At 40.1% G+C, this 235,963-nt stretch overlaps 7 protein-coding genes across 17 annotated transcripts; 3 read left to right on the plus strand and 4 right to left on the minus strand.

Moving 5' to 3' along the window:
* Positions 1-10,485: 10,485 nt before the first annotated feature.
* LOC120315348 (G-protein coupled receptor 54-like) lies at positions 10,486-19,472 on the minus strand. Of its 2 annotated transcripts, XM_039359567.1 has the most exons (6): positions 18,623-19,472; positions 16,295-16,419; positions 15,834-15,969; positions 13,562-13,800; positions 11,034-11,177; positions 10,486-10,935 (listed from the first exon to the last, which is right to left on the minus strand). In XM_039359567.1, the coding sequence occupies exons 1-6, from the start codon at positions 18,927-18,929 to the stop codon at positions 10,852-10,854; spliced, it is 1,035 nt and encodes a 344-aa protein (XP_039215501.1). In that variant the 5' UTR covers positions 18,930-19,472; the 3' UTR covers positions 10,486-10,851. The 2 variants fall into 2 exon arrangements, with proteins under 2 accessions (XP_039215501.1, XP_039215500.1); XM_039359566.1 differs by having other exon boundaries at positions 10,486-11,177.
* Positions 19,473-50,269: 30,797 nt separating this feature from the next.
* Positions 50,270-56,459, minus strand: RETN (resistin). 3 transcript variants are annotated; one of them, XM_039359548.1, is made up of 5 exons: positions 56,318-56,459; positions 55,096-55,237; positions 51,729-51,806; positions 51,312-51,464; positions 50,270-50,374 (listed from the first exon to the last, which is right to left on the minus strand). In XM_039359548.1, exons 2-4 carry the CDS (start codon positions 55,217-55,219, stop codon positions 51,328-51,330), a joined length of 339 nt encoding a protein of 112 aa, XP_039215482.1. In that variant the 5' UTR covers positions 55,220-55,237; positions 56,318-56,459; the 3' UTR covers positions 50,270-50,374; positions 51,312-51,327. The 3 variants fall into 3 exon arrangements, with proteins under 3 accessions (XP_039215482.1, XP_039215481.1, XP_039215480.1); XM_039359547.1 differs by having other exon boundaries at positions 50,272-50,374; positions 51,283-51,464; XM_039359546.1 differs by lacking the exon at positions 50,270-50,374 and having other exon boundaries at positions 51,264-51,464.
* Positions 56,460-65,214: 8,755 nt separating this feature from the next.
* Positions 65,215-102,720, plus strand: STXBP2 (syntaxin binding protein 2). Of its 2 annotated transcripts, XM_039359515.1 has the most exons (20): positions 65,215-65,367; positions 84,926-84,975; positions 86,102-86,183; positions 86,495-86,571; positions 86,881-86,959; positions 88,652-88,755; positions 89,921-90,069; positions 90,602-90,686; positions 94,126-94,256; positions 94,369-94,476; positions 94,815-94,872; positions 95,763-95,828; positions 97,945-98,025; positions 98,188-98,326; positions 99,597-99,703; positions 99,957-99,975; positions 100,268-100,413; positions 100,890-100,975; positions 101,366-101,523; positions 101,611-102,720. In XM_039359515.1, exons 1-20 carry the CDS (start codon positions 65,331-65,333, stop codon positions 101,688-101,690), a joined length of 1,842 nt encoding a protein of 613 aa, XP_039215449.1. In that variant the 5' UTR covers positions 65,215-65,330; the 3' UTR covers positions 101,691-102,720. The 2 variants fall into 2 exon arrangements, with proteins under 2 accessions (XP_039215449.1, XP_039215450.1); XM_039359516.1 differs by lacking the exon at positions 99,957-99,975 and having other exon boundaries at positions 100,318-100,413.
* Positions 102,721-109,496: 6,776 nt separating this feature from the next.
* Positions 109,497-127,163, plus strand: PCP2 (Purkinje cell protein 2). 3 transcript variants are annotated; one of them, XR_005558662.1, is made up of 6 exons: positions 109,497-109,610; positions 110,612-110,791; positions 121,813-121,957; positions 124,127-124,250; positions 125,567-125,724; positions 126,995-127,163. XR_005558662.1 is itself a non-coding variant. In XM_039359555.1 (5 exons), exons 1-5 carry the CDS (start codon positions 109,593-109,595, stop codon positions 126,998-127,000), a joined length of 486 nt encoding a protein of 161 aa, XP_039215489.1. In that variant the 5' UTR covers positions 109,503-109,592; the 3' UTR covers positions 127,001-127,163. The 3 variants fall into 3 exon arrangements, 2 of the variants coding, with proteins under 2 accessions (XP_039215489.1, XP_039215490.1); XM_039359555.1 differs by lacking the exon at positions 121,813-121,957 and having other exon boundaries at positions 109,503-109,610; XM_039359556.1 differs by lacking the exons at positions 109,497-109,610; positions 110,612-110,791; positions 121,813-121,957 and adding an exon at positions 111,553-112,723.
* Positions 127,164-128,557: 1,394 nt separating this feature from the next.
* LOC120315322 (protein PET100 homolog, mitochondrial) lies at positions 128,558-134,468 on the minus strand. Its single transcript, XM_039359494.1, has 4 exons — positions 134,369-134,468; positions 131,297-131,377; positions 128,973-129,005; positions 128,558-128,880 (listed from the first exon to the last, which is right to left on the minus strand). The coding sequence occupies exons 1-4, from the start codon at positions 134,399-134,401 to the stop codon at positions 128,803-128,805; spliced, it is 225 nt and encodes a 74-aa protein (XP_039215428.1). The 5' UTR covers positions 134,402-134,468; the 3' UTR covers positions 128,558-128,802.
* On the plus strand, positions 134,464-157,562 carry XAB2 (XPA binding protein 2). The gene is made up of 19 exons (XM_039359492.1): positions 134,464-134,583; positions 135,825-135,973; positions 136,265-136,388; positions 137,843-138,040; positions 139,720-139,854; positions 140,003-140,167; positions 141,907-142,051; positions 142,712-142,863; positions 143,233-143,352; positions 143,642-143,773; positions 144,727-144,858; positions 147,006-147,119; positions 148,397-148,559; positions 150,035-150,225; positions 152,891-153,013; positions 153,730-153,901; positions 154,002-154,128; positions 156,523-156,632; positions 156,953-157,562. Exons 1-19 carry the CDS (start codon positions 134,539-134,541, stop codon positions 157,012-157,014), a joined length of 2,559 nt encoding a protein of 852 aa, XP_039215426.1. The 5' UTR covers positions 134,464-134,538; the 3' UTR covers positions 157,015-157,562.
* A 706-nt stretch (positions 157,563-158,268) lies between these two features.
* On the minus strand, positions 158,269-197,581 carry CAMSAP3 (calmodulin regulated spectrin associated protein family member 3). Of its 5 annotated transcripts, none has more exons than XM_039359488.1 (19): positions 197,281-197,581; positions 185,188-185,453; positions 177,394-177,528; positions 176,505-176,603; positions 175,881-175,913; positions 174,587-174,634; positions 172,811-172,949; positions 172,563-172,702; positions 171,965-172,058; positions 170,468-170,516; positions 168,824-168,897; positions 168,048-168,120; positions 164,669-166,376; positions 163,721-163,857; positions 163,384-163,610; positions 161,890-161,986; positions 161,630-161,748; positions 161,268-161,386; positions 158,269-159,828 (listed from the first exon to the last, which is right to left on the minus strand). In XM_039359488.1, the coding sequence occupies exons 1-19, from the start codon at positions 197,426-197,428 to the stop codon at positions 159,520-159,522; spliced, it is 4,014 nt and encodes a 1,337-aa protein (XP_039215422.1). In that variant the 5' UTR covers positions 197,429-197,581; the 3' UTR covers positions 158,269-159,519. The 5 variants fall into 5 exon arrangements, with proteins under 5 accessions (XP_039215422.1, XP_039215421.1, XP_039215423.1 ...); XM_039359487.1 differs by having other exon boundaries at positions 168,824-168,900; positions 197,281-197,580; XM_039359489.1 differs by lacking the exon at positions 175,881-175,913 and having other exon boundaries at positions 168,824-168,900; positions 197,281-197,580.
* Positions 197,582-235,963: the final 38,382 nt, after the last annotated feature.

Genomic DNA, 235,963 nt, shown 5'->3' on the forward strand with positions numbered 1-235,963 from the left:
TCTAGAACATGATTAAATAGTAGCAGTAGAAAATCAGAATCTTACCAAAGGATCAGATCAAATAGACATATTTGTGAAGAATAAAATTTGATGGGATGATCTTGCCAGGTTGCAATGAGGGCAGAAAATATATATATGCAGGGAGATAACCCGTAATAGTTATCCACATCAAGGTACACTATTAAACTAAGATGTCCTATATACAGTACTTGAGAAATGATACACGAGTTAAACCAGTTGATAAAGATCTCAGCAACTACAAGCTAGTGATAAAAGAGTCAGTTAAATCTAGTGATTAAGGCATCAGGCTAGAAAGCGGGAAACTGTGATTCTAGTCCTGCCTTAGCCATGAAAGCCAGCTAGGGTAATTTGGGCCAGTCACGGTCTCTTAAGCCAACTCATCACACAGAGTTGTTCTTGGGGGGAAAATAGGAAGAGGAAAACGTATTGGTTATGTTTTCCACCTTAAAATAATAAAAGGCGGGAAATAAAAATAAAATAAAATCCTTTAATGTATCACTCACCCACTATTTCCTAAGTATGAATGACTTTCTGTGCAGCAGCCCAAAAAAGTTGCAATTATGCAGCTTAGAACTGGTAGACTGGTGGTTACACGCTTAGTGAACATCTACCCACTACTAGTATTCCACATGATAAAGGCAATTGATGCCTTGCTGTTCTACAGCCCTCTGTTCAGTGGTATGTTTCACAGAGCAGTTATTCTGTGATAGGAACACTTGTATCAGAATTGTATCCATCCACATACAGATGTGTGTGTGTACAGCTAGTCCTGGACTTGCAACCACAACTGAGTTCAAAATTTCCATTGCGAAGCAAGACAGTTGCTAAATAAGTTTTGCCCCATTTTACAACCTTTCTTGCCACAGTTGTGAATCACTGCAGTTGTCAGTAATATGTCGTTAAGACAAGGACAAGGATAGAAAAAGCCCGAACAGCATTCTTCAAAATGAAAAAGGTCTTCTGCAGTCACGACATAAGCCTAAGACTGAAAATCAGGCTTGTCAGATGCTATATTTTTTCTATCCTGCTCTATGGAGTAGAGAGTTGGTCTCTGACAGAAGGCCACCCGAAGAGACTAGAAGCATTTGAAATGTGGATTTACAGGCAGCTATTACGTATAAGCTGGGTTGACAAGATCAGAAATGAGGAGGTGATAAGCTGCCTGGGAAAGCCAAGGGAAATCATCAAAACAATTAAAAAACGAAAATTAGAATATTTTGGACATGTGGTGCGACACCCAGAAAAATACGGCATACTCCATTTAATCCTCCAGGGAAAGATTGAAGGCAAACGAGGTCCAGGCAGAAGAAGAACATTGTGGTTTCAAAATCTAAGGGACTGGTTTGGACAAAATTAAATGGGAAATGGAGGGGAAATGGAGAGAGAAAGAATTAAGAACAGTGAAATAACACAAGCAAGTAGCAAAACAACAAGATGGAAAAGGGCTTTGGAAGGAAATATCAGCTTGCAAAGCAGATTGGAAGGAATAACAGGTACACTAATAATCAGAAGACGATAAAAGAAAATTGTCTCAGTGTTCAACTGGAAAGTAAAATATGAATGGAAAATATTGAAAAGGGGTAAAATTGTTCAATTCTGGCATTAATTCATCTTTCTACATTGCAGAAAGTGACTGAGTCCAACACTGTGTTTTTTAAAAATGTGATGCATGAATAGAAAGATAGAAAAAGCACTTCAAGGAATATCTGATTTATTTACATATATTGTAAAAGTAAAACTATGTCCAGCTGACCAGGACCCATGTATGATCTACGGGAAAATGTGTAAGCATTGACAATTCTTGTGATCATTTCAGTTTTGTAATCCTTTTGAGGAAGTGGCACCAGTGTTGATGCCAGAAGCACAGTCAAGGCACAGCAACCGATCTCTCTTCAAAAGTTCAACTAGGACTCAGGAACTAGCAGCTGAGAAATTAAAGACATGGCTCAGACTGCTGATTTGCTTTCATTGTAGATAAAAGAAGATTGGCTGGTACAGGAATTAGCAGCAAATCTTTTTCCTACCCTTATATAGTGAAGGGCGAGGCACAGTAGCTCATTGGCTTGCAAGAGGCTGGAAAAGGTCTATAGTCCAGCAGTTCAAGCCCTACCACTGCATTATGGAGTGAGTTTCCATCACTTGACTCATCTCCCGCCAACCTAGCAGTTTGAAAGCAAGCAAATGCAGGTAGATAAATAGGTACCACTTAAGTTGGAAGGTAACAGCATTCTGTGTTTCATTGTCATGCTGTGGCGTGTTGCCATGCTGGCCACATGACCCGCTTGCCTTCCATTTTTCAACCTTTGAATTTGGAAAGTCTCTGCATCATGTTTTAAAAGCAATCCTGTGTGGTTTCAATGCCCTTTTGCTCTTGGGAGCTGAAAATGTTCCTTGATGGTCAAAGGTTTCTTGTGAAAAATATCCTTATTTAGTTTGGTTGCGGGAACTGCGTCGAAAGGAATATGCAAGTGAAAAGAATGGCTCAAATTCGGGTAAGGACTGTAAAAGTAATGTGAAATGAGAAGCATTAGCTTAAACAATGAAGGGATGGGATGGATATAGATGACAAAGAAAAACTTAAAAAGTGAAAGCTAGTTTAGTGTTGAAATCCCAGGTAGAGCAGAATTAGGAATACATGTACAATAAAATTGGCAAAGCCCAGAAAATACTTTATACCCTTTTGACAATAAAGAAATCCCAAGAACTCCCAATAAAGAATGTTTTGCAGTTGAGCCGGATCCATCTAAATTCCTTTTGAAGTAGTGTACACATCCCCCAAAGCCCTACACAGGCAGATCAAAGTAATTCTATCTCCCTTAATTACTATTATAGTTATGAAGAGGTTGGAGAACTGCTTGAACCTCATGGGTGACTAAAACAGTAAATCATAACCAAAACAGTAAATCATAACAAAAAGTTTGTAAAATAATAATAATAACAATGATGATGATGATAAAGTTGGAAGGGACCTTGGAGGTCATCTAGTCCAACCCCCTGCTCAGGCAGGAAACCCTATACCATTTCGGACAAATGGCTATCCAGTCTCTTCTTAAAAACTTCCAGTGTTGGAGCATTCACCGCTTCTGGAGGCAGGTTGTTCCACTGGTTAATTGTTCTGTCAGGAAGTTTCTCCTTAGTTCTAGGTTGCTTCTCTCCTTGATTAGTTTCCATCCATTGCTTCTTGTCCTGCCTTCAGGCACTTTGGAAAATAGCTTGACTCCCTCTTCTTTGTGGCAGCCCCTGAGATATTGGAATACTGCTATCATGTCCCCCCTCATCCTTCTCTTCATTAAACTAGACATACCCAAGTGCAGCCACCGTTCCTTATATGTTTTAGCCTCCAGTCCCCTAATCATCTTTGTTGTTCTTCTCTGTATTCTTTCTAGAGTCTCAACATCTTTTTTACATCGCGGTGACCAAAACTGGATGTAGTATTCCAAGTATGGCCTTACCAAGGCATTGTAAAGGGGTATTAATACTTCATATGATCTTGATTCTATCCCTCTGTTAATGCAGCCTAGCACTGTGTTGGCTTTTTTGGCACAGAATATATGATTTATAAATCATTGAAAAACTGAAGATCTACAGGCCAATCTGAATGGCAAATATAAACTTCTCATAACAAGAATCAAAGGGAGTAAAATATTCATCTTTCATGAAAATCAGATTGTAAACTCTCTGAAAACCTAGACATTAATGAACAGTCCTTCTTTGAACTGGTCGTTAAGACTTCATTCCAATCCCCAATCCCAGCAAATAACTTAAGGCCAGGAGTACATCCTGCTCTGAATACTTAGTCTTATAGAGGCAACATACTTTGTAATTGGTGATTTCTTGAGCTATAGAATTTCTAAGTTAGTCTTCAAAAATGTCATAAAATTGGCAGTTGCCTAAGTCCAGGCTCTTCTGCAAAAGGAGGAGGGGGCTCTTGTTCCCTTTTTTGCCCATTGCTAGGGATAAAGCTTATTTCTGAAATGTTTTTGGCTGATGGCAGATTAATTCACACAGGCAGGAACTTTCATTAATCAATAACTCATACATGCATAGATGTATTGCACGTAAAGCATTCAAAATAATCAAGTGGAGTGGAAAAAATGAGACCATTGAAATAAGTGGCCAAAGAAATATCAGACAAGATACAGAAATTAAAGGTCTGGAGATTAAAGACCAGAAATATAAATTACAGGCTTTGCAGATGACTTGGTCTTCATTCTAGAGGAGCCATTGCAAACAGCTGATGAACTCCTGCAGAAAATTGAGAAATATCAAGAAGTGGCTGGTTTGAAAATAAACAGGGAAAAGACTAATAACAAAAAACTTAACAGACAAACAGAAAACTCAACTCGCTAAAAGGACAAATCTTCAAATAATTAAAAAAGTTAAATATTTGGGTATTTATTTAACGGCAAAATATACTATACTAAAAGAAGATAATTATGAGAGATTAATGAAACAAATAAAAATAGACTTGGAAAGATGGGAGAATCTTCAATTATTACTTTTAGGAAGAATAGCGATGGTTAAGACGAACATTTTACCAAAGCTAATTTTCTTATTTCAAACAGTGCCTATTAAACTTACCAAGAATTTTTTTAATGATTTAAATGCAATGATTCTAAGATTTATATGGCAAAAAAAAAAGAAAGTGAGAATCAAATGTAAATTGTTACAAGAATCTAAGGATAGAGGGGGCTTTGGACTTCCAGATTGGAGACTTTACTATCAAGCGGCTATTTTGCTTTGGCTTAAAGAATGGATTGTATTGAGAAATAAAAGATTGCTTTATTTAGAGGGTCATGACCTTCAGCTAGGCTGGCATGCTTTTATATGTTACGAGAAATCTAAAGCGCATAAGTACTTCCAAAATCATGCAATAAGAAACGTACTACTTTCAGAATGGGAGAAAATTAAACATAAAATATACATGAAAATACCTGAGTGGCTTTCAACAATGGAAGCATTTGCTTATAGAAAACTGATTAATTATGACAAACTGGTTAGTTATAAAGACATTTTAGACAAAGAGGGAAAACTTAAGGACAGGCAAACTTTACAACTACAAGGTATTGACTTGATATGGTGGTCCTATTTGCAAATTCAAACAAGATACGAAAAAGACATAAAATCGACAAGTTTTTACAAAGAACAGACTCCATTGGATAAAATTTTGTTAAAAACAGATGAGCATTTGATTAGAAAACTATAAATTTCTTTTAAACTGGAAGATGGAAGAAGAACAAATGAAAGAAACAATGATAGTATGGGCAAAGAACTTTGGATATTCTATAGATTTGGAAGTCTGGCAAAAACTTTGGGATAAAAATATTAATCTTACAAAAGCAGTAGCATATAAAAAAAACTTATATAAGATGGCATATGACACCAGTTCGCTATTTGCTGGAAATGTAAGCAACAGCCAGGCACTTATTACCATGCCTGGTGGACATGCCCTATGGCTAAGAAATATTGGTCTAAGATCCATAGATGGTTGGAAAAGATGATGAAACTACAAATAGAATTTAAACCAGAATTGTTTTTGTTAGGAATATTAAGACCTAATTATGGCAAAGAGAATGACTACTTAATATTGCATGTTTTAACTGCTGCAAGCATAGTATTTGCCCAGTTTTGGAAAAAAGAGAATTTACCATCTGACCAGATTATTATTATCAAAATTTTAGAGTGTGCAGAAATGGATAGACTAACATTAGAAATGAAAGAAAAAGATGATTCAATTTATTTTAGAACTTGGGAAAAAATTATCAATGGTTAGAGACACGTTAGAACAGCGGTTCTCAACCTGTGGGTCGCGACCCCATTTGGGGTCGAACAACCATTTCACGGGGGTCGCCAAACAACGCGATCCACCATTTTTTTCCTCAGCTGGCGACACTGCGCATGTGCGCCACACTGCGCATGCGCACTGCGCATGGGGTGGCGCCGCGCATGCGCGCCGGGCCGCGCACCGGGGTCACCGGTATAAAAAGGTTGAGAACCACTGCGTTAGAACTTGAAGGATTTAATATTTTAGAATAGATGACTGATTTTTAATCGAGTTCTAACTAACATTTGGATGATACGATTACTTTTTCCTGATTTCCTGATTTTCATTTGTTACTTTTGATTGTTAGGATTATTTTTTTTTAGATTTTATTAGTAGTGTTTACTTAATAGATCAACGTATTTGTTTACTAATTGTTTTTAATATGTTACAGTTTAAGCTTTGTTAAAAATGGTTGAATATGATATTTACTCACTATTCGTCAGGCAGAGAGACAAGTGTTCAGGTGAGCAGATACTGATGTCTTTGCATGAACAAGAACTCTTGCTGTGAAATATCTGAATTCTTAGGCTGTTACTGTACTATATACTGAACTCCTAGTATACTGTGGTTGCTTAACTTTGTTATGGGGTTGCTAATGTGTTCTTTGGCTGTTTCAAAAAAAAATCCCCTCATCCTTCAGGCTAATTGGACTGAATGGACTTTGCTGTGGATTCACTGTGAGTTATGAATCCATGAATTGCTGGTAGTATTCTTGCATGATTCAGAAATGATTTTGAAGAAGTGGTCCAAAACAGCATAAAGAAAAATGAGAGGAACTAAAATAAATTAAAGAGAAAGGGAGAGAGGGAGGGAGGGAGGAATCATGTGATGATGGAGATGAGATGGGTCACTCAAATTATGGAAATACTGGACATCTTCTAAATATTCCAATTGCACTTCCCAGTTTGCTTTCAGTTGCATTTTTCATGCTACTAAAGCTTGGTGTCCAACCAAATGCTATTGGCCATGGCCCATGGCCTTAGCTCACTCCACACATTCCCATCTCCATAGAAGTATTTTCCACTTGGAAAATCTCTATGCATACATTTGTGCTCTCAGATCCCTAAAACAGGTGTTTCCCACTTGGCAACTGTAAGATTTGTGGACTTCAACTCCCAGAATTCCTCAGTTAGCCATACTGGCTAGAGAATTCCGGGAGTTGAAGTCCACAAGTCTTCAAGTTACCATGTTTGGAGATCCGCCCTAAAGACTGGAATGTTTTCAGTGGTTTCAGGAACACCAGTTGGGTTGTGATGTTGACAAAATGATAATTATCTTCATTTCTAAAATAATGAGGTGAAAACATGGGGTTTCTTGCTGTAGGAAAGCATGTTCATGATACGTTTCAGTATAGTAATAGTCAATTTTGCTTTTCATTGTATTTCCTGTCCTAGTTTTCTGGACACCTGAAGAGATAGGCCATATTCTTGGTCTTTGTCCTCTGTTGGTTGCCTTAGAAACGGTAGAATCCAGCAGTCACATTGGCTAATGGCAGCTCTGTCCTGCCAGTAATAGAATGATAGAGGTGGACAATTTAATGAAAAGTGAAGTACTATGAAATCAGTGGAAATGCCATTTCAGAGCTCATTAGGGGGAAAGGGAAAAGGCTTCAGCAGAAGGTCTGCAATTCATAGCAAGGCTCATGTTAAATGTATTGATACTGGGGAAAAGGAAGGATGTATATATATATATATACACACCGTATATTCCGGCATATAAGACAACTGAGCGTATAAGACGACCCCCGACTTTTGAGAAGATTTTCAGGGTTTAGAAAGTCGTCTTATACGCCGGAATATACGGTATATGATATATTTAAGTATATTTGTCAGATTTTCCCCTTATAATCATAATATCTCCACATATTAGTGCTTTATTAGTGGTTTATAGAAGATACTGAATGAAAGGAAGACATGTGATTTCTTAAAACAACCACAACAGTGTGGTCTAGTAGTAAAGCACCCATCTCTCAGTTTAATCCACTTCATAGGGCTGCTTTGAGAATTGGATAGTAAAGTAGCAGAGAGTCTGGCAAACCTCAGAGCTAAAAAATCTAAATTGTTCTCTTCTCTGCTTTTTTACCACCTACTTAGCCAAGGTTTAGTGGGTTGGAGAAGAGTTTTTCCTATTTTCATCTTTGACTTTGGAAGAGTAAGGCAGATTTGAAGGTGGGAAATCTGCAATATCTTTTGTCCTTATACTGTTTTTTTTTTTTTGTATGCCCTTTTGTGAATATCCACAAATATTTTCTTTAAAGAGTGCATTCCTGAAGAAACAATTATGTAGATAGAATAATGGCACCTTAGGGAATATAATCTTGAAAGATGGGCTGACTCTTCCATAAAGAAATGTGATCTGTGTTTTTCCGGTCAGTTATCAGGCCAATGCAGGCATTCTTTCATTTTCTTCTTCTATTCTGCCTCTCACAGAATGTCTATGGTATACTTTACTGACAGTGTGCATTTAATGAGCTTCAGTGTTCCCCAATAAGGCAGCAAGCTTACTGATTATTATTATAAGATAATAATATGGTGTCCATTTGAATGTTCAGAGTATTACTGAACTTCTAGAGATTTCTTTCACAGAGTGAAAGTGGTGGATGGATCTGCCTGGTAAATGTTACATAAGTTAATAAAAAAAAAACTTGGCATTACCTAAAATAACCAGCTACAATAATTCATATATATTATGGCAGCTGTAAGCAATCACACAGCAAAAGACATCTGTATGTTGTTGAAAGGTCTAGAAGATGAATCTATCACAAAGTCTACATCCTTCTTTTGTCTATGTGTATTATCATGTCCACAAGAATGAGGGGCTACCTGATGTCCTTTCTTACCCTGGGCAACTATCCTGCTAATTCATTCTTGGAAATATGTCTTAGTGAATAGGACAGGGAGGGATGGAATTCTGATTTTTTTTTTTTAATTTCTCGTTTCAGTGCCCAAGCAATTCTCATCAGATTGAAATGTTTGTATTTTATAAAGGAAGGGAATCGGAAACAGTTGAATGTTCGTGCATAAATATATCTTAAGTGATACATTCACGCAAACATGAGTTCTCAAACACTAAACATAAAAAGTGGGGAGGCGGGCGAAAAGAAAACAGACTGTCTGGTGAGTTACCAGCTTGTTCAAAACGCACAGTCTCCCTGGCAAAGGGTGACTGCTGACATCACAAAATATGAGTCATGGGGAGACAAGTGGAAAGGAGAAATGATTACATTGGGGATTGATGTGTGTGGGGAGGGGCAGATATTATTTACCCTTCTCTTCCCCACAACAACTACTGTTGCCAAGGAGCTTGATCAAGTAATGAGCTCCAGCAACTTGAGCAAGCCTACCCCACTGTGCAAAGTTGCCCCTGCTCACTGATAAGCCGGCCAGAATCACTTGGAAGGTCTGCCTGGCTTAATGAAGCCATTGCTAATTACTGTATTCTCAACTGAAGACTTTGTGAACCAGCCCAAGGTCTCTATTAAAAGTAAGAGAAGAAAGGAGCAGGGGGGGGAGCCTATGTGCAGTCTGGAAAGAACATCTCTTGCATTCAGTAGTAAATCCCAGGAAAGCTGGATCCCATTCAGCTCTCAGCTGCCAGGGACTTAGATGCACCTGGAGAACTCTCTCCTGGTCCATACCTCTGTTCTTGTCCTGTGGTTGGGCTATTTAAAGAAGGCGGGTCTGTCCTGAAACTTGTCATATAATCATAGCAGTAGATGTCTTGAAGTAATCTATCCAGGTTATTCTTTATAAGTAATCCTCATCTGTGCACGTGCACAAGCTCCCAAGGATTAGAGCACTATAAAGAGAGTGACTTTCCTGTTTTTTAAAGACTGGTCTAATGCTGTTTCAAAGAGAGAAGACTCATGTTGACAGGGAGGGCAAATAACAAATACTTCAGATAATACCAGTCAGGCATTATGTGGGCAAATGCCTCTGTGGCAGCCAGGTGTATGTTTTGTCTTACAACCCAAGAATCAGTCCTGTCTGTGTTCCGGACTGAGATGAGATGGGGAAGCTTGGAGTTCAGTGTACTTAGGGAACCTAGTCAAGTGTTAGCATGTTGGTTGAATCAGGCCATCATCTTTTCGCATCAGATAGCTTGTTTTGGCAGTTTGGCTTAGTGGTGAAGGTCCTACAAACTAAAAGACTGGGAGTTCTCCATTAGTCCTGAGTAAAATCTGGCTAGGTAACTTTGGGCCAGTCATTCACTCACATCCCAGCCTACCTCACAGGGTTGGTGTTGTGAAAAAACTAGGAGGAGGAAGGAATATTAGGTATGTTTACTACCTTGAATTATTTAGGAAGTAATAAAGGCAGGATAAAAATCTAATAAATCAATCAATCACACGTCACATGACAAGTCATCTGCTGCCCTGAACTCTGCTGGAGGAAAAATAGAAAATAATAACGATATGGCATCAGTGGATATTAAATATTAGTATTGTGTGGGTTGGTTAAACAGGAATGCTTCTTAACTGCCATTGGATCAAGAACGTGTCTTTTGAATGATCTTAATCTGTTATTTTATTATTATTTTAATCTGTTATTCTTTAAAAAACAAAACCTTCAAATCTCAATAAGCTTCAGGGGAAAAAAATCATTTTCAAAAATTTTATTTTTACATTTTACATCCAGAGACTGGGTAAATTCAAGTTGTACAGAACTTATATTCTAAAGATGACCATAAATACAAAACAGTAGGCTTGCTTCCGCCAGCATTGAAACCTAATACAGCAGTGCAGATTCCTGAAGCATTTAAAATTAAAATTCACAAGGAATAATATGGAACCCCTAGTTGTTATATGGAATTTAACGTAGCCTAAGATGCAGAAAATTCTGCTTTGTGTAGGGCGTACTGAAGTAATTACCTTTCCTATATGGCTGAGTCAGTAACCATCTTATTTTAACATGTCAGTTGAAATATCCTTTCTCGAGAAGGAAGCCAGCCAAGTTCTTCCTCACAACGGAAGTTAGATCTCTTCAGTAACAAATTTCATCTCCGCGTTATGGGAGCCTGAATGCATGCCGTTGTCCCGTACACGTTGGCGGAAGAGGAAGGGAAACGCTCTCTTGAAGGATTTGCGGAAACTGTCTCCCATGAAAGCATAAACAATAGGATTGAGGGAAGAGTTAGCATAAGACATGCAATTAGCCCATGTCTTAATCTTATAGGTTTCATAGTTCACCTGGAAATGGAGATAGAAGCCCTGAAAAAGCAGGTAGAACTGGATAGGACCCCAGCAAATGGCAAAAAGAAGCACAATCACAACAACCATTTTGGAAATCTTAGCTCGCACGGCCGCTGAGCGTTCAGAGAGATGTTGCACTTGCTGGAAATGAACAGAAAATACACATTAACAGTGTTTATGGAGAGTGTGCAAACTGAGCAGTCAGAGCAATTGCCTAGTTTAGCAGGAAAAAAAAAAGACCTATTGGTTTCAGATTCAGAGGAAGACCATTGCAATTTTAGACTGTCGTTTTAATATTTTAACATTTATTTTAATTGTGAGCTGCCCGGAGTCACTTTGCAGAGTGAGATGGGTAGCATATAAATTGAATAAATATGTAAAATAAAATATCCCAAATTTTTAGAATATGTATCTTTGGAGAAGTATTTTCCAAAGAAAGATAAAATGATGGAATCTCAGTGAAATGCAAGGGACTCAGCAGACCTATATGAGCTATTTTGATACTCTGCATATGCCGGGATTTTCTCATCCATCAGGTCAGCCCAGATTTCTGCCAATTTACAAAGTTTTTTGGAAGTGGCTTGCCAGTACCTTCTTGCTAGGACTGACAGAGAGTTACTGACCCAGACCCACCCATCTGGATTTTGTGATTCTAGAGCAGGAGCAGGACTAGAATTCACGGTCTCCTGGTTTATAATGCAGCACCTTTAACCAGTACACCAATCTGGTATTTTTTGGAGGATGGGGGAGATATTATTTGACTGTCCTTACATTACTTATCATCTTATGTTCATCTTTTCTTCCTTTTTCCCATTCATTACCATTTTTTTTCTCCCTGAAGTTTTCCACAAATGCAGAGAGCTTTGGGGAAAGGAGATCAATTGAATAATTTAAAATTTAATTTAATTTAATTTAATTCATCTTGGGGTAAAAATGATTGGGAATAAAACAAACTAAGCATACCTTGATTTTTTTGTGCTCCATAACTGATACAGAATTCGAAAATTCAGAACACGTAGGAATTCAATTTCTTGTTGAAAGATATTATATAAACAGTTGAAGAAGACAAAATGAGAACTGATGGGCCCAATCATTGTATGCAAGTCCAAAGAATCTTATACATTTCCAGATAAGATTTCAACAATATAGGACAGTGGTGGCGAACATTTTAGAGACTGAATGCCCAAACTGCAACCCAAAACCCACTTATGCATCGCCGGTGCCGAGTGGGCGTGGCCACCGAGCTGTCAGCTTGTGCTCGCTTGCTCGCTGTCCGCTCTGACTCATGCTTGCTCTCTTGCTGTCTGCAGCAAATGCTGTTTCCACAGAAAGTTGCTCCTTTTATAGCATCTTGCCTATTCCCAGACTGTGCATGTGCAGAGAGGAGGAGGGAGCAGCTCGGCCCAGCAATGGCTCACGTGCCATCAGAGATGGCTCCGCGTGCCGCCTGTGGCACCCATGTCATAGGTTCACCACCACGGATATAGGAGCATTCAAAAATATGTCTGTTTTCCCAGGCATTTTAAATTGATGATAAAATGAAATAAGAAAACAAATTGTTTGTTTATTAGATTTTTATCCTGCTCATCATACTTGCACAACTCTGGATATTTACAAATAAAACAGGAGAATCATATAAAAGCCATAGTTAAAAATATAATTAAAAACCATATTAAACCAAATATTTTTTTAAAAAAAAATAACTGCAGAGTTAAAAGGCAGAGGGAGCACCTTCAACCCACCAATCACCCCCAGGGTTGAATGGCACTGATAGATCCCGTGGTCAGTTGGCAGAGCCAGATTTTAATGCTCTTCTGGAGGTCCAGAAGAGTAGGGGCCTGTCACTGGGTCAAGTTGTTCCATAGGGTGGGAACAACAGCAGGGAAAACTCTCTTCCTAGACCAGGGGTAGGCAACCTTGGCTCTTTTATGACTCATGGACTTCAACTCCCAGAATTCCTGAGCCAGCATGCTGGCACAGGAATTCTGGGAGTTGAAGTCCACGAGTCATAAAAGAGCCAAGGTTGCCTACCCCTGTCCTAGACCAAACCACTCAAAGTTCTTTAACCAATGGGGTTATAGTTGATTAAATATTATTTTATTCTTAATTAAAATTAATATATTTGTTATTATAAATGAAGGCATGATGTATTATGTATTTATGATTCACAACCAACCTGTTTATGATTCTTCAGGCTGCTAGTAGACCTTAAGGTTAATTATGTACAAAGTAGCTTAATTAGCACAATATGCTGCATGAGCAAAGAAAATTATTTCAAAAGATATTATACATCGTCAAAAGATATTATACATATTGGCAACTGCATGAAATTTATTCTGGCTACACCTAAGCAGTATATATGGAGAGGACGGGTTTTTAACTTTTCTTTCAGATTTTTTTTTTTTAACATTTGTTTAAATTACCTGAACTGGGACTTTGTTTTTGCACATACAGAAGATTGCAGGAGCTTTAAAAATCTAATAACAGAAGCAGAGTGACCCTTCACTTTCTTTCTACTATCTTACCTGGTAATCATGGTCCACTGGTTCAACCACAGGACGTCCAATGCGCTTGAGCATGATAGTGTAGCAGAAGCAAATAGTGAGAAGAGGCAATAGATAAACACCCAGGAAAGTGTAGAGGATAAAGCTGCGCTCCTGGTTCTTGCTTGTGAAAGCTTCAATGCAGTAGGTACGTAACCCATACCAGTAGCCATTTTCAGTACGGTGAAACATAGCCATGGGCAAGGAGAGAATGAAGGAACCTGGAGGTCATAGAACCAGAAGTCACAATCCTTGGATGAGCATTTAGAAAACAAACTCTAGAAAGACTTGAGGAAAACCAGAATGATCCTATCTCTTAGAAAGGAGAATAGTGGATGGATGGATGCATGGATGGATGGGTGGATGCATGGATGGTGGATGCATGTATATGTAAATGAGTATGGTTGCTGATTTACTAATAGAGATAAAACTAGTCTCTGCAGTTTTCTTGACAAGATTTTAAAAAATGATGCTTCATTGGATTCTTCCTAGGGTTGAAAGTAAGTGACTGGCCGAAGGTCACCCAGCTGGCTAAGGTAGGCCTAGAACTCACAGTTGCCTGGTTCCTAGCTTGGTTCCTTAACCAATACACTAAACTGGCTCTCACATAATATATGAGCTGAGGTGGCGCAGCAGTTAGAGTGCAGTACTGCAGGCCACTTTAGCTGACTGTGTTCAGCAGGTCAGCAGTTCAAATCTCACCGGCTCAAGGTTGACTCAGCCTTCCATCCTTCCGGGGTAGGTAAAATGAGGACCCAGATTGTTAGGGGCAATGCAAATATATATATACATTGCTTACTGGTGTACACCGTTTAGAGAGTGCTTGCACTTAAAGTGGTATATAAGTCTCATAAATAAATAAATAAATAAATAAATAAATAAATAAATAAATAAAAGAGGTAAGGGAGAATGTTTTTGAAAGTGGTGTTCAGAGTATTTATAAACCTAGCCCAGAGACAGAAGGATCAAAAGAGAAGAAACTGAAACATGAATTCAAAATTCAAAAATCCATCATTTAGAATGTTTAGCTTTGTAATGATAGTCAACACCTTTAACTTTAAACAGTTTAAAGATAATGGTTATCAAACATTTTAAGCTTACATAGTACTATTAGTTAAAGTAGTATTTATTCAATCATTTTCATATAGTAAAAGTTTAGGGATTGATAAAAACTCTGAAACTTCATGAAGGGGTTGATGAACTCAAATGTTTGGAGACTGCTGATTTATAAGAAATTGAGTGGATAGATTAGGGCAGTGATGGTGAACCTTTTAGAGACTGAGTGCCCAAACCGCAATCCCAAACCCACTTATTTATCGCAAAGTGCCAGGACCGCATCAACATTGTGGTGTCCTGGGGGGGGGGGCAGGGAGGTACCTGTGAGTGCCATCTCTAACATGCAAAAACTGGTGGCAAAAAAATGGGCCACCGCACTGCAAGGAGCAAAAACGGCCGCTGCCATGCCACGGGGTGCAGATACAAGGCGCTGCACCACGTAAGAATGGGGCAGGGCTAGTGGGTATCACGCAGGCACTAACCCCACCCCATTTGCAGCACGTGCATGCTCGCGGCCCCATGCGCGCATGCACACATGTAAAATGCTTCCCCTTCCCTTTTCTTCCAGTCCACCAATTGACAATGGTTGGTGACCTCTGCTCTACCACCTCTACTCGAGCTTGCTAGTTGGCTGCTTCACCTCCTTTGTGCTAGGTGGGGCCCCTGCTCCGGGCAGTGGGAGTAGCCTGATGGACCTGCTGCTGGCAGCGGTGGCGCGCATGCCAACAGAGAGGGCTCTGAGTGCTGCCTCTGGCACGTGTGCCATAGGTTCGCCACCACTGGATTAGGGGAAGGTAAGTCCTGGATTCTGACATCAAACTCAATGTCAAATGATGATGATTTATGAAACTTATATGCAGTCCGACTTCCAATGACACTGGAAGATTAGTGGTTTGAACTGAAATAATGGCTTCACAAGTTAGGAGACTTGGATCGTCTTGATTTTGTATTCATTCTGCTTATTTTATATACACATATATTTCAAAGTAACAATAGCACTTTTTACAGTCCCTTACCTTCTGACCTCACTTCTGAATTAAGTAAGCAACTCCAGAGAGCGGTCAGTGATTTGAAATCCCAAGAAGGTAAGTCTGGATGTGTCAGACATGGGTTTGGTTTCCCTTCCACCTCCACCAACATAGCCTCTTCTTTTTTTCCAAAGGTATAAATGCTCATAGATTTTGCAAGCCCCACTCACCAATCCAAATAGCAAAGCTGATGGCCATGGCTACCTGGGGGGTTCGATAACGCAACGACTGCAATGGGTACAGTGTAGCATAGCAGCGGTCCACACTCATAGCCATCAGAGTAATGCAAGTGGCCTGGACAGTCACCTGGTGAGGAGACAAAAGCATGTGGCGGAGACACCAAAATCTAAATTCACCTTTCAGTTGCTCGTGCGCCTCCTTCTCCTCTTTAAAGCAAGAACAGCATTATTTGCATTCACTGTGAATAGTTTATAGTCCCCGCAGATCTGTAATAGCTTAGGAGGGCTGGAGGGGGAAATGTAAATAGCCTGCGAGTTGCCAGTCCTAACATACAGCTATGTAATTGGCACCATCTGCAGACACTGAAATATATCCACTTCATATCATCAACTGTACGTGTGGGAATTGAAATACAATTATAGATAGATATTCTTCTATCCTTCAAGCTCACCTGCTGCAAATAGTTGACAAATTTGCACATAAAGTCGCCAAACACCCAGCTGGGCAAGGGATAGAGAGTGGCAGTGAAGGGAACACAGCACACTAAGAATATGATGTCAGTGGTGGCCAGATTTGCTGTGAAAGACACAAAGTTGAGATCAGCTTTGGCATAAGGTTAGCTGAGACAAGTAATGTCAGCCTCCTTCCCTGATTCAGGTCTTACAGTTCTGTCTAACACAAAGGATTCCTGTTTGTCTGGGACTCAAGAGAAAAAGTGCTGTAGAGATCGCAGGATATCTTTACCTCCCTCCTCCTGACTTCTGTCGTTGTTGTTTCACGTTCTTCGTGTTTCTCTGAAATATTTATTCAGAATGGAAGAAGCAAAACTGGGGTGAATCGGTCAGTCCTTTTCCTTAAGTGGCCCTTTTCGCAGTAAATGAAGGCAGAAGCACTTAGCAGCATCCAAGAGGGAGCAGCAATAGGAGCAGCAAGATTTGTAATTGTAATTTTTTTACCCACTGAAGGACTAGTGCAGCGGTTCTCAACCTATGGGTCGCAACCCCATTTGGGATCGATCGACCATTTCTCGGGGGTCGCCAAACAAGGCAATCTGCCATTTTTCCCCCTCGGAGGTCGCCGCCGCGCATGCGCGGCACGTTTGTGTGACGGGGGTCGCCGTCACACAAACGTTGAGAAGCACTGGACTAGTGGATTATACTTTAAGTGAGCTGTGGATGAGGAACCCAAAAATACTGTACAGTAGTATTGCACTACTAATTCCTACAGCTGCCATTGTATTTAATGCAATGCCACTCAAAGGTTAGAAGAACTGAGCATGTTTGATGAAGGTCAGCTGAATTCAACTCCTAATTTTAACAGAATGATTATATAAAAGGGGCAAATTATATATACTAAGGTTCTAATAGTAATGGAAAGTGGACCGATAACTTTTGAGATAACTCTGAAAGACAAAGCATACAGCTTTTGTCCAGACTAAGTATGCATACCTTTTTTCTAATGTGAAAATATTTATATAGAATGGCATGCATCATAATGCCAGATCAATTAGGGATATGATATAGAGCTACCCCACCTCTTCAGATGCATATGGTAGCCCAGCTTTGTGAGTTATGATAGACTAAATCAAGGGTGAGGAGCTTATGGCTCTCCGGGAAACACTGAATTTCTATTCCCATCATCTCAGCCACTGTGGCTAATAATGATGAAAGCTAGGAGTTGTAGCACAGTCACACCTGGAATATTACAAGTGTAGTACAATATCTTTTGAATTAGGTGTGTCATACGAAAATGTGTTAGAGCTTAGGGATAAGATTTTTTTAACCTAGCTTCTCTGAAAATATTGTAAATAGCTTTAGAATGTTCATCATCTTAATATAGTCAGAATACAGAATAACAGAGTTGGTCAGGAACTCAGACGTCTTCTAGTCTAATCCCTGCCCAAGTGGGAGACCAATTCCATTCTGGATAAATGGCTGTCCAATCTCTTCTTAAAAACCTCCAGTGTTGTAGCACCCACAACTTGAAAACACTTTAAAAATCCATTGAGCAATATGCTGCTTTACATTAATTTCTGATTGGTAAATCAATATATATAACACAGGGGTTCTCAACCTTGGCAACTTTAAGACTTGTGGACTTCAACTCCCAGAACTTCTGGGAGTTGAAATCCACAACTCTTAAAGTTGCCAAGGTTGAGAACCCTTGATATAGCGAATAGTATTTCTTTAAAGTTATAACACACTGTGGATTTTTACCTGACAAAACTGCTGAAGAACTTAAAGAGCAACACATCAGTGTAATCTGGAAATGCAGTAAGAATTAGTGAATGTGTGGTGGTGTTTTTGTTTTTTTAAAAAGAAAGTATTTTAACCATCTGCCTGTGAAATCACTAAATGTAATCAAAGCTAACGTTTAAAACCACTTTATTTACAACTTGGAGCAAGTGGCAAGCAATATCATCACTCTTTCAAATATTACAAGTAAATTTAACGTATGAGAAATGTCAACTTCACTGTACACAATTGAGTGTAATGTTACAAGCAATTGGTGTTATCAGTGGGAACGTGTATGGTCTTAAATGCTCATTGAAATAGTCTTGATGGAAGTTGATGGAAACGACTGGACAGAGTGAGAACCTAGGTCTAAGACCCTGACAGGTTCTAGGTTCCAGCTAAGGCAGAACATCCAACAGAAGTGCTAGAAGAATCTTTCTTGCCCCTCATTTTACAGTATTACAGAAGAAAATATGTTAACTGACTCTGCCGCCTTGGAACCACCTGGGTTCCAGGTGAGTTCTGTCGCTACTGAGTGGACTCACCAATGTAGAAGTTTGTGGCTGTGCGCATCTGGCGATGCTTGCTGATGACATAGATGACCAGGCCGTTGCCCACCAGACCTAGCAACATGATAAGGGCGTAAAAGAGGGGAACGAGCCAAGCGTCGGTCAGAAACGGGGGCGAGGTCTCCTCTCCGCTGTGGTTAAAAATCCAGAACTGCGTCCCGAGCTGGAAGGCACCTGGCCCTTTCCTGGGCTTGGTGCTGACGGGGTCACTCTGCCAGGCTACGGTGGGCTCGCCCATCCAGTTGACCCAGGAGGCCTCGGAAGGCAGGGGCTCTGCAGCCATACGGAGGGGCAGCAGAAGGCTATCTCTAGAGTGGAGCAGTCCTGCTTCCAAGCAACGCGCGGCTGCGAGAGCCTCAGTTTCAGCAACTGAAATCGAAGCAGGACCGGGCAGGAAGGGGCCGAGGCAAGCAGCCCCTTCCTCCCTCGACAACCAGGCGACTCAATCTCTTCTTAGCTGAAGAGGTGCACGGCGCGTCTAATCCCACCGGTAATGCGGCCGGCTGCCCGAAGTAGGGACAGGAAGCCTGCCCTCCTCCCCTTTCACGGAGCAGGACCCGGTCAGCAAAGGCCGCTCCCCCCCGCTGTTTTCTGGTGCCTCTCTGCTTGCTACAGCCGCCGCCGCCGCCGCAATCGCCAGAGTTAGGTTTGCAAGCGCAACGAGAGGAGAAGCGCATTTTCCGGGACCGCGGATGCTCTCCGCGCCGAGCCGGCTTAACTCCGCAGGACTCTCGCCATTGTCCGCCCAAGCGTCACATCCCGGACTTTTTCAAAGACGCCCCGACGGCTGAACTTAAGGAAGAGCGGCGCCAAGAGCGGCTGTGATTGGCTCCAGAGGACGCTGCCGCAAGACAGATGAAAGAGAGTCCTGGCTGAAGAGCGTCTCCCTGGCGGGAGCCCCAAGAGGAATCAAGGGTCGACGGAAAGCCGAGTTCGCGGGAGAAATATCCTGCCCCTTTGCAAGTTCCCCCCCGATTTGGGGGGGGGAGTCCCTGGAGTTCTTAGAGGAGAACTGGGGGGACCTAAGGCTTGGGAATGACTTGCTTCAGTGGGCGGGTCCTGCTTACTTGGGTAGGCAAGGCCTCTCAAACCTTACTGAACTGTAACTCCCTGTGTTACTTTGCCACTGGCCAGGCTGGCTGGGGATGCTGGGAACCATAATTTGAGAAACATTTGGACGACTGCAGGTGGTCCAGGATGATGTAAAACTTTGATGAGTCTTGTTCTATCCCCTTTCCATTTCTTTGCACCAGAAAGTGACTTTGAATAGTCTCAATACCAGCTAATGGACTGGTAGTTGTGATTTCACATTGCTGTGTAAATAGCAACAACAATAACAAAATGGCTATCAAATATCTGCTAGAGCAGTGGTTCTCAACCTGTGGGTCGGAACCCCATTTGGGTTCGAACGATCATTTCACTGGGGTCGCCAAACAAGTCTGTCCGCCATTTTTTTCCCCTTTTCTTTGGCCACGCCCCTGGCACCCGGTGATTTATAAGTGGTTGGGGGTCACCATAACATGGGGAACTGTATTATGGGGTCGCGGCATTAGAAAGGTTGAGAACCACTGTGCTAGAGACTATCCCGCCTCCTTTACATCAATGATCAGAAGCTGTATAGAAAAACACTGCCTGAAATAGAATCACCGCTCAACACTGCCCATATGTATAGCCAAGATACTGCCACAGAGTTTGGACAAAATGTGCCACCCTTACCATCTTCAGGGGAAAAAATAATGAACACGAATGGTATCAAGATTCTCTATGGAAATAATGTCATGAGTCTGGATCAAGAAGTTCATAAATACCTGAGCACCTTCAGGCTGACAACATCAAACACTTAAAGTCAAGAAGAAGATTAAAAGTGAATGCATCATGAAAGTGAGCTTAGAATCCAGACTCAGTGGAGGAAATACCATTAACACTTGGACAATTCCAGACATTAGATACACAGTTGGAAGAGTGAATTGGACTCATGTAGAATTAAAAGCCCTGGACAGGAAGATTAGAAAAGTAATGACAATGAATCATGCCCTTTATCCAGAGAAAGTCAAGCTATTCTCCAAAGCACCTGAAGGCAGGACAAGAAGCAACGGGTGGAAACTAATCAAGGAGAGAAGCAACCTAGAACTAAGGAGAAACTTCCTGACAGTGAGAACAATTAACCAGTGGAACAACCTGCCTCCAGAAGTGGTGAATGCTCCAACACTGGAGGTTTTTAAGAAAAGACTGGACAGCCATTTGTCCAAAATGGTATAGGGTTTCCTCCCTGAGCAGGGTGTTGGACTAGATGACCTCCAAGGTCCCTTCTAACTTTTTTATTACTGTTGTTGTTATTATTATTAAAGAACTTTACTTTCCAGGAAAAGTAGGTGGGTATGGAATGTTGCAAGTTTACCAGATAGTTGAAGGCTTACAGAATACCCAAGAGACCAAACTGCCCTATGAAAAAAAGGAATAGAAAAGAGACATGGCAAGACAAAGTATCACATGGTGAGTAAATAAGCAAACAAACAAACAAAACAAGTAGCAGGCAAAGCAAGTAATAGTAAGATCAGACTATGGCTAAGAGCAGGAAAGCGGAAGAAAAAGACAGGCTAATTCTGGCTGCATAAGACTAAGGACAAATGCATACAAACAGTGATGGGATTCAGTTATGTGAACAACCGGTTCTCTGTGTGGATGCCACTTCCGGAAGTCCATTCTGGGCCTGGGCAAGAAAAAATTAACTACCGGTTCTGCCAAAGTGGTGCAAACCGACTGAATCCCACCACTGCATACAAAGTTGACTCAGCCTTCCATCCTTCCGAAGTCAGTAAAAGGAGGACCCAGATTGTTGGGGGCAATATGCTGACTCTGTAAACTGCTTAGAGCAGGGCTTTTCAACCAGTAGTACGGGTACCACCTGTGGTACATTGACACCTGGCAGGTGGTACGCAACCATCCTAGAAAATAGCAGGGGAGGGGAATGAGTTGAACCGGTGGCAGCACTGCACAAGCCTGAGCAAGAGACGGCTATAGCTACAAGGCTGTCAGGCCTCAGCAGAAGCACCAGGATCAGTGCTGCTTTCCAGCTGATCGGCACTTCTTCAGGGCTGTCAGGGCTCAATGGAAGTGTCAGGATCAGCGCCAGGCTCCAGCTGGAAAGCAGCACTTATCCTGGCACTTCTGCTGAGCCCAGAAGAAGCGTCGATCAGCTGGAATGTTGCAGCATCTCCAGGGTTTTGTGATTTACATTCAGATGCTTGGCAACTGATTCATATTTATGATGGTCACAGTATCCCAGGGTCATGTGAAGTGACCAAAACCTGCTGCAATCACCCAACAGATGGGGGGAATGAAAACCAAGCACCCCCCACCTCACCCCCGCTGCCAATCCTCAACAGAAATGCTCACAACAATGAAAACCTTGGACAGGAGGAAGAGCGCCGCCGGGCGGGCAGGCAGGTGTCTTGCTCGGCTGTGGTTTGGGGGGCACTTTTGTCAGGGCCATTGTATCTTCGAACAGTCACTAAGCAAACTGTTGTAAGTCAAGGACTACCTGTACTTTATCACTTTTTTCCTTTTTTTTTTGGTCATCACGTTTTTGACACCTTGCTAGGCGACTGGTGATACTCGGATGTTGCCATATCCTAAAAGTGGTACAATGGGTGAAAAGATTGAAAAGCCCTGGCTTAGAGAATGGTATAAAGCCCTATGAAGTGGTACCATATATAAATCTAAACACTATTGCTAAGTGTTATTGCTATACAAAGCCAGAACTGAGAAGACAGCAACAGACAGCAAATACCGGCTCTGCAAAGAAGCCAAAAAAATACCTAATTAGCTACTGCAAGATTACCCAGACTGACTACAAGCAAATGGCATGACAAAGTAGCAACATTATGCTTTGGGCTATCTGAAAAAAATACCACTACCTAGAAGCAAAACTGGTGGAACTACAAAACAGACAAAGTAATAGAGAATGAATAAGCTAAAGGGATCTGGACTTTATAGTTTAACCAGACACATAGCAACCCAGGCTTAAAATTGTTGATGAGAAAGACAAAAGAGCCTAGACTGTGTATGATGCAGTACCAGGGCACAGCAGAACAGAAGAGAAAGAACTGAAGAAAAATCATAAAATGCAAAGACCTGCAAACAGAACACAGCATGACTGCGACAAAAGAAAGCAAAGATAGGATTGGGTTCAGTCCCAAAACATCTGGTGCACTACATGGACACCATCAGCTTTGACAAAATCACCATCAGTCAGTTGCAAAAAGCAGCTTTACTTCAAATAATTTATATCCTGCAAAGATACCTTTAACATCATCAAGCAATATTTCCTATGCCAGGTCCTTGGGAAAGACTCAATCGATCGATAAAAATGCCATATTCAGCCTAACTATCTGGCTAACTGTGCAACCAACCATAATATTCAATATTCAACGTCTAAGAATAATATTTAATTCTATATATTGAATATCTTAAGCCATTTAAGTTGCAGATCATGATTACGTTAATGCATGAGTATCAATGAAAGTAATCAGCAGAGGACAGTTAAAGTGTAAAATAACAGGCTTGTACTGACAATGAAAAAATCTATCAAGGAAAAAAGCAGGAGAAAACCAATCAAGAGATCAGGGCTAGAGAAAAACAAAACTTGAGAACACCAAAGGCTGAAGACCCTAACTGGAAAGTGGGTTTTTACAAGGATGGAAGGGAGGGAAGTTTTACAGTAGTTTGCTTTGTCTTCTGGAATTTTCCTGGGTGAAAACCAGGTGAGATCAAAATCCCAACGGCAACTGAATGGGAATCTTGAATTTGAACAGCAGGTAAGGAAGGATTATGGGAAGTGTGTAGCAGCAGAGATTCCCTCTTATTTTAAGACCTGAGATGTGGATTTTGTGGGTCATTTATTTATCATTCATGCCAGGGGTGCTCTGAGGTTTACAATCTTCAATCGATAATCAAAATATCCACAGTAATAACATAATGACAATATACTGTTTAATATCGTAAAACTAACTAGATAATAACGTTGTTGGAACAAGCCAATGGAACAGCTTACATCCTACAATGATATCTTAACATCATTAAAACATCCACATCTGCCTATCAAGGTCCTTGGGAAGGACTTGACAGGCAAAATCCAGTCTGAACATCTGGCTGACTGTGTGACAAACCAGTAATAAAAGGCTTCTGTTTCATTTGAAACAGAAGGTACAAAGCAAATGATGTTTTCAAAACTGTTTTATTTTTTAAATTACTTAAGAGGTGTACAGAAAGAAATACAAAAATACTATCAATCTAAGAAAATTACATGAAAACTACCCAAAAAATCAGTTACTCAACAAAAAAACCCAGAACAATCTGATGAAAAAAAAAAAAACTTTGATATTTGACTGCTGCCAATATATGGCAATACCGAAAAGGTAATGGCTGAGCGACAATGCATTTGTTTCTTCTTTGTATTAATTGTGATTCCCAAATTTTTAATACCTGGGCAATTAGTTATTTGTATCTTTTTAAACTGTGTATTTCCATTATAGTTATATTTTTCCAATCATCCTGCGAACAATTATGAGGTGTCTTCCTCAACTCAATGGTGGGATAGCTTAAATAGAAAAAAAGCCTCTTGGTATATTATTTTTGGATCATTTAATGAAACTGAATGATGGAGTTTTCAGGACATACTAAAGACATTATTTCTTCAAGAACTGTGTTGTGGAAATTGCCATCAGAAGATGTAGCTATGGCTGTCAACCAGAGCATTCATGGGATGGGGGGGGGGACTGCCAAAACAGGCAAGATGGCACCTGCAACAATGCAAGCAACACTCTGCACTTTTTGTACATGTGTCAATAATGGCATTTATGTACAAGGGATCAGAAATTGAATGCCCAGCCTTCCAATTCCACTATTTTTTCACCATTCCTCATCCTGCAGCATAAATGGACAGATCAAGGCGGCAAATTTATCCCAATGCTATTTTCAGACTCACATCATTTCACTTTTGTACAGATCACCTCTGCTATTTATGGTATTATCTTCCTCTCTTCTTTATTTTATTTTTAGGGCCAGCGTGAGAAAAAGTTTTTCCCCAAATACCATGGAAATCAATTATGTCCTTTTACAAATAAAGAATAGCTTTGTTTACACAACACACGTAGGGTTTTTATTGAATTAATCCATGTTCTAGGTTTGCATATAATATTGAACCATAAACAAACTACCCTAAAAGATTATTACTTAGATTATTACTTAGATAATTACTAAGCTCAGTATATTACATGAATTATCTACTCAACTTTTAACTGCCCTCTTTAAGAGTGTGATTGAAATGCGGTCAATGAATTTATGCCAGAATCAGTGCAGTTCTTTATCCTTTTTAAACCATCCTCATTACCTGAGGGAAATGTGCTCCAAGCTCACGGTCTTACCTTTAACATTGCACATTTTAAATCATTTATGCCTTATCCTCTCCAGAGGGTTCAAAATATGTGCCTTTTATAGCTCATTTCTAAGCCTCAGCGCTTAGGTTCCTTGCCTGAATAATGACAGTCTTATTCTTTTTCCTGAATCTCCAGTTTGATGAATTTGTAACCACCCTATAATCCCTGACAGGAAGAAGCATCCCTCTAGCCTTTCTGCAGGGTGTGAGTGGCCAGCCCTCCTGATCTGAAAAGGCTCAAGTGTTTGCCTTTATTTGCCTTTCATCACAAGACAGTGTTGAAGAGCTTCTAGTGTTTCCTTGCCTTTGTGGCCTGCTAAATATAATTCCCGTCTTCCTTTGCAAATAGGCAATGCAGCCTCTCCACCCCAAAGAACTTTTCACAAGGTGACACTTGCTGGCAAAAGGACTTCCATCAGCAGGGACATGTCTCAGTGCAGAGACGCACGAGAAAAAGCCATCCGGATAATGAGTGATAAGGATGAATCAAAGGGCTCTTTGTGTAGTGAACGGGAGGTGGTGGAAGGGAAAAAAACAGAAGGGAGGAGGGAGGAGATTGGATTCTCTTTTTACTTTCTCTTTCTTGCCTCCCTTCTTGAACATGTTTATCATGCCGGTTCTTTCCTTTTCCCTTTCTCAGTTACTTTAGCACCACACATCTAAATAAGTATCAAATAGGAGTATGATTAATGTTACTTTTGCTGGTCAGAACTACAGAGGTTTCTCCTGTCTAACTGTCAAGTGTATCCATTGTTGAAAGAGTCCAAGGATGATACTTGCTTGTTGTTTCTTTTGTTTCATCCTTCAGGAACACCTGCTCCATCTTTTTTGTCCTCCAAGCAATTCATTATTTGCATGTGTTAAGCTACCCTTAAAAGTGCAATTATGCATAGGGTGTAGATGCACTCATATATTTGCTAAAAACATTAGGGTTTTTTTCCCACTGTTCATCTGATTTCATGTTTTTTGTGATACGATGCTAACAACTTGCAAATAATAATAATAATAATAATAATAGTAATAACAATGTTGGAAGGGACCTTGGAGGTCATCGAGTCCAATCCCCTGCTCAGGCAGGAAACCCTATACCATTTCAGATAAATGGCTATCCAGTCTCTTCTTAAAAACCTCCAGTGTTGGAGCATTCATAGCTTCTGGAAGCAGGTTGTTCCATTGGTTAATTGTTCTAACTGTCAGGAAGTTTCTCCTTCGTTCTAGGTTGCTTCTCTCCTTGATTAGTTTCCATCCGTTGCTTCTTGTCCTGCCCTCAGGCGCTTTGGAGAATAGCTTGACTCCCTCTTCTTCGTGACAGCCCCTGAGATACTGGAACACTGCTATCATGTCCCCCCTCGTCCTTCTCTTCATTAAACTAGACATACCCAATTCCAGCAACCGTTCCTTATATGCTTTAATCTCCAGTCCCCTAATCATCTTTGTTGCTCTTCTCTGTACTCTTTCTAGAGTCTCAACATCTTTTTTACATCGTGGTGACCAAAACTGGATGCAGTATTCCAAGTGCGGCCTTACCAAGGCATTGTAAAGTGGTATTTATACTTCACGTGATCTTGATTCTATCCTTCTGTTAATGCAGCCCAGGAACAGAGACATTGGCTGAAATTAAGCAACTCTCATAGTTGAGATTTACTGTTAACCTTTGTTGTGTTTTTCTAAATCTTTGCCAAAGACCCTGATCAAATAACCCTTTGATCTATCTTTGCAGTACTCCCATTGCTACTTATTATGTTCAGCTGTACAGTAATGTGGACCTTCCCCATGGACTGAAATGCCATAAACAGAAGCTCAGTGATATAGCTGAGATTTTTTCCAGTGTTGTTGCCTACAGGATATTCATTTGTGTACTAGCAAAGGGAATCTACAATGCCTAGCATCTACAATAAATTTACACAAGATGAGTTACAACTTTTACTGAACAATTTTTCTGGGTATTGAACCACAAATCAACTTAATGGGTAGCTTCATCCCATAGACAAGGAGTCCCCAATCCCCAGTCTGTGGACTGGCACCAGTTTGCAGCATGCCAGAAACCGGGCTGCACAGACAAATGAAGCCCTATCCTCAGGATGCAGGCAGCACGTGAAACAACGCCTCCTCCAGTCCACAGAAAAATCTCTCTCCACGGAACTGGTCCCTGGTGCTCAAAAGGTTGGGGGCCACTGCCAGAGACAACAAAAAACAAATTAATTTGAAACTAACCAAGAATTCTTTATGCAAATGCAACAACTAAGTTTTGAGAGAGACAGATTGGTGTAGTGGCTAAGGTACCAAGCTAGTAACTGGGAGACTGTGAGTTCTGATTCACAGTATGTATGTATGTATGTACCTATAAGCCAGCTTAAATGTGCACATATGTGTATACACACACACAAAGTGATCTTGTCTCGGTCTTGTCTGAACCCAGACAGTAAGATCAAGTATCAATAGAGGACAGTAAAGTCCATCCAAGTTTACTAAATTAGTGTTGCTACTTACTGAAGATAGGAAGCCTAAGATGGTTGATTGATAAGATTGATATCTGGGCTTCATTGACATCTGGGCTTATTTAGCTTGTGGTAAAGGAAAGAAAGGGGGAAGTGTGATAAAGGAATATGTATACAATCAAAACATTAAAAGATTTTTTTTCTTAGTTATCTATTTAGTGACATTCCATTTTTAATATGCATGTAATTATTCCTTAACAAAATGAGCAATTTTCAATTATCCCATTTGGATTTGATTAACATTGGGTTTTTAAATATATTTTATTAATTTTCTAATTTTACAATTAAGTATTTAAAAAGCAATGTGCTGACTGGGTTAATCAATAGTTCAATAACATACATAAATCTTTAGTATAAATCTCAAGTTACAACATCAGATATTGCCTCTCTTTTTCCCTTAATATCTACTATCTCATATTAGGCTAAATACAATTCTTATTATTATCAACTAAGTAAAAACTTCATTGTTACATTTATCAATAATTTTTAGCTTATACATATCTTAATTATGTTTACATTCAATCCTTATATACAATCAATGTCCTGATATTGTTTTTTTCCCAAGCTTTAATTTCCCATCAATATTCAAATTAACATTTGGTATTTATAACTTCCAAGCTTTAGGTACCCAAGTTTCCCTTATCTCAACTTCTTCCTTTTTCCTTTTTCATAACAAAATCTAATATTCTAAATACACATCTTATCTATTTGAATATAGTCATGTTCTCTTTTCTAAAAGTTATCTATTTTCCACCATATTAAACCATCTAATTAATACTGTATCCCCTCTAATAAATCAAAACCATTATATGTATTGTCTGGGTTAGCCAATAAATCAGTAAGATACATAATTTCTTTTGTTTAGATCTAATTTTTTAAAACTCAAATACTCCCTCTCTTTTTATGGTAATATCTATTATCTCATATTAGGTAAACAGAATTCTTATTTTCAACTGATTTCCAAATATTTTATATTAGATGACCAAAATTTCCTTTATCTCAACTTCTCCCTTTTTCCCTTTTCATACCACAATCCATTAGTCTTATTACACATCTTAACTATTAAATTATAATGTTACTTTATTTTCTAAAAAATATCTATTTTCCACCATATTCAACCCTCTAGTTCAGTGGTGATGAACCTATGGCACGAGTGCCAGAGGCGGCACTCAGAGCCCTCTCTGTGGGCACGCGTGCCGTCGCCCCAGTCCTAGGCCTTCAGCTGGGTTTTATAAAACCTTTTCATTTAAGGCCTCTGCCGCCGTGTACAAAACAAAAGGTTCAATCAATCAGTCAATTTCAACTTCTTGCGGGAAAAAAAAAGATCTTGCAAAGTTGGAATTGATTGATTAAACTTTTTAGTCCCACCCAGTCTGCTGTTACCACTGCAGCCATGTCCACCCAATGGGCCACACTTACCCAATTGGCCACACCCACCCAATGGGCCATACCTACCCAATGGGCCATACCCACCCAATGGGCCACACCCACCCGGCACCCAACGATGCATAAGTAGGTTTTGGATTGCAGTTTGGGCACTCGGTCTCTAAAAGGCTCGCCATCATTGCTCTAGTTAGTAATATGCAATCCCCTCTAACAAATCAAAACCCTTATTTTCTTCAGTCTTACTCTGGCTTTCTTCCTTTGTCAACTAACCTTCCATGTCAGTGCTTTTGAATCATCAAATAGTTCTCCCTCTATTATTATATATATTCTTTGGAATAAGAAAGACCATTTGGTTGCAGTTTTTTTGGAAGAACTAGCCCATTTGTATTCATTAAATTGCCTCTCTATTACTCCAATTTCCCACAGTTGTCCTGATAGGTTTATCTTCCATTCAATCTGTTCTTCTTCCTTTTCTTCAAATTTCTTCTGACTTTTGTAAAAGGTCTTTTCCATTTTCAGTGTTGTCACTCCCTTTTCTGATTTTTCCATTGACTGGATCTGTTGATCAACTGAGTCCTCTGTCTTAGTGTTTAGTTGTTCCACTTCTCCTATTATTTTCTGCATCGTTAGTTCTTTGGTTGTAGTCAAGTTCTGGGTTTGCATCTTGCTCATTTATGTTGCATCTTATTTTGTCACAAGCTGAAAGAATGGTTTCGTATATTGATTTCAACATAGGAAAGATTTTTTCCTGATCTCCATCCATATTCTCTTGATAATATGTTAAATTGAAGATTTTAGAATCAAATATTAAAAATAGTTTTTTGTTTTTTAAAGCTAGATATGGGACATCTATTTCACATGTTATAGGTGGTCTTTATAGTAGAAATTGTTTGTCAAGTAAGAGTTTATAGTTCAAGGTATTCCATCATCTTGTATAATAACATATGCTTCTCATGTAAAGAAATAGGAAAGTAATTCCCCACGTATAGCTCTGAAAAGCAGTGAAGGTTTACATTCATAGTTCAAACAGGCCAGATATGCCGCTCAGCAGTTCCTTCTTTGCAGCTGATTTTTTCACAGGTGGTATTTGTCAAGGTCAGAGAAGTTTTTGCTGGAGCCTGGGCTTCAAGCCAAGTCTCTTTTAGGCAATAACAAGTTGTAATACCATACTTCACCACAGGATGTCACTGATGCCGTTTAAAGCTTTTTAAGTCCAAAGTTTTTATGATTGTTTTTTAAGTTTTATTTCTTTTTTAAAAAATAAAAACTAACTTTTCCAGTAAGAATAGGAACACTTTTAGTCCCCAGGTTTCAAAAGCATATACATCCAGTTAAATTAAAATTGTTCTTATAGTTGCTCCCCTGGGTAAGTAGTCGCCGCTTTTCTTAAAGGGTGGGATAGAAATTCCTTTCCCTTTCTCCTCACAGGGGGAAAGATACTTTGGGCAGCTTTTACAGGAAAAAGTATTTAAAGTCTTAAAGAGAAGATCAGATCTCACCCAGTTTCATCTGCGGTGCTTTAAAGGTGCTTGATGGTGATTTTGACTTTGGCTGTCAGCAGCTTAGTGACAAGCCATATTGCTATGGCTGTTTTTTCCCCCACTGGTTTGGAGGCTTCCCCGGATGAAACGGAAGAGCCACCACCCTCCCACAGCGGGTCCCCTCCTTGCTCGTTGCCCCTACGAGACAACCTTCGACCCTTCCAGGTCCCCCAGCAAAATGAAATCAGACACGGAAGACAGAGCTCGGCTTCCTGCATCCGCAGGAGCCATAATGGCAAACCAGTTTTCAAAAACATTAAAATATTTTTTTGTCCCCTGCTTGCTATATAACTACCTAAAACAAAATGCAAAAAGATTCAGAAACGCAGAAATGAAGGGCTCTGATTCTTTATACCAGGGGTGTCAAACTTGCAATGTCATGTGATGTGTTGCGACGTATCACGACTTTTTACCATTGTCAGCAACAGGGTGGGCACGGTTTTGCTATGATGCATCCAGCCCACGGGCCAGCAGTTTGACACTCCTGCTTTATACAATGCATATATTTACTGGCATCAAATATGTCTTTAACATTGGTCAGTACAAATCCATAGAAACTGAGGTTATCAATGATTTCTAGTCTTGATGACTGTTTATTTCCTCAGGAATCCCATGGCTTGCATGCCAGTTGCTGAAGTGGAGAAGTGGAGGAGGGTTATTCATTGTGAGCTTCCCCAGTGCCTTAATTTGTCATGGTAGGACTCCAGATGCTAGCCTAGATTGGCCATTGGCCTGATCCTGCAAGGCTCTTCTTCCAGGGATTCATAGACTGGTTCCCTTTTCAGAATATAATTCATCTGAATGCTTTTTTAAATGTGGTATCCACAACTTCACACAAGTGATCTGACCATCTGACCAGCAGAACAAAGAGAAACTATTACTTCCCATGATTCAGAAATTATATTTGATGGTCTTTCTGAAGCCACATCATTGACTCGTATTCAGTTCCTTGATCAGTCATCATTCCAAGATCTCTTTTACGTGTACTGTATTATTACCAAGCCAAACACCCTCTGTTTATTCCTGTGCATTTGATTTGTTTTTCCTAAGTGAAGAACCTAGCATTTATTTCTGTTTAAATTGCTTGTCATTTACTGCCTGCTTTTGACATCAGAATCAGTTTTAATTTTGCTTCTGTGTCTAATGTGGTGGTTATACCATCCAATTCTGTATCGTCTGTAATTTGGACAATCTTTTCCTGCTGTATGACAACATGTAATTAAATTATGTTTACTGCTTTTTCAGACTTAATATTCAAACAATAATAATTGGTGCAGGGAAGGGAATTGATTTGGAACATGATAAACACTGTGGGGGAGATAATAAATTGGAATTAGTTTTTATCTAAAAAGAAGGCAATTTCCCTATAAGGCAATTTCTTTCTTTTCTGGGGCAGTCAGTACAAAAAAATAGCCTCCTCTAATTGTGAACCTCTTACAGGTTTCACTTATAGTATTAGGAAACACCTTCCAAGTGTGGGAAGTCAGCCCCCCAGAGAAGGAAATATTAAAAGGGCAGAAAAATATATTTCCTCAAAGGATCTTAAAGAGGCAGAAAAGCATGCCCACTTTTCTTAATAGCCCCAAGTCTCCCTCCCCCAAGCAGAAACCAGCTCTACAAAAATGCAGATGTAAATAATCCAGGAAGGTTGGAAGCCCCCAGCTAGAAGATTAAGATGACAAAGACACCTAAAATCTACATACCCCACCCAAAGTCTAAGACAGGAGATAATAGGATTAAACCCCAGATGCCAAAGGGCACACCCAGACTCAGGTCAGAATACATGACACAGGAAATACAAAGCCTCAAACAGGAACAGGAAACAACTCCAAACAAAAGGCTCCAGAGGATATAAAAAAACCATTCCCTACATGTGCGCTCTCTCTCTCGCTCTCTCTCTCGCTCTCTCTCTCTTTTTTTTTTTTCCCCAGAGCCATCTTTCTGTCTGGCTCTCCTCTTCAATAAACTGCAACCTTCTTTCTAAAGCAGTCGCCATGTTGTTTATCCCCGGCTTGGACTGAACCATCATGAAGACTTTTCGTTCAACACAAGCACGTGAGCAATATAACACAACTATAATAGCAAAATTACTTGCATACATTACTTGAATAAGGAAGAGGTGAGAAGGAGACTTTTCTCCTAACAGTCCTTGGCCTGGCTGGGGCACCACTCTCTGCAGCTTCCAAGAGAGCAGGAGAGGGACACTCAGCCAGCGTTCATGAGGGGTGCTAGAGGTTTCACCACTGAGGAAATTGTCCAGTAGATCATCCAGGTAAGGGTAGGTGGAAATAAAGGCTTAAAGGGCTGAGAGGTGCATTGGATTTAGGTGGGTGAGATAAAAAGAGGCTCAAACCAAAAGGAAGGATTGGCAGGAACATTGATATAGGGGACACTTGAAGAAATAGCTACTGCCATGGGACATTTTGCAAGGGATGGGGAGATTTTGGTTGCTTCATATATATATTGCACTTTTAAAATACATGGTCCCTCTCAGTCTGCTGTGTACCAACTGTAAGCTGTGAGCAAAATATAGAGGTCTATATCTGTAGAGATTCTCAATCATCCAGGTCACGGTTGTCCCAAAAGTGCTTTTTCAAAAGGCAACCAGACTTTGGTTTTCCTGGAAGATATTTTGCTTCTCATCCAAAATGCTGAAGAAGCTTCTTGGATGAGAAGTAAAACATCTTCAAGGAAAAACAAAGTCCAGTTGCCTTTTGAAAAATACAGAGATCTAGCCTATTGAGTTCAATAGTTAACCACAATTTAACGTTGTATATGTATTTATCTGTTACTATACGGATATCTCTATGGTTACTGTTTTTCTAATGCAGGTGGTAAAGTTGTTCTTGTCACTGTGCAACTAGAATTTGGATATTTTTTTATTGGATACTGCAAGAGGGAAAGGGGAATTTGCATCTTATAGTCCATCATGTGGGTTGGAGACATGGCAACAGGTTTGTTTAAAATGAATAGAATAAGAACTGGGGGGGATCTTGCTAGGGAGATCTCTGGGGAAGTCTGTTGATATGGGGGCTACACAGGGAAACTGAAATTTTAAGCCTCCAATTCAGATTTAATGTAGTTTTTTTTAAAAAAAAAATATCAAAACCCTAACCCTTCCCCCCCCAAAATCAGGCCAAAAATAAACAAAACCTCACAAAATATTGTTTTAAGCAACCTGAGATATTTAGGAGGTTCCCCCAAACTGAATGGCCCATGCCTAATAACTGGATTCATACAATTGATTAAGCCAAAAACAAGTGAAGCCATCATGATGGAAGGCAAGTGTCCTCAAACATTGCGATATTGTGACTCCCGAAAAAAATAAATATTTCCCTGCCCCATTATTCTCCTCCAATAAACCAACTGGTTTCATTTCATTTAGAGTTGGGCAAGAAATTAAATATTGTTTACCACTTACATTTAATAATATGTTAAGCACAGATCACAGGGATGCTCAGACTTTGCAGTACTTCATTCATCTGCTGAAGTTAGCACAGGCAAAGTGGGAAGCAAAGCCCAGATCAGATGTTACTGTGCTCCTGTGTTGCTTGTTTTTTAAAATTGTGAAATTCCCTGCCCCACCCCAAGTTGTTCATAACCCCTATTCTGACTCTGAGTTAAAAACGCCTTCTTTAAATCAAGTCAGATAGACAACTCAAAAGAAACGATCTCATAACAAACAAAAAATATATTTTAATCAGAAAGATTACTTGCATTCACGCTATGGTTGTTACTCCTGGAAAATACATCCTTTGTCCATTTCTTTAGACCATTTCTTTAGGTAAAAGTATGATGCTCTCTTCCATACCATCTTTATAATGACTCAAGCTCATTGTGTGACCTTCGATGGCCCATGCTTCTTTCAGACAAAGAGATTCCACTCTGGCTTGTGTCCAGGAAGTCTCCCAATGACCCTTTGAGATCCTCCCACTGACCCATCAACATACCTTGCATTTAACCCAATAACTGCCAAATATTCTAACATACTGATACCTGCTCTCTATTTAGGGTTACATGCGTTCCAGAATAACCCCCATGAGGGGAAGGGTCCTAGCCTCTAGTTTTCAAAACCTGGTTGATTTTGTGTTATATGAACTTAGACAACATTTGTCTCTATAGCTGCCTCACATCCAGCAGCTGCCTACGATCTACACATTGGAGCTTTGATGAAACTAATAGCTCAATAGGATATATAGTAGTTTCACCCAATCACCTTTCTTCAATCATTGTACAGAGTTGGAGTACACAAAAGCACTCAGGTACCCTGTTAATGAGACAAAGATTCATTTCCTCATTTGCAGCATTGAAGTCCAAGATGATTGCTCTTCACTTAAAAAAATATCTAGTCTAATTGTGGTTAACAAGAGATTAAATTCTCTGAGAAAGATTAGCTACTTTGGAATGGTCCAGTCAGTATACAATCCCTACTGTTTAGCATAGTTTTCAGCGGAGGATGTAGCAAGAAATACCCCAAACATAGCAGTGTCCATTTTTGGAAGAGAAGCAATTTTTATTAAATGTTGGTTTCAGCTGCTATGGAGTATTGCACAACCTGCTGAGGAAGTTATGCTACAAAGTCAGAGCTAACCAACATTTCTCTGGAAGAAACGCATCTATGCCATATGGTTATGAGCTGAGAGAGAGAGAGGATAATTTCCTCCTCCTCCTCCTCCTCCTCCTCCTCCTCCTCCTCTTCCTCCTCCTCCTCCTCCTTCTTCTTCACAAAAGATATGCATGAGAGTTTGACAACAGCCAGACTGAACTTCCTGATACACCCTACTCTTTTACTAGCCTTCCCACAAGGATTTCTCCTTCAGCCCAGCTGTAGGAAACAGGGAAATATTTTAGATCTTCCTATCCTAAATCCAGAAATCCAAAATCGGCCATAAGATTGGGCAAGACTCTCTAAATGATTGCATCACTTAGCAATAGACTTTCCGGTCCCAATTATGGTTATAAGTTGAGGACCACTTGTACTTCCGGCAACAATTATAATCTTAGAATGATACAATCTAAAGTTATCAGCTTTAAAAGATCCCCTTCCACATTAGGATTCCAATTTGAATTCTACAGATCAATAAGTATGGATTTGTTAAATTAACACTCTAGGTAAGTTCCTTCTGGGTCCTTGTTGAGAGGGGGCGTAAATTGTTTGTGCTCTGAATTTGGCAGGATAATTTTTCATGATGCAGCAGCCGTCTTTTAAAAGAGAATAGCAGTGGGTGTCTGAGTCAGAACTATTCACGAGAAACACATTATCAAATTGGAAAATTTAGTAAATTAGGAAATCGGCAGTTTAACCCCTGGTGCATTGGCAAACAAATCAGCTGTCATTACCATTTCTGGAGAAACTCTCTAGAGAAACACAGTGAAGATAATTCACAAGCAGCTGCTGAAATCCCAGTGCAGCACAATATTCCCTGAGTCATTGCCGGAAAAGAGATAGACAAGTTCTTTGCCAAATACTGTTAGCGCTAAAAACTATCTAAATTAACTAAATTACATTTTTTTAAATGAAGAAATTCATTTGTTCTTATCTGCTTTAATTTTTCCTCATGAGTGGTCCAGGAAAATCATGCTCATCAAATGTTGTGTTCCTTAGAAGGCTGTGATTCTGGAATGCTTTCAAAGCCTAGTTGATCAACAATCGAGACAAGGGCGTAGGTTTTTTTGGTTTTTTTTTTTAGATTTATTCAAACAAAAGCTGGACAGCCATCTGTCATAGATGCTTTCGGTTGAAATTCTGCACTGAAAGGAAACGGGGCTCAAATCACAGATTCCACAGCCAGCGTGGCAATTAATGAACATTTGGGTTTGAAGGTTGGAAATCATTACCTTAAATGGCCCCTTTCAACATTATGATTGTGAGGTTCAAAGAATCTGTGATTTCCCCGTTCCTACATTAGAGCTATTTACCCATCCTTGAATCAGCAGAAAACGAGATCACATTAAATTAATTCACTCAAGTTTTACCTACTTTGGTCCTTGTGAGGAGACAAATATTTCTTTTATTTTACCTTTATCATCTAAAGATAATGTGAGTTGGGAATGAAATGAAAGCAATGCCAATGGTGGAACAGAAATCCTTGTGTCATGGGAGAGGCCTAAGAAATTGATAAAATAGTATAGGAGAGGAGTGTCATCCAGGTCATCGTTGTACCAAGGCAACTGGACTTTCTTTGTTTTTCCTTGAAGATGTTTCACTACTCTTCCAAGAAGCATCCTTAGTTCTGATTAAATGTAGGGATTGTAGGAATTTATTGAGCATTCAATCAGAACTGAAGGTGCTTCTTGGATGAGAAGAGAAACATATCTGAGAAAAAAACAACGTCCAGTTGCCTTTTGAAAAAACAGCTTTGGGATATAGTAGAGGAGGAAAAGGTTTCAATTAAAACATATAGAAAAGGGTGGAAAGTGCCTCTATGTGTAGGAAGATAATAAAAACATTGAATTCTTTTTAATGTGTAGTAGTGTTCTGTATGTAAGTCACAAGGCACCTATAAATTCCTACATGAAAAGATACAGGAACTGAAAAACTATTTGTCTGTACTCAAGGCAACTCAAAACACCATGACCATCTGTATCATGGAATCTGAAAGACACTATCTCTGTTCACTGTTGATGAAGCCATGTGTCAGCTAGCAAGCTGAACACAAAACCGGGTACCTGAGAGAGAATGCTGGTCAGGGACTATTTGGTTCAGAGAGGAGATTTTTCTAAACTCCTGTCATCCTAATGGGAACAAAGTGCAAAGACTCACAAATCACTCTCACTGAAGTACAGCACTTAGAGTAGACTGATTTCCTGAGGCATCATGGGGAAAGGGAAAGTGGACAGGAAGAGAAAACAGTTGCTAAAAACTGAAACAGCTGTTGTAATGAAGGAATGTGTATGCTGGCAGACAAATTATTTATGATCATTGTATGCCACATTGTATGCATCTACAGGAGAGCTAATGATGAAATATGCATAATAATACAATCACGCCATACAACAACTTAGGCACTTACATCAGATGTCCTGATGCAAGTACATACTCAGGGTCTTGGCATGATTATGTCATTGTGCTTGTGCCATCATTTTAGCATCAATCTGGTTTATCAGGTAACACTGGCTCAGCATCTGGGCCCATATTTTCCTTGTACAAAATCCCAGCCTGATATATTCAGGCAGCAGTCGAAAAAGATTCCTGTTTGATCTTCTGGATTTCTGGTCCTAAAGAGGATAAACAATATTCAGGAGGACACAGAATCTGACTTATTACATATCGCCTTTGTCAGCATCTCTATCATGTCTGTGCTAAGACTAAATTTTGTAAGCCTCAATCTATTGTTTAATTTTATAAATACTAGTAATAGGACCTGTTGCGTCCTTCGCGAAATGGCAAGACACGAGAAGCAGTTGTAGTTCTCAAGACTTCTTTATTCTTAGTTCAGCTTACAGTTGGAAGACGTCGGCAACGCCCAAAACTCCTGGCCTCTTATATAGGCCATTCCCGGGTAAAACTGCAACTTTTGGCGTGCCAGCACTTGCGCATACGCACAAGTACTGGCAACAGCCTGTCTGGTCCCGGGCAGCTTGCACCTGCCCGGGACCGTTTGCAATGCCCCGAGCCTGCTTCCACAGGCTCAGGACATAACAGGACCCCTTCCCTTAAGCATCACCTGGTGAGACCTTTGAATTCCTGTGTCTTCTTCATAGCTACCCGGCTCTTTGGAACAGCCCTCCCACCTGAGATTTGGAGTGCTCTTATCTTTATAAGTTTTCTGGAAGGCCATGAAGACCTGGCTCTTTCCCCAGACTTTGGGTTAGGATAAGGATGCACCTGTATATGTAGAATTGATGTGACATGATTTTCCTTGGTAAAGATAATACAATTGCTTTATTGTTGCTTTATTATATTTGTTGTGAGTCACCCAAGAGTATTGTATAAAAGATAGGTTGCCGCATAAGTTCTAACATTGTTATGGTTTGTTTGGTAGGGTTTTTTTTTTTTTTTTGCCAAATATTGAAACGTTCCTTACAGGGAATTGTTCCTATTTTTTGATCCTTTGGGTTATTTTTTTCTACATCTCTCCAAGTCTTTGGTGTCCTCTCCAAGATATGGCAGCCCAATTTACACAATATTGATAGACTGACTGAATTATGCATATGTGTCCATGTATGTTGCAGTTTTTATCTTCTGTTCCTCTGCACCTTGACATAGAATTTACCATTTATATAACTGCACCACTGTGGGTAAATGTTTTCATTATGCTTACCAGAAGAAAAAACTTAGGATTCCCTTCTAAATAAAATCTTCTCAGTTTAGTCTCATCAAGACATAGCAAAAGTTAAGATTTTTTTCTGCATTTCAGATCAATTACGTATTACATTGAACTATATTTGCTTTTTTGTTGTCCTTTCGGACAGATATACCTAAGAAATCTTTTTGGAATTCTTTGTAATCCTATTTGTTTTTACTCTCCTGGAAAATTTGAGATCATCAGCAAAACATTTTCTCTTATTTTTGGACCACTCATGATTGTGTTATAAATGAGCTAATTTGGTTTTGGTTTTTGTTTTATGATAACTAAATTGAAAAACTGGCATGAGAAATATAAAAGAATCATTCAAGGTACATGGTCGCTTGCAGATGTATACCTGTGCTATTATAGAAGGAAAGGCTTTTAAAAATAAAAAGAACAGGTTCCTTGGTATTGAATATAGTTATTTACAGCCTAATACTGTCTATTCTATTGGACTATAATTCCCATTATGTCAAGTGTCAGGGAACTGCAATCAGCTCTTATGGAAGAACTATTGTGTATAGGCTGATTTAGTATATGCTAGGCCAATGGTGGCAAACCTATGGCACGCGTGCCAGGGGTGGCACTCGGAGCCCTCTCTGTGGGCATGCACGCCGTCTCCCCAGCCCCGCCTCCCACCACAGCCCCCTCCTCACCAGCAGCCCCCTGGAGGAGAGTCGCCCCCGGGCAAGGCCTGCATGGAGTAGTACAGCCAAGGACATAGCCAAGCAGCATGGACAAGACCTCGCCCTCACGCCCCATAGCGTGCAGATGATGCTGCAGAATGTGAGCGGAGGGCATGGCTGCCATGGTGCTGCAGGGCTGCCTTGGTGATCTGCTGTGGCAGGCCATGGAGGGGGTGCGTGGCCCTGCAGATGGGCGGGGCAGGGGGCAGAGCAGGCAGGGCAGGAGGCGGAGCAGGGGCGGGGGGTGGTTTTGGGGCACACAGTCTCTAAAACAGTGGTTCTCAACCTTTCTAATGCCGTGACCCCATAATACAGTTCCCCATGTTGTGGTGACCCCCAAATGGGTGTGGCCACCAATAAGAGGGAGTAGGACAGCTAGGGAAAAGGGAAAAAAATGGTGGACAGCGTGGTTTGGCGACCCCCGTGAAATGGTCGTTCGACCCCAAATGGGGTCCCGACCCACAGGTTGAGAACCACTGCTCTAAAAGGTTGCGCCATCACTGTGCTAAGCACTATCTTGCAGCATTGTACAAGATAGCATGCCACTTTAGTTGAACCTGTCAGGGACAATTACTTTCCCTTAGCTGTTCAAGGCTTTCAGCAGTGGTTACAGACTGAAATACAAAGCATTTATTTGATTGAATGTGTCAGAGGAACCTAGCTATAAGAATGGTTAGGATTTCACTAGGATTTTTTTTTTCATCTTTGAGAGCCATTTTACAGCGTATACTTAAAGTGAGAGAAAATATCCAAATGAATCAATGGAGAGTAGCTGAGAAGTTCAATAGGATTGCTCTGTTTTCTTCTTCTCCTTCTCTCATTTTTCTCCAGCCAAGGAGCTTTCTGAATGAGGGAGAAGGAAGAATGATTCTATATTCAAATGACTCCTCCTCCTTCTTCATCTGGAAAGCTCCTTGATTGGAGAAAAAGAAGAGAAGGAGAAGAAAACAGAGTAAGTTGATTCTATTGAACTTCTCGGCTACCTACCACAAACTCAAGCCAAGATTTTTAGAGATAACAGTTGCTGGTTGTACCATATTCTGGAAATGAAGGGAATAAGAATAGAAGTATACTTGAGGTAAAGTATAGACTTTTTAACCTGTATCTGCATGATTTGTCTTTCCCTCCCTTTTTCTCAGTTTAAATCCTACATGAGTTTAGTCATCTGAATTTGTATTTGTCTATTACTATTGTATTACTTTTCGGGTTGTCAAAAGATATTTCATTAATGCAGAACTTGCCAGAGTTCATTTGATTAGAACACTCTTTTAATAATCTGAGAATTTAAAATTAAAAATTCAGTTTTGAATTTTTGTGGAAGAATTTCATGCATCCAACAGTATTTTGGTTACATTGATTATGATTTCTTGAATTTGGTTACATTGATTATGATTGCTCTAATTCTAGATGTAGATTGTACAATTCTCCATAATTTTATTTACTAGAACTCAGTAAAAGAAGTGATATTTTTTTTAAAAAAAGATCAGAATGTATTAATGGAATTTTCACCTTGCTATCAGTAATCTCAAACCACTTTAAATTAAGCTGCGCTACTGGTAGCATCCCACTTTTCTCTGCCACTACACATGATTATATAAAACATGGTTTATGTCATCTGGGCATGGCTATAATTCTGTCAACACGCCCAATCTAATTGGAACGGAATTATACTACAGCCATTTTCATCTGGCAGCAGATATTTTAATGCTAAGCAGGAAGCAGAGGGCTTTTGTATATTTTACTAAGTTATGAACCCTAGTCTCAGTAACTGGGTTTTCCTCTGAACCATAGAAAATGAAACAGTGGTTGTTATTTCCAGATATTAAGTATTACTGATCAGTAAAAATCTACGTTTTCTTGTGATATGAAAATACAGAAAAAATAGCGGGAAAGCATGGGAGGATTGCAAAAAAAAAAGATTATATCATGTAAATCTCCCTTAAATGTTCATCTTTGATGAACTGTCTGATGGCAACACAATTAAAATTCATCTGGAAGCTACCAAATTTTAAAGCATCAGAAAAAGCCTACAAATTGACTGTTTTGATTAAAGAAAAGAATACAAGAACACAAGTACCTTCATTTCTCCATGTAGATCGCTTCTGTGCTTGAGGTGGAAAAGAATGAAACTTTGATTTTGGGTTTGACTGACTAGATCGATTTGTTGTTACAGAAATGGCTAGTTTTTACTATTGTGAAAAAGTAAAAAGTTGAGGCTCAACATTAATACTCTATTCTACTGCAACAGGGGAAGTCGGAAATCAATCTCTTTTTTTTTCTTTTTCTCCCTTTCCCTCACTTTCTTCTCCCTTTTTCCTCGCCATTGTGTCCTACTATTTGCTTTGTATTTTACTTTACATCTTAATAAAATGTTTAAAAAAGAAAAAGAAAAAGCCTACTTTTCTATATCCAAATACCTACAGCATCAGTTAAAGCTTTAATCTTCAGGTCAAGTCCATTATCAGCACCACATGATGTCTCATTCAGATGTTGAAGAAAACATGGCAGCTACCAGCAAGAATATAGTGGCTTTTATCACTATATAAAACTTCCTGAAAGGGGAAAGATGCAATCGTTACATAATTCCTAGATTAAGTATAGCAGGATTCTGAAGAATAAATAGAGAAAGTGGCTGTCTTGTGAAAATAATCAGAGATGTAGGGGCAGTATTTTGAGGAACTAAAAGCCACAATACAAAATCTCCAAACATTAGCTGAATTCGGTGTCAAAACAATCAGAAAGGGAAATTAGAGTAAAGAAGATAGCTAATAAAGTAGATACAATCAATGAAACCAGAGTTTATAGTTACTGATAAAAATGTAACCATTTCAAAAATAGCCCATTACATTTTTTTTTAATTATACTTTTTATAAAATAAGGATGTATAAGAATTTAACTCCCTGGCTGCTGTAATGGAGTGGATGAGGTCAATAAACTGAAACTGATTCCAGGGAAGACAGAAGTGCTGACAGTGAATGAATTATCTACCGGGAAAATAATGTTTAAACAATTCTAGATGGGGTAGTGGCCCCCTCCCCTTAAAGGTCACTGTTATAATAATAATAATAATAGTAGTAGTAGTAGTAAAGTGGGAAGGGACCTTGGAGGTCATCTAGTCCAACCCCCTGCTCAGGCAGGAAACCCTACACCATTTCGGACAAATGGCTGTCCAGTCTCTTCTTAAAAACTTCCAGTGTTGGAGCATTTACTGCTTCTGGAGGCAGGCTGTTCCACTGATTAATTGTTCTCACTGTCAGGAAGTTTCTCCTTAGTTCTAGGTTGCTTCTCTCCTTGATTAGTTTCCACCCGTTGCTTCTTGTCCTGCCTTCAGGTGCTTTGGAAATAGCTTGAATTCCCTCTTCTTTATGGCAGCCCCTGAGATATTGGAATACTGCTATCATGTCCCCCCTTGTCCTTCTCTTCGTTAAACTAGACATACCCAATTCTAGCAACCGTTCCTTATATGTTTTAGCCTCCAGTCCCCTAATCATCTTTGTTGCTCTTCTCTGTACTCTTTCTAGAGTCTCAACATCTTTTTTACATCGTGGTGACCAAAACTGGATGCAGTATTCCAAGTGTGGCCTTACCAAGGCATTGAAGAGTGGTATTAATACTTCACGTGATCTTGATTCTATCCCTCTGTTAATGCAGCCTAGCACTGTGTTGGCCTTTTTGGCAGCTGCAGCACACTGCTGGCTCATATTTAGGTGATTGTCTACTAGGACTCCGAGGTCCCTCTCACAGTTACTACTATTGAGCATGGTGCCACCTATGCTGTACTTGTGCATTTGTTTTTTCTTGCCTAAATGTAGAACCTTGCTTTTTTCACCATTGAATTTCATTTTGTTACTTAGTGCCCAGTGTTCAAGTCTGTCCAGATCCTTCTGTATCTTAAGCCTGTCTTCTGGAGTGTTGGCTATTCCTGCCAGCTTGGTGCCGTCTGCAAATTTGATGAGTTCCCCATCTATCCCTTCGTCCAAATCGTTATGAAGATGTTGAAGAGCACTGGGTCAAGAACAGAGCCCTGGGGCACCTCACTACACACTTCCCTCCATATAGATGCAGTTCCATTGAGGACCACTCACTGAGTACAGCCGGTCAGCCAGCTACAGATCCATCTGGTGGTGATGCTGTCTACCCCACATTTTTCTATCTTATCAAGTAGTAGGTTGTGATCTACTTTATCAAATGCCTTACTGCAGTCCAAGTAAATTATGTCCACAGCATTCCTCTGATCCACTAATTTTGTCACTTGGTCAAAGAATGCAATAAGATTTGTCTGGCATGATCTATTTTTGACAAACCCATGTTGGCTTTTAGTAATGACTTTGTTTGCCTCTAGGTGTTCGTTGATTCGTTGTTTGATTATCTTTTCCAGGATCTTCCCAGGTATTGAGGTCAGGCTGATAGGTCTGTAATTTCCTGGATCCATTTTTTTTCCTTTTTTGAGGATGGGAACTACATCAGCTCTTTTCCAGTCCTTTGGTAGTTCCCCTGTGTTCCAGGATCTTTGAAAAATATAGTTCAGTGGTTCCGATATCACATCTGCCAGTTCCTTGAGAACTTGGGGTGTAATCCATCTGGTCCTGGCGATTTGAACTCATCTAGGCTGGACAGGTGCTCACTTACCATTTTCTTGCCTATCTTAACTTGTGTTTCTGTTTTGTTTTTTATGGCACTATTTTTGATAGGTTGGTCTGTTTTTTCCCTTTGTGTAAAGACAGATGCAAAAAACAAGTTAAATAGTTCTGCTTTCTCCCTGTTGCTTGTCACCTTCTTGCCACTTCCACCCACTAATGGACCAATCATTTCCTTCACTTTTTTCTTTTTTTTACATGTTGAAAGAAGCTTTTTTTGTTATTTTTGACTTTGGTCGCAAGCCTTAGTTCATTTTGAGCCTTGGCTTTCTTTACTTCATCTTTGCAGGCTCAGGCTATTTGCTGATATTCTGACTTAGTTATGTTCCCCTCTTTCCACTTTCTATACTTGTCCTTTTTATCTTTCAATTTGTCAAAGAGTTCTTTATGCAGCCATGCTGGTTTCTTTTGAGAGCTGTTGTTTTTCCTCTTCGTTGGTATTGTGCTAGACTGTGCTTTTATTATCTCATTTTTCAAAATTTCCCAAGCTTCTTGAGTTGTTTTCCCCTTGAGGATTCTCATCCATGGAATCCTTCCCAAGCCCTCTCTAAGTTTATTGAAATTAGCTCTCTTGAAGTCCAAGACTCTAGTTTGACTGTGTTCTATTGCTTGTGCTTCTATAATGTTGAATTCTAATATTGCATGATCACTTCCTCCCAGAGTTCCTATGGCTTCAACACCTTCTATCATTTCATCTCTGTTAGTGAGAATTAGATCCAAAATGGCTAACCCCCTAGTTCCCTTCTCTACTTTTTGGGAGACAAAGTTGTCTGCTAGGTTTGCCAGGAACCTGTTTGATCTTCCACTTGGTGCGGAGTTTGTCTCCCAGTTGATGTCAGGGTAGTTAAAGTCCCCATTACTATTGTGATGTTCTTCCTACATACCTTAGTTAGCTGACTAGCAAAAAGTTCATCTATTTCCTCTGTTTGGTTGGGTGGTCTGTAGTATACACCTATGGCAATGTCATTTCCCCGCCCCCTTTTTATATTGACCCAAATGCATTCAAGACAGTTTTTATCATTGTTGTGCTCTATTTCTGTAGAGATGTAGTTATTTCTTATATAGAGAGCAACTCCACCTCCTCTTTTATTTGGTCTGTTTCTTTTAAATAATTTAAATCCCTCTAGCTGTGTGTTCCATGTGTGGGTTTCATCCCACCATGTTTCCGTAATGGCAACAATATCGTATCTGCCCTCATTAACCTGAATTTCTAGTTCACCCTGTTTGCTGTTCATACTCTGTGCATTGGTGTATAAACATTTGAGTCCTTTATGAATGGCCCTGTGTTTCCTTTCTACATAACCTGTGTGGTGCCTGAGTTCCCCTATTGTCTTACCACCTATTTGGTTAGTGCACTTTGTGTGGCACTCGCTATTAGAGGCTTCATTTTGCTTGATAGCAAGGTTGGTATTCTTGTCCACACACACATCTATGCTATATGCACTGATAGCCCTATAATTTTTAGATTGCCGGGGACAGGGTTGTTCCGTATCAATTAACTCCCTGTCCAAGTTCATACCTGGAAGAGTATGAACTTCTAATGTTAAAGATGAATCCATCTTTTTTTTTAATTGAAAATTTTAAAAATTTTTACAGTAAAATCCCCTTCCCCAGTCCCTCCCAACCCACCCCAAAACCCTCCCCCAATCTTCCCAGAGCTGAATACAGGCTTAACTAGAACTTAAAAGAAAAAAAAGAAAAAAAAATTTTTTAAACTCAAATAAACCTTAAACAAATATAGTTACAATCAGTAAACAAATTGTAAAATACTTTAACTCCATTATATATAAAGAACAGAAAGAGGAAAATTAAATGTAAATTATTCAAAAGCTAGATGGTATTCTCTTATATCATACTTATATTGTATAAAATTTATCCATATCTATAATTCAAAACTTCCGTTTCTTTCACAATTAATAAACCGATCACCTCCCTAACTTAATAACATTACAAAATATCATATTGCATATAAAGTGAATTAGTTAGAATCTAATCCACCATTAAAATATTATAAACTTTAAGTATAAATTATTCAAAAAGCTAAACAATATTTACTAATATCATACCTATATTATATAAAGTTTATCCATCTTTCTTTATTATCACCATCAAAAACACACATATAAACATTGTTTGTACCATTAAAATTCCCTTATACTATTTAAAACAAAATATTCCTTTAAATGCTCCTTAAGTTTCTAAGCATGCACTACTTATCTAAAATTTTCATTCAATCTCCCTAATATTGTACATAAATTTATCCCTCTTTCTTTGTCATCATGAAATGAAAACTTTAGATAAGAAGTGTATGTTTAGAAATTTAAGGAGCATTTAAAGGAATATTTTGTTTTAAATATGTATAAGGGAATTTCAGTGGTACAATTAATGTTTATATGTGTATTTTGGAAGATGAATCCATCTTTAACATTAAAAGCTTGAGTGAGTTTTGTGACGCAAAATACCTTTTACCAGCTCAGGCTATTTCACCAGCAACTGCCTGCTTAAAGAGAGTAGTACACATATTCCAGTAAGGTATTTTTAATGCTAGTCTGGGTAAATACAGAATCTTGGAATTTCCCATCCTCATTTACTGTGAGTTCACTAAAGTGAAATCTCTTTGAATGAGTTAAGTTCTTCTCAGTGTTTTTCCAGCTGACCTAAGTTAGTTATGAGATAAACAATCAATTGTCTGATTTCATGGCAGCCCTTGATCATCCAGGTGAGGGATAAAGAAATGGCAAATAAAACTTATGGGGAGAGCAAAGATACCTCTAAATTTCTTTTGTGTTAAGAAACAGCAATAACTACATTGGAAAAAACACATTTTAATTTTAGCTAAACTGGAAGTGCCTGCGGTGAACAGCTGCCACATAAAAAGTAACTCGCTCTCAAATTTTTAACATTTTTTCTTTCCAAATCAAATATTTTACTCTCTATCTACATAATGCATGTAACTATTTTACCAAAAAGCATGAGGATGTTCTTAGACATGGAGTACTTTACTCCCACTAATCACATATAATGTGCATCATTTAAGAGAGGCAAGTTCACAATTATCTACCCGCTTCCCTGAATAGGAACTGTAGCCCATGATTAATCCTGAATAAGACATATTGCAAATGAAGGATGGCGAACAGCCAGTAAAATATACTGATTTCTTTTAAAGGTTATGGAAATACATTTAATTTCTCAAAGATGTCTAGAAGTACAGCTGGATCTATTATTCATCTTGCACATCTCAATATTTCAATGTCTGGATTTCAGTTTTTGTACTTCTATAGCTGAATGATCCTATACTGATGAGAGGATCTATCTCGAGAACAAGATAGACATAGTGGAGATGTTAATGTTCATACGTAGTATTTGCAAAACTGATGAATCCAGATTTCTTATTTCTGTTTTTCTTCCATGCAAACTTGAGCAACCCATACTGCAACTTGGTGCTCCCTAGAATCAAATATACTAATACTCAATTTGCCTTTCCTAAAAACTCTCACATCAGAATCAAGACTGAAATTCGGTACATATTGGCTTCAATATACCTACTTTGTTTCCCCAAAACAAAATTCAGCCATGGTAGTGCCAATCATATTTGTAGGAGAAAGTCATTTGCTAAAGATTATAACTATCTGTTTTCAGTTTCCAGTATCTGGTCCATCTAGTAGAATTGCAGTAGCTAGTATACACTTAGCAGATTTTGAATTTCCACTTATATTTACTCTGTTTCTTTCCTGTTTTCCTACTTCCTGCTTTTGAAAAGCATTGAATAGGAGGAAGAAGTTTCAATAAGTTGAAAACTTGAAATAAATAAAAAGTACTTCCCCCCACAAATTAATGACTTCCTGCTTGTTTAAGAATCTGGGTAACTAGATGCTATGTTATCAAATTTGAGGAAAAGATTGATATCAGTATGTATTTTTGAGGAAAAGGAAATTGAAAGAGAAAGTGGCTATGATAGAGCAAGAGAGCCTGTTTGATAATTAAAGCTGTGCCATGCCACTGGAAGTAAATGGGAACAATCTGGATAATGGTGGAAAAAAGAGAAGAAAGTTTCCAAAGTATAATGAATTGAAATATTAATTTCTGTGAAGTAACTATTGGCTAATTTTGAACCAACCTAGAATAAGGAGAAATTTCCTAACAGAACAACTTGCCTCCAGAAGCTGTGGGTGCTCCAACACTGGAAGCTTTTAAGACTGGACAGTCACTTGTTTGAAATGGTATAGGGCAATGGTGGTGAACCTATGGCACGGGTGCCAGAGATGGCACTCAGAGCCCTCTCTGTGGGCACGCATACCGTCGCCCCAGTCCTAGACCTTCAACTGGGTTGTATAAAACCTTTTCGCTTTAGGCCTCCGCCGCTGTGTGCAAAAAAAAAAAAAAAAGGTTCAATCAGTCAATTTCAACTTCTCACGGGAAAAAAAGATCTTGCAAAGTTGGAATTGATTGATTAAATTTTTTAGTCCCACCCAGTCTGCCGTTACACCGCAGCCAAGCCCACCCAATGGGCCACACCCACCCGGCACCCAAAGATGCATAAGTGGGTTTTAGGTTGCAGTTTGGACACTCAGTCTCTAAATCACTGATATAGGGTTTCCTGATTGAGCAGGGGGTTGGTCTAGAAGACCTCCATGGTCCCTTCTAGCTCTGTTATTCTGTGTTATCTGTGTTTTGAAGCTTAGTTGAGAGATACATCTACTTTCTGGAGCACTGTATAAAGCCACTCACTGGGTAAGTTTATCTCTGGATAATAACACATGCAATTAGAATAAATATGAGCTCTGAGAAATAGCCAAGGATATGATTAAAGGTTAATTTACATTTTTTTAAAAACTCTGCAAGTGGTAATTTTCCAATTGATCAGCAGTCATACCCAAATTAGATTTGGAACGAGAAGTAGAAGTGATGAAGCATGAAAACACAGTTCTTCAAACTTGTGCTAAATGTAACAGGGCAGAAGCACTCAACCTTCATCCATAATTAACTTAGTGAATGGTATAATGAACTCTGCCATACATACAGTAGTGAGAATCTTGGATGAACTTGGGTGAATCTTTCATGGCTGACCTCGAGTGATTAACTTAGACAGAAGTCATCTTCACCTTCCCCATTTCAGGTACAGAAAAATGACATTGAACTTATCCTTTCATGGGTTGTCCACATTTTATGAACACTAGACATGTGTCAAATATTTTTGAAAATATCTGTATCTGGGTAAGGATTTATTTCAATGGCTAATCCAGTTGTTTATACTGATGTGTTTATTATTGTTATGGTTTTAGTGTTGTTATGTTATGGTTTTATTTCAAGTTTCTGATTTTATAAGATATAAGCCACCTCAGAGAGTCAATCTGGTGTAGTGTTTAAGGCACCAGGGTAGAAACCAGGAGATCATGAGTGCTAATCCTGCCTTAGGCACAAAGTCAGCTGGGTGACCTTGGGTCGGTCTCTCTCCTGGGTTAAGCAGAGTGATTGCTAGACATTTTCCTGCTAGCTAATCACATTTCAATGAAGGGGAATCCAAGGCACTAGAATTTGACCCACATTAAAACTGTAAAGACAGAGCCATCAAGTATGGCTCTTATTACTGAAGCAGAAAGACTCATTAATCACCTAGAGTCACCAATGAAATGGGCAGCTACATAAACTGAATGAATAAATAAATTAAAAAAGGTGGGCTCCAGCAATTGGAGCAAAATATGCTTGCATATTATTGTGCCACTTTGAAGATCAGAGTATTTTAATGCAATTGTGAGAAAGACCTTAAGAATTAACTTGGATTTGCAACATACATTGCTCCAGGATCCCTTGTGAACATACTATTGGTCAATATGGGATACACCTTTCTATTTCAATACAGATCAATTTGCTTCGATGGCTGTTTATTGATTCAATCCCCTGGATAGTTCATCTGTTTGATCAGGAAAGGTCACAGCATAATATATTTTATATTCGGTATCAGTTCCCTGTTCCTTTAATGCAATTATTTTCTCAAGAAAAAAAGGAAAGAAAGTGATACTTTCCCTTTATATTTAAAATGTAGAACTAAGAACACTCAACCTAGAGATGCAATGATTCCAGGAATCCATATACCGAGTAACAGCCCTTTCAAACTCAGTCTGGAAGAATTATGTATTCAACCCTTCAGGTCCCATATTACATTTATTAGGATGTAATTAAAGTTTTACAGACTTTCAGGTCATCTGGTCTTTCATTTAATTGCTTTATCAAAGCATAGCTGGTTAGACAAGACCTATAAATTAAAGAAAAATAAACTGATTAAGATGCTAGAAAAGGTTAAACTTTTATTGGATAATGGAGGCTTTTCTCCCACATTTGGCTTGATAAGGCATATAAAATCTACTCGGGAAGAGAAGAAAGACTTTTTTATCATGATAATTGGACAAGGAAGGATTAGCTTTAACTGAGGGCAATGATGGAGGGAAATGTTGACTTTTTTTATCATGGATTAATGAAGTTGGCAAAAGTTTTCATCATTCTTTATTACTCTGCATTCATCATTTCAACCATATGGATTTCTTATTTAGCTATATTTTCCAGATAAAAACTTGGCTTTCTAGCTATTTAAATACTTTTATTCTTGAATTACTTGGTGAATAATACATCATTGGAAACCTTGATCTCCCTCTTCACGTGTGAAGGGCATCTGGAAAAAATATGATCTTCTCTCTCTCTTTTGTTTATTGATAGAATAAGAACTGTATTGGTTCTTATTCTATCAATAAAGAGAGGGAATTGGTTATTGTAATACTTTGAGATTTGTACTGATGATATTTAAATGGAATGGAATTACGATACTCAACTGCCACACTACTTTTCAAATATGTAAATGCAATATTGGAAAATTAATAAAAGACTTGGATATTAAAAAAAAGAATATGGGGAGAACATGTTAGGAGCCAAAACTGACTTTTGTCATTCTGTATGTAAGAGGGTTCCAACAGGATAAAGAAACCGGCACTTGCTTCCAGTTTGAGATCACAGAGACACAAACACAGACACACAGACACACAGATACACATACATACACACACACACACACACACACAATACAACAGTTAGCCATTTATAAGATTATAGATCCACACTGGATAGAAATTCAAGTTGTATAGAACAATTCATGGAATTATTGATTCATACTTTTATTGTGCACAGAAACTGGAGCCAACCTGCCATTAAAGCAGCTTAGGAGCCAACAGATATTTTGCAGCACTGGGCTGAAGTCCAGTCAATACGTGCACATTGGCAGTGACAAACTGAGTTCTGACGAATATCCCAAGATCCACAAGCCATTCCACAGGCACATGAAGTGGGTATAAATCCTAAAAAGGAAGAAGGAAAAGAAGAGAAAGTTTAAAAAGATGAAGGTTATGCAGATCTGCATCACTTTGAGAGTTTGGAACAATTATGATATAAATGCCAAGCTAAGTAGATTCCTGCAGCAGCCTAGTTTAGTTTGCATTTTGTACCCATGCATACACAAGTCTGGCAGATGTCAGAGAAAACGGTTTGATAGGGAGTTTTTCTTTTCACCTAATCCTCTTCTCTTAGCTCCTGATCTTCTCCCACAAGTTATTAGTTCTCACCTGATGGACAAACGGCAAAAGCACCTTGACCAGACACACTTTGGCAAGTCAGCTGCATCTTCGACAGAGCTGAAGACACTGGAAAATGAAACCAATAATTATTAAAGCTCTAGGACAAGGGTATCCAACCATGACAACTTTAAGACTGAACATGGGGAAGGTCCCAGGCTAGTCCTGAGAGGATAAATGGAAAGGAAAGGAAAGGAAAGGACCATGAGAAGGAAGGAAGGAATAAAACTTTCTTAATAGGTGAGATGAAATTCAGAATAAAGTGCTCTAAGTCTGCTAAATATGCATTGAGGAACCTGTACCTGACCTTAGAGACATGCTATAATTTAAGGTGAGAGGTTGCTCTGCATCTATTTTTTTCTTGTGAGACTATGTTAACTAAGCCATCAGTTTAGCAACTATTAGACATATAAGTTATTGAAATATACTCTTTCCATTGGATTGGATCCTATTGGGGGGGGTATGCAAAATGTGTTTTTTTTAAAAAAATAAAAAAATAAAACATAGATCTACAGCAAATTGATATATGAAAACACTATAAAATATTAGCTAAATGATTAGCATAGCATCCACTTATCAAAATTAAAAACATCAAGACTTCGCTTTCTACGTCTATCTGAAAGGCATGAAGAAAGGGGGAAATAGCTATCTATTGCAAGTAGGAGAAATGGATTCTTGATCCTCTTGTTATAATTGCCAGCTATTGAGCTACTGTGTATTCAGAGCTTAGAGATGCAGAATTGCAACATGTAGGTAAGGAAATTCAAAAGAAATCTTTAAATACACAGGAACCTTGCAATGTTAAGAAAAAAAATGTGTATTAGTTATAAAAGGCAGAGCCTTTTTGATTAGGGCGTGTTCATTCTCCTCTGTCTCACAGCGTGTGTGCGTGTGACAAGAGATTGGGACACCCAGCTTATTACTTTGATCAAAGGAATAAAAAACTATGTTTTTTCCAGTGGCCTCGTGTTCAGAATCTCATTGGGATTCATTAGGATTCTGAGCTGAAAAACCTTAACAGTCCTATCCAATATAATCCACCACATTAAAAGCCTCCTCCAGTTGGCATGCACAACACTCCTCTAAGCGCTACATTTTTTTCCCTGTCTTCCCCTCCTTTCTTTCTTGTCATATGGTCACCTGAACTTGAAAATACCAGTTTTTCCACCTCCTGACCACTAGGTGGAACCAAGTGCTTTCGGCAGCTGCTGAATAAATGCTCTTGAAAAGCTAGAATTTGGGGAAGTTTAAACGTGGGAGCTCTATCAGCTCCAAAAGTCAGGGGTATGCAAAGTTTTGAAGAGACCCATTTTATTATTTCCTTTATTATGATGATTTGTTTAATGACTGTGCTATTCTGTGATGCCTAATTGTTTAATCTGAACCCCATTACAAAGGTACATGTTACAATTTTTTTACAAATAATAAAAAACGTTGTGCTTTTTTCTGGTGGTAGGGGGGAAAGATTAAGGGAAGAAAGACATGAACCAGGGCTTTGGGAATTCCTGCCAGGTAGGTACACAAGTACAAAAGATGATTCCTTCCAAACAGAAATGTTAACCAAGAACAGGCTAATCAGTTTCAGCCACTGGTCTGGTTACCAACCCAGTTATAAAAGTTTTTAAAAATGACTGCAAAAAGTGGCTGCACACCTTCCAGATGGAAGAGCCTGATCCCTCAAAAAATCAGCAAAGTCAGTTTCAACCACCCATGTGCCAACAGAGAACAGATTGTTGCCAGCTGCCTCTCCCATGCACTGCAACACACACTATGTTGCCTACAGGAAGCATCTGATGATAGGAGAAGAGGAAAAGCACCACACTTAGAACAGTGTCTAAGTTACATTTAGAGCAGTGTCTAAGTCCATCCTCTGGCTGTACCAGCTGCAAATGGACAATGGCGAGGAAGGCTGTGGCGTGCAGACCCTTCCTCTGAAAATGGTTAGTGAACTATCCTGACACCAGGACAAGGAGGCTGTGTGGATTTGCTCTTTGACACCCTGCATTTAATTGCTTCAGATTTCACTGATATGAGAACACTAAGTGTTAAACAAAATAATATGGGACTTTTTTTAAAAGGCAGCCTTTACTCCTATCTAAAAGGAAAGAAAATCACTAACCACACGAGCAAATTCAATATACTTATATTGCTAATCTCCCCCCCTTTTTTTCTGCTCTGATTTAGAGAAGAGATCTGAAGTGCATGACTCATGTCTAAGATAGGTGATGTGTGCAATTTCATCCACTTGTCCCACCATGGGCAGGTAGGTTCGGCATGTTATGTATCCCTTTTTATTAAAGAACTTTGACTGGCGGGGTTCAAGAAGAGAGCCTTCTCTGCTGTTGTCCCCGGCCCACAGACCAGCTTACCGCCAGAGGCAAGGCAAATCCCCAGCCTCCTGGCCTTCTGGAAGAACATTAAGACCCAGCTCTGCCAACTTACCTGCAGGTCCTAGAGTGCTGTTCAATCTCGGGAGTGATTGATGGTCTGAAGGTGTTCAATCTGCCTTGTTTACTTTGTAATTGTCCCTTTCAAATTTGCCTTAATCTCCTTTTTAACTTGTTTTTAACCTATAGCTTTCATATCATTTTACGGTTTATTCTGTAAAATGGCCAGAGGCATGCAAGTATAATAGGGAGTGTAGAAATTTGATAAATACAGGGAGAAACCAGGGAACTGAGGGTGTCTATGGAGATTCTCAGTCATCCAGGTCATAGTTGTCACAAAGGTGCTTTTTCAAAAGGCAACTGGACTTTCTTGTTTTTTCTTTGAAGACATTTCACTTCTCATCCAAGAAGCTTCTTCAGCTCTGACTGGATGGTGAGGAAAGGAAGGATTTATACTCTTTGCAGGCAGCAGGCCACTTGGAGGTTTATCTGTGTCCTCAAGGTCACCTGAGTATTGCAAATCGGTATGGAGACCACACAGTCCTTTTAGCAGTTCCAAGAAGGCTCCACACCTTGAGGATACAGATAAACCTCCAGGTGGTCTCAACAACTCTCTAAAAGAATGCAAATAACCATCTGTCTGCAAGGAGTATAAGTCCCTCCATTCCCCACCAGTCAGTCAGAACTGAAGAAGCTTCTTGAATGAGAAGCGAAATGTCTTCAAAGGAAAAAACAACAAAGTCTAATTGCCTCTTGAAAAAGCACCTTTGTGTCAAGAAAGTTTCAATCCTGCCTTAATATGGAAGCCAGCTGGGTGACTTTGGGCCAGTCATTTCTCAGCCAACTCAGCCACAGGGTTGTGGTTGTGGGAAAATAGGAGGAAGAAGGAGTATTAGGCATATTTGCCACCTTGAGTTATTTAAAAAACTAATAAAGGAGGGATATAAATAAATAAAATTTAAAAAAAATACCTGCGGAAGCAATTAAATTCTTAGTCTTCAGTTCAATCACACTATCAATTTCACATGTCTGAGCATTTGCATATTTTTCAGAAAGCAATAGAGTAAATAGCAGGAATATGAAGAGTTTCTTCATCTTAGTGATGCAGAATTCCTGCAGAAAAAAAATACGTTGTAATCATTCACTCTGACACGGTACTTTCAGAGCCCCCTTATTCCTATATCTTTCTTTCCTCCCCAGGCCTGCTCACTTTACCCAACATTCAGAGAGAAAGAAGTCTGTGCACGTCTACATATATAACCCTCTCCATTACCCCATAATCTGTAATTAAGGAAAATATTAATTAAATGCAATATATGGAGAAAAATTACTAATGTATTTATAAATTCACCAATGAATTTGATGCAGTTTAATTGATGAAAAAAAGATCTCAGAGATAAGGATTTCTTACATAAATCAATTATAAATTGGGGAAGGAAAAATCAAATATTTATTTATTTACTTATTTATCCAAGCTACTTGAAAAATCATATCATTGTCATATAAATTCTTGCAGGTTCATCTCTCATTCTTCTATTTAATTAGATGTTGACTGTTATGGGCCCCATGATGGAATTTCCACTCAGGGAGAAGCCATCAATGTTTTTCTTGCACAGTGTTGCTTTCAGTATCTGATGAAGGCTGTGAAAATTCTTGCATATTGACTTCTCTGAACTTTTAATTCATAAAATGTAGCTGTGCTGGGTTCTTTTAAAGATACTGCGGTTGAAATTTTAATGTTTTAGTTTTATTATTGTTGTTATTGTTGTTGTTGTTGCATTTTAATAGTCTGTTGCTATAAACCAGCCAGAAAACACTGCTCTTAGATAGGCTACAAATATTGCAGTATAACAAAATGTAATAACCACTAGATTCCTGGAAAAAAAATTAAAATGATTTTTCTAGTCATGATCAATATGAATCTGTAGCAAAGTCCAAATAAACCATGACAGATATTTCACTTCTGAAGTCAACAGTTCTACTGAGTTTTTAATTGTAAATTACAGCATTTCATCAATTTATTTAGTCAAATTAATCTTCTATGTTGAAAAAAATCAAATCAATAAGCAAGCAAACTGTAACTTGGCAATACAATCAGAAGCCCCTTGATGTTGTTCTACCGAACAGATTCTCAGAGAAGAATGTCCTTAGGGTATTCCCTCCTTCCCTTGTTAAAAAAAAGTACAAACTTACCTTTAACAGCAAGGATTTGCTTTCCAACGTATTCTGTGCCCTAAACAAATTACCCACCTTTAAATACCATAGAGTTATCTACTCTTTTTCAACTGATTGGCTTAAATGTTTCAAGAATGGGTTCACTCCTCCCCTAAGCTACCTGACACACCATTCGTGTCTGCAACAGGAACATTATTTGTAAATATTCCCAGCAATTTTGGTAATGTCCCAATTTGCTCAATATTGACCCACAGAGAAGGAAGTAGCAACAGTAAAAGAATAGAATAGCATGAGTTGCACAGTGTTGCTTCCAGTATCTGATGAATATGAAATATGCAAATTCTTGCATATTGACTTCTCTGAACTTTTAATTCACAAAATGTAGCTGTTCTGGGTTCTTTTAAAGATACTGCAGTTGAAATTGTAATGTTTTAGTTTTATTATAGTTGTTATAGTTGTTGTTGTTGTATTTTAATATTCTGTTGCTATAAACCAGCCAGAAAACACTGCTCTTAGGTAGGCTGCAAATGTTGTAATATAACAAAATGTATAACCCAGTGATGGCAAACCTTTTAGAGACCAAGTGCCCCAAAACCGCCCCCGCTCCGCCTCCCGCCCTGCCTGCTCCGGCCCCGCCCACCCTCTGCCCCGCCCACCCGCCCACAGGGCTACGCACCACCTCCATGGCCTGCCGCAGCAAATTGCCCAGGCAGCCCTGCAGCACCATGGAAGCCATGCTCTCCGCCCACACTCCGCAGCATCATCTGCACACTATGGGGCGCGAGGGCAGAGTCTTGTTCCTGCTGCCTGGCTATGTCCTTAGCTGCGCTGCTCCGTGCAGGCCGTGCCCGTGGGCGACTCTCCTCCAGGGGGGCTGCTGGTAAGGATGGGCCATGGGCGGAGGTGGGGCTGGGGCAACGGCGCGCGTGCCCACAGAGAGGGCTCCAAGTGCGGCCTCTGGTACGCATGCCATAGGTTCGCCACCACTGGTATAACCTAGATTCCTGGAAAAAAAATTAAAATGATTTTTCAAGTCATGATCAATATGAATCTGTAGCTTATTTAATATTACATGTATTGACAGCTGCAAGAATAGTATTCGCTCAATTTTGGAAAAATGAAAACCTACCATCAGACCAGATTATAATTTTGAAAATCCTAGATTGTGCAGAAATGGACAGATTAACGTTAGAGATGAAGGAGAATAAAACCTGGGGAAAATTTTATCAGTGAAGTATTAATACCACTCTTCAATGCCTTGGTAAGGCCACACTTGGAATACTGCATCCAGTTTTGGTCACCACGATGTAAAAAAGATGTTGAGACTCTAGAAAGAGTACAGAGAAGAGCAACAAAGATGATTAGGGGACTGGAGGCTAAAACATATAAGGAACGGTTGCTAGAATTGGGTATGTCTAGTTTAACGAAGAGAAGGACAAGGGGGGACATGATAGCAGTATTCCAATATCTCAGGGGCTGCCATAAAGAAGAGGGAATTAAGCTATTTTCCAAAGCACCTGAAGGCAGGACAAGAAGCAACGGGTGGAAACTAATCAAGGAGAGAAGCAACCTAGAACTAAGGAGAAACTTCCTGACAGTGAGAACAATTAATCAGTGGAACAGCTTGCCTCCAGAAGCAGTAAATGCTCCAACACTGGAAGTTTTTAAGAAGAGACTGGACAGCCATTTGTCCGAAATGGTGTAGGGTTTCCTGCCCGAGCAGGGGGTTGGACTAGATGACCTCCAAGGTCTCTTCCAACTTTACTACTATTATTATTATTAAGCTTGATGATTGGAAATAGTTGCTATGCTATCAACTATGTTAATTATTTAAAGGAATATTACTGTTTTACCAAAAGTCAGTTGTAACTATACCGATTTATTCTTATAAATGTCTAGTATTATATAAACAATAATACTCAATATGAAGACCCGGACGACAGCTTGTTCGCTGAATCACATATTTACTGTAGCTATCCACACCCTGTCCCCTTTATATAAGCATCTGCCAAACAGCTTGCCCCTCTGATCCCTGATTTCTGGGAGCTAGAGGATTAAAAAAAATATTTTAAAGAAAAATCAGAGATCAGAAAAGAAAAAAATGAATTCTCACAAATAATATGAAAGAAACATGTATCCCCTCCCCCATCCTGTTATAGTTAGGATGCAATTCTGCTGAGTTTGGGGGTTATTTTTGTCATTATTGCAATATACATTGATTGTGCTTTCAACTTTTCTAATTTATCTGCTTTATTGTATTCCCCTTTGGGATTATTCTCAAATAATGGAGTGGAGCTAGAGATGACATGAAAGCTGGGAGCGTGGGGGGGGGGGAGTTAGAGAATAGAGAAAAAAAACGGAGAAAAATGTTTTGCTGTTCCCCCTCCTTGTTTTGTTTTGTATTTTTTTGAAAAGATGAACAAACTTGGAGAAAACAAAAACTCTCCAACACAGTATTTTATTTTAGAATAAAGCAGTGGTTCTCAACCTATGGGTCGGGACCCCATTTGGGGCCGAATGACCATTTCACGGGGGTCGCCAAACAAGGCTGTCCGCCATTTTTTCCCCCTTTTCTTTGGCCACGCCCTGGCACCCGGTGATGTATAAGTGGTTGGGGGTCACCACAACATGGGGAACTGTATTATGGGGTCACGGCATTAGAAAGGTTGAGAACCACTGGAATAAAGGAAAGGCTGAAGAAAATCTACAGTATATCACTATCTTTCATTTCCTCGAAATATTTTCTGTTAGGGTTAGGCAATGTTTTTAGAGCCATAGATAAAAAAGATTTCCTGATAAGATGGTTCTTATCAGGAAATGCATACAGCAACTGTCTCCATTTCTGAAATGAAACATGTGATTTCCTGGTATCCCACATCTGTGGAGGATAGCTGCATGATCCTGGGAAAAGATATAGCTGCTTAAAGGCATGCATGAGCACCCCCTGTTTAGTCTAAAGTACCTTTCATACTGCTTTTGAATCCAAAGGGTGATACAGGGTGTGTGATCTAGAGTGTCAGAGCACTACAGGATCAAGAGCAAGAGCAGTGCATTGAGGGTGCATTACAACTCTCAAATGGAAAACTATTGAGGGTGAAGAGCACTGCTTTCCTTCATTAAAGAAAGAGGGACCTAGTTTCATGGGCTTGTTTTGTTGAGTATATCTACGAATCACTAGATAATCTCTTAGATGGACATATGTAAACACAGGAATCATGTTTCATTGGCTAGGCTTTATGGTTTAAATGGTTGTGTGAACCTAAGTAATGATGATCTACCATATGAAAGTTTTGGCAAATGCAAATAGATATTGGAAAGCCTGGTCTATCAGAATGCTGAAGCAAGCTGAGCACAGATCAATTACAGTAAAGTACTTGGCTGTGGCTGGAATGTCACTAATGTCATGTGCTCCTGGCTACTTTCCTTCGTGACCAGAGGCAAGCTCGCCTGACCAATAACCAGCCAAGACACAGTGAAGGCCTTTTGTTTCGTTTATTGCAATAAGCGGGGAGAGAAGCTTTCAAAGCTTGGTTCTCTCCAAAGTTTTAACCCAAAATATCTCCTTCTTTTATTCATCCCTATCACCGGCCGCTACAGCCCTCCTCTTTCCCCATTGGCTGAGGTAGTATGAGGTTACACTCTTTCCGTCCGCCTATACACATTTCCTGATAACACACTAAATCATATTCACTTATACAATAAGAATAAGAAAAATTAGACATGGAAATGGTTATTTTAAACTCAGATATATTTATGTCCCCATTTTAAACAATAAGTTCTTTTCCTGCTTTTCAATTCAATGTGCCTCTCTTCTTATCTTATTTAGCTTATTTTCCTTATTCTCCATTCAACCTTCCTGGCTAGCCATTTCCTTTATATTTTTATAGCTTCTCTTCTTCCTTTCTCAGACCCAACTATTTTTGCCTTATCTTACTTCCTTAATCTCTTCCTGACTCTCACCATCTGTATTTTTAACTGACTGAAGATTTATCATATTGATGTATATTTATCACTAATGATTGCGGCTGGGTTGGCTATCATTGGAGCCCTTGGTATTACGTAAGCACTAATGAAGCACAAATGATGCATGAAGTGATAAATGGGGTTCCCCTCTGTATCGGGCCAGGGTTTCCTTACTGGGAAAATTGGAATGTTACATGGGGATGTACACTTCCGGAGGATCCCTTGCGCTATGTATGCCCTGATTAGTTTCCTAATTGGTTCAACTGCTTCCAGCTGGATCTTATATTGGGATATGCATGGGGGTGGCCCTGCTTTTACCAGTATCTTAACTGGGGTGGCACTCTTTAGGAGGCCCACCTCAGTGGAGTCCCATCTCCAGAGGGAAGGGGGTAGGTCTTGCATATCTGGGTGCAATAGGTTTTCCTTAATTGGGGCTTGGGTAACAAGGCAGTGAATTTGTTTGGTTGGAATCTCTAAGGTGAGCCTATCTGGGGAGCATTTTATGGTAGCTCTCAATTTACATAAAAGATATATGCCTAACAGCATGATGGGAGATTGAAGACAAACTGTGAAGGAATGATCCAGAGAAAAGGGACTGATTTCCACCTGCATATCATTGGTGAATTCTACAGGTATTATTTCCCCCACTGTTATATCTTCGGTTCTTTAGGCATTGAATGAGGCAGAGTGTTGAAACAGCAAACAAGTTTATTAATCAGAACAGAAGCAGCACTAAAGGCTGCTGCACAGTTATTTATACAGTTAGCCTCTAGGTGACAACCAATAGGTTTAAAGTAACAGTTTCCCACCCCAAACCTCATTATCAGGAGACAGCCAGTCTGGCTTTCAGTAACAGCAACTGTTAAACAATACAGCAATGTAGGTCAGACATTAAGCAAGTGATTTAAAACAGTTGTGGCCAATACATTACATCCACCACCACCACCACCACCACACTCTGATAATATTGTCCCTTGCCCCTGGTACCATTGATCCTTTAAACAGTGGCTCTGTAATCAAGGATAATGTTGCTCCAGTGTCGACTTGAGACTTGTAATCCCTTCCTCCTATTGTAAGGGTCAGGAGGAGCTCACCTTCAGGACCGCTTCTTAAGGGTATAGTAAGGCCGGTGAAGATGGCATGACATTTGGTTACTTCAGTGTTTAGTCATAGTGTGTCGGGGTTATCCTGGAACTGTACATGTTGAGTCTCATGATCTCGGTAAGGGGCAGAAAATCCCTTAGGGAATGGGGTTTTTGGGAGGGGTTGGAGGCTCCAGGGTACTCTGCATCCCTTCTTAAAGTGCCCCTCCCATCCACATCTAAAGCAATGTCAGCACCTTGTCCCAGATATCCCCTCTTCCTCACACAAGAAGCATCTTGGTGGTTCGTCTGATGGTTGAAAGCTCGGGCATCTCCTATCATTTTGCATAGTCACGAACATTTTCAGGTCTTTATAGTTTCATTCTGTATCTAGAAAGCACTTCAAGCAAACAGTGCTGCTTGCTTGAGGTGCTTTCTAGATACAGAAGCAGAGATTGCTCTTGGTGAATTTCTGTTCCTTTGATTTTAGGCTGTTGCCAGGGCTGGGAAGAGGGAGAGGTAAGAGTGGGCTTTGCTCAGAGATAGAACTAATGTGGCCAGAACTGAATACTTTTGAATACAAAGTCTTGATAACACTGAAATCTAGACTGAAATTCTCCCAGATACCTTACAGATACTGCTGGGCAGAACTTTCAGAGCACTCCCAACAATAAAAAGGAATGCCAATTAGAAGCAAACAACACACATACTAATGACAACACAGGAGCCAAAATTATTTTCCCCCTGCTGCAAAAGCCCATCCCAGAATGAGGACAGGGACAGCTGGAATATGTTCTTACACATACCACTTTCTCCCCCTCTGATCTAGTAATATGGAAGGATGTCCAGGTGGATGAAACACAACAGCAAGTTACGGTAAACTAAAGTAATGGTGTGCAAAGACCAGGGGAAAATGAAAATATGACTGATGGGAAGAAGTACCAAGAGTCAGAATGTGGACTTCCATGATCACGAACTGCTCAAGAATAGCTATAATTTATATTGAATATTATGTGTACCCCAAATTATTTGTGTGGTAACTGACAAACACATGAAAGAGCCATGGCTAGGAGGGCTTCTGATCAACTCTATGTTGTGTACCAGTTATGATGCCAATTTGCTTTGATGTCCAATTCAAGGTGCTGGTTGTGACAATCTATAAAAGCCTACATCAGGGGTATGCAACCCAAAACACTCAAAGAGCCACTTGGACCTGTTTCCCACCAAAAACAAAACACCGGGAGCCGCAAAACCCTTTTGATATCTAAAATGAAGATAATGAAGATATATACTGCATATATCCTTTTGTTACCTTTATTATAGGTGTGTGTGTGTTTGTGTGTGTGTATGTATGTGTGTGTGTATATATATATATGTGTGTGTGTGTGTATATATATATATATATGTGTGTGTGTATGTGTGTATATATATATACACACACACACACACACACACACACACACACACAGGTAAAAGAAGGATATATGCAGTGTTATGTTCATTTTAGATGTCAAAAGGGTCTCTCTCTCTCTCCCCCTCCCTCTCTATCTGCCCTTGGTCTGCCACTCCTCTTCCCCCACTCTCTTCCTTTCTCTCTCTCTCTTTCCTCTCTCTCTCTCTCTCCCTCCATCTCTCTCTCTCTCTTTCTCTCCCCCCCCTCTTCTATCTGCTGCTCACCTGGCAAGCTTCAAGCTGTTATCCAACAAGCGTAGGAGTAGGCAACCTCGTCTCTTTTATGACTCATGGACTTCAACTCCCAGAATTCCTGAGTCAGCCTAGCTGGGCTAGCTAGCTCTCTCCTGCCCTTCCTGCTTCCTGCAGAGACGCAGCAAAGGGAGGAGCTCCGCCCAGTAAGCTTTTCAGCTCTTCAGAGAACACTGTGAGTGCACTCTCTTTTATACATACACACACACAAAAACACAAACACACAGAGAGAGGGGGGGGCAGGGAAGCGTAATTGCCTCTCTCTGCCTCTGTCTCTTTCTGCAAATGGCAGAGGAGGCTGGGAGCCACAGGGGAAGGCTCAAAGAGCCGCATGCGGCTCCGGAGCTGCAGGTTGCCGACCTGTGGCCTACATGGCATGGAGTCAGGCCACCTGTGAAATCAGCTTGGCCCTATCACATTGCCCTGTCCCACCTGGTCAGGCAGGAAAGGTATGTTGCAGATTCCATCAGTTAAAGCATTCTGTTTGGTTGGGTCCAAGGAGAGAGCCTTCTTTGTCACTGCCCCCACTCTATGGAATATTCTCCTTCCAGATGTGAGGCAGGTTCCCCACCCTCCTGTCCTTCAAAAAAGAACTTAAAACATGGCTCTGCAACCTTGCAGGGGGACCCCAAAGGAGCACACAGTAGTGGAGTTGGTTGGTGCCCTTTGCTTTTGTGAAATAATTTTTAATAAGGTTTAATTATTCTTGCCTCCTTAATTTTTTTAAATATTTTTTTTAAAATTAACTATAAATTTTAACTCTAACATTTTAATTTTTATATACAGTTTTTATATTTTGATGTTTTATTATACAGCACACAGAGTCTGAACTGTGTGCTGTATAACCAGATGGCTGGTTCAGAAATGTTAAATATTAAATAAATAAACAAACAAACTTTATTCCAGATTTGATAGAATAAACCTATGCGATTGTTGTACTACACATTCTTGTTTTCTGTGAAGTATGCCAACTGGCAACCAAGATCTTGAAGAGAGAAAATATTTTTTCTCTAATTCCCCTTTCCCTCTTTTTAAGCTATGGGTATCTACATATAGCTATCATTTTCAGTTCTTAAACACTCAGAATAATATTTAAGTGTCCTGTAATTGTTATCATCACCAGCCTTATCCAAACAGTGGGCTCTTCCTCACTATTACATCAATAGCATTCCTGGTATGCATGACTGACAGGTATCGGAGAAAATTGACTTGGCCCATTATTAGGTGATCTCTCTTGCCTTCAACCTGTCTAAACTACTCGATTCCCACCACATGGGTACCTATTAGTCGTTTGTGCAATGTAGCAAAAATAGTGGATCAATCAGACAGCAACTGGCTGTGACTAGCAGCATCCAAGGCACCCCAGCAAGGGACAAAATGGTGCAGGAATGGGCAAAAGTCACAACAGAAAGTTCAGCTCCATAAACTCGACAAAAGCAAGATTCTATGACCCTAGACCAGTGGTAGTCAACCTTGCTCTTTTATGACTCGTGGACTTCAACTCCCAGAATTCCTGAGCCAGCATAAAAAAAACCAAGGTTGCCTACTCCTGCCCTAGACTGTCTCTTTCCATCTAACCCACCCCTTCTTTATTTTACAACTCTCATCTTCCTATCAAACTATTTTTTTCCTTCAAAACTTTACTTCTCTTTGCACGGTTTCCATAATCCGAATTCGATTCAGTTAAAGGGAGAAAGAGGAAAGTTCTTTTTCCCCCCAATTTTTATTTTATTCAAAAAGATTAAAATACAAAAGAAAAAAATCAAACAAAAACAAAACAAAGCTAAACAGGACCATTAAAATTAAAGCGAGACGGAAGAAAGTTCGTTCCAAAGTGCTATGGAACAAACATACCGAAGAAAGCAGCGAACGGAGCTCCTGCTCAATACTGGGTGTTGGTTTTTTTAAGTCGTCACCTGCCGTTGCCTTGTGTTTACCCCCTCTGCCCCTTTCATAAGCGCGCGCTGCTTGTGTAAAGGCTGCTTCTTTTGGCAATTAGCTGCAGCCCGAAGATCTCCGCACCACACCGAGTTCACACTCAATTACAGGTACAACCCGTAGCAAGCAGCCCACTCCGAGCCTACGCGGGCTCCGACATCCGGCTGCAGCGCCAACACGAGAGCCCAGGAGGGCCTTGCTGCACGTGAGGGGTGTGTCCCCGCGGACGGACTGAGAGGTGGCGAGGTTCGAGGTCAGCTCCTCCCGCCTGAAGACGCGGAAGTGGAAGCTTCCGGCGCAGCAGCAGCACCGGCACCAGCACCCAAAGAGGGACTGGGTGGGACATGGCGCCGACCGGGCTGAAGGCGGTCGTTGGCGAGAGTGAGTGTGAACGGGCCGTGTGGGGCGCTTAACACCTGCGAATTCGTGGCTGTGAGGATGGTAGTTTTCTCGGGGGGTGGGCATGAGGAGCGCCTTCCGTTCCATGCCGTTTTCCCCGCGACTTTTCCCGGGTTTATTTGTCCTACGCTTTTAGTAGCAACAGGGGCTTCTCTGATAGGAGCAGGTTTGTGGGGGGGGGGAAGGGGCTGGTTGACAATCCAGGCGCCTCCTCCTTCCTGCTTCTCATGTCCCACCAGAGTCCGAATATGGAAATAGGACTTCCTCAACTCTGGTGATTGTTATTGCTTGCATTTCTTCGTTCTTCCTGCTGCTTCTTAAATTCTTCACCTCCACGCACAACAATTTATTCTGTTTTAACTAATCTGTTAACAGATTTGCAATCACTATTCATGGAGAAGAGCCCCCTCCTTATAAAGTCTTAATTTTTTCTTAATGTGTCCTTACTTTTCTTCCAGATAAGTAATACCAGATTTCATTAATGACATATTTTTTATGCTGTTTTTTCCCCCCTGTCCTAAATCAAACACTCTTATCTTTATATCAGTATGAATTATCCTCTGCACTCTTATAGTAAATCCAAATTTGCACTCTCCTCCTTAAACTACCAGGTGCTATGGTTTTATTAAAAAGTACAGCATGATAATGTTTGGGGATATCAAAAATTAATATTTTTCCTCGCTAAATTTGAGTCATGCACAACATTAAGCCATGATATAAATAGTATTTATCGACTTAGCATGTTGTGGGGAACCACCACTCACAACTTAGCATACTTGAACTAGGCTAGAGCATTGTGATTTGTTTGACAAACAGTAAGTTAAAAATGGGACTTAGAATACAATTCTTCCAAATCAGGTTTAAAAGTAGAAGCTTGAACCGTTCCTCTTCTAGGTAAATTATTTGTGTTCTCAAGGTGGCAAAAACATATACAACACACCTTCCTTCTCCATTTCCCCCACAATAACAACAATAATCCTATGAGGTTGGGTTGAAAGAGGGAGTGACTCAAAGTCACCAGTTGGCTTTCATGGCTAAGGCAGGACTTGAACTCATAGCCTCCTGTTTCCTAGCCTGGTGCCTTAATCATTAAACCAAACTGGTTCTGTAGTTTTATAAGCTTATAAACATGTTTTTGTGCTTGGGAAATCATTTCTTAGTAAACTATTTCACAGTAAAACATTTAACTTCAATCTACTAGCAATAGTGGCTTACAATTGCAGGTGCAGTTGTAGACCACTATCAGCACCATATACAGTTTTGAACCTTATTTACTTAAAATAAATGCCCTTAAAACTTGTACATCTTTGTTGCCTTATGATATTATTTAGCACTGCCTACTTGGTATAGTCTCAAACCCTAAAACCTTTATCATTCACTAATACAAATTAAATTCTTAATCCCTAGTTCGTTTTTTCAACCATTGATAAAATAAGTCTCAAGTTTGAAAATATTCTGTTTCTTCTTTTTCTTTTGATCTCAAAGTCTGTCCATTTCTGAGTCCAGTATTTTTTTAATTATTTCTTCCTCTGATGGTATTTCTTCATTTTTCCAATATTGTGCAAATATAAGTCTTGTTGCTGTTATCACATGCAAAATCAAATATATACTTCATTTATCAAGCTTTTCTGGCATTATACCTAATAAAAAAAGTTCAGGTTTAAAATCTACATGTTTCCCCAGCATCTTTTCTAGCCAAGTATGCATTTTTGTCCAACATTTCTTTGCTTTAACACCTGTCCACCACACATGATAATAAGTACCTGGTTTATGATTACATTTCCAACATTTATCCGACATATTTTTAAGCATTTTTACTAATCTTGCTGATGACAAGTGGCATCTATAAAACATTTTGTATAAGTTTTCTTATAAGAGGTTGACATTGTCAACTTATAATTTCTTTCCCATAGGCTTTGCCATTTCTCTAAATCTATATTATATCCAAAATTCTTTGCCCATGTTATCATTATTTCTTTTACTTGTTCATCTTCCATTTTCAAATTTAATAGAAAATTATATATTTTCTTAATTAGTTTTTCATCAGAGGTTAATAATATCTGATCAAACAGAGTCTGCTCTTTATAAAATCCATACAATTTAACATCTTTATCATATTTCACTTGCATCTGTAAATGTGACCACCATGATAAATCAATACCCTGATTTTCCATCTCTTGTCTAGATTTTAATTTCCCTTCAGAATTTAGAATATCTTTATATGTCCATATTTTCTCAAGGCTAATTAGATTTGAGTGTACAAATGTTTCCATTGTTGAAAGCCATCCTGGAATTTTCAAATATATTTTGCATTTTATTTTTTCCCATGTTAGCAGTAATGCATTTCTAATATAGTGGTTTTGAAAATATTTATGAATTTTTCTTTTTCCCATATCATAAAAAAGCATGCCAACCAAGTTGTAAGTCATGTCCCTCTAGATGCAACAATCTTTTTTGTCTGAGGGTTATCCATTCTTTTATCCATATTAACACCGATGCTTGATAGTATAAAACTCAACTGGCAAACCAAAACCTCTTGATTTCCATCTTCCTGATAAGACCCAGTACTTCTTGCCCTGCAATAAATCCCGAAATCTAGTAATAGTTTCAGTAGGTTTGCTCAATTTCCTTACTTGAATTAGGAAAAGTATTGCTTAAACCAACCTGGTATTTCTCAAATATACTGATCAAATATATAATTTTTGAGGTTTTTTTGAGATTGTTATTCCAACACATAGGGAGGGAACCAGGCTAGGGGAGACTGAATTAAAATATTGTATTATGAATTGATTGGTGTTAAATTCTTATTCATGTTTTGATAATCTACTGACTGATCTCATTTTAATGAGGATTTGTGACTCCTTCTAGTATAATTGAAACAAGATGGCCTCCCCTTCATCACCATAAAATATCCAACTGATTACAGAAATAAAGGTTGGGATAAAAGAATAGAATGTCTGAATGTCATTTAATTTTGGTATTCAGAGTAATGCTTGCCTTGCAGAGTTTTTGAATTCTAGTACTCTAGTTACCTTCTGTTATTTGATCCCAAAAAACCAAGAAAAAGTATATCAAATTTAATTTCTGCTGATAAAAAAAGATTACACTCCATGGCCATACAGCATATTATTATACAGCTATTCAGCATGTTAATTGTAAATGTAACATGTCTGATAGAAAAATTAGTAAACTTCTATTATTATTTTAAAATGCATATCCTGAAAATTCTGAGATTGTTTTTGAGACAGTAGAAAGGCTAGTACATTACTGATATACTAGACTTAAGGATAAAAAATATTCTAGCTCATGTATCATAAAGAGTTGGATTTTAATTGATAGTATTTTCTAATCCAAAGTATCTTTTCCCTTTCAGCGTTATTTTACAGTTATGGCCATTTAAAGATCAGGATCTTCAGTTAGGAAAAAAGGAATATTCCAATTTTGTTGCGGAAGCCCCAAACTTCCCAAACTAAAATCCAATGATACATGGACAATTGCATTGTTTCTTTACATTGTTTACAATCTTATGAGATTTGTAAACAATGATCTGATTTCCTTCAGGGATGAAATGAGATCACATTAGTTTAAATAAAATTGTTTTAAAAAGTTGCGATTCTCCTATACACATTTTAAAACAATAGTTGAAAAAGTATATAAATGTACTTTTTTTGAGTGTGAAGACATCATTTCTAACAAGACTGAAATAAGGAGCTTTCTGTTTAACAATTATTAGGCACAGTAAGCATTTTTTCATATTTCAGCCTCTCAAAAGGAGTGAGTCTTATATACTTTGAGAATAGAATTTATTTTCCTTTTTCTGGTTCCTGTGACTTGTGTTGTTAAGTACATAACATTTTAGTAAACATATTAGTTTCCTTTACACTTTGGTTCTTTCATCTACCTATCATCATTTGATTGAAAAAGATTTGCACTAAAAATTCAGGATATTGACATATTTCCCCTTCAGTCACATATTGAACACACAGAAGGAAAATAACCAACTAATCCTCAGTTCCAGGTATGTGAGGAGAATAATTTTGAAAAGTTATTGGAGGAATTTATATTTTGAAGTAAATATTGTACCATTTTGTTTTTTTATAATTTTATTGAACATTTGATTTAAAAGATAACTAATACAAAGTAAAAAGGAATGACAGAATAAATGTGGAAAAGAAAGAAAAAATATGCAGAAAGAAAAATAAAAATGAAAGAAAAATGAGAATATAGTAAAGAAAAAATATATAAATGATTTCCCCCTTCATAATATTTTAGTAACTTATCACTTTCTCTTAAAATACAATAAATGATCTCTGCTTTCTATATCTCATTTTTTATCTATAAGCAAATCTTTAAAACCTCACTCAGTCCTAATCAGTGAAAATCCATTAAGAGTTACCAGAGTAGATATATTTATTTTAACCTTGATAGAATAAACTTATATTCCTTTCCTTTATTTTTAATCTTGATCCCTTCAAATACTGTCCTAGAATTTGATTTCTATTTTTTTTGTCCCTTCTCATAAAAACCTTCAAAACTTTAAAATTCTTTCGTAAATCAAATATAGGAAAGTAAGCCATTACTGTTTTGGTTTGTTATTTTTATATTCTTTTTAATTATTAAGACATCAGCCAATTTCACTTGTATATCCAGTATAGTATCTTTTTCTGTATCATTCTTGTAGATGTCATTTTTAAATCCACATTCAAATCAGACTCAGTCTTGTCTGGTAAAACCTGTTCCTCTTCCATTACGTCTTTTAAACACAATCTATAATGGCAGAGATTTTTTTAAAAGTAAAAAAAAATCCTTAGTATCTCTGATGTTAAAAGTATTTTGCTCCATTCTATATTAGTAAATCAAATTGTATTCTCCTTTAATTGTAATCTTAGTTCCTTCTGGTTTTCACTAGTGTCTAACTTTCAAAATCCCTTTTTTTAAAAAAGAATTCAAAATGAGCATGTATAATTTGTAACTTTCCAAACTGAAAATTGGGCTTGTCAGATGCTATATTTTTTCTATCTTGTTCTCTGACAGAATGCCACTTGAAGAGATTAGAAGCATTTGAAATGTGGATTTACAGGCGGCTGTTAGTATAAACTGGGTTGATAAGATCAGAAATGAGGAGGTGATAAGCCGCCTGGGAAAGCCAAGGAAAATCATCAAAACAATTAAAAAACGAAAATTAGAATATTTTGGACATGTGATGCGACACCCAGAAAAATACGGCATACTCCATTTAATCCTCAAGGGAAAGATTGAAAGCAAATGAGGTCCAGGCTTCAAAATCTAAGGGATTGGTTTGGACAAAACTCAGCAGCACTTTTTCGTGCGGCTGTTGATAAAAACAGGATTGCCAACATGATCACCAATGTCCGATAACAGATATGGCACAAGAAGAAGTAGAACTTTCCAAAATCAACGTTTTAATCACGCCTTTGCTGTTTATTCCCAAAAAATGAATTTTTCAAAATCCTCAAATCTGTATCTAAAATCTCTTTTGCTAAGGATTGAAAGAAACACACGTGGTGCTCTAAAATGTGCTATTGCAAATGTTACTGATAACATAAGAGCAATTAAGTAATTTCTGAAAGAAATGAGGCTGAGCAAACTTTACATCCATATAGGATGTATTATGGTTAGGTATTCCTAGCCTCTCAATTCATGAACCAACTGATTGGTCGGTTGTGCTAGAAGCTTCTTCAGGTAACAAGAGAATCCAGGTTCTCTTGGAATCTAAAACATAACAGAAGCATTCATTTCAGTGGTAAGCTCCTTTGCAATCTGTATCCTGAATCCATATAAATAAAGATATATATCCACTATAATCCAGTAATCTTTAAAATTTAATGACTTTTTTGCATTTTCTCATTACATTGCATATAAAGAAATTTACAAAATCAACTACAACAAAGTGCCACATCCTGGTGGCATTTGGAAAAAAGCTATGACTTGTTTTTAAAAGCTCCAGTGTTAACTTTCAAGTTGTCATTTAATAAATCCAGCAACTAATTTCCAAATAAATACAGCTCAATTTCTACCAATTTCTAATTGTGTTTCTTTGGGAAATGGCTTATTTTATTTCTCCACTTCAAAATTTTGAATAGTTATCCCCTTTCCCCAACTGTTTCTGATCCCTATCTTTTTTTCTCTCTCTCTCCACTCTCTCCGTAATCTACTCTAGTACTTTCCAGATTATGAACCAATTTTGCAATCTCTGTAAAGATAGAGATCTGCTATCTTATGTATCTAAGAAAATTAATTACTTAACAGATCCTGTATTAAAGAGAATAACTTGTAAAATTGTATACACTCCGCCCAACTCAGCTGACAGGGTTGCTGTGGGGAAAATAGGAGTAGTATTAGATATGTTTGCCACTTCAAGTTATTTATAAAAATAATAAAGGTGGGATATAAATAAATAGAGAGCATTATGTTTTACTGACTTTAATGTTGCTTGCAAAACAGTACAGGTAGAAAAATGTCAGAGCAGTAGCTGGTATATTCTACTAAAAGAAAATGGTCTTTAACATATATGATGCCCTGCATTCCGAGAAATCTTTGTTTCTCAGTCAGGTTTGCTCTGGTTCTTCAAATTTCCTAATTCGAAAAGATTGTGAGAATAATGTCTCCCAACTAATGTTTGCTAAACCTTAATTTTTCTACAGCTTTATTTTAATTCTAGACCACAGAAAGGAAGGGTGGAACATAAAACACCCATAAACTCAAACTCATTTCTGCCTAATCCCTTGTTTGCTTGGAACTGTTTTCCAATTGTAATGAAAACCTTAATTCAGGACTGTCACTTACTCTCCTTCTTTTCATTATCATTAAGGTGCAGACCTGTTCAAAGAGGGGGAAAACTATATCAGACTCAGCAGAAATAATTGTTTTAAAAGTCACACACTGTTACCTGATATATATTATAGTCGGCTGTTCTTGGTAACATATTCCAGGTTGAGTAAAAATACACACTGCATATCCATGTGCTGCTGGTTGAAAGTTTTAGCTGATGTTTGTACAGTGTAGGGAAGTCAGCCTTCTTCTCTAAACTGCTCAAAGCATGCAAATGTGATGAGTTGGGTATAGAAATTTGATAAATAAATTAATAAAAAAGGCACCAGGCTAGAAACCAGAAAACTGAGTTCTAGTTCCAGCTTAGGCATGAAAGCTGGCTAGGTAACTTTGAGTTATTTATTCTCTCTCTGTCCAACTCATGTCTCAGGGTCATTGCTGAGGGGAAAATAGGAGGAAGGAATATAAGGTATGTTTGCTATCTTGAATTATTTCTAAAAATATTAAAGGCAGAATAAAAACAAACATTCTAAAAATATCTAATCTAAATAATCTTTACCTACATTCATATAGCAAACTATAAAGATGTACAACCTAAAGCTGCATGCAGAGTCCTCCAAATAATGTTAACAAATTATAATTTTTAATGTGATGGAAGTAAAAGTAATTGTCTATAAACTATATTTAATGTTGCAAATAAAATCAACTCAAATTTAGTTTATGCTCTGATTCCACTCCCAGCATTCCTGGGTAAAATTATCCAGTCCTATAGCATTGTTTACTTACTATAATTCACACAACATAAGACAACTGTTATGCTTTATACAATTTATATTTGGCTGAAGACTCAACATTTCAGAATACACTATCTCAATGGGACACATCAATGAAACATACAAAGTGCATTTTGTCTCCCAGTTTATAATTAGATAAGTATGTAAGAGTTTGTACAGAGAGAAAGAACGAGTGGGGGAGCAAATGAGGTACATCCAAACTGTTGTGTGATTATAGGAATTAATCTTGTTGAGGCTATCTTGCTTTCCCCACACATTTTCTTCTGTGTGGGGTGAAAATCAAGAGCTTTTATGTCCATTTGATAACTCTTAGTTTTTTCATTTATTTCCTAGAGCTCCTTTCCTCCAGGAGCTCAAGGTAGTGAACATAGAACTCCTTTCCCCAATTTCACTACCACCATCCTGTGAGGTAGGTTCAGCTGGAGAGAAAGAGAAAAAGAGAAAAAAAAGCCAAATCACCCAGTGGGCTTCTGTGACTTGGTTTTCCCCTGTCCTAGTCTTAGACAAAGTTAATCTCAACTTTAGTCAAATTATGTGACCCAGATTCATATTCCAAAATAGGAAGCTGGCTTTTTTTTTCCAACAAAATTAACTACCCTTTAGAATTCATAGGAAATGCTAAACTGTGACTACTGGAAAGTTGGAGAAAAGGGTTTCCGATCCCATTATAGCTGAAGTTAAGGGATAAAAAAAGAAAAATAAATGAGTTCAAATCTCATGCAACCTATTCCTGTAACAAAATGTTCATCATTGTTGAACATTTTGAACAACTTGTATTTTTAGCCTAAAGAGCAAAATACTTTTCCATCCATTTGTAAAAAACATAGACACTCAAAATGTTTGTGAAAGACTGTGTGACTTCTTTGCTTTCTAGTGAAAAGTATATTTATATTTGTACATTAAGATAGTCATAATCAGGCTATGTACAATGGGATGTGTCCTTAAATGTGAAAAAATGGCATTCCTTGTTTTTTCAGCTCCATAAGGTAACTTAATATAAGTAAAATATAGGACAAAGATGGAGACTGATCTCTAAAGCCAGTGAGGTAGCTGATGTCTTTTTAATAAGGAATTAAGCTATTACCAGTTATACCTGTTTGATGGATTGAACGCACAGTTCTAATATTGGCTCCAGAATTAAAACAGGAGGTTCCCAAAGCAGAGATAAATTAAGATGATGAAGAGGATCCCAAGATATTTTGCTGTCTGATTCAGAGGAAAAGTTCTTTCCCTTCTATGTATTGCAGCAGGTCCAATCATAAATCCAAAATTAACATTTGGGAAGTGATAACTTTATTATTTATTATCTTAGTATTTTTTTTTACCACCCTGTATTATCTTGCTTTGGGGTGGAATGTAAAGATGCTAAGAAAAAGACTCAGGCATTTCTTGAGCAGAGGTTTGAAGCTACAGGACACAGCTTGACAAACTCTTGAGTTTATTGCTTCTTATATACTTTTTACATACATAGGCTTTTACATTAAATGCTGACATTTTACATTCATAAGTTTAACCTTTAGATGCTGACATAAAGTTTCTTTATTGGAAAATTCCTTCATATAAGCAACTATTTTCTAGTAACATTACCTGTTCAGAGACCAGGTAAAGACAAATACAGGTAGATGAAAGACAGGAAGAGATAAGGGGGAACTTAAGCATATTATTTATTTAGGTAGGTAAGGTATTAAGTCAAAAGGGGATGACCTTTTGGCTGCTTCCTTGGGAAAAAGGGTATCAAAAGGTTATGAGGTTTGTGGGGGGGAAAGCATGGCAGTTTGCTGTGCGTGCTTTTTTCCCCACAGTGGAGTCTGGGTGATTGAGTGGAGTTAAGCGTTTACTGGCCAGATATCCTTCCTGCTGCCCAGGCGGAGTTTGCAGCAGATATTTTCTCTTTGCTCCCTGATGGAGAAATATCTGTCAGTGCCTAGGATTGAACTCTCAATCTTCTGAGTGGGAGGTGAGCGTCTTTACCTATAGGCCACTGTGCCACTCATTTATTACCAAATATACTTCTTAGAATCCCATCCGTAGGTAAACCAATCCTCAAATTTTTAACTAAAATATGAAAAATGCACCACCCACAAATAAGCTGATCCTTAAAATTTTTGTATGTTTTAATTTTTACAATGGTTTTTTTCATGGTATTTTGGTTAAAAAAATCAAGAGCTGGCTTATGGGCAAGAATATAAAGAATATACAGATACTTTTAAAAAGTTGATGGAAATATTGCAGATAAGCCCATCTGTACGTAAGCCAAACTCAATTTTTGGGGTGCATTTTGGTACCTAAAATTCTCAACGTATCCACAAGATACACAGTAATTTATTACTTTTATATACCTCCAATACCATACAATCCTTGATCCTTCATCTCACAAATTAGGAGGGTGATTTAAAGGTAGGGAATTCACGTGTCTTTCTGTGTGGTGCACGTAAACCCTGAACTTTATGAACCTCAAAAGCAAAGTGACAGGAGGAAGAGGGAGAGGCGACAAAGAAGGAGGGGAGCCTCGCCGACCACCAAGAGACGGCGGTCGATCCGATCATTTGGGGAAAGCCCTCTAGAAACCAGCAGAAGAAAGGCTAGCTTCACTCCAGAGTCTAGCCCAAGCCAAAAAGCACTAATTTAAACTTGATCGCAAACGACGTGTTTGGAACTGATAAGACTATCGATTCTTTCTCTTCTCCTTGATAATTAATTTCCTGGGAGAAAAAAACCAAGAAGCAAAAATCTTTTGTAAGTGAGAAGGAGGGGGATTCTTCCCCACCCTTCCACAGAAGAAAGTGGCGAATTAAACTTTTATGGGGGACAGAAATATATTGAAATGAAATGAATATAAGAAATCTGGATATTGGTGGAAATTGTTAAGAGTTTCTTTTCAAAAGATTATTGATGAAAACAGAAGAAAATAATTGCTTGTTTTGAAAACTGAAAAAATGAACTGGTGCTGACATCTAGTGGTGGATGAAAATATACAACTGTAGTTGCTCTAATACAGGAATTGGCAGAAAGCCCAGAAAAAGATAACTTGTTTTTGTGACCTTCAATGTCTTAACTGAACAGAGAACAGCTGCAATAAAGAAAAGAAAACATTTTGGGCTAACTACAAGGCGAGAACTATAAACCTTAGAAAAAAACAATTTCTTCTTGGATTATAAATACTTATTGAACTGTGACTCTAAAGCTGTTTGCAGAAAAAGGAAAATCATGGAACATCAGAGATCTGCAGAAAGAACATATCAAGAAAAAACAAATACTTTCCAGGAGGAAATGTATGCTATGTTGCAACTAATTCAAACAACAATGATATCAAACACGAGGAAATTAAAAACAACTTTAAAAATATAAATGAACACATCTTCAATATATCCTTACAACAAAAAAACTCTCAGAAAATAAAAATAGAGATCGATCAGATAAAACAGACAACGGAACATAAATCAGGAAAGAAATTTAAAGATGAAACCCAACAATGGAAGGAATTATGACTTAACCCAAGCGGAGATGAAAAAGATAATCTACACTTCAAGATTGCAAAATAAGTCTGAGGACAATAAAAAAGATTAGTCAAAATGGATTATAGAACTGTCAGGAGAACTACAAGAACTTGAGAAACAAAAAATAAGAGAAATTAAGAGAGAAAGAAAGAGAAAAGATTTTCAATGAATACTAAGGAACGAAACCCTCCCACAAAAACATCTTAAACTGGAATATAAAATATAAATATAAAATATAAAAATATAAAATATAAAAATGTTGGGATAGTTTATATGAGGGAAATGCTTTAGATACTTAAATGTAATTGATCTTGAGAAAATATCAATTGATAAAAATGTTTTGAATAGATTCAAAAGCTTAGATGACTGGATTTATTAGATGGAATATTTAAAGATTAAACATTTGTCTGAATATGGTTAAAAAGAATAGAAACATTCTGGATATAAATGTATCTTAGCTTAAGAGGGACATGTTTCTCAAGTAGTATACTATTTCCTTCCTTTTTTTTCTTTTTTCTTTTTAAGATATGCAAAATGTAAAATTGTTGGGATGAGGAAAAAGACTTTAATATTTAAGTGTAATTAACTTTGAGAAAATCTTAACTGGTAAGAATGTTTTGAACACTGGGGAAAACAAATCTAAATAAGAACTTTGAAAACAGGATTTATGATGAGGTAATTAAGATGATCAATTAGAAAGAAGCTTTATATTGATGTGGTTATTAAATATTAGAAAAATGTTTATATTCAATTGTTAGCTATCAAAATACTAAGAAATGTACTAATTTAAGGTTGGTAAAAGAGAATATTATTGGAAGAAGAGAAAATCAAATAAAGCTACTATGCAGATTATGAAATTATAGAAATTGTTATTGATTGTTTTGAAATATAAACCCAGACAACATGCTGTTTACCAAATATTAAGGTGCCTATGTTAAAAAATCAATGAAATATATTTTTTAAAAAAGATGAAGACATTAGGTATTAAAAGGCCTTTTAAACAGGGAAAGAGATGGGATTGGTAGAAAGAGTACACTTGCGCATGTGTAGGCAGTGTCAGAAGAATTAAGATTTGGGTACTGACAGATTGTACGTTACTGGCTTTAGCTTCTGCAAGATTATTCTTGAGGGAAATGAAAGACAAATTTCCCTCACCTTTTCTGTAAATGTTTGAGTGGATGGTATGAACTAGTTGAGCCTCTCCTGACATAATTCAGCTTCCTGCTCTTTTCTTTATCCTAAAAATCTACTTCTTACATGCATTAACTTGTTTCCCCTCACATGCCGTGGGACTTCTGAAATTTCCAGTATGGATGGGTTACACACATTATGTGAAAACTATATTCCAAGATTGTAGAACTGAGTCTACTGTTGCTTGCTCATTATACTTCTTCAGAACTATACATTGCAATACTGGAAAATTCAGTATAGTGACATACATATGCTAGTAATTTTGTTGTTGTGGTTACATAATTTAGATAGCAAGCAGGTTTTCCAAATCTATGTGGACATAAAAATCTCCAAGATACTGAGGTGACATTTCCAGCAGACAGTTGAATGCTTCCTTCTCCCTCATTTTTCTCAGTTATTTGTACAAGTGACAAATCTTCAGAATGCTACTGAGAAATAGAAGTTTTGTTGGTTTCAATTGTGCAATCTTGCTGTGTTTTCTGGCCAGAACCTTGGGTGGTTTGTGCTTGTTTGCTAATATCTTTGCAAGTTAACAATAGTACAAATGTAGATTATTAATCTGGAAGATCTAACAGTAAATATTTTCAAGTGCTTAGAATGCTTAAATTAAACTGATAAATGTTTTTTTAATTGTTGATTTAAAAGAAATAGTGAAAGTTGAAAATCCAGTGTATTTTCAGGATTATATTGTTGCACTTCAATGAAGGAATCTTAGTTTCAATCCCTACCTGATCCTGAAGCTACTTCACAGTCAGAATCTATGTTTGAGCCAAACCCATCCTCATATGGCTATTTGATAAAGGTAAATTATGGAGAGATTTCCATGTACGTTACTTTGGACTTCTTGAGGGAATACAGCCTATGACTATAGGAAATAACATAAAATTGAAGGCTTCCTGTTGTGCCAAATATGGAAACTAGACTTGATACTACTTTGCCTGCCTGATAACTCAGTTGGTTCAAAATTGTTTTTTTATTAAATGAAATTATATAAAAGTTTTTCAAGAGCTTTTTTTATCAGTAAAAATGTTCAAGGGGATGGCTGTACAAGAGCAAATAGATGTGAATCATTTCCTTCTAGAGAACAATTTAAGGACAAAAGCAAATGAGCCTGGGAAAATGAGAGCACTTATATACTGAATTTAGAAATCAGGTAATGGAAAAATAATTCAATAGTTTGTCACCTACCTTGTTCGAAACTCCATGAGAGCACTATTTTAATATGCCTTCTTAATCTGTCCTAGATATTTCCCATTTGATTTTACTTTACTATTCCTTCAAACAGTACCCAGTATAACCATTATATCTATTTTCTTATTAAACAATTTTTCAAAATTTCATTTGTATTTTATTGTGTTTTAATTTTATTATATTTTTATTCAAATTTGCATATATCCCTTTTTTCTTTAGTTCAACTTCTTCTTTGTATATAATTGCTTTAAGGGAAAGGAAGGTGAATATCATAGAAATTGAGATTTTTATGTCAATTTTAGAAGCACTATAACCAACAGGATTCCACATCAGAGCAGGAAAAATACATCATTTTGAAAGGATTATAGAGAGTACAGAAAATGGCCTTGATGAATTCAGGCAATTATCAGATAAACATGGCTTGAAGCCATATCAAGAAAGACTTTTACACAAACACTTCAGACAGGACCACCTTAATTCACATGAAGATAAAAGAGGGACGATAGAAGCACATTCAGACTTGCAAGTTTCTGTTACTATAGCTATTTTAATAATAGCTTTAGGCCACAGTGTCTCTGTTTATTAATCTGGTCTACTTTATAGGCTGAAAGGGGGTAAGTTTGTAGTGTGAAAAATTGGCAATGTCAGGTCTTCTCTCACAGAATTCCTCTCAGTCTCCACACCCTAGAATCACATTATTCTTGGGTCCAGTAGTTTGGTAGTTGCTGTTCCCATCACTTACCTTCCAAGGGGATGCCTTTACAATTCCTTAATCCTGTAGGCCCCAAAAGCCAAGTAGGAAGAAAAATGATAAAATAAAAATCCATAGTGTTGAGCCATATGGCTAAGAAAATCACACATGCACAGCACACTCCCCTTTGGGATCTAGATCAAACTCACAAGGTACATAGAGAATTTAAAGAAAAAAATAGAAAATATCTATGTGAAATATTCAATAGCACGGGATAAAACATGTTTATTTAAATTACAAATCATGACTTCAAAGGATCTCCTATAGAAAACTGCAATGGTGAACATAACATTCAGGGCCAACACCCAATAATGTTGGTTTATTTCTAATTTAGAGGAGCTTTGCTGTAAAAAGATTCAAGTTTGCTTAAAAGAGCACAATTTACTGAGCATATATAGAAAGCAAATACTGTAGTTGAGGTAATAATCTCCAGACACTTTACAGTGGATTTAAAAAACAGAGAGAACGGAATTTTATACAATATTTCTAGCTAAATGGGGGGTGGGGTTGCCTATCCTTTTAAAGAAAGCTTTTTCTGAAACAGATTTCCTTCTGTCTCAGTCTAAAAGAGTCCAGTCACTTATTTTGAAGGCTGCTGGGGAAATGGAGAAGGCCTCATTTTCTCTTCTCAGTCTGAATTCCATGTTCTCTCTCTGTTTTACAGAGAAAACCTATTTTTTTCTCAAGCAGAACGCAAGCGGTATGGTAACCTCACTTTGTAGGTAGGCCAGGGCATGTAACTGTCTTTCATGCAGATGTAGATTCCAGGATGAATTGTGTGTACTAGGTCAGAGCCTGTCCAGCAAGACAGACTAGCAAATAGGTCATACTCTTGAATGGAATGCTTGTTTTAGAAAATAACTATACCAAGCCAGGGAACCTTTTTCTATAGAGTTGCCAGACTTGAGATCTAAGTAATCTAGAACTATATTAGTAGCAATGAACAGACTGATAATATGCTTTCTACTCACATGTAAATGAGTCAGAGAGACATGTTCAGAAATAACAGTTTAATATGTACAGATGTCCTTAACTTACAACCACAACTGGGAACAGTACTTCCATTGCTAATCAAGATGATCGTTAAGTGAATTGCACCTGATTTTACAACCTTTTTTGCTACAGTCATTAAACAAATCCAGCTTCCCTGTTGACTTTGTCTGTCAGAAGCTGGCTGAGAAGATTGCAATTGACAATTATATGATTCCAGAATGCTAGAACTATCATAAACACATGCTGGTTGCTAAATGCCCAAATTTTGATCACATGACCATTGGGATGCTATAACAATCATAAGTGCGAGGACTAGTCATAAGTCACTTTTTTCTGTCCTAACTTTGAACAGGCACTAAACGGTCATAAATCAATAACTACCTGTAATGCTTATTCATGAATTTTAATAGTGTTTTCCACCTCTTCCATTTTCTAGTACTGTAGATTGACTTGCAACTTGCCAGGGCTGAAACTGACTTTCTCCCTGCGAGCTTCCCACATATACAGTAAATGGGAAAGCCAGCAGGAATTCAAGGGAGGGAAGAAGAGAGGGAGGGAGGCAGGGAAGAAAAAAGATTTCCGATGCGCCCTGCCAACATCCCAGAAAGAAACTTAATGGTGAAGCCAGCAGGAAACCACTCTTGCTCCCACTGCTTTTCTTGGGGGGGGGGGGCTGGTCTATGGTCATTCTAGGTTTTCAGCACCACAATAATAGTTAGGTGTGACTGTTGTTAGTAGTAAGTTCAATATAGTTGATCTTCTAGTTTCTTTCTCCACTTTTAGAACTTTGATGCTGTCTACAAAACACATCAAGAATCTGTGGGATCTATTTTGTTCATATATTTAAGACTTATCTTGTATACCATAACTATGGGCAGCTTACAGAACAACAATAAAAACTGTATAAACCATAGAAATAATGTCCAATCCCACAAAGTTAACACACTGAATTCACTGAACTGACTGAAGCCTGGCTCTACTCCAGTGTTTCTCAGCCCCAGCCCCTTTAAAATGGGTGGACTTCAACTCCTAGAATTCCCCAGCCAGTGCATGTTGGCTAGGGAATTCTGGGAGTTGAAGTCCACCCATCTTAAAGGGGCTGAAGCTGCGGAATACAGCTCTACTCAATCCTTATAGGGGTCTTCCAGTTGCCATAGAGTTTGCTTCCCAGTTGATGTCAGGGCAGTTGAATTTCCCTATTCTCAAAGTGATGCATTTCCTGGATATCTTGGCCATCTCATCTGTGAACAGTTTGTTCTATCTTTTGCTTGGTTGAGTGTCCTGAAGTCCACACCAACATCATTTTTCTTTCCCCTTAATATTCACCCAGACACTTCCAGCAGGATTTTCATCTTTTCTTTCTCTACATATGATGAAACTCCAGCTCCCAATTTTGGGGCCTGTTTCTTTTGAATAAATTGTATACTTCCAGTACAGGTAATACTCAACTTCAGACCATAATTGGAACTGGAAAGCGATCAAAAATGCCTGGTCATAAATCTAATGCTATGCTACACTCTAGTCATGAGCTCTTTCCCACATTGATTGACAGTCAATCAATGGATTTATGTCTAAGACAGTAGTAGCAGCCTTATGATAATTTAGACATGTGATGAAAGCATTTTATCTTATATAGTCACTGGCTAGATAAATTAATCTTTTGTTCAATAAATCAACTAAGACTTCTTTGTTCCATGTTCAGTATGTTACTCACTATGTACTACAAGTATATATTTATGAAAATTCATGCTTGATTTAGTTTTCTTAAAAAAAAAAAAACCAAGGATTTCTGCAGGTAGCTGCTTTGCGTAGGAAAATGTCATATGGAGCTTGCTGTACTCAGTCAGAGGTCAGGCACTGAAATCCTTCAGTTTATCTTGTTGCAACCACTTTTTACAGTTTGTTTTACATTCTCTGGTTATTGCTGCAATTTTCCAAACCAGTATTACCAGTTCTTTTATATATATATATATTTCTATCTGTCCAGTTAGAATAAGAGTGTGTGTGTGTGTGTGTGTGAGAGAGAGAGAGAGAGAAAGAGAAAGAGAGAGAGAGAGAGACATCTGGTGCAGTCTGAATATTTATGCACTTTTAAGTGCCTGGCAACTGTAGATTATTTAATTAACCTGTGTGATTAATTTAGATAACCAAAAAAAATAACATCACTCTTATTGAGCTGCTTTCTAAAGATTAATTGCATCAAATTCTATTTAGATTCATAAACTCAAGCACTTTTTAAATATATTCAGTATCTTTAATAAAGGACAACTTATCACATTCCTAACCACTAGCTCAATTTTCTGTTTGAATTTTAAGATAATTATCAGGTATTTGAACATTACAGCTCAAGAGATTGGTTCAAGCTGGCATATAGTTACTGCTGTAGGAACAGCTTTCTATAATTAATCCATGGGAAACATCTGCCATTTGTCAATTAGAGATCAGAAGGAGTTTTAAAAATAGAATTCTTGGCTCTCATTTCTTTTCATGGAAAGACTAATGTGTTGAGTAGGGGAAAATGAGCTTCGGAGCGAGGATCCCTGGAATTTAACCTCTTCTCTGAGCAAATGTACAATCAACAGGGAGCTGATGCTAATTTTTTTCTGCAGGAGAAGCAATATTCAAATCATATTTCCCTGTCATTTGGGACAAGTCAGTGCTCTGTTTTCTGCTGCCAGAGGATATCTGGAAGTTATAGTCAGTGCTTTTTTTCTTTAAAAAAAAAAAAAAGGTGCCGGAACTCACACACGTCATACAACCAGCCTTGCCTACCCTACAAGATTCCATCCAAAAAAGGTGCCGGAACTCCATTCTGGGCGTTCTATGAGGAAAAAAGCCCTGGTTATAGTAGTCCCACATATTTGAAAGGTTGATTAAAAACTTCTGGATTCTTATTAATATTTGCTATGAAGTCATATTCACAACTAATCCGCTTATTTGTATTGTCTTCTTGAAAATACAATATTATAATACAATATTATATTATATTGGGATTCCTTCGGTCATTGCCAGCAATCCTTCTGTTTTTAGTAATTGGTTAAATTAACATGGAGTTATAGAAAATGCATTATTGAATGCCCCCCTCCATAAAATTGTAATGCAGCATCCAGCTTATTTGCCACCATGTTTATCTCACTTTTTTCAGTAAAATATTTTAAAAGTCACATGTAGTATAGTGTAAATTAAAATCAAATTAACAGCTTTAAATGATGTTTTTCTAGTAATCTTCAAACTGAATTCAGGGAAAATTCAGCCAAGCATCCAAATAAGATGAATCCTGCATTGAAAAAATGTTAACTGAGCGTAGTTGCACAGACAAGGCATCAGTATTAAAAAGGACCTGCCCATCTACCTCAACTTGCAAGGGGGAAGGGTGTCTCAGAATCAGGCCTGTAATATTGTATTTATGTACAAGGTATATAGTTTGCTCTTTATAAATAGAACGCAATGCAGAGTTCACAATACCAAATGAAAACCTAAAATACCATATGTACCAAATATCTAAAACATAAAGTTAGAACCTGCAGCAGAAAGAGCCACAAATGCAAGATTTTGCATACACTGAAAAGTTTTCAGACTTATAAAGCTAGGGTAAAACAAAAAACCTTCACTGATTAGTGAAAAGACTATAAAATAGTCAGGTGAACCTTTCTTAGGGCATTCTACAATGTATAATATTTTATTATAATATCTACAACATTTTAAAAGCACCACCCCAAAAATCTTAAAAAACAGAATTACTGGGAGTACTAATGGTCATTTTGTCTCGTGATGACGGCAGTCTTCTTGCCTCCAAAGAGCAAAATGTCACCATTGAATAGTATTTTTGTCACCTGTATAAAATTCCTCAGGGTAACCTGAAGACATTCCACAACCAGGGTTGTATTACTGGGTATTCCTCTCAAATAGCTACCCTCTTATTTCACACAGTAGGGGAAAGCTTCTGAAGATCTTGAAGACCAGATCAACAGATGAAGTGAGGTGCTGTCCAGGTTGTGTGGGAATGGTCTTTCCATAATTGATTCTAGAGAGTTTGAAATTCACCTCGGAGATGCTGCTGTATGTCAAAAACCTGAACATTCGCTGCAGCTTCAGAACATGGACTTGACTTTCTTGCTATAAAATCCAAGCAAAAACACCTGCTGTGTGTGTTTTGTGATTTTACTCCCAGTCCTACATTTTGGCTTGTCAATAATATCCTTGCTTATTGTGAAAAAAAGCTATACTGGGGTGATAAGAAAATTATTTATGCGGCATAGGACTCAGCTAAATGTTCTCATTGTAGCAAAAAAAGGGCCTCCATTCTAACTTCATTGACCTTCACTTTTCAGAGATCCTGAATGATGTTATACACAGCATGAAAAAGGAAGGAGAATGGAAGGTTAGTACACCTCTGTGTCTTGGATGAGTTAAATTTGTCTGATCAGTTTACTAATCTAAATTGTATGCATGTGCACTGGACTTTCTTTTTATGTGTTTAGAAAATCTCTGATGCAGTTAATTCATCACACAGTATACTCTGGGCCTTCTGTTCAGTAGACCTGCTGTATCTTCACTGTGACACTTAAGGTTCTTCATGCTTCTCATATCTTTTCCTGATGCAGCAAGGTAGCAAGTGAGCCTTGAAATTACTAACTGAGATAGACAAAGATGTTATTAAATTAGTTTTGCTCTATTGGGTTTGCAAGTGTGTTATTTAGCTATGCTGATTATCTCATATCTAACCTACAATTTGCTGTCAAGTTAGTAAATATACTCCATCTCAGAGTATTCTAAAACATAATTGCCCCTTTAAACTATACACCCACACATACACACACACACACACACACACACAAGTGGAACCCTCAGTGCTGTGTGACCAATCTTGCATTATACTAGCAAGAAGTGCTAGCTAATGATAGAAAGCAGATCTGAAAATATCTTTTATCTTTGTGCAGGGAAATTACAGTACATCAATGAGATAACGGGTTTTAAGGAACTCTCCAATGAAAGTAAAAATGTTTTAAATGCCTTACTCATCGTTACAGTACTCTCTTAACTCAGATGGAGAACAAAAATGGGTCCATATTTCCAGGAACTGGAATAGTAAATGCTGACTTACATACCCTTTACTAGCAAAGTGGTATTGTGATCCAGCCATTCATAATGATAAAGATGCTTTAGAAAGAAAGTCAGATCCCCAAACTAAAAACCTCCAGGCTTATTTTGAAATAGGACTTAATGGGAGGGGGGAGAAATGGATATGGATGTTGGCATATTTTAGTTATCTGTACAAGTTTGGGAATACAAATAAAAAGTTGGAAGGCCAATATATAACTGAATAGGAGAATAAGATACTTGGTTTTATAATTTCATTTCACAGAAGGAGGTACTTTGGAACATGAGTATAACTATTTATTATTTCATGCTTTTTGTGACATAACTAATTATTTTAATTATACTTTTGCTCAACTTTAACAATTGCTTCTTTGTGTATAATATTCTTTCTCTTTCTGTCCCTGAAGGTCCTCATTATGGATCATCCCAGCACCCGCATCCTTTCCTCCTGCTTTAAGATGTCAGATCTTCTGGCTGAAGGCATCACAAGTGAGTGGCACGTGCAAGATACTATCTGTCTGTGGTTGATCCTGTCAACAGAGGCCTTTCTTAGAGCTGGAAAGGTTTATAACTTTTGTAGCACAACTCTTGCCTCAGGTCCCAAACACAGTGCATCCGTCCAGGCATAGCTGGGTCCTGGTTTCTTGTTTAGATCATTCTGCATTCAGCTTCTTCTGGTACTGTCAGAATCAGATATATATATCCTTTTACTACTGTTTTTCCTCCTTCCATACTCCTGGGAATTGTTGCCCAATTGTTGCTTCCATCCAGATATCTAATAAGCATTTTACTTTCTTCAGTTATTGAAGATATAAGCAAGCGCCGAGAGCCTCTTCCCAGTCTGGAAGCCATCTATTTGATCAGCCCCATTGAGACGGTAGGTCCATTGCCTATCTGGGCAGTTAATACATTGATAAATGCCTCCTTAAAGATAGATCCTGTGAAACATCTACATATACCTACACTAGTAATTAGCACTTATTGCCAACTCCTTGGGAAGGGGAAAAAAAAGGTGGGAAGAACAAATGCTTTTGATTGCCCTGTAGCCTCAAAAGGAAAATTATTCATCCCAGAGGTCACTATGGTTAAAGGTAGTTAGTATGACTGGAGGGTCAAGATATGGGAGTTCGTAGAAAATGTTTGGGATTTGTACAACTACTGCTAATAGCCTGTTCTCCATTTGCAGTCTGTTCGTGCTCTGATAAATGACTTTAAAAGCACTCCCACGTTCACCTACAAGGCCGCCCATGTGTTCTTCACGGACAGTAAGTACAAGGAACAGTCTCAGGCAAACAGGAAGATGTCTAGGACTGTCTTTACTAACCTGGTGTCTTCTAGATTGGGGGATCCTGGGACAACATTTATTGGGAGTTGGGTTAGTGAACAGGTACTTAGCCAATATAAGTGTTGACCTGTAATATATTACATTACATTACAAATTTCATGCTATGAATCAAAGGGCTATTATGCAATTGCTTGAGATATAATAGTAGAATGTATGGCTGCTGGTCCTAGGGATTTTTTTTTCTTCCATCTAATTGTGTCTGATGCTGAGAGGCTGCCTGGACAAGTCCCTGCAATTTTCTTCACAAGGTTTTCCAGAAGTGGTTTCTCATTCTTTCCTTCCTAGGTCTGAGTGAAAGTGAATGGTCCAAGTTTACCCAGTTAGCTTAGTGCCCAAGGCAGGACTAAAACTCAGTCTCCCAGTTTGCTTTATTACTATGCCAAACTGGCTCTCTAATCCATAGTGACTAAATTGATGCATTGTATCTATCGGATTCATTCGTTTTTGGCCAAAATTGTACAATTCATGTTAAGCCATGATTTGTTTAACCATGATTGATGAATAAATTATTTAATTCATAAATGCTGTTGACGTTAACCAGGTTCTACACACCATAATGCTAGATCATCTAACGTATTACATCCAAATAGACAAAAAAAAATACTTCCTAGTGTGGTTCATGAACCCATTTCACTGAGAGTATGAATTGTTCTAAGACCCCAGAGAAGAATCTGACTAAGAGGGCTCAAAAGTGAACTTCTGTTCTGAGACAATTACAAAATTTTAAGTATACGTTATAATAGCGGGCCCCAACCTTTTGGGCACCAGGGACCGGTTCCATGGAGCCAAGTTTTTCCACGGATTGGAGGGGGTGTGGTTTTGCATGCTGCCTGCATTCTGCAGATGGGACCTCACTTTTTTGTGCGGCCTGGTTTCTGGCATGCCGCAGACCGATGCTGGTCCACAGACCGGGATTGGGGACCCTTGCTTTATAGCTTATGGAGTAGACCAGTGGTGGCGAACCTATGGCACGTGTGCCAGAGGTAGCACTCAGAGCCCTCTCTGTTGGCACGTACACCACCGCCAGCAGCAGGCCCATCAGGCTGCCACCGCCGCCCAGAGTAGGAGCCCCACCCAGCACAAAGGAGGCGAAGTGGCCGACTAGTAAGCTCGAGTAGAGGTGGTAGAGCAGAGGTCACCAACCATTGTTGATTGGTGGATTGGAAAAAAAGGAAGCATTTTGCATGCGTGCATGCGCTCATGGGGCCGTGAGCACACATACACTGCAAATGGAGCGGGGCTAGTGCCTGCGTGATACTAGCTCTGCCCTGTTCTTGCGTGATGTAGCGCCTTGTATCTGCACCCTGCGGTGTGGCGGCGGCCATTTTTGCACCTTGCAGCACAGTGGCCCATTTTTGTGCCCCCCGGGTTTTGTGTGCCAGAGGCGGCACTCAGAGGTGCCTCACTGTTCCCCCCCCTAGGGCACCACAATGCTGATGCAGCCCTGGCACTTTGCGATAAATAAATGGATTTTGGATTGCGGTTTGGGCACTCGGTCTCTAAAAGGTTCGCTGTCACTGGAGTAGACCTATAACCATAAAAAAAACTTGCAGAAAAATGAGTGGCACCCTTTGGAGGATGATAAACATTAACTCCCTCCCTTGTCTTTCAGCTTGCCCAGATGAGCTCTTTAATGAGCTCAGCAAGTCCCGGATCACGAAAGCAATCAAGACACTCAAGGAGATCAATGTTGCCTTCCTTCCCTATGAATCGCAGGTGAGAGGGGGGAAAAAGGGGAACAGAGCAGGGACCTCTTAATTTTCGCTATAGTCTCAAGGTTGTAAAGATACACGAATTAACATAGCGCACTTTTGCTTTGAGAGATTTCACTTTGAATAAAAATAATTATACTGAGTTACTATCTATCTCTAAAATCTTTGCAGAAGAGAAGAAGCTCTGCTTCTTCTATAGCAGTGTTTCTCAACCTTGACAATTTTAAGGCATGTGCACTTCAACTCCCAGAATTCCACAGCCAGCATTGCTGGATGTGGAATTCTGGGAGTTGAAGTCCACATGCCTTAAAATTGTCAAGGTTGAGAAACACTGTTCTATAGAACTCCATGGCGGGGTGGGGAGAGGCAGGATGGCTCAGTGGTTAAGAAGTTGAATTTGTCAGCTGGAGAGCTGACAGCCTGGGTTCAAGATCCAAGTGCTATCAAGTAGCCCGCAGCTTATTCTCATGTATTTAACTAGAGGGGGTGATTTTCTTTTTTCTTTCTTACAAACTAGTTATTGAATTTATTACTAGCCAGCCTGAGAGCCAGGTTGGTCTAGTGGTAAAGGCATTACACTAGAAACCAGGAAACCAAGGGTTCTAATCCTGCCTTAGGCATGAAAGCTGGCTGAGTGACTTTGGACCAATCACTCCCTCTCAGCCCATTTCATCATACAGGGTTGTTGGTGTGGGGAAAATAGAAGGAGGAATATCTTCACCACCTTGAGTAATTTATAAAAATGATAAAGGCGGAATAAAAAAAAAAACTTGACAAACTCCTGTGTTTGTAAACTCATTTTCTCCTATCTTTTTCTATCAACTTGCCCTCCACCCACTCAGCATTTTGATTACTCCCAACACATCAAGCAAGAAAGTCCTTAAAACTTTGATTCAAGATTCTTTTAAGATTAGATGAACCAGAGAACACAATGTTACTTACAACGTTTTCAAAGAAACTGGCAGCATTTAATGAAATATTGTACCTCCGTAGTTTTAAAAATAAATCTGCTTTATGACAGACTATTTTTAAGGAACTGGGCACCACTATTGTGGAAAAAAAAATGTTACCAGAGCACTGTATGAGTTTACACTTCCTTCCTCATAGATCACTAATATAACACTCCCATTGTTTTCTCCATTTCTTCTCTCCTCTTTCCTTCTCTTCAGGTGTACACCTTGGACAGCGTTCAGAGTTTCCACCACCTCTTCAGCCCCTACTGCAGGGAAGATAAAAACAGCCACTTAGAGAGGATGGCGGAGCAGATTGCCACACTGTGTGACACCCTCAAGGAATACCCTTCAATTCGCTATAGAAAGTTAGTACAAAGGAAAGAGGAAGGGGAAAACTGATATTCTACCAGTATTCTGTATAAAAACCCTATAAAGAGAATGACTGGGGTATAATACTTGAGAACATGGGAGTATAATACTTGAGTATAATATTGGGGCATAACACGTGAGAACATGGGAGTACAATTGTGGAGCATATTTGGAGGCCACACCTATCTATTATGCAATGAAGCATCCTGCTGCTTTTAGTTGATGCAAGGACCGGCCTACTTCTTATAATGGATGTCTGCTGCCAGACCAGCTCATCTGCAGGATCTGATGCTTTCATCATGTGGGGCATAGTTTCATCAATTGAGCCTCCCTTGATCCCTCCTGGACACATCTCTGTGACCAGGGATTGAAAGCAGAGTTTCTTACAGTGTACGTGTGTAAGAAAGTGGGCCAAGAAATGCAAGAGGCAAGACACTCTTTGCCTTGTCCAGGCATTGGTTTTGCTTGGTCTCCCTTCCAGAATGGCAGAAGCCCTGTTTCTAAATGACTATGTGTTTGTGGTTACAGTGGTTCAGAAGACTGTTTCCAATTGGCCCATGCAGTGTTGGTGAAACTGAATGCCTTCAAAGCAGACAACCCAACCATGGGAGAGGTGAGCAATCCCAGAGCATTCCAGAATATTAAAGAGCAGGCCAGTGGGTGGAACAAGATTGCAAAGACTGTTGTGTCATTTAGAATGAAGAGATCGGGTGTAAGAAGTAACCATTTTCTAGTCTTTCATCTCTAGTTGGAAGAATTTAGTCTCTGATGACAAGTTGGCAGAATCCATCTTCCAAATATTATCCTTGATTATTAACAGTGTATTTAGTTTAAGTGGAAGTGAAGATGCCCAGCCAAGCATTGTCAAGATGCTTTTCACAGAGGTCTTCAGGAGAGGCTATTTGGCAGCTGGACAGTTCTTTCCAAGTCAAGTTTAGACATGCACTAAGGACCAAGATCACAGGGAAAGATGTCTGCAGTCTCTTTCACTGCAGGTTAACTATTTAATTGGAATAGTACTATCTATGTACGATGGTTCTGCTTTAACCCTTTTCCCGATTTACTATTCAGCAGCATCACTTTCTCCAAGTGGCATTTCTAGTAGGTGAGCAAGAAGCCAGGAAATCAGACAGTGATCAGAAAAATGGTCTATAGAGACAAGATTGAAGCACACTATTTGGATAAATTTTCACTGTTGCATTTCAGTTCTAAACAAATTGTGGTGGGAAGTCCTCCAGGTTTTCCACATATCTAGTTAGCTAACAAACTATTGATTTTTACGATTAGATACATGTCCTGCCCAAGTCCTGCTGTGGTGCCTCACCACGGCAGTGGGGAATATTTCTGGGATGGGATGAGCAAAGAATGCCAAGGATATATATTTCCTGAAGCATTACCCAGGGCATGAATGAATCCCAGCTGTCCAGCTAAAGAAAGCAAGAACCTATAATGCTAAATAAAGATGCTGGAGGCAGATGATCACTTTAATGACAATGGCAAAAGCATAATTTCATACTGCACCAGAGAAAGCAATGATAATCCAAGAAAAAAACATGGATAAAAATATAAAATGATTTAACAATATAATGCCAGGTGATGGCCCCTCAGGTTGGGCCATCAACTTATTATTGTTTTTTCTTACTACTGTGAAAAAAACAAGGATCTTATAGAGTACTAAGGATGTTGATGGCTTGGCTAGATTAAAGAAGTCTAGTTGCTGATTTTGTCAAACAGGAAAAGAAAATTCAAAGCTGCAGAGACAGAATTATGGTGGGGACATGAAACATAAAAATATGAGAAAGCTCAACACAGTGAAAAAGTGAAACTACTAGAGAATGACATCATGGGCAACATCAGCGAATGGAGATAGACTGAAACTCCACATTTTGAGTGAGAGGCTCATGCTGTTTACTACTTAAAACATGAAAACCATGGAATTGCTTTTGTAGTTAGGAAAGGTATAGCAAAAGTAGTCCGTTATTGTTAAAGGAAGTGGAGTTGCTCAAAGATATGACCAGGTGGTGACTGTGAAACAGATTGCAAACCGCTTATGTGTAAGTTCCATGTTAAGCCAAAAGAAGAAGAAAGCCAACCAGTTTCCATAATGTAATCTTGAGCCAAAACCAATGGTGGGATTCAAATATGTGAACAACCGGTTCTCTATGTGGATGCCATGTTCAAATCATCATACTCTAGACATATTATGAGACCCAGCTCTCTGAAGAAATCTGTAATGCTGGAAAGGGTGGAAGAAAAGAGAAGAAGAGGAAAACAAGCAGTAAGATAGGTGGACTCAGTTAAAGTGGTGATGGTCATAGTAGTATGTCAGTTGCCGCATAAAGAAAAGGTCAGGCTGACTTTTGTTGATTGGTGTGAAATCCTCTTAAAATAAAAATACAGTAAAGAATGTTAACAGGGAGGGAAGTAATAATTAGAAGAATTTCCTAATTGTGTAGGGCAAGAGAAGAAGGAACTTGTTCCTCATCTATGGCTGAGATCTTCCCATGTCATTAATTGAACCAACTTCTTTGGCCTGAATGATTTTTTTAAAGCAGGGCTGTCCACTGGTTGTAATTTGTTTTTAAACAATTGTGTTAACGAACAGGAATGCTGTATCAAAATGGGGTGATCTTGGAGATGGAGGAGTGCTCTTATTGCTGCCAACCAAAGGACCCAATGCAGATATTCCATCTCTCTGTATTTAATCAGTTATTGTGGCAAAAAGATAACATAATGAAAAGCAAACACAAAACATTATTGTGTGAAAACCCAACAGTTGCAGAATTCTGTGTACAAAGCAAAGTGACTTCATATCAACACCTGAAAGTGTGTTGCTTTTGAACAGGAAGAAGTGCTGCCTTTTCCTTTAAGAAAGGGGTAGTATATTGAAAGCTGATTTATCTATAACAAGCAATTTTGAGATATTGCTTATAGGACATAAATATTTTCTACAGCCCATGCATGCATTTTTATGATTTATCTAGTAGTCATTAAACTCCCGAATGCATGAAAAAGGATGCTATTTACCTTTCTGCATCAGAAGTACTTGGATATGTTAGCTGCCCCCTGCTAGCAACTGTGTGGTTGAGATTGTGCAGTTCCAACATAACCAGGGAATGTTTGTTTTAGAAAGGCTGTTCTACCTTCTATCTCTGGAGCGCTACTGTTTTCACTGAAAGGAATATTCATGTCCATAGGCCTCTACAGTGTATTTGCGTGCCACCTGCAGGCTAAAGGATAGATTGCATTGTACTCTAACACCAAAAAGTGGCCCAATAGTGCTACACCTGTTCTGAGTATGCTGAAAATGCCTTGGTAACAATGATGCTCCTGCTGCTGCCTTTGTAAATTTCATAAACTAGATGTTAAACAGTTGGCAGCATTTAAATAAAATTGGGTTCTTCTGCCATCCTCTCATAACCAAAGTACCATTAAAACTCAGGACATTATTAGGTCAGTTAAAGGAATAGTGGAGATGGTGGGATGTCCAAGTAGAATCTAAAGGACTTGTTTCAAATGGCTCTAGAGCAGAATTTGCACTACAGAGAATTAACAGCCTTTAGCCTCTTTTGTTGCTTGTGTTGACATCACAAGCGTAAGTCCGTTATGCTTATGGAATTGTTTACGTCCCTTGGAAGGGGGTTTGCATTGTTTGAATAATAAATTTTTGACCAAGCTCCCTATTAAAGATGTCTAGACTGAGGCTGCCCGCAGTCAACAATATTTGGAGGAGAGATTGGGTCTGCAATACTCAGCTGTTCCACTCTTCCTTAGTGCCTGTAGCAGGGCTGCCATTAAATAATTAGCAATGCAGCTCTGTGGCTGTCTTTTTATTTGCCCACTGAGCTTGGGGGAATTTATTTCCAAATAGGATTACAGATTAAATCAATCTTGCCATGGTTCATCAATTTATTAAGATACAGGGTGTGTCCTGTGGATGACTTTCAGACAGTGCCTAAGGATTCCGCTTAGCAGGGAAACATGCAGCATACAAACCGAAACCACAAAGTTGTGTTTGTTTGTTTTTATCTTCCCCTTTTTGCTGCATTCAGGGCCCTGACAAATCTCGATCACAGCTTCTGATAGTTGACCGCAGCTATGATCTGGTGTCGCCACTTCTTCATGAGCTCACTTTCCAAGCCATGGCCTACGACTTGCTCAACATCGAGAGTGATACTTACCGGTGAGAGCTGTTGTTGGGGGGGGGGGAGAATGAGTAAAAGAATTCTGTGCCTTCCCATTTAGAGAGCAAGCATATGTTTCTAACAGAATATTACTCTGTTGCTTTCCTTCAGGTATGAATCCACAGGCATCAGTGACTCCAGGGAAAAGGTAGTACTCTTGGATGAGGACGATGACCTCTGGGTGCAGTTACGCCATATGCACATCGCAGACGTGTCCAAGTGAGAACCTACATACAGCCCTATATACAACTGCCTGGTTGCCTGATGAGTTTGTGAATCAGCCAGAACGATAAGTGGCTGGAGCAATATAAGCCTGCTGGAGCCCTTCTTCCTAAATTGATCTGGATTGCCATTGGTGTCCGTTGTGAAGAGAGGAGGGGGAGGGGAGAAATGCTGCTTCCACCATTACCCTCTGTTCCAGAATTAACTGCCATTTCTGGTACAGAGAGCCCTGGACTTTGAAGGCCGCACAGAGTCTATTGTTGTGGGAGGGATAAAGAGTTGCACTTTGGGGATGAGTGTTTGTATTTGGCCCTGAATATGACCTCCTTCCACAGGAAAGTGACTGAGCTCCTGCGTACCTTCTGTGAAAGCAAAAGGCTCACCACAGATAAGGTAGGATGGCCAGACCTTCGTCTTGTCTGTGATTTGCCTTCCTGAGAGACTTCTTGGGGGGAGGGGGAGGACATGCATTCTACATCTTCCAAGCTAGGCTTCTTTGGCTCAAGTTAAGTGACTGAAACATCGTTGCTGTTTGGTTTTTCAGGGAGGCAGATCAACCTTAACTAAATCTCATTAGTTCTGGACAACGTTTTGAAAGCACAGTTATGTGCACAGTGCACAAGAAAGGCTAATCGAGAAGTATAGATGGTATAAAAATAAGAGGGCCTTTGGGGTACACCAGTGTTTCCCAAACTTGACAATTTTAAGGCATGTAGACTTCAACTCCCAGAATTCCACAGCCAGCGTTGCTGGCTGTGGAATTCTGGGAGTTGAAGTCCTCATGCCTTAAAATTGTCAAGTTTGGGAAACACTGGGGTACACCAAGATGAGGAATCTTCAGGCGGAACAGCCAAAGTGACACTGAAGTCATTTGGGAGAATAAGAGGCAGTGTAGGGAAGGGACTGACATTCCTCCACAGAACTTGCATACAAATGGAAATTCTGGAGAAAATTACTTATTTCCATCCTTTGAGGTTTTAACATTGAGTTTCTTTGAGCTTCTTGAGTGACTGCTCTAGAAATTTGGAGCTTACTTAGCCAGACTTAAAAGAGAGGAGCCATCGGCCTGTAGGTCTTGTAAGACAGCATTCATTAACCTGAATGCCCCGCAGATATCTTGGGGCTAAATTCAGGGTATCTAGAAGTATTAGGAGCTCCTTCAACCAGGTTGCAGGGAACTGTTGTAAGATGAGGGAGAGAGTTGCTTTTATCTGAAATTTTACTAACACTTGGATTGCCTTTATGTTGAGTTTGTCATGGGCAATTGCTGTTCTTCTTTCTAGGCTAACATTAAAGACCTCTCTCAAATCCTGAAGAAGATGCCCCAATACCAGAAAGAACTTCACAAGGTAAAAGATACAAAATGTATCGTGTGCCTGTATTTAATTATTTGTTTCTTGTAATCAGTTGTATAAGTGATTTAAAATAAGTCGATCCTTCTCTTAATGAAGAGAAGGATGAGGGGGGACATGATAGCAGTGTTCCAATATCTCAGGGGCTGCCACAAAGAAGAGGGAGTCAAGCTATTCTCCAAAGCACCTGAAGGCAGGCCAAGAAGCAACGGATGGAAACTAACCAAAGAGAGAAGCAACCTAGAACTAAGGAGAAATTTTCTGATAGTTACAACAATTAACCAGTGGAACAACCTGCCTCCAGAAGCGGTGCATGCTCCAACACTGGAAGTTTTTAAGAAGAGACTGGACAGCCATTTGTCCGAAATGGTATAGGGTTTCCTACCTGAGCAGGGGGTTGGACTAGATGATTTCCAAGGTCCCTTCCAACTTTATTATTATTATTATCAGTCACCATCAATTAGCATGAATTAGAGTACATTGACAGTGCAAATTTTTTCATGTTATAAAATGTCTTTAAATCTAACACTAAAAGGCTGAATAAAAACAACTACAGGCATGTCTACATAGGCTCTTGCACCAATCCAAAATCAGATCTGGACATGTTCATCTATGTTTAATTGCTGAGCTAATATATTTCTGATTCATGCAGCAAATCCAATATGAGAAAGAAAAATTCCCCATTTATAGAGGTCTATAATTTTCCCAGCAGTAAGAATGTTTGCCTCACCCTACCTTCTGGCTCTTTGATTTCAGCTGATATGGTACAGTCTTCACAGTTCTTTATCTGCAAATCTATAGAAATATGTATGAATTTATAACTTCTAAACTAAAAAGCTTAATTCCTTCACCCATCCATGTGTATCTAAATGGCCTGGGTAAATTTAAGCTCTAGAAGAATTGGGACAGGACATGGATTGTATACTGTACCTTATAATATGAATTGTATACAATATCTTAGACTACAGTCCCCATTGTTACAATTTCCACAAAGCTTAGCCAATCCCATCTTGGTACTACTCTCATACTTTCTGAATGTTCTGCACTAAACTGCTGCTGCTTCCTTGAGCTTCCATGGAAGCTGTTTTTCTGAGAACCATATTTAGTTGTGAGAAAAGTATCTCTCATTTTATATTATCTCCAGAACCATCATTTTCAACATGCTGCAATGAGCCAAAATCTTTATCCAGACACATCTCATCTGTCTCTCTAAATAACCAGGTTTCTGGTTGTTAAAATCTGTATATAATATAAAGGGCTGGAGCCGTTGCACTGCCAAAAGTACAAGCGGGACAGATTGTGCAGAATAGTCACAGGGACAAGCTTAATTTCATTTGCATAACTTTTATTGATCATGGCATTTCTAGCTACTACAGATTGTCGCTATTTTTTCAGGCATCCCTTGGATCTTGCCTTGCTCATTTTCCACAGGCAACTTTTTGTTCGTTGGAGGGGCAGGAGGGAAAAACTTTAATGCTTGCAAAAAGCCTGTGTCATGGTTCCGATAGAACCAAATAAATCAGAACTCAGAGGCTTGAATCTTCCTCAAAGAACATGTTTATTGGATACAAAATATCAGCACAGTCAAAAGTGAAACCAAGTCTGAGATTCTCTCCAAAGAGTTACACTATTACAAAGTAAAAGTTCCCACCCCAGTGCTATGCAATAACTATGTGACCCAATACAGCAATTTGGCGGGCTTTCTACCAGAAGGCCTGACCCTCCGCTTCCAAATGAGAGAGTGACCTTGGTTTCCATGGGACACAATATTGTTTAGGCCAGTGGTTCTCAACCTTTCTAATGCCGCGACCCCATAATACAGTTCCCCATGTTGTGGTAACCCCCAACCACTTATACATCACCGGGTGCTAGGGGCGTGACCAAAGAAAAGGGGGGGAAATGGCGGACAGCCTTGTTTGGCGACCCCCGTGAAATGGTCGTTCGACCCCAAATGGGGTCCCAACCCACAGATTGAGAACCACTGGTTTAGGCTAACAGAGATACTCCGTTCCCCCTCCATGTCATGTGGCAACCTAGAACGAGCAAGGTGGCTGCAGCCATGTTTGTTGTAGAGTTGACAGCCTGTTTCTTACCATCCTCTTTCGTCCCGTAGTATTCCACACATTTGCATCTGGCTGAAGACTGCATGAATGCCTTTAAGGGCACCATAGAGAAGCTGTGCGGCCTGGAACAGGTAGGCATATTAAGAATTCAGGAGAGGTGAGAACAAAAGAGAATCGCCATGGCAGCCCAACTCTGTGTATTCACAGTGAAGTACAACTTACTTTGGGTGTCTCCTTGTCTTCCCTGGTGAAAAGGATCGTTCCTGATGGGCGTCTCTTCTCCCTCCTCACAGGATCTGGCCACAGGGGCAGATGTTGAAGGGGAGAAAGTCAAGAACCCAATGAAGAGTATTGTGCCAATTGTCCTTGATACCACTGTGGAGGCCTTTGATAAGATTCGCATTATCCTGCTTTGCATACTTCTCCAGAATGGTACCATTGCTGGATCACTTCTCTCTCAGCTGCCTAGGTTAGGGAAAAAATCCCTTGCAAGGTTCAAAAGGAAGAGAAATTTCAGGACGCTTCTTGCCCATAACTGGACACTATGTTCACACAACACTGCTGGGTGTGACATCTGTCTCCTAGGAGGGGTTAAATCCCCTCTCTGACTAGCTACATCAAACTCGTAAGTCTCGGGTGGTTGTGTCAACTGCCATTTGAAGGTCCTCTAAGCCACCACAGAAAAGAAAGAAAGTTCTTGCTTCTGTTTTTAATTTTTGTTTGTACAGAACATTTTTTAAAAAGCATAAAAATCTATGATGGCACAATCAGGGCCATCCCACTCATGGTTAGTGCTCATCCACTTCCTATCCCGGGTGGTGAAATCTGAAATGGCGACAGGAACATAGAGAGACGTGCTGGCCTAGAAACCAGGAGACTGTGAGTTCTAACGTCCCTTAGACATGAAAACCATCTTGTGGGGAAACCAGGCAACGACTGACAACTGAAAAAAGCAGATTGTGTTAAGAAGCAGAAGAAACAGTAGATCATATAATCAGTTCATGCACAAAATACTGCACATAACTGATTACAGGTAGTCCTCAATTTACATAATTGAGCCCAAAGTTTATATTGCTAAGCGAGCAATTTGTTAAGTGGATTTTGCCCCCATTTTACGACTTTTCTTGCTACATTTGTTAAGTGAATCACTGTAGTTGTTTAAATTAGTAACACGATTAAGTGATCTTGGTTTCCCCGTTGACTTTGCTTGTCAGAAGGACACAAAAGGCAATCAAATGACTCCAGGTCGTTGCAACTATCATAAATGTGAGTCAGTTATCAAGCATCCGGATGTAAATCTCATGACCATGGGGATGCTACCACGGTTGTAAGTGTGAAAAACGGTCATAAGTCACTTTTTCCAGTGATGTTGTGACTTGGGACGGTCGCTAAATGAACTCTTGTAAGTCGAGGACTACCTCTCTAAGCAAAGACGTAGGTGCCAAAAAGATTTCACTGGAGCACCCATAAAAATTGGTGGGAACATTGAGTCGAAAAAGTATTGTAAAGAGCATGTTAAAATATTGTGGGAGTACCACATACAAACTGATAAAGCCCTGGAGAATAACACACCAGATTTAAAATTGTGGTTGAAAAAAATAGTGTGGATAATTGATGTGGCAATATCAGGGGATAATATAATGGAAGGCAAAGGTTATAAAACTCTGAAGCCCTCGGTCTGAGCTGCACTCCTTTCATTTAGGCATTAACGAGGAGAACCTCACCAAGCTCATCCAGCATGCCAACATCCAGCAGGAGAGAGACACCCTCTATAATATGCACTGCCTGGGGGCCGCCATCATGCCAGAGGTATTTCACACACGCATCTGCTAGTGACATTTGTTGGGCGGGTAGCTTATGCCTGTGCTGTTTCTGCATAGTTACCATTCACTAGTGCAGTCTTGAGTAATGGCCCTGACAGTTCATGGACAAGAAGGGTAACTTCTGGCTGTCCTATTGATGAAGATAAGAATCCCTCTTATTTAAGTCTGCCAGTGTTGTATGTTTCTCTCTGCTCATTCTTCTCTCTGCTCTTTTCCTCTCTTGCCTGTCCCTTGGCCAGTCCTACTGGAGCTGTTTAGGTAAGCCATTCCATCTTCCTCTAAGCCAGTGGTTCTCAACCTGTGGGTCGGGACCCCATTTGGGGTCGAACGACCATTTCACGGGGGTCACCAAACAAGGCTGTCTGCCATTTTTCCCCCTTTTCTTTGGCCACGCCCCTGGCACTTGGTGATGTATAAGTGGTTGGGGGTCACCACAACATGGGGAACTGTATTATGGGGTCGCGGCATTAGAAAGGTTGAGAACCACTGCTCTAAGCACTGGACTTTCTTGAACCATCTTGTCCATCCCCTTCTGCCTTTCTTCCAACAGGCCTGGCTCCTGCTCTTTTAATTTTTTTGAATGGGCTTTTCTACTCGCAGGACACTGGCGGAAACCTGAAGCCTGTGAGGAAAGTACGGTTAGAGCCTACCTACCAACTCTCTCGGTGGATTCCCATTCTTAAGGATGTCATGGAGGTACACAGAAGGAGGGAGAGGGAGCTGGCTGCCTTGAGTGTTGGTTGTGTACTTGAAAATGGATTCAGCTTCAGTCCTGAAGCAAATCCAGTTGAGAATCCCATCTACCCTGTATATCTTTGTGACCTGGATCGCACAAGAAAAAAAATTAAGATCTTGCTATAGAAAATCGACAAAAGATAAACCATGAAGTCCTTATTACTATGTTGTTCTGTAGTCCAGTTTTATTGGGCATCAAACTGCACGACTTTGGCTTCTTGCTTAGACAGTAGTTGTGGTCAGGATGAAAATTTTGAGAACAGAATCCCACCCCCCCTCCAGGGAAAAAGACAAACAAAAATGTCTGTGCCCGCACATGCATACTGAGCAGCCAAGATCAGCCATATGGCTTCTTTAACCTTTTACACAATCCCAGGTTCTATCAAACCAGAAAAAAAGGGAACCCATCTTTTTTACTTTTGCTCATCTTGACACAGGATGCCATTGAGGACAAACTGGATAAGAAGGTCTGGCCCTATATGTCTTGCCCTGCCCCTGGTCCCTGTTCCCAAACTGCTGTGAGGTAAGTGATGTTCCAAACAAATAGAAGAAAGCATAAGGCAGCACCATTTTTAACACATAGACAAGATATAAATTTAAATGATAAGGAGAAAATTTACTCATCTCTTACGTTTACTTTTCCACTTAAGAGTATGTTGAAGAACACTCATGTATTCTCCTGTTTGAAAGGTTTGTAGATGCAACATCACCTGTCTTTGAATGGCTGAAGAGCATACGATAGAGCTGATTCTTTCTATGTACATTTGGGAGGGTGGGATCCTTCATCTCTTGGACCAGCTTTTGGTGTTGTATGTTCCCAGGGAGCTGTCTAGCATGCAAGGAAAGGCTGTTTTTCCCAGATTGCCTGGCTGACAGTCTTTTAGCAGATGGTTCCTCCATTTTTGTCTCACAGTGCCCGTTTTGGACATTGGCACAAGACCAAGACAGCAACTGAGTACAGGACAGGACCCCGTCTTATCCTGTATGTGCTTGGTGGAGTTACCATGTCAGAGATGCGTTGTGCCTATGAAGTCACGGAGGCTACTGATGGAAAATGGGAAGTGCTGATTGGTAAGTGCACAGCCAGTGGATAGCCTGCTTGCTCACAAGTGCCTTGTCTTTGATGGATTCCTGTGGTAATCCTTCTCTCCCACATAGGCTCATCCCACATCCTGACTCCCAAACAATTCCTGGAAGATGTGCGCAACCTGACTGAGCAGACACCCCTGAAGACCTAAAACTTCTCTTAGCCCCTAAGAGACTTGCTGGCAAGAGTTCCATTAGCTACCTGGAGGAAGCTTTTTCCTCATCAAGATGGCTTCTTCCTCATGAATGCCTTGTTTGAACCCTTCTGAGATTGGCCCTATCTTGACCCAGTCTTTAGTCAGCTATCATGATTGAATTGACACTGGAAGGACCTCTCCAGGGCCTGGGCTGAAGATAAGCATCTGTCTTCATCTCTTATTATGATATTGTTTCTGGATGTCCTTTATTTTTTTTTCTCCCCCATAAATGAGGAGGAGAAGCAGGGGCTATGTAGTTCATGAATAAGTCTCTTCTGCTCTTGCTTATATGAGGCCAGAAAATCAGTTTTTTTGACTTGACTTTGATGGGCTTCATCAGAGCCTTCTTTTTCTCTTATACTCCCCACCCACCCACCCACCCACCCACCCCCCACAGCAAAGGAAATTGATCAACAAAAGTGATTGCTTGTTCTTTTATAGAAATGTTCTGGAACAAACTGTCACCTCTGAATTCCCAGGTTTAGAAGCTTGGCTATTGTTTTAACACTTAGCTTGAAAGTTGCTGGTTTTAAAAAGCAGGAGAGATACTTTTGCTGAAGAGGGCATGTGCTGGCTGTGTTACAAAAATTGCACAGCTCAGCTGAGGAATCTCACTCTTTAAAATATGAAACTCACACTTGTTGGCATTATCTCTTCTGTAGAGGAGAATTCAAGCTGTGATAGGCAAGAAGATAATTTTTGTTTCCCCTATAAAGAATCGGGTATGTCAGCCTTCATCTTGGAAAGTTACTGTTCCAGGTGGAAAACTGTACTCTGCATGAGTGTCTTTACTTTGTCCATGTTCCACAACATATTACAAGGGGCTTCCTGATAACAGCATGGAAACAACAGCTGGTCAAAAATGTGGTAGCAAGACTGTTCACCATGATGCAGTAAGATATATGCTACTGCTTTACACTCCACAAGTATCTTGTTTGTATTTCTGGCCTTAGTTTAAAATGTTGAAATTAAACATTTAACCAGAGTTGTCTCCTTTCATACATGATGTACAAAATATCATCAGATATTTAACATATTTATTATTAAAAGATGTTACAGTATCTTAAGTTTAGTTAAGTGTCAATAAAATGCATAAAGATTATTTATGCATTTCTGTAGAGTTAAAAGGTATTAGGGATATTTTCAGATGGTCCAACTCAGATACCCCTCCCAAAAGGTGAGACGGAGACCACGAGAGCAGTCATCCTAGAGCAGTGTTTCTCAACCTTGACAATTTTAAGGCATGTGGACTTCAACTCCCAGAATTCCACAGCCAGCAATGCTGGCTGTGGAATTCTGGGAGTTGAAGTCCACATGCCTTAAAATTGTCAGGGTTGAGAAACACTGGACCTAGAGAGGCTTACCTGGCATAAATGATAACCTTGGAGCCAGATTAAGTTGCTTGTGAAAATAAATAAGGTTTCATCTTTGTTTTTTAAAACATCTAGATTTGAACTGTTCTTTCCATGGCACAGATTTTATTCAGGTTTTCTTGTGTATTTGTTTCTTGATATTTAGAGGGGTTATATTATGCTGCGCTGTCTGATGTTGTATACGTTTAAGCTGCATTCAGTGAACTGCCCAGACAACATGTAGCCATTGGCTGTTACAAAGACAAATAAAAATAGAAAAGGCATTTTTTTCTGTGCCATTAGAGGAAAATAGATGCGCCTTTTGATTTAATGCTAAATATGGAGTAGCTTTACATCCTGTGATCGTTGCATGTAGAAAGGTCCTTTTTAATTAACATTTTAATGCTAATTAACAAAGTACAGGTACACATAACAGTATTAAAGGATCAATGCAACCTCATAATTGACAAGTAAAATAAAAAAAGAAGAGGAGGAGAAATAATATGTAATTGCAAAAACTTTGTATTGCTCAAAAGGTTTTTTCCCCTTTTCCCTTTGTTGAAAAGAATTATTAAGATTATAAGCACACACCAACAATCCATCACTGCAAATTAGTTGTAGATTTCTCTTTTCAGTGTTGATTCCTTTAGCCAACTCCCATGTCTTCCTCTCTATTTTACCTTAATTGATTCCAAACAGGATAATAGCCAGGCATATAGGGGACTTCAACTCACAGCTATAGATCCATATTTAGAATCCTGTTGATTCTTAAGCACAATCATAGCAGGGAAAGAATCATTTTTATCCATTCCAGCTTCTGAGCTGCATTTAAAACAGGGTGATTGTTATAACTAACCTTTATTGACATTGTGTGATGCATCTCTGAATAATGCAGGTAGAAACACTCTATTAAAAAAAACTCCATGCAACTACAAGCAGAGGTTTTTAGAATGGATTCATATTTAATGTATGGGCCATATCGAACCATTGCATGAAGGGACAATGCTACCTAAACTGTGAGGAACACAGTGCATAACCGCACAAATGTGTTTAAGATAATGGCACATTATTCTGGTTTTATACTTTTGCACTAATATAACCTTGTGATAAATGCTTGCAACTGAAACTTGAAGCATGGTACTCTAATTCGTATATGCATGAATACTAGATGTTCCAAATGCATCCATCATTATATGGCAACGTTAATCACCTAGGAGGGGCTACAATGTGGCTGATGTATTGACTGTTAGAAGCTATTGTCTGAGTGTGAATCAATTTCCCATTCATGCTAGTTCAGTGTTTCTCAACCTTGACAATTTTAAGGCATGTGGACTTCAACTCCCAGAATTCCACAGCCAGCATTGCTGGCTGTGGAATTCTGGGAGTTGAAGTCCACATGCCTTAAAATTGTCAAGGTTGAGAAACACTTGTGCTAGTTGGATTCTGGGTTTTTTTCTGTGTTGTGACGAGACTTCATTTTTTTAAGATTCAGAAGTACATAATATAGCTTTTGTGTACTTCCACCTGGCAAACTCTTATGTGATGAAGGGTTGAGATCTCAGTAACCTAGAAGTCATTTTTATATGATGTCCTGCTACAGATTTTTTGGGGACACCCCCGCACAATCTGCCTGTGTAAAGCTTTAAGTCCCAACTCCTGCTAGGGAATTAATTGCAATTACTGTCCATTTGGATAATTACTGTAAAGCAGCTGTGTTGAGCTGGATAGTGGGTTGGAAGAAGGGGATATGTGAGAGAGACAGACAGAGGGACAAATTGGTGCTAAAATGCTTCTTTGATAGTCCCCATCTAGATGCCTTTTCTGCCTAGGAGAGCAGCAAGGAAAGAGCTGTGGTATAAATGGCTTTAGAATGACTTATGTACCTAAATTGCCGAAAGCTTCTAGGGCAGGAGTCATATATACGTTCCAGTTCTCCTTCTGGCTTGGTAAAAGAAAATGACCGTGAAAAGCAAAATGGAAATGCTTGAAGATATTTGTTTCCCAACGAGCTGGTTTAAGTCTTTTGAACAAGCTTATAGATTTTCATTTGTGCACTTGCAGCATCTTTTGTAGATGAAGGTATATTTTTCCATGATTGCCTGTATATAAGCCATAAATTATATACAATGCTAGAGAGGAATGCTGTCCGGAGCTGGGAATTTCAAACTTTTAAGGCCACAGAACCTGTTTAAAAGAAAGTTCTAAGAACCCCTGAGCAAGAGGAAAAATTCTAGTGATGGAGAATGGTTGCATTTAAAGTGAACTTTTTTCCTCTTTTCTTTTGGTTCTTAGTCTCTCAAAGAACCCCATTTAGGTTCCATATGATGCAATTCGATAAACTTTGCTCTAGGGCAGGAGAGATAAATATTTTCATAACCTGATTATCAGTAGGATAGTTTGGGCTGGTGGTAGTGGTAGTCCAATCCCCCCAGGCTTTGTTCTGGGGGAAATAGGAGTCATTTGTTGAAAAAGCGCTTCACTAATCAATCACACGCATATTTTGCAGTATGTTTTTGGAGCAATGCCTTTTTCATCTTAATTTGGCTCCATTTTCTCTTGTCATTTCATCCTCTGCTGCAGGGGAAAACTTAGACAGTAGAGCTGAGCACACAGTTTCAAATGTCTTGATAGTGGGCAATTTCTCTGACATTTTGCAAAGAAAAGAGTCAAACACATTTTCAAGAGCCGGACTCCCTTTGCTAGTGGTTTTAATATCGCTGTGGGAAAGTTCAGTAGGAGGAAATCTATATGATTAACCAAGACCAGACAGCTACAGGGAAGATTCTAGCACCAAGAAACATTGGCACAATATCCTTCTCGTTTTGTCCCTAAATAAGTACAGAAATACTTCCTTTAAATCCTTTTCCAAATTACGCCTCTCTTTTGAAAACATTTCTAAAAGAAATTCTCTTCCAAATGAAAAACTGGCAGAAAAACACAGGTGAATTTCACTGTCTTATAGTAGTAGTGAGGCTCTGTAGCCCTGGCTGTGCTTCTTGAAATCTCCCACAGATGCAAGCATAGAGTAGCTGGAAGACCTTTGTGAGTTATGCAATTAGCTCCTAGTGCCATTGTAAATTTAGCAAGCAACCCTTATCCCATCTGTTTATGGGATGAATTGAGCTTTTAAACCTCATTTCCTAATTACTGGACAAGATCCAGCAACCCCACTTCTAAGCCTGCTGGTGCTGAAGAAAAGTTGAGATCCAATGAGTAATAACACTTCTTTCTTTTTTATGCAGGAAGCAGTGTAATGGGTATACCACTTGTTTAACTACCTTTAAGTAGGCTATAGCAGGTGATCTAAGCCCTGCTTGATCACCCCATTTTAAATTAATATTGCAGTGGCTTAAACGAGAAGGGGGCAGAAAATGTCAGTTGAACACAGCACTTACAGGCAGGGTATTTTTTGACAAATATTATCAAAATACTTTATAGTCTTCAGTTGTGAATGTTAAGAGTTTCTATTGTTACAGAAAGGGAACTAAGCTACTTTAAAAGGATTGCATGCTGAGTCTGTTAAATGGGAGGAAATTAGTTTTTAACCTCTTTCCCAGATTTTACTCAGTGTACTACCCTTGGCCTATGTGTCTGAATGAATGAGATATTCCTTCTGTTGCATTCAGGGCATACGGTTTCTGAAGGCCAAACATAAAAATAATAAAATAATCTAAACATACTTATTTTGTTTTAGTAAGTATGTACCTACAGAAATGGTCAATGCAAAAGAGTTTATCTGTAAGACAGACCTATAACGCAGGCAACTGAGTTAGTTTCATAGCAACATGCTTCCCCAATCTATTTTCCTCTGCTGGTTTTAGACTTCAGTTCCCATAAGGCCCAGCCGTCATGGGAATTCTGGAAACTGGATTTCCCAGAGCTTGACCGCAACATACTGAGGTTGTCTATTACATTGCAGCAAACTTGATGAGAAGCTGCAGCCAAGAATAGCCAGATGGTAACATTCATTGGTAAATAGGATTTCCATAGGTTGGTCCTGTTTCTAAGACGTACACCTGATTTCTGCATCTACATAGAATATAAAGGAACGAAGTAGATTGGGGGTGACCACTGAATAAATACTGACTGCACAGAGAGCAAGGAACATGTCTGTTCCCACTCCTGATGTCCTGGAAAAAAAATCTATAAAAATTTTGCATATAATTAGGCACTTATGCACACATTCATTTGAAATAATCATTAAACCTCTAGGCCAGGGGTAGGCACTTACTGAAAATACCTTGGATAAAACCATCTTAGCATTGCTCACTAAAAATGGATATTTTTAATCATAAGAGCAACTCTAACATCAGACCATAGAGCTGTGTAGTTCAGTCTCCTGCTCTCTGTTGTGACCAACCAGTTCCCTTGAGACCTCCCAATCACAAGCCCAGCAACTAGCATTGCATGCCTATTCCCTCAGATATCAGAGCAATACGTGACAATTGTGACTGGTAACCAACCATTGATAGTTCTACCCTCTGTGTGTTTCCCTAACTGGACACCATTTGATTCAAGCCAAATGTCTGAAGAACATTGAATGGATCTCATCATTTAGGGCCGCTTCAACAATTGGACCTCTTGCTTCTCTCAGAAGAACAAAACTGCTGCTATTTATTTTATTCAATTGTTAAATGAATCAAAATGTTGGGGTCGCACTGCAGTAAAATGGTCAGCTGTGGAACTAACCTGAGGCATTGCACATCCCTGCAAAGTTGTAGATACTTTGTGGAAGATGTGAGTTGAATTGCTGGGAATTACCTGAATTAGAGCGTTTAGCCCTAGAGTTTTTAGGCTACTCTGCTGTACTTGGAACAGGAAGGATGCCTCTGTGGAAGAACTAAATTCTCACAGAAAATCTATTCAATAGGAAAAGGTGAAATGCTGCAAGTGTATGGGTAGTATTAAGCACTGTTTGTCCTGAAGTCCCCTTTAACATACATGCAAACTGTTTGCAAGACATTCCCTGGCACCCAAAATTTGCACTTTAACATAGAACTTACAAAAGGGGCTATCACAAAACTGATTCTTGAGCTGAATGCTCAAATGGAACAGAGTGTTAACACCTACAAGTGTGGCAGTTGCCCTAAAGCAGTGATGGCGAACCTTTTAGAGACCGAGTGCCCAAACTGCAACCCAAAATCCACTTATGCATCATCGGGTGCCGGGTGGGTGTGGCCCATTGGGTGGGCGTGGCTGTGGTGGTAACAGCAGATTGGGTGGGACTAAAAAGTTCAATCAATTGCAAGATCTTTTTTTTCCCGCAAGAAATTGAAATTGACTGATTGATTGAACCTTTTTTTTTTGTACACGGCCTAGAACTGGGGCGACGACGCGCGTTCCCACAGAGGGCTCTGAGTGCCGCCTCTGGCACCCGTGCCATAGGCCACCACTGCCCTAAAGCCTTTCTGCCCCTATAATTACAGCATTCCAAGACAGAAAAAGCAGTCCCCATTTTCCTCAGAATCACTTTTAAGGGCAACTGTCCATTTGCTTTGCTTTTCTAAAGTGGGCTTCTGTATGCCTGGGCATTGCTCCTGGGTGAAGGAACCTTGCAGGAAAGCAACTCTGTCCATTTAGTCAAGGTTTTCATTATCAGTAAGAAACCAGCGAAAGGCCCAAGTCTTACATGTTGCCAAGAGAAGGAAGGACAATCTGTTGGGATCATCTCACACACACATCAAGAAGAGTATTGAGATCACAGGGTCGCCGTTCCTGTTCCGAGGAAGCCAACAAGGATGGGGTAAGCAGTCAGGCATCCGTGGACCCATCTGACTCCCATGTTGAAATCTCTTGTGAAGATGCCTCCCTCTGTTGTGTCATTCTGCAAGGTGGTTACGGACACAATCGGGCAAACCTGTACAAAATATAAGACATTGCAAGCAAGCAGAACATGAGCACTAGAACACTGTTGAATTTATGCTAATAGTGGTAGGTACATTTTTTTAAAAAAAAAGCAAATATCTGAACATTTGCTAATTTGGTTCCACTTTTGGGCTTCCATTCTCTCTTCTCACACTTTTTCACAACCCCTTCGGATTAACTCCTCTAATGCCAAACCAAGTCTGCCCTCCAATGTTGCAATGCACTCACACTTTGCTCCCCTCAAGGCAAAGCCAGTCTTTTTCTACTGTCTTTTTCTTTATTGCAGAGGATAACAATTGGGAGATTTTAGATCCTTCACAGCTTACTTCTAATGCTCCTTCACCCACCCACCCCAAAGAAGCAAAAGTGACTGAGCATTTAAACTTAGATCAGGTGCTACTTTTCATAGTACAATCTAATTGCAATTGTCTCTCTTTCTTACCGCCTCTCCCCAAGGAAGTCAGGAGTCATAGAAACTTGTGTTGGGAAAGGCCCAAACTAGCTTGTGCTAACAAGGCCCCAAGGCCCACAGAACTCCAAGGGGCCCTGGTTTCCTGCTAGTGTAAAAGAAAGGAGTCAGAGCACATACAAAGGACCAGAAAGCAGGAGTTTCAGAAGAAAGCTCCTCTACAGGAAGTGGATGTCAGGAGCATCTCAGGTAAGGGAGCAGATCAGGTTGACTGGGAGCTTGGAGTGGGAACTTCTGTGCTTGGCTTAAGGAGAAGGGCCAAATTTCATAGGTCCTTTCGGTTGGCGCAATGACTTATCCGCCATCCGTGGCAGATACTGAAAGGGAGGAAAGGGTTGAGCACGTTGCACATGGTGCACAAGGAACCAGTTGGCCTCAGAGAGGAAGATTTACGTGTTGCAGTTTCCCAGGGATGAACCAGACTTGTCAGGTGCGTTGGGCTCATCCCCTGAAACAATATCCAGGACAAGGAGATTGGCATTAGAAAGAAGTGTGGCAGGTCTGAGCAGTGCTCTTAATCCTGATCTGTCTCAACCATGTTTTGTTTTGAGGCAGTCACTTCAGAGTCAGATCATCTGCCATCAGGTGAGGCCACATCTGATCTGGTAGAAAGCTTTTCACAGAAGAAGCACTCCAGAGTCACTCCACTTGGATTATAGACTGAGATTTGGCTACCAACTGCTGCAGGTGCTTTACCAGGGAGCAGAAAGCAAGAGCTGTATTTCAAAGCCCATTCTTTATCACTAGTGGTCACAATGGCAGAATCATAAGATGGCAGTGACAATTTGGAAGAGGGAGAGGTCTTTCTAACTGGAGAAAAAGCAGGAGGTAGATAGGTTGTCAAGGGGAGAGGCAAGGTAAGCAGGTATCAACCCTCATCAATTCTATTTTCACAGCTGACATTTTGATTCCCCTTCCTTCTTTCCCTTCCCTTTCCTCCCTCCCTCCCTCCCTCCCTCCCTCCCTCCTTCTTTCCTCCCTCCCTCAATTTCTTCTTTTCTTTCTTTGCCCTTTGCATTTCTCTGCCAGAACACTACCTCCAATTTTGCCTTCAAGGCAGATTTGGTTCAAAATTATCCCGTGAGAGTTCTAGCTGGGCAGGGACTTGAGCCTGAGTCTTCCTGGCAGAGTCTCCTCACTCAGGCTGCAGTGCTCTAACCACCCCTCCACAATGGCTTTCCTTTCCCTAGGTGATGAAGAAGAAAAGCAGCTTTGGAAATGCAAAGTGTCCACGGAAGTTGTTCCTATATTCATTCAGGGCCCTCTCCATGCCTGGCCGCCCTTACCAGGCTCTTCCCAGTTCCTTTCTTGGAGACTATGACAGCAGCATCCGCTATGCCGGCACCAGGACCCCCAAGGGATTGTTCTCTGTAAGTAATGGTGCACCTCCCCAGATGTTTCTGGGCTTTCCATCCTCTAAATCTGTCTGTGGTACCTCAGTGGAACCTAATCCTGATCGCTCTCCCTGAATAGGTTTGCCATTAGGGTTAATACACACACCCCGCTCCCTATCCCAGTTATGGAAACCTGCCCTGGGCTCTGATGCCAAGATTGACTGGGCATGTTGCCTATGTTGCAATATGTCTCCACTTTAATTTAGAGGCAGTAAAAGGTCCCATTCCCGAGCTTGCAAAGCTGTATTAATCTTCTGGCATCTCCCTGCCCTCAAGGTTAATTGCCACTTGCTGACCTCCAGAGCCAACCAGCTAAGCAAATTGACTTTTGACATTCACCAGTACTTCTTCACACAACAGCAGCAGAAAACTCTAGTCTCCTCTGTTCTATTCCTCTGTCCTTGTCTTTGTTTTCCCACCATAGACCATTGTTCCTCAGCCTGGACTAGAACATATCTAGAGGACACCAGATTGGGAAAAGCTGCTATAGATCTTCCCTAATTTTCATAGTCACAAACATCTAAAGATCATGGAAGACAATTTAAAATCAACATTTAGTTATTTTACCCAATGGGCATGTAGTTCATCTGCTTTGCTGGTTTTTTCCCCCCTGATGCTGGTTTTTGGTCTGCAAATACATGACAAAGTACATGGCTGATTCTACAAATTTCCTCCTCTAGATTTATTTATCCCCATATCCCACCCACCCAGCACCACTAAGGAAAGGCAGGAAGTATCAAATGGTTCTACTGGCTAAGACAAGGAAGTTTGTGTTTCAGAAGATGCTCTGGGTTTAAATCTGACAGCAACATAAGTGTTGCTGGCCTACTGTATTTTCAGTGAAAAATTTAAATTTAATTTAATTAATTTAATTTAATTTAATTAATATATAATAGAGATGCGCAGGAGAAAGAGAAGGTGGGTAAGCATGGGAAGAAGGAAGTGACCTGTTCGTGTTCAGATTGCTGATAAGCAATTACCAAGTGAGAACAGGAGTCCGTTTGATTGCCACCCAACTAATCCAGGCCAATTACTTTCTTCCTGCTATGATTGTGCCATAGATTTGTTAACATACCAGGCCAAATATCAAAACAAAAGTTGGCAGTGACTTTTTACACTTTAGGGAAGTTGGCAATTTTATCTTTGCTTTACAAACATAGCCCTTTATTATGGAATCATAAGACTTGGTACCTGGCGGTACAGCCAAAGATTGTAAGTCAGCTTGAGGGCCAGATCTTAACAGCTGCTAGCCAAACAAACAAACCCCCAAAAGCAGAGCAATGGAATTTTCCCACTTGGGAACCAAAGGTATTGGATCTCCCACCAAGGAATGCCTTCAGACTCTCTTAGGATCAGGACAAGACCAAGACAAAATAAGATTTGGAAGTGTTACAAATCAAGAGTACTCCTTTTGTAATATGACGCAACTATGCACAGAGATATGCATCCTCCTGCACATAGATCCACAGTCCCTAATAAAGAATATTACAATTATTCAGGATAATCTTTATGCAGATTATTGGGACCTGATGGACAGATTGGATGCCTGTGTTTATTAAATATGAATTTTGATCCCTGTGCAGAGAGTGGGATCGTTCTGGGGGTGTGGCCTTGAGCCAAGGAGGGGGCTTAGTGCTGCCACTCCGTATAAATCACTAAAGCAGGATCAGGGCAGCCAGAGGGCAGGCAAAGTCCATGTGCTGAGACATCCCACACAATCAACGCCAGAGCAAAGGAGCTTCATTGGTAAGGAAGGAGCCCATTTTGAACAGTAATTTGCAAGAAGGGTTCCTCACAATGACAACAGTAGAAGCCAAACCTGAAGAGGAGGACAAAAAGGAACCGGACTCAATGTCAGATCCTGCTCCAGAGGCAGCAACCACACCAGCATCCGATTCATCAAGCAGGGTAAGGTTGACGCTTGCTCAAGGATTTGAGTCTGTCCAGTTCTCCCATTGCTCTGGGACCAGAGGCTGGTCAGTGTTAGGGTTGGGCTTTGAGGGAGAACAAGTGCCATGAGCAGAATTCAAAAGAGCAGGATTCGGATTGAAATCTTTGGGGGGGGGGAAAGACACATCATGAGTCTCGGTCTGGAAGCCCTGGATATCTCCAGTTGAGATGATTCTCAATTGCTGCTTGTTCTGCCCTTCTTCTCCCTACTCTGCAGTCCCAGTTGCCTCCAGAATTCCCATCCTGTTCATCAGAATTCCCTGCAAATAGAATACTGGTTTTCATGGTCCTCTTTCAATACGTGTGACTACATCACCACTAACTTAATCTTCCAGAGCTAATGATCTGTTTATGTCATCCATGCAGATAGATTTCTTCTGGGAATACTGATTGACACCTACATACTCTAGGCTTTTCTCTGAGACCATCTTTTCAGTTACCGCATTTTAAATTAAAAGTGTGAAAACAAATCCAGGAAGTAACTGTGAAGGAGGCATAGCTGAAAAATACCAGAATGTAATTTCTGCAGTTAATGAGGGTGGTTATGTCTCTTCCAGTAGAGTCTGCTATCCAATCACAATCTTGATTGAAATTTCAAGGAAGAAGAGGCTCAAAGTTGCCATCAACAGGCAGCATTTGGAGAGGAAAACAGACAACCCAGTTGTCTGTTTCCTATGCTCCCCACAGTTGGAAAATGCATAGTATCTCCATTTTGATTTAAAATAAATATTTCTAAATGTGCCATATTTCTTTTCAGGGAAATTTGGAAAGTGCCTAGTATCTCTATTTTAATTTAGAATAATTATTTCTAAATGTGTCATATTTTTTTCCCAGGGAAATTTTCATAATAAGGCTACCAAACATTCATACACAAAATCACAGAACTGGAAGGAGCTATTTTAGGCCTTTTCAGTGCAGGAATCCAAATGTTGCTTTCCCAGCAGAAGGCTGCTTATAGAATATATACATGCATCCCTCACAGATCCCTTCCTATTCCAACTGGATTGCCTAAAAGCTTTCATTGGTTCCAAAAACTTTTAACTGCCCTGCTGGAGAGCAATTTTTCAAGAAGGATCACAGAAGACAAGGGGAAATGACTACCTTTTCCCCCCAATTCCAAGCAATGTCTCTCCAGCCTACCCATAAATCAGCTCTTTCCCATACTGTACACATTTGTGTTTTGCACTTTTCCTCCTCAGTTGCAGAACATCATACTTTGTCCTTGTTCAGTTCCATTCTGTTCATTTCAGTTCATTGTTCATGACTGTTTATATCTTTTTGACACTTTTCTCTTTCTTCTAAGGCATTGTCTACTCCTTCCAATATTGTGGTATTTGCAAATTTCATAAGAGTTTTCCCAGTACCACCATCCAAATCATTGATGAAAATGTTGAAAGACGCGGGGCCTAGGACAGAGCCATGGGCACATCCCTCCGTGTGTGTACTTGGTTGTAGAGAAATCTACATTAATTGGGTGATCTGGGACTTTTCCAGTTTCCTATATGTTCAACATTTACAGTAATTGAGGTCAAATCTTGACAGGAAAGGAACAGAAGAAACTTTAACTGCCCAAAGCTTGGTTGTTTCACTCCTTTTGCCCTCTTCAGTTCCTTAGGAACAACAGTTTTTCTGCAATAAATATTCATCGGACATCTAATGTGAGTGGAGCTCACAACCATATTCAGTTCAGGCTCTAAGCTAAGGTGTCTTTCCCAACTGTAATGCTGGGTAAGTGTTGATTTAGGACAGGTGACCAGTTTTAAACAATGCTAGGGAGGAAGATCTGGTGAACATATAAGCAAATCACTTTTACATTTGCTCAGCCAACCGATCAATTAACTCTACCTCTTGAAGCAAAGCATGCTGTTCCACTATATATGACTCTGAATCATCTACATTAATTGCCTATAATCCTTCAGAACACTGAACAAATCAGCAATATGTTTAATATCTTCTCAGTAATATCTCCTAGAAGCAAGCTAAGGTTTTTGCTCAACAAAGAGTACAGTAACCTTAACTGAGCTGTTTCTTAAGAGCAGATGGCACTTTTTTTTTTTTACTGAGAATAAAATATCAACATTGTGGAAAGAGAATAAAGTGATCAGAGTCTAGCTATATCTTGATCTGCACTTAACACACTTCCTATAATAATTTTTATTAAAGTTTAAAAATACAAAGATAGAAAATTAATGCAAAGTAAGAAGAAGATAAAAAAGAAAATTAAAAAGTGCAGAGAAACGAAGAAAGGGGAAAAAATATAAAGAAAAAAACTACATAAAGAAATAGATGCAAATTCTTCAGTCAACCAGGTAGACTTGTCTGGAAATTGAATCATGGCTTATTTTCTTGTTGGTTTAAGATGTTTTGTGGTTCATCCAAGCAGCTTCCTCAGTCAAAGCAAGTTAGTTAGGCAGGGAATCATTGGAATGTACCAACCCCTCCGGCACCAATCTCAGGGTTTCCTCCCCAAAATATGTGGCAATATGTCAATGAAGATTCTCAGTCATCCAGGTACAGTTGGCTGGAAATTGAGTCACAGCAGCCGGGTTTATTTTCTTGTTTCTTATTTTTTAATATAAAGAAATTACTTTCCCCTCTATCAAGGCAAATATAAACAATTCCAGTAATTTGTCGTCTTTTCTAACATTTCAATAAAGCATCTCTTCTTCCCATATCTTACATCTATAAACAAATGTTTAAAGCCTCATCATTCAGTCCTAGTCAAGAAAAACCCATTAATGCTGCTAAAAAAAAAAAACATATATATTTTAACCTTGATCAAATGAACCAATTTTATATTCCTTCTTTTTGTTTTTAAAAATCTTGGAGCTTATTACCTGCATCCCAACAGTATCCCAAAAGCTGATAATTTTTCAGTCCTCCCCCTTCAGAACTCCTTCAACAGTGTAGCACAACTCTTTTGTAAATCCAGGATAAGAAAGTTATCCAAGTCACTCTTCTGATTTATTATTTGTATGTTCTTTTAGTTATTAAGATATCAGCCAGTTTTATTTGTAAATCCAATGTAACATCTTTTTCCATATCATAATTTGTCATTTTAAAATTCAAATCTAAAACATGATTCTGAGTTATATTCTCTTTTATCTCCTCTTTTAAGCCCATTTTTATGGTAGCAGACCATCTAAAGAGAAATTTCTGAATGCATTGTTCGGAAATATCCTCAAATTCTTCCAAAATTGAATTACTTTTCTCATTCTGTATTAGTGAGTCTCTTCTTTAATTATCATCTTTAGTTCATTCTAGTTACTGCTAGTGTCCAGCTTTTAAAGTCTCCTTTAATCATGTTTTTCTCTAATCTACAAAATTTTCCCATAGGAAGATTTCTTACAGTTAAATTCAAAATCTTCATATATTTTTAATAGGATTTTAAACAACTCATGGGAAGGATTCTTATAATTAGTTTCAAAATCTTATTACCAATCCATCTGACCGCATTGAGAACTTTCCAAAATCAATGTTCTAATCACCCTTTTGCTGTTTATTTTAGATTTTTTTTAAAAAAAAAAAGTTTATATGAAACTTCTTTTGCTAAGGATTGAAGGAAAATTACCTGGTATGATGAAACCTGTCATTCTGAAAGTTCTTAATACACAAAAAGCAGTTAGCAAGCGATTTCCTAAAGCAATAAGAGAAGAAATGAGTGAACCCAGTATCCAAACCATACTTGTGTAAGGCTGTCTTTCCCTCAGCTCCCAGAATTCTAAAGCTTGCTGGAGACCCCTGTTTCTTGCAGGGAGCCTCTACTGTATATGGAACGCAGGTGGATGAACCCAATCGGAGAGGAATTTTGAGGTGCTAGGCCAGTAGTGGCGAACCTATGGCACGCGTGCCAGAAGCAGAACTCAGAGCCCTCTCTGTGGGCACGCGTGCCATGCCCCGGAGATGGCAACTGTCCCTCTTCAACAAGCCACCCACTAACTGGACGAGGTCCCACATGGCTGGATGCATCCCAGCACCCATGTGCTCCTTAGCCTCTGTGTGCAGGGGCTGATGGTGTCAGGCAGCAGCCGCCCCGATCCCTGCCTCACCTTGCCCTGTGACAATGGCACCCCCACCCTGCCTCACCTTTCCTCACCTCATCCCGCAGGACGAGCCTCCTGCCCACCGCCCCACCTGCCAAAGACCCCCTGGATCTCCCCCAACCCTGCCCGGCCCCCACAGGTGTCCCTCCCCATGAGCAACATTGAGGTGATCATGCCTACCTTGGCCACACCCACCCAATCTGCCATAACCACAGCCATGCCCATCCAGTAGGCCATGCCCACCTGGCACCTGGCAATAAATAAGTGGGTTTTGGGTTGAAGTTTGGGCACTCGGTCTCTAAAAGGTTCGCCATCACTGTGCTAGGCTGTTCGCTGGCTCCTTGTTCTGCTGCAATCATCATCTCCACAAAAAGCAAAACTGCCTTCAGTCTGCCATTTCTTCCCTGGAAGCACCTAGCACACCTAGGAATCTGTGTTCAATGATGAACAGATCTGGATCTCTGGATTTTCTATGGGAATATTGATGGAAAGCAGATCTGGTTTACCTGTTTACTCTATTTATACTATCAGGCAAAAAAACCTATGCAATTTTCTTTCCGGGGACCATAATAACTAGTCTGCCTCAGGTCACTTGATTTAGGGGGGAAAAGGGAATATTGTTTGCCATTCTACTTCAGCAAATTATTTTGTAAAGTCTCCAAGATGTACTTTGGAACTCCTGAATTTGCTCTCAGTGTGAAAACAATTCTAGCAATGTCTTCCTTTATGGTCTCACCTCCCTTCTGGAGCATTTCAGGCAGTGCTGAGTAAGGAGATCAACCTACGCTGTTCAGGTCCATTATGCCTACATTATGACTGCAAGATACTCAAAGGGCAGAAAATATATTCCAGCACCTTCCTTATTGACTTCTCAAGGGAAAGAACGCACTTCAACTATCTGCCCCACAAATCCCTAAAATTGTTCTCTTTTGCTTTTGCTTGTTTCTCTTCGTTCATTTTGTAACTTTTTCATCTTGGGCAGCTATGTCCTTATTCTTGCAGATACACAGCTACTCGGTGCTTTACAATTTCCCCTTAGCTGGAAATCAAAAATAGAAGGTATTGTATATAAGGGAATACGGGAACTCATTCATTCACTTTCTTTCAGCAATTTTTAGAGTTCTACCTCAATATTCTGGACTAGTTTTTATAGTTCCTGGGACAGGATTAACTATATGTGAAGTTGAGCAATGATACTTTCTTTCCGAGACACACTTGTAGCCCAAAGACCCATGCCAAGCATTTCATATTATGTTTTTTTATGCAAATGTGAGGCATATAGCTCTTAACTTTAGGAAATGTAATGGTGTATGGGAATGATTTGGAAGACAGGAGGAAGAGACACGAGTGGGACAAAAGTCAGATACGAAACAAATGACCCCACAGAAGGAATGATAATGCAGCAAACATCTCAGAAGGAACCCTTCCTAGTTTCTTGGATGATAAAGGCAAAAAGTGTAGTGATGTACTTTCAGACTTGCAATGTTCAACAAAGTCAGAGCTAATAGTTCTGGGTATGGGGAATGAAATTGAGAGTAGAGGGGAAGAGGTGCTATCTAGGGAACAATCAGATAAAAGACGGGGAGGAGCCCTTAGCTGAATAACGGGCAGAGAAACAAACTAAACTTATCAGGTAGTAAAAAGAGACAGCAGGAGATTTGTATTTTCAGACTTGCAAGTTTCTGTTAATGTAGCCTTACAATAAAGTAGAATTGGCTAATCTTGTGTGTCCTGTCTGGTCTGCTTGTGAGGCTGACAGTGTACTTCTTGTCTAGACTTTCTTGCTGGGCGACAGAAATAGCAAGTGCTGAAAAGGTGAAGTATTTAGAGCAGGGGTGTCAAACTGCCAGGCCATAGGCAGGTTGCATCATGTGGAGGCCGTGCCCACCTCAGCTCCAGCAATGCGAAAAAAATCACGATACATCACGTCACGTGATGCAACGAGTTTGACACCCATGATTTAGAGCAACTAGCAGCTCTTGAGTTGTAGTCCCGTGTTTCTTGTTTCTTTAAAACAATACTAAGACTATTTTATTTCTGAAAATGTGCCCAGTTTCAAAGCATTTGCTCTTTGAAACAGTAGAGTATTTTTTTTTAAAAAAGGGGGGGCATCTTCTCCTTCCTGTTGTCTTTTTGGAAAGTTCTGTTTCAATCCCCATTTCCCCCCCCCCCATACACACACACAGAGAGAGACACTTTTCTTTCGTTTAGTCCTATTCCATTCTTGGAGACTGCCTGGACACGTCTCTGCAGCTCTTTTGGCAAGGTTTGTCAGAAATGGTTTGCCTTTGCCTGTTTCCTTGGGCTGAAAGAAAATGATTGGCCCAAGATCACTCAGCTGGCTTTGTGCCTAAGGCTGAATTAGAACTCTCTAATCAGTTTCAAAATGTCTATTGAAAAATTATCTGGAAATCACTCCAATGTAACTGATAATATGTATTTATCTGAACTATGAAACAAGTTGTACTTGGTAACACATTTTGTAATTCATAGTTACTATCCATTATTTTAATCCATACTTTCAGCAGCTGTTTTAGTTACAGGAAGTTTTATCACTGAGATCAGGCAGTAGCGTCCATGAATCTCTAAATTGTCCCTTATAATTCCAAAGAACAAACACAGGGCTTATCATTTAATAATAAACTTTATAATAATAATAAACTTTATTGTCATTGTATGTGTATACACAGTATACACATACAATGAAAATTATGTGACACCTAAAGACCAGGTCCCACACACATAATCCCCAAACACACTCCCACCCACCATAATTCCCCAACCCTAAAACCGCCCAAACATCCACCCAACAGACCAAGTAATACTGTCCAACAGTTCACTGATGGTGGCCCTTTAGTTTATTGTTAAGTGCAATTATAGCTCTGGGATAAAAACTATTCAGAAACCGTGTGGTCCGAGTTTTAAATGTTCTATATCTTCTGCCAGAAGGCAACAGTCCAAAGAGATTGTAAGCAGGATGGGAAGAGTCTCTGAGAATGTTATGCAACTTCCTCAAACAGCAAGATTCGAAGATGTTGTCCAGGGCTGGTAGCTGGAGTCCGATAATATTCTAGGCAGTTTTAATAATTCTCTGTAGAGCTTTTTTGTCCGCTACAGAGCTGCTCCCATACCGTGCAAGAATGCCGTATGTCAGGACACTCTCAATGGTGCTGTGATAGTAGGACAGAAGTAGATGCTGAGATAGATTTAACTTCCTGAGCATTCTCAGGAAGTACAGCCTCTTCTGTGCCTTCTTCACAAGCATGTTAACATTCATAGTCCATGAGAGGTCCTCCGAGATATAAGTGCCCAGAAATTTAAAACTACCCACCCTCTCCACTCTCCTCTCTCCCTCTCCTCTCTCCATTTGGAAGAGGTAAGTGACCTTCTGACCTCAGCCACATAATTTTTCATGGTTAAATGGAAAATTTAAAAATATAAAAAACAAACCCCATCGATCTATAAATATGTAATCTAACTTCCTGTAAAAGCTTAAGTTCTCAGAGAAAGCCTTTGGCAGATGAAACATGGATAGGCTATTAAGATAAATGGTAAGTGACCGTGAACTATGCCAGCTCACTTAGGTTTGGCTAATACACTCCATAATCCCTAAACAAAAAAAGGCTGGGAATCATTTTAAACCTCTTTTCTGTAGGGGCTAGTCAAAGGGTAAAAATAAATGTTGATGTTATTTTATTAAATTACTCAAAACCAGTAGACTCAATTTTAATTTCTTCTATCTATAATTAATTTCTTCATAGAAATCAGTCATCTTGACAAATTACTTATCACATTGACCTTTGTCTCCAAGCACAGCTCTGGCATCACTTGTTTACAGCAAAAAAATATGTTGTTTATTATGACAGGGAACTCTCCTGAAATTCTGTAAACGTGCAAAATAGGTACATGCAGATGCAGGAGCAAGAAGGATGACTTTTCCTACTTCTTCTTCCTTATTCAAATGAATCGATGGACATCCCAAAGTTCATAGTCCAAAAGAGAAAGTCCAGGCCATTTGACTGACATGTAGGCAAAAAGGATCCTTATTCATTTGTTCACCTCCATCATTGGAATTCACTTGTAGGCTGTGTCTTTGACTTACAACCATTTGTTTAGTAACTTATTGAAGTTACAACAGACCTGAAAAAAAATGACTTACAACTTGTCCTCACAATTGTAACCATTGCTACATCCCTAAGATCACATGATCAAATGTTGGGAGCTTGGCAAACAGCAGGTATACATAACAGTTGCAGCATTCCAGGGTTACATGATTGCCCTTGTGATCTTCTTAGCCAGCTTCCAACAAGAAGTCAACAAGGGAAGTCAGATTCACTTAACAACCATGCAATTCACTTAAGTGCAATGATTCATTTAACAACCATGCCAAAAAAGGTCATAAAATTGGGTGCAACTCACTGAACAGCCGCTTGTTTTGCAACAGAAATTCAGGCCCCAGTTGTTGTTGTAAGTCAAGGACTACCTATATGGTCTTTTTAGTTGTGAAAAAACCTAAATCAAAGTGCAGCAGCTACACCTTGTTTCTAAACGCTTAGAACATAACATAATTTGTTGAAGCCATTAAAGGGTTACTATCTCACTTGTGCTTCAGCTCACTTGATCAAAAATTAAATTCTGATTATATAATTCTGATTAAATTCTGATATGTCCAAACATGTAGATTTGCCCCTACCCCATCCCCTGCAAGTGAGATCCAGATTCTAACATAGGGTGTGTGGGGAGAAAGACACCTGTTTTTATGGAGAGATGTCTTGTGTTATTTTGAATGGCTAAAATACATGAGAATTCATATATAGGTTTGCTTTGATTCTAACATCTTGTGGATTTTTTCCAATAAGGCAGATTTGATTGTGCATTTGGGATTCCGCCAGAGTTGATGCATAGCCTTCCTCATATATTTGGGTAAGATATGAGGACGGATAAGAAACACTTATGGTAAAGGATAATTGACCATTGTTTTTCAAAAATCTGCATCTTTTGCAGTAAGAAGTTAAGAACCTTCAGTCAGACACTAAAGGATGGGAGAGTTTTCTAACCTAAATCAACTAAATAACAAATAATCATCAATATTGATTGGTATTTAATAGTATTTGGAAATAATTCATGGTTGCAGTTGTGCAATGAGGAGGTAAGTAGGTACACCATCATTCAAACTTTTCAAATTAAGAATTAATATTTCTTCTTACCTAGATACAGTTGTTAAATTCACATAATCTGGATCCCAAATTAATCTTTCTTCTGGATTTACAGTATAAACAGAGGCTAACAAGCCACCTCAAGCCTATTATTTATTAGTAAAGCATACAACTTTACCAATGGCCAATTATGTACCATTTTGAAAACAAATATTATAGAAACATTATTGATTCCCAAAAAAGTATTCTATATTTCTGTTCTAAAGGCAGTGTATCTACTTCCCTGCTCCAGTATTTTCAGACATGTTTGTTATACTTTGGTTCTGACAAAGTTTCCTGCCATGTGTGTCTCCCATTTGCTCTCCAGCTATTTTAAGTCAAAAGGGCAGTCAAGTAGGATCTTTTGCCGTTTTTCAGAAGATCATTCATTCATTCTAACCTCGTCCTCCTCCCACTGGCAGCTCAATGCCTTATATAAAAGACCCCTTCTTTCATAGATCACGCTCCATCTGCTTTAGTTATTGTCCAGAGGATGATAATAGCATTAAGTTGATCCCAGTTTATTTTGCTTCGGCATTTCCTTCCAGACATTGAACAACGAACATAAAGCTTAAAGCTCACTTAATGAGCAAATGAAAACATACTTCGCTTTTTTTTTTTTTGCTTCTTTGAATCTAAGGTTTTAAAAGTGAACTCAATTTTCCCCAATGCTGTGTTTTGTAAAGAGCTGTGAGCCTTTTTTCTGATGCTACATTTTGAAAAAGGATATGATTAAGAGATGAGTCATCATCTATAATCTACTTTTGGGTAAAACCTCCATATAAGGACCATGTGGGGGAAGGGCTTGTGTTTTACTTCCAAATGTCAGTAGAATCAGAAAGTATGTCATCTATGCAATCTGCATAATTTCAGTAATGAAGTTATTAAGGAAATGATGTAAAATATGCACTTGCAATAACCTATACCAGGGGTGTCAAACTGCTAGGCTGGATGCATCATGCCAAAACTGCGCCCACCCCATTGCCGGCAATGAAAAAAAAGTCGCGATACGTCATGACACGTTACGTGATGTTGCAAGTTTGACACCCCTGACCTATACCATCTGCATAATTTATACAAATGATGTAACAAAAACTAATACAAATTTCAACTCTTTCGGATGTATTTGACCCGATGGTTACTCAGGAAAGTATTCTGATGGAAAGTTTGTCCATTGCATCCAAAGTCTGCTGAATGGAGGGTTATTCAGTCAAAGGTTTACGGTACTTGATATATTATTAACATAAGGAACATAATGAAGTAGAAGAGCGAGACAGTTTCTCACCTTTTGCAGACAAGCAACCTTAATTTGTATCATAGGAATCATGAGATTTGCCACACTTGCAAAGGTATGGCAAGGGTTTCTGCCAGCAGTAGAGAGCTTGCAGCCATCTAGACCAGTGTTTCCCAAACTTGACAATTTTAAGGCATGTGGACTTCAACACCCAGAATTCCACAGCCAGCGTTGCTGGCTGTGGAATTCTGGGAGTTGAAGTCCTCATGCCTTAAAATTGTCAAGTTTGGGAAACACTGGTCTTGACGTTGCTGTATGCTGTGCTAAAAGTTCTGCTCACCATTAGCCCCGCTGATCAGGTTATTGAGAGTTGTGATCTAGTCACATTTATGAGGCCAGTGGTCTATAGCATGTGCATTGAATAGCCAAATGCACTACAGTAGTGTGCATATATGCAAAGTCCAAAGCTCACAAAAACTCATACCTTTTAGTAAAAGTTAAGACAGAAAAGGTGCTACCAGATTCCTTCTGAATAAATGGTAGTGATCTTTCCATCCAGATATCTATCCTAGATGGCATAGTATTTTAGTATTTTAGAAGTCATCGTCATTCCTGATTCATTAAGTTTGAAAAGGCAAAGGAAGAATACACAGATGGTCACAAAACTCTCATTAATGGCCTTTGTAATTCAATATCATATCAAAAGGTTAAGTCAGTAAATGTATGATTCTGTATTCCTAGCTAAATCCTTCAAGTGAGCAACGTTAGAAAGCTATGTAGCTTTGCTCCAGAGGTTGATGACAAAGACTGCCCAATGGAAAGATTTTTGTGAAATTAAGATAGGTAAAGTTGGAACCAACTGATAATAATTCTTATTTTTCTGTTACAGTCAGGCTCACCGGAACAAGAAGGCTTCTTCAATCTGCTGACTCATGTGCAGGGAGGACGTATGGATGAGCAACGCTGTAACATTCAAATTGTACATAGCAAGAGTGGCTCAGATCCCGAAAAGAGTGAGTTCTCTAAGCCAGAGGTTCCCAACCTTTTGGGCACCAGGGACCAGTTCAGAAAGGTTTTTCCACGGACCGGAGAGTGTGTGGTTTTGTGTGCTGCCTGCATCCCATGGATGGGGCTTTGCTTGTTTGTGCGGCCCGGTTGCTGGCATGCTGTGGCCCGGTACCGGTTCATGGACCAGGGGTTGGGGATCCCTGCTCTAAGTTAAATAAGGTTTAGTAAATCCAGGAGTTACTAGTGCAGTGACTGCATCTTCCCAAGACCAAGCAAAACTTTGTTTCCTGTCTACTGCTAAAGTGAGGTCCACATCTTCTGGTGGGCCTACTTTCAGTATTTACAAAACAGACATTTTGGGATAGGAATGTTTTCTTGTAGGCTAAATTTTCACAAAACTTAGGTAAAGTATTATGAGAGTCTTCTTCCACTCCAGATCAACATTCTGATAGTCCATTTATTCTGAACCCTTTTCTTGAGTGCAATTGAGATCCTCTAACCACTGCCCTGTTTGTCAAGGGAAACCATTTCCAACATTGCCTGGGCATTTCATCTGATAAATAAAGATTCATTGGCTTTCAGTGACTATATCAGTGGTTCTCAACCTTTTTAATGCCGTGACCCCCAACCAGTCATAAGTCGAGGACTACTCAACTGGTGCAGCACCGTTTGCAGAATGAGACTTTTGGCGGGCTCAGCAGGGCAGAGCAGCCTGGACAATTCCTATTGGCTTTTGAAAGCCAATAGAATTAGACTCTATTCAAGAGAGTCTATTCTATAGGCTTTCAAAAGCCAATAGAATAAAAGGGAGTAGCACAGCTAAGGAAAAGGGGGGAAAAAATGGCGGACTGCATTGTTTGGTGACCCCCGTGAAATGTTCGTTCGACCCCAAATGGGGTCCCGACCCACAGGTTGAGAACCACTGGACTATATGGATATGTCCATGTGAGGTGTTTTATTTGTTTGCTTGCTTGCTAAACCTTTCATTTTTTATGTATTATTTTTCACATTTTTTGAACCCCCTGTCTCCCTCAGATCCTTAATCCAGAAGTAGGTTACCATTGTCTTCTTCTGAGACATGATGATTATTTTCCTGGTAATCTTCATTTAACCCTGCATTGTGGTTTTGAAATGAGCCAAAATTAGCTAGGAATTCTCACATCCATCAGATGTTAAGAAGCAAAGATGCTAAATGGACAAAAGGCAATGTTTGACATACTGCAGAATAGTGACATCTAAAAAAATGAAAAAAATAATGCTGCTCTTGCTGTCCTTCAATGTGCCCTCCATTAATAGCTACTTCTATTTCTTGGGCCTGCAGAGGACAGCCCAAGCCCACCTCCCGAGATGGACAATTTCATGGAAATGCTGGCTCATACACAGAGCCGACGAATGGACGATCAAAGGGTCAGTTTCAACTACCTTCCTGGTTTTCAGAATAGTAACACCAACAGCCTATCAGGCTCCGGAGCCACCAAGGTGAGTCTCTTTAGAAATAGATGTGAACAGGGGTGCAGGGTGGCTATTAAAACCTGCCCAGACAGTAAAAAAGCAGAGTTGATAAATCACTCAAATGGGCTAGGTCACACACCCTGTTCTCAGAAGACTTTTCTTACTAAGTCTGGAAAACAGGCAAAGGAAATCATAAGTACAGCGGTATCTCTTCTGCTTTTTTTAATGTGTTCCCTAATTCTGCAAAATTCTCAGGATGGCTCATGTAATGGAAAATATATAAGGTATCTTGATAACAAGAACGAACACACACCTTTGCAGCAAAAAAGGAATGGAAACACTTTCTCCTTTCCCCACCATCATTTAGCAAACATGACAGAAACTTAATATATTTTTCAAGACAATAATAGCACAAGAAACAGCAATTTCATCCATGGAGCTATCATGTTTACACATGTGCATTTTGTACGTGTGTAAAAAGATACCAGTAGTACATGTGTAAAAAGGAGCAGGACTTTGATCACAACGTATCCCATTGTGAAATTTTTGGACAGTCTATGGATCGGTTTCTCTCCAGAATCATTTCAAAGTTGTTCTCTACCTCTGTAATGTTACACATCAGGAATCTGCATTTTAGTTCAAATGCAAACAGTCTTTTTTTTGTACAGGTTTGGCTTGACCTAAAAAAAAAATCCTCCGGTGCCCAACTAATCTTTCCTCCTGGCACCATCCTCACATTCATGCATTAAGATTCATGACTGTTTCCTGTTTGTCCAGTAGAGCAGAAAACCTATTTTCGAAAACTTTTCTTGTCAACCCTGGTTCCCTGGCTTCAAGAGCTGGCCAAATATAGTTACCATTTCATTAGTACCTATGGGGATCAAACTACTGTTTCTTTTTTCCTCACATTATCAAGAAGCTTGCTTTCCCTTTGAAGTGAGCATCAACACTCTGATCTCGGTAAGTCAATACACCCAGAAGGCAATAGGACAGACAGTTGTGCCTTGAGCAAAACAAAATTACGTTGGTAAATTTCTTTAGGGGAAAAAAAGTGTATTTGTCATAAAGTTACAATGTGCTTGCTGCACAACAATCTCTAGTGAGAAATGTGCACTATCTATCAATATGAGAGGATTCATGGCACCCAGTCATAGCCTCCCAAAATTCTGATCTGAGTTGATTCTATCTGCGTATGCCTATGCTTGTGTCTGCTTCTGCCTAGTCAGGCCACTCTGCGCAAAGGAAAATTCTCCTGGCTTTTGCTGTGTGATCATCCTGTCTATTTTCTTCTTTGCAGAAATGAGAGATCCACCCCAGCCCTCCTTGGGAAAGCAGGAAAGAGACACCAATGTGATGCCACTAAGCATGTGCTGTGCCTCTCGCCCAAGATCATCCCCTCACTGCTGTATCAGCCCTGCGCATTTACTGAACATGCTCTGTGATTCTAATAAACACATCCCACCGTTCCCTCCTTGTTGATTTCCTTAGTAGACCTCCTAGCAGCAGGATGGGCAAGCCACTACTGGTGGCTTGAAGAAGGTAGCTATTTCTTGCTACCCATATGTATAAGCAAAGCAAAAATGTGGATAACATTGCTACTAATTCTGTCTGCAACTCGGGAAATGGTAAAGAATACATAAGACAAAGAATTCCGAATCCCACTTTCTCCCTCTAAACAAAAAGCTCTCGCTGCTGGACTAGATAATTGGACCCAAATTCCATCAAAAAGAAAATGACGCCTCTGGTTCAGTTTCATGTCATAGCTTAGAAAACAAATAAATTCAAGCCCTCTTGAATTCCTGATTTAAATTCCCTGTATTAGATGGGGTAATGACACCTGTTCTTATTAGATGGGAAAGAACCAGAAAGGCTACTGAAGGAATAGCACACTAAGCCGTGGTGGCGCAGTGGTTAGAATGCAGTACTGCAGGCTAACTCTGTCGACATGCCAGGAGTTTGATCCTGACTGGATCAAGGTTGACTTAGCCTTCCATCCTTTTGAGGTTGGTAAAATGAGAAGCCAGATTGTTGGGGGCAATATGCTGACTCTGTAAAGTGCTTAGAGAGGGCTGTAAAGTACCATGAAGCGGTATATAAATCTAAGTGCTATCTGCAAGGGCATTAGTGGGCACAAATGACTAAATGCACATTGAAAAGTAAGCTCAGCCTGCAACACAATTGCATGTGACACCATGAGGCAGGTCTGAAAGGAAATAATTACTAGGTCTCAATGCAGATTTTATCGGTTTGACAATCCTTGAGACTTGGAACAAGTGAGTAACTGCTTTCCACATGAAATCTGCATACATTTTCATGTATTCAACATATATTAAAGGAGCATTAAAAACAGGAAGAAAAGTGCAGAGGAGCTAAAATCCAAGCAATATGTGTGCTCAGGGAAGCTCAAGGTTGTCCCAAATGTGCTTTTCCAAAAGGCAACTGGACTGTCTTGGTTTTTTTCCTTGAAAACATTTCGTTTCTCATCCAAGAAGCTTCTTCCATTTAAGAACAAGGTTAGTCTTGGTTTGAAAATGGAAGTTTCTAGGATGAGAAGCAAGGGAAAAAATCAAGAAAGTCTAGTTATGTTTTGGAAAACCACCTTTAGATTCTCCACCTATTGTTTCCTTTCTTCCCAGTTTTTCAAACCAAGACTTTGTTCAGCAGTTACTGGAAGAAGATGATATACCACTAATCTCATATATTGTTTCCCAACCCAGTTCCTCTTTAGAGTTACTCTACTCCTATGAGTTGACTAAGTCTTAGGGCTGTGCTGCACTTCTGATTCAAACGTACTTAAGAAAACATCACAATTTGAACTTCGGTCTGGGAGATGCAAATAAACTACTATATGCACTTGTGCTGAGTAATATAATTTTACTATATGCTGCTTTAGTCAAGGTGATTCACATGAGATAGTTGCCAACTTAATGATTAAGTTTAATGATTATACATTACAAGAGGCTGATCACAACTGAAAAAAAATCAAATTTTCTTTATTCTTATCCCCAAAATATCTTAGATATGTACAGAATTTTTTTGTGGAATACAAACCCCTTCATTTCGTTGCCCAAAATCTTTTGGAATTAAAGGGAGAATACCAGTCCATTATTTTTTAGCCATCTCCAGCATCTTCTTCTCATTCATCTCCTGCAGCCTTTTTCTAAAGGCGTCTCGATCTTTTCTCTGGAGAAGACAGAAATGCAATTTTCACCATAGATTTTTCTCCCTTCCAAACTGTACAGTAATAATATTTTTTATTGCAGCAACAGATTTACCTGCTCTTCATTTAGAGGTTGAAAGATCTTGCTCTGTAGAAAAAGTAGCAAGAAAACAATTAGGGGTTGCAAATAAAAATGTCAGAAATAATATAACAGGCAATGACAGAATGTAAAATGCCAGTAAGAAAAAAAAATGGAATGATGAGCAAGTAAAATGCTGTGCTTTAAAGAAATAGTTGAAAGGAAACTGGAATCAAAGTGCATCGTTTAGAGGGAAGATGTACTGCTATGTTTTAATGAATATCCTATTGTCACTATTGTGAATTTCTTTTATTTTAGTATGATAGACCATTGAGTCCAGCCGGTGCTTGAGCAAGTCCTTGTTCAATTTAAATCAAAATAGAAAAAGTGCAGAACAGAAAAACAAAGTTGGAAGGAACCTTGGAGGTCTTCTAGTTCAACCCCCTGCTCAAGCAGGAAATCCTATACCAGTGATGGCGAACCTTTTAGAGACCGAGTGCCCCAAAACTGCCCCGCCCCTGGCCCGCCCCCACTCCACCCGCCCACCCCCACCCTGCTCCGCTCTCATCCCACCTGTCCTCAGGGCCATCCACGGCCTGCCGCAGATCACCCAGGCAGCCCTACAGCACCATGGTGGCTACACCCTCCACCCATGCCCCACAGCATCATGTGCTGCCCGGCTGCCATGTGCTTGGCTGCGCTGCATGTGGGCTGCACCTGGGGGTGACTCTCCTCCGGGGGGGGGCTGCTGGTAAGAACTGGGCTGCGTGGGGAGATGTGGCTGGGGCAACGGTATGCGTGCCTACAGAGAGGGCTCCAAGTGCCGCCTCTGGCACTCGTGCCATAGGTTCGCCACCACTGTCCTATACCTTAATCATTGTCCAATCTTTTTTAAAAAATCCTCCAGTTTGGAACACTCACAACTTCTAGAGGTAAGTCGTTCCACTGATTAATTGTTCTAATTGTCAGGAAATTTCTTCTTAGTTCTAAGTTAGTTTTCTCCTTGATTAGTTTCCATCCGTTGCTTCTTGTCCTGCCTTCAACTGCTTTGGAGAATCGGTTGACCCCTTCTTCTTTGTGGCAGCCCCTTAGATACTGGAGCACTGCTATCATGTCATCCCTTGTCCTTCTTTTTATTAAACTAGACATACCCAATTCCTGCAACCTGCAATTCCAGTTCTTCATATGTTTTAGCCTTCAGTCCCCTCATCATCTTTGTTGCTCTTCTCTGCACTTTTTCAAGAGTCTCAACATCTTTTTTTATATCATGGCGACCAAAGCTGAATGCAATATTTCAAGTATGGTCTTACCAAGGCATTATAAAATGGTACTAACATTTCATGTGATCTTGATTCTATCCCTCTATTAATGCAGCTTAGGACTTTTTGGCAGCTGTAGCACACTCATATTTAAGTGATTGTCCACTAAAACTCCACGATCCCTCTCACAGTTATTACTCTTGAGCCAGGTACCACCTATTCTATACTTGTGCATTTGGTTTTTCTTGTCCACGTATAAAGTCTTACTTTTCTCTACATTGAATTTCATGTTGTTAGATAGGGCCCCGTGTTCAACTGTCAAGATCCTTCTGTATCTTGAGCCTATCTTCTGGAGTATTGGCTATTCTTGCCAGCTTGGTGCCGTCTGCAAATCTGATGAGTTCCCCTTCTATCCCCTTGTCTAAAACAGAGTCTTGGGATACTCCACTGCATACTTCCTTCCATGTAGATGCAGTTTCATTAGGGACTACACATTGAGTGTGGTTTAACAGCCAGTTACAAATCCAACTGGTGGTGATGCTGTCTAACCCACAATTTTTCATTTTGTCAAGTAGGTGGTGATCAACTTTATCAAATGCCTTACTGAAATCCAAGTAAATTATACCCATAGTCCACTAATTTTGTCACTCTGTCAAGGAATGCAATAAGATTTGTCTGGCATGATTTGTTTTTTGACAAACCCACATTGGCTTTTGGTTATGACTTTGTTTGCCTCTAGGTCAACCTTTCCAGCTCTGTGGACCGGCAATGGTGGGTGGAAGAGAGGGGATGGTTTCAAGTGCGCACTTCTTGCATAAATGCAGCTTTGTGCACTTGCCCACCACTTATGTGGCCTGGTTTTCAATGGGCTATGGCCCAGTACCAGGCTATGGACCAGGGGTTGGGGACCCCTGCTCAAGCTGTTTGCAGATTTGTTGCTTATCTTTTCCAGAATCTTTCCAGGTATTGATATCAAGCTAATAGGTCTGTAGTTTCCTGGATCCACTCCCCCCCCCTCTTTTTTTGAAGATGCACATCAGGGAAACTTCGGAAATAAATGTATTAGCCCAAATTTTTCTCATCTAATTACAGAATACTTACTGCAATTGCATATTTTTCAAAAAGTTCTGTCTGATTTGCTACCCAGAATATAGCAACTGGGAAAGTCAGATACAACATCATCTGAAAGAGAAAGAAAAAAGCCAAATGCCATTGGCTGAATCAAAGAAAAGAAATTGTTTTACAGGATTTATATTTGATATATTTTCCTTACCTCTTTAGTTAAAAGGCAGACATTACAAAATGGCAAAAAGGGTCTATACTTTTTTTCAGACTATTTTTTCTTTTAATATTAAAAGGTAAAAAAGGAAACGGCCACTGGTGATATCCAGAGCTGTACTAGTCTCTATCACAGCAGTTCTGAAACTTTTTCGTTTCAGGCTCCCTTTACATTTTTAAAAATTATTGAAGATGCCAAAGAATTGGTATTAACAAGGGTTGTATCTATCAATATTTACTATATTAGAAATTAAATAGAGAATATTTTATAATATTTTAATTTATTTATATTTCATATTTCTTAACTGCCCTGCTCCCTATAATTCAGGTATTGTTAATAATGAAGCTATTTGCAAATAAAGCTATTTTCATGTCAATATAAATATTTTAGTATAAAAATAACTACATTTCCCCCCCAAAAAAATAGTAAGAAGAGTAGCATTGGTTTAGTATTTTCAAATCTTTTTTAATATCTGGCTTAATAGAAGACAGCTGAATTCTCTTATTTATTTCTGCATTCAGTCTGCCACAATCTGTTGTTTTGGATGGAATAAATAAAGAAAATTTGGCCTCACACAGATCTTGGTTGGAAAAGAAAGAAGTACAGTATTTTAGCAGCCTTTTCAGGAAATTCTGCTTTAACCCCATATTAAAACCCAACATGTTTTAAAGGTTAGTTGCAATGTGAAAGAATGAAAAAAAGCATCTTAGTATTATTATGAAAATAGTTTTGAACTTGCAATCCGCTGCAAGGTTCCCAGACACCTTTTGAGAACTATTGTTGTAGGGCAAAGTTTACCAATGTTGGTAGCTTTAAAATATGTGGACTTCAGCTTCTAGAATTCCCCACCCATCTTCAAGCTGTCAAAGTTAAGAAAAATCGCTGTAGGGGAAGAAAAGGCAGCCAATTCTACCCAATACAGGTAGTCCTCGACTTACAACAATTCATTTAGTAACCGTTCGAAGTTACGGCACTGAAAAAAAGACTTATGACCGCTTTTCACATTTATGACCGTTGCTGCATCCCCATCCTCACGTGATCAAAATTCAGATGCTTGGCAACTGATTCACACTGATGATGGTTGCAGTATCCCAGGATCACATGATCCTCGTTTGCAATCTTCTGACGAGCAAAGTCAATGGGGAACAACTGTGTCACTAATTTAACAATGGCAGTGATTCACTTAACCCAGTGATGGCGAACCTTTTAAGAGATCGAGTGCCCAAACTGCAACCCAAAGCCCACTTATGCAACATTGGGTACCAGGTGGGTGTGGCCCATTGGGTGGGTGTGGCCCATTGGGTGGATGTGGCTGCGGCGGTAACCGCAGACTGGGTGGGACTAAAAAGTTCAATCAATCAATTCCAACTTTGCAAGATCTTTTTTTTCCCCGCGAGAAGTTGAAATTGACTGATTGAATGAACCTTTTTTTTTTTTGCACATGGCAGCAGAGGCCTAAAGTGAAAAAGTTTTATAAAACCCAGCTGAAGGCCTAGGATTGGGGCGACGGCGCGCATGCCCACAGAGAGGGCTCTGAGTGCCACCTCTGGCACCCATGCCATAAGTTCGCCACCACTGACTTAACCGCTGTGACAAGAAAGGTCATAAAATGCGGCAAAATTCACTTAACAACTGTTTCATTAGCAACAAAAAAATTGAGCTTATTTGAGGCCGTAAGTCGAGGACTACCTGTATCCCTTTCCTCAATAGCTCCGTTTCTGATCTCTGGGTAACAATGAGTACCTCAAAGTTTCAGCCCCAAGGAGTATTTGAGGGAAAGGAACGAAAGGTGGCGGAGACAGCTTTCCTCGCAAAGTCTATTAACAAGTGCAGCTTAGAATTTACAAACTGAAACGCGTGTCTATGGAGATGCTCAGTCATCCAGGTCACAGTTGTCCCAAAGATACTTTTTCACGAGGCAACTGGACTTGCTTGTTTTTCTTTGAAGACGTTAAGCTTCTCACCCAAGAAGCTTCTTCAGCTCTGACTGGATGGTGAAGAATGGAAAGATTTATACTCCTGCAGATAGCTGTTCATTTGCATTTTTTTTTTTTGAAGCGAGTCAGTAATGCTGTCTGGAAGCATATCTGTGTTGTCAGGATCACCTGAGTAGTGCAAATGGGTGAGGAGCCTTCTTGGAATTGTTGAAAGAACTTTGTTGTAGACTGGAGATAGATGATGTCCTATCTCTCCCCCTCTGTTGAGAGAGGGCTGCTCAATTTTGACAGATAGCTTCTTTGACCCCTTTGAAACCAGCGGTCCTCTCTGTCCAAAATGCTCTCTCTCAAAGGCTCCACACTCATTTGCACTACTCAGGTGACCCTGAAGACACGGATAAGCCTCCAGGTAACACTAACGACTCTCTAAAGCAGGGGTAGGCAACCTTGGCTCTTTTATGACTCGTGGACTTCAACTCCCAGAATTCCTGAGCCAGCTTAGTTGAAGTCCACGAGTCATAAAAGAGCCAAGGTTGTCTACCCCTGCTCTAAAGAATGCAAATGACCAGCTGCCTGCAAGGAGTATATAAACCCTTCCATTCCCCACCATCCAGTCAGAACTGAAGAAGCTTCTTGGATGAGAACCGAAACGTCTTCAAAGAAAAAAATAAGAAAGTCCAGTTTCCTATGAAAACTGGGGACAACTGAAACAAGTATTTTTCCGTCAAAAGGAAGAATCCCCGAATTCTCTCCACTGTGTCTGTCGCAGGTTCTCCGACCTTGACCCTTCCCCCAAAGCGGAGCGAAGGAACCCGCCCCGGGATCTAGCGAGCCGCCAAGCGCTGCACCGAAAGCAGGGGAGGCCTTTTCCGAGAGGATTCCACCTAATCTAATCGATCCCTTTAATAAACGGAAATATTCCCCCCCCCCTCCCGCTGCCGCGGTAACATCACAGACCCGAAAAATCTCAAGCTGGTTCCTCGATATCATGACGCCTGGTGACGGAGAAGGAACGGCCAATGGCAGGTCAGTCAATGCAAGACGTCCAACTGATTCGACGTTGCATTCCAGGAAGAAGTGACGTCATTTGTGCGCGCTGTATTTGGCCTCGGGAGGGAAAGACCGAGATGCCGGAATCGGAGACGGTGATAGGAAAGCGGGAGCTTTTCTTCGTGAGTACGGCGGGGGGGGGGGGAGAGGCTGGGTCCTTGGGTTGGGACCTTTGGCTTCCATCGATCTTTACGTTACGAGGGTTTTTCTCAGTAGAGACTAATCGGAAGGGGAGGCTTGCTTCGAGATTTTTTTTCCTAATAGTAGAATAGAAAGCTGCACTTTATTGGCCAAGTGTGATTAGACCCAGAAGGAATTTGTCTCCGGTGCAAAAGCTGCAAAACAACAGAGTAATAATAATCATAATAATGGTACCAATAAGAGGGGGTAGTGAAGAAGATGGGAAGGATAATAATACTACTACAGCCACACAACATGAGTAAATATACTTTGACATAACTATTTTTAAGTGTAAGTATGTTGGTCTAAGTATATACATATATACTTATATTGGTCCAAGTATATACTTGGACAAATACGCCCGATCGTGAACAGAAAAAAGTGTAGTTGCAGTGGATCAGTTTTACAACATCGTGGATATATCATGGGGATTTTTGCTCGTGGGGAAAAGCTAATGCCTCTTAATTGTCAACTGTGAATTGCAATCCAGAGTTGCAAATGAAAGGAATAACAGTTGCTCTGATAAATATCAGAACGGATATTTGAGAGTTATAAATATCAGAACGGATATTTGAGAGATATATTGAGTAGTTTCAGACATTCTGATATTCAGAATGTCTGAAACTACTGTCTACATTTTAACTTTAAGAGTAATCCACTCTGGGAAATATATAGGCACCCTAAAATGGCTTGTATAGCCAACTTTCTTCTAACAGTGTATGATTAAAGGATGAAAAATCACATAATGCTTTTGAAAGCACATTTTAAGATAAGTATAGCTACAATTTCTCTGTGCCTTTGTGAGTTGGGTAGGAAAGTTCATAACATTATCTAATACTATTTCAGTTAGAATAGTATTTCCAAATCTATTGCAACATTTATGTCAACATTTAGTAACATAATCATATAATTTTTATTAACCTATTATTCCCGTAAGTAGTGTGGATAGAGACAACAGGAGTATTGCACAAATGTACCAGTAGCTATTTAATGATACTAACATTTGAATGAGTGTTTAGATTTTCTTAGTCCCCCACTGTATTTTATTTTATTACTACATAATGCTGTAATCTATCTATAGAAATAACCTGAAAATAATATTGTTGAGCTATTGAAATTATAGGGCTATTCAGTGAAAGAAAACAGTACTTTTTGTCCAAACCTATGTTTCCTATCTGCACAGGAGGAAGAAGACCTACAGTATGAAGAAGAGATCTTGCGAAACCCATTCTCTGTCAAGTGCTGGATCCGCTATATTGACTTCAAGCAGAATGCTCCCAAACATATCCTGAACCTGATCTATGAAAGAGCTCTTAAGGAATTGCCAGGAAGGTATAGTTATCTTTCATTAATTATGAGTGTTTTGAAATTTACATTTTTGCAAATACTAAAATTATTTTTTTAACATGCAGTTTTTCTTTGAAGCTGCTGATTTTTCAAAGTCAATAACTCTGCCCCCCCCCTTTTTTTTGTCCAAGTTTGTCTTTGCTGAAAGAGATCAGCAAAGGGTAGCTAGAGGACTTCCCAACAAAGTGTGAAGATAGTGGTTCGACGTTTGCTGCCGGAATTGGAAAAGATCAAAATTATTTTGATGTTGATGGTCTCTTTTGTTATGTCTTGCAGCTACAAGCTATGGTATAACTATCTTAAGCAGCGACGGAAACAAGTGAAGAGCAAATGTGTAACAGATCCCTGCTATGAAGAAGTTAACAACTGTCATGAGCGTGCCCTGGTCTTCATGCATAAGGTACAGTGTTAACCTGCAAACTTAAAGGATTTGGAAGAGCCCAAGAGGAGCAGGAAGACATGGATAGGAAAAATGTTTGGCCTGTGCTTTATGCTCAAGGGTGTTAAGTTTGAAACACTTGCTAATTAGTTTTTGTTTGGAAAGGAAGGTGACTATGTTACTTACTTGCAAACCATCCTCAGAGATATGACTCCTAAACTCTCCGTGATCATGTGATCACACTTTGGTTGTTTGGGAACTGACTTGCATTTATGGCTGGTTGCGGTATCTCATGGTCACATGACTGTGTGTTGCAATTTTTTTTTTCTGTTTTCCAGCAAAAGACCCCAATTGGATAAGCTGGATTCAAACTTACACCACATGATATGTTTAACAAACATGGTGTAACTTAATGGCCACCATAAAAATAGTTGTAAAATCAAATCTAGTCATCTGATGACTCAACTTACTATGGAAAAAGCCAATAATCAAGACTCATTGCAGTGTTTATTAGGCAGCACGTGCTGGTGGGATCTCTCCAAAGAATATTGACTGAAAGATTTATAAGATTATGATTGTTTGGAGGTAATGATGGGGATAAAATACATTCTGTAAAAGAACTGAGCTTGGGCCACTTAGTAAAACTGAATACAGGTAGTCCTCAAGTAATAGTAGTAGTAGTAGTAGTAGTAGTAGTAGTAGTAGTAATAATAATAATAATAATAATAATAATAATAATAGTTGGAAGGGACCTTGGAAGTCATCTAGTCTAACCCCTGCTCAGGCAAGAAACCCTATACCATTTCGGACAAATGGCTGTCCAGTCTCTTCTTTAAAACTTCAAGTGTTCAAAATTTATGTTGCTAAGTGAGAAATTTGTTATGTGAGTTTTGCCCTATTTTATGACTTTTCTTGCCACATTTGTTAAGTGAATTATTGCAGTTGTCAAATTAGTAACACGTTTGTTAACTGAATCTGGCTTCCCCATTGACTTTGCTTATCAGAAGGTTACAAAAGGGGATCACATGATCCTGGGACACTGCAACCGTCATAAATATGAACCAGCTGACAAGCATCCGAATGTAAATCATGTGACCACGGGGATGCTGCTACAGTAGTAAGCGTGAAAAATGGTCATAGGTCACTTTTTTCAGTGTCATGGTAACTTTGAACAGTCACTAAGCAAACTGTTGTAAGTCAGTTTGTAGTAGTAAGATTAGAAAATTCCTTTAATGGTTACTTGGAGAAAGAATGAGATAAATTAATGGGCAAAGCCTGTTGGCAATCATTAAACAAAACCCGTAGGCCATTCCAATAGGAGATAACAGGTGAAGCCTTTTTATTCAAAGGTGGTCCTGTGGATGAGGCTGTCCCTGAAGACAAACCAACTGTGCGATCAGATAGTTGGACAATATGGGCTTTTGTCTGATTCAGTGAAGGAATTGCTTGTTTTTGCTATCTTGTATTTCCTACAGATGCCCCGGATATGGCTAGATTACTGCCAGTTTCTCATGGACCAATGTCGCATTACCCGTACCCGCAGGACGTTTGACCGGGCACTCAGAGCTCTGCCCATCACACAGCATCATCGTATCTGGCCACTTTACCTGAAGTTTGTGCGACTCTATCCATTACCTGAGACAGCTGTACGGGTCTACCGTAGGTACCTAAAGGTGAGGGTGCTTCCCATTCCCACTATAGGTACTCCTTGACTTAAAACCCATTCACTTAGAGGCCGCTTGAAGTTACAACAGTGCTTTAAAAAGTCACAGTTGGCTCTCTCATAACCATTACAGCATCCCCACAGTTATATGATCAAAATTCGGGCACTTGGCAACCAGCATGTATATATGACAGCTGTGACATGTGAGGATCATGTGATTGCCATTTGTGGCATTCCCAGCTGGCTTCTGACAAGCAAAGTCAATTGGGGGGGGAGGGGAGAGCCAGATTCACTCAACCACATGTTTCACTTAACTACCGCAATGATTTGCTTAACAACCATAACAAAAGGTCATAAAATTGGGCACAACTCATTTAACAACTGCCTAGCTTAGCAATGTGAAATTCTGGTCCCAATTATGCTAGTAAGTCCTGTAATATATATTTTATTACAATTTCCCTCTCTGAAGTGGTTAAAAAAAACGTGTGGCCATCCATCAGGGAATACCATGGTTCTTCCCCTTTAGACTACTATTTATTACAGGCATAGATCAGGAACTGAGAAATTATTTTTATTTGTAGTTTTCGTGAGACTTTTATTGGAAAACTTTATCCTGAGGAAGACTATTTCTGACAAAGTCTAAAAACAGACATGGTTTGTTTAATTGCGGTATGTCTTTTTTTACGCAAAGTGATGTGAATTATGACAAAAAAGGCATAAAATTTTTCAGTAAATTGGCATTTACGTTGAGGTAGTTGTGATCTTCAGCTGATTGATTGTGGTCTGTTATAAGGGCTTCTATTTGTTCTCTGCATGTTTAAGATTAAAAATCAGGTCTAAATACATTCAGATATCATCAGCTTTAGTATGGAAACCCAGCATGGGCATATTTTTTGTATGTCCATATATGGCAAGTTAATATTCTATCATTCCTCCTTGTATGCAACTGTTAAAATATAGACTTTTGTCCCTTTTCTTTGGAATCTTGTAAATGTACATAAAAGGAAGGAGTGATTACATAATATGTGACTGTAGATATATGGATTATCACAGTTTCATAGCCACCATGACCATTGCTAAGGTAAAGTCCACACATCTGTAAGTCATTAGAGTTGGGGAATAATATACCTGATCCCATTTGCAAGTTTAAGATAAAACTGGACCTCAAAAGATGGTTAAAGTTTCTGAGTTAAGGCATCTAAGGAAATATTATGGTGCCTTGGTGGTTAGGAGTCTCACTTTCCTAAATTAATTCTTTCTTAATTGGCATAGGATTTGTGGACAAATAGAACTCTCACATCATTCACAGAAAAAAAGGAGACTTGAAAATCGGGGGATTGGGTTTTCTTCTTTCTGAAAGAATGTGATAATTAGATATATTAATAATCAGAAATAGTTTAAGTTCAGGGTTCCCGGGTTTTGCTCCCCTTTGCGTTTTCAATCTGTTACATAATATTGACAAAGTACAGCTTAACTGTTCCTTGATTGCCTCCCAAGCAAAATCATAAACTGAACAGCGTAATATAATCATATAACGAAGGTTGATGAATACAGATTGGATCTTGTACGCGACTAGCCTTCAGAATAGCATTTCCACCAGCACTCTAACTAATCCTAAAGGCTCTAATGGCCATGTGCTCTGAGCCCTTGATAATGGAGTTTACAGGTATGGTTTCTTTTATTTTGCAGTTGAGCCCTGAGAATGCAGAGGAATACATTGAGTATCTGCACTCCATTGACCGTCTGGATGAAGCCGCTGTCCGTCTTGCAACTGTGGTGAATGATGAGCGTTTTGTTTCCAAGGAGGGAAAATCCAATTATCAGGTGGGTTTCTGTAGTAGACAATCATTTCTACCATCCAGAATTGCATATTAAATCTCCTTTGTCTGCGTGTGTTTCCTATGCCTCTCAGAAGCTTTTCTGAGTTCTCTATTGCCTCTAATTGTCTGGCACCTTGGGCTTCTCTTTGCAGTTATGGCATGAGCTCTGTGATCTCATCTCTCAAAATCCAGACAAGGTGAAGTCACTCAATGTGGGGGCCATCATCCGAGGTGGCCTGACTCGTTTCACAGACCAGTTGGGCAAGCTGTGGTGTTCTTTGGCAGATTACTACATCCGCAGTGGCCATTTTGAGAAGGTAGGCACTGAATCCAGCCATCTGCATGATGATACAGGCTAGAATCCCATCCCAGGAAGAAATTTCCCAAAGCATAGATTGAGCGGAGTGGAGCCACCAAATTGGTTTTTTTATGCCTGGTTTTCCTCTACTAAATTGAGAAAATCTTAGGCTAGATTAGGGGTGAATCCAGCATTCTCCAGGTCAATTTGTGCAGCCCTAGGAACTTTGAAAGAAAAAAAAAAAAGTGCACCACTGTCAGCTTTTCAGTGGTGCATCACTCAGCTGTCCATCCTTCGGAGGTCGGTAATGAGGACCCAGATTGTTGGGGGCAATATGCTGACTCTATAAACCGCTTAGAGAGGGCTGTAAAGCACTATAAAGTGGTATATAAGTCTAAATGCTGTTGCTATTTTGTAGCCCTCGAAATTTAGCTGGGAAACAAATACTGTTTCCTGCTTATTAGCTAGGAAACATAAAATTGTTGTCTATCCCTTCAGAGGAGGGCAGTAACAGTGTTATAAAGAGTTACGGTTAGGGATTTCAGAACAAGGCATATGAGAACCAGTTTGTCTAAAGGTTAGGGCATCAGGCTACAAGCCAGGAGACTGTGAGTTTGAGTCCCACCTTAGGAATGAAAACCAGCTACATGACTTTGGCCAGTCATTCTTCTTCAGCCCAACTCAACTCACTGGATTGTTGCGGAGAAAATAGAAGGGTGGAAGGAGTACTGTGTGTGTTCACTGCTTTCAGTTAGTTATAAAAATTAGAATAAAGATAAGATATAAATAAATATTCATTGTTCAAGTGTACATGTGACTTCTATTCTATTTTTAGGAAAACCTTGTCAGCCTTTGCTAGTTTTAGGAGGTTCAAAACAGAAGAAGAGGCAAGTTGTGGGCCCTGCACAATTTCTGGGTTTCATTTCGAAATAACTTTCCTTTGCCCGCACAAAGAGAGAGAAAGAAAAGGAACTACCCTTGGAATAGAAAATCTGAAGAACCAAACATGTGCCATTAGATCACTAGTCTGTTTCAGGTCCAAAGGGGAGCCAATATTATTATGTTTGTTCTTCTCATGGGACTTCAGGGTCATGAGCTTCTCCAGGGCAGTGGCAGAAGAATACTCTCGGGGGCTCTGTGAATTCTGTGTTAGTTTCTGTAGTATACTTTTCATAGATAAAAACTTTTAGTATTCTCTATATAACTGGAGGGTAGCCTTTAGGGAATGCCAGATAGATTTTAAGAAACCTCTGTTTTGTAGCACATGGATGAAGAAAACAGCTAGAGGAAGCTGGAAATTCCTAGCTTTGGTTGTGTTGGATGAGCCCGAAACTTCATTCGTTTTCAGATACGAATCAAAAATACTCTTAGTTATTGGACTTTGGATTTGATGGGCAAATCAAATTATGGGCACAATTTTCTGTTGCCTGAAGTTTGCTTTTTGAGTAGATTTAAGCATAGCTGTCAACCAGCACTTTGAGCTGACGTAGTAGGTGTAATTTCTTAGCAGTAACTGCAACGGTTCCAAAGGGAGATTTCCTCTCTGTTAGATCATGATCATTCCAGTCAGCTGCCTTTTGGCTGACCCACATAAATGAGAACCTGGTTTTTCTAAAGATGGATTGCATCCTGAGAGGTTGACTGTGCTTTTATAAACCAATCTCTTTTGAAAAGAAGTGCAAACTGCTAGGTGGCTGAAGAAGAGAGGCCACAGGTTGTGTCCTGGAGCAGTCTCGGTGATTATTGTCTCTGTCTTAGGCTCGTGACGTATATGAAGAAGCTATTCAAACAGTGATGACAGTACGGGATTTCACTCAAGTGTTTGACAGCTACGCCCAGTTTGAGGAGAGCATGATTGCTGCTAAGATGGAGACCACCTCTGAAATGGGACGTGAGGAGGAGGGTAAGAACAGCTTAGCTAGAAGAAAGCAAATGTTACTTTCTCTTTAAGGTGCATCTAGGGCAGGGTAGGCAACCTTGGCTCTTTTATGACTCGTGGACTTCAACTCCCAGAATTCCTGAGCCAGCCATGCTGAGGGGAAAGGGAGAGGTTTCCAAGCTGAGCCATGCTGGCTCAGGAATTCTGGGAGTTGAAGTCCACAAGTCATAAAAGAGCCAAGGTTGCCAACCCCTGATCTAGGGGAACATATATAACCCAGTTTTTGAGTCTTCTAAAGCTTTCTGACTTCCACCGATTAGGACTTCCCAGATTGTTTGGTCTTAACAATCCTCCTTCATTTCACCATCCTTCACTATTGGCTATGCTGGCTAAGGCTGATGGAAGTTGGAGTTCTCCAACTTCTAGGTGGCCACATTCTGTCCATCTCTATCCTGAATCTTTATACGATGCTGGATGTTTCCCTGTGTTTCATTACAGGTAACACCTTACGTTAATAGAAAACCGCTTCTCTCTTTTTATCCATCCCACCCATTAGTTATAGGTTACACAATTCTTACTTTCTTTATTCTTCCCACGCTTTTGGAGAACTGTATAGTTGAGTAGAAAAGAACTGTGGTCCGATAGTATGATTTCATTTTTGCTGTTTTTCTGTTTGGAAAATAGATGATGTAGATCTGGAACTGCGTCTGGCACGCTTTGAGCAGCTGATTGCACGCCGGCCTCTGCTTCTCAACAGTGTCCTCCTGCGCCAGAATCCTCACAATGTCCATGAGTGGCACAAGCGGGTGAAGCTCTATGAAGGCAAACCCTGGGAGGTAGGAGAATGTTGCTCTCTGAACGGCTAGAGCTATCACGTTTGCAAGCCAGTAACCTAACAACACTGTTCCCATTTGTTAAATACTGGATTTGATTTGGGAACTGGAATTGATGGAAATGCCCTTTCAAGCAGTTAACTTGAACCAGTTAGGCATCCAGTTTGAGACAGTCCTTGGAGATTAGGTCTGAATGTGAAAATAGGAGATATTGGGGCTACTTGTCATACTTGCATCTCAAAATAGCTAAAAAAAATGATGTCTCTTCATGAGGTTGAATTAACACAAAAAAGCCTTTTCTTCTTCTCACTTGCTCGGTTTTATGTTTCACAGTATCTCACCCAATTCTTACTTACTTTTTACTCCTTCCAGATCATCAACACATACACAGAAGCAGTGCAGACTGTTGACCCATTTAAAGCCACTGGAAAAACACATACTTTGTGGGTTTCTTTTGCCAAGTTCTACGAGGTCAATGGACAGATAGAAGATGTGAGTGATGCACTGGGCAGAGGCAAACACTGCCCTAACCTATTTCCTGCTTCTTTTTCCTAGCCACTCTCTTAAGAGTTAAATTACGGCTTTTTCACAATAGCCGTATAAAAACATTCCAAATCAGTACTGGAATGTTGGAGGATTTCTAAAGAAGGGCCCCAGCAACTTTGTGAGGGATGTGTTTTTCAGCTGCATTACATACCAGAGCCCAAAGAGAAGACATGGTGAGTGTTTTTCTCCCATAGCTTTTCTCTGATTTTTTTTTTCCCTCCTTGTCTTATACCAGGCCAGAACAATTTTTGAAAAGGCCACTAAGGTGAACTTTAAGCAGGTGGATGAACTGGCCAGCGTCTGGTGCGAGTATGGTGAGATGGAGCTGCGGCATGAGAACTACGATCAAGCCCTGCGTATCCTGAGGGTGAGAAAAAGCAAAACAAAAAGGAAAAGTGCATTTTGGAGTGTTACTAATAAAACATGCTTGATTGTAATCATTTTCCAAATAATTAGGTTTGAACAGATGGTCTGTAGTCTCTGTCTGAATCTTCTTGAAAGAATCTGATCAGTGGGAAGTTGACAAAGATTCTTTTTACTCCACAATAAGAAGGTCGTGGGTTTAGTTAAGCAAGGCTGCAGAAAGCCAGAATTCTTTTATATGTGTGTGTGTATATATGTATGTATATATGTTTGTGTGTGTGTGTGTGTGTATATATATGTATATGTATGTATATATGTAGGTCTTTGGTTATTCGGGTTTTCTCCCGCGTAAAATTGGAAGTGTCTTGGAGATGTTTCGACGAAGTCCCATTCGTCATCGTCAGGCTGGTGTTTTCGGCTTCGTGCTTCTAGAAGCACGAAGCCGAAAACACCAGCCTGACGATGATGAATGGGACTTCGTCGAAACGTCTCCAAGACACTTCCAATTTTGCATGGGAGAAAAACCGAATAACCAAAGACCTACATACAAACACCCGCAAAAACCTCAGAAAACAAGTGTGTGTGTGTGTGTGTGTGTTTCCTAAATTTTTGGATTGCTAACAAAGAATTAAGGGGGACTGGGATAGCTATTTCGAACTGATTAGCTCGGAATAGCTATCCCAGTCCCCTTTAATTCTTCGTTAGCAATCCAAAAATTTAGGAAACACAAATAGTGTCGCAGTAGCGGTTGCTGCCTGTGAGTGGTTCTAGATTGAGCTGATACAAGGCAAAATATTTCTTCCTCCCATATTTGGGCCGACAGGATGTATCAAAAAACATTCAAGACACACACACACACACACACACACACACACACACACACACAGAGTGTTTTTAATCTGCTTGCTCCAGGGGCTCTACTTCCTCTGTTCTCATCAGCATTTCTTCTCCCTCCAGAAAGCTACAGCTATCCCAGCTAAGAAAGCAGAATATTTTGATTCCACAGAGCCTGTGCAGAACCGTGTATATAAGTCCCTCAAGGTTTGGTCCATGCTGGCTGACTTGGAAGAAAGTCTGGGCACTTTCAAAGTGAGTGGTCTTGGTTGGCTTTCCTGCTTGCTTACCCCGGCTGGCATTTCTCCTGGCAAAAAATTTTTTTACACTGGACCATCTTTCCAGGCAGAGATTTGTTGGCCTAAGCTTGGCATCTAGAAGAAACCTCCCATTTTTTGTCTCTTTAGGCCTTTTGAGGTTGGACAAAGTCCTGTAACCAAGCACAGATGAAATGTTTTAAACATAATATTCCCCCAGCTTAGAATCAAATCAAGATATTTCTTACCCTTCTTAATTTGCAAGTGACTAAGAAGTCATCCAAAATAAAAGGTAGTCTATTTTACTCTTCCTCTTTAAGGAATCCAAGCATCCTTTCCCTCTTATTTCATGAGTTTGGCTTGGAAATAATCTATTGAAGCAGTAGGGCCAGAACAGAATTATTGGCACAGCCATCTGTCCTTTCCCCTGAGTAGCTAAAGAAGAATGGTAATTACAGTCTCCCGTAAGTGCATTACTGTATTTCTGTTCATTTAGCGTCTATCACAGTGATGGCAAACCTTTTAGAGACTGAATGCCCAAACTGCAACTCAAAACCCACTTATTTATCATCGGGTGCCAGGTGGGCGTGGCCCACTGGGTGGGTGTGGGCAAGGTGGACGTGGTCATCTCAATGTTGCTCGTGGGCAGGGACTCCTGTGGGGCCAGACAGGGTTGGGGGAGATCCAGGGGGTCTCTGGTGGGTGGGACTCATCCTGTGGGGTGAGGAGAGGGAAGAAGACTCATCCTGCGGGTGAGGGGAGGGAAGGCAGGGCGGGGGGGGCCATTGTCGTAGGGCAAGGCGATGCAGAGGCCAGCGAGCACATGGGGGCTGATGGCGTCCATCAGCAGCCACAGCCTGCCGGCCCCTCAACCGGCGCACTCTAGACCAGTGGTTCTTAACCTTTTTGAACGAATCGCCCCCTTGAGCCAATTAGGAAGTTGTCATCGCCCCCCTCCCCCAACATAACCTATCAATCACAACATAGGAAATAATTCTTCAATTTATGCAAACACTTTTTTTTGTTTTCTTTAAAACTGTCATCAGGACATATCAATGCAAATAATTTATTTCCAGGCTTTTTCCCATATCTCAACTGTTTGAAAAATGTTGGTGCCACCTGTCACTTTATTCCCAAACTTTGTGATACATGTATTTCATTATTATTATTTATTCAAGACACTTAAATGTAATGACCACTGAAAACAAAATTCAATTGCAAGAAAATGAAATGCCCGAAAAGAAAAACAGTAACATTTAATGATTGAATTACAAGTGAAATTTAAGATGCAAAAAGAAATATAAAAAGGGTAGAGGCTGCTGCACAACACGCATGAAGATAAGCGATGCGTATTCACATATGTACGGCGTTCTGTACTGAAGCTAGCTGGAGGAACATTTGAAAACACAATTCAATCCACTAATAGCAATCATCTGATGTTTTTGTACGACAGATATGCAGGTATTCACTGTACGAAAAAGTCTCAAAAGTGTCGCCAAAACTTCTCGCTCCATCACCCCCATATTGCCCCCTTTTTGTTCCTTTGCCCCTGCGTTGCCCCTTTTTGTTACATCGCCCCCCTGAAAAATGAAATCGCCCCCTGGGGGTGATATCGCCCAAGTTAAGAACCACTGCTCTAGGGCTCCACAGCCCACTGCCAGCAGTTCAGAGAAGCCGCCTCTGAGTTCGACGGCCGGCCAACAGCTGAGGCAATGCAGTAGGTCGTGCCCGGGGAAAGGAGAGCATGCGAGGCCAAGAGGGACAGGACGGGGGGGGGAGGGAAACTAGCCGTGCTGGGATGCATCCCGCCATGTGGGACCTCGGTGAGTTAGCGGGCAGCTGCTTGAAGAGGGATGGTTGCCATCTCCGGGGCATAGCATGCGTGCCCACAGAGAGGGCTCTGAGTGCTGCCTCTGGCACGCGTGCCATAGGTTCGCCACCACTGGTCTGTCATGTCACTGATAGAAAGTGTGAAAGGTGGAGGGAGGAGCCCAGCAGGATACACTAGCAAAGCCATTCAGTATCAAATTTAAATGTTTCCTCTCAATTTGGGCATAATTGGGAAGTGAGCAATGAGAGTCTGTGCCTGGGATTGGGGTTCTGGTCCCGCCTAGTATTGAAGCTTTTTTGCTTTGCCATTCCTAGTCTACTAAGGCTGTATACGATCGCATTTTGGATCTACGCATTGCCACCCCACAAATCATTATCAACTACGGTCTGTTCCTGGAGGAGCACAAATATTTTGAAGAGAGCTTCAAGGTGAGTTGGCTTCATCAATGCTTCCTTCGGCCACCTGGGTCTGCATCATTGTAGAAGTCACTGAACCTCGAACATTGCGTGTTGCAGATGGTACATGCAGTGTACGGAAGTAGACTGCACGTGCAGATGGTATACTAGAGGCCTAGTGTGCTGCAGCTCCAAACCAGCTGGAGTACACTAGGATCTTATTATGTACAGTATGTAGCAAAGGATAATTACTGTATTCAATCTCTCTCTTTCTCTTTCTCAAACCTCTGAACAAACTAGCCGACATATTCTATGTTGAAATGGTCTGTGTTTCAGAGCAAATTATAGCTTAGGTCAGGGGTAGGCAACCTTGGCTCTTTTATGACTCGTGGACTTCAACTCCCAGAATTCCTGAGCCAGCCATGAAGTCCATGAGTCATAAAAGAGCCAAGTTGCCTACCCCTGGCTTAGGTGTAGGGACAGCTACAGGGACAGAGTAAGTGTTGTGCACTATAATTGCCATGCATCTTTGCTGTCCTTAGCTATTGTTTATAATAATCCAATTTTTGTTTTAGTTTTCTTCTGGTATGGCTGTCAGTTTTTTTGTTTAATTGGAAAATGTTTTTTTTAACCAACAAAACAAAACAAAGCAAAATATAACACACATACACACACAATATATACTCTCCCTTTTTTTTTACAGCAATTACATAACGGTAATCTATTATTTACATTTCCCCCCTTTATTCTTCTTTAGAATATTTGTCCTTATTGCTCCGTTATTTCTTATTTACATTTTTCTTCCTTCATGTTCTACTTCTTACTAAGAATAATTCATATTATTATTATTATACATTATTATACACATATTTTCACTTTTGACCTTTCCACATTTATTCTCCTCTATTATTTCTAGTCTCCAACCAGACAGACCGCTTGTTCCATGTTATATAATACTCTGTGTCTTCCTTTTCTTTTATCTCTTTTGTTAATTTGTCCATCTCAGCACACTCCAGGATTTTTCTTATCACTTCTTCCTCTGATGGTATATTCTCATTGGAAAATGTTAAACAGAAACATAACTAAGATAGAATTAGCAGTCCCATAGAGTAGAAAGGTCCTAGGATGTCTGATTAAAGGGGTTCTTGGTGGTTTAGCAATTTGCAGGAAGAAAGCTATTCTTTAAAACGTGGATCATTATAGTCAAAGCAGGACAGTCCCATGTGGTATTTATGTGAGCGGGGAACAGGGCAGAGCCTTCTGCAAAACCGTCTGAATGTTTTGTTTGTACCCTCTGTTCATTTTGGCAGGCATACGAGAGAGGCATCTCCTTGTTTAAGTGGCCAAATGTTTATGATATCTGGAACACCTATCTAACCAAATTCATTGACCGCTATGGTGGCAAGAAGTTGGAGCGTGCTCGGGATCTTTTTGAGCAGGCGCTGGATGGCTGCCCCCAGAAATATGCAAAAAGTATGTATTAAATGTCTCTCTAGCAAAAAAGCTGAGTCACAAAACTCTTCCTACTCAGCCAGATTCTGATTATAAGAAAGGTTGGATGGGACATGTCATCGGGACGGTAGTTGAGTATGGCAAACTTCCTAGCCCTCCAAAATAATCCTTATGGATGGACTTGCTTTATTGGCCTGAGAAGGATCACGTGGGTGATCTTGAGGACTCAAAAATGCCTTTTTCCATTGGAAAATGGGTAAAGAGGACTTCTCAAAAGGCAACTGGACTTTCTTAGTTATTGCTTGAAGATGTTTCGCTTCTCATCCAAGAAGCTTCTTTAGTTCAGTTCTTCAGAACTGAAGAAGCTTCTTGGATGAGAAGCAAAACATCTTCAAGCAAAAACAAAGGAAGTCCAGTTGCCTTTTGAAAAAGCAGCTTTGGGACAGCCATGACCTGGATGACTGAGAATCTCCATAGACCTAGAACTCATCTTCATTTCTTCATCATTTAGTGCAGGGCTTTTCAACCTTTTCACCCATTGTACCACTTTTAGGATATGGCAACATCCGAGTACCACCAGTCACCTAGCAAAACTTGATAACCAAAAAAAGAGAAAAAGTGATAAAGTACAGGTAGTCCTCGACTTACAACAGTTCATTTAGTGACTGTTCGAAGTTACAATGGCACTGAAAAAAGTGGCCCCCAAGCCACAGCCGAGCAAGACATCTGCCTGCCCACCCGGTGGCGCTCTTCCTCTTGTCTGAGGTTTTCATTGTTGTGAGCATTTCTGTTGAGGATTGGCAGCGGAGGTGGGGTGGGGGGTATTTGGTTTTTATTCCCCCCATCTGCTGGGTGGTTGCAGCAGCTTTTGCTCACGTGACCCTGGGACACTGTGACCATCACAAATATGAATCAGTTGCCAAGCATCTGAATGTAAATCACAAGACCCTGGAGATGCTGCAACATTCCAGCTGATCAGCGCTTCTTCTGGGCTCAGCAGAAGCGCCAGGATCAGTGCTGCTTTCCAGCTGATTGGTGCTTCTTCAGGACTCAGCAGAAGCACCAGGATCAGCGCCAAGCTCCAGCTGGAGCCTGGCGCTGATACTGGTGCTTCCACTGAGCCCTAACAGCCCCAAAGAAGCACTGATGAGCTGGAAAGCGGCACTGATCCTGGCGCTTCCGCTGAGCTCTGCAGTTCCAGCCATCTCTCGCTCAGGCTTGTGCGGTGCTGCTACCAGTTCAGCTCATTCCCCTTCCCTGCTACCACTTTTCTAAGATGGTCTCATACCACCTGCAGGTGCCAATGTACCACAGGTGGTACCCGTGCCACTGGTTCAAAAGCCCTGATTTAGTGGAGGAGAGCAAGGTGAATCAGTAAGGAAATTCTCAAACAAGAACTTATTTTTGTGCTTTTTCATAACAGTAAGTCTGGATATGAAAACTGTTGACCTGAAACTGAAAGAAGATGAAATCTGGCTCTAATTTTCCTTTTGCAGCCATCTATCTCTTATATGCCAAGCTGGAGGAGGAATATGGGCTGGCCCGCCATGCCATGGCCGTATATGAGCGAGCTACTCAGGCTGTGCTGCCTTCAGAGAAGCATGATATGTACAACATCTACATCAAGAGAGCAGCTGAAATTTATGGCGTCACCCACACACGTAGCATCTATGAGAAGGCGATTGAGGTTAGTTTATTCTCTCTAAATTGCATCTGTCGGTTGGCCATCCTAACCGATACGATTCAGCTTCCTTCATAGAACGACAAGGCTTAATCTATTCTTGCTGGCCAGCCACAATTAAAAATGTGAATCACTTATTTAGAGCCTGTGCATCTGCTATATAAATCTGCAGGTATCCTGAGGTCATAGTTATCAAATCAGACCAATAGGAAAGGATTGATTTTTTGTTGAGTTGATCAGAAAGGCCAGGCAGAATGGCCTGCTCCCTTGGAGAAGTCTACTTTTATTCTTGACTAGGTCTTGTCAAGCAGGAAATGGTCCCCTTTTCATCTGCAGCTGACTGACAAGAAAAGAAAAATTAAAGAAGAACAAGAAAGAAACCAGCCATCAGGATAAAAGGTAGCAGTCACAACAATGGTGAAAGCCTCTATCCCAGGGGTTCCCAACCTTGGCAACTTTAAGACTTGTGGACTTCAACTCCCAGAATTCCTCAGCCAGCAAAGCTTTCTGGGAGTTGAAGTCCACAAGTCTTAAAGTTGCCAAGGTTGAGAACCCCTGCTCTATCCCACTTCATGGTCAGTTGCTCAAAGACTGGAGTGTGAATTTCCAGAACAGCTGAGATGCCTTTAAGACTACCACACGGCAGTGTTAATCCCAAGTGTCTGCAACAGCCTCCATACAGCAGTAGCAGCTTCACAGAAGAGTGACACAGGGAAGCTAGAGAGCAGCGTAGCATCCAGCCCTCTCCCGATCAATCCAGAAGAGGAATTTCACAAGCAATTCCAGAAGAGGGGAAATGGGGTGTTGTGATAGATTGAGACTCTTCCCATAGCTTTTCATTCCATTCATGTGAGATAACAGCAGGGGTACAAAGGGAATCCATTATCTGAAGTACTCTTGTCAGGAAGGCATAGAGACCCAAATATGGGAATCCTCAGCCCTTTTGCACCTGCCACTTTGGGTATAAAAAAAAGAGAGACACCCAAATAGTGCTCAAATAGTTTTAGTTTTCTCCCACTAAAGCAAGAAAGGGACCTGAAGGAGAACACTGTAGCCCGTGACAGAAACCAGGCACCAAGAAAGATGCCAGACTTGCTAGTTCCCGCCAAGAAAGTAGACATGTAAGACCTATGGGCATAGTCATTTAACAATTAAAGGGGAGGAGTTTCCTGGCAAAACACAGGAATCTTTTTGTCTCTCTGGGGTCTTGCTCTGGCATCTGCTTCATCACCAATTCCTTCTTCCATCTGGCCCTCAGCTACTTTGTCTCCTTTCTCCCACCTCACATTGCAGGAGCAGGAGAAGTAAAAGAAAGCCACTTATTATAAGAGGAGTCAAAATAGCATAGAAAAAAAAAAAAATCACAGGTTCAAGAAGCACCAGGGCCCAGGCAGCAACCTCCATAAAAGTCGGAGGCTGATTCAGCATCATTTCACTTATTTTGTGACCTTGCTCATCTTACAGATTCTGCAGGGAGAAGGTCTGTCACAGGCCCCTTCAGACATGCAGTTCTTTGTGGAATGGGAGGAGGAGGAGGAACTTTTTAGAGGGGATGCACAGCTAGCTAACTTAGACTTCACATTAAAAGTATACATAGTATTACTAGATGGCAGGACAAGAAGCAACGGATAGAAACTAATCAAGGAGAGAAGCAACCTAGAACTAAGGAGAAACTTCCTGACAGTTAGAACAATTAACCAGTGGAACAATCTGCCTCCAGAAGCGGTGAATGCTCCAACACTGGAAGTCTTTAAGAAGAGACTGGACAGCCATTTGTCCGAAATGGTATAGGGTTCCCTGCCTGAGCAGGGGGTTGGACTAGATGACCTCCAAGGTCCCTTCCAACTTTATCATCATCATCATCATCATTATTATTATTATTAGACAAAGTGATGAAGATCCTTATGCTGGAATAGGTAACCGTGAATAGACCACCATATGCAAGCCCTTAATGAGGGGAAGATATTCAGTGAATCTCTTGAATTACAACTGATTTAAAGTAAAGTATTCTTAGTTCAGAGCTATTATTTAGATTCCAGCTAAAATATTAGCTTAGAAGGCAGTGTTCTTGGTAGCTATGTCCAGCCAGGAAAGTGGAGGAGCCGTAGACATTGTTGCAAGGTTTGTGGGTTTCCCACATAGGCATGGTAACTTTATTCCTAAGTGATTGTGTTGCCGAATTGTATCTCAAATACATCCGATGCAAGCAAAATATTCAGCAAGTTAAATATTTGCAGGATACTTGGGACTCACTGAAACCAGGCATCCAGCGGTCTCTTTATCTATACAAACCAGGAGCACAAGTTAAGCAGGTCTGTGGCTCCACCATCAGGATGCTGACTAAGATTGTGCTGCATTGGCACATATAACTTGCCTCAAACAGATTTCCAGAAGCTTTCTCAGATGAGATTTTGATCGATAACATTGGAGAAAGTATTATAACACTTGTAGGCCCACCTTAGGGAATACTATCGTTCAAATTGGTTTTATTTTCCTGAAACAAAACTCCTAGATCAGTTCGTATATTCCAATCATTAAAATATTCTGAAAGCCCTCTGGGTAATCGTAATCCTTACCTACTATACTTAGCTCTAGATTATTACTTCATGCCATCCTAGAAGCTGAAATATTGAAGGGTGTAGTACATTTAAATATCCATCCTTTTTTTCAGGTGCTATCAGATGAACACGCTCGGGAGATGTGTCTGCGCTTTGCCGATATGGAAAGCAAATTGGGTGAAATAGATCGAAGTCGGGCAATCTATTCCTATTGTTCACAGATATGTGACCCCCGAGTAAGTGGCTTTTTCTGTGTACTGGAGAACTAGCATCCTATTTGCTTGTGGCAATATTTAGTTGAGAGGAGGAAGAAGCCCCCCATTTTGCCGAAAGAGCAGAAATGATCACTTCCTGCTCAGTTCAAAATACAGTGGTACCTCGGTACTCGTTAATTGCTCTGTGAGGCGCGCTAAGTACCAAACAAAATTTTCCCATAAGGAATAATATCGTGAGTCACAACGCAGCTGACACCAACAGGTTCTAGCTTGTGCGTTGAGTACTAAACAAATAAGGAGTACCGGCATAAAATTTTCGCATCAAAATGCATTGAGTACCAAATTCAGTGAGTTTCAAAGCAGTTGAGAACAAGGGTACCATTGTGTATGCATTGCGACACAACAATCTTATATGTAGTTTTGGAAAAACTAAGGATGGATTCTTCCATCTGCCACCTGATGGATAAATAAAAGTGTGTGTTTGTGTTTCTTTGCTTATGCAATGGATGTGTCTCTGTTGTTTATGACTGCCCGTTCCTGATACAGAAGATAAGAGAGCACAATAATAGTTGACCTCTGTCCTCTTAACCTCATTAAATCTTTCCTTTTTTATATATATCAGAAAGCTCAGAGGAGAGTGGAAACAGCAGTCTTTGAATTGGCTGTCTATTGAATTTTGCCACTGTCTCTTTCCCAGCAGTCTTCAAAACACACATCTTTTTGGTTTCCTTTCCCAGACTACTGCCAACTTCTGGCAGACATGGAAAGAATTTGAGATTCGGCATGGGAACGAAGACACTATCCGAGAAATGCTACGCATTAAGCGAAGTGTGCAGGCTACTTACAATACTCAGGTTAACTTCATGGCTTCTCAGATGCTAAAGGTTTACAGCAATGCCACAGGCACAGGTACTTCTTGCCTTCTCTTAGACGGAGATGAGCTACATCTCCTGCTCTCTTCTAGCCACCCCCGATGCTCATCCTGCTCTTTAACGTTGTCTTGTTTCAGTGTCTGACTTAGCACCAGGACAGAGCGGCATGGATGACATGAAGCTCTTAGAGCAGCGAGCAGAACAACTGGCAGCCGAAGCAGAAAGAGATCAGCCTCGAGCTAAGGAGAAGATCTTGTTTGTCAGGTGAGAGTACTATAAGCAGACTTGTTCATCTTTCCCCCTGAGAAGACTATTTGGATTCATAACATCACCCCAAAAAAACATGATGGGGAAAAATGTGACTGATTATTTGATTTGTATTCAGGAACTCAAGACAATATATATTTAATTTAACCCATCAAGAATCGGGAACAAACAGTTAGATAGTGCCCTAGCTGCTAACATGACTAGAATGAGAACAGGACTGTGGTGTTATCTCAAGGAACTAGCACAATTTTCTACCAAATGGCTATTTCAGCTTTCAAGCGATCAGACGTATTTTTCTAGGGAAAGATGACACCGAAGTATTGCCAAGGACAGCCTTCTTTGCGTTTACAGTTTTGGTACTTTTTCTACAGTGCGGTCTGAATGATCTATGACACATTGGGAACCCAGCAGAGAGTGCTATTTGGCTTTCTGATTTCATTGACTACTTATTTGATTATGTGTCATCAAGATGATATCAACTTTTAGTGACCCCATAGATTAGATTTTCTCCATGATGCTGTCCCTAACCCCAGGTGCTTCAGGTCTTCCACCAGTGCACCCAATGCCATTGTTTTACTGAGTCCATCCAGTTTGCTGCTGGTCTCCTTCCTTCCACCTTTCGAAGTATTATAGCTTTTTCCAGAAAGCTCCATCTTCAAATGATGTAATAGTATGTGAGGAAGACCTTGGGTGATGGAATAAAAGGATGCTCCCTCGGGAATGATCAGAAGAGACAGCACAGCCTGCAGCTGGATAAAGAGCTGGGCAAGAGGCTCAGAACGGACCATCTTTATTTTTCGGGCTGTAAAAGAGATGGCAGAATTGGACTTTCAATTAAGTGAAACATCACATGGCCACAACTTGCAATTTTACTTCTGCAGCTCCCTTAACTGCTTGTTTCAAGCTGGTTGGAAAGCACACAAATGATAATTTTCTTGCTGTGGGATGCTGTGACAATTGTAAATGTGTGCTGATTGCAAAGCATCTGAATGGCAGTCCCGTGGCTGTGGGACACTGGTGATTGTAAATATAAAAGGATTGGCCACAGTCACAACTTCCAACAGTCAGTAAACGAGGCAGTTGGTAAGCAAGGACTGACTGTATTGATTTCTTTGGTTTTTCCAATTATCCAGCTTGCCTCTGCTGAAATGTCTATTAGTCAGCCTTATCTAAATTTAGTTCGAAATCTGGCATTACTTTTTCCATGTAATTCATTGTTATATGATCCTAAGCGCTATTTTGCTAGCATATATAATTAAGCCTATTCTATGACAGTTTGCACCTTCTATCAAGTCTCATTTTTTTTGGAATTGGAATGTAAATCATCCTCTTCCAATCTCTTGGTCTTTATATCGTTCTCCAGATTTGCTTGCATAGCTTGATTAGAACCTTTACTGATTCTTCTTCTGCTGCTTACTCTATTTCTGTAGTTTTCCAGTTTGGCAATAATTAACTTCCTAGTACTAGAGGTTCTTGTAAGTAGGGAGTATCTTTTAGGGTTTATGGATACTGACCACCTCTACTGTGCAATGTTTCAGCATATTCCTTCCATTTCCTTTGATCTCCTTTAAATCAGTTACTATCTCTCCACGGACTTCCTTTTAGCATACCAATTTAAGGTTGGGACCTTATTCTGAGCTCGGAGATATTTTGAAACTTTCCTTGTTTTTCCATCTTCAATGTGTACCCATCCTCAGTGTCTTTATAAATGTTGTTATAATATTGCTTCTTGTCTCTTCTAACAGTTGTCTGAAGCTTTTGTTAAGCTCCCGAGATTTTTATTTTTCTTGGTTTGTTTTCTTCTTGGCAATTTCCACAGTTTGGTTTCTTCTCTTTCTTGGTCTCGGGCAAATTCTTTCCACATTCATCCTTAGAAACTCCTTTGGAAGACAAAGTTATCTTCCTCCTTACCTCAGTAACTGTACCAAGATAGCCTAGACTGAGAGAATAACTTTCCAAAGGACAAGTTGTAATCATCACAGCTTGTGAAGCTGATTCTTCCAGGCAGTGAAGATAACTGGGTGTTTCGAAAATGTTTAGATTAAAATTCCCATCATCCCAGAACTTTAATTAGGTTTATTGAGACTTGTGAAAGTTTCAGTCCGGTCCCTGCCCTGACACAAGATTCCACAAATTATACTGCTAGTTAATCATCCCACTCAACCAAAGAATGAATTCACTCATAACACATTAGAAAGTTTATATGACAGTACGGACATCTCTACTTCAGATGTACAAACGTCAAACTTTTCAGTATGTTTTTGGTTTTTGAAAACATAAAGTCGGGGCAAAAGGACAGGCAGCTCCTTTTATTAGGGAAGGATAAGTACAGGACAGTTCCAGTCAGAATCATGCTGTCAGTTCACTCATCTCCTTTTGCTTATTTTTCAGGAGTGATGCTTCCCGCAGTGAATTGGCTGAACTTTCCAAGCAGGCCAACCCTGATGAGATAGACATTGATTTGGATGACAGCGATGAGAGTGAAGACAATGAGCCTGATGGTAAGAGGGAGGACGGGAACGCAGCAGCCTTCTTTTGGGGCAGGGGTAAGCAACCTTGGCTCTTTTAATGACTCGTGGACCTCAACTCCCAGAATTCCTGAGCCAGCCATGCTGAGGAGAAATGGAGAGGTTTCCAAGCTGAGCCATGCTGGCTCAGGAATTCTGGGAGCTGAAGTCCAGGAGCCATAAAAGAGTCAAGGTTGCCTACCCCTGTGAATCTGGGGCTGTGGCTGTTGACTTTGGTGAGTAGGAACTCTTGTTTTTGAAAAGCCAATACGCCTGGCCTTTTTCTACTAACTATTCTAATTCTTCTCTTGCAGAGGTGCAGCTGGAACAGAAGAGTGTCCCCTCTGCTGTGTTTGGCGGCCTTAAAGATGACTGAGCTGTTTGTTATTAATGAACTGCTTCAAGCTGGAGTAGAGACAACACCTTCCTGGTTAACCAGTGTGCCCTGTAGAGCCTTTCTTTGTGGTTGTGTAAGCTGCTCTTCTCCTTGGCAACTCAAAACATAATAGAGAAAAGAAGTGATTTATAAAACACTGTTGATAGTTGTATTGTATTTAACCGACAGAAAAGAAGCTTTTCTCCCAAATAATTTACCTTTAAAATGGAAGATTTGTGGAAAGGATTGTAATGAATGCAGACACGATTTCTTCATGGGGTGTTTTCTTAAACTGGGGCTTATCTTTCTGGAAAGATGGTGATATCTATTCTTAACCAACTTCGTTATCACGAAAAGCTTTATTATTGCCTGGGCTGAAATCTTAAAATTACAAACAAGGCAATTATGGAAACAAGGGGCGTGGGGAGCTCAATGTATACCATGTTCCAAAGTGAAATAATTGTTTACTGTGTAAAATTAGCCTTCATTCATCGAAATGAACTTTTAAAATGAATGTTCCTATATTTTTATAAACATTAAGAACTGCAGATGTAAACTTTTTTTTTTTTTTTTTTTTGCAATACAAAAGCATAGGCTACAGATTTTCTTAAATGACAGCTTTCCTTAAACTGACATTGTGTAATTTGGAGTCTTCAAAGTATGCTGGAACTAAATCCCCCCAGAATTCCCAGCCAGTATGGTCAGGCACAGGAGAAATAGAAGTTAAGCCTTCTCTCCATCTCGTTTTGATATTTATTGGCCAGGGACAAATGGTAACTAACTATATATTAGCTTTGACATTTAGAAAATTGAAGAGTATGTTCACCTTATGGCTTAAATGTATTTGAACAAGTACGAAAAAGTGGACATGTCCATTGAGCACGGTATAACTTTCAGTTCCACTAACAAGTTTTGGTAGGAATATTTTTAAGATGCATGACAATAGGAGCTAATCCCATCTTGAGTTCAGTCTTTGTTGAACACAGACAACTGCATTTTTCCTCCACTTATGTAGATTTCTCCGTGTGCCTGCATTTTTTTACCTTAAATAATCAAGGGGCAATATTCATTCTAAAATATTCTACCATATGTTATGGAAAGTAGGGGTGAATGAGCACCTTTCAGAACTCTGTGGCATTCAGTTTCTAATTTCAGTATCCACTAGACTTGCACAGAAGCAAAGATGCCTCGCCTGCTTATCGGTGGTACAGGCTTCAAGATTCAAACATTCACTGAGTAATGACCAGTAAAGAGCTCATTTAAGTTACTTTATTAAGCGGGAAGGACAAAAATCCCAACCCACTTTTTACATCAACTCAGCCCTACGCTATACCCCCAGACGCCTACATGACACTCAGTCAGCCACAAGAGACCGGAATAAGGTTGAACAAGACAGAATCAGAGTGAAGCATCCAAGCTGAATTAGACTGGTTCCCTCACATCTTCCCCTACTCTGCTTTGCAAGCAACCTCTATCCAGAGGCATCAAGGTGGGATGGCAAATGAGGCTCACATAATCAAGGGCTACTTAACATTCTGTGCCCAGGCTCCTCTGTCTCTTTGGAGTGCTGCATACTCAGCCTATAGCCTTGGAAGCAGGTAAACAGGGTTTGGAGAAAGAAAGGAGGAAGGAGAGAAAAAGAAAGATGGACCACACTCCTCCCTAAAGTGGTTGGAGTTTGTTTTGGCAGTTCAACTCGGGGTACACAGAGACCTGCTCTATGACTGTAGCAGCCACCAGCTTCTCAACGTGTAAATGACAGCAGCTGCTGAGAAAGAGATCCTGTTAACAGCTCTTTCTCAGCTGTACACCCAATAGCCCTTGTAAATAAGGGAGTAGACAAAAGGGAGGTGTTCAATGGAAAAAGGAAGGAACATACATACATACACACCTTGCTCTGTACTACCTCCACCATGCCAACTTCATATACAAATTCACCCTACCCGCTGTTCCAAATTTGTTCTTTTTTATATACAAATAATTGAAAAATCATTAAATAGCTCATATATATATATATATATATATATATATATATATATATATGTATAGTATGTATAAGTATAAACAGGGAGACCCAAGAAATGAAAAAAAAAAAAACCAACATAGAATCTTCCAGGCAAACAGGAGTCTGAAAAATAGACTCTTCCTTCTGGCTGCGCATTAACATTCAGGTAGTGGTTAGAGGCAAGAAGCAAACCCTTATTTAGGGTAGTATTACTATGGCAACTCTCGAGACTTTAGCTTACGGGACCAGATCCTGGTCTTCCAACCCCATACTGTCCCACAACCCAAAGCAGCCACTAGTAGTCTCATCTTCAAAGCAGGCACCAGAAGAATTTCCCAGATAACTCTGATCCAGCCAGAGACAGTGCTGGCCCAGGACTCGGTCTCAGACCCACGTCTAACAGCCTCGTCAACTCAAGCCATCCAACGCAGAAGGCCAGCTGTTAGATGTCGTGGGTCTAAGTTTAGGCAGAGAGTAGGACTAACACCACATTCTTCAGGTCACAGCTCTTTTGGTGTGCTTGGCTTCTTGGGGGTGCCTGGCTTCTTGGTCTGCCAGAGATGGCCCTGGATAGTGAAGGCGTCCACGCTCATGGACATGGTCTTACTGGGAATCTGAGTGAAGCGCTTGCGATCAGAGCTATACTTGTAGATGCCTTCAATCATGGACAAGGTAATGGTGCGGGGCCCATAGCCTGCTAAACGTGTCAATTCATCTGTTTCCCCAGACAGGGTGTAGAGCGCCCGGAACTGGCAACTTGAATCACGGAAGAGAATGAGGAAGTGATTTGCTTTGCTCTTTTCAATTTCCTAAGATTGAGAGAAAAGAAACATGTAATCAAAGATTAGATAAGGGCAGAGTATAAAACACAAAACAATTCCTGAACTACTGAAGAACCAGAAGAACCAGAATTCTAAGTTATAGATGCTCATCCAATCAAATTAGGAGAGCAATACTAAATGCCCTATTGTTTTCTTCTTCCCACAAAGAGGAAAGACTGACCTTGTTTTATAGTATCGACATCTTGCACCCATTAAAATGACTCAACTGTTCAACAGTAAAGCTTAGCTATTTACATTTCTTAATGATTAAGTTGTTAGTACTTCTCCCTTTCATCACAACTAAAGAATGCAGCTAGAACTTTCTGTTTATTCTGTAACTGCAGTAAACCTTAAATCTTGGGGCTCTTCAGATGTTTCATACTGTCAGCACACAATCAATAGCCAAAGAGTATGGGAAGTGTAGTCCAAAAAAGATCAAGTTGCCTACCCATACCATGATAGTACGTGTCAATAATTCATATACTTAAGGACATCAGAAGGAAAATCTGTTTATGTAGAGGAAGCATCCAGCCTACTAAATTAAGCCAATGCAAATATACTTACAGGTAGTCCCCAGTTAATTGGGGACCAGAATTTCAGTAGCTAAGTGATGCAGTCATAATGCATGATATGTATCTGCATCGCTTAGCAGTGACAATCCCAGCAGCTTCCATTGCCATTATTAAGCGAGGTTCACCAGTTGTTAAGCAAGGACCTCTTCACAACCCCCTCATTGCTTCCAATATCCAAGTCAATGGGTAAGCCAGCAGGGAATTACAAGTCCCAGCAAGCTGACAGGCAGGCAAGTGGCTGTTACCAGGTGAGGGAGGGGCTAGTATGTAATACACGGGGCAAGGCCTAAAGTGGCTGCTCTTGAGCAGTGGAGCGTGTGTGAGGGCCAGTGAGGCGCAAGTACAAGTACAGCTTGTGATGGCTGCTTCCAGGCAGAGGAGGGTACACAAGGAACTGGCATGCCTCGGTGAGCTTTGTGATAGCTGCTGCAAAGTGGGTAACTTCAGAGCAACTTGTGACCTTCCCTGCCAGCTTTCCCATTTATTTTGCTTGTGGGAAGTTGGCAGAGAAGGTTACAAATAGCAATCTTGTGATCACGGGACACTGCAAGTGTCATAAGTGCAAGCCGGTTGCCAAGTGTCTAGATTGTGATTACAAGACCATGGAGGTGCTGAAATGGCCAGAACTTTGAGGACCAGATGTTCAGTGCTGTGCTAACCAGTTGCTGAATGAGTGATTATTAACCGAGGACTGCCTGTAGCTCCAAAGCTATTGATGCAGAGCTACAGCCACAATTGTCCCAATTTTTTAAGGCAATTACTTAGATTTGATACCAACATCTGCACGCTGTGCCGACTGCAAAAAAGAAAGACTGCATCTTTTCCATGGTTCATATTCACCGTGTCTCAACTTACTTCCAAGATACGGATTTTCTGGGGTTCGTTGACTTTGCCAGCGAGGCAGCAGTGAGACAATGCATTATGGATGATGTATTTATTGGACTTGGCACTGGGCTCCTTGTACAGCTTGGGGCCTGCAGAAATACAATGAGGTTAGCATAGAAAGTAGGTTATATTTCTCCCCGTCGGAAGGAAAGCAGACCAAAATAGAGGCATTCATAAACACTTTGCAGTGAAAGAAGATGGAACTGGAATGGTCTTACACATAGCCAAGGCCACTTCAATATGGGGCACTTAGAAGTGTGGAGTCTAGCCAATCACCCTCTACCATGCCAGGAGAGCAAAGCTATGATCTGTGGAATAACAATAAGATTTACCAGTATATTCTGGAATAGAAGCTGGTGAGGAGGCAGTCGATGCGTTTTCCCAGTCACGTTCCCGGTTCTGATTTGGCAGCAACCGACTGGGAGACATTGGCCCAGAAGGTGATGCAGCTCTGGGGAACAGATAAATAATTTAACCCTGGTTTAAGAGAACTGCAATCGTTTCTACACAAATGCATTTTCTTGGATATGGATCCAGATCTAAACCTTCCTCGCCCACCTGCCAGCGATATAGAGAAGCAATGCCTACTCACCGCGAAGCTCTCTTGATGAAGAGGGAGTTGCCAGGATCATTGGCCACCGTCGAAAGAGACAGAGTTGACTGAGAGTATACTTTGTTGAGTTTGGAGCCTAAGAAAAATGGATACCAATAGGAGCTGGCATAGTAGCCTCTCATTTATAACACCAAGAAGCTCATTCATTAATTTTGAGAGTTTGGCAGACCTTGATTTTTGTTATTGGAAAAAAGAAAATCAACGAAGCAACTTCCAAAGATACTAAATCAAAACTAACCATTACATGCAATTAAGCAACTAAGGAATCAAATGCTTGCTTTAAAGGAGAAATACCCTCCATTGTCAGCAGAGCTCAGCTGACTGCTTCATAGCATCTTTAACAAAAATCATTTGTGTGTTGCGATGATGGCAGACCTACGTACAAATCCAGTGGTGGGATTCAAATATGTGAACAACCAGTTCTCTGTGTGGATACTGCTTCCGGAAGTCCATTCTGGGCCTGGGCAACAAAAAATTAGCTACCGGTTCTGCCGAAGTGGTGTGAACTGGCTGAATCCCATTACTGTACAAATCTCATCTTAACGGATGGCACAATTTCACCTATCAGAAAATCCCGCAAACGCTCTGATCTAAGTCACCAAGAATTTTAAAATGATAACCAGCACTGCATTCAGAAACAAACAAGACACTACTGTAGCTGACACCATAAAGGCAAGACCTGACTCTAGAACAGAGAATGGAGCCAAGTATTATCAAACTGATAAAAACCCACTTTCCTTTCCCAAACTATTTTTCCAGAGTGTTGATGCAAGTGTTGAAAATTGTCTGACAAGCTATGTTTAGAAATTATATTAATCCCCACCACCTCTAAGACCACCAGCTATCTATGGCGCAGTTAAAGAAAGCCCAGAATGCACCCAATTGGGTAAGATCAGGTATCAATAAAAAGTAATGAAATCCAGAACTGTACTTATTCTAAGGATTTTGGCCTGAACCTTAACCAGCAATAATCGTCTGGGAATCCCTAAAGCCATACAAGAGATTAACCTAGCCAGCGTGGGCAGAGGGAGAACCAACTAAGACCTCCTCCATCTTTAATAATTCATAATCATCCTGGGGACTAAAGGATAGGCATACAAGTAGACAATGACATCATGATAGAGCAACATAATCACAGTCTCTGAAATCCCTTCCTCACAGTCCAGAGCAGGGGTCCCCAACTCCCAGTCCGTGGACCAGTACTGACCTCCAGCATGCCAGCAACTGGACCGCACAAACAAGCAAAAACCCATCTGTGTGATGCAGGCAGCACCCAAAACCAGGCCCCCTTTGGTCCGTGGAAAAGCCTCTCTCCATGTAACCGGTCCCTAGTGCCCAAAAGGTTGGGGGCCTCTGGTCCAGAGGACTCTTCAGTCTCAATTCTCTAGAGAAACCATGGCCTCCTACAGATTTTTTCCTGTCTTGCTTGAACTGGACTATTTCCCCTTTCCTCCCTCCTGTCCTAACTCTTACCCAGGAGTCCTTTGACAGGGCTGCGGGCAAGGGCAGAATCATCACAGAAGACTGTTTTAGGCCGTCCCTTCTTCAGGGCACGAACAGTTGTGGGCTTCTGACGCAGCACTTTATCTAGATCTTCCATCAATTTGAGTTGATGACGCCTCAGGTACTCTTGGCGCGTGAAGTCGCCACGCCTTGGCCCAACTTCTCCCTCTACTCGGGCCTGCTCATCGGTTTGAGGTCTGGGGGGAAAAAAGGAGTCAGAATTCCACAAGGGATATTGATCAAATGGAAATTTATCTAATTGGCACTAGGCCGAGCGGCGAATATATGACAGCTCATCACATCTTACTTGACTTCCTCTTTCTTCTGTTCCTTCTCTGTCTCCTGCCACTGTTTTCTGCGCCGTGCCTCCTCACTGCGCCGCTGCTGTCTCTCTAAAAAACTGGCACGCTTCTGTGCCATTTCCTCTTCGGCCTTATCCTCATCCTGTATGAAAAAAAACATGTCAGCTGAGTAGCCCTAATGGATCAGCATCAGTTTTGGCTTCCAAAAGAGTCAGGTCAGTCTTATCCTCTCCTCCCTCAGATTGGAGACTCTGACAATCATCTCCCGCTCATCTTGGAGGACTTGCACACTTCCATTCAGGCTACTCATGCCCGTTTCTGTCTGTAGCGGATTTCAACCAAATCCTATTTTAAACCGATGAGACCAAGTGCTACAGTGCGGCTATGTCAGGGGCCGCAGGCTTACTATCAAGATTTGAAAGGGGTCGTGCAAACAGAAGTCAGTAAACAGGTTTTAGCTGCAACGAAGGTTAGTGCCTGCACTTCAGGATCTTCACTCTCCAGCATTCATAACATGAGGTGTACAAGTAGTTTCAATTCTAGATGCCACAGAAATGTGCAGTGATTGCTAGAGAAGTTGCTGCTGCTGTGATTTAGGCAAGATAGAAAAAATGCTCTGAAAATATTTTCCTTATGCAGGAGTTTTCTCAAACAGGAGCTGCTTGCACGTATTCACATGCACAGTTTAAATCTTTTGCTGACAATTCCCATCCGCAAGCTCCTAAAAAAGCTTGTGGCACTTTGGGACACACTTCCTGCTTGACAGAATCTGATATTCCACCTGCTTCTATTATGTTGAACCAACTAGCATTGAAAAGAAATGTTCCCTGGTCTACAGATCATCCAAAGCCCAAGCCAACTTCCTTCCCTTCCCCCCAGAAGGTCTTTAAGAGAGCAGAAAGCTCTGTCAGGTAATTAAGAATATTGTTAGTAGCCAAGAGTTAAATCCTCACCTTAAAAAAGAAGCCCAGACCTGTACGGGGCTCAGAATCCAAAGTCTCAGCAATTGATTCCTCCAGAGAGTCATCCCCATCCATGTCTTCATCATCCTCTCCTTTTAAGCTAGACAGAGGGATTTCAATCAGGCTACTATGTCGATCACTGGGTGAGGAGACATCACTGGTGCCATCACCTGAAACACGAGCATTGCCTCCTTGTGGAGGAACAGAGGCCACCGGCCGCAAATTATTCTGGGCTTCCACCTCTGGCACAGGCAGCTTCTCCTCCTCAGCAAAATGGATGGAGGAACGGGTCTGCACAGAAACCTGGCTTGGGGAGAATTTGCGGAGGTGTGGAAGGGTGTCCACGTTGTGAGGCGGTGTCAGGACTCGTGTGAGGGGTGGCAGCTTTAGCTCAACTGGCCGGGTGTGCTTGGGACTCTTGGGAGGCACCGGGGCTGGGGACTTCTTGGGTGTGGGCTGGGGTGAGCGAGATTTGCGGGAAGGGGAAGGAGAAGGGGAGGACAGTTCCAGTGAAGAGCGGGGAGGAGCTCCCTCGCGGCCAGTCCTCGGGGCTGGGATAATCCAGGCCTGTGCGCTAGGCTTCTTATCCTGCATGAGGCGTTGCTGTTGCTCACTCAGGCGCTGCATGTCCAACTGCAGTGAGCTCAAAGCCGTGTTCAGTTTGGCCACTGCCCGGTTGTAATCGCCCAGGTTCTCATCGCCTTTGGTGATATCAGGAGAGAAAGTAACCTGTTTACTATCCAGACGGGTACGCGGGCTTCCAGCTTCTTCCTCGGCCTCTAGCTGAGCAAGCCGCTCCTCCAGGGCAAGTCGGCTGTCCTCAGACTGAGAATCAGGAGCCTTCTGCAGTTGTAGAAAGGCACTCTTGCCCAAGCGCTGACGGTGCCGGGTAAATATAGCCTCTATGCGTTTCTTCTGAGCCTCAATGGCCCGGCGCTTCTCCTCCAACCGCGAACTCAACTGGCTCATTTCTGAGCTAAGGGCAGGGCTTTGGGCAGGGCTTTCTTCTGATGGCACCTGACCAGCCTCTGAGCCTTCAGAGCTGATCCCGCTGGACTTGCTATCGGTAGCTGCCAGTTTCTTCTTGCGTTCTGCAAAGCTGGTCATGCGCACACCAGAGGCGGAGGAGGCACTGCTCTCTGGCTGTGAACTCAGGGAACTCACACCCGAGGTGGAATCGTCTGGGCCTCCTGCAAGCCGTAGGGGCTCCTCAGCATCAGAGTCCAGACTACCTTCTTGCGCGGGTTCAGCACCATTGGGGGGCCCGTTATGGCAGCGGTAAACTGTGGGCAGGGGAGTCTTTTCCAGCATAGAAGTTTTAGGAGGCTCTGGTGAGTGCAAATAAAAGCCATCAGGGGCTCCCTCAGGGACCAGGCGTTCACTGCTGTGGATGATCTGCAGGGCTTCCTCAATGGTGGGCAAATCAGTGTAGCCATCATTTAAGCCATTCTCTAGAGTCGGTCCCTCTTGATTTTTGTGTCCAGCCCCATGGAGTGACGGCATTACTAATCCATTTGGGGCCTCAGCAGCCTCAGTAGGCCATGGATGGGAGGAGCGAGGCAAGGAGGAATAGAGGGTCGGTGCCAGGCTGTCAGAACTGACGGAACGAAGGATGCCCACGGGGTTCCCCATCACAATATCCACATCACTGTCCAGGCCAAAAGGGATGCTGAACGAGACTGCCTGTGACAAGGGGTGGCTGAAAAAGAGAGGAAAAGAGAGGAATATTAATTGGCTGAGAAAGCCCAACTTCAACTTCTACCTCAGCATTGTATAGCTTCTTTTTCACAATTCTATATCCAAACGTATAGCTACAACATTCTACACGACTCTAACCTAAACATCTAGTATTCCTCACACTTCCTGAGAATTCTAGTTTATAGTTTTAAAGTTCCTGGACTTAAGGAGGAACACTTGGAAGTCTGGGGATGATTCTTAATGAGCTTAAAAAGCCACAGAAATGAGGTGGTAGAGGTCAGGTGCTCTGGTATCAGATGCAGGTAGAAATTTCAATGTCCTATCCAATGTTTTGTTTATTCTCTTAACTAGAAAGCAGAACAAATTATGCAGAATATTTTATTTAGCTTTCGTCGAGCAGTGGAAGGCAGATATTTTTCACATTTAATTATTTAGCCATCTTGCTTTGTGTTGTTTTTAATTAACTGAACTGTTTAACTGTTGATGGAAGTTTAAAGAGATACAAACCAATCCTAAGTACAACTTTGAAAATGGGAAAACAGGAAATCCATTATTTTAATAATTAAATTGGCATACATTTATAAACCAATACCGATTTTATTTTTTTAAAAAAATCATTTACATTATTTCCACCTTGATAAAAGACAAACTCATTTTTGTTTCTTAAAAAACAACAAAGGCAATTATTGTTACAATTGGAACAATTAGAACCAGATTAATTAAATTGCCTTTGTTCAAACTCATGTCTAACCATTTTGGAGTTCAGTGTCCCTAATTCTTTGCCAGCATGGTCTGTGCCACCTCAATTCTTTCAATGGCCTAACCAAGAATTATTATTATTTAGTTTTCTGAACATGTTCAGTATTTACCACACTGTTTCTCAACCTTAGCGGATTGCTGGCTGGAAAATTCTGGGAGTTGAAGTCCACACATCTTAAATGTTGTTGAAGTTGAATCAACACAATTACCATGTGAACAATACTTCTGGTTTCTGCTCCATCTCAGACAAAATGTCCTGCTGCACCTTCCCTGAACTTCCCTGCACTTCCAGATATATCAGAATAATCACAAAGATGCTAGCTGGGAATTCTGGGTCAGAATGCCAATATATTCAAAATTACAATTTGCAGAAAACTCTATTGGTGACTGAGCCAAATCAATCTTAACCTATTACCATCTGTTAAAATACTATTTAAAAATGTAAACAGACACCACTAACTGCCAATTATTCAATTAGGTTTTGCCTTTGGACTCAAACTTTACCTAAGGCAAATTAATGTCCTTGGTATTACTCCTATCTAGTATACAGAAGAGAGACCATTAGGAAATGCCAAGACTTTAGGCTAGACTGGAAAGTGGAAAAACCACTTCCATATGTTGCTAAAAAAAACCACATTACTGTGTCCATTTTAGTAATTTAGCCTTTTACTTCCTTTCTATTATTCCAGCTCATTTCATCTTAGTTTCTGAGTAATTTCCTTACTGCTATTCTTCTTTCCCTCCTTGCCTCACCTAACTTTTGCCACTTCATTATACAAACTTCTGGTTGCTAAAATCCCAAGGGCTGCATAATCAGCAGTTCTGCATTCTTCCCAAATGGTTCCTGGTAGCTCTTCCTAGTTTTTCAGGAGTGTCAGCAAATAATCCACAGTTTCTCCTCCCCCCGTCTCACCTGAGCTGCTTCTTGCTCCATGATTTGCCAAAGCCTTCTACTTGGGACATGGATGTGGAATGATGCAGGGAACCTACGTGCATAAAGACAGAAAGTCACAACAAAGCACAACTCCAAAGATGATCACCCAGTGGTTTCCTCAAGTAGCAGGATTCAAGGCCTGCTTTAAAACAGAATGGCAAGCATCTCAGGAAGATTATTATTGGGATGACAGTTATTTCCACATTAGATCAGTGTAAGGAGAAACAAGCAACATGGAGAAACGGCAACGATATTCTACTTTAGCAGAAGTACCTTTCACAATTATACTAAGATTGGCCAATCTTTGATAATTTTAATCTACCTTATTATTTTTTGAGGTCAGAATTTCATTAAAATCCAAGGCTGATGATTTGCATACAGTACAATCTTAAGCACGTAGGTTTAGAAGTGTCACTGAACTCAGTGGGAAAATGTGCAAAGAAGTAAGCCACAATTGCTTTACATAATTGAAAACATCTGGTGGAGTACATCCTTATCACATAACTAAACCAACAAAATTAAATGTGCCTCCATTTTCCCTGACGTGTGTAGTTCACAGCCCAGAATAACTGGAGGGCTACCCAGCACTGAGCATGCAAAACCACCCTGAAATGCTGGAAGCCAAGATCAAGATAACCGTTTAGATTTCCAAAAGCCACATATGAGTGGCTTAAGCGTGTACTTCCAGCAAAACTTTTCTTTTTCTATATCTACATGAAAGGTACTTGGTACCACAAGACGGAGCCAGATCTTACCTAAGGAGCCACAGAGCGGTGACTGTGACTGTCCTCCAGGCAGCAGTGGGTGGCGCAAGCTGAACACAGGGGAGCTACTACAAAACAAGAGCAAGAAGCAAAGATTAGATCAAAACAGGGATAATGTTTCAGGTTGTTGCACACAAGAAGACAGAACTATAGCCAGAATATTACAGGACTAATAGCCAGGATTTGCATCAATAAGCAACAAATCTCCCTAAAATAGTTCTGTCCCCTGGGATGGGAGAAAGTAAGAAAGCAGGAGGGATGAAAAAAAACTCGAAAAGAAATTATACAATCGTAAAATTACTACACACAGACACGTATATAAATATGACATATGTCTATATAAGGTGAAGAGTCAGTCAGTTCATTCATTTGGTAGATCAAATGATTGTATATTCACTGACTTGTAGAAACAAGTTATTCTAATTTGCTGCCTACAGGCATTCCCATAACTTGCAAATGAGAGGAGAGCTGTGCCAGAGATAAGATGAAAGGTTTTTTTCTGTCCTTCAAAAAAACAAAAATTTTAACAGCCTGAAGCAATTTGGGAATTGCATCGTTGGCCAAGACTCTTTCCTCTATACATGCAACTCAATCGAGGTATATCAAGGAGGCTCTCCTGATCAAGAATTAGATCTTGTGAGAACAAGTAGCAGTCTACTCTTACTTCAGAACAACCCAGACTCAAGTTTTTTCCCCTGAAGCCAAGGCAGGTTCTACAGCTTGAAACATGAGGAGGCTTCAAGACACAATAACACACACAGTGAGTTCTCCCCACCCTAATAGCAGGAATAACTCCTTCCAGATCCAAGTTTACTTCAAGAGACTTCTAGCATGTAAAAAGGCCTGTGGGCAAGCATCGAACTATCAGCAGGAAAGTCAAGTTTGGGAACCCTGGATTAGTGCCGTGTCTGAAGTGAAAAAAAACCAGGCTCTGAAATAGACACAACCCAAAAGGTACTTGGACATATTACAAAAGGAGAATCATCTTTATTAAAGATTTCAACATGTGGTCCGGGGACCAGAAGTCCATGGAGTCCTTGGCCCAGTACCAAAATAAAGAAAAATTAAAAGCCAAAATCTGGCAAGATTTGGAAGTCTAATCAGACCATTTTAGTCCTTTTCATGTAAAACCTGTTATATTTAACCTTAGGAAGTCACAAGCACCATTTGCAACATGCAATGCATGTTCCATGGTTCCCAGAGACCAACTTAGCATTTGGATTAGATTAGGTGACAGAGCAACAACTTTCTCCACTGCCCTGGGTGGGCGGGGGGGGAGATCTGGGGGCAGACCAAGTATATACACACTTTGCCTGCTCTCTACCTTTCCACGTAATGTCACACAAAATGGCTGAATCAACCCTTACTAAGGTAAGGCAGCTCTTTTTATATAATCAGAACTCTTGGCAGGGGATGACAAGGAAGAACTGTTGTTAAGTTCCTTTAATAATTTGACATATAACTACTTTGCAGGAAAGGATCTATTCATGAGATACAATCCATTATCTGTCTTTAGAAATCCTCAGTGTTGCTTCCTGATACACAGAATCTTAGCTACCTGCTCCCAGCACAGGGGAGACAGGACACACATACCACAGGGGTAATTGTAGGTGGAAATATCAAGGACTCACTCACCTTGTCTTCCCACTATTTGGTGCTGAAGCATCATTCAGGCCAGGGGAATCTGAAAGAGATCAGCAGCTTTACTACAAAAGCAGGGAAGGGGGAAAAACAGAGATTTCAAACGGGCAATTATGCTGGTGGAAGGTCAGAAGAGGGAGGAAGTATCAGCCACCTGTACCCAGATGCAGGAAAGAAGCCTGCTCTGATCTCAGCTCAGAAAGGAGACCATTGTTCCAGAATGGAGCCGTGCCAGATCACAGCAGACTTTGCTGTGGCTCTACAGCTTCACTAGCTGGGATGTGGTATTTGGCATAAAGAGCAACAGTGATAGTCCCCTATCAAATGCCAAATTACAGCTGTGGGGGTGTGCATGTATACGCTGTACACAGGTTGGCTATATACCAGATTGCTCCAGTTTGACCAGTTAGACAGGGATTCACCATGTGGTATACCAAATAAATGAGAAAAATCCTATGTTCATGAGAAAAGAGGACAGAAGTGCTTGTAATATACAAACTCCAAATCTCTTGCTTCTAAGTTCTAAAAAATTGGAAGAACCTGGATGTTAACAAGGATGCAGTAATCAATGCAAACTTCTGAGGAAAAAAAATACCCAGAATACTCTACAATGGATACGAATTATATGAAGGAAAATACTCATTCTTTTAGTTAATAAATTATATGAAATTGATCTGGGATGTTTGGGATACTTAAGCTATGCTTTGGCCTTCCTGTCAGAAAACAGCCTAACAGATTGTTTTCAGGTTTAGAACTCTCTAAGAAAAAATATACAATCTGTGATCGACTCCCCTAAAATGTGAGAGCCTGAATATTTTTTTAATACACATTTTATTGGTTTTTTAAATTTTAACAAAGTGCTTTTTTAAATTTTAACAAAGTGCTTTTTTAAATTTTAACAAAGTGCTCAGGAAAACACCGTGGTGAAAGGGTGATCAATCATAGCAAAACATTATATATAAAAAACTAAAATTAATACCTTAAAAAAAGAAAAAAATCCTCCCTCTATTTCCTCACATGATATAACAAAATTTAGTTTAATCTATTTCTTCTTAAAATTCAATCAATCCATGGAAGCATCCCTACTATTACACCTACATAAATCACTCCTGCTTTTAAGCTCCACTAATTTCAATTAAAATTGAGTATTTTTTTTTAAAGGAGCAGCGTTAGTTGTAGAGCTGCAAGAAGTGTGAAAATATGCAACTGAAAATTAAGATGGTTGCAGCAAAGATGTCTGCACATCCTCCTCTATTACCCAATGGCCTTTCCTTTTTTTTTTTCCATATCCACTTCCTCATATTCAGAGGCACATTAACTTAATACGCCCACCTAGTATCTCATTTTGCATAACCTGTCCTGCCTAATAGCAGCTTCTACATTACAAGAGGGCAAAGGCCTGATAGTTGTGGAGAGACAAATAGTTCTCTCATGAAGATATTTTGTTATAAGGCCCAGGCATGGCAGCGAATGGACATACTATCTTCTTACCTTGAACTCTTGGCAGTTCCTTTGGACACACAAAATCTGGCTTTACTACCTCAAAGCACAGAAACAATTCAGCCAGGAATACTCCGACGTTGACCTGGGGAAGCAAAGCAGGGAGTGAGCCAAGGGTCCTGGGGAGGGTGGGGGGGGAAACATGTCTCTCCCTTGGCTTGAATTTGAGCAGGAGGGAAGCACTGGGGTCTCTGCCCTATACCGCCCCAGCAATTCTCAGAATGCAACACGCAAGCAGGGTAACAATTCCATCTTCGCACCCAAATCTCTCTTTCTTTCCAGCATCACTCCAGCCTCTACCTTAAAAGGGCCTCGTTGTTTCTGCACAATCAGCTTTTAATTAATGTGGCTTGAGACATCAGCCAAGACTTATTAGGGCGAGACAGGCTGAGTGCTGGTACAAAACAATAATCCCTATTTACTCCACAGGAGAAACTTTTCTGGATGTGGGACTAGACATCCCCATTGTGTCAGGGCAGCCATTTACTCCAGGGAGCTCCTCTTCATTCAATTAGGCAGGCTCCTCCCTGCACCTTTCTGCCTCTCAAGTAGCAGAGCCTGCCGTTCTCCACCCAGTCCCAGGACTCACCCTTAGCAGTGGGGGCATGTAGAGCAGGTCCTCCAATGACAGGAAACAGGAACCACCCAAATAATCTGAAGAAAAGCCCTGGATAAGCTGCAGGTTATACAAGCTGTCTGCCACCGACATTGTCTCCTTCAGGCACACATCTACCAGAGAGCACACAAGGAGGTTAGTGGCAAAAGGAAACGAGGGCCATTCATAGTGACTCTGAACAGCTGCCCCATCCTCCCACTCAGTCCCAGAGCAAGGCTCACCCTCAAGGCGTATGAGCTGCGGGCAGTAGTAGTGGATTGTGGCAGCAATGGCCCCTCCACTGGCCAGGTCCTTTATTCCTGTGATGGCAGGGAAACACGGCGTCTGTTTGGGCAGTGCTTTATCCTTGCGATAGCGGATCTGAGCAGGACAAAACAAAACAAAAAAAATGCAAGGAGAATTCAAAGTCACGATTGTGGGGTTTGGCCCCCATGTGCCAGAGAAGCTGGAACAATGCCCTCCCGTCTCCATGCCCCACGCTCGAAGCTCCTCTGGTCCCATGCAGCACCCCTCACAAACACTAGCAGGGAGAGCTCCCAGCGGGTAAAGGACCAACTGAAATCAAGCCACTCCCCTCAAAGATAGCACTCCCCTCCTCTGGATGCCAAGAGCAAACTGCATGCAGGGAAGGAGACATGATATAAAAGCAGGAAGGGATGGGCAGGCAAGAACTTTGCAGGAGCCCCGGAGACGAGACGGAAAGCAGGAAGGAGGACACAGCCATTATTGGAGGGGGGGGGAAGGTCATTTCAGGAACACTTCTGAATGATCTTAAAGAACAAGAATCCTTTCCCACTATTTAGTCCGAGGGGGGCCAGATCCCAGAGGCTAGATCAGCCTTTTGTAAGCAGATGCCCTATATCTGCATGACACTAAAACACTAAAAATTCCAAGGTAGCATGGCTAACCATCAGAGTGACTCTAGGCTGGGACAGGGTGAGGCGTGGCCCCACTAAGTCCAACTGAAAGGATCGACTTTGGAGATAATGGAAAAGTGGAAGATCCAGTTGTCAGTTCCTCCACCATCATCACCAGCTTAAAAAAAATTATCAACTATCCTTTACCACTCTGTATATGCTTGTCCTCAATCCCAGGACACAGCACACAAGACAACAAAGGCAGCACTCCCAGCAGAGACACACAGAGAGCAGGGCAGGTCACACATCAAGAGTGCACATGGCAAGGAGGGGAAGGAAGGAAGGAGGGAGGGAGGGGGGGGGGGACACAGACAGGCAAACACAGATACTGAGCAGGCCAGCGAAGAGGAGGAGAAATAAAAGGGAGCAAATGGGACACCTCCATTCCTGCTGAAATGAGCTGGAGGGAGGATCAACAGGAACTGCTGGGTGGCATCTAAGAATTGGCCAGACTCAACAAGCTTTGGAGAACAACTTCCTGCTCTCCATAACCTGCAGAATCAAGGAATTCAGAATTCAGAGACTAAATCCCTCTTCTAACCTGTTGTCTAGATATCTCCTCCAGGGAAGAAGATGGGGAGCTAGAGTATGCAACGATTAAACTGATGAACATACACACCTATAGGTGGTCTTCCTAAAATTTGATTGTACTTATAATTCTGGAGAGAATACAGAAATAGTCTCAAGTAATAAGGCATCTTGCTGACAATGAAAATGCACCCTCAAAATCCCCAGCTCTCATTCATTGCATTTTCATCCTAAAGAGATGCAAGATCATTACGGTCCTCAGTTCCAACTAGGACGTAAGGCCAACAGCCATGGAGAGAGGGATGGTCTCAAGTGCCGTGTGCAACTGCACCCAACAAAGAAAGCTGTTAGATTAAAAACAGCTGAAAAAATGGTAGGAGGGCGCAGGGGACAGCTCGCCTCTTGAGAAACCCCAAGCAGTTTGGGGCTGCATGGGGGAAAAGGGCAGACCCATTGCAGCAGGAACAGCCAGAAGTTCAAGAACAGCAACCCAAGTGGATGGCAAAGAGGTGCAGGTGGGCGGGCAGGTGAGCACGCCGATGGATACATTACCACAGGAGGCTTATTCCCCGACTCCTTCAAACAAAAAGCGATGGCATGCTGGATGCAATAGCAAAGAAAAGAGAGAGCCTGATCAATGCACCCACCAGGAGGGAGAAAGAAGGGAAGGGTTGCTGCCTTGCAAGGCTGGGGAAGGGGGTCCCTGATGTGGGGAGGGGCCACCAGTACTTAACTTAGGCCTGAACTAGAGGAATGCTTCCCAGCATGCACTTGAAATCTTGAGAACCCCTCTGCCTTCTGGATCATCCCATCTCCTAAATACCAACACACTGGATCTCAACAGACCTGGAGAGATTATCCTTTACACCAGAGGTGTCAAACTGCCGGCCCACAGGCTGGATGCATCATGCCGAAACCACGCCCACCACAGCTCCGGCAATGGGGGAAAAGTCACGATACGTTGCGACACATCACGTGACATGGCAAGTTTGACACCCCTGCTTTACACCATTGTTTTTCAAACTTAGCAACTTTAAGATGTGTGGACTTCAACCCCCAGAACTGTTGGCTGGGAAATTCTGGGAATTGAAGTCCACACATCTTAAAAGATTTCAAGTTTGAAAAAGATGGCTCTGAGACTTTATTTAGCTGCACCAAGTACAGCAGGACAGCAGGCAAAGGGAGGAGGGGGCAGAAGGCAACACAAAGGGGAAAAGGGATAATGACATGCCAGGTAACTAGCATGCGGTTCCTACTGGCAGCTCCAAGCATGAACTGCCCTGCTCTGGCTGTCTCTTAACCCCTCCCTATAAATAACAAGTGGGCTTTCTGTTGATTTCTGAAACCAGTGCGTTAGACTCCCCACCCAAATGCCTGCAACCCCAAGAAGGCTGGGTAATCAAGGCAGAAAATGAAGACACATATGAATCCACCTATATTTGCAATGAATAACCTGTTCCTCCAGTGCCCCCAGAGGAGGACACAGGGAGCTAAGAGAGACCAAAGCAGGTACAGATTGTGAGTGGAAGGAGGAGGGTTAGAGAACAAAGGATGCTGGGATATACCAGCATCCCAGCAGCTGGAGTCTCCTATGGGAACCTTCTGAGTCTCTGCCACAGGTCTTCCCTCTACCCCCACATCATCTCAGTTTAGGAGATTGGTTGCTTGTTGAAACAGACCAACCAAGTCACCCAAAATCTTCTCCAAGGGAAGCTCTACCTAGGCACTACACAGGGACCTCTGTCCCAAGGTCCTAAACCCCCAGCATCCTTTGCTCTGGGCCCCCCTGTCATGCAGCGCAGGAGCCAAGGCAGCAGGGAGATAATAAATAAAGCCACCCACTTACAGGAACCAGTTTCCAGTACCACCTGGTGGGACACTGAAGCAGAGGAAGGAGAGAGGCCAGAGGGAGAAGAGGAGAGAGATGCAGAAAAAGACAGCTCGGTCACATACCACACCTCGACTGTATTCAGCACAGGCAACCAAAGAGGCCGTGGAGCTGGGATAGGGGCACTGAGGCCACCAGGAATGGAAACAGGGTTGCCCCTCATCTACTCCCCACTGCTCAATAGTTCAGCCCAGCAGAGCCAGCCAGCCCCAATGAACAGCTTTGGGGGGGGGGGAAATAAAGGGTCAGCGTTTGCTGGCAGTCAAGCGGGCCACCCACAAGGTGAGACAGGAAGTCAGCCCAATCAGAGTGGCCTTGGCTTTACAAGTGAAAGAGAGGCCTTCTCCCAAGAGGAGGGAGGGTGGAAGGAAGCAAATTCTTATCCTCCAAGGCAATGGTGAGGGAAAGGGGCAACTTGTAAACATAACAAAGCCAGTGTGGGGAAAGCTCTTTCAATGAATGCAGCAGCACCCCTAATTGCTGCCACCCCCAAGTTAAACCAGAGTCTGAACGCCACTCTCCCATCCTCCCCCTTCCCCTGCTTCTCTCAGGAGGATAGCCATAGCAGGAAAGCACCCACACCTTGGGGCCACTGCAGGAAGCTGGGGTCTGGCCATCAGTTCCAGGAGCTGAACGCTGAGAGGACTCCTGATCCGCAGTCTGTTGTATCTTGTGAATTATCTGCAGGGCGGCAACAAGGAATCATTTGCAAACATATGCAACACAAAACATTGGGCCAGATGCGGCTTTCTTTCTTCTTCATCCCCTTTTCTCCTTTTTCTGGTCCTAAACCATGGGCCCTTGTGGGTTTTGCTTACTTTAGGCCAGGGGTAGGCAACCTTAGCTCTTTTATGACTCGTGGACTTCAACTCCCAGAATTCCTAAGCCAGCCATGCTGAGGAGAAATGGAGAGATTTCCATGCTGAGCCATGCTGGCTCAGGAATTCTGGGAGTTGAAGTCCACGAGTCATAAAAGAGCCAAGATTGCCTACCCCTGCTTTAGGCCATCCACATTTTTTCATCATCTTTCTCATGAGGACATAGTCTAAGAATAATTTAGTACAATATTGCATTTTCCCCCTTTCCTCTACCCTTGAGATGAACTGCAGTCTTCTGCCACTATTCATTCCTCTGCTCTTAACCTTCACAACCTAAGCCTTCTTCAATTTCCAGGCTGGGCTGAAGAAATGGGGGGCCTGGGGGGGGGAGGGGAAATAATAATTCTAATCTCACAAATCTAGACGGGATTAGGTGGGGAAGTTGATCTAAGTAATCCAACCACACTTAACCCAGCACTGTATTTCACATGTCATCAGTAGCATGTACTTGGGCTAAAGAGGCAGATTTCAAATGTGTTCTATCTGGCCTCTCTCACATGGATTGGTATGTGCAGAAAATGGGATATTCCCATGCATAAGCTCCTTGGATGGAGATAAAAGAGAAAAAATGTAAATGAATTAACATTTAATACCATATCTATCCAGCGTAGGAGTTTCTGGTCCCAAGAGATGGCTGCTGGCTCAATGCCCAATGCAACATTTAATGAACTGGTGGCTTCCAATGCAAATGCTGTCATCAGAGAGTCAATTAATGCCAGGTGTGCCCCCTACAAGTCAAGCAGGAAAAAAGAGAAAAAAAAAAAAAGAAAACTGGAATCAGAAAAGCTACAGTACTCTTAAGGCCATCCTTACTCCACAAATGGGAATCACATACACTGGCACTGTCTTCCAGAGTATGAAATGACACAAGGACTAGTACCAATGATGGGGTAGACAGAAGCAAGCTTAATCTCTCATTACCACACTGGTCTTCCATATTTCAACTGAATGTAAATCTGGAGCAGGAATAGCTTTCAAAATGCTTCATCATTCAATAGGTTCCAAATTTTCAGAATATAATTCAACAACACATTCGCATCTTTGATCCTTATTTCTTTTTTCCAAATACCCTATTTATCACCATAAAAATATTAAACCAAAAGCGTGTCAATGTACAGCAGATCCGAAAATAGACTCATTCTTCCAAGGTACTGCACCTTTCAACAATAAAGGCTGAAGCCCAATCGTTGCCATATATTACCCAGTAGGTCCAATACACTTGAAAAATAATCTTATGTTGAATTATTCATCTTAAAGTCATATGTTTTAAGGCAATCACCCAAAATTATCTGAATAGAATTTTCCAACCATAAATAAAAATTAACTCTGAGGTAAGGAACTTCAGAAATGCTTGGAAGTTTATTAGAACATCAAATATGACTAACCTATCAGGCACAAATTGCAAAGGACCACAAATCCTGGCAAAAGTATGGTGACAACACAGTTCTTTCTGTTTGATTTGAAGAAGTTAATTTCCACTATAATCCCATCTCTACCTAAAGCTAGGTTGGCCATTTTAAGATTTTAATACTGTTAAGAAATACCTGGGTAAACCACTACATATGCCATCTGCCAGTCCTCCAGAATCTTGAACACAAAATCTTTCAACACCGCTCAACAAAATATCAGATCCAAAAACTGCTGATCCAGAAGTAACAACTCTTCAAAGCCTCAGTGAGAACATCAGCCGAATAATCCAATTGCCAAAGGCATTCTACTATAAGGGAAAAAGTGAAAGACAGGTCCTCTCCACGGATCTGTTTTCCTTGTTACCTTCTGGGAGGAGGCTTCATGGTATCCATAGCAAAACATCCAGATTCAGCCATAGTTTCATTCCATGCAGCATTAACCTTGTGAACTCTCAAGCTTCTTCCTTCCATTATATATTCAAGATGGACAGTATTTAATATTTATTTGTTATGTATATGTATGGGTATGGGTTTGTACATGTGTTGTTTAGGTATGTGTCATGTATGTGTTTCACTTTGAAAGCGGGCAACTAAATTTCATTTTTGATGTGTGCTGTTGTATCCACAGTAAAAAAAATGACAATAAAGGTTATCTTATCTTATCATTGGTGGGATAATTCCCAGGTTTTTATTTTGCTGCTCACTGCAACTCTAAAGTAAACGAATACAACATTTCTCAAATATTATAGCTCCTATCATTAAAATATCCACTACAATATCTACACAATGTAAAGGGCTAAACACAGTTGCTGCCAGTAAACCTAGAAGCATAGCATCAACAAATGGAAACTTGTCCATAGCACTGACTCAAGGAATTTAATCAGTTACAGTGGTTTCTACTTGTTCAATTTCTCTTAGGTTCGGTTTTCCAAAGTTTGTTTGTTCCTCATTACTGCATCAGTTGACAATTTTTTAAAAATGAGTATGAAGATTTGCATGAATTTTAAATTTGAATTGTACTGTAGGATTTAACACAAGACAAACATCAAATACAATTACACTTCTAGTTCACAGAGGTTCAGAAAGTGCAAATTAGGTAAGCTTAAATTAAAAATTGAACTGAGCTAATTTCTCAGCCACCCTTCAGTGTTAACTTAAAAAGGAAAACTAGAGACTCAATAAACTGCATTTACTTAAGGAGAGGCAGAGAACCTATATCTACAGCAGTGCCTATGTCTAGCGCTACTGGAGTTTCTACAGTTGCAAAAAGGTAACAAGAACAAAATAGCAGGATCCTGGTTCACTCTATATTCACACGGTAGATTAGCAAACAGAATCAGATGACAAAGCTTTTCTTGCTCATACCAAATCTGTTGCTTTCCACCAAAAATGCTTTCTGCATATAGGGAAAGCCTAGGCTTCATTCTTCTCTGCAAATCTAATTTTCTAAGAAAACCTTTCTAAAAAAAATAGGAATGCGGATAGTCTTAAAAGTGGGAAGCATATTATTATTATCATTATTATTATTACTATTACTATTATTATGTGTATCTTTGAACATCCATTCAAAGAGAAGGATGAAGTCAATCTATATTTGTAGCTGGTGGATGACTTCATCGCATAACCTAAATCCTGGGATGCAAACCAGGGATCAAATGAGTAAGGTCTCCTAGTAAGGGTGACTCTGAACAAATGCTTGTTTGTGTGTGTGTGTGTGTGTGTGTGTGTGTGTGTACATGTTGTGTATACATATGTGTGTGTGTGTATATCTATGGCATATATATATAAATTTTACATCTGTGAAACGAGATGAGTATTGTGTAAACATTTTCCCAAATCAACATATATACAACTCTACTCTCTGAGGATTGCAGATCTGCACAACAAAATCCAGTACATATTTCTTCACTATTATCTCTGTTTCAGACCAGAGCCCCAGCCAGTAAATCTGGGAATTTAAGCAATATAAATCCTACCAAGACAGGTTCTCTAAGAGTAAGAAGGCAGTCCCAAGGAAGATCTCTGTTGATTAAAGGACCACAAAACGTTCAGTTGTCCTGGATGTTAAGTCTTGGAACTGAACTATTTGACAGCAGAACATCCTTTGCCTATTGATTAAGCCCAGTTCTCACAGAACTGGACTCGTTTCTTTGGCCCAGGGCTTTTTAACAGAAACAAGACCCAATTTATATAGCAGGAACTTTCATTCATAAGAACGTGCAAGAGAAGATTGTGAGTCAAAGGCATCTGGACCCTAAAAAGTTGTCTTGTATGTACCCGAACCTGCAACCTAAATGTTGGAGATGTGGTTGCTTGGATGCAACCTATTTTCATGTTTGGTGGACTTGTAAAAATATTAAAGCCTTCTGGTTTATGATTTGGTGGAACATTCAAAAGGTTTTTAAAAGGAAGATTAAGTTTACTCCCCAGTTATTTCTTTTGGGTATTCTTGTGGATTTTGATGTTAAAGAAACTATTTTAATGTTGAATTTAATAACAGCAGCAAGATTATTGGTGGGTCAATACTGGAAGAAGGATACTCTGCCTTCTTTAGAAGAATGGGTATTTAAGGTTTCTAATTTAGCAGAAATGGCCAAAATTTCTGCTTATTTAAAGGACCATTCACAAGAGAGATATTTCAATGTATGGAGAAGATGGATAGAATATGTTCAGAAGAAGTATGGAACTACAAAGTTTCATTTATTTTATGAGTAATGAATTTGTTTATAAACTTATGATGTTAAAGTTTGAAGAGAGTTAAGGGTTAGTATGATTTTGGTTATTGTATAATTAGTAAACTTAAATAGATTATGTTTAATATATTTGTATAATCCTGTACTTAGCTCTGGGAAGTCAGGGGGGAGGGGGGTGGGGGAGGGGAGAGGGGGAGGGGGAGGGGGAAGGATGGGTTGAAATTTTAGTAGTTCAGATAAGTAGAAATAGTTTTTATTGTATATAATATTGAGGTTTCAATCTGGAGAGAGGAATTGCTCAGGCATTTCCCCCGGACCGCATCCGGAGTGAAAGGATAGAAGAAGGTGAGAAGTAAGTAGGAAGGTGGAGGAGAAGGGGTGAGGGAGAAAGAGAAAGAAGAGGGAAAGAGGTAAGTTGGTTAGAGGGTGGATGCGGTTTGGGGGGAAATGGGTGAGCAATACCGAAAATGGTCTGTATTAATTTGTTTTATTTTTTATCTGAAGTATTTTTAATATTGTATTGTATTGCAAAATTGAAAATAAAAATTTTTTACAAAAAAAAAAAAAGATTGTGAGTCAAAGACTGGATGGGTCTGGCTCCCACTTATGATGACACTATTTATTAACACAAGGTGAGACCTCAAACCTGGATGGGTCTGAAAAGAGGTTTGATAAATTAATGAAAAACAGGGCAATTAATGGTTATTATTCATGATGGCTATATATTACCTCCAGTATTGGAGACCATGTGCTATGGCAGTGGTGGCGAATCTATGGCACAGGTGCCAGAGGCAGCACTCAGAACCCTCTCTGTGGGCACGCGCACTGTCCTAGGCCTTCAGCTGGGTTTTATAAAACCTTTTCACTTTAGGCCTCCGCCACATGTGCAAAAAAAGGGGGGGGGGTTTCAATCAGTCAATTTCAACTTCTTGCGGGAAAAGAAAAGCTCTTGCAAAGTTGGAATTGATTGAACTTTTTAGTCCCACGCAGTCTGCCATTACCACTGCAGCCACACCCAGCCAATGGGCCACGCCCAGCCAATGGGCCATACCCACCCGACACTCGGCGATGCATAAGTGGGTTTGGGGTTGCAGTTTGGGAACTCAGTCTCTAAAAGGTTCGCCATCACTGTGCTATGGGCTACTGGCTCCTTGGAAAATAAGCAGAGAATATTATCCATTCTTGTCCAGCTTATAGATTTCAGAGGCCTCTGTTGGATTAGAAAGGCCTTTGGGTTTTATATTTTAATCCACTAGAGAATGTGAATTCAGCAGATGCCTGGCAGCAACTAAATCTTAGAAGCCAGAACTTTGTAATATTTTCTGAGCCAAAAAAAAGAAAAAACCCAGCACTTGAACTTTGAGTTATATGCTAATGACAATACTCTAAAATGGGAGTAGAGCCAGAACAAAGTAGGCAAGACAAGGAGAAAAAAAATCAAATTCATAGCATCTCCCTTGTATCTCAATAAACATTACTATGCAAAAACAACTTCTGAGGGGCTGTGCTGGTCCTGAGGTTGAGCTGGTTCATCTTCAGTAAACACAAATATTGAATCTCGAAATACGTTTATAGCGCACTCAGACTTTCCTAAGATGTTAAATACTACAGCAAAAAGAACTTCAGCATCAAAAAATAAATTCACAAGGTAATTAATAAACCCTGGGAGAGAGTTAATTGGAAGGAGGAAGAAAGCAGAAAAGGAACACCTTAAGCCTGAAGGAAAACCTGAAAACAAGTTTTCATGGCAAAGCTGTTTTTTAACAAACCTCAAGAGATTGGATGCAAGATAAAATGCACAGCAAAAGGCTACTCTGCTTCCCAGTTACTCCTCCTTTGCTCCAAACATTGGGTTTCTCTCCCCACAAGGAAAAGGCACAAACCTAGCCCAAGCCAAGGTCTACAGGTTTGAATACATGATAAGACAGGATAAATGCATGAAAACTGTGTCACACAGGCCAGGGAAGTAGAATAATGGCCATTTTCAACTCTCAAGTGACATCTTTTGTGACACATTTTGCTGGCAATGAGCCAATGTGATCCCCTTCAAAGAGCTGCTGATCCTCAGCTTTGTTAAACCCATCTTTGAAGAGGATTCCAGAATCGCAGGGCACATGAGCCTCATAATGCTGAAAAAAAGACACAGCTGCATTAATGAGTAACAATTTGTATTGACTTGCTTTTGCTTTCCACAGCATTTATTCAGAACCAGATTCAAAGCAAAGTATTGGAGAGAGAGAGAACTTTCCCAAGATCTCACCAGAATTAAAACACCGTAATTTCTTCAAACTTCCTCCACTGCTAGCGTATCTCACAAAAGAGAGCAAAGGAAGAAGAGCATCCCTGAGCAGTTAATTGCAGTTTCCATCCCTCCTTCCAGTCTTGATAAAAATCCCAAAGCAGAATCAATTATCAGTCTGTCAGATCAGATCAGTGCCAACCAGTGCTACTAGACATTTGCTGATAGAACCTCAACAGCTGGAGTGATCCTTATCTCTTCCACATATTGAGTCCCAGACAGAAGAATTACAACTGCTGGCACGTGGAGGCAGTGAACAGAAATCCCCATTCCTAAAGATGTTAGTAAGTTTATCAGAGTTCAAAGTTTAATTCAAACATCCTAGCATTGACCAGAAAACTTGGGAGAAGCCACTCTTTTGGTGATACTTCGTCATCAGTGATCAGGCCAAAGAAGAGAATTTTAGCAATCTACAGGGCTTCCGACTTTTCCAGAATCAAGTCCTGAACATCTTGTAACTTCTACAGATGCCTTCCACTGCTGTTGACATATCTACTTCCTTTTATTTTGTAAAAAAAAATAATTGTGTCCACATGTCTTACAGAGATTCTGAATCATCCAGGTCATGGTTGTCCCAAAGGTGTTTTTTTTTTAAAAAAAAAAAAAAAAAGGCAAAGAACTGAATAAGCTTCTTGAATGAGAAGTGAAACATTTCAATGAAAAAAAAAAAACACAAGAAAATCCAACTGCCTTTTAGAAAAGCACCTTTGGGACTTGTGTCCACACGTATCGTTAGGAAGGAAAAGGGAGAGAGAGAATCCCCACCACTCTTCTAATGATAGAAAAGAGATAGAGCAATTTCTCCTTTGCTCCCGATTTGGGCAGCAATAGAAGAAAAAAAGACATTTATTCCCTCTTGTATTTTCTCTACACATTCTAGCCATAATGGGAATTGCCAGAATGGTGCCCACATTAAACAAAATCTGAATTCTCATATATTTTCTTATTAAACAAAGGTGTTTGATTTATCCTTCCAAAATGAGGATGTACACATCTGTCAACTCTAACCATCAAAACTGTGGCTGTTCATCACCCATCTTAGCCCTTAGGTATATCAGCCTTGAAATAGGGTGGCTGCAGGGAGCTGGAGCAGGATCCTCAATCCCAACAGGTACTTTAAGTCCTGGGGGGGGAGGAAGAATTACTTCTGGGGTGGCTCTAGCTGCACCTCAATGTTCCCACCCAGAAAAAGAGGAGGGAAGGGGTTCCCACGGGTTGGCTGAGATCTAAGCCTGCAAAGGCCCCACCCTGAAGCTGAGGCATACATGGGATACTCCTGGTATTCAGCAGACAGGGGAAACACAGTAAGGAGGGCGATTTGGGATCCAGCCTGGCATCCTTGGGGACTTTACCTAGTCCCTCATCCAGGATGCTGCTGGGAAGTTTCATGCCTATAGAAGGAAGAATAGTTCACTTAACACTTTTCTTCTCCATCCTTTTCTCAAGCTAGTGCCTTTCAGTTACTGGCTGCAACTGATGGGAGTTGTAGCCCTACACTTCTGCAGGACATCTACCAGAATGCCTTTGAGAGGGGTCCTTACACAAAACCATCTCCTTTTCCTGCATGCGTGATTTGGCAGATGCTCCATTTGGGAGGCATTCTCATCAACATCACAGATAAAAGGCTTAACTGCCCACCTGTATAGGACAACCCTATTCCAAATTTAAAGGATGTATTTAATAAAAAAAGGGCAGCTTCTTTCTTTATGATGATGTAGTGACAGAACTAAGCAAAATAAAAGCAAGCTAATCAAGATTTCTGAGTTTCTGTCCATGGATAACCCAAGAGATCTGAGTAAATTAGCAGAATTAACCCTTCAAGGAATTCTGAGTTGGTACTCTACTACCTGCTCCAACTAAAGATCTGGAGAACCATTCGTTCATTCATCTCACTGCACAATTTGAACGAAAGACAGTCTCCCCTCCTGCAGCACCAGATCAAGGCTGCCTCTAGCAGCACAGCCACCTCCTTGCCTCCAGACTTACCAGCTTGATTGGTTTGTGATGCAGATCAGCTTCCTTAACAGGCTTGTCCTGAAAGGTGGGGACCAAGCCACGATGGCCCAAAAGTTGCAGCAAGGCAGCATTATCCTTTGGAGGAAGGGCACCATCCGGGCCTGAAGGCATGGCCTGGCACCAGGCACGGCAGTAGACATCGGAGGACAGCAGCAGGCGGATGAGAGGAGGCTTCATATGCTCCTGCTCATATTGGTCTGTATAAAAGGGCTCGCGCAGTTCAGCGGGGATGTGTTCTGTAAGAGAGAGAAGCAAGCAGTCATGCTGAATGTATCTCTCTAGAAATGTGGTGCCCACGTCTAGCTACCTTGAAAGCTCCATTAGCTTTGGCCCCTGCTTTAGCCCCAGTTCAGTGAGAACATTGGATCTGGCCACAGAACAACTAGATTCAAGTCCCTCTAAAACACAACAGGTTGCCAGGGCAGATTATCAGCTCTCAATCTAACTTTCTTCCACATATTTATTTATTTTTTCCTTTCTGAGGGCCTCCAGATATCTTGGGCTGCAATTTCCATCTTTCCCCTGGCTAGGATGATGAGAACAATAGCTTGATACATCTGACAGGGATCAAAGGGAAGCTTGCTATATGACTAAAGAGGGGAAATAATATAGATTGCACTCTTCACTGGAGCTCGGGCTTCATATACAGTGACAAGTAACTGGCATCAGAGAGGAGGAAGAGCTGCAGGTGTGTTGCTGTATTGTTCTCCAGACCTTTCAGTGTCTACTTTATCTTCCCTTGTCTCCACTGATTTGTCTACTGGGTTACAGAGAGTTAGAGCAAGAGAGTTCTGCAGAAGGCTCTTTCTGGCAGCCTTCCAGTTGTAGAACCCAGTGAGGGTTGTTGGGTTTTTTTTAATGGAAGTTGGTTTCTTTGTTCTTCTGAGCCTGGAGTGAATGGGAATCGGACAGAAAGCTGCAATTTTGCTCAATGCTGCACCTAGCACTCTCAGCCCATGAATGAGACCAGAGCATCTACTTAGTGAATAGTACTTTCCAAATGTGTGTGTTCAATGTACAATGTGCATTTTCGAAACATATGCTTCTAGGCCCACTTTCAGTATTCTTAAATATACTGTTGAGGTTTTCTAAAAAAAAATCAATTTCAGTTTATTGTGGTCATAGACACACTTACAGTGAGCTTTGGATATGTGGTTAGATTCCATCCCTGGCAAACTTTTATTCCTTTACTGTGTCCGGGAGAACATCAGATCTTGATAGAGGGAGACGAGGGTTGGATTTCTACCCACTAAGGAAAACTTGCCTCACATTCCAAAACTTCTTTCTCCATTATAAAACCATAAAGAGATCAAAAGCTACATAGAAAGAAAGGAAGGTGCTGCTTTTCCCAACTTTCTTATTAAGAGGGATGAACCATGCAGTCCTCTGAGTAACAGGGATACAAATAAAACATTCTGTTCCTCAGACTGATAATTAAGAAATCACTAATCAATATATTTTACAGGGTGGAGGTAGCAAGGAAAAGATTAAAGTCGATTTGTTCAGGCCCAACAAGGCTTCTAGCATACACAAAGATACATGTGCGAATGCTGGCCCAACATTCCTAGATACAGGTGACTTGGCAACATCTGAGATTTGGAGCTGGGGAGTTTTTCCCCATCTTCATCTTCCTTGCAGAAGCCCCATCTGCAACAGTTTATCATTCTTATTTAGAATATTTTCCATATAGCAAGAAGAAGATAGAGAAATAGAGCAGCAAAGAGAATGGCCAGATAATTAGTTAGGCCAGGGTTCTTCAAACTCGGCCCTTTTATGACTCATGGACTTCAACTCCCAGAATTCCTCAGCCAGGCATGCTGGCTGAGGAATTCTGGGAGTTGAAGTCCATGAGTCATAAAAGGACCAAGTTTGAAGATTCCTGACTTAGGCAATCTACTCTTAGGATTATATAATCAATATTAAAGGGAATGGGGAAGGGAAAAAAAACTAAGCCTAAAAACCCAGTCTCGCACAAATGAGATTGACACACAAACACATTCCATCAAATCATAAATACAGTTAGAAACAACAGCTGTTGTAATATCACCTGTAACAACTGGATATATACCTGGTAAGATTTTTAGCAGCTATCCCAGGTAGTCAGCCTAGATGAAGAAAAGTTACAGAGCTATAGCTACAATATAATAAAAGTGTTTAGGAATACTGTATCCAGTATCTAAGTACAAGTGAAGAAAGAGTCAGAACGTCAAATTTCACCTTTAGTTTCATCTGTTTAGTTTGGAAAAGGTGTGGGTTTGCAAATAAGTCAGAAAGTAGATCAGAAAACAGACTCACTGATTCTTTTTCGTCTTTTGAGAACAGTGAAATTTTATCCCCCCGAGTCTCTGAAACTCTTGACTGAGTATCACAAAGCAAATCATAATTTATTACTCTGTGGGGGGAAAAATGGCTAGAGCTGACATTCATATGCTCTATTGGCTACTTCCTCAAGAGGCCACCAGGATCTACCTGTTAGCTCCTGCCAGTAAGCTGGCTGGGAGGGACGGGACATCCCTGAGTAAGAGAGCAGGGAAGGAGAACAGGTGGAACAGCTTCACCAGCTGATTCAGCATCACCTGATCACAGCCACTACTGCAAACCTGGCTAAAAGCCCATTTCCTTCTAGCTCATGGGGCAAATCTACCTTAGCCAGAAGCCCACTGTACCCCCTCCAAGGCTGCATTTTTCAGTGCCAGTGTAACTTTTGAACCATCACTAAGTGAACTGTTGTAATACTACCTGTATTTTCTTGAGTCCAGCTTCAGTTTAGGAAGGGACCTCACACTGAAATATATAAGTAAAGGAAGTAATATGCTTTGATACAGCATGAAAGAGGCCACAAGCCAAAATGGATCTCACACTTTCCATACTAAGAACTTTATCAGACAAAGCCCCCCACTGGGCAAAAAATAAGCTTACAGATAATTGATTACTGTATACATCTGCTATTTCACCTCACGGGCCAATCATTTCCCAGGACAAGCTTTGTGAAAATCTACAAGCTTAAATCTGGCCAAGTAGAATTCTCGCTTAAGAAAACTTACCCGCTCTGCATCTGAAATTCACAAACCTTTCAGCAGTAAATGCTATTTATTTAGGCACGTCCAACAAGAAAGCTTTTAGGATACTGCTTCCAAAGTCTTAAACTCATAAACCAAGCCCCACTTGAGGTTGCACTAACACAAGGACACCCATTTCCTTGAAGCCAGGAAATCCTAACATGATTCACATCCTGGGACTTGAAGTACAGCTGCCATTGATGGAGCAGGTACCTAATTCATTGAGTAGGTTTCAGTTTCTGTACAGCCCATTATCATTCAGGATGGATCGTAGTTTGCCATAAGGTGACAATTCTGAAACTGGCCACTTAGCTGATTCAGAAGGTGTGGTGCAAACAGCAAAGATTGGGATTCGAGACCATTTTTAAATGGCTTAGTTCCAAAGCAAATGTTTTTTAGAGTTACCTTTGCCCTCACAGTGAACCAGTGGAAGATTAGTCATAATGCCAAGTATATTACAGCACGGTAGGAATGCCCACAGCTTAGTTCATATATAACCATCAGGCAATTTTCTTATAAATCCAATCATTTTGTTTTAGTGTGAGAGCCAAGCCACTATAGCTTGCTTAACAATTTGTGACTGAAAGCCCTGATTTTGCAGACATCCAGTCAGAAGGCAGAAAACAATTCTTCTCTTCTCCTTCAGATTGATCTCTTTAGTAGAAGTAGTCCTCAGCTTACATCCATTTGTTCAACAACCAAAGTTATGGCAATATTGGAAAAAATGGACATATGATCAACCCACAAAGTCCCAGCCATGCATCACCTCTATGGCCGTGTGATCATGATCCAAGCACTCAGGTGCCACTAGATATGACTGTCATCATGAGATGTAGACCTGCATAGCTCATGGGGCCATGGCAAGGGGAAAAATGGACTTTGTTCTAATATGAATACGGCAAGGGCAAAGAGTTAAATGCTCCTCCCCTTCAAACGCATACAATTTCACTGTAACAGCAGGAGATGGGAAACCTTTTCAGTTCTGGGGTTGCCACTGGCAACAGAAAACCATCAATCTTGGGTAAGATCACTCAGAGAAATTAGAAAATTCCTCTGGAGATGGCTAGTTTCTCATCATAGCTGTTAACTGAAGAAAACCAGGGCTCTGGCCTGCTAGTAAGCAAGAAAGGGCACTATGAGCCTCTACAACAGGGGTCCTCAACCTTGGCAACTTTAAGACTTGTGGACTTCAACTCCCAGAATTTCTCTCTACAGTTGTAGACCCCTGCTCTACAACTTCAACAGCTGCTCATTTTCCATACAAAGACTGCAGGTAGACTTTGGTCTGTCCTTTCCTTTTCTATAATTTGGATAAAGCTACTAGATTTGGGTTGCAAAAATTCCCTGTACGCAGCAAAGGGTGTTCTAAGTTATCTAGGTCTAACTTAGGATCTTGTATTCTATCTTCAGGAAGAAAAAGTTCCAGCTATTACATACATATAATCTATACACATACTTTGATACATAGATGCATGCATAGACACACCTACAAAACTAAGTCAGAGCGGAGTGAGTGAGAATATAGCCTAGAACTTGTTATCGGAATATTTGGAGAGGGTGGGAGATGTGGCCGGTTTTTAATATGAGAAAATACTCAAAAATATATCTATCAGCACAGCCTGGTGGTAATTTATTTATGTATTTATTTTTATAGTCCGGGCCTGCTGTCCATGTAAATATGACCAGCACAATTTAATGACAAGGGAAAAAAAGATTCTTGCTTACTGAAACCAAAGTTCCTAACCGAATTTAAAAATCCAGCCATCCCTAGTCAAATGCTTTCCCAAATGTGTTAAGACTATAACTTCCCCCATTTGGAAGTTGTCCAGATTTTTTGGACTACATCTCCCAGACTCCACAACCAGCACAATGACCAGGAATTCTGGCAGTCGCAGGATTGTGAGTGAATCAGGGAGGGAACAACTATACCAGGCATACAGTTGGTGGTCACGAACAGAAGAACAGGAGGAAGCTGCAGTATTTAAAATAGCAAACAGCCTTTGCCCCCAAGGCATTTGGGAATCAGAGTTACTCCTGTTGAGTCCAGAAAGTCGGTTTCATAGACAGTTTTTATATTAGGATCCCAGGCCTGCTGAGAGACAGACAGATAAGACCAAATATCTTAAATTGTGCCACAAACATATGGAAGTATAACCTCAAGGCACCGGAGTTTAATTCAAGCCAGGAAACTGTTTTGTAAAATCACATGTGGGAATCTTAGCAAAGCAGCCAGATTACAGAGAAAAACAAGCAACTTAGCCAGTTACCTACTCCTCCATCTTGCAATGCTAAGATCACCACTTAGGGCTACAGTCAAGGATGAGAGGCAAGTAGAAGTCTATTAATGCAAATTTAATGGACCCCAGAGATGTGCCAGGTGTAAGACATTGTCCGTGCTACAGAGATCTGGTTGGTCATACATGCTCTGTTTCATAAAGTAGAGTTTTTCTGGATGGGATTAAAGCAGCACCAGATTTCTGCACAATAAATAACCATATGCCTAGAAGGAGATGAAGGCAACAGCAAATGGCCTCTAAAATCTTCATCATTCATAGATCCATCCCATTTCATTTTTAAAACCACTGAAGTTGGAAGGAGTACAAAACACTTTTAAGCACTATAGCGCAAAATAGTTTTGAGATCATAACACTTTTCCAAAGCTAGAACAACTCCTGTAAAGTCAGAACTTGAATCTGAAATTTTTATACAACCTTAGAAGCCCTCATTTCTTTTTACAGTAATAATTTTCTATTTTAATTGATTATCAAGAAGTATTTTCTACTCTGTTCCAAGGTTTTCTTTACTCATAGTAATATTATTATGATGGTTATCATACTGCAAAAGCATTATTATACACATTGCCAATTCCACACTTGGCAACTTGACACAACTTGGTGTGGACTATTTCTTTGAAAGAAAATTCTGAAATCTTTCAGTCACTATGAAGAAAATAAACTAATCTATTTTACAGATGCAGAGAATAAATAACCACAGGATGAACTGTCAGCTTCTGAGGTTGAAACACAATCAAGGATAGGAGTTTCAGAATAATATTTCTTTCCACTGTAGCTGGTAAGACAGAGAAAGACTTAGGTATTTTTCTACCTGCGATACATTTATCCCTAGCTAAGAACAGCACCTTTTTTTTTCTACCAACAATCTCTGAACTTTCCAATTTGCAGACCAAAGAGAAAGTGCTTACACAGAAAATTCAGGCATTCAAATCCAATATAAAGTTAAATCAGCAAGAGGCAAGTGAGGAAATAAGAAAGGAAACCCTATGATACAGAATGAACCTAAAGGCAGGTTCTACAATCAAAAAGTTTTAAACCTCCTACTTTTTGTGAATATATATATATATATATATATATATATATATATACACACACACACACACACACACACACACACACACACACATACACCAATATATATATGCACCCACAATCTCAAATTTAAGCCAAGTAATTCTTAGACTAATAAAATATTGTTCAGCTTCAGAAGCCAAGATGAAAAATGAAAAATGCAACCCCCTAAAGCAGGGTAAGCAACCTTGGCTCTTTTATGACTCGTGGACTTCAACTCCCAGAATTTTATGGCTCAGGAATTCTGGGAGTTGAAGTCTACGAGTCATAAAAGAGCCAAAGTTGCCTACCCCTGCTGTAGTTTAAAAGAGACCTGATGCCCCATCTGATAGAAAACAATGACCAACTTTGTTAGGACAGCTTTAGTGCCTCTAACAGTGTCTCATAGGATCCTATATGAGAATTAAGGCAAAAAAAATTAATAATAAAGAAGGATATAAGCTCCAAGCATCCATGGCCTAGGGCAGTGGTGGCGAACCTATGACACGGGTGCCAGAGGTGGCACTCAGAGCCCTCTCTGTGACACACGTGCTGTTGCCCCAGCCTTGCCTCCCCCTGTGACCTCATCAGCAGCCCCCTTGGAGGAGAGTCGCCCCCGAGCGTGGCCATGCAAAGCAGCACAGCCAAGGACATGGCAGCCAGGCAGCGTAGACAAGACTGCCCTCACACCCCATCATGCAGTTGATGCTGCAGGACGTGGGCAGAGGGCATGGCCGCCATGGCACTGCTGGGCTGCCTGGGCGATCCACGGCGGGCCTGGAGGCAGTGAGTGGCCTTGTGGACAGGCAGGGTGGGGGTGGAGCAGGGGTGAGGCAGGGGGTGGAGTGGGGGCGGGGCCAGTTTTTGGCCACTCAGTCTCTAAAAGATTCGCTATCACTGGCCTAGGTAAAAAGGAAGAGTTTGGAAAGATACCCAGAAGAGACAAGGCATTAATATTTTTATCAACAGCAAGCATTCAATTAAGCTACCATAGCAAGCACTTTCCTGAGAATTCAATGCATAACGTCCAGTGTTGACATAACAAGGCAGATTGATCAAGGACTCGATTCGATGTGAGAATATTTAGCAAGAGGAATCATATAGTGTCAAACAGGAATAAGGCAATAGCTTTTCAGTATGGATTTTCTCAGTGCAGTTTCCTTACAATAAAGCTCAGATGTTCAATAAATTGATCAAACAGCTACGCAGGAAAGGTGGGCACATAGTTAAAAAAACCTGGCTCCTAACCAACTATACTCCCAAATGTTAAGAGAATCAAGGAACAAACAAAGCCACTAACAGTCTTTTTGGAGAAATCTTTAAAATATACAAAATTCCAGCAGACAAGAAAAAAGCAGCAGTTGTTGTATTTAGCAAAAAGGACACAAACCTCAGAAAATTAGTTTTGCTTCTATCTTTAAAATACTCAGAACAAATGTTTACTAACAGAACCTTTAAGCATGAAGAAGAAAACAGAAAACTAAATGAATGTTATTATTTAACAAGCAGGCTCCATTGAAAACTTCTATGGAATTCCAATGGACATTTTAAGGGTTCCATAAAGCAAAGTAAAATATAATATGTAAATTGTGAGCAATAAAGACTAAATTGTTACTTAAAATCTAGGAGCTGGTATAAAAGTTTGCATGGCAAGTGATTGACCCAGTAAGCACTGAGGTGGAGATAATTCAATATGATGATAGCTGAGAAATTTTGGAATTGTGGTCCCAGCATGTTTAGAGGAAAACATATTAGTTTAAATCAGGGGTGTCAAACTGCCAGCCCATGGGCCGGACGCGTCATCCAGAAGCCGCACCCACCCCATTGCCGGCAATGGCAAAACCGCCCCCATATGTTGCGCGATGTCACATGACGTCGCGAGTTTGACATGTCTGGTTTAGATCATTTCCATGTGCTTTTTGATTCTGATGAGAATCTATATTACAGTTCAAGGCATACAGTTACACCATACAATTTAGTAGGATCTGTACTCACATTTCTTTACATTGTTTTAAAAAAAACTGAGTACACTCTAATAAATACCTTAACTTTTTTTTTTACATCAGTGTAATGAGTCAGCAGTGTGATGTTACTTTAAACAGGATTCTACTACAGAGAGCAAGGAGAAAAGAGTCTAGTTAATTTAAATAAAACTGTCATTGACTGAAATAGATAATAATATACATGTTTATACACAGACCAACTGTCTTTCTGTTCTTTTCTTACCAGCTTCATATTAGGCTCTGCACATCTCATTTGCAAGCATGCACTTTAAACAAGGTACTTTTGCTCAACTTGATAGTTTGGGGAAGGACTGGATAAAAGCTAGGTGGAGTTCATTTTTCTCTTTTCATTTCATTTCTCAAGTCAGCAAATTAAAAACCATAATTGCATTTTATATTCATGTATTATCAAGAAATAGCTGGGCCACTGAAGAACATGTTTATCATACTGGATTAAAGTGCTAATGTTCAAACAGTCTGCCTGTTTGATCTAAAGCATGACAATACCAAAACTGTGGTAACAGAGTTGCAAAACTGAACTCCATCCAATTAGTCAGCCAGGCAAACAGCTGAAATTTTTGGTCAATTTCTGCTGGTCATTTTTGATCCAGTCACTTCCACCCATATCTTCTCCCATTCCTATCATCCTTTTGCCAAAATCCTTCAAAGGTATGGGAAGCTCCAAGTTGTGGTCTAACATACAAGGACCAAAATTTGTCCAAGAAATTAATCTCAGCATGCTACCTTAATTTACATAATTATAACCAACTTTCTCATTTATACAACAGCCATCTCAGCCAGGAAACCTGTCAGGGGATAGCTAGTTTACAGGGAAAGCATCAGTCACAGGATAATAAATCAAGTGGGTCTAACCCACATGAATGATTAAATTTGTACCCATTAATCGTTCCAGAAATTGGTGACATTCCTGAGGAGAATCTGGGCCCCTTACTTGAATCATCTTAACCAGTGGAACAACCTGCCTCCAGAAGTGGTGAATGCTCCAACACTGGAAGTTTTTAAGAAGAGACTAGACAGCCATTTGTCTGAAATGGATAGGGTTTCCTGCCTGAGCAGGGGGTTGGACTAGATGACCTCTAAGGTCCCTTCCAACTTTATTTTATTATTATTATTATTAATATTATTTGTATAAATAATCACTCTAGATTTTTATATATAGATGGGGAAAAGTGCCCATAAATATTTCTGATAATATAACATGCATTAGGTTAAACAACAAGGTATCTAATGAAATCACTTACTAATACTTATCTTAAAAAAGGATGTTAAATTTTATTTTATTTCGCTTCAACTGTGTGAATCCCCCAAATATCTTGCTTTGAACTATTAATGACTCTCACTAGTAGGCAATTTCTGGAGCCGCTGGCAACTGTGCCATGTTTCCTTTTGGGGTAAGGAGCAAGGAGCAGTTGCCCTCAGAAGGACTTGACTGCCAGACTGGACTGTGCTTTAAGGTTCTACCAGTCCCAAGAGGCACCTTCTCCACTTTCCACTGAACTCTGAACCCAGCACTGGTTTAGCAAGCCTGATGTATTCTGGCCTCAGTCCAAAGCAAACGACAAGTCTCTCTCTCTCTCTCTCTCTCTTCCATCACAGTGTGCTGTTGGTGTGTCATCAAGATGACAAGGAAGGGTAGGGACAAGGGGAACCTGTTTCACTTGAGTTTGACCAGCTATGTGAACTAATTCCAAAGATGAAAACTGGTCTTCCAGTTCTACCCCTTATGAAGACATTTCACAGACACACACAATGGAATTTCAAAAAGAGTTACAATTCTCTACTCTTTTCTTCTCGTTGCTCCATAGAATAGTTGTTGCATCTCACTCAGACAAGGTCATGATTCCAGGAGTTGAGGAGAGAACAGTTTCTGGGCACAAAAGCCCTGGACCAAGAGGAGAAAAATTATTAATTGACTCACAAGCCATTTTCCTACTTCCAGGCTGGCCTGAATCCCAGCAGGACTCAAACCCTATTATGTTATTTCTAGGTCAACAGTCTCAGAGGAATGCCCCTCATTCACATACACGCAAACACAAATACATACACAGAGAGATCAGGAGGAAGGTCTGTCCACGGCCAGCACCCTGGTTGGAGATTCACTGGAGACAGTAAGCACCTCATATTTTTTTTACACATAAGTTTGAAAATCCTCAAAATTAAACAGGACTTCACATGCCATTTATGATTCAAATCACTTTCTGCAATCACACAATGATAACTGTGAAATGGTCTTCAGGAGCGACTGATGTCCATGAGCTCACCTCTTTGGGGTGGGATTTTTTGAGGGGAGGGGGGCAACCAAGAGAATGAAAGGATGACATCATGAGCGGCAAGAGAAATCTGGGTTATCAACAACCGGAGAGAAGTGCTAATGACACCCACTTTCCTGGAGGAACAGCAAGGAGGTTAAATCCCACTAGGGATTTTCCGCTACCCCTCCTTTCCCCTTCATTGTGTACGGCCAATTTGCAAATCCTCACAGAACATTAATTCCAGGCCCAGCAGAGACAAAGGGAACCGCAGCTAGAGCCCAGGGGGTTGCCTGGGTGCAAAGTCTGCCGCCTGGCACTGCCAGAGGGCCGAAGAGGACCATGCTAAGAGGCAGTGGCCTTTCCACAGCACTTCTTTAGACACCCTGCCAAGACACTAGCAAAGGATCAAGCATTCATTACATCCTTTTTGCTTATAAAAACTAATAAATGGTGAGAGGGGGAAGCAATATAGCTGAAGCTGGTAGCATCCTTTTCCCCAAAGAATTTTCCATTGCTGAACAAAGGTAAACACCCAATATTGCCTTCCTGTTCAAGGATCTGTCAGTGCCACCAACCAGGGTGGGGCAGCAATGATACCATCAGGCTTTGGAGAATGTGGTCCTTGGGGTGCTCAGACAAGCGAGTGTTGCTAAGCCTTTGATCTCACCTAGCAGCCCGCTAGTCCTGCAGAAGATTAGGCTGTAACAAAAGCCAACACAAAGCTACAGTATAAGGAATTGGAGCGACTGAGGAGAGGGAGGAGATATTTACATAGGGCAGTGTAAGACAGGAGCTGCAGTAGACATGGCAAAATGCCCCTACCCATGCCCCCCCCACACGCTTGTTACTACCTATCTGAGACTCCCAGACCTCTCACCTGTCAATCTGAGAAAAGCAAACACCTGTTTGGTGAGAAAAAGACATGAAGTAATCCTCCTAGGTGCAAGGCGACCCACTGCTGGCTCTGCCAGCCCCACCCGGACTACCATCTGCTTGAGAAGGCGCAAGCGAGCTGAGCTCATTGTTAGCGCCGGGAAAAAAAAAAAGGGGGGGGGTTGGAATGGAAGGAAGATTGCCAAGGCAGCCCACCGCACCCCTGGACCGATGCGACCAGGTGGAGCATCCCTGAAGCCGGGAGAGGGGGGGGGCGAGGCTGACATATTCTCCCAGCCGCCGCCAACCAGAGGGAGAAAGAAAGAAAACTGCGGCTCCAATGAAAAAAACCCAGGAGTCAGTAAGCTGCCAGAAAGGGAGAGAAAGATCGGGTCACAATAGCGCCCCGGGGGAGGTAATCCCCGCTCCCTCACCGCCTTCTCTAAGAGCAAGAAAATAAAGGACATCGGCCAACACCATACCAACCCCCTCTGCACGCCGCCGGCCGTACCTGCACCGCCGTAGGCTTTGGCGAGCGCCCAGGCCAAGCTGGCAGCGCTCCGCGCCCGAGGGAAATCATACTGATCCAAAGGCTTGATCTCGGGCACCAGGAAGCTCTTCCTCATGGCCGCGGCAGCTGCAGGAGCAGCGGCAACCATGGCCCCACCACCGGGAAAGAGAAGGGGACTCGGCCTGGTGTGGCGGCGGCTAAGGCGACAGCAACGGAGACTAAGCTGGCGGCGGTAGCCCCAGCCGAGCGCATCCCCGTCCGGTTTTTCCCTCTCCACCAGCTCCAGGTGCGAGCGCCCGCCCAGTCGTCCCAGTTTCCCGCCCCCCCTCACTGCCACGTGATCGCGGCCGTCAATCAAGGGCGAGGGCGGAGCTTCCAGACAGGTAATTGCCCGGGGCAAAAGGAGGCGCTGGTCTAATGTGGGTTGGGTAGATTGGAGCCGCAGCCCTGGGTGGTTGGGGCGCGTGCGCGCCTTGCACCAAGCAGGCCGGCGGGGGCCGCTTGGAGTCCATTGAGCGTCTGTTGCCAGCGCTCTCCCGGCAGTGAGGATTGGGGGAAGGAACGAGAAATGAGATCGGGATTTCCCTCTCCTCTTCCCTCCCCCTTCCTGGTTATATAGGCTGGAAATGACTACGGCAGTCCTTCTGCTGGAGACAGAGAGACACACACAGACACACACACACACACACAAGGAGCCGCAGCCCGGGCTAGAGCAAGCGCGCGCGTGCTCGCTCTTTTCGTCTGCACACCTCCACCATGTTAGCAAGCGGCCAGTCAGCCATGAATGACCCTCCCCCGAAGGAAAATGACTTGTCCCTCGGAGCGCACTCCAACCCAGCTGGGACCTTGGCTCATTTCCGTGACCAATACGCAGCGCGGGTTTGGCTTTGCGCCCGGCGTTTGTGGGAAAAGCATTGGGTTGGAAAAATGAGTAGAATTACGCTTCTTCCTCTTGCTCCGACACGCTCCCATCTTTGCCAACAAAGATGCTGTGGAGCTGGGAAAGGCCACCGACATAATCACAAAGGCTTGAGGCACTTTTGGGGGGGGGGGAAATGCTAAGGGAGAATTTCAAAACAAACCTAGAAAAGACCGAAATCCAGCCACCGTTGATGGGGAGGTTTTATTTCTCCTGTAACTTTAACTCGGGGCATCCAATCGAAGATTAAGGGGCGATAATGGTATAAGCGGAATTTGGGGCTGAACGATGCAGTAAAGACCACTGGATTTGGCTGCAGCAAGTAATTACCATTTTGTTAGGATGGAGCCAATCTAAATCCTATTGATCCAGGGAATGGGGGTGGTAACTAAAGGTTGAATAGCGTAGGGACCAACGCCTTGAATCCTTAGTTTTTCAGCCTGAAATTGGGTTTTTGCCCAGCATTTATTTTCCTGGCTGCGGTTGACCAAAAACAAATGGTCGGAATTTTTTTTCTTTTTTAAAAAACCACCTCGAAGGTGAAGGTAAGCCTGACAAGACATCTTGGCACAGAGGTCATCTGAAGCTTCCATATTCAGAGGCAAAATAATTTCAAATGCCAGTTTAACTGTTTAAACAGGGAGATAATGAACTTGTCAGGGTCTCGTTTGTTTGCTTGTGTATACATGTAGATGAAGCATAATTTTAACTGATATATATTGCCACATTTTGCATATATAAGCAAAAACCTACTCACACACCCTCCTCTCCCCATCTTCCTAGGTAGGTTCTAGTGAGCCACCCTCTTCACAAGATAAGCACCCTCACAGCTAAACTTTTAAAATGTGATTTGAAATGAAATTATTTCAAGGCATTTCACATTTTCAATGAACATTTGAGGTTTGCATGTAGCCAAGGACACATTTTCCAGATGCTTTGATTTTATTCCAGATGTCATAGTCTTGAAACTCCAAAGAGCAATCTAGGAAGCAGGCAGTTCTGTACATTAAACATGGAAATGATAATCTGTTTTTCCAGAGACAGAAAAAATGTATAAAACGAGCCCTTCTAGTTTCTTGTTTGTCACATTTGAGTCTATATAAGCTTCTTTCCTAGATATCAAACTTGAATTTTGCCTTATATATGCAGGGCTTTTTTTCTCATAGAACGCCCAGAACGGAGTTCCGGCACCTTTTTTGGATGAAACCTTGTAGGGCAGGCAAAGTGGGTTGTATGACATGTGTGAGTTCCAGCACCTTTTTTTTAAAGAAAAAAAGCACTGTATATATGTAATTGTTTTGTTAAAAGTATGAAGCAACTACTTTATCAGCTTTTAGATAAAACTTAGGAGCAAAATGTACTTTCAGTCCATTACCCTAATGAACAAAAGCCAGTTTAGTATCGTGGTTAAGGCATCAGACTAGAAATTGGAAGAGTGAGTTTTAATGCCACCTTCGGCCAGATGAGGATGGATGGATGGATCTTTTAAAGGAGGCAAGGACAAACCACTTCAGAAAAACCTAGCCAAGAAAACTGCTGGGACAGCAGTCACTGAGAATCAGACACAATTGAATGGAATCAGACAAATAATGAAGGGCATTTGGGTCTTATCAACTAATTTAGAGCACCTGTACACTTGGCAATCTTCAGTTGTAATAGAATATTTAAATTGATAAAGGATTGCAGACAGTGAAAGAATCCATATCAATGTAAGCTGAACAGAGAAATCTTTTGAATCTCATGCCCTCCAGATACATTATGACTACAATTCCCAGAGTTACTACTCACTAGCCATGCTAATTAGAAATGTTAAGAGTTAAGTTCCAAGATAACTGTTGGGCCCCCATTTCGGGCAGGCTCTTTTAGGCCACTTGTATCTATTTGTATTTTTGTTTTGCTTTTTAGTTCCTGGGTAGAAACCCAAATTCCACTGACTCTTAAAACAAAAGAGTCAGAAATAAAAGAATCTGAAGTGGCCTGTAATTATGACAAGTAAATGAGACAATGCATGTGTTTTATTTAGCAAGGAACAATGTGTCCTTTTAATGTCTTCTGTAAAGTATGGATGGCACAACTAACAATAAATTAAACTGCCTCCTAACAATATATAGAGATCTCATGAGGTAAATAATTTGCTAATTTGGGTGCTCTGCAAGAAACTCTATCCAGTTTATATCCTACATGGTGTTTTCAGTTAAATAGACCAACTATACTGGAAGTCATGTAAAACCTTGTACATAGACGTGTAACATAATGTAATATCCATATCTCTCTGCTCTGAGAGTTTAAGGAACGATGGACCATAAAAGACCATTTTTTGATAGATACAAGAAGTCCAGATCTTTATGCCCATCCACACATCTTAGATCGAGGTAAAATCTGGTATAGGGGGCTTTTCCCAAGACATAACTGGGAAACGATAGTATGGATGCAGTCTTTCAAGTATTTATGTCCCAATAATTGAAAGTTTAAAGGTAGCTTTTAACTGAATCTACACACATTTTGAGAGCTAATTAAAGAAGTAAGATACTTATGATCACAATGGAAATCCATGATCATAGAAGCAGACTCAACTTTCACATTTATGTTAAGTATTTATTAAAGCTTAAGTGCCATTCTAATCAATACTATCTCTAAGCAACTTATTGCGTTCTGGATCAACTAAAATTTGCCTGCATTTTCCAGAAGCAGAGTGTAATATAATAGTCATACTCAGGGCTTTTTTTTGTCATAGAACACCCAGAAGAGGGTTCTGGCACCTTTTTTGGATGGAACCTTGTAGGGTAGGCAAGGCGGGTTGTACGATATGTATGAGTTCTGGCACCTTTTTCTTTGTTTTTTTACACAAAAAGCACTGGTCATACTTGGATATAACTAAGATGTATAACTTTGGCAAGGACATTTTCTCAAAACTTTGGTTGCACTCTGTTGAACTGAAGCAAAAATTGCTACCTATTTGTTCAGGAGCAATGCCAATCTTAGAAGTGTTTCTGAATTGCAGATCTCCTTAAACAGAATGAAACTCCCTCCAGAATAGGTTGACTCTCTCATTTTGGATAGCCTTTTATCTAACCAAGGGAATCCTGTCTTCCCTGGATTAAGTCATATTGAAACTCTTATTGATCCTAGAACAGTGGTTCTCAACCTTTTTAATGACGCGACCCCCAACCGGTCGTAAGTCGGGGACTACTCAACTGGTCGTAAGTCGAGAACTACTCAACTGGTGCAGCATCGTTTGCAGAATGGGAATTTTGGCGGGCTCAGCAGGGCAGAGACAGCCTGGACAATTCCTATTGGTTTTTGAAAGCCAATAGAATTAGACTCTATTCAAGGGAGTCTATTCTATTGGCTTTCAAAAGCCAATAGAATAAAAGGGAGTAGCACAGCTAAGGAAAAGGGGAAAAAATAGCGGACTGCGTTGTTTGACGACCCCCGTGAAATGTTCGTTCGACCCCAAATGGGGTCCCGACCCACAGGTTGAGAACCACTGTCCTAGAAAGTGGCTGAGATTATCCCAAGTAATACAACCTAGCACAAGATCTAAATAATGGATCTTTTAAAAAATAATGAGTCCAAATAAAACAAAATAAATATTAATTTTATTGAATTACATTTGAATTTAAAAAGAGCTTTGCCAATAACTAGGATTCCTCTTAATCCTCTTGTGAAAGAAGATGGATAAGTGAGATTGGTAACTTGTCCTTTTATACTTCTCCCTTCTCCTTCTCCCAAACACAACACAAAACATTTCTCATATCCTAAAAAAACACAAGATTCCTAGTGGCTTCATGCATTTTCTTTGAAAACTGCCTTCTGGAATGTGTGTCCATGTGTAGTTTCTTTTTAATTGAACACTGTAACATACAAGAATTTTAAGGATTTTTTTCTCTCCTTTTTTCTGTTTGCCAGTTAGGTTCAAACTAGTGCAGTGTTTCCCAAACTTGACAATTTTAAGGCATGTGGACTTCAACTCCCAGAATTCCACAGCCAGCGTTGCTGGCTGTGGAATTCTGGGAGTTGAAGTCCTCATGCCTTAAAATTGTCAAGTTTGGGAAACACTGAACTAGTGTAATAAAAGAAAGCAAAAACTCTATAATTTTTTTTTAACTCCAAAAACCATTGCTCAGGATCAGTCAAACGAAGGACTTCTTCACTTGTCTTGAATTATTAGATTCTGGTCTAGACATGAGAAATCAGTTAGAATTGCTTTTACCTAATTCCAGTAAGAATCTTCTCCACTTTTAATGCCTTAGAGCAGACGTGTCAAACTCGCGACATCACGTGACATCACACAATGTATCGGGACAGTTTTGCCATTGCCGGCAATGGGGTGGATGCAGCTTCTGGATGACGCATCTGGCCCAGGGGCTGGCAGTTTGACACCTTGCCTTAGAGATACCTAAACAACTCCTAAAATATTCAAAGTGTGATCCCTTCTCCAAAGAAAAACATGTTTGAGGCAAATATTGTAGATGTTCTACAGGTTAGTCCTTACTTTACAACCACGAGACCAAAATTTCCATCGCTAAGTGATACGGTTGTTAAGTGAATTGCACCCAATATTATGACCTTTTTTGCCACAGTTAAAATATTACATGACCCTTAAGCAAATATGGCTTCCTGTTTTGACTTTGCTTGTCGTAAAGGGTGATCACATGACCACAATTGTTGTAAATAGGTGCCAGTTGCCAAGCACCTGAATTCTGATCATGGGGATACTACAATAGTCATAAGTGTGAGGACCAGTCTTAAGGCACTTTGTCAGCATCATCATAGTTTCAAATGGTTGTTAAATGAATGGTTGTAAGTTGAGGATTATATGTACTTGATGTCACTTTTTAAAGGCTACCTACCAGTGTCAGCTTAGTCAATGGTCTGAGATAATGAAGCTTTTCTTGTTTGATGGTCTTGATCTTTCAGTGGAGATACACACACACACACACACACACACACACACACACATCCCAAGGTAATCTTTTTCTCTTGGCATTATTCTCCACTTCTCATATTGATTAAATCAGGAAAACAGAATTCCTAAAGCAAAGTCTGACATTGACTCCTCTTGGGGAATGCAGTGCAAGTTTCTGTGTGTGAATGATTAACAGATTTACCGAGAGGTCAGCCGAAACATTCTCCTAGGGCAGTTGTTTCCCAAACCTTTTCCTTCATTACCCCAAACCGCTTATCAGAAAATCTGTTTTCCCGCTTATCAGAAACTCCTTATTTAAATATCCCTGTTGTGATTGGGTAATGGGTTTGTGTGTTCAAAGAAAAAAAGATTTTTACCCAATTTTGCATAATTTACCCAGGTTTAAGAAACACTGCTCTGGGGTCTTTAATTTTGCCACAGTAAGTGACCCAGAGCTTCAGTGTCACTTGTACAGGTGCAAATTCAAATATTGATGACAGAACTCTCACCAACTAAGAATCTGGGGGAGGATGGTTCATAAAGAGCTGAAGAACAAAACCAAAAACAATCAAGAAGGGACTTGTAAAAAGATTTGGACTTTTTATTGTGGAAAACAATGCCAATAATATATGACATGAAAGTGTCTATGAAATCATGCACCATGCAAAAAGGGAAATATCCCCCCACACACACACAGAGAGAGAGACACCTACAATATTAGAAGTTAGGGTCATATGCAATAAAGCTGGATAGTGACATATTCAAAAGAAAAATAAATACTTCTCTATTGTCTCACACACACACACCCACACCCAAAAAAGAGAAACAATACATATCCATTTATTTTTAAAAAATATGAATTGAGGCAGCTCCAGGTCATACAAGGCCTTCATTTTTGAAGCAACTTTGGAGAATGCTCTTCCATGGCATATCCTGTTTTCACATGATTTTTAAAGGCTCCAGAGGCCACACAAGCACAGCCTTTTTGCACAAATTCTAGAAGCTCTGGAGGCTGTGCAAGAGCACATTCTATCTCATGGGCCACTACAGCCTTCAAAAATCTCACAAAAGCACACCTACAATGCTTGGAAGCTCCAGAGGCTACACAAGAGCACAGCTCTCTCGCGTGACTTCCAGAGGGCACGCAAGAACATACCACATTCTCACATAGCTTCCAAATATCATGTGAGAATAGGGTATGCTTTAAATAATAGTTGCCCAATGTTGGTAAACCTTGTCACCCAAAACATGGTATGTCATTTTTCATATGTAGCCAGAGGTTCCCCGTTATTGGTCTAGTGACTCTAGTCTAGTGCACAGGTGAATCATATAATTTGTAAGATGCAGTGGTAATCAGCAATTTGGAGAGTTTTAAAAGGAGGCTCATAAAAGATAAAAGAGTAACCTCCATGATAAAAATGTAATAGTTATGTATGTGGTAGTTTGCCTGTCAGTATCAGATCCTGCAGATCAAATAGAGAATGTTGCAAAGATGTTAGGCATTTAAATTTGCCCAAAGCCAGTATGGGAATGCAATAATTGACAAAATGAATCTCAAAGCTGATCCCCCAGAGCTCTTGCTATGTTTTTCTATTCCCTCTCTTCCTAAGATCTGATTATCCTTTAACATCAATCAGGACAGCCAGGTTTAATAAGGAGCTTATTTCAATGTGGAATTTTTCAGAAGTGCATAAAGATTGTTCCAGTTTTCCCCTTGAATCCTCTATTATAAGCTTCACAAATTCCTCCTCAATACGGAAATGAGAGCTGACTGAGTTTTTGATGCAATTTTCTTTTTTTCTCCAGTGGAGGGAAAGAGCGTACATAACACCACGTTTCTGCTGGTACAGATACAGATTTAAAAGGATATATAGGGAATATAGTAAGGGGGGGAAACAGTAAAGGTAATAGAATACGGGTGGATAGAAAACAAATGGTAACACTATTCTTAAAACAGAGAATGCTGGTTTCTGCTCTGCCTTATTTTTCCCAAATGTAGCCAGCTTTCCCCTGCAATTGTCTCTCCTTGTCATTCTGGTCAATCTCACTCCAATGGTCTTAGACCAGGGCACTGCACCAGATTTATTTATTGCATTTGTATCCTGCTTTGTCTCAGAGAGCTCACACAGGGGAAGGTTTTCCTAATCTTACTCCTGCAACAGCAGCTGTGAGATAAATTGAGCTGAGAGAGAATGACTGGTTCTATGGCATTTGAACCTGGGTCTCCCTATCCAAGTTCACATTTATTTCTCCTCCTAAATTTCCACAAGTTTGCTTCATAGCAAAAATCCCATCTACTCTGTCCTATACTGTGTTCTACAGATGTGTCCCCAGCATTTCTAAGTAAACATGCTTAGGAGGATACTAGACAGCTGATTTTTCTTATTTCTGTATAAGGTTACAGATAAACTATTAAGTTCCTAAGCAGCCACTCTGTTATATTACGTAGTTAACCCATGAATCTTGTGCAAACGTTAGCCAAGTTGCATAGTTTTTCAGGAGCTCCACTAACCTGATACAGGTTGTAAATTATTTCCCAACAGCCCACTTTTTCATGATTTTAATTCTAACTCTATCCTAAAATAGTACCCAAATACATGCTGCCAACAGATTGTTATTAATCTGAGTTTTGGTACAATTGTCACTGAATCAGACTGACTGTTGATTGCAAAATCTTACCATATGTATATATTTATTATTAAAGAAACATGTTCTAAGGCAAGTCAGCATGAATAAAGTTTTATGACTGTGCTCTAGTCAATTGCATCTCTCCACACTGATCCCAAAAATTCTCTGAAAGATTAGAAGGCTTTGAGAACAATGTGGGATAGAGTATCGGTCAGCTACCCAGAGAAAGGAATCATCCCAACCCTCATTAAGTTCACAGCTTATCTGTAGAGGCAAAAAAAAAAATGAGTATTATTTTTTTCATACACTTAAGATAATTATGAACAATTGAGGGATGAGGAAAGAAAATTGAAAATAATACCACCTGTAGGCTGAGCCCCCTGGTAGACTTTACCTTATACGAGTTCAAACGTGACTTTGTTTATCTTGAGATGAGCTATGAAACCTGCCAGCTATTTGCAGAGGCAAGTAACACATGCCAATGTATTACTCTTGAATTATGATGTCGTTTGATTTGTCCTAATTAAACATTAACGTGGTCACACCTACAAGATCAGGAATGATATGACAGAGGAACTGGGATAAATGTTTTCTCTCTCTAATTACGAGTGCAATCCCAGCCCTCCTTTCTTCCAATGTCAGGGTATGTTTGCTCCATCAGATTATCTCCATGTAAATAGTTTATCACTTAAATGATCCTGCCATTGTCTAATCCACATGACCTCAGCAGTTATTATTTCTGTGATGAGTTGAGCTGACGATTCAGCTGTAATAATTTCTGCCTTGGATTCATCCTGACTGGAAAACAATAGCAGGAAAAAGAATTTCAGTGCAATGCCACACGATGCATAGCATATATTTTACTTAATCAGAAGCAAGTTTTGTCACATGAAGGTTATATGTAAAAGATTCTCATTTTAGTTCTTGTTTCTCAAACTAAGAGAATTGGCTAGCAACTTCAACTATTTGAAATCCAAGGTTCACACTAATCAATATAATCAAATCTTCCACTAAAGAAAACTTTGTGCAAAGTCTGGCCTGTTTCTTCTACACAGAATCCAGAGAAACATTGCTGGCAGTTGATGACAGATATTGGAGGAAGAGTATGTGAAGGAGCCTCTAGATTTTTATGTGAAATCGTTGATATAAATATGGGGCAAAGTAGACATGTAGGTTTATTGCAGTATCTTTGTCATGAACTCACGAAATCCCGCTGCAAGAAAGGAGAAGTCATGCTTCCTTTGTCTTAACAAGCATTGACTTTTCCTTAGCAACAGATCAGAAAATTACTTAAATGGACAGGATAAAAATCCTGAATATTGATAAATAATTATGGGGACATAGGTGGTTCTCAAAGGTTATTAAATGGAATCATACCATATGGAGCATAGCCAAGAATAATGGGAACTATATCAGTCCCTCCAGGGCTGTTGGAAGGAGCATAGCAGATCACACCTGTGCGCTTGATATGGGTGGATACGAAGTTTAATAAATCAATACTCATCCACCAAACCCTCTCTCTACCCTACCCCTAACCTAACTCTCACCTAGGCCGCAGGAGACAAAACCACATAATCAACAGGCCTGGAGATCTGCCCACCACCACCAAGAGGCAGATTATCTTCTTCCTTCTCAGTCAGGTTTCAGACTGAATTACAGTACTGAGGCAGCATTAGGAGAACTGTGGATGGCATCTTTCCTGCCCCTCTTCGATCTGTCAGTGGCTTTCAATAGCATTTACCAAGTTGCAAGTTGCAAGTGAGGGAATGGAAAGGACTTCTTTCCTTCATGGCTGGTTCTAGTCTCTATTGGGGGAAAGAGGCCTGGTTTGAAGAGAGCGCCTCAGGGTTTAGGTCTTTCTCCACTCTTCTTTAACACCTGCATAAAAACCACTAGGCAATTCAGCAGCATGAGGTGTAGCATCATTAATATGTTGGAGGCTATGAGGGAGGCATGAGGAAGAACCAGCTCTCATTCAACCTTGGCAAGATGTAGTGGCTTTGGGTTTTCGGTTTTCCTGGACATGTGTTTGACTTTTGATGGGATAGCACTCCCCTGGTCAGGGCCAATGCACAAATTAGGGGTGCAGCTCCTGAGGTAGGTGGTAGCCGTAGCTAGGAGAATCTTCAGACAAATTCATCTGGTATTCCTATTGTGCCTATCCTGGACTGGGAGGCCTTACAGGCATACCCTGGTTTCTTCCTACATCTTCCTCCAGGATTATTACAATGCACTCCACACATGGACCATCTAGAAGTTACAACTAGTTTAGAGTGCAATAGTTCTGGTTGTCCTATGGTTTGCCCATATTACACTGCTGCTGTATGAGCTGTACTGGGTCCCAGGTTCTTTCCAGGTCCAATTCAAGGTGCTAGTTATCACCTATAAAGCCTAAATAGCACAGGGCCAGGTTATTTGAGGAACTACCCCCCCCCCCGAGATTATCTGCCACCCCACTAGACTCCAGGGCTCTTCTCTTAAATATTGCAATCTGGTAGAACCTTTGAGGTATGTTTTTTCTGTTAATGTTATGTAGTATTGTTTTTTTCTTTTTTTTCTTTTAACTGATCTTACAAAGATCAGTTATATCACATACAAGCATTTTAATGAATAAATTTCCTCATTGCACCTCTGGTATTGATGGACAAGTTCCAGGTCCACAAAAGATGGTTGTGGCACTGTAAGATTACATGTGAATTATTCCTCCCCGTCTTCTCTCAACTCTGATCAATTTTAGCTATTTCTGCAGAGTATTAGAGGCATTTGACTGGAATAGCCCAAACAGCTGTCATAGCCAGCTGTTTGGTCTCCCTCTCCATCCTTCCCAAGCTGGCACATCTCCAGTTATTAGATTTCTTCCCTAATTAAAATATACCACATCTCTACCTATAAATTATAATACTAGAAAGTATGCTTGTTGAAAAGTAAATTTAAACAGGGGTGGTGATATGTTTGTTTTGTTTTTGGCTGGGAAGCAAGATTTTTTTTTAATTAGTTGTATCTGCACATTTCCCATGTAGCCTTTCTCCTGTTCCTTGTATTCCTTCAAACCTCTACTTAACTATTTTAGACACTGGGGCTCTATCTTGTTAATTTCATTCTCATTTGAGAACGGAAGAAGGGGGCCTTAGCAAGGAGAAGGAAAGGAAGTCACTCAAAGCAAGACATGTTCATCAGACCTCGTAGGAATCCACATCATCTTTACCGCCTTGGACATGACTTATAACTGTGAGAGCTTAAAATGCCTGAAATAAATTCTGACACTATCAAATGTTTGTAAGGAGTACAGAAAGGCTTTTTAGAATCTCATCCACGGTTTCCTATTAGTGCCTATTCAGTGTAAATGTCAGCGCCCATGCAAACAGGACTATCTCCAAAGTCACTAGAAAGTGATAACCACTACCGTATTTCAAAACCTGCAACTAACTGGTATCTTCTTCCTTTTCACTGTTTTCTTAGACCTTTCCGTCCTATTTGGAAATCATCTCTATCTGGAATAATTATAGTTCTCCCAGGGTCAACATGAGGTGGGAAGTAGAAAGCAGTTTTCAATCATTAAAAAACTTTACACCTCGTGCTAAATCATAAAAAAAAATCTAGTATCTTGAGAGAGAAGGAAGTTTCTTGTTCTGGTAACTTGTATGTTTAAAAACACCGATGCCTTAAAAAGCAACATATCAGTTTATTGCAGTGTTAAATAAAGTTAGAAATGATTAACTACTGTCTCTAATTAATAGTTCTCCTCCCATTCCCAGATTATACAGAAGTTGTGAACAAAGGCCATCCTTTGTATAAATAGCTTGCTCCAAAGTGCACATAGAACCCTGAGCTTCATTTAAGTGAAAACTCAATAAGTGTTTCACCTTTGGATACAAACACTTATTCAACTCCAAGAATTGAGAGTGTCACAGGTTGTGCAAAAGTAAGAAAAGGAATGGATGTACAAGCCACAAAATGTCACTTCTGTGACTATCCCCCATGTCTTTTATTACTTTTTTCTTTGCTGTGCAAGAGTAATACTGTAGCTAGATAGGCCCACATAGTACACCAAGCCAGAATAGTTTGGTTTTGGCTTGGACACCATGTCAATGTGCTTCAAGGATTCACAGCACTTTCAAAACGTGAACACATTAATCCTTCCAAACTCAGTAAAGCAGACTATTGCTTCTCCGACAGTAAAGAGCTAAAAAAAAAATGGCTTACCATGATTACTTAGAGCAGTGATGGCGAACCTTTTAGAGACTGAGTGCTCAAACTGCAATCCAAAACCCACTTATGCATCGTTGAGTGCCAGGTGGGTGTGGCCCATTGGGTGGGCGTGGCCCATTGGGTGGGCGTGGCTGCAATGGTAACGGCAGACTGGCTGGGACTAAAAAGTTCAATCAATCAATTCCAACTTTGTAAGATCTTTTTTTTTCCCGCAAGAAGTTGAAATTGACTGATTGAACCTTTTTTTTTTTTTTTGCACATGGTGGTGGAGACCTAAAGTGAAAAGATTTTATAAAACCCAGCTGAAGGCCTAGGACTGGGGTGATGGCGCGCATGCCCACACAGAGAGGACTCTGAGTGCTGCCTCTGGCACCCATGCCATAGGTTCGCCACCACTGACTTAGAGATTTGTTTCTAGAGTAAGATCTGGAAATGGACAGTTTCAGTTCCTTCACAAAGTACACATTTTTTCCGAACTGATGTTTGATCATAATGTGGTGTAGAATGGAAGAATGATATTTTCCTAAGAATCGGGTATTGCAATGTGTGTGCTAGGAAAATATTATGTACTCTCCTATTGCAGTAGAAGTTCCTAATTTAGAAAAAGCTGCAGCCCTGTAATAAACAGCTACATATTTCTGGACTTATAAACTGATAACCTGAAAGGGCATTTTGAATTCTAGCATTGCTTGTAAGGAAATGGAAACCACACAGTTAGCATTTTCATTGTGGCAACATTTTTTTCTCAGCCAAACTGAAAGTCTGTACTGCCTGCCTGCTTATGCAGCTCACAAGAGCACTTTACATCATGCAGGTGATCGGTCTGTGATTTAATTGTTATAGGACTTTTGATTAATGGCTTGTCCTGCTAATTGAAGTAGTTTGACTGGCTAACTCATACTGCAAACAAACTAATGCTTAGGACTTTTCAACATAGGACTGTCAACCACAAATATTTCTGACAAATCCTCCAAGCTTTGCAGTTTAGAGTTTATTTTCTGTCTCACAGAGAAATTAGATCATGTTACTCAAGGGATGAGGAAACACTTTTGACTCATAGCACAGGAGTGAATTGTGTTCACTCATCTCTTTTTGGGAAGTGGGGGCAACATATGGCTTGTGTGATCACATAACCAATTTCAGCTGCCTTTGGGGGAGAAAATGTGGTTTGCTGGCTAAAGATATTGACATATTATGTGTTAGGAAACACATAAGCAAAATTTAAGATAAACAGAATAAATATATCTATATATAGCAATAATCAAGCAGTGATAGGGTGGAGATTTCCATAAAACCTGGAAGGCAGTTTTGGTTTCTGGAGTTTTCAAGTCAATAGGTTTCTATTTCAGATTTCTTTGCATTTCCAGAACTTTCCCTTCAATAAAGCCATCTTACGACCTGATCTGTGTTAAACTGCTTGCAAAAAAAACTTTACTCCATCTTTTACTGGCATTTCTATAGTCTGTATATCCATGTAAGAAATACAAGGAAATGGTTGTCTGCTGAAATGACAGAATAATGGGATAACTAACAGATGTCCTTATTGCAATTGATTTAATTGGGGAAGATGAGTCTGTGTGAAAAAAATCTTTGTCTGAAATATTTATAGACAATGAGAAACCATTACTGCAATGCTATTTTCCTTGTGGTCTAGATGTGGAGACAGAGAATTATACAAATAGGTTCATTCACATTTTAGCAACTTAGCATATGAGGAGAGAATCCATGAAAGGATGGAGAGCACTTAGCCCTAATACTCCATAATAGGCTAAAAATTAGCCATTGGATAGGTTCACATGATAATCATAAGGTGGAGTGTGTGTGTGTGTTTGGGTTAGCATGTGAAATAAATCTAGCCATGTGGCATATCATTTGTAGTGTATTGCTTAGTGCAATGAAACCAGCCAAGTGTAGTTATACAAACAAATCACAGCTTTGCATAAGTCCAACTATTAGTAGAGGGACTGCTACTCAATATGTAGGGATAGTGCAATTAAGATGCAGGTTCCTATTTTCTGATTTCACACGTTCACTACACCCTCCTACTCTTGGCATTTTGAATGAGGTACTTCTCAGCACTATTAGACTCTCTTGAGCGCAATGATAGATTTTGAAATACTTTGAATATTTTTTAATTTGATTGCAGTTTGTGGAGAGTGAATCATAGCTTTATATCCTGATCTTTCTGCTGATTTCCATAACTCAGACTAAGAAAGTGCTCCCTGTGCTGTATAAGGTTATTATTCACCTCAATATCTGGTGCATTTCACAGCCTGATAAGCTAATTACACAATTTTGTTACATAGTCAGTGCAACTCTTGCAAGCATTCCAATAGACTTCTTGGATTAATTATTTCCAAACCATTTTACTTCAAAGGAAAAAGAAAAGGCAGCCATTCAAATAAACAAGGTCTGTCTGCATTTGCAAGATGCACTGAGGCAAAACACTAATCAGTCACCTTTTAACTAAGGGGGTAGTTCTCAAATTTTATTTTATTTATTTTTTTAAAAAAAGGTTTTCTTTAAAACCTCAAAAATGTTGTGGACTCTCACCTTGTCCTTTGCTGACAGAATTAAAACATAGTGACAAAAAAGGCTATGATTTCAGAAATCATGAGTAATTGCAGGTAGTCCTCGACTTACAACCGTTCATTTAGTGACTGTTTGAATTTACAATGACATTGAAAAAAGTGACATGACTGATTTTCACACTTATGCAGCCTCCTGTTGATCACATGATCAAAATCTAGCTCCTTGGCTACTTTTTCTTAAAAATTAAAAAACCAATAAAATATCTTTAAAAAAAATCTAGCTCCTTGGCAAGTGACTCATATTTATGACGGTTGCAGTATCCTGGGGTCATGTGATCATCTTTTACGATCTTCTGACAAGCAGAGTCAATGGGGAAGCCAGATTTACTTAACAACCGTGTTACTAACGTAACAACTGCAGTGTGGCAGGAAAGGTCATAAAATGGGGCAAAATTCACTTAACAAATGTCTCTCTTAACAGCAGAAATTTTAGGCTCAATTGTGGTCATAAGCTGAGGACTGCCTGTATTTTAAATAATCACAACAACAGCATCTCTGAACAGCAGAAAAATACTATCACGTTTATGCAGAAATAAATATCTACTCAGGCTACAGAAGTTTAGTCTTTTTCACACAAAGAAATCTCACTGGCAATTTGCTAAAAGATCCAAAAGTGCAGTGACAATGATTTTTCTTTTCCTATTCTTTCCCCTATCTCACACACCACACTTGTTCAGAAGAAACAACCAAATATATTCTTGTTATGATTCCTCCCCCCCTCCCATTTTCATTTTTGGAGGAGAAGCCCTTTGTGCATGATTAGAGATGAAGTTGCATCCAGTTTACAGGTATTGCATTCAGGCACCATGCATGAAGCATGGCCCTCCTGGGTAAAGTAATGTGTACATTGGGAAGGGGAGAAATCCCAGCTGGTGCAGGAGGAAGGAAGCTTCCTCTTAGGACAGCCCAGCATTCCTCACTCTCCCACTGCATCTGAGGCACTGAAGTATCCCTCTGTGCCCCTGGAAAAGCTGTGCAAGTAGGTTTTTTTAAAAAAATTTCTTCTTATTTGTTGCATAGAACTCTTGCAAGACTCTCTAAGGCAGTGACTGAGAACCATTCCTTTGTCATGAATGTTTCTTTTCTGTCATGTGAACTCTGGATAGTGTGCAGTGGTGCAATTTCAAAGTGCCTGTATTACAATGTAGTGAAATATATAGTACCTTACATAACTGCATTCATTCAGTAGCCAGCAACCTCAAATTATTTGTCCTCTACCCACATGGACAACACATTTGGAGAGCTGGATTGGAAAGCAAGGAGGTGCAGGCTGTTTTACTACAATGCCCAAATACTGTAGCAAATTTTGTCACAACAAACACCAGCTTTCTCTAAAGTACTCTAGAGGGGGAAAGGCTCTAAATCAGGGGTCTTCAAACTTGGCCCTTTTATGACTTGGCACGCTGACTGAGGAATTCTGGGAGTTAAAGTCCACAAGTCATAAAAGGGCCAAGTTTGAAGACCCCTGCTCTAAATTAACTTGGGCCCATCTTTTCAATGTGCTCTGTCCTTAGAGCAGTGTTTCTCAACCTTGACAATTTTAAGGCATGTGGACTTCAACTCCCAGAATTCCACAGCCAGCAATGCTGGCTGTGGAATTCTGGGAGTTGAAGTCCACATGCCTTAAAATTGTCAAGGTTGAGAACCAATGCCTTAGAGGCAGTCCCAAACCCACATCAAAAATGAACTTATTTTAAGATGGTTCCATTCATCCATGTAAATATGCTTCTCCTTCTATCCTCTAACTTGTGGATCAGGGGTCTTCAAACTTGGCCCTTTTATGACTTGTGGACTTCAACTCCCAGAATTCCTCAGTCAGTGTGCCTGGCTGAGGAATTCTGGGAGTTGAAGTCTACAAGTCATAAAAGGGCCAAGCTTGAAGACCCCTGGTGTGGATATTGACAAATGAAGATCAGAACTGTTCTGTCACAGAGCTGTGTAGCACTTTGCATTCAGCCTCCATAAAGTGGTTCCAGATTTCTTTTAGGTGTCCCTGATTGGTGTTACATTCCCACTCTAAAGCACTTTTTGGAGTTTAGATCCAATGTATCCCCTACAGCTCTTTTCACTTCTTATAAAATGAACATGAAATGTGTTTGGGATGATTTCTTGGGTAGAGTGAGGGGAAGGGAACGTTCTCCAGGAGAAGATAGTATTGTATAAGTGGATAGGGTACTCACTCTTTCATAATTCCCCTATCTTAATGCACATAAATGGGAAGGGCAATAAAGAAATTTCAGTTTCTCCCAAAGAAGAAAATTATTATGGTACCACTGATCCCACCTAATATAGAAGGACTCCTATTGTTTTTTTAAAAAATGAGAAAGCTATGAAGAGGAAATCTCCCTTCTGTACTTAGTATTTTGACAATAGACCAATGTCATGATCTCACCTGCTGTGATCTGTAAATATCTTGTGGCCTACCAGGAGATCCAACTTCATAGTGTCATAACAGAGGAGAGTCATGAAGTCTCTGTAGGAGGTGATGATCTTTGGAAGGATTGTAAGAGCTGATGGGAGCCGAAAATGATTTGAAATAAAATACATGATGTAACTGCTATGCAAGGGATAATGAATTAGCTTCAGGCCCATGGTGCTTGGCAAGGCATTCCAAGGCTAATGATGGCTGTAACCAAAAAGGTGATGACTACTGTGTTCCATGACTTGATGACTTTTAGCTGCCATGGGTACATTTTCCACTCATGTTGTTAACTATTATAAAAATCATACAAAACTTTTAGCTGAATTGTCTTAAGCTTATGAATGACATGTACTTCTAGCTCTGTCTTCCTACTAGTGCAGAGAAGATGTGGAGATTTAAACAGGTGTTTATTTCCATTGTTTCATAAAGAAACTAAAATAATCTCTAGATTAGATGGGATAATTTGCTAATTGGGATGGAGGAGTACAATAAGCTCACTACCAAGAGGCTCTTGTAGGCTTCTGCAGAAGCTGAGATGGCTTCAATAGTGGGATGAAGCAGCCTTCATTTTGATTTGCCATTTTGACCTTAGTCCTTTCTTTGTTTTCTATCTCAGAACAACTTGGCAATTTTCTGATTGCATGATGCTGATCTGATGTTGTTCCCAGCCTGTGATTTAAACAGTCTGGAGAAGTCCTGAAAAGGAACAGGTTTTCCTGCTTGAGCTGATGGATCTGCCCATAACATCTAAATGTGAAAAATGTGTAGTTCTTCAGCATCCTTTTTCAGAAAAGACAGGTAAGGTAACTTACTGCAGGATGTGAGCTGTGGGAAGGTATTATCATGCCCACTTCTTTAGATCATTGGCTGATGGTGCATGTCAATCTTGCCACTGAAGAAACATTTACTTCAAAATATTGCCGCCAACCCATAAGGACAAGGTATTTGATAAGCAAGGCAGTATGAACACAGTCAAGACTCTAGACCAGAGGTGAGGAACTATGGCCTCTTTATGACTTAAAGGGCCATAGTTCCCCACCCCTGCTCTAGACCATGAAAAGCAAGGGTCTTCAAACTTGGCCCTTTTATGACTTGTAGACTTCAACTCCCAGAATTCCTCAGTCAGACATGCCTGGTTGAGGAATTCTGGGAGTTGAAGTCCACAAGTCATAAAAGGGCCAAGTTTGAAGATAAGATTAGATAACCTTTATTGTCATTTTTATACTGTGGGCACAATGGCACACATCAAAAATGAAATTTAGTTGCCCGCTCTCAAAGTGAAACACATACATGACACACACCTAAACATACTATGAACAACATATGTATAGACCCACATCCCTACATATACGTAGCAATAAATATTAAATATTGTCCATCTTGAATATATAATGGAAGGAGGAAGCTTGAGAGTTCGCAAGACTCCTGATGTAAAGAATAGCAATCACTCTTTTAACCCTAAGCAAGAGCTGGTGGTTTATTATATCATTAGTGAGGAAAGGCTGAATATTTAGAGCAGGAGTGTCAAGCCCGATCACATTGTGGGCCATATCGTGACATATCGGGAAGTTTTTTGCCTTTGCGGCCAGAATGGGTGTGGCCTGCATGGGCTGCATCTGGCCCGTGGGCCACATGTTTGACATGCCTCATTTAGAGAAAGCTGCCCAAACCACCTATCCTCTAGTTCAGGGGTCCCCAACCCCGGTCCGTGGACCAGTACTGTGCCTCAGCATGCCAGCAACTGTTCTGTACAAACAAGCAAAGCCCCATCCATGGGATGCAGGCAGCACACAAAACTATGCACCCACCGGTCCGTGGAAAAACCTCTCTCCACAGAACCAGTCCCTGGTGCCCAAAAGGTTGGGGACCTCTGCTCTAGTTATAAACTACTAGACTATTGTATTCCATTTTGCAAGTCTGCTTTGAATATTGTGCACTTTGCATGCTTGTTTCGACAGAATAAAATATCCATATTGTTTGTTACTCCGGGCAGTCAGAATATATTATACCTATTTTGTAAAAGCTGTGTTGACTTGTCAATTTTTTTCTAGGTTGAAAAACCTTTAAAGCTCAAAATAATGTAAGACCAAATTGCCTGAAGAATCATCTATTGCATTTAAATTTGCCTGGATTCCAGGGCATTGACAGACAATCATTCAGAAGGCTAAGAAGTACCATAGTGTGCCAGCAAGGCTTTTGAAGAAACGTCTCAAGAATTCTGCTTGCTTTTGAATTGATCTATGTGTTAAATGGAGTAGAAGCAGACCAGCTGTAAAGAGGTTTCTAAGCTGTGAGATAAAGTTTGTAATTTGGCACTGACCCAGAATTTGAGGCAACATGTTTATCCCATGACCAGCTGCCTGGATTCTAACCTTATATCACTGGACTTGGTTAACATTCTAGTCTAATCTTTGCCTTGTGTCTTTCAGTAATAGCTTTCATAATTGTTTTGATTTCCAGCTTATTGCAAAACACATTCCTGTTCAGTCCTCTGTCTACTAGTGCAGGGCTTTTCAACCTTTTCACCCATTATACCACTTTTAGGATATGGCAACATCTGAGTACCACCAGTTGCCTAGCAAGGTGTCAAAAACTTGATAAGCCCCCCCAAAAAAGGAAAAAAGTGATAAGGTACAGGTAGTCCTCAATTTACAACAGTTCACTTAGTGACTGTTCGAAGTTACAATAGCACTGAAAAAAGTGCCCCCCAAGCCATAGCCGAGCAAGACACCTGCCTGCCCGCCCGGTGGCACTCTTCCTCCTGTCTGAGGTTTTCATTGTTGTGAGCATTTCTGTTGAGGATTGGCAGGAGAGGTGGGGTGGGGGGGTATTTGGTTTTTATTCCCCCCATCTGCTGGGTGGTTGCAGCAGGTTTTGGTCACTTCACATGACCCTGGGACACTGTGACCATCATAAATATGAATCAGTTGCCAAGCATCTGAATGTAAATCACAAGATCCTGGAGATGCTGCAACATTCCAGCTGATCGGCGCTTCTTCTGGGCTCAGCAGAAGCACCAGGATCAGCACCGAGCTCCAGCTGGACCCTGGCGCTGATCCTGGCACTTCCACTGAGCCCTGACAGCCCCAAAGAAGCACCGATCAGCTGGAAAGCGGCACTGATCCTGGCGCTTCCGCTGAGCCCTGACAGCTCTGCAGCTCCAGCCATCTCTTGGTCAGGCTTGTGCGGTCCTGCCACCGGTTCAGCTCATTCCCCTCCCCCGCTACCACTTTTCTAGGATGGTTGTGTACCACCTGCCAGGTGCCAATGTACCACAGGTGATACCCATACCACTGGTTTAAAAGCCCTGGACTAGTGGTTAGAGAAAAGACCTCTTAGCTTAGCCTAAACCTTAACATAACATAACAGAATAGAATACAGAGTTGGAGGGGACTTTGGAGGTCTTCTAGTCCAACCCTCTGCTCAGGCAGGAAACCCTATACCAGGGGTAGGCAACCTTGGCTCTTTTATGACTCGTGGACTTCAGCTCCCAGAATTCCTGAGCCAGCCAAGCTGAGAGGAAAGGGAGAGGTTTCCAAACTGAGTCATGCTGGCTCAGGAATTCTGGGAGTTAAAGTTCACGAGTCATAAAAGAGCCAAGGTTGCCTACTCCTGCCCTATACCATTTCAGACAATTCAGAAAAACCTATCCTTGAGGAGGATTTAACTGGGAGATTTTTAAGTGTTGAACCTAATGTCTTTTAAGAGATTTTTAAGAACATTTTTATTTGGGTTTACTAATTATTAACATTTAAACACTTGATGTTGAACTAACTTTCCCTTTTTCTATTCTGCTGCTTGTGTGCATATTCATAGGTGTCTGTATACATTTAATTGGCCATTACTGTTTTTTTAATACCCGATGCAATCTCTTTGGGTATGTTTGTGCTTTGCAATATGTGACTGTATTTTAGTCTAATCTTTTGCATAAAGCATGATAATGTTGTGGTTTTATATGTTATTATGAGCCGTAAGCCATATCCCTAAGAGTAGCTTGCAAAACTGGAAAACAACCAAAACAATAGCAGCTGCTGAAGCCATTGAAAAGATTAAGTCAAGGACTTTGTAAGAAAAGTAAACCCCAAGAGAGCCTCTCATGCTAATAGTATCCGGTTATTAAAGGTAAGTGGTTTTTTTTCTCATTCTCTCTAATGCTCTACCCATAGACGTATATTGGGTGCTCTTGAACAAAACTTCATCCACAATTAATCTGATAGGCATCAGGATGGTTTCTTACACTTATTAGATAGAGTTAGATTGGAGAACAATCATGACTGTGGAATAACTCTAGATGCCTCTTCATATTGTAATTCCTACTCTCTTAAATTTTGTTCTCAAATTCCAAAGTTGTATTCTTGTGCTCCTTTCCAATATTAATATATCTTCTTGTGCATCTAGAAACTGTTTTCTTTGGCAATATTTCCTGGCACCTTATTCCTTAGTAGTTTCTGAAGACAAGGTGTACGGCATAGATCTTATAACTATTTCATTTGGCCTTATTGGAAAACAATTCACACTTTTCAAATAGCCTTTGAATGATAATATTTTATTAAACAATCAGACAGAGATTCATATTTTTTTCATATCAACAGGGACTTAGTTTCATAGTTGTCTTGGAATGGGATATAGCATAGATGTTATATAATAGACTTCTCATATAAGGAAGCACCTAACAGTTAAAGTAAAATCGTTATAGGAGAAAATCAAAGATATAGCCTATTTCTCTCTCTCTTTTTTTTGTTTAGTCTCTGTTAAACACTTAACAAGTTATTGATCCCTAAAACATTTCATTTTTATTATATTGCACAAGGGAAAAGAGTACAGTAAGTTACTGGGCCACCCACCGCCTCCATGGCCTGCCACAGCAGATCACCCAGGTGGCCCAGCAGCGTCATGGTAGCCATGCCCTCTGTCCGCACCCCACAGCATCATCTGTACATGATGGGGTGTGAGGGTGGAGTCTTGTCCCTGCTGCCCAGCTGCCATGTCCTTGGCTGCGCTGCGCTGCTCTGCACAGGCTGCACCGAGGGCGACTCTCCTCCGGGGAGGCTGTTGCTGAGGAGGGGATCATGGGGAGTAGTGGGGCTGGGGCTATGGCGTGCATGCCCACAGAGAGGGCTCTGAGTGCCGCCTCTGGCACCCGTGCCATAGGTTCGTCACCACTGGTATAGCTAATTTAAAGATAAATGCATCTTTAAATTTTATTTATTATTTATACATGAATGTATATGATGCCCATCAGAATGGAATGGAATGGAATAGAATAGAATAGAATAGAATAGAATAGAATAGAATAGAATAGAATACTTTATTGGCCAAGTGTGATGGAACACACAAGGAATTTGTCTCCGATGCATAGCTTCTTAATGTATTGACATTCAGTTTAAAAAGATATTTAAAATTTCTTTTCTTTGGTTAAAAAAACTCAATGTATTCTGTTTCTATGGTTAATCCCTTATCAACTGATCATAACTGAGCACTAACTGTACAATTTCTGCAGTTTCTTTGTTCACTTAACTGATATTTTATTTTTGCATTTTTTTTCATTTCATTTGTCTGTTTCCTTTTTTTTAATTTTTTTAAAAAGAATGATGATTAGTCTGTAAGTCTGTATTGAGTTGCTAATATATATAATAAACAGATGTCTGCTACTTGGGTGGCAGTTCTAGATAGAAACATCACATTGACAAAGATATGCATGTCAAACCTATGTGTCTCCCACATCTGGCTATGAAAGCTTAACCATTAAAAAAATTGAACCAAAACAATCTATGCCTTTTGAATTAGGCTGCTGGGGGAAACTGTTAAGAATATCTTGAATTGGGACTTCCATAGAAGAAATAGTGGAGTGAAGATGGATCTGTAAAAAGCAGAGCTGATGAGCATGGTGGAATGAGGAGTCAGCAAATATAATCTTTATAATTCATCTCTGAACAAGGAGTGGACTTGAGATTGCCCACAAGTGCTTCAGAAGGATTCTTCTCATCAGGCTTCCAGTTCTGGTTTGTGGTAGTGCGATCGATCGAAGGGAGTCGTCCCTTTGCCAATCGAGTTTCCCCTGCTGGTAGACCCCTTAGAGGGTCAAAAAGACGCTCTGGAGGAGCGTCTACCATTGAGGAGGCTTCTGGGATAGTTGCAGAGGAGCGGCGGCAGCCTCTGTGCACCGAGTATCTCCTTTGGGCCGACAGGGTAAAGATCGGCCAGTAAAATGGCCTATCATTTAGCTGCGCCAACCGTAAGCCATAAGATCATCTAAGCAAGCAGACCCATGGTGGAAGATTTGGTGAGACTTTTTTTTAACCTCTATTTTCTTTTTTTTCCTGCGAAAAGTTTTTTTTTTGTTAGAATTATTTCCCTTTTTGTTGAAGCGGCATTTTAAATGGGGGAAGAAAAGCTTAAGAAAAGGATGAAATTTATTTTTGTTTTAATGGCTGATTTTGTTTTTGGATACCTGGGAGCCCCAAGAAAATTCTTTAGAAAGATTTAAGATCTTATGTATTTGGAGAGTATTGTTTTCTTTTAATTTTTTATGGCATCCGAAAAGACTGATTATTTGATTAACTTTAATTATTCGTCGGGGGACATCTTTTGTTGAAACTAGGTATTGTTCTTGCTATTTTTTTTCTCTTGGAATTTGTACAAAGGAAAAAGTCTAAGAAACTTGGAAGGAGATGGATATTGATTGATTGCTTTTAAACACAGTTTCCCCCCAAAAAGATAATGTCTTCAAACATGATAAAAATGGAGGAAACCCGTTCAGATTCTATCTATAAATATATTTTGGACAAAATTTTAGAAAATACGGATATGATAATTGCCTGCAAAAAGGAGATTTCTTTACATCGGCAAAGTCAAGCACAAGGATTAAGTGAAACTGTAGTTTATATTTAAGAGACTTGCTCCCAGTTCACTAAGATGGAAGAAACAAATGTACAGTTGGGTTATCAATTGATACTCGGAAAAAGCCTTGATATAAATGGACAGATGACCTATAATAAGGAAATAGAGGAATTCATCTCAGAAGGACAAGCTGATTTGCAGACACCATTTGACTCTCTGGTAGAGGAAAAACTATTGGAAGAAGAGCAAAATTTGATTAAAGAAGACTATACAAAAAAAAATGATTTCAACTAAAGGTTATGCAATCTTAAAAAGGATGAGAAATGACTTTTTGGCACGAGCTTTTCAGAATGGCTATAACTTTTATATCACCCCTATAAAATGGATAATGGGAGACCTCATGTTGCTATGTACAGTGTGGCAGGAGACAATGGGAGAGCTATTTGCAGAACTAGAGACTCGACTATGGAAACCTATTTGAAATAGAAAAAAAAACAAAATAAGATATAAATATTAAATTTGAGATGATAATTATGGATAATAAAGGTTTTATAGCGATTTGGACTGTCTTGGATTTGGTTTTTGCTAAAAGAGAGGCTATTATGAAATGATTTAGAATTTAATATTGAAGTATAGTAAGAATATATGTTCTTTTTTGTGTATGTTTGTTTTTTCTTTACTGTGTTTTCTTTTTGGAATGAGATGGAATTAATAATTGGAGAATTATTGAAAAAGAATAGAAATATAGCTGAGAAATGTAAGAACTTAGTTTTGGAGCTAATATGTTTAAATAAGAGAAATTTGGGATCCCTGAATAGTAAAATAAATAGGTTAGCTTAAATTTAAATATTTGAAAAATTAATAAAGTTTAAAACAGGATCTTTGGGATAGATAAGGAGCTTTTATAAATGTTTATTGATTAATGAAATTCATATTCAGCGATATATTTAATGAAAACTTGTGTTAGAAATGTATTAATGAGATTGCAATAAAAAAAATTCTAACACATTTTATTGGTTTTTTTAGATTCTTAAGAAAAAGTACTCAAGACCCACCGTGGTGGTTGGATGGTCCAACATTCAAAAGTAAAAACATACATAAACAAGTCAACTCAATACATTTCACTATCCCCTCTCTATTTCCCTTGATTAACATGATACATTTAAATATTCCATTTCTATTTTAAATTTCTATTACTACTAAACCTGTTTTAAAGCTTTATCAGTTTACTACCATAGTCTAAGTTTAAAACAACAAATTATCAATTCTAATTCTTAATCTCTCACATTCCTCATTTTATCACCAATCTCATTTATTTCTTCTTCCACTGCACAATAGTTATCCTAATAGCAATAAAATATTAATCAGCCCTATACATAGAATCCCAGAATCAATCATCTCTTTAAAATAATAAAATAATATTAAACTTTAATTCATTCAGATTCATCAAACAAAATTCAAATTTTCTCCAATTACTTATCATGCCTTATCATATATTTGTTGTTATACAGAAAAGTCATCCTAGTAATTTAAAACACTCCATTAATTATTGGCAGCATCCAATCTAAACAGTTATCAGTTTTTCAATTCCAATACATAATGATTTCCATTTTATTCCCAAACTTTACATAAATACATAAATTCAGTGCATTCTTAATCTGTTTAAAATAACTATACTTGTAGAAATATAAAAGCTTTTTGGATTAAGATTTGGTGGAACATTCAAGATTTTTAGGAGAAAGATAAAGTTTACTCCACAATTATTTTTATTAGGTGTTATTGTAGATTGTGATGTTAAAGAAATTAACTTGATGTTGAATTTGATAACAGCTGCAAGGTTATTGGTAGGGCAATATTGGAAGAAGGATTGTTTGCCTACTATAGAAGAATGGACGCTTAAAGTGTCAAATTTAGCAGAAATGGCGAAAATTTCTGCTTACTTGAAGGATCATTCACAAGAAAGATACATTTCGGTCTGGAGAAGATGGATAGATTATATTCAGAATAAATATGGGACTAAAAAGTTCCATCTAGTTTATGAGTAAATTTTAGAGTAGTATTATTATTAATAGTTTATTATAGTAGAATTTTTATTAGTTTTATTATTATTTTTAGTATTAGTATTGTTAACAATTTGGATATTGTATTGTTTAATAATATTGACTTGTTTATATTATGTTTATTTTTAATTTGTTTATACCTATGTTAAAGGGGAGTTAAAGCGCGTTATGGACTTGGTTATTTATATGGTTGGTTAGTGTTAGTTAGAGTTTGATTATTATATTTGTAACCCTGTACTCAGCTCTGGGAAGTGGGGGAGGGAGAGGGGGGCTTTAGGGGGGGTGGGTTTTGAGGTGTATACTGTAATTTTTATAAAACAAACTATTCTAATAATCACGCTCCTATATATATTTTCTTACTTCTAACTCTAAATCTTAGTCCTTAAAACAGTCCATAAATCCAGCATTGCCTTTTAATCCATTACACAATTTTAAATTTCTCTTTTCAGTCTAATTCTGGGTTTTCTCCTGAGCCAAACAGGTTTCCATAAACACGCTTCCCTTTCAGTCAGTAGGTCTATTTTTGTTGCTTGTCTTTGAAGAAGTAGGAGTCCCATCCTCTGCATCGAACGTCTGTTTCTCTCTTCCTTAAAGTATCGTTGCTTTGTAGTTTCAAATCTCAATCTTTGCTTCTTCTGTTCCTCAAAGTTACAAATGAGTGATTTATAAGGTAAATGAGTTCCTCTTTTATCTCTGTTAATTCCTCTTCCAGTATATCTTGGTTTGTAAAATAGTCAGATGTAGTCTGAGCAACTGTTTGAATATTTGAAATGAAATTTCTGGATCTTAGTTCTGTAATAGATTCTTTCAATATGGCACAAATTTCTGCAGTGGCCTCATGTATCTTTTCCAATATAAGATAATAGTTTAATTGTAAATGCGGTTTCTCTATTTTAATAATAGTTAGAAAAAAATCTCTTTTTTTGTGGAGGCTGTATTTGATGAAAATTGGTCTATATCCACCCCACAATTCCCACAGTTCAGCTTATCTTTTTTCAGAAATAATTTGAAGGTCAGATCTGGTCTGGTTTCAAGAAGTAACCAAAAAGTGCAATATTAAATTTTTGCCACTAGATGTCCTCAGTAAGTTAAGAAAGAGTCTTTTCCAGGCACCATTTCCTTATTTCTGTCTTTAAAAGTATAGTGTGAAAGAAGAAATAATCTTCCAATACCAGGTGATAATACAGTTCTTAAAAAAAAAAGTTTTCTGTATCCCCAAAAATATGAAAGTAAAATTTTATCTTGTAAAACGCCTTCCTTCCCAAAAACATAAAAGGTGCTTTCTTTAGCCAGGGAAATAATTCCAACAAGGCTCTTACAGGTAAAAAACAAAGTCAAATAGAGAGAGTAGCAAGGAAAGTTCTCACCCGGATTCACAACGGGGGCTCTTACAGCTTAGAAGTTCTTGACTTGCGGTTTGAAGCAGCAGGGTGATCGGCCATTTTACTGGCCGATCTTCTTCTCCGTCAACCCTCAGAGATCACCCGGACAGCTGGAGGAGCCGCCGCTCCTCCGTAGATGAGCTGAAGCCTCCTCAATGGAAGTCGCACCCTCCAGGGCAACTTTTGAACCGTATAAGGGTCGACTGGCAGAGGGAAGGCTAGCCGATGAGGAGACGAGTCTCTCCGTGCGACTAGGAATGCCACGAACAGGAACCGGAAGTCGAGATTGCAATAATTTAAACAGATAGCGTTAGTTTTGATTTAAGCATTTAATTTTTATATAGCGATATTAATGAATGAATTGGTTATAGGATTGTATTAATTTGATTATTACATTGATAGTTTCTATTGATTAAGGAAACTTATATTTAGATATATTAATGAATGAATTTATTTGAATCTATTTGATTATAATATTCTACATAGATAGAGAGGGAAATTTTAAGGAACGTTGTGTGAATTGTATATTTATAATGTTATTGTTTCTTTTGTAAGTGACCACCATATCTCCACACTGGCTCTTAAGCTTCTGTTGGTGTAAAATGGAAAACTAATAAAAATTGTTTATTAAAAAAAAAAAGAAGGATTCTTATCATACAGTGGTCTCTGGCAGGTTTACAGCTCTGGGAGATGAGGGACTATCATCTTGCTCAGTTGTTGCCTTTGAAAGAACATTGAGTTTCCAACTTCCTTTTAAAATCTTTTGTACAAGGAATTTGAGGATCCCGATTTAAGCTGGGGTTTTGCAAGAAGGACAGCAACACACTGCATGGAACAGAATTGGTTTTTTCCAAAAGTGTAGGAGATTACCAGGCTGAGCCCAAGGGAGAGGATCAAATGTGTCATCGGTCATGAATCCCATTGCTCCCAAAAGTCCAACCCACTTTGAATTCCTTCTATTCTTAACTCCCACTAATTTTCCTTGACCATTAGTAGTTCAGATTCTTGTAGAGAGTTTAAGCTTGCAATAAATCTCTTGGAGGCACATTTGAATGGCCTGAATCTCCTGATTTCTCTGGTGCTTGACAAAGGGCACAGAGTCCACCCTCTGAAAGTAGCTACCCACAAGATACAGAAATTAGACATATTTATAGAAAAAGTTGTAGGGGTATGGTATTTGAGTGTGTGTGTGTGTGTGTGTGTGTGTGTGTGTGTGTGTGTGTGTTGTTTGATGTGTACTCCAGTGGACTTATAGTTTGCTGACAAAACTTTAATTAACTTTATGTGTATTTACAGCCACTCTTCCTTATTGCTTGGATTAAGTCTGGTTTACCTGTTTGGAGAGTCAAGGAAGTTTATGTAAAAGATTCTTCCTGTTTGATATTCTACTTGATTTAATCCGTTTTGGCTCAGTTGTCAATTATCTAATGGAGATGTGATTTAGTGATCTTATGCAACAATGTATTATCTTTGTTGGCAACATTGTTTCTAGTCTCTGTCAATTGTAGATTCTGTTAATAGTTAAGGGGAAGTTGGAAACAGTATAAGGAATAATATTTATTTTGATATAAAACTTTTTACACATTGTTAATTGCTTTTCAGCTATTACAAATCTTTGGATCAACAAGTTTCACAAAACCAGGTGAGTTTCCTTGGTGAAAGAAGTTTTAATTACAAATTTAAGAATTTAAAAAATATTGGAGAATAAACAACAAAAGTATGATTAAAACTTTGGTTTTGAAAAATTACAAATGGATTAAGGGTCCAAATAAATTTGGAATAAGGTTTTGGCATTAATTATAAAGATGGGAAAATGCTTTTGTTTTGAATTTAAAAAATAAGAGTTTAAAAATTGAACACTCGGGGGGGGGACTAGAAGGAACTAAAGATTACAATTAAAGAACACGTAATCTTGAGCTACAATTACAGAATGAAGCAAAGTATTCTAACATTAGGTAATTTGAAAGTTACATTTGAACAGTGGACACCAAAGTTAATTTGAATAGTATCTATTTTATTTAATAGATTGTCTTTAAAAGATGTTAAAAGATGTTATGGAAGAGGAACAAGTTGTTCCTCTAATAATCAAGACTGATTTGAAAGTAGATTTAAAAAATGACAGGCTACAAGAATGATATGGAAAAATATGCTGCATTGGACATAAAAAAGAAACTGGGTGGTGCCTTCCTAATTAAAAGTGATTTAGAAATAACAAACCAAGATTACCTGGATAATTTTCCCATATTGGACTTACAAAAAAGGACTTGTGAAGAAAAAAATGAAAATAAATCGGGCACTAAAAATCTAGATTGTAACAAATAAAAAGAAAGTATATAAAGTTGATTTGTTTTATCAAGGTAAGATAAAAGATCTTTTCTCTCTGATAACCCTTAATGGATTTTCGCTTACATCAGGACTAAAATGATGAGACTTTATGGATTTGTTTATAGATAATAGATGGGATATGGTAAGAAGAGATCATTTGTTGTATTTTAAGAGAAGGTGATAAGTTACTAAATACCGTATATTCCGGCGTATAAGGCGACCTGGCGTATAAGACGACCCCTAACTTCAGCACCGAGTCGCATGCCTAGAAAGTCGTCTTATATGCCAGAAGCTACCGTTATTTCCAGTGTATAAGACGACTCGGCGTATAAGACGACCCCCGACTTCAGCGCTGATTTCAACGCTTTCAAAAGTCGTCTTATACGCCGGAAAATACGGTAGTTTATACTTGTGCTAAAGGGGAAAGTCAATTTTTTATATATTTCATTTTTCTCCACTAATATGTTTTTCTTTTCTATTTTTTCTTTCCTGCACCTTCTATTTTTCTTTTTCTTTTATTTTTTTTTAGTTTGTATTACTTTGTATTGTTGTATTTGTAATTTTTAATAAAATTACAACTTTTTAAAAAAATGAAATGCAGATGGATTAGGGGAATTAAAAATAATATCTTGGGCTGGAAAAAGAATACGTGATTCAAAACCAGATGAAGTAAAATCAGGCAGCATTAATAATGAACTAATGTTTGAATGCATTGGACAGATAAAGCAAAGGGAAGAGTTACTGGAGAAGATCATCATTCTTGGAAAATTTTGGAAAAATTTAAGGTAACAGAAAAAGGCTGACAGAAGACAATTTGATATCACTGATGACATAATCACGAGATTACACAAGCTCATAGAAGCAAAGTTTGTTGAGTCACAAAGTGTTGGAAGCAATCGAACCATTGAACAACATCTCATCAACAGACAAGGGTTTTTAATTTTTTTTTTTTTTTACAGAATGTGAAGCTACCACAAAACCAGGTTGCTCACCACATGTTCTCTTTCTTATCAGGAAATTATGATTACAGGTAATCCTTGACTTATAATCATTTGTTTAGTGACCGTTTAATGTCACAAAAAACTTGAAAAAAGTTACCATCACAGTATCCCCACAATCATTTGGTAAAAATTCACAAGCTTAGAAACTGGCATGTATTTTACAACATTTTCAGAGTCAACAACTGAATGATTAACCTAACACTGCAGTAATTTGCTTAACAACTATGGCAAATAAAGGTTGTAAAATTGAGCACAATTCACTTAGTAACTGCCTTGCTTTACAACAGAAATCCTTGTCCCAACTGCGGTTGTAAATTGAGGATTACTTGTATTAAATCTATGGCAGTGGAAAGGTTCCTGATGATTTTCCTGTTGATCAGTTTTTTAGAATACTGAGAAATTTTTTGATATAGTTTCTTGAATGATTCTGATAATTTATTATGGATAGTTCAACAAATTTCATTCAGTCGTTAGATGTGACCATCAGTAGCATGTCATCACTGGGATTAAAAATATCACTATGGCACTAATTAACAACACCATTTTGTTTCTTTCCTTTCTGATTTAACTTTAGAATCTCTATATCTGCTATTAAGAATTCTGAAAATCAAATAAGTATCAGAGTAGTGGAGGCTTATACAAGTTTCCATTATATGCTAATGCTGCATTTCATAGATTAAAAACTTACTTTTCTGATTTATTTTGCTAACATTTTGACCTGATAATTCTTCTCTACAGTAAGATATAAGGGGAGAAAGGATTTGGAGTTTTTGATTGTGTTCTGGCTTCAAGAATATCTCGGAAGCTTCCCAATTGACAACACTGAACATGCCCAGTTGCACAAATGAAAGACTATATGGATGGTTTAGTATTTCTTTTATTAAGAATAAGAAAGTGGTGCAAAGTAGCAAATAACAAAACTTGGGAAGTTGTAATGGTGTATAGCAATGACCTTGGGAGACCCACAGAAACATAGAAAAAAATCTACTGTAGTACTCCATCAAGCAATGGATGGAAACTAATCAAGGAGAGAAGCAACCTAGGACTAAGGAGAAACTTCATGACAGTTAGAACAATTAACCAGTGGAACAACCTGCCTCCAGAAGGGGTGAATGCTCCAACACTGGAAGTTTTTAAGAAGAGACTGGACAGCCGTTTGTCCGAAATGGTGTAGGGTTTCCTGCCTGAGCAGGGGGTTGGACTCGATGATCTCCAAGGTCCCTTCCAACTTTATTACTATTAATAATAATTATAATTAATAATAATGAATAATAATTATTATTATTATTAAGTCTTCCCTTTGAGTTTATTTTTGCTTTCTTTTTTTAATTCATTATTTTTTATTATTATTTTTATGTTTTGTTGATTTTTATTTTTTCATTTTTAATTAAAATCAAATTAGCTCACCAAAGAATGGTCAGATAAGAAGGAGCTTAGCCCAGAGCTGCATAGTGGGTGGAGCAAAAGATTCATGAGGAACCCTCCCTAGGTTATCAGAAGGTAAAGGTGACAGCTGGAGAATTGTACTTTCAGAGTTGCACAATTCTGTTAATGCAGCGTTAACAATAATATAGAATTAGCTTATCTGGCCACGTTTCCTCTCTGGTCTACCTGATAAGACTGATAAAGTGCAGTGTAGCTTTTTGATGGACAAAGGGTGTACAGACTAGATTTTTGCTCTTCAGGAGGTTACGGGGAAATGTATGAATCCGAGAAGGTAAATGTATCTCACATTAGTTGATCAGATGAAGCATCTGTTAAAGTAGGAAAAAAACTGAATTGTGCAATGGTTACAGCAAATATGGAGTTGAAACTGCATTGCTGAGGGTGATTAAGAATTACATATGATAGACATAAAGCATGCGTGAGAGTATATTAAAAGTTTAGCAAGTGGTTCTTCATTGTGCAAGGAATAAGGCAAGGATAGCTGATGTTCCTTTGATTGTTTTATGTACTGGACATATGGATGAACGTATAAGAAATGGCGATGGTAATGTTGGAGGCGCTATTGTTCAGGGACATTAACGTTGTGTACTTTCGTATGCAGGTGATGCCGTGTGGTTGGCTGAGAATCCAAATAGTTGCAGTGAATATTAGAGTGTATGTAGCAAGAAGGAGCATGGATGTGAAAATTAATGCATCAAAGACGAATGTCGTGGTGATTGACAGGGAAAATGGAAGGACTTATTTCAAGTTCTACATAAATTTAAAAAAAAAACCTTAAGCAAAAAATATCTGCATGTAGGAACATGTTTCTGCATACAGGTAGTCCTCAACTTACGACCATTCGTTTAATGAACATTTGAAATTACGAGAGCGCTGAAAAAAGTGGCTCTTGTCACTTTTTCCACCCTTACAACCATCACAGCATCCCCATGATCTCGGGATCAGAAATTCAGATGCTCAGCAACTGGCATGTACTTAATGATGTTTGCATTGTACCAGAGTCATGTGATCACCTTTCCCCCCCTTCGGAGTAGTCAGTGGGGAAGCCAGATTTACTTTACAGCCATGTTACTAACCTAACCATTGCAGTGATTTACTTAACAACTCTGGCAAAAAAGGGTCATAAAATGGGACAAAACCCACTTAACAACTGTCTCCTTTAGCAATGGATGTTTTGGGCTCAATTGTAATCGTAAATCGACCACCTATACTTCTTTTTATGGAAGTGGGAAGAAACACAACAATAGGATCAGTGCAATGAGAGTGAGGCCTTAAGTGTGTCTATTAAGAAGAGAGAGGGTTAGGAATGAGGAGGCCCTGGATGAATGTGGACTGAGTATGAAGACAAAAGTACTGTGGGGAAAGACATTGTAGAGCAGTGATGGCGAACCTTTTAGAGACCGAGTGCCCAAACTGTAACCCAAAACCCACTTATGCATCATCGGGTGCCAGGTGGATGTGGCCCATTGGGTGGGTGTGGCCCATTGGGTGGGCGTGGCTGCGGTGGTAACGGCAGACTGGGTGGGACTAAAAAGTTCAATCAATCAATTCCAACTTTGCAAGATTTTTTTTCCTGCGAGAAGTTGAAATTGATTGATTGATTGAACCTTTTTTTTTTTTTTTTTTGCACACGGCGGCAGAGGCCTAAAGCGAAAAGGTTTTATGAAACCCAGCTGAAGGCCTAGGACTGGGGCAACGGCGCCTGTGCCCACAGAGAGGGCTCTGAGTGCCGCCTCTGGCCCCCGGGCCATAGGTTCGCCACCACTGTTGTAGAAGTTTGACTGAATACTGAATGGCAAAACGTAATATGTGACATGAAGAGTGGCTGAACTGAGAGTAAGAGGAAAACTGAGAAAAGCCAAAATGAAGCAGTGATGTACAGATACGGTGGAAACACAGATGGTTTCCAAGAACAGAAAAGCATGGAGAAAGATAATGAAATTGGTGCAAGTCATAGATTAATTGTGTTTTATGTTCCCTTTTATCTTTTTTTTTTTTTTTGCTTATTCTTCCTTATGTCCCTTCTGTATTTCGCGTAATGTTTATTCGAAAGTAGAATGATAGGTCTGCCTATTTATCAAAAGGCTTCTGGGCCTCTTGACTAAGATGAAGTGCCTATCAAGTGTAGCCCTTAAAGTGAGCTCATACACTGGATGGGAAAAGATAATTTTACACCATCTATAGCAGATTCTCTGAAAGGCATATATTGTTTATTTCTCTTTGAGCCATAGTCACAGAAACCTTAGGAATTTAACTGAGCATATTCATGTATCTTAAAAAAAAATCTCAAGGCTATCCCTGTCACTTCTCTTTGAGAGGTAAAAATGAGAAAAGAACACGTTTGCATTCCCCGGAGATCCTGAGCTGGATGCTGAGTTTCCCAGTCATCTCATGCCTGGCTTTATCTTGCAGCAACTTCAAAACCTGGTATTCTCTTATAATCTCTGAAACAACCATGGAAAAAGGAAGAAACTGAGTTTGGAGCAGCTTTTCATTGAACCTTGCCACAGGCAAGTGAAGGAGACGAGAAAAATAATTTTGCTCTTTCTCCTTGTTACTATGAGCACAATTTATTTTGTTTTTTTAAAAAAATCATACTGGAATATCACAAATTCCCTACTCTGCCATATTTATTTATTACAGTAATTTGGAATTCCTATGGTTATAAGGAAGTTCTTTTCCTCTGCTTCTTGAAACAATTTTGGACCAAGGTAAAATTTCTGACAAGGCAAGCTTACCTTCTGGTCACTTCTGGTAACGTGTGTTGTTTCTTAGCAATGCTATGGAAGTGATTTGACTTTCTGGTTTTTTAATTTTTTTTTTCAACTCTTTATCCTAGTTTGCAGCCCTGGGATTCCCTGGTTGACCCCCATCCTAGAATAAATTAGGTACAATACTGCATGGCTTTTCAAGCTATACACCCTCTAGAACATTTTCACACTGCTAATTTAGAGAACCAGTCAGTCGTTTGGGGGATAATATATCACTAATGAATTGTAACCCAGAAGGCTAACAAATGGCTTAGTCCTGAACCCTACCTATTTTAAGCTTCCCCGACTTTTGGAAGAAACGTATAGGTGGAGCTAAGAAGAACTCATACCCAGCTGCAGAAAGATTTCCTGAGCGGGAATGAGGTGTGGTGGACAACTGTTGCATTTTTGTTTTGTGAGTTCATGAGAGATTCTAAAGAAGTATGCTTAAAATGTAGCTACTTGGCAACTCTCCTGAATTTTTACATAGGACACACTTGCCAACACGTGCAACTAGGCTCCACCTGGGCACATACAGGTCCATACCCTGTTCAGGCTTCAGGGCTATACAGGTCTTGGCAGGCCTTAAAAATGGTACCTCTCCCATCCTTGAAGTGCACCCTGGCACACCCTTGGCTTATTTCCCAAGGTCTGTCATCTCCAAAGGTGTTAGGGGCTCCCACCTGCTTCTCTCCTCAACAGACTGGTTCTTAAGACTGGCTACTGTTGTGAAACTAGAGTGCTACTGCATGATCTTATGATCTTCTAGATTTCTGGTCCCATCCTCAGCTAACTTGAAATGTAAATACCCATGTGGCAGCACAAGTTTGAATTGCCATAGGTATACTGTTCAGCTCATTCTAGAACAGGGGCTTTGCTGGCTGAGGAATTCTGGGAGTTGAAGTCCACAAGTCTTAAAGTTGCCAAGGTTGAGAACCCCTGTTCTAGAAGGAATGAGCAACGCTGTGTGTTTTCGCGGAGTTCTTGTAGTTCTGCAGTGTGTTTCATTCAAACTGTTAATCCTGCGCCATTCTGCATGATTCACACTTTTCTCAAAGGCATTGACGCAACCAGGAGAGATGGTAGAGACAGAGATTCTTCCGCTCAATTGTGTCCGGTTTTCAGGAGAAACAAGTTCTAGCCCTACTTTTGGCCATGACTCTACCTGGGTGATCTTGAACCAGCCCACCCTCTCTTATGCCTAAAAATAAAGCAATGGCAAACTACTTTCAAAAATCTTGCCAAGAAAATGGCAGGTCTAGCAAAGGACCAATAACGAGACTGCAAGTGTGTTTATATATTTAATTTTGCTTACAGCTTCCCATATCCTACATTTAGACATCCTAAATTCCCTTTATTTCCTTCAATAAGTCATTTCTCAGACCTGAGCTAGATTTAGGTTGCCTCATAAATTGGTACAATGTTAACAAAAACAAGGGAGTTAGAATCTCTGGGAAGTCCAAGGAACAGTTTTATCCTCCTGGTGAGAACCATTAGAATCATTTAAAAAAAAAAAGACAGCTCTGGCCATTGCCACCATTTTATATACTGTACTGTAGGGCATCCCTACAATACCATAACTTGTAATATTTAAGTCAGTTCTAGATTTTGAGGGAATCCCAGGCAAATGCTGTTGATCAGCCAGTCTTCTCTGAGCCAACCGCCAATTCCTTGGCTCCCTGTTCATCTGCCCTTGCAGCTTTCATCACACAGGGGCTTGCAACAGGGGCAAAGAAAACAAAGATGAAGGGAAGGGGTGATAGATAACTGGTGTATTAGACCCTGGAGGTCATAAAACTTTCATTTCCAAACTGTGGCATTCCAGAGGGGAAGTCATGTTGGAATACTGTAGCAAAAAAATAAAAACATTCTTCCAACATGAATCCATTTATTGCAGCACAAGAGTTTGAGGGGCAAATGCATAAAGCAACAGCCATAAGTGATCTTTAGTAAAAGGTTTATACAATTTGAAGAGAAACTAAAGTATTACCTATGGATTAGACCAATAAATTAAATTATTATTGCTACTATTATAACTGCCTGGGTGGGCAGATTATTTTAATATCTTTATGTGCCTCACTTAACAGAAACTAACAGTCCTTTTCTTTGAATCACTCTGCACTGAATATACAATAGCTATTATCTTTATCAACTTATTTGATGAAGCCACTTTGAATTCCCTGATTAGGCCAGAATGCTTTTCTTATTCTTTCTGGTGGAAAGATATTCAACTTCATTAAAAACAACTACTACTTCTATGTATAATAGTTGAGTGTAAAATAAATCCTATGAAACCCAATCAGTTCAAACAGACTGAACTGGAAGCATATCTATCTCTGCTGCCACCTGGTGGCAAGGAAGAGGAAAAAGCTAATTTTTAAAAAGTGAAGTAAATAGGCCTGGGATGACACCTACTAAGGAATTAGAGGGTTTAAAGGGATGAAAGAGCAGATTGAAGATTATCCTTTAGTCAAAAAGAAAAGCAGAGAAATGGGCAATGCCTATTTAAGTAGATCAATGGACAGTTTTGGGAAGCTTTTACCTCACCTGTTTCTAGATGCAGCAAGTTGCTCGGCTTTTAAAATATGGCCCCAGGAACAAATGCTTTCAGATTCTTTCATTAGAATGGGAGCGATTACTATTTTTTTCAGTATTTCTGAAGTAAGATCTGTCTTTTATTCACAAAAGAAGCCCGGCTTTCTTCATGGTTAAGGAAACCTGCATTTTGGTTTCTTTATGGGTAAAGATGTCTATGCCTCTTTAGAAGTGTTCCAAAGTTATGGATGTATATATGTATGCAAAAATAGGGGTGTTATATTTGATCAGAGAAACATCAAGACTTAACTAGATCAATTAATTAAGTCCTGAATTGTGGCTCCCTGACCAAAAACATCTCTGTATTGAAAAGCTGTATTAAAAACGAGAGACCCAGATCAAAACAGAGACTTCATTCTGTTGTTCAGTAGTTGGATAAAAATGTCAAATCCAGTCTAATCATCTGGCTGATTGTGCAACCAACCATCATTTTAAAAAAAAGCCAGACAAGATTGAAAAGTGAGGCAACAAAAGGGAGAAATACTCCTAGAAAAATAGTGAAGGTGATTATGAAGGCTGTGATCTTCATCAAGTGTACAGCTTCTGGTTGAAGAAAGTCTTCTGTATCCAGCAAAGGGACTCTCTCTCAGACTATCCCTCAACACA

This window comes from Crotalus tigris, unplaced genomic scaffold (genome assembly GCF_016545835.1).
Source record: "Crotalus tigris isolate CLP2741 ecotype Arizona unplaced genomic scaffold, ASM1654583v1 scf7180000019078.1875890, whole genome shotgun sequence".
NCBI classification, from domain to species: domain Eukaryota; kingdom Metazoa; phylum Chordata; class Lepidosauria; order Squamata; family Viperidae; genus Crotalus; species Crotalus tigris.

Bases quoted from the DNA above. Each gene is read 5' to 3' on its own strand.
- LOC120315348 (XM_039359566.1), bottom strand. From the start codon at position 18,929: ATGGCTGCAGAGCCCCTGCCTTCCGAGGCCTCCTGGGTCAACTGGATG. The intron at 16,420-18,622 runs GTGAGTCCACTC...TGTCTTTCACAG, and splicing joins AGCCACAAACTTCTACATTG to CAAATCTGGCCACCACTGAC. The intron at 15,970-16,294 runs GTGAGCTTGAAG...TCTCCTCACCAG, and splicing joins TTGTCAACTATTTGCAGCAG to GTGACTGTCCAGGCCACTTG.
- RETN (XM_039359548.1), bottom strand. From the start codon at position 55,219: ATGAAGAAACTCTTCATATTCCTGCTATTTACTCTATTGCTTTCTGAA. The intron at 51,807-55,095 runs GTATTTTTTTTA...TTCATTTTCCAG, and splicing joins GAATTTAATTGCTTCCGCAG to TGTCTTCAGCTCTGTCGAAG. The intron at 51,465-51,728 runs GTGAGAACTAAT...CTTCCTTTTTAG, and splicing joins TTTTGCCGTTTGTCCATCAG to GATTTATACCCACTTCATGT.
- STXBP2 (XM_039359515.1), top strand. From the start codon at position 65,331: ATGGCGCCGACCGGGCTGAAGGCGGTCGTTGGCGAGA. The intron at 98,026-98,187 runs GTAGGCATATTA...CCCTCCTCACAG, and splicing joins AGCTGTGCGGCCTGGAACAG to GATCTGGCCACAGGGGCAGA. The intron at 100,414-100,889 runs GTACACAGAAGG...ATCTTGACACAG, and splicing joins TTCTTAAGGATGTCATGGAG to GATGCCATTGAGGACAAACT.
- PCP2 (XM_039359555.1), top strand. The intron at 110,792-124,126 runs GTAAGTAATGGT...TTTCTGTTACAG, and splicing joins CCCCCAAGGGATTGTTCTCT to TCAGGCTCACCGGAACAAGA. The intron at 124,251-125,566 runs GTGAGTTCTCTA...TTGGGCCTGCAG, and splicing joins TGGCTCAGATCCCGAAAAGA to AGGACAGCCCAAGCCCACCT.
- LOC120315322 (XM_039359494.1), bottom strand. From the start codon at position 134,401: ATGATATCGAGGAACCAGCTTGAGATTTTTCGG. The intron at 129,006-131,296 runs GTAAGTATTCTG...CTTTTTCTACAG, and splicing joins TTGAAAAATATGCAATTGCA to AGCAAGATCTTTCAACCTCT. The intron at 128,881-128,972 runs GTAAATCTGTTG...TGTCTTCTCCAG, and splicing joins AACCTCTAAATGAAGAGCAG to AGAAAAGATCGAGACGCCTT.
- XAB2 (XM_039359492.1), top strand. From the start codon at position 134,539: ATGCCGGAATCGGAGACGGTGATAGGAAAGCGGGAGCTTTTCTTC. The intron at 138,041-139,719 runs GTGAGGGTGCTT...TTTATTTTGCAG, and splicing joins TCTACCGTAGGTACCTAAAG to TTGAGCCCTGAGAATGCAGA. The intron at 142,864-143,232 runs GTAGGAGAATGT...TACTCCTTCCAG, and splicing joins ATGAAGGCAAACCCTGGGAG to ATCATCAACACATACACAGA.
- CAMSAP3 (XM_039359487.1), bottom strand. From the start codon at position 197,428: ATGGTTGCCGCTGCTCCTGCAGCTGCCGCGGCCATGAGGAAGAGCTTC. The intron at 185,454-197,280 runs GTACGGCCGGCG...TCTCTCTTACAG, and splicing joins CAAAGCCTACGGCGGTGCAG to AACACATCCCCGCTGAACTG. The intron at 177,529-185,187 runs GTAAGTCTGGAG...CTTGACTTGTAG, and splicing joins ATCACAAACCAATCAAGCTG to GGGGCACACCTGGCATTAAT.